General features: G+C 43.7%; 19 protein-coding genes, 4 long non-coding RNA genes and 1 other non-coding gene across 40 annotated transcripts in view; 10 read left to right on the plus strand and 14 right to left on the minus strand.

Annotated features, from left to right (window-relative positions):
- The window catches only part of dlx1a (distal-less homeobox 1a), a 7387-nt gene extending 2437 nt beyond the window's left edge, over positions 1–4950 (plus strand). Inside the window, exons 1-4 of the mRNA XM_052082803.1 lie at positions 1–81; positions 954–1533; positions 1659–1858; positions 2776–4950. The exon at positions 1–81 is cut by the window's left edge and continues 2437 nt beyond it. Coding sequence (XP_051938763.1) covers positions 1224–1533; positions 1659–1858; positions 2776–3033 — 768 coding nt within the window. The 5' untranslated portion in view covers positions 1–81; positions 954–1223 and the 3' untranslated portion in view covers positions 3034–4950. The remainder of the gene's footprint in view (positions 82–953; positions 1534–1658; positions 1859–2775) is intronic.
- A 3331-nt stretch (positions 4951–8281) lies between these two features.
- Positions 8282–11101, minus strand: dlx2a (distal-less homeobox 2a). Its single transcript, XM_052082802.1, has 3 exons — positions 10475–11101; positions 9511–9695; positions 8282–9434 (listed from the first exon to the last, which is right to left on the minus strand). The coding sequence occupies exons 1-3, from the start codon at positions 10797–10799 to the stop codon at positions 9081–9083; spliced, it is 864 nt and encodes a 287-aa protein (XP_051938762.1). The 5' UTR covers positions 10800–11101; the 3' UTR covers positions 8282–9080.
- Positions 11102–17418: 6317 nt separating this feature from the next.
- On the plus strand, positions 17419–34957 carry itga6a (integrin, alpha 6a). 4 transcript variants are annotated; one of them, XM_052082797.1, is made up of 25 exons: positions 17420–17686; positions 23989–24113; positions 24405–24484; positions 24764–25025; positions 25122–25253; positions 25386–25599; positions 25791–25984; positions 26068–26162; positions 26353–26480; positions 26727–26816; positions 26896–26957; positions 27032–27201; positions 27828–27971; positions 28046–28161; positions 28905–29067; positions 29937–30023; positions 30114–30193; positions 30291–30365; positions 30464–30566; positions 30685–30855; positions 30938–31027; positions 31472–31579; positions 31923–32021; positions 32106–32231; positions 34105–34957. In XM_052082797.1, the coding sequence occupies exons 1-25, from the start codon at positions 17517–17519 to the stop codon at positions 34267–34269; spliced, it is 3249 nt and encodes a 1082-aa protein (XP_051938757.1). In that variant the 5' UTR covers positions 17420–17516; the 3' UTR covers positions 34270–34957. The 4 variants fall into 4 exon arrangements, with proteins under 4 accessions (XP_051938756.1, XP_051938758.1, XP_051938757.1 ...); XM_052082799.1 differs by lacking the exon at positions 34105–34957 and adding an exon at positions 33159–33322; XM_052082796.1 differs by lacking the exon at positions 34105–34957 and having other exon boundaries at positions 17419–17686; positions 32106–33322.
- On the minus strand, positions 34126–37685 carry nup62l (nucleoporin 62 like). Its single transcript, XM_052082800.1, has 2 exons — positions 35957–37685; positions 34126–35607 (listed from the first exon to the last, which is right to left on the minus strand). Exons 1-2 carry the CDS (start codon positions 37409–37411, stop codon positions 35449–35451), a joined length of 1614 nt encoding a protein of 537 aa, XP_051938760.1. The 5' UTR covers positions 37412–37685; the 3' UTR covers positions 34126–35448.
- Positions 37686–38332: 647 nt separating this feature from the next.
- Positions 38333–42974, plus strand: pdk1 (pyruvate dehydrogenase kinase, isozyme 1). The gene is made up of 11 exons (XM_052082801.1): positions 38333–38696; positions 39160–39301; positions 39570–39641; positions 39719–39903; positions 40133–40228; positions 40318–40395; positions 40483–40559; positions 40658–40756; positions 40915–41025; positions 41660–41773; positions 41851–42974. The coding sequence occupies exons 1-11, from the start codon at positions 38588–38590 to the stop codon at positions 41989–41991; spliced, it is 1224 nt and encodes a 407-aa protein (XP_051938761.1). The 5' UTR covers positions 38333–38587; the 3' UTR covers positions 41992–42974.
- Positions 42975–43916: 942 nt separating this feature from the next.
- On the minus strand, positions 43917–61301 carry ppp1r9ala (protein phosphatase 1 regulatory subunit 9A-like A). 4 transcript variants are annotated; one of them, XM_052082792.1, is made up of 20 exons: positions 61027–61301; positions 58130–60048; positions 53965–54097; positions 53100–53220; positions 52366–52470; positions 52072–52219; positions 51366–51524; positions 51180–51233; positions 50815–51044; positions 49427–49523; positions 49205–49319; positions 48976–49127; positions 48431–48752; positions 48280–48337; positions 48106–48177; positions 47519–47714; positions 46869–46913; positions 45309–45425; positions 44428–44616; positions 43917–44095 (listed from the first exon to the last, which is right to left on the minus strand). In XM_052082792.1, exons 2-20 carry the CDS (start codon positions 59906–59908, stop codon positions 43937–43939), a joined length of 4251 nt encoding a protein of 1416 aa, XP_051938752.1. In that variant the 5' UTR covers positions 59909–60048; positions 61027–61301; the 3' UTR covers positions 43917–43936. The 4 variants fall into 4 exon arrangements, with proteins under 4 accessions (XP_051938752.1, XP_051938754.1, XP_051938753.1 ...); XM_052082794.1 differs by lacking the exon at positions 45309–45425 and having other exon boundaries at positions 61027–61300; XM_052082793.1 differs by lacking the exon at positions 46869–46913 and having other exon boundaries at positions 61027–61299.
- On the plus strand, positions 49199–53101 carry LOC127611982 (uncharacterized). The gene is made up of 3 exons (XR_007965526.1): positions 49199–49339; positions 51898–52519; positions 52883–53101. It is a non-coding gene; the product is annotated as an uncharacterized LOC127611982 (long non-coding RNA).
- Positions 61302–63592: 2291 nt separating the features above from the next.
- Positions 63593–63674, plus strand: trnas-cga (transfer RNA serine (anticodon CGA)). The gene has a single exon. It is a non-coding gene; the product is annotated as a tRNA-Ser (tRNA).
- A 1545-nt stretch (positions 63675–65219) lies between these two features.
- rapgef4a (Rap guanine nucleotide exchange factor 4a) lies at positions 65220–82854 on the plus strand. Of its 4 annotated transcripts, none has more exons than XM_052082430.1 (27): positions 65220–65365; positions 72360–72431; positions 74949–75013; positions 75324–75430; positions 76267–76388; positions 76467–76650; positions 76719–76803; positions 77065–77125; positions 77194–77270; positions 77379–77525; positions 77771–77886; positions 78244–78329; positions 78739–78817; positions 78913–79063; positions 79180–79268; positions 79401–79431; positions 79505–79583; positions 79746–79892; positions 80004–80101; positions 80186–80311; positions 80632–80810; positions 80884–80974; positions 81070–81120; positions 81580–81667; positions 81743–81807; positions 81886–81940; positions 82318–82854. In XM_052082430.1, exons 1-27 carry the CDS (start codon positions 65317–65319, stop codon positions 82443–82445), a joined length of 2628 nt encoding a protein of 875 aa, XP_051938390.1. In that variant the 5' UTR covers positions 65220–65316; the 3' UTR covers positions 82446–82854. The 4 variants fall into 4 exon arrangements, with proteins under 4 accessions (XP_051938390.1, XP_051938393.1, XP_051938391.1 ...); XM_052082433.1 differs by having other exon boundaries at positions 72365–72431; XM_052082431.1 differs by lacking the exon at positions 65220–65365 and adding an exon at positions 67971–68133 and having other exon boundaries at positions 72365–72431.
- A 369-nt stretch (positions 82855–83223) lies between these two features.
- Positions 83224–104914, plus strand: map3k20a (mitogen-activated protein kinase kinase kinase 20a). Of its 2 annotated transcripts, XM_052082435.1 has the most exons (20): positions 83224–83392; positions 85747–85936; positions 86380–86467; positions 88494–88595; positions 89541–89606; positions 89824–89852; positions 90142–90279; positions 90694–90780; positions 91671–91745; positions 91818–91924; positions 93056–93191; positions 96251–96295; positions 96370–96400; positions 96505–96644; positions 96733–96795; positions 97132–97221; positions 101933–102049; positions 102138–102212; positions 103804–103954; positions 104031–104914. In XM_052082435.1, the coding sequence occupies exons 2-20, from the start codon at positions 85778–85780 to the stop codon at positions 104723–104725; spliced, it is 2394 nt and encodes a 797-aa protein (XP_051938395.1). In that variant the 5' UTR covers positions 83224–83392; positions 85747–85777; the 3' UTR covers positions 104726–104914. The 2 variants fall into 2 exon arrangements, with proteins under 2 accessions (XP_051938395.1, XP_051938396.1); XM_052082436.1 differs by lacking the exon at positions 89541–89606.
- Positions 104915–105939: 1025 nt separating this feature from the next.
- cdca7a (cell division cycle associated 7a) lies at positions 105940–111563 on the plus strand. Its single transcript, XM_052082446.1, has 10 exons — positions 105940–106068; positions 107013–107153; positions 107252–107374; positions 107457–107660; positions 107738–107812; positions 108507–108695; positions 108769–108897; positions 109950–110099; positions 110203–110339; positions 110420–111563. Exons 1-10 carry the CDS (start codon positions 106048–106050, stop codon positions 110451–110453), a joined length of 1203 nt encoding a protein of 400 aa, XP_051938406.1. The 5' UTR covers positions 105940–106047; the 3' UTR covers positions 110454–111563.
- LOC127611728 (uncharacterized) lies at positions 107405–108585 on the minus strand. The gene is made up of 3 exons (XR_007965435.1): positions 108436–108585; positions 107722–107824; positions 107405–107632 (listed from the first exon to the last, which is right to left on the minus strand). It is a non-coding gene; the product is annotated as an uncharacterized LOC127611728 (long non-coding RNA).
- A 1490-nt stretch (positions 111564–113053) lies between the features above and the next one.
- On the minus strand, positions 113054–142775 carry LOC127611731 (uncharacterized). The gene is made up of 4 exons (XR_007965437.1): positions 138988–142775; positions 138780–138902; positions 130512–130607; positions 113054–114298 (listed from the first exon to the last, which is right to left on the minus strand). It is a non-coding gene; the product is annotated as an uncharacterized LOC127611731 (long non-coding RNA).
- A 494-nt stretch (positions 142776–143269) lies between these two features.
- On the minus strand, positions 143270–150614 carry sp3a (sp3a transcription factor). 2 transcript variants are annotated; one of them, XM_052082437.1, is made up of 7 exons: positions 150421–150614; positions 150006–150103; positions 149538–149633; positions 146960–148202; positions 145719–145905; positions 145442–145638; positions 143270–144835 (listed from the first exon to the last, which is right to left on the minus strand). In XM_052082437.1, the coding sequence occupies exons 1-7, from the start codon at positions 150425–150427 to the stop codon at positions 144543–144545; spliced, it is 2121 nt and encodes a 706-aa protein (XP_051938397.1). In that variant the 5' UTR covers positions 150428–150614; the 3' UTR covers positions 143270–144542. The 2 variants fall into 2 exon arrangements, with proteins under 2 accessions (XP_051938397.1, XP_051938398.1); XM_052082438.1 differs by lacking the exon at positions 149538–149633.
- Positions 150615–155890: 5276 nt separating this feature from the next.
- LOC127611727 (obg-like ATPase 1) lies at positions 155891–189980 on the minus strand. Of its 3 annotated transcripts, XR_007965434.1 has the most exons (7): positions 184126–184160; positions 183042–183218; positions 179008–179088; positions 176126–176184; positions 162903–163002; positions 158784–158879; positions 155891–156334 (listed from the first exon to the last, which is right to left on the minus strand). XR_007965434.1 is itself a non-coding variant. In XM_052082457.1 (6 exons), exons 1-5 carry the CDS (start codon positions 189913–189915, stop codon positions 158797–158799), a joined length of 336 nt encoding a protein of 111 aa, XP_051938417.1. In that variant the 5' UTR covers positions 189916–189980; the 3' UTR covers positions 155891–156334; positions 158784–158796. The 3 variants fall into 3 exon arrangements, 2 of the variants coding, with proteins under 2 accessions (XP_051938417.1, XP_051938416.1); XM_052082457.1 differs by lacking the exons at positions 183042–183218; positions 184126–184160 and adding an exon at positions 189903–189980; XM_052082456.1 differs by lacking the exon at positions 176126–176184.
- A 4655-nt stretch (positions 189981–194635) lies between these two features.
- On the minus strand, positions 194636–199593 carry LOC127611729 (uncharacterized). Its single transcript, XR_007965436.1, has 3 exons — positions 199377–199593; positions 196952–197045; positions 194636–194762 (listed from the first exon to the last, which is right to left on the minus strand). It is a non-coding gene; the product is annotated as an uncharacterized LOC127611729 (long non-coding RNA).
- Positions 199594–199671: 78 nt separating this feature from the next.
- sp9 (sp9 transcription factor) lies at positions 199672–201716 on the plus strand. The gene is made up of 2 exons (XM_052082445.1): positions 199672–199814; positions 199965–201716. The coding sequence occupies exons 1-2, from the start codon at positions 199794–199796 to the stop codon at positions 201270–201272; spliced, it is 1329 nt and encodes a 442-aa protein (XP_051938405.1). The 5' UTR covers positions 199672–199793; the 3' UTR covers positions 201273–201716.
- Positions 201717–202923: 1207 nt separating this feature from the next.
- Positions 202924–207381, minus strand: cir1 (corepressor interacting with RBPJ, CIR1). Its single transcript, XM_052082450.1, has 10 exons — positions 207212–207381; positions 206876–206970; positions 206519–206592; positions 206113–206126; positions 205992–206044; positions 205852–205900; positions 205531–205651; positions 204904–205010; positions 203702–203787; positions 202924–203483 (listed from the first exon to the last, which is right to left on the minus strand). The coding sequence occupies exons 1-10, from the start codon at positions 207281–207283 to the stop codon at positions 202979–202981; spliced, it is 1176 nt and encodes a 391-aa protein (XP_051938410.1). The 5' UTR covers positions 207284–207381; the 3' UTR covers positions 202924–202978.
- Positions 207382–208198: 817 nt separating this feature from the next.
- Positions 208199–210613, plus strand: scrn3 (secernin 3). The gene is made up of 7 exons (XM_052082444.1): positions 208199–208492; positions 208589–208770; positions 208914–209113; positions 209212–209424; positions 209565–209727; positions 209886–210069; positions 210145–210613. Exons 1-7 carry the CDS (start codon positions 208337–208339, stop codon positions 210373–210375), a joined length of 1329 nt encoding a protein of 442 aa, XP_051938404.1. The 5' UTR covers positions 208199–208336; the 3' UTR covers positions 210376–210613.
- Positions 210614–210801: 188 nt separating this feature from the next.
- On the minus strand, positions 210802–219744 carry gpr155a (G protein-coupled receptor 155a). The gene is made up of 17 exons (XM_052082434.1): positions 219188–219744; positions 217938–218428; positions 217471–217870; positions 217227–217377; positions 215859–216014; positions 215358–215441; positions 215135–215255; positions 214971–215055; positions 214489–214579; positions 214222–214420; positions 213358–213438; positions 213139–213269; positions 212923–213018; positions 212785–212849; positions 212599–212718; positions 211410–211625; positions 210802–211370 (listed from the first exon to the last, which is right to left on the minus strand). Exons 2-16 carry the CDS (start codon positions 218359–218361, stop codon positions 211430–211432), a joined length of 2400 nt encoding a protein of 799 aa, XP_051938394.1. The 5' UTR covers positions 218362–218428; positions 219188–219744; the 3' UTR covers positions 210802–211370; positions 211410–211429.
- A 132-nt stretch (positions 219745–219876) lies between these two features.
- Positions 219877–226288, minus strand: LOC127611716 (acetylcholine receptor subunit alpha). 2 transcript variants are annotated; one of them, XM_052082443.1, is made up of 9 exons: positions 225905–226288; positions 224309–224427; positions 224179–224223; positions 223950–224059; positions 223366–223561; positions 222214–222451; positions 221335–221558; positions 220587–220823; positions 219877–220497 (listed from the first exon to the last, which is right to left on the minus strand). In XM_052082443.1, the coding sequence occupies exons 1-9, from the start codon at positions 225945–225947 to the stop codon at positions 220369–220371; spliced, it is 1341 nt and encodes a 446-aa protein (XP_051938403.1). In that variant the 5' UTR covers positions 225948–226288; the 3' UTR covers positions 219877–220368. The 2 variants fall into 2 exon arrangements, with proteins under 2 accessions (XP_051938403.1, XP_051938402.1); XM_052082442.1 differs by having other exon boundaries at positions 224309–224451; positions 225905–226287.
- A 2881-nt stretch (positions 226289–229169) lies between these two features.
- chn1 (chimerin 1) lies at positions 229170–239013 on the minus strand. The gene is made up of 7 exons (XM_052082451.1): positions 238496–239013; positions 237117–237201; positions 232829–233002; positions 232313–232390; positions 230949–231086; positions 230629–230734; positions 229170–229946 (listed from the first exon to the last, which is right to left on the minus strand). The coding sequence occupies exons 1-7, from the start codon at positions 238745–238747 to the stop codon at positions 229775–229777; spliced, it is 1005 nt and encodes a 334-aa protein (XP_051938411.1). The 5' UTR covers positions 238748–239013; the 3' UTR covers positions 229170–229774.
- Positions 239014–251519: 12506 nt separating this feature from the next.
- atf2 (activating transcription factor 2) lies at positions 251520–265666 on the minus strand. 2 transcript variants are annotated; one of them, XM_052082439.1, is made up of 12 exons: positions 265160–265666; positions 264523–264595; positions 263942–264038; positions 263734–263852; positions 263527–263652; positions 262938–263116; positions 262204–262318; positions 260674–260766; positions 258396–258623; positions 258110–258316; positions 255170–255275; positions 251520–253238 (listed from the first exon to the last, which is right to left on the minus strand). In XM_052082439.1, the coding sequence occupies exons 2-12, from the start codon at positions 264568–264570 to the stop codon at positions 253042–253044; spliced, it is 1515 nt and encodes a 504-aa protein (XP_051938399.1). In that variant the 5' UTR covers positions 264571–264595; positions 265160–265666; the 3' UTR covers positions 251520–253041. The 2 variants fall into 2 exon arrangements, with proteins under 2 accessions (XP_051938399.1, XP_051938400.1); XM_052082440.1 differs by having other exon boundaries at positions 265096–265666.
- Positions 265667–266202: 536 nt separating this feature from the next.
- atp5mc3a (ATP synthase membrane subunit c locus 3a) lies at positions 266203–268471 on the minus strand. Of its 2 annotated transcripts, none has more exons than XM_052082453.1 (5): positions 268393–268471; positions 268098–268195; positions 267498–267572; positions 266448–266638; positions 266203–266355 (listed from the first exon to the last, which is right to left on the minus strand). In XM_052082453.1, exons 2-5 carry the CDS (start codon positions 268134–268136, stop codon positions 266241–266243), a joined length of 420 nt encoding a protein of 139 aa, XP_051938413.1. In that variant the 5' UTR covers positions 268137–268195; positions 268393–268471; the 3' UTR covers positions 266203–266240. The 2 variants fall into 2 exon arrangements, with proteins under 2 accessions (XP_051938413.1, XP_051938414.1); XM_052082454.1 differs by having other exon boundaries at positions 268304–268397.
- Positions 268472–280277: the final 11806 nt, after the last annotated feature.

Consider the following 280277-nt stretch of genomic DNA (forward strand, 5'->3'; position numbering starts at 1 on the left):
ACTTTTTTTCCCGTCTCTTCGCATGCAAACAAACGCAGACAGCATGTGTGGTTTCACCTCCAGCTTCTTCTGAGATCCTCAGTAAGTTGTTGCTTCACTTTTAGTAGGCTAACCACTGTTGATTTATTTTTTTTAAATTTTTTTTTAGTTACATGCGTAATCCTGCGTTTGCGTTTTAGCCAGTCGTCAAATGTAATCGAATCCTATTTTCAGGAATAATCGCTCATGTTATGGAAGGCTGGCCCTTCCCCCACCAAAAAAATAAATAATAAATAAATAAATGCAGACGATAGCGTAACAAAGTAGCCGGATTAAAAACACACAATTGCATGTCAGGTTGTATAAAAATAATACAAGTGGATCCTCATGTGTAAATGCATAAATATATTAAGCTCGGACTGTTTCACCTTTACGCTTGTGCAAGTGTAAGTGAGACCCCGAGCATGTGCAAGTGCTAAATGCACGACTAATTACCGGCCTACTTATGAAAATTGAACTCTGTGTTATGCTAATACGACACATTGGGATCGTTAATTACAATGACATTCATCAAAGCGGTCAGTAGCTTTAACAAGCTTGGACGTTGATTATTTTCTTTTTATTATGATTGGTACATTTTTTTTAAATGTTTATTACGAAAGCACATCGGGTATTTCTATGATATTCATATTTGAGAAGTCGTTTTGATAAAACGAGCGTCCTTTAACAAGACAGAAAACCATCAAATTATGTTCATGTATCATTTTTATTGTCGTTTTATTTGCGCCTCACAATGGCGTAATATTGGGTTATCGTGACCAAAAGTGGGTTGAGCTTTAATAACACGTCATCGGATGATCTGATTTAAATCACATTTATACCCAAATAATAATAATCCTAATGTGAACGTGCTAATTGTCCTGATAATGGCGATTGGAAGCCCTCAGCTTGTGTGCTCCGTCTTCCTTGCTCAGGTTGCTCGGAGGCAGCCCGCCAATGGGCTCGCCTCTCGGATCCAGCGGACCAATCAGCGGCCCCCTCGGATGAATATTCATGAGTGCCAGATTCAAATCTTTGGGGGAGTTTATCTCGGTCCGCAGCATCATACCTAGGACTTTTCACGGGAACAAACTGCATTTTCTTATGAATGGAAGTGGAAAAAAGTGGTTCGACTTAAATTGGGAGCACTCCCGGTCTGGACTCAAACAACAAAACCAGGAGGAGGACGGGAGCCGCCGGAAGAGATGACAATGACCGCGATCCCAGAAAGTCTGAACAGTCCCGCCTCAGGAAAAAGCGTTTTCATGGAGTTCGGGCCCGCCAGTCAGCAAATGTCTCCGTCCTCCATGTCCCACGGACACTACCCCGTGCACTGTTTACATTCCGCAGGCCACGGACAGCACGACAGCTACACCCCGGCCCCGAACTTCCCCCGAACCCTGGCCTACCCTTACATCAATTCGGTGGGAAGCCACTCCAACAGCCCGTACCTCAGCTCGGTCCAAACGTACCAGAACAGCTCGGCTCTGCCTCAGACACGATTAGAGGACGCAGGTAAGCGCGTCGAAAAAAAAAATCTCTCTGGCTTCGTCTATTGCGTAACACGGTTTGCAATTAATGCTAATTATATAGTCCACTTTCCCACCCACGTGCATTCGGGTTTTTTTTTTTCGTTCCAGCACCAGAAACGGCAAAGAACGCGGTGGTGGAGGGAGGAGAGGTGCGCTTCAACGGCAAAGGGAAAAAGATCCGCAAACCCAGGACCATCTACTCCAGTTTACAACTTCAAGCTCTAAATCGGAGATTCCAGCAAACGCAATATTTGGCCTTACCGGAGAGAGCCGAGCTCGCAGCCTCTCTGGGGCTCACCCAGACACAGGCAAGTCCACTCTATAGTGTGATGATATATATTTTCTTTCTTTTTGTGTATTCTTATGTTGTTATTGCACAACATTTGTATTTTACTCTCCTCGCTTTTTTTGACATGCTTTTCCTTCCATATTTCTCGAACGGTTTTCACCATTCTTCTTCACTTCAACCTATTCCCCAAAATCACGCTATTCAGGCTTGTATTCTTTTCTTATTTCAACAATTCAGTTTTCCCATATTTCCACCTTTTCACCCCCCGCCCCCCAAAAAAATCGCCGTTCATTCACAATGACACGGTCACCATGCGGACGCTCATCTTTCTCATTGCTCATTTAGTTCAGCTTGGAATGACATTCAATATTGCACAATACCCACATACGAAAAAAATTCCACATTTGCCACAAATTTATTGCTCATTTTTCACCAGTATAATTCCATCTTATTGTTCATTCCACATCTCCCAATAACATAATTTTCCACCAACATGTTGCACATTCTCACCAATATAATTCCATATTATTGCATATCATTCCGTATAATGTATAATTCATTATCATTTCATATCCAACAGCGGCGTCATTCCATATGTTTTACTAACATAGTACATTTGTCACCAAAATATTCACTTCATTCCATATTATTGCACATTATTTATTTTTTAATTCACCGTGCCTGCATTGACATTTCCACAAATGACAATTGTTATCGTTTATTATCTCAGATGAACCTTCCATCCACTCTGTATATTTTTAGTCAATTTTAAACCAAAGCAATCCTCTGAAAACATTTGTTTTAATCTACCCCCCCTCATCCCCCATCTCACTTTGTTTACTTTTTGCACGAGCGTGTACGTGACGTTCTCCGTATACGTAAAAGTGGCAACACGCCCATTTTTTCTCACGCTCCTTCTCTCTTTTCCTCGCGAAGGTGAAAATCTGGTTCCAGAATAAGAGATCCAAATTTAAGAAACTGATGAAGCAAGGCGGTGGCACGATTGACACGAACGCGCTGGCCACAGGCCGCGGACTCTCCAGCGGTTCTCCCACGGGGGCGCCCGCCTGGAGCACTCCGACCGGGGTGAAGACGTCAGTGGGCGCCGCCACGGGTTCCTACATCCCGGCCTACACGTCGTGGTACGCCGGCACGCACCAGGAGTCTATGCAACAGTCCTCCCAGCTCATGTGAACTCATTTCGGGCACATTTTACGCACGTCACCGCGCTTGGACCCGGAGACAGAGAGCGTGGGCGTTTGCCCCCCCCCCCCCCCCAAAAAATCCACCTCCACAGCGAGCGCTTCATTCCGGAACCAGAAGAAGATGACGCTGAGAAATTTGAAAGAGGGGCTGACGTCCCCGCATGAGTTGAAATCTTTCACAAGCGCTTCTTCTCCCCTACCCTACCACCCCCCCCCTCCATTTTCTGGCTGCTCTTTGTAATTTAAACAAAAACTATTTGAAGGATGTCATTGTTTACTCGTTGCTGATGACGACATCACTTTTCATTCACGACAAGGCCAATCATGAGTCTTTCTTGAACCAAATGATATCGATAATGTTTGATCCACCCGTTCCCATTCCAAAACATATTGTACAAACTCAAATAGTCGCGTATGTGTTTATTATTTAAATTAAATTATTGGGATTATTTGACGTCTATATTGAGGCCAGTCGTTACGTTCATTTGTGTGTTTAAATTTCAGACAACCATGCGTTGTTGACGCTGCACTAACGCGAGCAAAAGCTTTTTTTTTTCTACGCTCACAAATTATGTGAAGAAAGAAATATTCACCTGACAAGCATTTTATTTGTCACGGCATTTTGTAGATACGTTAAAAAAATGTTTTGTGCTCTACTGGCTGTGAAAGGTTTTTAGGCTTGCTGTATTCGTCTACATGTGTTTTAGTCCCCATAGGAAAAAAAATCTAGTTTTGTATCGATCTCTTTAATTTATTGCCTCTATGTACATATGTGCACATTTTCACAAAGCAGTAAAAAGATTTAACTTATGTGAAAAACTTTGAGTGCATGTGTGTGTTGCACTGATTCATGGGAAGCGACACAAAGCCTCGTGCACATGACAACACTTTCTGCACACACACACCAAAAAATAGCCCGAAAAAATGATTTATGATGATTTTTGGCTCGCAGCTATTTTGTGTCGCTGTTGTTGCTGCTGCAGATGTTGTTGTCAAGAAACGGACGGGGGAGGATGAGGGGATTATTTTGGGGATTTTCCACGCGAATTCTGGATTAATATCGCAATCGGTTTTCTTTTCAGTTTTTTCTTCAAGTAAATCGAGCAACAACAACAACAACAACAGCGACAAAAAAATTAAGGGCAATGATGCGAGCTTTATGGAATAAGAGACGACGAGGAGCAAAGGCCACAAGGAAGGACCCCCCCCCCCTCCCAAACTGAGATTTGTGGGGTCCATGAATGAAATGATCATTTTTGTCATCTTTATTTGTCGTCCAATATTTGTCGAGCCGCACGCGAAGCAGGCTAGCAGTTAGTAACAAGCAGAATCATTCATAATCATGATATATATTCACAAGTCATTTCCATCTATTGCCATATATATTGAAACACAAAAAGACGCCCCGCCCTCCACGGCCCATCTTAATTTAAGATTGGATGATAAATGATTTACAACCCAAAATATATCAACTTCCATGTGAGAATAACACCACCAACACCTTATGTCATAGATAAAATTAATCTGAATGTCTTACTTACACGAATCCATGACAACCACGACAAAAAAATTAAAATGATTCTTACCTAATCATTATTTTTGTTATTCCGGATAGATTTATCGACAGCGAGCGATCCATTAAAATTAGTCATTTCATCGTTTGTACTTCAACACTACATACGATAATTCTGCATTATTATTGTATCTTTTTTTTACATCAAATTATCTGTCCTAGTACAGTTTAGGACGTTCATCAAATTGACACAAAAATGATCAACATTCCAATTGTGTGTGCTGGATGCATGTCGCCTCCATTTACATTAACTCGAATAAATGAAACACACTGAGAAAAAAAATGGCAATAAGGCATAATTCGATAACATGTATTGAAATAAAACCGCATGGCCAATGTGATGACGCCTATTAGTACCAGTCTTCATTTCCTCTTCTTATAACATCACGCCTTGCTCTTCCTTCCTTCTCCTATATATATATATATATGTATATATATAGGATATATATATATATATATATATATATATATTGAAATTTGCGTCGACGTCCGCGTGTTTTTCTCTCTCCGTGAAGCGAGCCCGCGCGTATTGTTGTGCTGTGCGAAACGTCAATTTGGTTGTACTTCTGCAACCGAGAAAGGCGCAGCTGCTCATCCAAGAGGGTCAGCGTTATTTCGCTTGCATTCTCTCTCCTTGATTACACGAGGCGAGCCCATCAAACCCGGCATAATTACAGTCATTTCGCCCTTATTTATTCTAATGCAGTTTCCCATCTCTGGGGTAATTATGAACAATTTTTGTTTCTCTCCCTCCTTCTCTCTCTCTCTCTCTCTTTCTCACTTGCCTTTTTTCCCTTCTGTCTCTCGCAGGATCTTTTTTTTTTTGGTGCTGACAAAGGAGACAGAGCTGTGAAAGAAATGCGCTGGTGCAAAATAGAGGAAGGGGGGTAGGGGTATGGCGAAATAGGTGAGCTGCTATATATGCAGGGTCTTGGCTTGGCTGCCTTGAACGTTGCAGTGTGTGAGCTTGCGCAAATTGCTTGCAGGTGGAGGCTGCAGCAGCAAATTGTCAATGCAACGAGAAGCTTCAAAATGGTACAAGGCGCACAGGAGAGACATGCAGAAACAGCTTGAAAATGCATCACCATTTCAGAATGCATGACATGAAAATGTATGAAATGACCCACCTTTCAGCTTTGAGTGATATACAAGCATCAAACGGCTCCAAAAAAAGCGCTTAAATCCTAACATCACCCCCCCCCCGAAAAAAATTTACCCTCGAAAAATCGGCCCTCGCTGCATGTTCTGCTCCAGAGCTCCGAATATGACTAGAAAAGCCGCTGCTTTATTCCCCCTCTTTATAGCAGATGGGGAGAAAAATGCAGATTATTAGCATAAATGTTTACTCCTCATTACGCTGATGACATTGTGCACTCGAGGTCTTGGTAATCTTTGGGGCTGGGGTGGGTGGGAAATTATGAGTAATTTTTCCGCCGCAAATTTAAAGCAGCAGTTATCAGGCAATTCAGTCTAATTCGGATGTAATTATGCTTGAGTCAAGTTACTCGTTGGTCTGAAAACTATGCGTTGATATTGCCATTTATTGTGTACATGTAAGTTGGACAATGTTGATGCTCGAGACTGTCTTGGGTAAAAATGACACCCCGTATTAGGAGGTCTGAAATGGTGCCGAATTATGGGAGTAATTGCAGGTTTTCACAAAGAGTGGAATTACAGTAGAGCGCAGAGGACAAATGAGGAAAGGGAGTGTGGCATTTACAAGTTGCACAATCAAAAAGAGATGACACACTCGATGCGTGGCCACGAAATTCGGTAGGAGCTGCATTAAAAATAATGATTCTCGTGAACAACTCAGAAGTTTCCAGTCACTATATCAGAGTTTGTCATTTTTGAAAGGAGACTGAAATGTAGTTACGAACCAATATTTACACTTATGTTTCACATTTTCATCATGTGTGTAGTTCGAGACTGTCAAGCTTCACATGTCTACTCTATCTATCTAGCTAGCTAGTGTAAGCTTATGTTACATTATTAATTATTTTCATTTTATATTTGAGCATTATAATCTTTTGTGTTACAGTTACCTAGGTTATATTCCGTTTAATATTTTTAAACAAGTTTATGTTGATATTATCTGATTGGTTAAGGAAACCAGGAAATGTTTTGTGTTTCTGGGAAGGAGGAGTCTCGTTCGTCCGTTTGGAGGTGCAGACGTTTTTTTTCTTTCTCCTTTTTAAATAAACTGCATTAAAGGATTCCATCTCTCCATCTGTCATTCTCAAAGAAGAGCCATCCACTGAAAAACAACGAACCCCTCAACTTACACTAGTTAGCCAACTAGCTAATCTATCGATCTTCTATCGGAGCTAGTTAGCTAGCTAGATAGCTAGCTATACTGTAAAGTGACGTCCATCAAATCCTCATCAAATGCTAACATTAGCCACAAAATGCCACCCTGTCAGTAAGGTATAGCTCACATCTTTTGCTGTTTGCATTTTCATTATATTATTGGCGTTAATTTATTTATAAAATACGGGCGTTTGACCGATATATATATTTACTCTCACCAATTGTCTACCACCAATGAATATGAAATTGAACGGAAAAAATCGTGTAAAAAAATTCGCGGGTCGGGGGCATGAAATTGAGATATCTCAAAGGCACTTTATGGTGACATTGGCTAACATTGTTTCATGAATACCTCTTTTACTGACAATATGCATCATTGCTGTTCCATTTACCGGTAATTTAGGCCAGTGTGCATTAATGTGCTAATATTTCTGTACTTTCCCCTCCTCATACTCACAACTGTTTTGAATGTTTTCACCCTCTGTGTAGCCTGAGTATATCCTCTTTTTTTATTGAACAGTTGTGTTATGCATTTGGACCAGAAAAGTATTAACCAAAGTAATCCAATTGAAATGCAGTTCTATGTCAACTATACCCACCACAGCAAAAAGACATATTACATAACTAGAAATTGATATAAATGACTGCAGGGTATCCCACAGGCAGCCTACTCAAAACAATTTATCATAGCGTTCCCATGAAATGACATGCGTCCAAATGTTAACCCCCCCCCCCCAAAAAAAAAGTCAAAAAAAGAGTGGGGATGATATTTACTATATTTGCCTAAACAGAGGCCTGTATCCAAGATGTAAATAATTTGTCCTGGTACCATACTGCAAAAAAATAATAATAATAATCAACAGTTTTTCTTGTGGTTCAAAATGAAGGATGCCATTTTGTATATACCACCATTCATCATTCAAATCGAATATAGCAGGTGTGTTTGAGCAAGTGTATAAACAAAAGTCCAACATGCAGGTGAAGCGTTTCACATTTGTAACCTACTGCCACTATACATTTAGTTTTTTTTCTTTATGTCGGTGTCAATTCTCAGTCAAAACAATCCACGAGGTTGCTCGCAATTTATTATTTTACCAAACAAATACATTGTTAGTTATTTTTGTCATTAACATGCTGCCAATGGTCTATCGACGACATGCATCAATCAATTTAGGGTTTAAAATTTTTCTTATACGAGACGTGTGTGTGTGCGTGCGTGTATGTGCATCCGAATTGCGTGTGCGTGTGCGCACGCAAAACCTACTGTTATGAATATTACTATTATGAGGATGTGATCCATGACATTGTTAATATCCCTGCAGTATTGTACATGTGGATAGAGAGGAGGTAAGCCTTCACAGTAAACGTGTTTTATTTAAATAACCATATGGAGCACTGTAATATAAAAACAAATAACAAAAATAAATAACACAAAACACCATTGAGTGTGATACAAGTCAATCAGACGCAATCAGTAGCTTGCGGTGGTAAAAAGATTTTTGCACCAATCGCCTTTAAAAAAATAAATGTCATGAGCTAAAATTTATTTTCAGTATACAGTACAGCTGTGGAGGGGATGGAGGGCTGGGGGATAAGTGACCACTGCAAGATTTTCAGTTTTTCAATTTTTCCTGCACATGTGTGAGTGAAATGAGCAATTTGATTTTATTTTATACAATGCAGCTTCCAACTTCCTAACATTCAGAGCCTTTATTTGTAGAAAATGTTAACTGGTCCAAAAAATGTTTGGGTGTTTTTTGGGTGTTTTACTTCCCCCACACCACCCCCACAGCTGTATATTACACAAGATAATGATGAGGTCAAGTAGAAAAAGGCACAATACAGTTGACATGTGCTACATCACTGACGGGCAAGGTTTGAATTTGGACAAATGAAAAACAAATAGCTGGCAAAAAAATAATCCAGCATAATAGTGGTTCATTCATTCATTCCTGGACATAAACTGAATAAATAAATAGAAAAATAATTGTCAAATTATGGGTCTGTGTGTACGAACAGCAGGCACACGTCCACAGTTTTGCGATGCTTCCGCGCGTAAAAGTAGGACCCGGTTCAAAAAAACGAATGTAGCCTACACGTATGTTTTTCCATCACCACGGTCCCCTTTGAAAAAAAAAATACCTTTTCTTTGTTCAGAAAATCGTCCCGGCAGTGAGGGCCGGGTTGTGGTGGAGCATAGGTGGCTGCAAGTGGCTCATCGAGTTCGTGTTGGAGTACCACGAGTAGTTGGCCAAAAAAGAAGTGGACGACGAAGAGGAGGAGGAAGATGAGGGCGCGCTGCTGCCGTTGCTGCTGTTGGGGGGGCTGCTGCAGTTCGGAGGTAACGTGGAACTACTCATGCCTTGAGTCTGTGGAAAGTCCCACCCGTTCGGCGGGGACGTGCACGGGGGTGACTCGCTGGTGGGGACGTGGTGCTCGGGGGCGATTTCACCGTTTTTCCACAGCTTCTTGAATTTGGAGCGCCGGTTCTGGAACCAGATTTTCACCTATGGAGGAGATGACACGTTATTGCCGCTCTATTCCGTGGTGTTTTTTTTGTTGTTCTTTTTGGCAGTCACCCACCTGTGTCTGCGTGAGGCCCAGGGAGGCAGCCAACTCGGCGCGCTCGGGCAGCGCCAAGTACTGCGTTTTTTGGAAGCGCCTCTGGAGCGCGGCCAGTTGGAAGCTGGAATAAATGGTTCGAGGTTTTCTGACCTTCTTTGGTTTTCCATTCACCATCCTGATTTCTGGCTCGCTCTCTTCTTTTTCTGCGGGAGGACATTGGAATGTATACTTTGAGAACGGTTCAGGCAGTGCGTAATTTAGATTTTTGATGGGGGGGATGTATCACTTTTGTTTTTGGTTTGTTTGTTTGTTTCCTTGATATCGTATAGTGCGCGCGCAAGAATTTGACACTGAACGTGGATGTGTGTTTATTTTTGGTTAATTCGGTTCGAGTTAGAGTCGTTTACTGAATATGAATGTGCTCAAAAGCGTGCACCGCATTACGTTGTCCCCGTTATTTCTATTTATATGGGCGTGCGGATAAGATCAAATGTGACGTATTAGTTCCACAGTGGTGAAGTTGGCAACGTTACAGTCACATGTGGATGCGATACATTTATAAAGGAGCGTGCAAGGAGGATACAAAAAATGCGACCATTGAATGCGTGCGAATTCGATTTAAAAAAAAAACCGGTGAATATGACATTAATAATCCAATGCTGTTATAATACGTGTTATTCATGTTTATACATTCAAACTAAAGTGTGGACTGTATCAGTTATGGATTTGAATATTTGCCGTTTCCGATTGTATATTGTGTTATAGGCGATATCACAGTTTAAAAAAAAATATTGATTTAGGCGCGTACACATTCTAATTTAATACTCATTAATAATCACATTTGTGCATGCAAGTTGTAGTATACCGTACGATAACATTCATTAGCGAGGACTGTATCGCAACACCGTCATATAAATTCTTACTGAGCATGAATGGATTTAAATTCTACCGATAGATTGAGCACAGAATTGCCATCGCATACCGGTCTCGGCGGGAGTAGGTGAGGAGTTGGGTCCAAAACTGCCATACGTGCCGTAAGACGAGTTGAAGGCCGCCATATCGTAAGACTTGGGGTTGTACGGTCCAGCGGCGGGCCCGCTTCCTTGGTACTGGAAGGAACCGAGCTGCGCAAAGGGCGATCCGCCACACGAGTGTCCGTGCTGGGGGCTGTTGTAATAGCTGCTGTCCGTGGCCGTGGACACCGGCAAGGTGGGGGACTCCTGCGACTTGTGCAAGCTGTGGTAGTTAGTGGAGGTCATCTGGTTGGAGTGCATATCAGTGCTGAGGTTCTCAAAAACGCCGGTCATCTCGAAATCTGCGCAAAGCTGAAAACGTGTCCGGAATGTGGTTGGGCTCTTTGTCGTGTGGAGGAAAAAGCATCCCAGTGTGGGAAAGAGAGTGTCCCTTCCGCGGTGGCCTGTGATTATCTGCCACGGTCTCTGGAAGCAGCGCGCTTATGAGAAGGAGGGTGCAAGTCGGGCTAACCAATGACGAAAGAGGAACAACACTGACTGCTTCTCATGCTTCCGCCCTCCTTTTTTTTGTTTCTCAACAGTCAGAATTGTGGCAAACACTTAGCGCCACCCTGCTTCTATTTCCATGGTTTGAAAAGTATTTACACCAAAGTGCTGGTGTATTATTTATATAATATATTAATATATTAATTTTAAAAAAATCAAATTGCACCCCCCCCCCCCTCAATATTGCAATTGCGATTCTCTTTCTGTCACTTCCGAATCCCCTCATCTCCCTGTGGACCCTCTGCCATTCAAAGGCAGCTCCTGTGTACAACCTTTTTTTGTCTTCCTTACTTTTAGCTTCGGTTCCTAACTAGAAGTGGATATTCCCCCGTAGTTTCAGCAAAGCTCATTAGGCCCAAGATAACAGCTAAAACGGTAACAGCGCAAATCCACAGGGGAAGTGCCCATCAATATCATAAATGTAATGACATAAATGTCATTTTATTTGGTAGGTTTTTGGTTAATTTTATTTTGGTGTAAACCCCCACCATCAAAAAACCTAAACACAAACACCATAAATATCTAATATGGAATGTAATATGAAGTTAAATTCTATGTACTGTGTCTGTACTTCACCGCGGTTAAAGGCAGTAGAACCAATGCAGTGGTTCTCTCGTGTGGTAGAAGAAGGTATTACACGTATTTGTGATCTTATTTTCCCGGTTCCAACATGAAAAAGGAAGACCGAGGGAAAAAAAGACACTATCTTGTCATGACGACTTTAAATCTCGTCGTAATGACGGGTAATGATTCGTCATAACGACTTGAATTCTCGCCATGATGGCTTGAAACTCGTCACGACGATTTTTAAATCATCTCGTCATGACGGTTTTAAATCTCGTCTTGTGGTACGCCGTCGTAAAAAAATAAAGCCGAGTTCAATCGTCTCATGACAATGAGATAAAAAATATAATTTAGTAACATTTCAACAGCTGAAGTGAAACTTTAAATAAATAAGCTAATCAAAAATTAATAATACCATTATCGGTATTCGAATATATAATAATAATAATAATAATAATAATAATAATAATAATAATAATAATAATAATAATAATAATTATTATTATCCTTAAAAGATACCTCCCGGTCCCCCAGTCGTTTACGGTCCGACTCCACATTCTTGTTCAGAACAAAACCAGTGACTATATATTTCTTACCACAAGATGGCAGTAAAGTTTTCACGAACACATCTTGGGAATCCCAACCTCAATTGAGCCAAGGCACATCGTGACAAATAGCCACACCAACTCTAAACAAAAATATTACCAAAAAGTGTATGCGCAGTTCAAACTAAACATTCTGCCATGTAATGTAAATGAATTTAATTGATCTACTTGTCAGGACACATCGCTGAAGCTCTTTAAAAAAAAAAAAAAGAGGAAGTTCACACTGTTGGTTCAGAGCTCTGTGTGTGTCTTCCGCATTGTTTCCTTGAAAAGCTCCAGCCCATTTGGACCCACATGTCACTGCTCATTAGTGGAGCATGTCTCTTCATTCATTGCTTCATTCATTCACTGGGACTGGATTAAGCAGGAACTACCCAGTTCAACATTATACATTGCCAGGTTTCTTTCAAATGTCGCTTTCTAAGAAACATGCTTCATAAAGTACACCTGCACAATGTGATGGATTCTTTATTTGATTTTGCCTTGACATGGTGAATGCATTTTTTTCATGATTTATTTTGAAATCCGACAAATCAGAAGTCGGCCTCCAGGGCTGCGTTGTATTACACCCTGAAGTTTCCACTCTTTTAGAATCGGCTTTGAATCCGAAGGTCTAACGATGTTAAAACAGTAGCGGAAGAGTTCTTGCTCCGTGCAACTAAATAGATCAAACGGTGGTTTGTCTGGTTGAGCTCCTGCTGTGAGACTTGAAGCATTCATCTCCATGGCAATACACCCTTTTACCACACCATGTCAGCTTTGTCATTTCAAATACTTTAAGGATCTACGCCAAAGGTAGAACTCAGCGGCTTGGTGGTTCTTCCATTGTTCTTCCATAAGACAGTCAGCAAAAAAAAAAAAAAATGCTACTGTGCATCCGTTTTGTTCTTGCAAACATGGAAATGATCCGCCGAGTGTCCCTTGACCTCTTTGTTTGAGAGCTTGCGTATGTTCAGCAGCGCTCCGGACGCCGGTTTTTGTCAGGGAGTGTCCACCAGGGTATTCGCTGTTGAGCATGTGTTTCCTAACAATCAGTCTCGGTGCATTATGGGCTGTGAGGAACTTATTTTTAACAACAAAAGGCTGCGACTTGGCAAACAATTGAAAGGAAGTTGAAGCGCGCTGACGAAGCAGCGGCTGGAAAGCAAAAGCTTGGAGGCTTGATTTCATCAGGAGCTTCTGCTTATGATGATGGATGATTTTTATCCGGGTTGTGTTGATTATTTTGACCCAGCAGATTGGATCCGGGCGGGCTGAAGAACTGAAGCCGGTCGAATCCTCAAGCCAATGTGCTGGATATAAACAACCCAACAGTGGTTCTGTCCCTCTTGGACCCAGCGCTGGCTTTGCTATTTCACCCGGTTTGGGTTTACTTTGATCCCAGCAATAATTCAGAGTCTATATTTGATAACCAATGATCGCCCCTCCTTCTGCTTACTATGAGATTGCAATCTGGGAATCGCCTTTTGCCCCAACACGGTGAAGCTACACTTTGAAGTGACCATAAAGGAATCCCCCAGAATTCCCTGTGTCATCTGCCCAGCCTGAGAAAGAATTTTGTGAGGTCTGCGAGGTCCCGTTCCCTCCATTGTTGAGGCGGTGGGATGGCACGACCCCCCTACCCTGCCCCCCCTCCATAAAATGGCAGGCAGGTCTTTGTGTGCGGGGAGCGGAGCAGATTTAGTGCGGATGGTCTCCCGACAAAGGAGAGCGATGCTGTCACAACAGCAGCGGGATCAGCTGCTCGCACGGCGTCATTTAACGCTACACTTCACACGCCGGCTCAGAAATGCGCAGCCGACATCTCGGCATGATGATGAGCCCAACACTCACGTGCTGGGATGTGACTATTTGCTGGATAGAGAGGGAGCTGTGTCGATTCCCGTTTCACTTTAGTGCCATTTGACAACAAAAGTAAAACAGACTCCCGGGTTTGGAATTGGCTTTCCGTAGTAGTTTATCCACCTCTCTCTCTCTCTCTCTCTCTCTCTCTCTCTCTCTCTCTCTCTCTCTCTCTCTCTCTCTCTCTCTCTCTCTCTCTCTCTCTCCATTGCTCTCTATCGCTATCACTTGATGTCTCTTTTTTATTCCGCTCTTTCTTTATCTCCCCTTTCGCGATCACTCCATCCATCCCTCTCCCTCGATCCACGACTCTTTTTCTCTTTGTGTCTGTTTAAATATCTCTTTCTTCTATCCATCCTCCATCCTCTATCCATTTATCCCTCTATGATCCGCCTTGATCACTCTTCATCTCTCTCTCTCTCTATTTATCCATCACTCTCTATATCTGCATCTGTGTACCCTTTCCTATCTCTCTATCCACTTATCATCCATTCATCCCTCGATCCACCCTCTGACATAGTGCACTTTTATTCGTCTCTTACTCTCAATCTTTCTCTCTGTATCTCTCTATTTCTCGATCATCCTTCCATCCATCCATCACCCTCTTGTCTTCATATAACTTTCTATCTAGCTCTTTTTTCTTTCTCATTGTCTCTCTTTCTTTCTCTCTCTTTGTCTGTCTCTCGCTCTGTCTCTCTCCCCCCCCTCTCTCTCTTTATTGCTATCGCTCTCTATTACGCAGTCTCTATCTCTCTTTATCTCTCCATCGCTGTTCATCTAGACCCCTATCTGTCTTCATCTAGCTCTTACTCTGTCTGTCTCTCTTGATCATTCTCTCTCTTCATCACTCTCCGTCTTCCTCCAGTTCCTTCTCGTCCCTTTTGTCTAGCTAGTCATTGTGTCTAGCCATTCCTTAAATGTCCTTGCTCGCTCCGCTTCACTCCCTTCCTCCACTTCATCCATCTCTCTCTGCATTGTTTGATGTCCGTCTGGTCCTTTGGATGCCCCTTGGTTCATTCTCGCCTCCTATTCCATCCATCCATCCATCGATTCATCCATCCATCCATCCATCCCCCTACATTCCTCTATGGCAGACATCTTCGATATTAAATATTTCCATCCACTCAACTCCTTGTAACCCATGTGGCGGCCTCCTTGTCAGTTTGAGAACTGTATTCATTTGCAACGCTATCCAATACAGGTAGCTGGGCCCAAATGTCATTGCGGTGCAAGTTCCTTCTCCAGTGATGAGGAATTTGGTTTTGTTATCTATTTTCCGTGTTAATGCAAAGTCACCTGTTATGAGAAATATGTCACGGGAATTCCGTGCGTGTATGCCATACTTGAAAAGGTGTTTCACGGCCACTGTGACTGTTTGAGGCCACATGGCGACTTGAGAAAGATTTACTTGACTCCAACAAACCAAGCTGCTAATTTGAGAAGAAAGCTCTCGCCACCTGCAGGCGGTCACCTGATTGACCATCGATTCCCCCCCCCCCCCCCCCCCCATGACACAATAGACCCCTCCCGACCCAGCTCCTGTTACGCCGAATGCCTTAGGACAGAATGCGCATGAAAGTGTTCTTTTGTGTGGTGGCTTGAACTCAGGTGAAACCACTTCTACTTCTCTTTGGTCACAGACACACCAAGGCATTGCCAAAACACAAAACACAAGCAGCAGCATGAAGTTCCTCAACAATCTGGATGAGAAGAAACAGCTCTCGTTATGATTCGGTGCAGTTCGATAACAATGTAAAGTACAAATACGAACTTGTAGAAATGTTTCGTTACATGGTGGCCAGGAAGTAAAACTAAACGCTTACCATGCTTTTTTTTCGATGACAGATTCAATCTGTTTTTTGAGGCAGCCTGATGCTCATGATTCTTGTGTAAGTTCCTGTCAAGATATTGCACTGTCTCCACATTCATCCCATATCCTCTTTCCGGAAATAGAACAAACAGCATGACTGAACAAAATATTTGACCAGCTTTTCATATCCTCTTGCTACTCAGATCAAAGCCTGAAACACGAAACAGTTATTTGGTGGGGCTCAAGAGACCGCACCTGTTCAAGCTGCAGCGCGTCACTTCAAACAAACCCAAAAAGTCAAATTTTCACCCAAGCCGCTACGAGAGGAGATGACGCAATGCCGAATAAGCTGATCAGCTCCTCTTTCATAATAAACTTTGTGATCATGGTAACAATTGCTTGTGGGGATCTTAATGAACAAATTCAAGTAAAGAATAAAGCTATATGCTAATAGACACTATAGCAAATTACCGTGATTTAGTGGTCTGAAAATTGATGGATATTCCTGGAAAACTACACATAAAGTGACTTCACTCAAGTGAAAAGCCGTCAAATGGACATGTGGACATACACATTAAATAGGTGTTGGGCTTGCTATCTTTGAAAATGATGAATGTTTAAAGGCAGATATTTATCATGTGAGTCACTGGTGCACAAAGTAGTCATACAATCATATCATGGCATCGTTAAAGAGCCCTGTGATGTGTCGAAGTGTGATGCACCGATGAGGAAATGCACCACAACAAGAGATGCCATTCAAACATTTCACACAAGAGCCAGCAGACTCATTTGCCAATTAGGGATGTGGTTCGTTCGGCTCTTACTGACACACACACACGCACACACACTGGCTGACAATAGCCACTTTGTGTAACGACATGGCCTGGATTGCTTAAAGTTCACGTAGCCATCAAATTTCAGCAGACAGAGTCAGAAAAAAACGAGCACAATGATTCAAAGTTTCCTGCAGGCCACATACGAGTTCAGATCAATTTTACTGAATGATAATGAAATAATGACGGATCCTCCCCTGCGTCCATTTTGTTGTTGTCCCATAAACATCACCAAAATTGGTGTTTCGTGAAACTGTGAAAAACACTTAATGACTTATTAATCAAGATGGCAGGTGTGAGAGGTGAGGTTGCACGTTCATAATTGATGCATTTTCCCTCTGTCTGCTGATCATTGCATCAATAATGCAACAGTTCAAATCAATTCCGGAAACCTGCGTTTACAGTACATGACTTCAATCACAATCCTTTCAACAGACTGCGAATGATTCTGCCTTCGGTTTGGCATCAAATGAGTTAGTTTATTTGTACAGATGTGTTGACCAACTGTATGTGCCTGTCTGTTTGCAGTCTCCCCTTAAAATCTAAATTCTATGTATTTTCAGATTCTTTAGAATTTTGTTCCCCCCACCCCCCAAAAAAAAAACTATCTTGAAGTATTTTTTCGTTTTAACCACTCTTGTTGGTTTTATGCAGCAGGCGTCTGTTGTACATACTCAGGTCACTCCTTTGTTGTCGTACCATAGTTTGACCAAAGAGGGCGCTATGGATCACCTTCCCGGACCCCGAGGGCAATCAACCCGCGGCGGCTTCCAGTATCTCCGTGTCGGCTGGCCAGAGAGCACAGAAGGGATTGAGTTCCTGAAACTTTGCACCTAAAACACGCACCGGTATGCTGCTGCGAGGGGGCGTTTGCGTGGTACTTTTCTCTCTTTTGAACGCACCTTTTGCGCCGGCCTTCAACCTGGACACCAACCATGTGATCAGGAAAGGCGGAGAGCCCGGCAGTCTGTTCGGATTCTCTCTCGCTATGCACCGGCAACTCAACCCGGACAAACGAATGTGAGTCTGTAATCTCCTTCACTCTCACTTTGCCCATTTAAAACACTGGTATAGCATGATGCATATTGTCCCTTTTCAAATCACTAATTCTTCATTCTAATTTATTGTTGTCGCATAAAAAGTACTTGTGTTATTGTGATGTATGCATGTGAACTGAGACGCATGCAGTAGGAAGACAAGTGAACAAATAAGAGTGACAAGTGTCATGCAAATGTGATGTAAGGTCAAGCCGGGTGGCCTCTGGAGGATGAGCTCGCGACTTTTCTCCACACACATATTTGAAATGTGCCGATTTAGGGCTTGTTTGTCATTGTTTAATTGAAATGGTAGAGAATGAGTAGGTTAATGTTGTAAAATGCTCCCCGTGTTACAGTTATTTCAGAATGAGTCTCTCTAAGGTAGTGGCAAGCCGTGCATTTGGTTGGTTTGTATTTCGAAGTGTCGATGTCACGCTTGTTTGCCGTTTACTCCAAGTCTGAGGCAGCAGAAATAAGGCTGTTTAAATTCTGCTTTACCTTATTTGAGGGACTATTATCATCTCCTCACCTTCCTCTAGCAGAACCTTGAGGGTTGGAGATGGGGGGCAAGAGAGTGTCGGCTTGCCGAAGCTTGCATCGAGCGTGAGCCTGCACGCATGCTGACCCTGCAGCAACGCAAGCGAAGGCGGCTAGGACGACAAGCCCTGATAACGACACGCACTGAGATTTCACAAAGATTACAACCTGTGGAATTTTATCTCCGCTGCTGTTTTGACTGTGGTGGGCAACAGCAGCTCATGCAGGATGCAAGCATTGAGAGATGCTCTTTTTTTCAGGGGGGGGGGGGGGCAGTTTTTTTTAGCATGCGTTGTGTTGGCGGCCTGAATTTTAGATGGCGAGGAATTCTATTTAGTCAGAACACCATTAATATGATTTTCAATCAGTGAAAAAAATGTCATTGAAATAATGACTCTCAGATATCAATGTACAATATTTCCTTAACATATGACATTAATTAGTTCCGTGACCAGGCGGCCCGGTAGTCCAGTGGTTAGCACGTCGGCTTCACAGTGCAGAGGTACCGGGTTCGATTCCAGCTCCGGCCTCCCTGTGTGGAGTTTGCATGTTCTCCCCGGGCCTGCGTGGGTTTTCTCCGGGTGCTCCGGTTTCCTCCCACATTCCCAAAACATGCGTGGCAGGCTGATTGAACACTCTAAATTGTCCCTAGGTGTGAGTGTGAGTGCGAATGGTTGTTCGTTTCTGTGTGCCCTGCGATTGGCTGGCAACCGATTCAGGGTGGCCCCCGCCTACTGCCCGAAGACGGCTGGGATAGGCTCCAGCACCCCCCGCGACCCTAGTGAGGATCAAGCGGCTCGGAAGATGAATGAATGAATGAATAGTTCCGTGACCAACCCATTAAAATGAATGGCAATACCATTAATCTGGCCGGTAACTAGTCAATGGTGTAACCCACAAATTGCCCAAAGTCAGCTGTGCTTAGATTTGCTGACTTGTCCAACAAGAACAAGATAAATACACCATGAAGACTTCACTTTAGCTGACTAAAAACGACTGTTGAACTTTTTACTGTTGCTTCAGCGTGGCGCTTCACAGCTGGAAGTGGTCAGCTGTTCATTAGCTGGGTATGCGCTCGATGAGCTTTCACTTGACTTGTTGGGCTAATTAGCGTCACATGAGCTCATGAAGAAGAGCGGATGTGCATTCTCTTGCTTGTTTCTTCGGAGCAAGAGACTTGTGTTTAGCTTTGTGACAGAGCGGTTGAAAAATGAACGGCAAACGCGCAGCGAAGCGCAAATAATCGGGCTCTTAACGATTTACGTAACATATGCATTGTTTGAATGCTGAGAGTCAAACACTGCGTGTGATTTCACAATGACTAATAATGACTGTTTACGCCTTTTAGCCTCGTGGGCCATACCTGCATTCTGGTGCCATCTTTTTAGGATTCTCACACACTTGTAGTTATGGCCCGTGACAAACATGAGTTTGACGACCCTGAACACAAAAAGTAGAACTGAGGAGTTCAGTTGGCGTAAGATGAGAAAACCGGCTCAATTGGCATGACCATCTGCACATGTGTAACCTGATTACACACAAATGACTCATCATCAGTCAAGAGATTCCATTCTGTCTAACTGGTAAAGTTGGGCTGTTTCGGTTTAACTTTGTGCCCTTTCGAAAGGGGGCATAAACTCACACGGTGCGACTCAAAAGTTATGATCGCTACCGAACATAAGACGACTCGGTTGTTTATGTGAATGAGTAAGAGCAGCTTCACTTCCGTGCACATGCACAGCTGTGACACCATTGTGGCACGCGGGCTCACAAAAATGGAGCACAATCGTTGTTTGCAGCCACCGAGTGTTCCGCTCTCACACTGCAGTGACAGACAGATGGGTAACATGAAAGCCGTGGGTGTGGGTGTGCGGTGCACTTGTTGTCACGATATGAACAGCTTTGCTCCATATTTTAGTTCAGCACAAAACCTTTGCCCAAGACTCCCATCAACTCCCCGTGTTTTGCAATTCACACTGATGTTTCGAACAAAGTTAAGCAATAAAGGGAAAAAAAAACAGTGAACTTAGCAAAGAATGATAACATTAGATGATTAGCAAGGTAAGACTGTAACAATGCACACAAAAATGGTTGAGAAGGAAATATGTTTTCAATTGACCAGCTGAGCATGAAGGCATTCTTTCTTTTGAGTCGTATACATGTACCGGTATGTATGTTATGCAAAAAAAAAAAAATCCCCAAACTATTAATGTAGGCGAATAGCAGTAGCTTAAATCCGTCTGGTGCACTTCCATCCGATTCAAAAACTCAGAAAAATGAGTACCAAAATATTGTTTTAAAGAAATAAATAAATACATCTTGGAATGATGCTGTTCCGTAATAATTCATTCATTCGCGGGGGGTGCTGGAGCCTATCCCAGCCGTCTTCGGGCAGTAGGCGGGGGACACCCTGAATCGGTTGCCAGCCAATCGCAGGGCACACAGAGACGAACAACCATTCGCACTCACACTCACACCTAGGGACAATTTAGAGTGTTCAATCAGCCTGCCACGCATGTTTTTGGAATGTGGGAGGAAACCGGAGCACCCGGAGAAAACCCACGCAGGCCCGGGGAGAACATGCAAACTCCACACAGGGAGGCCGGAGCTGGAATCGAACCCGGTACCTCTGCACTGTGAAGCCGACGTGCTACCCACTGGCCTACCGGGCCGCCTGTTCCGTAATAATAATCAACATATTCTTAAATGACTGTAATCGCCCCCCTCTCAAAAAAATTGCTTTATTATTTTATTTGATTATATATGTATATATTTTTTTATGTTAGTCATTGTAATCTGTCATTGGGGAAACTTTTTTCTTTGCAAAGGCAGATTTTAGCGTACTTAAAAATCAGGCTAACATCGTCTCAACATTTGCTGTTGCGGCCAAAAATTTAAATAAATAAATGTAGCCGAGCAAACCGCTGCTTCACTCGTCAACCAGAAGGCCGTGTTGCATGTAAATGTCAATATTAACCCTCAGTTACTTGCTAAATTCTACATCTTTCCCCGGGGCTTCTGCTTTACAATTGTAACACTGTTGCGGTTTTCCCCCCGCATCTTGTATCGCTATTGAGTAAGCCAGTGTGGGGCCCCGTGATTTGTACCACCGGGGCCGTGTCATCTTTTTAGTGTTACCGGTATATAAATGTAAGTTATTATCCAATAGAATTCTCCTTGGAGTATTCCACAGCACATGGGAGGGCGAGGAGGGGGGGCTCAGCAGCTGCAGTTCAGGTGCTTGAAATGTCAACATTTGGCCTAACTTTGTCAAAAGCTCCTGTTAGTATTTGCACGTCGCCGGTCTTTTGTTTGAGCGCCGGCTTTGCAGTTTGCTCTCGGGTCTCTCCATCAGACCTCCCGAGGAATTGCGTCCTTGTTGAAGCAAACCCAGGGTCTAGAAGATCAAATCTAAGCACAGCTGACTTTGGGCAATGGGTGGGTTACACCATTGACTAGTTACCGGCCAGATTAATGGTATTGCCATTCATTTTAATGGGTTGGTCACGGAACTATTCATTCATTCATCTTCCTAACCGCTTGATCCTCACTAGGGTCGCGGGGGGTGCTGGAGCCCATCCCAGCTGTCTCCGGGCAGTAGGCGGGGGACACCCTGAATCGGTTGCCAGCCAATCGCAGGGCACACAGAGACGAACAACCATTCGCACTCACACTCACACCTAGGGACAATTTAGAGTGTTCAATCAGCCTGCCATGCATATTTTTGGAATGTGGGAGGAAACCGGAGCACCCGGAGAAAACCGACGCAGGCCCGGGGAGAACATGCAAACTCCACACAGGGAGGCCGGAGCTGGAATCGAACCCGGTACCTCTGCACTGTGAAGCCGACGTGCTAACCACTGGACTACCGGGCCGCCGTCTAGAAGATCAATAGAATCTAAAAATCCTGAAAGCTCGACAGGATTTCCTTTCTAGTCCCCTGAAGGAAATTCTTGCCGTTATTGGCAGTGCCCACATTCTAGAGCAGCTTTCGCTTATGATTGTGCCTCTGGACTTGTTGTTTACCCTCACGGTGTTGTAGTGATATCAAAGAGCTTACTTTGTCAAAATCCTCCCACATGTTGTTCATCTGTGTTGGTTCTATAAGCACATGAGATTGTCCTTGAACTTGTGCGGAGGAGTTGCCGCATTGGTGTTTCCAAGTCATAAAAGATTACGTTTGTTGTCAAGACTACTCGCATTCAAACGAAAATATTCACAGACAAAATAAATAACCGGCTTATCGAAAATGTGGGTTTGTTTTCCTTCACTGACACACATTGAGGAGAGACTTTGTAACATCGGTGAAGGTTGTTGCTGATTTCAAAGCAGTCTCCATTCAGTTTGTTCTGGTCTGCTGTTTCGGGAGTTTTGTAAAGAGCGCTAAATACTGGTTGGGCCAACTGACTCGTAGACCGATTTGTGTTATGTATTAAAACTGATGAGAAAAAAAAAAATCCCGAACCGCTTCGATTGAGTCTCAAAGTACATGTACACCTAGAAACACGCAGAAACTGGAACGTAAACCCACAGGAAGGTGTTGTGGTCTGCTCTTGCACCTTTCATATGTTCTCTCTGAGTACTTGATTCCATTTTGCCGAGTGGCGGCGCAACTCTTGTTCACACACCGTATTTTCCACACCAAAAGAACTCTGCGTTGTCAGCATGTCTCGAGCAAGGAGCCATTTTGGCGTGGAAATATTACCGTAACGACTGTACACGAGGCGCATCGGATTTTAAGGCGCGCTGGGAGCTTTTAAGAAAATGGAAGGCTTTTAGGTGCGCCTTTTAAGAAGAAGAAGAAAACCTTTATTAGTCTCACAATGGAGAAATTCCAGATTCACAGCAGCAAAGTTATGAAAGGAAGAAGTAGAACAACAAAAAAATGGGAGCTGCTGGAAAGGCAGCCACTCTCGCGGCGCCATTTTGAAGTCAAAAAATAACAAAAATAACAACACAACACAGTCCCGGGGCGCTTGTGTCTTGCGCCTGTAATGGGCAGCATTTTTCACAGCCCCGCTTTGTTCAGCGGAGAGATCGGTGCTGTTGAACGGTCTGCGGCTGGATGGATGGAGGTCTTGAGGAGCCGACGATGAGAAGAAAGGAGCGTTGGCGCGGAGTGCTGATGCGGATTTGGAGCTGGGAGTCGCGGCTTGGAGTTTGAAGCGGATTATGTGGGACAGGAGAAGTGAACTAATCTCTTTTCGTCAAAAATGCTACAGCTTTGTGTTTGCTTAGTGCAGAAATGTCAAAAGTCTAACACGCCCCTGTCGAAATGCTATTTATTTTTTTGGGGTGAGATGCAAAGAAATGAGACTAATCTTACATTTTATGACATCAAATCTGTCATTTGAAGAGGGGTTGTGTAGATTTGTTATATCCCCGCTATGTCATTATGTGTGTCTCGCTGTTCAAGAGAAATGTAGTAAAAGAGCTTATAGATGTTGTCTACTGATTGTGTCATCGTATTGGCAGCCGGCAACCCCCCCCCCCCCCCCCCCCCCCCCCGGGTCGCTCTGCAAATAGCCCGCATTCTCCACGAGAAGCACTGTCCGGAAAACAAAACATTTGGCACAGCTGTCACCGGACGAGCTTCAAATCTGACGATTGACCGAAAAAAGGGTCCTTTGAACCCTTTCGCTTCCCCGAGCTTGTGGTGCTCACAATCAAATGAAACGCAACGGTTAACTGTGTTGTTTCTGTGTGAGGACTGAAATTAGAACACATTTTTATTTTTATTTTTCTCAGGTTGTTGATTGGTGCCCCCCGAGCCAGAGCTTTGGGGAAACAAAATGCCAACGTCACTGGAGGACTTTATAAATGTGACATGAACTTGTCTCCTGATTGTGAGCGTGTTTTATTTGACAGCGAAGGTAAGAATTTGTAGCGTATCTCCACACAACTGTACTGTACGTTCAAAGCAAAAAAAAAAACAGTCTGTATCCTTGGACTTGTCTGGGAATTAGAATTTGGTTCAAAGTGGGAACGGTATGAAAGTAGGTGAGACACTGTGCCCGACCAGTGGCTCATTTTTCCACATCCCACCCGATCGTGTTTGTAGGAAACCCAGCGATGCCTTTTTTTTTAATTGTGTTAATTAAAGTTCCTCTTGTGTATCCGTTTTCCATGCCGTGGCTTGTCACTTTTTGTCTCAACTTTGAAAGAGGATATCCAAGTTGAGAACAAGGAGAACCAGTGGATGGGGGTCACGGTACAGAGTCAAGGACCTGGGGGAAAGATTGTGGTAAGTATCGTATTGAGGATTATGAATCCGCCCCTTTTGCCGAGTAGACTCCTCATTGGACAGCTGCTTCTGCTCTGTATTGCATTTTTTTTTCTGCCAAAAATCAGTATCGGACTCAAAAACTCCACATCAGTCAGGCTCTAGTGATGTGTCACATTAGGTTGTCTAGACTGCCCTAAATCAATCTGTCAAAAGTCTTCACCCCCCCCCCCCCCCCGAAAAAAAACAAACTGTGAAATGAATGGCAGTGACTACAACTGAGAAAATCTTGTGCTTCAGACGTGCGCTCACCGCTACCAAAGGCGCATGTTTGTGAACACGCCCCAGGAGGCCCGTGACATCACCGGCCGCTGCTACGTCCTGAGCCAAGACCTGACCATCGACGAGTCGTCGGACGAGGACGGCGGCAACTGGAACTTCTGCGATGGCAGGGCCAGAGGACACGAGATGTTCGGGTCGTGTCAGCAGGGTCTCGCCGCCACTTTCACCAAGGACTACCATTACCTGGTGTTCGGAGCGCCTGGAGCGTACAACTGGAAAGGTCTGAAAAGGACGCCTTTGAAATGCTAACGGGGACTCCGTTGGGTGTGTGTGTGTGTGTGTGTGTGTGAGACTGATTGACTTTTCTCCCCATCAGGCATCGTACGGGTGGAGCAAAAAAACAACACCCTGTTGGAGATGGGCGTGTATGACGACGGGCCTTATGAAGTGGGCGATGAGCTGGTCTTGAACCCGGAGCTCGTACCTGTACCTGCCAATAGCTACCTCGGTGAGACACGAAAGCTTGCCGCTTGAGGAGAGTTATGTTCCCTGGATCGTAACCGCTCAAAATAAACAGGAACAAGGAGTAATCTAGACTTTCAACGAACTGTCAACGATTCTTGTGAATTCTGACATTTAGGATTCTCTCTGGACTCTGGACACAGCATCACCAGGAGGCGTGGCTTAACGGTGGTGGCTGGCGCGCCCAGAGCCAATCACAGCGGAGCCGTGCTGCTGCTGAGGAAAGAGAAACAAGGCTCGAACCGACTTGCGGTGGACCACACCCTGCTCGGCCCGGGGCTGGCGTCCTCTTTTGGATACGATGTGGCCGTAGCAGACCTAAATGGGGACGGGTGGGTTGCACTTTCTCATTCGTCTGCCAAGACGAAAAGACCATTTCAGAATGTTACACGTCGGGTTACTCCTGGGTGTCAGAGAAAGTGATTGACAACAGCTGACCTGAACTGTTAACGACACAAACTTGTGAGCGTTCGTATAATGTCGTCATGTACGAAAACGCTGATCTCGTGTCTATTTGACCCAGATGGCAGGACATAGTCGTGGGAGCGCCCCAGTTCTACATGAAGGACAAAGACGTCGGAGGGGCCGCTTACGTTTACATCAACCAGGCGGGACGATGGCCAGGCGGCGCTCCCGTCCGTCTCAATGGGACGAGAGACTCCATGTTTGGTCTGGCGGTGGAGAACATTGGAGACGTCAATCAAGACTCTTATCAAGGTGATGGAGGGGGCGCTGATGTGCTTTATTATTCCCCGGAATATTGTTGCATGAACTGTTCCCCCCCCCCCCCCCCCGCCCAGATATCGCCATCGGAGCACCTTATGATGACGGCGGTGCCGGAATGGTCTACATTTATCATGGCTCTGCACGGGGAATAAGCACACGCCCGGCTCAGGTTGATTGGATTTATAGATCGTATGGAATACTTCAGTGATAGATTTATTTGTCAGCTTACTTTTCCAGAATAAATCAGATATAACGTCTCATTGTCGTAAACGTGAATTTCATGTTTTTGTTTCATTGTGCAACTGCTGCAGGTTTTGACGGTTGAATTACTTCCGTTTTTTTTAAATTTTTGATTTCAGATTATTTCCGGCAAAGATTACAACATCCGACTGTTTGGCTATTCTCTGGCAGGGAACATGGACCTGGACGGCAATTCTTATCCGGACCTTGCCGTGGGCTCTCTGTCAGACTCGGCACTCATTTACAGGTTTTGTATTTCCACACGTGACACCATATTTGTGCAAATATGATTTGGGAGCATTTATTGACTTCGCATTAGGTCAGGGATTGATTGATTTGACACATTTTTTTTCCTCACGCATACATAACTTTCTTGTTATGCATGACTTAATAATTAATATTATTCTATGCCATTAATGAGGTCATAGTTTGTGATCATTTACACGTGTGCATAAAAGCGGATTTGAAAAAAAATCATTTCATTGTTTTTCAGGGCAAGACCAGTCATTAGTATCCACCAAAAGGTCAAAATCTCCCCACGGGAAATTGACCTGACCATAAAGAACTGTGGAAACAACATCTGGTAAATATTCATTCAATATCGTTTCATAACGGAAACTCCGTTCAGTGTAACGAAGCAAACGTCTCCTTTCTGTCTTTAGCTTCACTGTGGATTCTTGCTTCAGCTACAAGGCAAACCCCGCATCTTACAATCCAAGAATAAGTACGTCAATCATCTTTTTTCATCACGGAAGACTTCTTCTGTCTCGCATCTGATTCGGTCCTCTTCCGCCGCAGCTCTCGGATATTCTGTGGAGGCGGACGGAATGCGCCGGAAACAAGGGTTGGTCTCCAGAGTCGTGTTTTTGAACAAATCCGACTCGGAAACAGAACACCAGTTTAACGGCACCGTGGACCTCCGAGGACAAAAGCAGGAAACGTGCATTAAGATAAAAGCCAAGTTGAAGGTGAAAAGAAAACGCCGAGGATCATAAAGCATCAACACCATACATCTAACGTGCACACAATCGTGAACCCGTGTTTTGTTTTTTGTTATTAGCTAGCATACTAGCCAAATTAATATGCTAACGCTCAAACGGCCGTAACGTCACGTATTGGCAAACAAATGAGTTTTTAAGCGAATAACCCAAAAATATCTGTGAAATGTTGGGCCACGGATAAACCAAAATCAAAAATATTAGGACACGCCCGCTTAACTGGTTCATTAATCAGTTGCGGAGGTAGGCTCTTGAATCACAAATAAGTCATTAGCCAAAACGTTTTCTGCTTCCGACATCGTGGGAACATTTTCGGAAGGGCCCTTTCTCCTCTTCGCGCATGACTATGTCCCAGTGCACTAGACTGTGACCTTTGACCTCACAAATGCGCCTCTGGATGAACGGACAAACATTCCCATAGACACACTCAAATCTCTTCAATATTTCCAAAGAGTGGTTGCTATCATCTGTGCAATTTCACAATTTGCCTTCCCTGTTTTTTCACATGCCACGTTTCTTCTTTTGTCAAAGAAACATAACTTGACACCTTTGTTTTTTGTTGTTGTTGTTTTTTTTTTTTAATTTTTTTTATACAGGACAATATTAAGGATAAGATGCGAAGCATTCCCATCGAGGTGTCTGCACATATAGTTGGTACCAAGCGACAAAAGGCAAAGAGCGGCCTCCCGCCGCTGATGCCAATTTTGGACTCTTCTCAGTCTAACAAAGAAACCGTTGAGGTAAAAGCGACGAGTCATTTTGTCAGTAAGTCAACGTGCTAACAGCTCGCTCTTTATCGCATTTGTTTTTGGAGGTGAATTTTGTAAAGGAAGGATGCGGAAGTGATCATGTTTGTCGCAGTAACCTGATGATGGACTACAAATTGCTGTACAAGCAAAGCAATCAAGACATTTACTCGCCTTTGCCCACGTGAGTAACGGAAAGAACCTCTTGAAAATAAAATCCTCAGAGGGGGAAGTCATGCGTTACAACAGTGTACGTCTTCAAAAAACTAAATTAACCATGAATTGCGAAGAAAGGAATACACAAAATATTGTACATTTCAACATTTTCTTTTAATTGGTCTAAATTTGGCAAGCTAGCGGTGACGATGAGCAGATAAATGACCCCTGCATTAGTGGTGTGCGGGCGCCCTCTAGTGGTCTTGGAAATAATAACTGCCCAAGTACACCCGTTTTCAATGCATTTGCAGTTAATAAGCGGTCCAGAAAATGGATGGATGGATGGATTAAGATTATTGTGAGACCGCTGGAAGCACTCACACGTTATTTTACACCTGTTTTATTGTCCTAACCTATTTGATGTGCTTCTACGCGCACAATTCTCCACCCATTGTCACCACTGCAACTTCAAAGCATATTCCAAAACTTCACACCATTCGTGATATTATTTTTCTCATTTGAATAATCGAGTTTTGCCACACTCCTCTTTTTATTTAAATCTCACTGCTAAAAAAAACAAACAAGAAACCTCACCATTCATTTCCCATGACACATTCAACATAACAGATTCACACGGTTCTCATTCCATTCAGATCATTCAATTCACCTGAGGCAAAAGCGACAGAAAACGAAATTTGGAGAAATTAGAGTTCCTATACACGTTTTCAGTAGCTACTGTTTATGCAAAGTGCTTCCTTTCTGGGTCCATAGAAGGGACAACGTGTCTGTGTTTCATCTGACGTACGAGAGGAAGGACTTGGCTTTGCGGCTGACCGTCAGCAACATGAACGGTGATGACGCCTATGAAGCCAAGCTGATGGGCTCGTTCCCCGACACGCTGTCGTATTCGGGTGTCCGCTCACATCGCACCACGGTAAAGTAGATAACCAAGGGCTATGTTATTGTAAAAGATCTGACAGTACCTAAAACAAGAGTTGTATCGCGCTCGGTGACTTGAAAGAAAGAAAATGTTTAACGCGAGGAGAAATCAAGCGAAAGGTTGCTTCTTGTCAAAAGACTCGGATCACTAAAATGCGGACATCTGTACTTAGGCCCACTTCGACCACTGAAAATATCAGAACAAATGCCGTACTAGTTTGGATTTTATGGACGTTGTTTTTTTCTCCTCATAGATGCATGCACGCCGTGGAGAAAAAGTTGAATCTTGCCTAACATCAGATAAAGCTCAATAAGCTTCTGTAGTTAGCGCCAAATATTACCAAAAAGCCTGCCGCAGAAATAAAATAAATTGTGCTGTCAAACGATTAAAATATTTAATTGCGATCAAATGCATAATTTCGTAGTTAACTCAGAATTAGCCATAATTAATCACAATTTTTTTTATCTATTCTAAATTTCTTTTGATTTCTTTTTCTCCTATTTTTCCCATTTTAATGATCTCATCAACATGGAATCGTGGATCAGTTTTCTTTGTGCAAAATGCAAATATTTACTAAAACAACAATTTCGATTTTCAATTTTACATTAACATGTTTCACTCAGAGCAGTTATTCAAACTTGGAGCACATCTTATTATTTTAGAGCAACGGAACATCCGCTGTGACGTGGTGCCGCATTAATTGTGCGATTAAAAAAAAAATGTATCGAGTTAAAATTATTTTAAATTAATGGTGATAATCACGCGTTAAACTGACTGCACTAAAAATAATACAAAGAAAATAAATGTGGCAAAAGATAATGACCACTTTAGTCTCCTGAAATATTTTTTACCTTTCCCCCTAGATGGACAAGCAAATCATATGCGTCGCGAATCAAAACGGCTCTGAGGCCGACTGCGAGGTCGGCAACCCATTTAAGCGGGGATCCCAGGTACAAAGTTATGCATTAAAATCCTTCCGCAGCACTTTTGAAGCTTTTGTCGTCTTGGCGTTTGAAATAAGAAAGGCTCTTCTGATAAAGGTGACATTTTACATCATCCTGAGCACCGCGGCGATGACACTGGAGACCGCAGAGATTGATATCGACCTGCAGCTCCAAACGTAACGACTACAAGCTCACCCTCAGCTCTTCCCCTCATTGTATTTTTAATTGATGTTTCCCCCCCCCCCCCCCACACACACTTTTCTTTCTATTCAGAACCAGCGTACAAAATTTGGCCCAAGTGAGAGTCAAAGCCAAAGTGATGATTGAATTGCCCTTGTCGGTGACTGGGTATGTTTGTGTCCGTCCGCAAGAGCGTACATGTGAACAAGAATGTGCTACTAATGCATGTTAGTAGGTCGTGATTTACTTTGGCTCGTCTCCTTCAGGGAGGCCCATCCTCATCGGGTTTCGTTTGGCGGAGTTGTGAGGGGAGAGAGCGCCATGAAGACCGAAGAGGAGATTGGCAGTTTGGTCAATTACACATTCAGAGTATGTTGATGTGACTCGCGTTCTCCCGGGGACACCATTTGCTAGACAACGCCTGCTAAATGTTAACAAATTGACTGTTTATGCCAAAAATGTTGTTGTCCCCGCCCCCTTCTCTCAGATCAACAACTTGTGGGACGCTTCCATCAAATCGTCGCTGCACATCCAGTGGCCCAAATCCAACAACAATGGCAAATGGCTTTTGTACCTGGTGAAAGTGAACGCTAACGAAGGCCCGCGCGATGTCATTTGCACACCAGAGTTTGAGATCAATCCTTTAAAACACATCCAGGTACAATTGAATCCAGAGACCACTCGGACCCTAAAATACGATTGCTTCCTTGCCGTTTTCATAAGAATCGATGTGCTTTCAGGAGAGTTCTGCGTTCAGGACAAAGCGGGAAATTTCACCGAAAAAAACAAGAGGAAAGAATTGCTCGCTGTCAGACAAAAATAGGAGTTTGGTGAGCTTTTTTTCCTTTTTTTTTGCTGTCTCAAATTGATGCACACAGCACAAGCAATCTATGAAGTTTGCTTTAAAGGAGAACTCGAGTAAAAAAAATAAAAAAATCTTTGCAATAATATGTCCTGTGTGCTAGTTCAAACATGTTTTCTGATTAATATTATTTGTGGACTAAGAATTAAGGAAATGAATCCATCATTATCAATCTCAAGGAACTGATATTCTGTCCTGTCCTGCCCTTTGCAATACGAGCCCGAGGGCACCTTGACATCATTTACAAAGTAGCGGCCAGCAAAGGACTTGGTGGAATCTTATTCCACAAATGCAATATTAATTGCAAAACTGTGTATAGACTCTTGGGGGAAGATAGAACAGAAGTATTGCAAAAAAATGTTTGACTTGACTTTCCTTTTCAGGAGGTCTTAACACACGCTTTCCTTTTCAGGCATGTGGGAAAGATTTGCAGTGTGTGCTGCTTAAGTGCCCCCTGCAGGGACTCGACGGGTCGACAGTGAAACTCAGAGCTCGTCTGTGGAACTCAACCTTTCTGGAGGTACCATAGAACTATTTTTCGCATCATTATAAATTCTTCCTATAGTCGGTGAAATGCAGATCTACATCAAGGGGAGCTCAAGGCAAAGATTTTTTTCGAAGTCGATAGCAGTGAGCCCGGAGGAACATTTTGATCTAGATTTATAGCACCACATTATGGGTTAAATGTTGCCCATTCAGCATCCATTGTCAACCCTTCTCAAGTTTCCTTATTTAGTTTCCAGTCTTTTTCCAGGTTGGATTTGGGATTTCTTGGCCTACTTTCCCTTCGAGCCTTTCTATTTGTACTTTGTTACTTCACACCACTGATGAAATCATACTCACCCAGTTTGGTCTTAACACAGGATTACACTTCGCTTTCGTCCCTGGACATCATTGTGAGGGCTTCGCTGGTGCTCCACACTCAGTCCACAAACATGATCCTGCAAACTCCTGACACTGACGTAAGGCACAAGATGTCAGGTGGGATAGCTTGTGACATCTGCAATCATGATTTTTTTTTCATCAGTAGTGTGTGTTGTTGGCAGGTGAAGCTTACAGTGTTCCCTGAGAGTGCGGTAGCCCAGTATGGTGGCGTCCCCTGGTGGATCATCATCGTAGCTGTTCTGGCAGGGATCTTGATTTTGGCATTGTTGGTCTGTCTGCTGTGGAAGGTGAGTGGAAAGCATTCAGTCAAAGAAGGAAAAAAGGAAAAAGGAGCTGAGACGGGGATGCACTGCCCAATGAAAAGCATGTACAGTAAGATTTCTGTAGGCATAAAAAGCAGGATTACAGTGGATGGCATTCAACCACACCGGTCAACAGTAAACTTTAATCAGAGATGGCTTTAGGTGTCCCTGAACGTATTGTTAACGCTGATTTTTAAAATTTGTTTTCAAGTTGGCCTATAAAAGTTTGCACAACATTTGACCATAAAAAAAATTCCACCTGTTGCTGAACTGAACCCATTCATCCATCCATTTTCTCCCTCTTATCCAGGGTCGAGTCGTGGGATGAACCTAACCCTTAATTCATAAATATTACTACATTACATATTATTTTGAAAACCTGGGAAAAAAAGTGAAAATGTGGAATTGGCACGATAAATTAATTCAGAAAAGTTTACTTGCATATCTGATGTAATTTTATTATTATTATTTTTTTTTTTATAAAAATGTGTTCACCAGTGTAGTTTCAACAAAAACTAAAGTGTTGCTTTTGACTTCCTGTTGTTCTTTCAAATGTGCAGATTCATCTAGTGGTCAATATTGGAATTACATCCTAAATTGACAACAGTTCTACCAAAATTCATCCCAAAAAATAAAAAAAGTGGAAGCGTGAACCGTGAAACAGTGACGGATTGGGCTTTGCTGTGTTGTCAATTTTTTTTAAGTTGTTCTTTTGATCTAAAACACAAAGAACACTTTGTATTTGGTTCCCAGATAACAACAAACAAACAAAATCAACAAAATGCTGAGACTCATGCTTTGCATTGGACAGTCTCTTTTTTTTCATACCGGGTGAATATTTATTTTACTCGAGGTACTTTTGTGATTGTTTATTGATCACCCTTGCTCCCCCCACCCCCGCCTTTCCTTCAGTGTGGTTTCTTCAAGAGAGCGTCCAAAGACCAGTATGATGCGGCCTATCACAAGGCTGAGATCCATGTTCAGCCTTCTGACAAAGACAAGCTCTCTGCTGAGGCCTGATTTTAAGCTCTGAACAGGTTCAAAACCAAGCAAAAAATACCCCCCCATAAATAAATTGAGCATGTGCAGCAACTAATGAACTGACTTCAGCAGCTTTATTGGAAGCGCAGAAGTAGAGCCGGCCCAAGGCGTAAAACCACTAAACACCTTCTGAACCAACTGACCACTGGGGGGACCCCAAAGAGCAATTAACAGTCAACAAATCCTAAAGTTGTATTTTGGATTCTTTTTTTGCATGGCTATTGAAGAAGTTTACTGCCCAAAAAAAATCCGCTAGCTTAATGCTAACACATAATTGGCGATGCAAATTAGGCTTACAATTAGCGTCGGTGTTGCGACGTTATAACCCTTAAAGTGACAGATATTTGAACAGAAGCAGTGGAGCAACCCGCAAAAATAAGACTACTCCCATTCTTTATCTTCTGCGAATAATGACTAATATTACTAAGACCAAGACCGTCTCCATGTACACTTTTCTGCATGTAGGTGACATTTTATTGATTTTTGAGATGATTTACATTTAGATTTGATTTGGAATTTTGTTTTCATGTATCCAAATAATTTGACTTGTTCTTGAACTTTGTAGCTTGGGACCGGCTCTGCACATATTTAACCCGACACAGATTGCACTCAACCAAAACAAATTGCTCTTGTGCGACACTTCCGTCACAAGATCATCGTTGTTGTGTAATTGTGTGCTCTGCAGGTGCTTTGGCTGACATCGGCTTGGCTTTTGAAAACGCGCACAACGCATGCTTAACTGTCTTTTTGCATAGCTAGCTCAACAATTACATGTTTTTATGTGTGTGTTTTTTAATTCCTCTGTTTGTCTATCCAGTGTGGCTTTTTCAAACGCTCCAAGCAGGAGAACGCCATTCCTCAGTATCATGCCGTGCGGATCCGGAAGGATTCTTCTCACTACGAAGACGGCAAAGTCAAGTTGGATGCTTTTGAGAAGAAGCCGTGGATGACAATGTGGGTTGACAATGAAAGTTACTCCTGAGTCAGGGACAACAAATTGGTCCGGATGTGGACTAGAATGCACAATCAAATGACGATCCAATACAAGAGTCGAGTTCTACGTTAACAAAGACAATAAATAATACTCAATTATCTTTGTCAAGGCAGAAATTTTAATACGGCTCGTTGTAATGGATGTCCAAGCCTTTGCGATGTCAAATATCTTTCTTCATGCGCTCACCAGGAATCGTTAGTCTTTCTACACCGCACAAATGAGTTTTCGACATGGATTTGTAACTTTTGTAGATATGTTTTATGCACATTGTATATTTATTTTTTGATAAATCATGTTTGATGGAGCCAAAGATATTTAGTCCTTTGTGTGAAATAGTCTAACGTACATTTGAAAATGAACTACTGATCCGATGTAGTGGTACTGTCTTAAAATGTTGCAGAATTTAAAAGAAAATGCACAGGTGGGACACTTGACTTTTTGTATGTATTGTATTAAAGTACTTTTGTAAAAAAATATTTTTAAACATCAAGCATCACCGGCGACTCACCTCTGAATACATGTTTGCGTGTTTAAAATTTATAAGGTAGCATAGTCACTGAAAAAGTCATTCTTCATGTGAAACTCAAAGGACGTAGCAAAATGTCCCGAATTAGATTATCTCGTCATGTAAATGTTAAATTGTCAAGTGGAATAAAAAATATTTTTCAAAATAGGACTTTGCGCTATTTTATTTTTTGCATTGACGATGCTTTACCTACATATGCTCAACACATTTACACATGCTAAAATTATGCCGGTAAATTCACAAGTCAGCCCGAATACAGTTCACAGCCTGACGATGTAGTGATTCACTCACCTGATGACTGTCCAACGCCAGTGTTAATGCTTGCAGTTCTCCATCTACCCGGTAATTTGATTTGTGAATGTGTTTGTAACATAACATCCTGTAAGTGACTGAACTATTTTTTTAATCAATTTATTTTATTCATCCAAAAATATCTTATTAAAACATTGATTTGATATTTGGAACATTGACACAAGGAGAGATATGGTCTTAGAAAAAAACAAACTGTTGAAAATCAAGCGTCCTGGATGATACCTGACAAAAAAAAGGAAACGTCAATAATGATGAACACTACTGCCTACAAAGGCAAAAATATTTTGACAATAAATGCTGAAAAGTGTTTTTTTTTTTTTTTTGTGGGGTCAGTCAAACGCTAAACGAAAGGTCTTCTCCTGCTCTTTGCGTTGGTTGTCACACAGTTTGGACACCTCCTCCACTCGTCTCTGCAGGAGAACCGAATTCTGGTCGATCCACTGCAGGGAATCCATGTGGGCATTGAGGATTTTGCAGATTTGTTGAAGCTGACGAAGGAAAAATGAGATGTTAAGTGTAGGCTCACAAAATGTGATTTCTTTTGTTCCGACAAAGTGAATCAGTGAGACGCTGTGATTTGTCATTCTCGTAGAGGATAAAGAATACATGCCCATGGGCATTGTTATATTATTATTTTTTTAAATTATTATTATTAAAAACCCAGCGGCAAGCGATGCATTTCAGATGCTGGCCTCCACTTTGGGGAGGGGGAAAAAATCCAATTTACTTTGAATAACATTTGCATAATTTCCATTTCAACTGCCCAATGAAAATTTTGCCTAGAAATGTTGCAACCCGAGTTAGGAGGACTGAGGTGTTTACTTGAGGCCATCTTACCGGGTCGCTGGTGTCGGCCGGGCCGCTGGACGTATTGAGGTGCTCGATGATCTCCTTCAGGTCCTGCGACATCCTCTTGAGCTGCGCGTCCACGTTCTCCGCCAGCTTGTACGTCCTCTCGCGCTCCTCGTCGGCATTCTGCATGTAGATGGTGCCGCTCTGCTCCTTCACCGACTCCTCCAGCGGGCACAGCAAGTCCTCCAGCTCCTTCTGTTGGGACAGGATGAAATCCAGCTCCTGGTTGAGCCTCCTCTGGTCCAGCTTCACCTTCTCCATCTCCTTGTGAAGGGACGTGATCTTCTCGCCGTTTTCCACCAGCATGCGGTCCCACGCGTTGACCTGAGTGGCTTGCTGGAGGAAATATCTCTCTTGGTCTTCCAGTTCCAGGCTCCACTTGTTTATGAGGCCCTCCAGCTGGGCGTAGGTCATCACGGCAGGAGCGGCGGTGGTTGGCAGGGTGGTGGCTACAGTAGCTGCGGTCGTGGTGATGACCGGTTTGAGCCCCAGAGAGAAAGCCGATGTGGTGGTCGCGGCCGGGGCGATGGAGGGCGCGGCGGCGCTAGAGGTCACTGCTCCTAGAGGTTTAAGCGTAAAGGACAGGCCTCCGCTGGCTGCGGTGGTCGTTGCAGCGGGAGCCGCAGCTGGCGTCGCAGTGGCACCGAAAGTAAAACCAGAACCCATCGCAGTGGCAGTTGATGTCGTTGGGGTCGAGAACAGAGACGGAGCCACCTGGGTCACTGCAGGGGGAGCTGGAGTTGATGAGGGTTTAATTCCCAGGCTGAAACCTCCAGCCTGTGGAGCTGAAGCTACCGTTGTGGAGGTGGTCTGGGCTCCCAGTGTGAGGCTTGGAGCGGCACTTGAACCAAAAGAGAAGCCGCCCCCCGGCACGTTTGTTGTGGCTGCCGCTGGGGCGACTTGTTGTACCTTGCTTCCACCGAAGCTGAAACCTCCAAATGCGAGGCCTCCGGGTGCACTTGTAGTCGGTGCTGCTGCTGCTAATGCTGCTGCCGGCTGGGTTTGAGCTGGGGCTTGGGTTGCCGTCCCGAAAGAGAATCCTCCCCCCGCAGGTGCAGTCAAACCCGAGCCCAGGCTGAAACCAGACGACGAAGTCGCGGGTGTCGCTATGGAGCCCAAAGTGAGACCTGCAGTCGGGGCGGGTTGAGAAGTGGAACCCAGGCTGAATGTAGTGGGGTTGGGAGTCCCGAACGTGAGGCTCCCGGTGGCAGTGGTGGTCTTAACTGGGGTGCCGAAGCTAAAACCGCCGCTCGGGTTACTACTCGCGGCGGTCTGCGCGGACGATCCGAAAGAGAAGCCGCCGCCGCCGCTGCTTCCGGCGGCTGCGGGAGTGGACGTTGTCAGGCCGAAGCTCGCGGTGGGTACCGCTGGAGCTGTGGTCTTTGCGGCGCCGAAAGAAAAGCCCGCGGAAGGCTGACCGAAGTTGAAGCCGCCACTCATGGTCACTCACCGGACGATGGCGGATGACAAAATGGTTCACGCACCTCGCTGGATTTTTGGCGGGTCGCCGGTGCAACTTGCTGCAAGTTGAGTCCGATGGTGTCGAATGCGCCTCCTACACGGCGGAACTTGTCTCAAATAGATCACGGGTTAGTTGTCATTACAATAACGAGCGGCGAACACAAACTAGTTGCACATCACTGTCAAAAAACGTGGCTTCAAAATTCGTTTCATCGTCACACAGGAGAGGCATGCTATTGCTAGCGGAAGTGACGATATTATGACCGGTTCCGGGGTTCTTTTTGCTTCTTGGTCAGGTTGTTTGTCGTTTTCGACCTTTTTTAGTAACCACTGTTTTTGTGCAGATATTTTTATGTATGTAACTCGATTGAGCTGTATGTACCTCGATTAACGTCGTTTGATTATATATTCGATATGCCTGATATTCATGTAATACTACGCGGTTTCTCTTCATTAGAAGAATCTTCTAATGATTAGAAGACAATGGTTTGGTACGGCTACGTGGACCTTAAGAAAGACTAAATCAGAACCACAGTGCAAAGTCTTCGGCATATCGTCACAGTACAAAAGTTAGGTGCATCCAGATTGGACATTCGACCCTTTTTCATTTTTAAAAACAAAACTGCTGCTTTTCAGGCAAATCTATGTTTTGGTAAATGTATTTGCAAAAATGTCTTCAATGTTGTATTTTTTTTGTGTTTTGTTTTTTTGCGGTATGTTTATCCGCGTTTTTTTGGGGGGGGGGTATAATTATCATTCTTCATATAATCATTATTACTATTTGAGGGTATCACAACCATACTCATAACAATGAGACATAAACAAATGCAAATAAAGAGGAACATTTTGAAAAGCAACGTGAAAGTGAAGTGTAGTGTACCATCTTGACGGCACTTGGTGTCTTTGGGACGTTGCCGCGGGTGCAGACTTTAAGCTTGCATGTCTGCCTCAATTAATTATTACATTGGAAAACACCTCGTGGCATTAACAGGGACTATGGGGCGTTCACACATTTCACCAAACTCCGCGACAGCCATTTTAAAATTTTACATGCCATAGTATTTTTGGTTGATAGCATCTCGATAGCAATGAAGCTAATGCTGGTAGATTAGCAGTTTTTTGCTAGGCCCGGACGGACGTCAGCGGAGGACAACCATGAGACTTTTAAGGTTTCTGCGGAGCAGCGTTTCCATAGGGAGAGACGTAGACTACTATTCCAAATTCTCGCCCTCTCCTTTGTCCATGAAGCAATTTCTGGATTTTGGTAAGACGTGAAAAAGTCACCTAAATAGGCAACCAACCTTTACAGTGCATGTTAATTGGAGGTCCTCGGTTTACGACGCAATTACAGTTCCAAGTGTGGCGACTAATGTGTACGTCAATCGAAACGAGTTGTTTTCTCTTAATGCAGAAGTCACGTCGTAGTTATGTTTGTATGAAAAAGACGTACATACTTCACGGATATGAGCCAATCATGCAAAAATCCGCAAGTACGGCGGCAACTGAGCATGCCTTCTTGGGCCACTTTCTTTTAACCTCAAAATATCAACGCAAATTTGGGACATACACATACGTACAGTATCAGTCAGTATTGGTTAGTTTCTTCGCCCGGCCTTAAACATTTAACGTATTGAATTATCAACCTAGAAAACAGATGTTTCTGAAGTGCCTAATAAAGTGGCCTGCGGGATTATAATAATATGTGTCATCCCCCCCTTTCAACCCAGGTTCAGAAAATGCTTGTGAGAAAACGTCTTTCGCCTTCCTCAGGCAGGAGTTGCCTGTGAGGCTGGCAAACATCATGAAGGAGATCAACTTGTTGCCAGATAACTTATTAAGAACGCCATCCGTGCGCCTGGTACAGAGCTGGTATGCACATTTACGTTCAATTTGTGAAATCGATTACATTTTCTTGATTTTTTTTTTTACATTTTGGATTTATGTCTCTGTGGTAATGGACACGTTAATGTTTCATTTTTTTAAAGTGCGCTGATCCATCAATTATTTAAATAAAGTGCCTGTAGAGATGCACGACATGGACTTCCGGTTGGATTTCAAATGGCCCAAAATAAATTCCGGACTATGATGACACCGTTTGCTTCTTAGATAGTTTTCTAATTACATTTCCTACGTACAGGTATATTCAAAGTCTCCAGGAGATCCTCGAGTTCAAAGACAAAAATGCAGACGATGAGAAAGTGACATATGAGTATGTTTTCATTTCACGGACTTTCAATTCTCCCCACAACACTCCGTGTCCGTTGTAACACGCGCGTCCGCCGTCAGTTTCACAGATGCGGTGATCAAGATCGTAAATCGTCACAATGACGTCATTCCGACAATGGCGCAGGGGCTGGTGGAGTACAAGGAGACGCACGGTACCGACCCGGTGGTGAGTCAGAACGTACAGTACTTCCTGGACCGGTTCTACATGAGCAGGATCTCCATCCGTATGCTGCTCAACCAGCACAGTGAGCATTGATTATTAATCAATTTGAATGTAAAAAAAAAAATACGCTGGAATATTGCTGCTGAGAAATTTCACCAAGTCGACATTTTAATCACAGATGCCTTGACGTGTTCATAAATGTGTTTTGATGCTGATTAAAAATGTTATTTGTCCTCGCACATCAGGGATTTTTTTTTTAGAGTTTTGATTTTTTTTTTTTTAAGTTTGACCCATGATATGTGCGTTCCCAGCGCTCCTCTTTGGTGGCAAGGTGAAAGTTAATCCAGCTCACCCCAAACAAATCGGCAGCATTGACCCACACTGTCGAGTGAGTGAGGTTGTCAAAGGTGAGCACAATTCAATAAGGGGAGGGGGGGGGTAAAAAACTGTTGGCGCTGCTTTCACTTAAGTACTGATGCTTATATTCCCTTTTTAGATGCCTATGAAAATGCAAGAAACCTTTGTGACAGATATTACATGAACTCTCCGGAGCTTATACTGGAGGAATACAATGGTAACTATAAAAACCAAAAAAAAAATAAAAAAAATTAGTGGTTCATTTCAGTCTTTGATATTGATGATCTGTGGTTGTATCTGACAGTCAAAGATAAGGAGAAACCCATCACCATGGTCTACGTCCCATCACACTTGTACCACATGGTCTTTGAATTATTCAAGGTAGGTTCTGCTTCATGAACGGCGCTCGTTGCCAAAAGTTTAGCCGACCACGTCCCTCCCGTTTCCACATCTCCGTCACGTGTTCTTTCCGAGTGTAGAATGCCATGCGAGCCACCATGGAGCTGTACGGAGACAGCACGGATCATCCTCCAATTCGTGTTCAGGTCGGTTTGGGAACTGAAGATCTGACAGTTAAGGTGAGTGGGCAATGGACGTCATCGGGCTCTGCGTCTCAGGAGTCACTTTTTGAGGACATACGGTTAGGAGGGGAAAAAAAAAAAGAATCAAATGCATCCCCCTAACGATAATTGGCGGGGCTCCGAAATCGTAAAGCGGCATCGTTGTTTCAAACCAGGTGAGCGATCGCGGAGGCGGCGTTCCCTTGCGTAAGATCGACAGGCTCTTCACTTACACGTACTCCACTGCTCCGCGACCGAGCCTCGACGGGTCCCGGGCTCCTCCTCTGGTGGGTCATCTCGATGTCCAAACAAGGGTCGGAAAGTGACTGTATGGTTTTGGATTGGAAGGGCTTGATGGGACTAGAATCTCACTCACCACTTCTCACTTAACTAGGTTGAATGATGTGGCATTAAAAAAGGTTCGGCGCTAGGTCATGAACCGATTGGTACGTACATGAATCAGAGGACCCAAATTGAATTGGTAAAATAAATGCACACGTTTTGGTTGGCATTCATGTGAACATAGATGTTTGCAGAGACGCAGTTGCATTTTAATGTTCATTTGACAGGCTGGACTTTGAAGCACCTTCTGTCACTAATGCATTCAGTCAAACAGCCACAAGAGGGCGCCAGTGACTGGTATCAGGAACCTTGAAATAAGTATAGTGATCCCTCGCTTATCGCGGATAATGGGAACAAACCCAGCGAAAGTTTTTTTTTTGTAATGAATATTTTTTTTTAATCCACGAGAAACTGAATCTGCAATACGTGAATCGCGAAGTAGTGAGGGATCACTGTATTCGCCCAAAACCGATTAGGCTCAGCCCATGTTTTGACAAAAGGGACATTTTTTCAATGGGACGCACTCTCTTCAGCAGTATTATCCGCAGTAACTCAACTCAAGTACTTGTTTCCATGCAGGCCGGTTATGGATACGGCTTACCCATCTCTCGACTTTACGCCCGCTACTTCCAAGGAGACCTGAAACTGTATTCTCTGGAGGGCTACGGGACTGACGCGATCATCTACATCCGGGTAAAGTTCTCCATTCGTCTTGGCGTCTCCCGAACGAGGAGCGAGTCGGAAGCGTGACCCGGCTCCTTCTTCCTCAGGCGCTGTCCACCGAGTCCATCGAGAGGCTCCCGGTGTACAACAAGTCGGCGTGGAAACACTACAAGACGATGCACGAGGCCGACGACTGGTGCGTCCCGAGCCGAGAGCCGAAGGATATGACGACGTTTCGGCGGTTCTAGAAGGGAGACCAATGCCATCCCAAGTGTCGTTGTCAGGTGTGCATCTTTCCAAGTCTCTCTGTAGGCTATTTCGATATGTGGGGTGTGATCCATTTCACGGAGGGCATATTTGAAAGTGGGTCGGTTTGGTTGTGGTGGTTACGCTCACGTTTAAAAAAAAAAAAAGCAATTTTCCGATTCAATTCGGTGTTTGTGAAACTCCCTCACATTAAGTCGATGTTGAAATGGCTTGGAAGCCTTTTGAGTATTTATTTGATATCGAGTCAGTGCCCAAACAGTTCAGTATCACTGATATCAAAATAAAGTAGTACACGGACCTCAAGCTGGATCTCAAGGATATCGAACAAACACTCAAACCGGTTTTCCGTAAGTTTGTGTGTCAAATGTGCAATGTCAGATTTTAGGAGTTACTGTCATGGAATACGAGAACATGTTTTTAGGATGTTTCTGTTTAATTTTTTTTTAATCTCATATGGGGACTATTTTAGTGTTTTTAAAATGCTGTGGTTACATATTTCGGGCAAAAAACAAATCTCTTCAGCGTGTTACGATGGTTACGTGTTTGCAGAGATTCCCGTGATGGTTACTCATCACTGTATGTTTTTGCGTTGCCCATGTGTCACTTTTCCATGGAATATGTTTTGTTTTCATCATTGGGTTACAAAATGCTGATAAAAAGCATGTTTTTAAATCACCGTTATGGTCTTAGAAGAAGTCATTTGCATCTGCCGGTTTCGTATTGTACATTTGTTTCCCACCGATTAATCAGAGCAATGTGTTTCAATCGACAATTTTACATCTGTTCTCGTTCTGAGGTTGCCAACAAAACTTTAGAACCTAAAAAAAAGGGGGGCGGGGAATGGGGGAAGAACAGTTCTCAAGTTTTGGTTAAAAATAAACTTTAGTTTGAGCTGCTATAAACAAATGGGATCCATGAATTTCCTTTTCAACGTCACTGGTAATAAACTGCAGATTCTCATTCAGAGCAATGAAAGCTTATTTGACACAAAGCCGGAGAGGCACTCAAATTATTGACTTTATTTTGTTTTTTTAACAACTGTACACAGAGCGTCATTTGGCAGTACATTCTGAATGACAAAGGACACTTTCCACGATGAGCTGCTTCGGTAGTTTACAGATCCTTGGTAGGTTACGTTTGTTAATCGCGGTCGGCCGAGGCAAATCAGGAAACGATACTCTTTGAAATGTGTTTTATTGATTGTGTTTGTACCAAGAAGAGTTTCTCCAATTCCGAAAAATGAAAAGTTGGGTGAGGAACAGTCATCATTCCGACAGTCCTTATCCTAGGTACGTGTTTACCGTCCAGCGGACCTTGATCGCACTTTTTTTCAATATTTTTTTTTTTCCATGAACCATTATAAGTCCAACTCAACATTTACACACCGAGGGACCCCGGCCTAACTATTCTACTTAGTAGAAAACATGAGATACTATAAAAACGAACTAGTATATTTCAGTGAAAAAGTAAATGCAGATATTGGCGCATGTATCAAACGGATTTTATACATTTAAAACCTTGTCATTCGTGGAAGCCTCAAAGACCAAATAGTGCTTTTTGACTTCACTGTACAATACAAAGTGTTGTACATAAAACAGTAACGTTATACTCGCAAAAAAATAGCACGACACATTGGACTTCCATAAAAAAAATGTGCATGATATCATACTTTATAATTATCACTTGTAGCTTTATAGTGGTTAAAAAAAAAGTTTGGAGGCTTTTTTGCCACACGCACAAAATTGAGGTTTTATGATTAAATTAAAAAAAAAGATTTTGAGTTAGTGTTATAATGCTGCAGGAAGATCAGGCGCTGAAGTATGAAAAAAAAAAAATAAGTGGCACCTTTGTCCGCTCAGCGTGGGCACATGGCGGTGTGAGACGACATCATCTTTTTTTTGGGGGGGGGAGCTAACTGGACCGGTTTCAGCAGACAGAGTCGGTATTGATGGGTAGCCGTCCACTTCGGCGGTTCTCCTTCTCTCGTTTCTCTCGCTGCTTTTCCAACTTCTCCTGGGCCTTGCGCATTTCCTTCAGCTTTTTTTTGATGGTGGAACGGTCGCTCTGACTGGACACCCCGAGCGCCTGAAGGAATCGGAATCGGATTAATTTGCGATTTGGTGTCATGGCAAAAATTACACGAGCAGATAAATATAACGATTGGTAGATCATTCATCTCAGGGGTGGGTAAACGCTTGTGTTTGAGGACCATGTTTGATTTTTTAAAGAGACGGATGGGCCAGGTTTCTATTTTTTTTTTTTTAATAATATCACAAATAATGCAAAATATGAGTCAAGCAACGCAGGGAACCCAGACGGCCGCAAGATGGCAGTGTCGAGCAAGGCAATGGTCGACGAACCCCTAGCACGGTTGGCATGCTCCCCTCACGACAATATTCGGATTTAGGAATTTGCACCTTTAACTTGTCGCTGTCCAGCTGCAGAAGTTGCTGCCCGTCGACTCCCTTGGCGGTAAATTCAGCCGTGTACTGGTCCATGTTCATGCCCATTAACCAGTGACACACCTGTTGACCGGTCCAGTCAGCGACGGGACGGTTTTGCCACTGGTATTCCTTTCCTGCGGCAAGTGGCTCATCATCCAGAGTCTACGAAGAGACAAAAGGTAATTTGGTCAGATTTAAATCAAATCCCTTCGAAGTTGAGTCCTCAACAGGAAGTCCTGGAATCCTTCCTTGTGTGTGATGTGTGATTCCAGGAGGGTGGGATGAGTGCCTATGTCATGCATGAGATGCAAAAAAAAAGGAATGCCAGTTGAAACCAAGATAGAATTTGGTTTTGAGACGATAGAAGACGAGTGCCACAAAACCACCACACATGCTCCGAAGACTACATGCTCCATGCTAGCTAGATGACCTACTCGTGTGCTAACAACAGTGAGATCGCACTGACATTCTAAGGCGCAGTTACGGTTTTTTTTTTTGGAGGGGGGGGGGGGGGTCCACCAGAACAAAGAAATGCTTAAACACCAGCAAACAGTCAGCCAAGCAGTCACATTGTCCCGTGGTCCAGCAATGTCAGAAAGAACAGAATGTGAAGCGCTAGTTCATGGCACACAACAAAAGCTAGGTTGACACTTGCATTAGCCAAACAAAATGGCTTGAAGACAGCCACACACACACAAACACAGTTCTCTTCTATTTCCTCTCTATTCAGGGTTTAATGCCAGCTGTGTGGGGGGGAGGGGCCCGAAAGAGCATGCTTTGCGAGTGTCCCCTTTCAGCCCCCATCAAGGCGTCCCACACAGCTTTTGTGACCGCGCAACAAGGAGAGCACTCACCTCGCTGGAAGAGAAGATTAAAGTGTGTGAGCGCCCAGACAGGTTGGGTTCAGTGACTAACCCAGAGATGTCTGAAGCGGCACCGGCGGGGTTACAATCATCTATGACTGACAAACTCTGGTGGGACAAGCGGAGAACAAGGAACGCATTTACAACACGAAACACATCAACAGTTTGTACGCCGGCTCAAAGCTACGGGCGGGAAGGACAGTGCGACGACTTCATCATCATCATGGCGACACGAGATTGAAGCGTGGAGGCAAGACGGGTCACGCAGTTCTAGGGCTGAACCGCTTGCCTTTATTTGAACATAAGTCTCACTTATAAGAGCAAAAGCTTTATGTATAATCAATCGGATATCTTTTATTCAGGGATGGCAATGGCGAGTGATGAAAAAAGCGGAATGGGGCGTGGCCTGGACGGGGCGACCACTCAGAACGAGACATCATACACGTCCAATCGCAGGGCTGTTTACAATCGGAAGATGGAAAGACTGATGGGGAGAGCTCGTGAAAAGTCAACGATAAGGTACCTGACCCCCCCAAAAAAAATTTCTCAACGGATTTAGACGATTCACAAAAATGATCAATTTAAGAAATAAAACGGCGTATTTCCGTGTATCCGCGTAAAATTGCCATCCCTGTTTCTTATACAATACAATACAATACAATACATGCTGATTTATATAGCGCTTTCACAACAGCGGCAGCTGTAACAAAGCGCTTTACAAAACAGTTAACAAAGTAAAATAATAAACACAACATAAAACACGGACAGTCGTACAGATGACTGTATCGCAATTCGCAGATGTATTATTTTTCTTCCAAAAACCGTTCAGCCCTAACTCAGCACTCAAATCATTTTTCAGCTACATGAATCGAGTTAAGGTTAAGTTCTAGAAATCGCTCTGCCACCAAAACTACGTCAACTTCTAAACTATGTCCAAGAGACAAAATACAAGTGGGGTCAATATCACTCAAGTGCCTTTGGCGTCCTTCTCGGAACCGCCGGCATCATTACGTCATTTTGGTGGTCCACGCTGTCATTGTGGGGTAAAAAAAAAAAAAATTGCCTGAGGAATACATTTTTATACTTGTGCTTCATCATTTTCCTCCACTCTGCCGTAGAGCAAAATCAGCTGATTAAAAAAAACCTTTCGGTTATTCTAAATGCTAACATTAGGAATGAGGAAATCCAAAGAAAAACATCAACCGCTTTTTTTTTTTAAAGCTATGAATGTAGAAGTCTCAAAGGCACTCGATGGTGATATTGACTCAGGTATGCGGTAATGTTAGCTCGAGTTTCTTTTGTCACCCAAAAAACAAACAAACAAAAAACTGTGAGCTGCCTCCACTGCAAACAAGGCCCAGAATCTTTTTTTGGGGGGGGGGGGGGGGCAGTAGCAAATCTTGAAATTCAACAATTGCCGTCACACTACCACATACCCATGACTAGGAAAGTAGTAATACAGTCGGCGAGGTCAAGGAAAGTCAGCACTAGATTCGTTAGTAGCGCTCTAATGAGTCGACAAAAAAATAAAAGGGGGGGGGCATACTGTACCAAATCTAATGAGTGACTGAATAAAGACGGCCAGGAGAGATTTGTCTGTTTGAAGGAAAACATGGTTGCTTCAGTCAGACGTGTGCATGGATGAAACTTGTTACAGAGCTCGCCTTGGTTTCATGAAAAAATGTGACGGAAGCACTTGTCAAAATGTACTCTGTGTGTGTGTGTGTGTGTGTGTGTGTGTGCGTGTGTGTGTGTGTATCTCTATGAGCAAGTGAGCGTGATGTGCGAGAGACAACGAGAAAGACGGCCGGTAATTTGACTCAAGTCGTTTGAAGCGTTCCCCTTTTGCAACTGAGTGAAAAGTTTTTTTTTTTTTGTTTCCTGCTAAGCTCTCCGCGATGGCCAACATGTGGATCCACTTTTGGCGGCTTTTTGCATAATGCAGCGTTATTTGGATACCAGGTCGGTAAGAGCAGATGTTTTAGAAGCGTGTACTCGTATTGCCCTTCGCGATGACGGCGCTTGTGTTTGAAACCGGAAAAAAGGATCAAGATTTTGGGGCTTGGCTGCTGTTTTGTTAAGTGGAAATTCATGACATGAGAAAATAGTCCACCGCATTAACTCTGCGATGGGTACAAATACTGTACTTTGGGAGTGGTGGGGGTCGGGGGGGGGGGGGGGGGGGGATCAAAGCTCAATACCTTGTTCTTGCGATCTTGGCTTGGCTCGGTGCCGTCAGCGTAGTAGGGCAAGCTGCTGCTGGAGGAAGACGGCTCCCTGTCTCGGTCTTTCTCTTTGTCTCCGAACCAAGAGAAGGGCATACAGGTTGGGATGGAGGTCATGGAATCTGCGGGCGACACGTTGCCGCCAGATTCTTCCAGTAACTCTGCCGACCCCCTGCACATAAGCGGGGGGAAGAGTGGGGGCGGATGAATCCATCATCAATATCACATGTTGGAAACCGGCGCTGATTTGAAACACCATCGGCAGTTTCCTGACGCGTTGCTCTCCTAATGCACGTCGACTGAATCTGTAGCGAAAGCGCCCAACGTTGACGAATATACAAAATGGAATTGCCCCCTCTGTAGGAAAATGTCAGTCAGGTTGTTCCTTTTCCTCCAGAGCTCAATATTTACATTCTGCAACCGGTAACAAAGAGTGAGCTTGTTCCTTTTGTCGCAAAATGAGCCTCCGGTGTCCCGATTTACATTCAGTGATGTCATTTGGACGGGCGGAAGCGGAATAAAATGTGGATTAAACACGCGATGATGTCAGAGAGAAAGAATACCTGCTGTCCAGAGACATCCTCATTGCCCCCTTGTCGTGTTTTCTTCCTTTGCCGCCCGACTTCCGCAGGCCCCTGAAACGGACGGACGCCATTGGCCGATTAGATTTTGGATTAGGAAGTGCAGAGTGTTGACGATGATGACAAAAAATGTTGAGGAATTGTAGGAAAACATACCCAAAGTCAGGAAATCGTCTTTTGGGTTTTGTAGCCGATGCGGGTTCATTTAATTCATCTGCCCCCCCCCCAAAGAAAATACAATACAATAAAATCAATTCCCATGTCAACCGGTAACATGGCGACACAAACCTCTTGCTGCCCTTCATACCTTTGAGCACTTTTTCCTTGACTTTTGCCTCTTTCTTTTTGACATTTTGCATACTTCCAGAAGGGGTTCCTGCTGCCGCGATGTCATTTTGAGGGGACAAAGACAGACCTCCGCTGCTTTCAATACTGCCCCCCTGCGACGGCGATAAAGATGAAGACGGGCTGTTGGAGAGCTCGGCCTTGGCCTTCGTCGGTTCCTCTTTGGTCTCATCCGCGCGTTCGTTCTCGGGATAGAAGACGGGCACCGGCAGCGACAAGCTCTCCTGGATGGAGCTTCTTCGGGCAGGTTCCTGCTCCTCCCAGTCATCTTCCTCCTCCGTTTCCTGTCGGGACAATGTCGGGTTATGTGCGAGCACAATGCGAGGAAGAGCAGATAGAAATCTTTGGATCGACGGGACAGATTCTTCTAAAAGAGGCAGGAGGTGAATTCTCGCCAAACTTATCGATTGAACCCGTTTGAAGGATTTCATTTGCTCCCTCATAATAACGTGGAGATCTCATTGTGTGCTCGGGTCGCAATCGGACGTGATCGTACTCGTGGCCCACCTGCGAGCGGCTCGGGGAAACGGCGAGACTCTCCTTCAGTTTGCTTCGAGAGGGACGCTGACGTTTGGCCTTCTGTGCCAGCAGGCCTTTTGCTTTGTGCGCGCTGGTGTCCAACAGCTCCGTCTCGGGGACCAGCTCGTGCCAGTCTTCCTCTGTGGAAGAATGACATTTTATTCTTTGAATTCTGAAATGTCCTCGTATTACAGTAACCCCCCCCTCCCCTGTATACCTGCGAGTGAGTCCACTGATTTGTTATCCGGGACCGGGGTTTGGAAGCTCAGGCGATCTTCGGCTGAGTTCTGGAGATCTACCCCCGAAGCTTCCCCAGACTCCAGGACAACTATCTGGAGACAAACACCACCAAGTATGAATCTCAATTTAGTTATTTGGTTTCATGTATTGCGTAAACATGTTTTCAAGCTTGTGTGTGTGTGTTTTGGTCATTTCTTACCCTATTCTGCAAGCTCTCCAGCTGTTCTTTGTACAATTTTTCTTTTTCATCGATACTCTTCTTCAGCTCTTCCTCTTTCTTCACAAAGTCGATTTCTCTGAAGAAGACCGCAGTTAAAATGCATACATACATACAATGGGTAAACAAGGAAAAAAAACGATTTCTATTGCCCATAAGGTTCCTTTAGAAACAAGGCACTTCACGCAAAAATAAATAAATAGAAAGCTGGCCCTGTGTACCAGGGCCAGCTAGAAGGGTTTACGTCGACACTGGACGTGCGCGTTCGGTGATTGGATTAGCGCCCGCTAGAGGGAGCTGTTGCTGTATTTTGACCCAAAATGGCCCAAGGAGAAGACGTGGATCTGGTTGCGGGACTACTTTCCAAACAATTTTCAAGACGGACCTTCCACTGGATTTACGAATTTAAATTGTTTTACCAAGCCAGCGAGGAAATATCAGAGTGCGGCTGGGCACTTACAAGCTACGGTGCGTTTAAAAACGTTTGGGGACACTCGCGTAGATCTGCAGCTCAGTGAACAGGCACTACATTGGTAAGTAAATGAATTGTATTTTACATTTCTTCTTATTTCGTTAGTATTAATGGTAACGAAATAAAATGACAAAGATGTATCAAATAAATCAGCTCACCTGCAATTCGTTCAATCTCAGCTGCTCAACATTTTCAGTTATTTGCTGTTGTATAGCCTATTCTCAAAATGCAAATGATCTGATAATTTTATTATCAAAGAATAGTTTGTTTTGTTATTGTGTGGTTGGTGTCTTATATGAAACTGCCACATTCCGCAATTTATTGGACAGACTTGTTTATGATCACGTAATTTGGGTGGCATTTTATTTAGTATTTTTTAAAATCTTTTTATTTTTGACAGTATCTGTAAATTTAATTTCCTGCTCTTAATTGTGAATGCAGACTTGATGGTTTTAAATGCTCCTGAAATTAAGTGCTGCCTGACGAGCTTATATTGTGTTAAAGTACAGTATGTGACATCACTGAAGGCCTGAGGTTGAAATGCACGTCCCGCCACTGGAAAGAGGGCTTGCATAATACACTGCTGCATCTTTGGTTTGGGGAAAAAAATGTGCTCAACTGTTTTAAGTATGAGGATAACTCACTTTATACCTTTAATGATTTGTGAATCATAAATCATTGAGGTATAAGTCCAGTTTCCTCCAGATGGCAAAATCGAGGTGAGTGTTTGGGGAGGGTCATTCATTTTTTTGACGCAGCCAGAAACGAATTGGCCATACAAAACCACTTATGGTAAATCAATGAAAAATTAGAAATTCCGTCGCTGTTGGGTTTGTCTTTTTCAAATCTAAAAAAAAAAGAACAAGCCAACCTATGGGACAGTTCAACACAAACTCACTTCTGCTGGTAGTCTTTGAGAAGCTTCTTGGCTTTGTTGTACTTCTTGTCCAACGTCTCATACTGGGCTTGGGTTTCTGCGAGCTGCTCGTTGATTGTCTTGCACAGAGCCTGAGTTTCTAGCCAATAACTCTCCAACTTGAGGATTTTCTCAGTACTGTCCTCAAACTTTTGCTCCAGCGCAGACTCTCTGGCTTCCCACAGCGATTTGTCCTCTTCGGATTCCCTAAGCTGTGCAAACGACATACTATTGTGTTAATTAAAAACGACGCATTCTTTCATGACCGATATTACATTTTTTTTTTTTTGTCCATCAAGCTATGTACAGCGCTACAACCAGTGCTTGTTGATTTGACTTGCGTTTACCTTTTCCTTCAGTTGATTAATTTCGGCTGCTGCGATGCTGTGTTTAAGCTGCAGCTATGGGAGCAGAGAATGACATTGGACATGATGATTAGGATATGCAATCATTGAATGTAAAAAAAAACAAAAAAAGAAAATGTTGATCTCCATTTGGGATAACATTCCGGTAGAAATGTGGGTAAGGTGTACCTCTTTAAATTTGAAGGCCATCTGAGAACTGTCCATATTAGTCGGCATAAACAAAGCCTCGGAGTCGGGCAGCTCAAATACTTCGACTTTCCGCCCCGGAGAAAAATTGGAGCCAAGAATCCTTTCATTCACTGCGTCGTCGTCCTCAAAGCGCTCCTCCTGAAATACGAGATCACGCATGGCATCACACACGGCAAACAAGAACACACCCTTACGGGCCTCCGGGGAGAACATGCTCTGCATGTGTCAACAACACTCCCAGCGGCACAGTTCACCACAGTCTAGAAGTAAATTCTGGAACGATATCCAAACATCAGCAGGCCGACACACACGACGAGGCTTACCCGGAGCTCCCGTTGCACGTTTGCAGCAAGTCCACATCGACGAAACACTTTTGTCACAAGTTGAGCATGAAATGTGCTTTTTATTTTATTTTTTTAACTCAACATTATGCTTCATTCATTCTTCAACCAGTACAAATGACCGGAGTTGCACTTATAAAGGTCGATGCCTGTGCTTGCCTGATCCCCAGAAAGCAAACATTCCACAAGTCGGGCAGACGGTCGGCAGCTGAGCGAACACCTTGAAAACTGGGCTCGCGCTTACGCAGCTGCTCCTTTCCTCATTCGCCACAAAGCGACTGGATTTTTTGCAGGAGGAATACGCATGACGTGGGCTTTCGACGGATTCCGACGAGTTGACTCACCTCCTCTGTGGAATGTTCATAAGGATCATCCAGGTGATGATGATGCTGCTGCTCTTGGTGATGGTGGTTTCGTTCCTGCTCCAGTGTCTCACTGATGAGGCGGGCCACCTCGCTCTGGGTCCCCGGCTTTTCCCGACCAATCAGAAACCTGTTTGCCATGAGGTGGGAATATCGTGAAGATGCCTTTCACGTGAGCCGATCGCACGTCATTGTTTTGTTCCACACGGAATCGGCAGATTTGGAACATGGGCCGGACGAAGGCCTCGGGGGCTCGGGGGGGAGGGGGCGGCTAACCTCACGGTGCCTTTGGTGTTCTTGAGAACAGTTGCTGCAAAGAGTTGGGTGACACCCACCAGACTGACGCCATCCACCTCCACGATCTGGTCATTCACCTGAATGCTAAAACACAAAAGGCGGGGAATGAAAAATGCGGCGGCCCGGTAGTCCAGTGGTTAGCACGTCGGCTTCACAGTGCAGAGGTACCGGGTTCGATTCCAGCTTCGGCCTCCCTGTGTGGAGTTTGCATGTTCTCCCCGGGCCTGCGTGGGTTTTCTCCGGGTGCTCCGGTTTCCTCCCACATTCCAAAAACATGCGTGGCAGGCTGATTGAACACTCTAAATTGTCCCTAGGTGTGAGTGTGAGAGTGAATGGTTGTTCGTCTCTGTGTGCCCTGCGATTGGCTGGCAACCGATTCAGGGTGTCCCCCACCTACTGCCCGGAGACAGCTGGGATAGGCTCCAGCACCCCCCCGCGACCCTAGTGAGGATCAAGCAGCTCGGAAGATGAAAATATGCTCGCGCAGCAAAAAGAGGAACCGGCGCTCCAACAATTATGAGCCCGCACAGTACGAAAAGGCCCAGGAAACGCAGGAAGTGAGATTGTTTTTGTTTGCTTCCTTGAGAGGCTATAAATAGAAGTGGTTATTTGTGTTTTATGGGTCTCGAGGCCCCTACTAAAAGTACTAAGGGGTGAGCTGTGAGGTCATTCAAGCATGATGCTGGAGACGCAACGTGAACATTTTGACCCACCGTCCATCTTTCTCAGCTGCTCCCTGCTCTGTTATGGTTTTTACGAAAATGCCGAGCTTCTCCAGTCCCTGGTCAGCTCCCACTCCCATTCCGATGATGCTGATGCCGAGGCCGTTGTCCCCTAGACGCACACAAATTACAAAAGTAAAAACAAAAAATAAGTTTTAATTTAAGATGATTTTTTTAAATGCACAAGGCTTTGACACGATGAGAAGCATTCGCACTCTGTGATGCCGATTCCCGTATTTTCCGCACTAAAAGGTGCACCTAAAAGCCTTCCATTTTCTTAAAAGCTCACAGCGCACCTTAAAATCCAATGCGCCTTTTGTACGGTCATTACGGTAAAATATTTCGACCCCAAAATGGCTCCTTGCTTGAGACATGCTGACAACGCAGAGTTCAAACTTAAGGCGATCGATTGAACACGGGAATGGAGCTGCGGCAAGAGAGTTCAACGTTAACGAGTCAATGTCATACCTTGCTGTTGGTTAAGCGAACCGCGTCGCTGCTTTATTCAATAAGTTTTACTGACATCTGATTGTTCTGTTGGTGTTTCCATGAGCGCAGCTCCATCTAGTGGATGCATTGTGGATCGCGTCTTATAATGCGGTGCGCCCAATGTATGGAAAAAAAAGACAAAATAGGCCATTCGTTGAATGCGCGCCTCATAATCTGGTGCGCCTTTTAGCGTGGAAAATATGGTATGTTTGGAATATGGAATTTGATGGATCTGGCAACATTTTAGCTGAAAAATGGAAAGTTTCCACGCCGAGCTTCGCTGAGCAGCTTCAAGTAAAAACGACTCCTGAAATGGCCTCGTTGTTGATGACTCAAAGCCAATTTGCTTCGGTGTCATTGCGATCACCTTTCTCAATTTCCACCGGGAAGACATCCATCTTCTCCACTCGCTTCTCCAGCTCATATTCAGCAGACGCCGAAACGGGGTCCACGTCATCGTTGCGCCGATCGTATTCCTCATTGGAGAAGGTACTGAAGACCTGCGAGAGGGGCAAGATATACGCCGCTTACAGATGACACCAAACGGCCGCGTCGAGGCACAACGCGCACGTGATGATGCGTGCGTGCGCAAATCTTATCATGGCTATGAAAAGTCGCCGTCTCCAGATCAGAGGACTCCTCGCATTCCAAAGAGAAGCATGATATTAATCTGATCATAGTTTCTAATAAGCGCTGTGCTTTTCAGCCAGGCCCCCGTAACGCTCCAAAAGGGCCTCTTGGTTTTTTTTTCTTTTTTTCTTCTTGTGGTTAGAATTAAAAGTCTACTCTACACACTCCGCAGTATGGCAGAGGACTTGCAAAGGGGAGAAAGTAGGACACAGCTGGGGCGAGCTAAGGAGCGGATATCATAGGGAACCAATTCTCCCAAGACAAGTGTTAGCGCTGTCTTATCCCAAAAAGAAAAAGTGAGTCGTCAAGAGAAGGGGGGAAAAAAAATATTCCACATTCTCCATCCAAGTGGGCAAGTGCCGCACACTAGGCTTCGATATTATAGCAATCAGATGTGTGGATTTAGAAATTCGATAGCAATTCTGTGTTGTTCCTTTTTTTGCGGGGGGGGGGGGGGGGTATAAAAGTAAAAGTTAACGGAACATTTGACGTTATCTGAGCTTTATATCATGTTAAAGTCATTCCTTCAGGGAGGATTCTACTTGACGGGCACAAAAAAAATAAAAATAAATAAGAAACCCAGGAAAAAGATTGATTGATCAATTGAATTGGCAAAAATTCTAAATATTGAAGATTAAATATTGGGGAAAAAAAGAATGCGTTGGCTTAATTGTATTTATGTATGGAATTGAAATCTTGTGTCAGTGAACTTCGGATTGTCTGGCGGTCACGTCGCGGCCTTGGATTCAAGTTATTAAAAAAAAAAGCATTGAATTCAAGATGCTGAAGAAACCTGAGGTGAAAGGTCATATTGGTAACGAACAGCGGTCAGCTTATCGCTCAGCCCTTCACACCGATGTCCTCGTGGCTCATCATTAATCCCTTCGCTAAGCACTGAGGTCTGCGATCGGTTTCGATTGATATTAAAATCGACTGTGAGTGATGAGATGAGATCAAAACCCGAACCACACACACACATACAAAAAAAAGAATTAACATAATTTTGGATTGCTCGCATTATACAGTGGCCACCTAACTCATGAGTGTGGTTAACTTAATTAAAAAAAGTATGACAACAAAAAGGTGTGATTAATTGACAATTTAAAAAAAAAATAAGTAGCATGACAACTTGACATAATCACGTAACCAAAAAAAAAAAAAACTGACCTGGTATCCTCATTATCTTGCCAAGAATTGAACAATCAGCCTCGACTAGTTTTCACCTTATAGCATGAAGCAGTGGTGGATTCTACTACATTTCTTTGCCACCCAAATAAAGTTCAAATAGGGGTCATGAGACCGTCACGCTAACCTCGGCATTTCTTCCAAAACTCCACCCAACCATTTGTCGTCACCTCAGATGCGGATTCACACACAAAACCGTACCCTAAAATTATAACCGCCGCCCATCTTTGCCTCACCTCCCCTCCCTACAGCAGAATGCCAGTGCGGGAAAATGAGCGAGCGGCCGCGAGGAAAGCAAAGGAGAGAAAAATAGGTGGGCTGACCACGGTGGCGGAGAAGCCGCTCATCGAAGCAGAACACGACTTATGAAAGTCCCGTCGGCTGTTAAGAGCTCACGCTAACGCAAGACGTGGCAGCCCGGTGCGGAACACACCATAAAAAAAGTACACTACATAACCAATTATTTATGCTCGAGGTAAAGCGTAAAAAGGTGGAAAACAACAACAAAAAAGACCAGCGCGCCATCACAAAGTCACGTTTTCAAAAGAATTGGCAACTTGAGCAGGTTCGACGGGTTTTGCTTATAAACTCCCGCACAATCCGCTTTTGTTCACGTGCAAGACGCTCGTATTTGTCTCCGATCGCAACATCAAACAGGTCCGCTCAAATATAAACGCGATGAATCCCTAAAACCTTACCTAAGGGACTTTGATGATGAATAACCGTTTCCTCATTCCCGACAATACCTCGTGTACACGCGCAACAGAGCATATAAAAATCCCAGCGGACCAATACGAATACCCGCGTTTTTTCAGTCTTCATCCCTGTGTTGCTGACTGCGTTAATCAATCAATAACTTTGGGAGGCTTTGTCAAAGTCAGGCCGCAAAAAAACTGCAGTCGCGTACAAACCGCTACGCTAAACAAATACGTTCCGCTCTGAGAAGCTCTCTGGCAATACGGGCGAACTTTGAACCCCGGATTTAACGTGGGAGAAATTCAGCACATTATTTCCCGATCGAACAGAATGTTTTTTTTGTTTTTTTTTTACTCTCTGACTATGCGGCTCCATGTTGTGGGTATCATTTTCGGATATCTTAACTCATTCAGTACCAGCCAATTCTGCACCAATTCTGAAAAGACGTTTAAAAACGTCTTTGGGAGTGAATGAGTTAAAAAATGCACCGCACATAAATGACTACTAATCCCATCCGTTCACAAAACAGTTCTTTCTTTGACTGGTACGAGGACTTGGGTTACGCTATTACCTAATCCTGCTTTGGGACACGACCAGAACGTAACTCCTTCCTGCCAGTGAGCTCGGCTTGCTCAGCTTCACGGGCTTGCACGAGCACGAATTTGCTCACTTTTTCCTCTCCCAACTTGTGAACCTGGCCTGAGGGAACGAGCGAGTAAACAATGTTATATTCAATGCAACTTGTCAGCCTCGCATGGGTAAGACCTCAAAATGTATCCATCTCCGCAAGTAGTCGCAAATCAAACCCCCCCTGACGACAAAAGACGTGCAGTAACCATCATTTTCCTTTCACGACGACTTTTTTTTTTGTTTTTGGGGCCGTCGTCATGATCGTGCCAAGCTGCGGGTTTCCAGCCGCGTCAGAGGTTGCCAGTCGCATCCCTTAGCACAAAGTTCTCCGGTGAAGTTCAAAATCTAGCTAACTGTTGTCGACTTAAAAAAAAAAAAAAAAAAAAAAGCGATCAACTATGTTGTTGCTTGCAAAACTTTTGTTTGTGTGCCCTCCAGTGGGTCAGCCTCTCATCCTCTCTCCCAGGACCCCCTGCCAGGACGACTGAGAAAGTGGAGAATCCGCACCCGGAGATAACGGCACATTTTCGGGCCTGGATAAACAAAATGTTCACAGCCGCGTTGGATCGCACTACAATTATTTCTTTTTCCCTTGTTTGATGAAAAATGTTGATTAGGAAACATAAAGGAGGGGTTGGGGGGGTGGGGGGGGGGTGTCCGGGCTGTGACAATAACAAAACAGATTACACCCAATGGTGTAATCAGTCTTCCTTTTGAAACAGAAAGTCGCACACATAAATTGTTCTATTCCTCCGACGAGCGCGACTACGCAAGTATGAAAAAGCAGTTATGGTACAATTAACTCATTCGCTCCCAAAGACGTTTTTAAACGTCTTTTCAGACTTGGTCTAGAATTGGCTGGTACTGAATGAGCTAAAAACTCGCCAACGCTTTTCCCTCGATGGTCCACTCGTCACAATTTCAGATAAGCGTCTGAAAGATAAATTTCATTCTAATTTGTAAGTCAACGAAAAAAATAGTTTTCAATAAATTTTAGCCGCATGTTGAGTGACTTGGTGCTTCTGATGTTTCCTTAACGTGTGTTCGCTAAAGCGATAGAACGCGCAACAGCAGTTGGATTGATCCTTGATGACGGACGCGCGGCGGTATCGCAATACCTTATCTTGCGATGCTAGGCTATATTAAACGGCCCAACAAAAATACGTTAGCATTTCCACCACGCCAACTTTGATTTAGCTTCAAGCTACTTAACCAAACAAACCATTTTTATTTTAGTTTTTTTTCCTTCAAATTAATCATTGCAGTCCAAGAGAGGAAAAAAAAAATCCCACTCAGACAATTATCAGAATCAAATATAAAGGCTGTGTTGAGCAATGTTTTGGGCACACGATGATTACGTCGCCTGTTGGGAACATCAAATGCGTTCTTACCAGAATGGGATCGGTGGAAAACTTGATTTTCCTCTTCGGTGGCGATTCGTCTTCATCAGACAGTCCTGGGACCTCATAACAGTCATCGTACTCCCTGTACATTTCCTCCTCCTCCTCATTTTCATCTTCTTCCTCTTCCTCTTCTTCTTCCAGGAGGACCTGGTCTACATCCTTGTCATCCACAAAGGCCGCATTCTCGATCCCATAAACGGGGGCTCCGTTCACAACCGTCTTTTGACCCCGCTGCTCCTCGAGCTCGCCGTCCTCACGCTCATCATCTTTATCCACGTGCCGCGCTTTGATTCCGCGTCGTCCGTCGCTATCTGAGACCGAGTCCGCCGCTTTCGTTTTGGCCGAGCCCCTTGCCGCGGTGCGATCGGGAGAGTTCGTATTCCGTTTGTCCGCTTGACATTTATTCATTTGAGCATCCGATAGGCGTTTGTCTCTTTGCGTAAGAAAAACGTCGTCGTCAACGTCTTCCTCCTCGTTTTCCTCACTCCCCGAAGATTCATTCTGAACCACGACGAGCTCGGCTCGAACCACGCCCGCTCCTCCGGAATCGATTGACGAGGTCTTGCCGGTTGTCTTTTGCCCGGTTGGGCCTTTCGTTGAACCGTCTTTACTTTGGGCCTTCTCGGTGGACGCGGGGGCCGAATTACTAGCCTTGCTTTTATCCCCAACGACAGACGTCCGACACGGTCCATCCGTGGACGACGAGCGCCGCTCGGCGCCGCGGCTAACCGGGCCGGTCGGCTCCGGCGACGGGCGTTTGGGAACGCCGTCGGTGGCGGGAGAATTTGATTTGTGAGCTGCGTGAGTCACCGGGAATGCAGATTTAAGTCCACTACTTGACCCCGAGGATGCGTTCACGGCACACGTCGGATTCGGCGTGTTCTTGCTGGCGCCGTCGGCTCCAGGTGAAGCGTTAGCGGCTTCTTTAACAGAAGTGGCTTTGTGTAAGCTGCCTTTTGTCGGAGGACTGTGGGGTGAGTGTTCACTCGTACCGTCTGAGTTCACAGTCATTGTCCCCACTTTGGCAGCCGCTCCGTCGTTACGCTCCGAGTCGGGCCCGGCCATAAAATTCTCCAACCGTTTTGACACGGGCCCCGCGTTTAGCGACACTTTCTTTTTTTCATGATCGGCTTCCGCTCGGCATTTCACCCCCGATGTGGAAGAGTGCTCGGGTTTGAAAGTCTCCGAAGATCCCGACGCCCTCCGTGCGGTTTTCGCCTCATCAGACGCACTTCCGAAAGACAGACGGTTGACGACTCTGTTTGGCGAGTGCTTGTCAACAGCGGGCTGCTCGGCGATGCCCCTCTCAAATATTTTCCTAGTCACGGAAAACTTCTCCGCCAAAGCCACTTTGTCGATCTCCACATCCTCCCCTTTGGGAGTTTTATCTAAATGGAGAGATTCCGGGCTTGTCAGGCTGTTGAAGTTAACTCGATGTGAGCCGACTGGAACTTGTTGCTTTGGAGGAGTCACCTGGGGAACGTCGGACTTCAAAGCCGCTTTCACCTCTTGCTGTTGCTCCTCTTGCTGCTGGCCGTCCATCTGCAGGAATATGTTCTTGATCTTGTTAACCCTGGTACCAAAGGGCCTCCCCCGGGAGTCCTCGCGGCCGTCGCTGGAACCATTTGCATATGCTTTGGCGGCACCTTCTGATTTTGAGCCATCAAAGGAGCATTTGATAGCATGGAAGTCGGACTTGTATGCATTTCTGTGGGGGGAGGCGCTCCTCAGGGTCCTCTCACTTCCTTTACTTTCTGCTTGGATCATGTTGGCGTGTTTTTTTTTGTGTCTCTTTCCTGACTTTCAATTCAAAAGATACCTGGCGGTGAATTAAGTCTTCACCTCAACGCAGCCATGTCATGGGTCCGCCGGAGCTTTTTTCGATTAAACGCACATGGCGAGGGCATCTGAGGAGGGGGAAATAAAGTTAGGTTTTAACAGTTGAACATTTATGGAGAAAATACCAATTGTGAATTGACCTTTTTGTACATAAAATATCAGGGAGTGTATAACATCTTGCGGAATGTGACTTTTTTTTGTCTTGTTAAGACGACTTTTTTCTGTTTTATGAAACTACCTTAGTCTTTGTTTTTAAATGGAATGACAAATCTTTTTTTACTATTACTATTTTATTACTAAGATAAGATAAGATATCCTTTATTCGTCCCACACTGGTGAAATTTACAGCCTCCAGCAGCAAGAATGTATGTAGAAAGAAGAAAGAAGAAAGAGAAAAAAACAACACTTTTACTATTCTTTTTTTACTATTATTGACTATTTTCTGTTGTGTATCTTCCGTTGAGCATGTTATTTTTTTTTCTTTTAGATGTTGTGTATGTTCTTGGTTAGTTTTATGAGACACTTCAGTACAAAAGACGATCGATAAATACCGTGAGTTTTAAAAAAAAACAGAGCGGAAATGATGACTCGAACTCCCCGAGAAGGCGCACAATTCTCCAATATATATACGAGACGTGTTTTTCTACTGACAAATCGAGTAAAATATTCCCGAAAGTGTCTTTTAATCACGTCGGTCACGTTCGGCGATCCTTAACGATCGGTGCATTTTTGGGCTATCTTACGAAGCCTTTTGTCACTTTGGTTAGCTTTGCGCGAATCGATTGTTATCTGCTGCAGAAGCTAAAGTCCTAACTTTGCAAGCAACAACTTTATCCATTAGTCGTCAAACTCGTTTTGATGGTAGTAAGAACGTAGACGTGTAAGTTTCTGGGCCACTCGTTTAATGTATCCGACGCTCATTGAACAAGTCACGAAGAGTGTGCGTGAATGCGTGTATAGTTTCCACCGCGAACATTCACCAAAAAAAGAATAAAATAAATAGAGGCAAAACCGCGGAAAGACAAAAAAACCGAAACAACTCTCACCTCCGTTTCGCTTCATGGCGTGAGGCGCCGAATGCTCGCCCACGACGTCGCCGTTTAACCGTGTCAAAGTTGTCCCTTCTTCTCCCAGCTCAGCGCCATCATTCCCCGAAACGTCGCCCTGCCTCCTCCTCGCTCTCCCAGCAGACCTGCCGGCGGGCTCCCGTGCGTGCGCGCGCGCGCGCGCGAGGGTGACGGTGGCGGCGGCGTAGGGAGTGCCTCGGGAGCGCGCGCGCATTCCAGGACAGAACCCGCTAAAGGACTACTCGACTGTACTCTGCCTACTTAGGTCCACCTTCCAACTCGATTTTCTCTCCTGAAACACGACGACATGCCACACAAAGCGTGGGCAGTTGTTGTTGGGGTTTTTTTAAACTGTACGTACAAGAAAACTCCCCCCACCCCCATCAGAGGAGTGGGAAAATACTGTACCCAAGTCCAGATAGTTGTGTAAAAAGTTAAACTACTGTGGTGCAAGTCAACTTACTGATCCATTTTGATAACTTTGCTCACAAAATCCCCCCCCCCCTTTATTAACTTCATGAACTACTGAGACTCTTCGAAAGTAAAAGGACTGATAAGGGGGTGGGGGGTTCAATCACTCATCCTTTGTTTGTTTTTTGTTGACTGGGTTTCTGTTCAAAAGATGAAGATGCGGCTAAAGTTCAGACTTTTATTTCAGGCTTTTTACATCAAGATGTGCTCAACAAATCGGGACGGAGTACCTTTTGTTTGAAGCCATCCACTTTTCAAATAAGCAAAAAAATATTGGAACGGACATCAAATTAATCTGAGGACAGCAACATTTTATAACCTTTGTACTTGCAATAGTGAAATCAAGCCGGCCATCTGTTGAGTTTATCAGACTGTCTCATTCTTCATTTGAAATGTTTTTTTTTCCAGGCCTCTACTGCAGCCTCTTCCAGTTCTTGTTTGTTTCTGGGAGTTTCTCCCTTTAGTCTCCTCTTCAGAAGGTGAAAGACCTGCCCAATATGGTTAAAATATGGTGATTGACGTGGCCAGTCTCATACCTTCTGCTTTTTTTGCCTGTTAAAGTCCCTTGTTGTGTTTGCAGTGTGCTTTGAGTCATTGTCTTGTTACACGTTGAAGCGGATTAACATTGGAAAAGGAGAAGAGAGCCAATTCTCTTTTTCGTTCATGGATGCTACAGCTTCTTGTTGCTTTCCAGCTATACCTTGTAGCAGACGTGCGCGCTTTACAATGTGACATCTTTGATCCACTGGTGAAAAGGACACTTTGATTCGCTCCTCATTCATCTATAACTGCTTCAAACAACAAAATGAATGGAGGAAAAGTGGTTAAAATGGCACGGCTGTGTTCTGTTGTATTATTTTTTTCCTTTTATGGTAAGTGTTCTTTTGATGGCGGCGCGGGCACCCGCAGCGACTCTCTCTTGTTGTCTGTTGTCTGTTTACGAGGGAGGAAATTTGTGCACATTTGACTTGATGATAAAGCTTCTACTGATTACACTGAATGCTCTTTTCTGTAAATTGTCAGAGGAAATGTTTTTGTAGACATCAAAATTCATTCCGCTGCAACCCCGTGAGTTACATAAAAAAATGAGCCCATTCCAGAAGCAGCCATCCAAGTCCAAACCATGACATTATCTCCACCATTTTCTATCGATACTCAGCGGTCCTTTGGTGGCTGAGAATCTACTTTGTAAAAATAGCAGCCAATCAAAATGTCAATTTAAATTATTTATTGGATTAAATATTTTGTCCCATCTGAACCTTGAGTAAAAAGATAACTCGGCATTGTTGGGGGTTTATGTAACAACATTCATAATGGGCTCGTGTGCTAAAAGTGGCATAACCAGATGGTGATCTATTTAGCAGCCACTTTTATTTACAGGGCATGTCCACTGTTTCAATCCCTCAAGGTCTTATCTAATCTGCATATTTAATTGCAAAATTCATGAAATATGGATCTGTCATCCCATTTCTTCCCAAAATACATTTTCACTTCAAGTGATTATTATTGCCATTGTATTGAGTTTGCTAGTAGTAAAAGATTGTGGAAACAGTACTTGTTTTTTAACCCTATTTCAGCCCATCAAAGTTGTAAATGAGTATCTCGAATAGCCAGCCAGACGTCTCTGGAAAAAGCTCAATTTTGAGGCATTTCCGTTGGTTTTATCTGACCTCTCATTCCATTTGAGACAAACATAGCTGATAGGCTGAGATAATTATATAGCGCATTAAAACTGCTCATCTGAACATTATGTTTCAATGTGGATTGTCTTTTTGGATGAGTGTGGCCATTGTTTTCGTCCCATTTTAATGTAGATTCAACCCTTGAAGCCACCGTTGGGACTTGAGCTGTCAGGAATGAGAGGAAAGCATCTGAGCAGCGTCACTTATCGCTGTTCTAAACAACATTTCCGTTGGACTTTAGACCAACTCCTATCCAACAGGACATGTAAATAAATAAATGTTTTAAAATGAGTACGGCACCAGATTCTAAACCTCTAATTAAATCCAACACGTTGCACACGAGTTTTAATTGGATCCTTCAAAACCAAAATAATGACGTCAGTGTGTATGAAGTCACGATGGCCGAGAGGTTAAGGCGTTGGACTCGAAATCCAATGGGGTTTCCCCGCACAGGTTCGAACCCTGTTCGTGACGATATCATCTTTGGATACCACGGGTGATGAAAAAATTGACATTTTGTAGAAATAATGTGATGATCGCCTTAGCAAACTATCAAACATGTCGAAACATTTATACTGGTTTGTTTTTCTAAGCGCACCATTTGAAAATGCATCTGTACATTCAATCTATCTTTCTGATCGCGTTTAAAAAATATACATTATATTTTTACAGTGAAAGACATTATCTAGTATCTTTCCAAGCGGGACGAATCTAATACAAATGCCACGTTTACTTGACTTGACGTTTGGAAGAAAATCAATGCGTGGCATTTATATCGGATTCATTTAGATTAGATTGTGTTTACTATTACAAGCTTTCGGGATCATCTCCTAGCAACAGTGGGTCTGAAAGGCCTTATATACACAGTTAGTGGGCTTTCTCCTTGGGGTAACATGGCATGCCACAGCCAAGGCGATGGTTCCTATGGCAACCTTTCACACAATGGTGAAAGAGCAGGATTTTGAAACAAGCAGGTGATTATATCTGTTCAGATAGTGGTCAAACACTGATCAAACTTCTTGAAATTCTGCTTTTGGAAGCATACACCAATGTGCGATGTCTCCAAATTGCTCTGAGGATTACAAACTGTACAGTATATATTACTGTCTTGTGTCTCCAGACTTTCAGGGTGGTATGCAGCATGGCAGGGATGTGGGTACTCTGCGATTCACAATGTGGTCCCAGCTTTGGCTTCCACGATTGAAGGATAGATTATATTATTCACTGGGCTGAGCAAAGAAGCAAAATCCTCCACGATAAATCTGCATTCAAACCTTTTTTTTGTCCATGTTGAAGTCAAATGATCCTTTACAGAGTGAATGCTGCACTCTTTTGGCAGACAAGCGTAGTGCATTTGGTAAACTAAAGACTAAAGTAAAGTAACGAAATCGAGCACCTATAAAGTGTCAACCTACAAATACTCACATAAATATATTTTATAAAAGCGTTTGTAGTATAACCATTCTTTTTTTAACGTCATCATTAATTCAGCAAAGCCTCTTCCTGTGGCTCTTAGGCTCACTATTAGAAAACTTTGAGGATGTAGGATTCTTGTGGGACATTGGAGCGAACATCGAGCAATATTTTTAAATGATAACGAACAGTATTTATATTAACATATATAGATGTAAAACCAGTGCCGGAGCCTATCCGCGCTCATACTCACACCTAGTGACTATTTAGAGTGTTCCATTAACATGTCAAGCATGTTTTTGGAATGTGGGAGGAAACCGGAATACCCGGAGAAAAGCCACGCAGGCACGGGGGACAACATGCAAACTCCACACAGAAAGGCCGTAAAAATGGTCCAAAATGTTCGGTCCATTGTCCCATTGTGTTCAAAGTTTCTGCTGATTCTGCCCAAATAAAGCAATTTGTTGGCGAATTAATCTTATTTACTTTTGTTATTAACTTTCAGTTTGAGACTATGACCACTAGATGGCATCAGTGGGTTTTTACAGAACAAACAAATCGCCACCGTGCGTTCTCGTCAACCAAAACAAGAATTCAAGTTCTGAATTGGTTTCCTGAGTGAGACAGCCCATTTCCTTTGGGACGAAGGGCATTCGATTGGAGGCTGTACTCAGGCTTCACTTGTAGGCCTGAATTCAGATGGATGTGTGGCTTCGTCTTGCGTGGAAATAACCTGCCACCACCTAAGCAAGGTTTGTTTCGCATGAGATGTTTTGACTCATCAGTGTTGTGGCATGTTGTGGAACCGAGCTTGCTCAAAATGAGACTTGGCATATACAGTGAGGAACTGTTGTATTTTGAAGTTGCTGCCATGTTTTACAATTTTGGCAGGGCAATACGCTGTATGTTCATTTGATATTTCATGCTGATTTGTGTTTGAAACTAAAAAAAACAATTTCTTCCAGCAATGTTTCCTTTGTTCTCTTCTCGCTTTTGGGTTCCACAAAGTCTGCGTCAAATAAACCCTGACAACCATTTACAGCTTTAACTTTGATTTTTTTTCCCGCTGTTAGATTTCTCGCCACTGGAACGTTATCAACGAGAAATCTGCATAATTTACTTCATCGTTAGGCTCTTGTTGTGGGGACGTTTTTCCTTGAATAATTTTTCTGGCACACGGTTTTATTAACCGCTGCCAGTTTCACGAACAAAGTCTGGGGAAATGTCTTGTCGTGCCTGATGCTATCAAACTCGAAATGATCCCTGCCGGTTCTGATGAAGAACTCCATCCCAACCCACTCCCCAGGGTGATTGCTGGCAGTTGCATCCATTTAATTGACAGAGGCCTTGAAGTGTGGAATTTATTCTTGTGAAGAGCGATATGATCAAAGTACGATGAGACAACTCGGCAATCGTTTCCCCTTGTATACAGTAGCTTCCTATTGTCTCATTCTAATTATTACCAGCCACAAAATCAACTACACATGTAAATCAGTGAGCCCTGTATTAAAACCGGGCTCGTTTTGATTATTTAACAATATCGTGTGACTAAAACAACAACCGTATGTTGGAATATGATCCTACCTCATTTAGCCTTAATTAGCTACATATTGGGAATAGTTTTCTGATGCATTGTAGGTTTTTTTTTGTCAAGCTATTGTGTTGACTCTCATTAGATTGTCAGTAAAGTAAGATGTGTGGTTGACTGCCTTTGCCAGAGAAACCACTGCACTGCACTCAAACCAGTTTGTGTATGTGTGTATGTGTGTGTGCAGCTTTGCAGGCTATTGTAAATTCACCTTTAAAAAACAACAACTTTTATTTCCATGACTCATGCATATTGGACAAATAGTAAGGTTCTGGCATGCCATTTTAATCTTTGGATTTGTTGCATTGCTGCCTTAATGCTTCTACAGTGACTCAGGGTTGTGACACGAGCAAGACTGTCCACTGCTCGCGAGTGGTTCCGTGACTTTTTTTTTTTTTAATCGAAAAGAACAGAGCAGAGCAGTGCGTGCATCACTTTTCTTCTCACTTTTGCTTCTCTGCTAGTGGCTAATGTGGTTAAAACAGGAAAGCCTGGATTGTAAGGAAGCACATGGCTGGGTGGAGAAAATTGGAATGTTTTGCTTTAAATGTCACGAAATACTCCTCATTACTGCATAAGATGTGATTCAAGTGTGTCAACAATGCTTATAGCTGTACATGCTGCTCATGTGTTTATGCTTCGGGCGTGGCCGAGGGAGTGGGTGGGAGGATATTGTGTTATGTGTCACTGCCATTGGTCTATATAGAAGCAGCCTGCAGGAAAAGATGATGAACAGGAAATGACAGGGACACAGTGTGCCATCTAATATCTAAAGGATTGAGTGGATGGGCCAGGTTGTGGTTATAACAAGCTGGTCACATCCCAGGCCACAGTTTGTCCGAGCGCATGGCAAAAGCGGGATGATTGTATCCGTATTATTTCCTTATCTCCATGTTCGGAATTGTTACATCATCAAACGACCCAGACTCAAAACTATAAGATAAGGAAATGACCACCATTACCTTCCAATAATACAAATAGATTGCCAAAAGATGAATTGCGCCACACCCACAACAAGGCCGATCGTTTCAAAGTTGTTTGAAGATCTACCACATGCAAAAAGAAAAAACAAATATCAAGGATTTCATAGTGGGAGTTTTGGGCTATGTGCATTGTTGATGCCAAATTAACATTCACCATTACAAAGCCGCCTTGTCTTCAACGTATGCCTATTTGAAGCATTGATCAATAAAAATCAGGAACTCATCCAAAATTAGAGTTGATTGTATTATAGTCTTCCTGATTCTGATGCTGCTTTCCTGTGTTTGGAAAAAAAAATAACTTGGTAAAAAACGTAAGTAATTGACCCCCCCCCCCAAAAAAAAAGGTTTCTAATTGCACATACATGCCTCATGATGATAGCAAAACACTCCATAAAGCTCCTCACCTCACTTCAGTACACTCTCATGGCACCAAGAGGCCACAAAATGGTGGCAAAGCGCTGAATGAAGTTCTTCAACTTACTTTGACATGGTGCCTTGGCACCAAGACACCGCAAGATGCCATCAAAACACTACATGAAGCTTTTCAACTCAGTTTACCAAGTCGCCACGGGATGGCCGCAAAAAAAAACTACACAAAGCTCCTCAACTCACTTCTATGTAGCTCCTAGGCATAAAGTTGCCACAAGATGGCGGCAAAGGACTAGATGAGGTTCCTCAACTCATTTACTGGTAGTTTTTTATCACTGAAATGCTACTTTTTTTTTTCTTTGGAGAGAGAGAGAGAGAAAGTAATCACTTAGCAACCGCTGCTCAGAAATAGTCGACTGGCCGCACTGTGAGAATGACACAGCCAAGCTCACTTTGCTCTCTGAGTGAGAGAGCGACCACGTTGGATGTCACCTATAATCCATGACTGCTATGTGACTGAGATTAGGAGGGCGTGTGGGATTTTTCAATCAATAACATCCCAAAGATACGCAGGTAGCAGGTGAGCAACATTTGTTTGTCTGTCTTTCATGTTCATTCATAATTAGTTTGTCTTTCATTTTAGTGTAACCTGTGAGGTCAAAACATTTATGAACACCACCTATGATTTTGATAATTGAACTGCAGATTAATTTATTGCATTTGTGAAATAATACATGAGAAGAGGACCTGAAATAAAAAAAAAAAACAGCCCAGAATAAATTCTAATTGCAACATTGGTTGGGAGAATAAAATATGGCAATTAGATTTATTTTTCGAAATGATTCTGCCCTAGTCTGAGATGTGAGTCATGTTGTCCACCGGGGTAGAGATTTCAAAATCAGGTCATGCATTCATGCACGGAGATACTCGCAATTCAACAAAGTCTTGCAGCATGAAGGAAGCCGGAGGTCAACAGAACAATGTATTGTCTGCACCGTAACACAATTTCGCCTCTTCCCAAGTATGAATTATTATTATTATTATTTTTGCTCCATGTACAGTAGTTCGTATACAGCCCTGGTTGTTTTAAAGTACTCCTATAAATACATGGCTACTCCGTCTACTCCCGTTGTCTCTTTTTCTCGGTGTGCTGCATGATGAGCTACTTTCTCTCTATCTTTAGTGCGAACAAAACTTCTCAGATGTGCTTGCAAGCCAATTTCACACGGAGGCGGATACGATTACATCATCAACGAGCTTTTGGTCCCCAAAGTGGAATTCTAGACCGTAAAACAAACTTTATATAGCCTACTGCCCACTCCGAACGTAGCATATTTAAATATTATTACCTTGATTTCATTTTTATCTTGTCATCTTAAGGGTAGCACTCAATGTAAACATCTGCTTGACTGCCCAGTAAAAATGACCACGAGATATCCCAAAAACGCTGTAGCAGCACATATAGACAGGTAATATAACAAAGACTCCCTGTCATACATTCTTTCTAATATGAACAAAAAATGAGTTAGCATAATATATTATTATTATTGTGCGTGCCACGCAGCCCCTAAGAGGCCAAAGTGCGGTCAGCAGGAACAATGGGTATTCATTTTTACTCATTTATTTTCTGGTTGTTCTTTAAGGTCAAGGCGAGTTTTGGTATCATTGAATAATCATGATTTTAATATCAGTCTAAATAATTGTACAAATTATTTTTTTTCCCCATTATCGCCCAGCCCTGGTGCACATTCAAACGATGTCGCAACATTGATGGACACAAATCAGAAAATGGCACGCTTCAGTTGAGCGCGATGCTTTCAAGCTCGTTCTTCATGAATGTGTGCTTGATGCATTGGATGACGCAAAAATCGTTATTAAGAAGAGGAGAATGAGTGCTTTTTGCACAGCTGATAAATGGTCGTAATCCTCCTGGAGATTACCGAGCCCCCAACCACAGGATGGAAAGGTTCGAAGCCTCAGGGAGGCCGGCTTTGTTGGCTCAGTGAGGTGGAGTTCATTTGCTCAAGCGACGTTTGGTCTGAGTGCACCTCGCTAATTGTAAATCCCTTGATTGTCAACGAAGACAAAATGTCTTGTCAAAGTGACCGGGACGGTTTTATTTCCATTCGAAGTGCAAGTATTGATTAACGCTGATTCATATTGCATTTGTGGAATATGAGTAAAATTCCACCCGTTTGTGTACATATCACGGGACGGCCATTTTCCTACTTGATGTCGACTGAAAATGACATCACAGTTGCTCAGGGGCTCAGGTAACAACCAATCGTGCCTTGGCTTCAGAAAACAGGTGAGCCGCGATTTGTTTTTACCCGAGCCCCAAGCAACTGTGATGTCATTTTCGGTTGACAGCAAGTGTCTAAAATGGCCGTCCACTAAGATAGCTAAAAAACGGGTGGATTTTGCTGCTCAGCTCATATTCCACAAACTGAATATGAACCAGAATGCCACGTTTAGACTAGTCAAGGCGTATAAAACATTACTGTCAAGAAGGTGTTGGGGTTGACTTCCCCTTTAATGTTGCAAGGTTGAATAAAAAGCTTTAAAAATGTGTGTAATAGACATGAATACATTTTTAATAATAATAATGTATGTGGGGGCGGCCCGGTAGTCCAGTGGTTAGCACGTCGGCTTCACAGTGCAGAGGTACCGGGTTCGATTCCAGCTCCGGCCTCCCTGTGTGGAGTTTGCATGTTCTCCCCGGGCCTGCGTGGGTTTTCTCCGGGTGCTCCGGTTTCCTCCCACATTCCAAAAACATGCGTGGCAGGCTGAGTGAACACTCTAAATTGTCCCTAGGTGTGAGTGTGAGTGCGAATGGTTGTTTGTTTCTGTGTGCCCTGCGATTGGCTGGCAACCGATTCAGGGTGTCCCCCGCCTACTGCCCGGAGACGGCTGGGATGGGCTCCAGCACCCCCCGCGACCCTAGTGAGGATCAAACGGTACGGAAGATGAATGAATGAATGAATAATCGTGATTTTAATATCAGTCTAAATAATTGTACGAATTATCCCCCCCCCCCCCCCATTATCGCCCAGCCCTGGTGCACAATCAAACGATGTCGCATCATTGATGGACACAAATCAGAAAATGGCACACTTCAGTTGAGCGCGATGCTTTCAAGCTCGTTCTTCATGGATGTGTGCTTGATGCATTGGATGACGCAAAAATCGTTATTAAGAAGAGGAGAATGAGTGCTTTTTGCACAGCTGATAAATGGTCGTAATCCTCCTGGAGATTACCGAGCCCCCAACCACAGGATGGAAAGGTTCGAAGCCCCAGGGAGGCCGGCTTTGTTGGCTCAGTGAGGTGGAGTTCATTTGCTCAAGCGACGTTTGGTCTGAGTGCACCTTGCTAATTGTAAAACCCTTGATTGTCAACGAAGACAAAATGTCTTGTCAAAGTCACCGGGACGGCTTTATTTCCATTCAAAGTGCAAGTATTGATTAACGCTGATTCATATTGCATTTGTGGAATATGAGTAAAATTCCACCCGTTTGTGTCCATATCACGGGACGGCCATTTTCCTACTTGATGTCATGTCGATTGAAAATGACATCACAGTTGCTCAGGGGCTCAGGTAACAACCAATCGTGCCTTGGCTTCAGAAAACAGGAGAGCCGCGATTTGTTTTTACCCGAGCTCCAAGCAACTGTGATGTCATTTTCGGTTGACAGCAAGTGTCTAAAATGGCCGTCCACTGAGATGGCTTAAAAAACGGGTGGATTTTGCTGCTCAGCTCATATTCCACAAACTGAATATGAACCAGAATGCCACGTTTGGACTAGTCAAGGCGTATAAAACATTACTGTCAAGAAGGTTTTGGGGTTGACTTCCCCCCTTTAATGTTGCAAGGTTGAATGAATAGCTTTAAAAATGTGTGTAATAGACATGAATACATTTTTAATAATAATAATGTATGTGGCTTAAAGAACCATCACACTTGTGCGCGACTCGACGAGAGCCGTTCGCTAATTTTAAAAGATGAAAAATTCCTTCAATTTCAACTTCATTTTAATCACTGAACCAATCTCGTCAGTTACTTAATGGTTGCTTTCAGGTTTATTTCAAGATGAGTTAGGCGTGTTGAGTGGACATTGTTCCAGGTTTTTATTTTGGAAATGTATTTTATTGTAGTTTACCACCACGTCGGAGTTCAACTCTCGGGTCACCGAATCGTGAATATTTGAATGGCTCATGAGCTGCTTTTGGACTCACGATGCTCATTACATAATGTCAGTGATGACTGCAGGGGAACAATGATGTATAAGACTCAAGTCATGCTCTGCTGACTCGGTGGCTCTCCGCATCGCGAATGCCATTAAAGGGCCAAGCGCTCACTGAGAGATGCCTAATCTAGCGCTTGCGTAACAAGATGAAAGGAGGACTTGAAAGTGAGCTTCCATACGGGTGCGCATTAAGGATGAACATGAAGGTCATGTGTAGGGTTGCAAATGTTGAAACGCAAAATATAATATATTATAGTATAATATATTATATATTAATATATTATAATATATTAATAAATAATATATATATATAATAGATAGATATAAAACTCATGTTTTGAAATATGGTCAATTAGATTTTTTTTTACACAAATCTTCAATTTCTGTATAAGACTCAATGAAAGGTTTAGAAATTTTTATTTTTTTAAATTATTATTGTTATATTTAGCAAGACACAGGTGTGACGTTGACAATTTCAAATGGGACAATACATTTTTTTTAAAAAATCATGATTTAATCAGCTTCACGACTGTGTTTGTTTTTCTGTATTTATTTATTTTAGCACAGAAGTTTCATCAGCGCATGGCGGGAGTCCTCGCCCCCCCCTATGGTGTGATGGAGGCCGGTGCCGACGGTGAGTAACTGCATTGTGATTGTCATCTCAGCGACACTTTTTTTGTTGTTTTTAAACACTCTATCACAGCATTTGTTGAACCTCACGCTGAGGGTTTTTATTCATGTGAACTCCTTCAAATGTTGAAAATTGATTCAGAATATTTGTGAAGATCCGCAAGGGGGGAATCAACCATTCAGTGTGACAGCATTGTGATACTTTGCACACGCAGGAACATGATTGAACTCTGCTGAAGCAGACTTCCTTTTCTGCCAGACTTCCGCTTGCTCCAGTAGTTGCAACATTGTAAAGGCTGATATATATATTTTAATCAAGGCGTTCCTGGTGCAAGTTAACTTAATATTGACCGAGCTTTGCTCAAACAAAGCTCCCACAGGGGCTTTGTGGTCTTGTACAATGACAGTGATAAATAGCTGTTCCTTTTTTTTTCATGAAAAGTTGAGCCTGCTCAGTTGAGGCTATTGCATATGAGGTGACCTTTTTAGGTTCTCTGTTATTCAGCTCGGACATAATGTGTTCACGAGTTAGATTTATTTGGACAACGTTAATTATTTGGACACATGCTGACAGGCACACAGAAGGATATTATAACGCGTTTGAATTTCAAATAGCAGTAGAAAGATAGAACATGCAGGCGCATGTCGATTTTTGTTTTGGATAACATTGGCATGAGACATTTGAATTAAGAAATAGTTTTTTTGTTTTTCACACAAAAAGCAAATATTTTCAATGCATTATTTTTAATGTCCTCAATATTTGGACTTCCTGTCCAGGGCTCTGGATTAAGTTTTTGCACTGGTTGAACTAGCGCCACCAACTTTTTTTCCTTTGTCTGCACCAGCACAAAAGTTATAGGTGCTTGATTTGAATCACAATTCCAAAAGAACTCTCCCATTACTCTCACATTGAGGTGCTTGAAGTGATTTTGCGTCAGAGAGCCTCGGTGATGACTTTTGAACATATCAGGCCTTCGTTTAATATTCAATAAGCTGTCAAGTGCCATTAGCATCTTTTCATTTCATCCGCAGCGATTTCAACTCTCTATTTGATGGGCGTAGATCACTCACTTACACTTATCACAATAACGCACGTTTTCGAAGAGTATATTTTCCCTCAAACTATCATGACAAACCATAACATTGACTTTGGGGGTTTTTTTTTGCTCCTGATGCTATTATAAAGCAAGGGTATCCCTTTTCAAGAGTAAATAACTTGTAATTCTCAAGAATAGTGAACATTGGCATTGAAGTGTAGAATCCAAAAACTACCTGGCATGAATTAAAAAGTACAGCAGACTCGGGCTCTGTTCACAAAAAAACTGCAAAATATGTGACATGTGAAACAAAGATATAGAGTCTCATTCATATATTCCTCTGCCAACCTCGTGTTTTTATTTTTATTATTTTTTTAGGTGTACCCATTAGGAAAAAGCTTGCCTGGGTATCCAAACCCGTCTTGAGCCCTGAAGTTATTACACTGTTATTAAACTGTTATGTCATTTTGAATAGAGCGTCCCTGTAGGAATGCCACTTTACTATTTCTACACCAACGTACAGTGGAGTACCCCACACTATGCACCGTGCATGAATACATTAGGAAATCATACAAGAATCATGCAGTTGGTGGCTGCCGCTCGCTCCTGCACTTACACTTCAGTACAATTTTCTTCTCGGTGTGTAAATTAAACATGTTAAGACGCCGCGCTTTCTACAACTTTTATGGACTCGGCTTTGGTCATCCGGCTTCGGTCACATAGTCAGTAAAACTTGAGCCTTTGTTAGCTGGAGCTTGTTCCAGCTGAGTTTGGTCCCCAGCAAATTGCAGGGCACCGACAAACAACCAATCACACTTGCTTTCAAACTACAAGTAACCGAACATGGAAATGTTTTCGGAGGACCGACACTCCACAAAGGAAGGCTGGAGCAGAGATTCGAATCCTGAACTTAAGAACGAGGTCGATGTGGTAACCACTAGCCACCGCGTTTACCGGATGAAGCGAAAACAGCGTTCCACCGCTCTGCCTGGAATATTGAAAATCCACCAGTGAACCACCCCCCCCCCCCCTTCACAAAAAAATATTTGGAGTTGCCCATAGATGTCATAAGATTGTGGCAAAGCACTGCTTTTGTCCAAAAGAAACTCCTCAACTTACTTTGGCATAATTTCTTGGCTCTAAGATCCCACAAAATTGTACGAAAATAAAACTCACTGCCTTAGCACCTTAGCACAAAAACAATGACAAATAATGGAGGATAATAGGATAGTTTTTTATATTTTTTTAAATCCACAAATAGGATTAAAATCATTCAATAATAAAGTGGCTTTGGGTTATCGTTTTCGATTAATCGAACATAAAAATATTTAGTTGAGCCAATATGACCAACATTTTTTTTTTGTGTGTTTGGGCAGCAAAATGCAATCCGTCCAAAAATTAGGTGAAGCCAATCAAAAAACTGCGATGATATTTCCGTATTGAGATAACGCTGTCCACTGTATATTTATTGCTCATCCAAACAGGAACGCCGGACAAAGAGAACATAAGTAACAACTCGTGTGCTTCTCCAACCGAAAATCCCCAAAAGGTACTTTCTCCTTTCCGTCTTGCTTTGGAGCTTCTGCTTATCTGCTCTGCGTTTTCCTAAAATCACCTGACGTAATCACATCCTTCCCAGTCACAGCATGAATAGAACGTGGCGTTTGTTTAAAGTTGGTTTAAATATAAACATGACCGCTGTCCAATCTTCCATCCTGTCCCACCTTGCTGTTGTTGTCCTTTTCCTGCCCGCCTTACATAACACGACACTCCGTCTGATTGATAGTTTTGCTGTGGAAATGGCACTAGAAAACGTACTGCGCCGTTTCATGGTGCCATTTGTACATATTTGAGTTCAGGTGCCTTCTGGAAAGATCCTGCGCGCGGGGAAGGTTCTCCGTAACGCCATCCTCTCCAGAGCGCCTCATATGATCCGAGACAGAAAGTACCATCTGAAAACATACAGGTGAAATCGACACATTTTTTGAGGGTATATATGTAAAATAATAAATAACTATATATCTATATATAATTATTATTTATAATAATAATTATATATATATATTTATTATTAATTATTATTATTATTTATTATTTTTAATTCTAATATTCTAATATTTTTTTTCAAAACATGATTTCTTATTAGTCCGTACCGTGCCCACATGGCCGGCACTCCTGCCCACACAATTTTGAGGTTCAGCGTTTAGACTTTAGAGTCTCTGATCTGGCACTTTCGGCGATTTACGGAATGGGGAAAAAAAACCCAGTCCAAATGCGAAATCATGGGAGAGTGAAAATAAATACTTTGTGGATTTAAGTAAACAGCAGCTGATAAAGTCGATTTGCACCCTGAGAATAGAACCAAACTTTGACATCTTGGATTTTGCTCTCAAGTCTGTGTAACACTATAAACTGTAAAAGATAACTTGAAAACCATAAAAAAAATAATTCCAAACTACACAACGTATAATAATAATAATACATTTTATTTATAATCGCCTTTCAAGACACCCAAGGACACTTAGATAGGTGTTAAACTAATCTCGTTGTTTCTAATCATCTAATCAATGTCCAAAGATAAATTGGATTGACACCCATAGCTTTCTGTAGGTGTAAAAAGCAGGATTGAAGAGGATTTGACACTCAATTATCTTAAAACAAAGAAATACAGAGATGAAACGCTTCCTGTTTTGTTTTGTTTTCAAAACCCACAATGAAGGAGGCTTTACTGTAATGGTTTGTACTTGGAAGAAATAGGTCGTTGCAATTCTCAACAAGGTCTCTTTTGGTGTGTTTTACCAGGCAGTGTTGCGTGGGAACAGAGATGGTCGACTGGCAGATGCAGCACAGCTCCTGTGTGCACTCTCGCCTTCAAGCTGTGGCCATGTGGCAGGTGCTTCTGGAGGAAGGCGTTCTTTGCCACGGTGAGCCCGGTCTTCTCATCCTCGCTACTTGTTTAGCATCGCATCCCATCATTGTTATATTCACTGAATGTGACCCAGTGGACCGGGAGCCAAGCTTCCAGGACAAATACCTTTTCTACCGTTTCCTGGACGATGAAGAAGAGGAGACCTCTTTACCCGACGAGGAGGAGAGGAGGCGGAGCCAAGAGGAGCTGCAGGATACTTTGGTACTCCTCTCGCAGATGGGGCCCGACGCCTACATGAGGATGATTCTGAGGAAACGGTGAGCTTCCCAGACAATTCGTGTCAGTTCATCCGTTACAATAACCTTGCGCTATATTCTCTTGGCAGGCCATCGGAGAGAACAGAAAACGATTTAGAGATCATTTGGGAGGAACTCCTCCACATCAAGGCCTTAGCGCACCTTTCCACCACTGTGAGCGGATTTTTTTTTTTTTCCGTCTTCAGTATTGTCGTAATTTTCTGAGTATGAAATGTCCTTAATTTAATATGCCAACCCCCCAAATCGCCCTTGAAATGCATTTATTTCTCTGTACTTGTTTAATGATTTGCTGGTATCCTTTATTATCTGAGTGAATAATATGAATTGAACAAAAAAAAAAAATCTTGTTCTTACATTGCACAAGTCGATTAGTTATTTTAGTAATCGAATTAGTATTTCTTTCTCTCCACACAGGTCAAGAGAGAACTGATGGGCGTGCTCATATTTGAGTCCCATGCCAAAGCAGGAACAGTGCGTAAGTATTATGATAGAAGAAAGAAATAAATAATTTTCCCATTGTTCTCATTCTCATCAATCTCGCAGTGTTCAGCCAAGGCGAAGAGGGCACCTCATGGTACATCATCCTAAAGGGCTCGGTCAACGTGGTCATCTATGGAAAAGTCCGTTCTTTTTTTTTTTTCATTTTATTTATTTATTTTTTTCAAATTGGTCAATGCCGTTCTGTTGTTTCCGTTGGCTGACTGATGGCTCGATGTGACCCCCCGCAGGGTGTTGTTTGTACACTTCATGAGGGAGATGACTTTGGGAAGCTAGCTCTTGTCAACGATGCCCCCCGCGCCGCTTCCATTGTCTTGAGAGAGGACAATTGTCACTTCCTGAGAGTGGACAAGGAGGACTTCAACAGGATTTTAAGGGTTTGTTGCTTTTGGACACACGCAGCGAGCTACTCCCACACGCCCTTGTACTGATACGTCTTGGCGCCCTCTGTTGGCAAAAAATGCAAATTGCAGGAGACTGACCCTTTGACAGCAGTACTGTATTCCCCTTTACTCGTGATTATAAAACTACATTACAAACGAGGAACTTGGGTGACTCGTACTACATAATGGAGCAATAAGTAAGTGTGGAACCTCTTGGGTTTTTTTATTTTTCCGTGCAGGACGTAGAAGCCAACACGGTGCGCCTGAAAGAGCACGGTCAAGACGTCCTGGTGTTAGAGAAGAGTCTCAGTAGCTGTCGATCCGACAACCACGGAGCCTCAACTTCCCATTACAAGTGAATATATCAACCATTAAAAAAAAAAAAAAGTGAATTTAAATGAGAGCATTTCGGGGTATTCAGAGACTTAACGTTCGGGTGCATGGTAGACCCGTTGTTGGTAAGTTTGCAAATGTGCGGAAGCCAGCTAATTTTTGGCAGCAGACCGCGTAGCCACTTTAGAGCGCCTCGTTGTCTTGCCATGGAAAAACCCTGTGACCATAAGGTGGGATATATTCTGGAGGTTTTGACCGAATATTTTTTGGCGGTTGAAATATCGACTGTAGTTGAGTGTCGGCATCCAGAAGTAACATCCATCCAGTAGCATTAAAAGCTGCTGCTCCTTTATGACCCTTTTTAAATGTGTTGTTCCAGGTACAAGGTCATGTCAGGGACACCAGAGAAAATTTTGGAGCACCTGCTTGAGATGATGCGAATGGATTCTCAGTTTTCAGCATCAGGTAAATTTTCTCCAACTGTGTTTTGGTGTGTGCAAAAATGGCCAGCCATCATTCAACAGCGCTTAAGAGGCCGCAGTTGTGGCTGATTCCAAAATGGCACTTTTGTTTTTCCTGTTGGCAAAAGTGCACAGGCATGAATTTTCTCAAACCGCTTTATATTATGAAATAATAATGAAAATGTATATGAAATTGTACTACAAAAAAAAAGAGCCTAGCGTCCAAATTAAAGCACCACATAATTGAGCTGTTAGCACACTGCCCCAATGCCAAATCACTCCTCCGTCTGTCAACATTTTTTTTTTCTTCAGTATCGGCGCAGATCGTCTACTGTGTGCATGCATAAAACACATATTTGATCTGCTGTTTCTTTTTTTAATTTTTTTTTAATTCCCATATCTATCTCGGCCAGATGCTGCCTTAGATGATTTTGTGCTCATGCACTGCGTCTTCATGCCAAACATTCAACTTTGTCCAGTGTTGATGGCTCAATATCCTTTTTCCGCACCCGTGGAAGCGCGTGGACGTGACATCATCTTCCATCCGCTCAACTCTTGTGCTTGGCCGATCCTTAACTGGTGCTCAGCTACCATGCCCAGGCCTCACCGGGCTCCGAACAGGAGAAGCTGGACTATGCGCTCAACAACAAGCGTCGTGTAATCCGCCTGGTCACGCATTGGGCCGCCTTGCATGGTGATCATTTGCAAGAGGAAGACACCTCAGTGGTCTTCCTGGAGGTTCGTTGCTAATCCGATCTTCGTAGGAGAGAATACAGTGGATTTGCATAAGTCTACACACCCCTGTTTTTGGTGATGATTTTGTGCAATGACGTTTGTCTTTTTTTTTTTTGCAGGACTTTCTTGCGGCTGTATCTAATGACGCTGAATCACTTCCACCACTCAGTGAGCAACTACCTGAACTGGAAAAAATTGTCAAGCACAAGTACGTTATTTCATTTTATAACACGCCTTTCATTTTGTGGTTAGAGAAATCCCGTATCGAAGCCGTTCAATCAAAGCCAATTATGATTGCTTTGCCACAACTTGCCCCCCCCTTCCCCTCCCCCCATTTCAGCACTGATGATGCCAGAAGCTCACACAGAAAGGTACATCTCAAAAGCTTTCATTCTGCTCAAAAACTATGGATGTGCTTTCAATTAACCTGTTGGTCCTTCACAGCACATCGTCCTACTCGAGCAGTTCAATAGGGGAGATGACGAGATGCAAAAGTGTCAACCTATTAAGAGCAACGATGAAAGTGAGTCTCGACAAAGATTTTTTTCTTTCTCTCAGTCGACTATGATGTGATGAAAATTGAGTTAAACTCAATTAAACAACAATCGGTCATATCTGCCACATCTGGCATAAGCAGTGCAGCAACAATCTTGTTTCTTTTACAAATGGCTGCATTTGTCCTCAGTTCTGTTCAAAGTCTTTTGCTGTGACCACGCTTACATCACGATCCGAGCCCTTGTTTCCGCCTCGGTCGGGGAGGTCCTGCATGCCGTGGCCGACAAGATGGGCTCAGTGGAGGACCTCCTGTTGGTCCATCTCAGCTCGGCCGGAGGTGAGAGCGTTCAGCGGCTCCAAAGGCGTTCCTCTAATTGGGGGGGGGAATTGTTATCCATCTGCTGTGCGAAAAACTATTGCCGACACACGCGTTGTGTTTTGTGAGCAGATAAAGTGGTGTTCGAACACACTGATGTGTCCGTGTTCTCTACTCTTACCATCAATGGGCGTCTCTTTGCCTGCTTCAAGGATCAACTGGATTCTTTGGTGTGTTGATCAAATATTCTCAGTATTTTTGCTGTACTGGATTACAATTTTGCCGTGCCGTTTATTTTTATTCATTTCATCTAGACGCCCCTGCCGGAGCAGGAGGGTCCATCTTCAGGCTCTTTGTCGAGTTTTGAGTGGATGAGCACCAAGGATGTTGCTTACCATTTGACGCGATATGACTGGGAGCTGTTCAACTGTGTTCATGAGGTTTGTTGAGCGACCGAAAATTACGTTTGTCTCTATATGTGCCCTGTGACTGACTGGCGACCAGTTCAGGATGGAGACTCCCTTCCCCGCGACTCCCTTCGGGATAAGGGTGGATAGCTTGGGCCAGCTCCATGTATATGGGAATAATACTGCCCTCAGGTGGCCGAGAGAAGCAGTACATCCATTGAACTGAAGCAGAAAATGTTTCATTCTTTACATTCAACCTAATTATGGCATTAGTGTATGTTATTGAAAAGTATACTGAATAATGGATTGATATTTTTCTTATTTAAAAAAAAAACACAACCCCTGTCTGACAGCTTGAACTAATCTACCACATCTTCGGGAGGCAAAACGTGAAGAAAAGCACAGTGAACCTGGACCTGTTCCTAAAGAGGTTCAATGAAATTCAGTTTTGGGTGATCACGGAGGTCTGCCTCTGCCCGCAGCTCAGTAAGCGGGTGCAGCTGCTCAAAAAGTTCATCAAGATTGCATCCCAGTAAGAACAGTCACTTCACGTTATCTCACCAATTCATTTCCGTTGAACGACTACTTTTCTTTTGTGCCGAAAGCTGCAAGGAACACAGGAACTTGAATGCCTTCTTTGCTATTGTCATGGGGCTGAGCAACCCAGCGGTCAGCAGGCTGAATCAGACCTGGGAGGTTGGTACATACAGTATTTGGCATGTCTCCACCCCCCCCCCCACCCCCTATCACTCATTTTTCATTTCCTGAAAATCTCTCTTTTGTGTTTCCAGAAACTTCCCAGCAAATTCAAGAAGTTCTATCGGGAATTTGAAAACTTGATGGTAAAGAGAGGCGGTTCCAGTGTTTTCAAAGAATTACTGTTGTCTCACATGCGATGGATAGACCGATACATAGATAAAATAAAAACAGGATACAATAGCAGCATTGAGGAGGAATTTTTAGAACGGTTCATTATGTCGTGTAAAAATATGTAACGAAACGTAGCTCAAAATGTGATGTCATTTGGGAAGATTGGAACGGATTAGTGGCATTTCCATTCATTTCAATAGGGAGAGTTGATTTTAAGATGCGAGTGGTCTGCGTGGCCACAGAATGAATAAAACGTACGTCAAGGCATCACGCTGCAAAACAAACAAAATTATGGATGTTTAAAAAAAATTTTAAATCACATTTAGAAAAAAATGTTTCATTGATAACCTATGTCTCGTATGCTTATACGCGTAATATTGATTGTGGATTTGTCATGGATCGCTTTTAACGCGGGTAACTCTTTTGGACAGGACCCTTGCAGGAACCATCGAGTGTACCGACTGATGGTTGCCAAACTTGAACCTCCCATCATTCCTTTCATGCCGCTGTTGATCAAAGGTCAGCATGCGTTTGTTGTCCTAGCAGTTCAACACGTTTGGACTCAAACTCTGCTTCCTCTTTCTTTCCTTGCAGATATGACATTCACTCATGAGGGCAACAAGACATTTATTGAAAATTTGGTCAATTTTGAGAAAATGGTAAGGTTTTATTTTCAGCTTACTGTAAGTACTTTTTGTTAAAGGCAGTTGTTAATTTGTATGGCTTTTGTCACCTAGCGGATGATCGCAAATACAGTGAAGATTGTGAGGTATTGTAGGAGTCAGCCATTCAGTAAGTCACACAGCTACTAAGTAGCAACTGGGCGCAATATAATAAGATCCTATAGGAGAGTTAAATCCCAAATATTTCTTGACAAAATTGGGCAAATTTCTTGTCGTGAATAATCATAATGTATTTCACTGGCCATCTTTCTATCTACTGTATATATAACCTCAAATAAATCATATAGATGCCACAAAATGGCTACAAAGCACCACATAAAGCTCTTCTAATCACTCCAACATAGCTCCTTGCCACCAAGTTGCCTCAAGTTGGATCTTATTAGATTGTGGAGGTGTACCTAATCACCTTTGTGCCAGTGGACAAAAACTTTGACATTTCTGTTCCACGTGACTTGCTTGATTCTTTTCGCTGCGTTTGCCCACTAGGTCCCGAGTCACCGGTGGTGAACAAGAGCCACCCCGACGTCCGGCGCTATGTGCGTCGTTTCAGCGTGATCGACAACCAAAGAACGCTGACCCGGCTCTCTCATGGACTCGAACCTCGCAGATCTTGATACCCATCAGTGAAGGCTGCGTTACACGGCAGCTTCGCTCTCGCTCTAACTCCCAAACAGACAATCACTGGGGGGGGGGGGGGGGTAATCGGAGATAATGAGGTGCTGTTTACACATATTGAAGTTTGCACTGCTGTATATTTGCACCACAGCACGCATTCTCAGCAAGCAAAAGTGTTGCTCATAGAGAATTCAGGAAAGCAGGTAATCATTTCTCTGGGACCCGATGTTATATATATGTTATATATATGTTATTATATTTCTGGTCTAACCAGCAGTATGTATTGCGTTAAATATCTCAATATTCCTGATATCATTTTATCTTTTTGTATCAAATATTTAAACATATTTGTGAGCTTGTTCTGTGCTGTAAATTATACATAAATATTTATTTTGTCATGGTCATGCAGAGGAATTTGTTTGACTCGTTATTCCTGAAGCACTCTACTCGTTTGCCAACTCTTAGATCACTGCTCAGTGGACAAACCACTCGATGAACTGAGTCAATTGAATGTTTTTACGATTGGTTCATAATTATGGCCTAGCATTGTTTTTTGTTTGTTTATTTTGTTTTTGTTTTTGTTTTTCAACAAAAATTTGGGCAGTTCTGTGCTCCAGTTTCGATTTGCGTAAACACGCCGTGACGTTGCCGCCAAAGCAAGGTCAACTTGGACTGTTGTAGAACAGCAACAACCTATCATTCCTGTTTGTGGCCAGCAGAGAGCGCTGTTGTCATTAGAACTGAGGGTCCAAAGAGGCCGGTCCTCCTCGTCCTTCAAATCAAGTCAAGACGTTGTGTAACCAGTAAAACCACCGTGGGTAGAGCACGTGAAAAAAAAAGAGGCGCGTATCGCCCGATTTCCGGGAACATTTTAGGTTCTTCACTTCCAGTTTTGTGTTCCTCCAACGACGAGCCGCTTGACGACCTCCCAAAAAGTTTGTGTGCGGTACGTATGATGAGTGTACAGTACATTTGTGTACGCTTTTGCTTTGTTTTGTGCGTGGCTCGGCATCCTCACGGACGATAGTTTGAGAACGTTCAACTCTCAAATCAAAGCCCGCTCTTTACGTTTTGCTATGAAGTGGCAAATTTGTCATGTTTTCGTTTTGTTGTGACCATGTACACTACTACTGCTACTATTGCTAGTCTCCAACTACTCCAGGTACTACCAATACGCTCTTATCCATATAATTTCTATGATGCAAAATGTAAAGTGTAGATGATGGATGCTTTCAAAGCCTCATATTAGTGTATTCTATCTATCAATCTATTCAGTCCCAATTACTTCCTTCAAAAATACTTGGCTCCCCTAGTTATCACCATCATAAAAACAAAAACAAAACAGTATTGCACTGGGATGAATTGATCATCAAAATCGAGACGATTTTATGACCGCAAAGTGTATTTAGTATGACTGTGTGCCACTGTAAAATTGTGCACTTTGAACCTCAATGCTGTGCTTAAAATATTGGGGAACAAACGTAAATAAAATGGCACCTGAATAAATAAACAAAGATTAAATGCAATTGTCTCTAGCTGACAGATCTTGTGAGGTGATTGCCGCGATTCCTTTCTAAATACATTTTGTGTGTTTGAAGATAATTGATGAAAACCTGTGGAAAAAGACTGACAACAAAGTAGTCCTGAATTGTGGAGATATAGGGCCCTATTTTTGTGCTAAGCGCAAGTCTAGCGTAAAGTCAAACTGTGCGCATGGTGGCGTTTTTTTTCTTACGGTATTTTTGCTGATGGACATAAATAGATAGGGACACTTGCGCCGTTGTGGGAGTGAACACAATCGATTTGCTTCCTACCCAATGAAAGCGGCTAAACTTATTCCTTTCAAATTCAGCCCAGGAGAGTTGCGTACATAGTGATTGAGAGTTTGGAAGCAGAAATAGACTCGCAGAAGATCTAAGCGCGCCAAGCAAATTTATGAGGAACTGCAAGCTGATGTCAAGTTGATCACAAATGACCATTGTGAAATGGGTACTTGTAGGCTACCTTCCACCCAGATCATGTCCGTGTGTGTGAATCCCCAGCACGGCACAGCGCGGTCTGACAAATTCCCAAACATGGTAAGTAAACTAGTCAGCGAGTCAGCAGAACTCTATAAAAGTCCCCAATTACCAAATGCAGTTCTCCCGCATAGATCCTCAATTTCCCGAATGAATGAGCTGAATGTGGTAGGCTAATTAAAAACGCCTCTCACGATGACACAGTCCAGTTTTTCACCATTGCGCGGCTACAACCACACAATTGACGCAGATCTTGCGTTCGACGGCCGAAGATTCTTGCAGGTGCCTAATAAAGTGGCCCGTGATTGGACGTGAGGACACGCCATCCGTCCTTATGCACGATGTGACTTTAACAATGCTGCCACGCCTCCGGCCGTGTTTGCCGTTGAGGGAGAAGCGTCGAGAACGAGTGTTTCAGTGTCACCGTTCCCCTGTGACCCCCGCTCGAGTGGACACACAATACAGCGGGCCGGCCCGTGGAGCAGCTTCCCGCGAGGGCTTAGTGTAGCATGAATACGCGTTAATGGTCGCAGAGCATTGGCTCCCTATGTGACAATTGAGCTAAATCCATCCATGCACAGCAATTCCAATGAGGGACGAGGTAACACTTTTTTCTAAAGCCCCAGATAGCTCAGCTGGGGAGTTTGAACCCCCCCCCCCATCCCCGCCCCAAAATGCTAAAACTATCAATACGATTTTATAGTAGCCCAGACACACAATTAGGGGTGGAAAGCGCTCTCCAAGTGCCCGCTTTACAGCAAACAACATCAAGTCGGCCGTCTATGTTCACTCCCACAACGGCGCAAATGCCCCTTTCTAAGGCTTGCGGTGTTATCGTTGCGCTCCTGCAGGTCAGAGAGAAAATAAGCCAGGAATTGTGTTGGTCCAATAAAACTTTTTAACTGCCCACAATGCGGTGCAAAACATTTATTCAATTCGACAAGGCAAGGTAAGGGATATCCCCGACTGATTATGAATGTAAATGAAATTCCTCCCATCACTTCCACGTAGTTCCTTGGCTCCAAGATGGCACAAAATGGCATCAAAGCCAGAGCCCTATTTTAGCACAAAATGGCAAAACTGTGTTGCTTTTTTTTTCAGTAAGTAGACAGGTCCACCCCCCTAAAAAAAACTAAACGGGTGTGGATTGTAAGTGTATTTCTTTTCTCTATGTACTGCAGCAATTATTGCATTTACATGACAAAACAATGATAAATGGAAGCGCAGACACAGCTTTCCGCATGAACCGTAATTCCACTTTTTCATCCCTGTGATTTTCCAGAAGCGGTGTCAGCGCCAAGTGTCAGAATGAGATGTCGTCTCATAGCGGCTCCTTTGTGCAAATCAAGTTCGATGACATCCACTTCTTCGAGAACTGTGGCGGCGGCAGCTTCGGAAGCGTGTACCGGGCCAGATGGATCTGCCAGGACAAAGAGGTGGCCGTGAAAAAGCTGCTCAAGATTGAGAACGAGGTGGGAGTCATAATTGCCCTGAGGGGGCTTTTCATGTACACTTTCTACCTTTTTTTTTTTTTAATTGTCACGATTGTAATCATTTTAATTGCCAGCCCGTTTAGTGGGATGTGGTGACTTGCGCACACGTCATTCATGGTCATTATACTCCCCCCACCACGAGAACGGCTTTGCAAAAGAAACCTCCGGCAAAACACGGTGCCCCTGATTCAAACACCGGCACATTGTTTTAGGCACAGTGGTACGTCTACTTACGAAATTAATTGGTTCCGGAAGAAATGCCTTAACTAGAACATTTTCTAAGTAGTGACGCTTTTTCCACGTAAAAGCCCTAATCCGTTCCTAGACCCCCAAAATTCAAACAAAAAAAGGTTTTGTAAGCATAAAAATGCAGATTTTCTTCTCCCTGCTTCATGAAAACGACACGTGTGTCCACCGCCCAGGCTGAAATCCTCAGCGTCCTCAGCCATCGGAACATCATCCAGTTTTATGGCGCGATCGTGGAGGCTCCCAACTATGGAATCGTCACTGGTAAGTGACGCAAAAATATTTTTGCCCTGCACGCGCTTACCAGTTCCAAATACAAGACCAAATACAAGTCAAATTACTTTGACTACCGGTACTTGATAAGTGAAATTATTTTGTCATTTTATGTCAAGTATTCTTTTGATGGCGGCACGGGCGCCCGCGGCGGCTCCTCTTGTTGTCTGTTGTCTATATACGAGGGAGGAAATTTCATCTGTGCTGTATGTTAGCACGTTTGACAATAAAGACGTACTTGATGTACTTGAAATACTTAGTCAAGTCAAGTCAACAGTATTTCTCGAGCACTTTCAAACAGCCATCGCTGTATACAAAGTGCTGTACATGGAGCGATTTAACATGCACAATAAACAGTAAGACAAATCGGTAATAAAGGCGGTAGAAAGCACCAAGCAGTAAAATCAAGAACAAATCTAATTATTTGTCACAATTAATATTATTACGGGCGGCCCGGTAGTCCAGTGGTTAGCACGTTGGCTTCACAGTGCAGAGGTACCGGGTTCGATTCCAGCTCCGGCCTCCCTGTGTGTAGTTTGCATGTTCTCCCCGGGCCTGCGTGGGTTTTCTCCGGGTGCTCCGGTTTCCTCCCACATTCCAAAAACATGCGTGGCAGGCTGATTGAACACTCTAAATTGTCCCTCAGTGTGAGTGTGAGCATGGATGGTTGTTCGTCTATGTGTGCCCTGCGATTGGCTGGCAACCGATTCAGGGTGTCCCACGCCTACTGCCCGGAGACGGCTGGGATGGGCTCCAGCACCCCCCGCGACCCTAGTGAGGATCAAGCGGTACGGAAGATGAATGAATATTATTATTATTATATATAATATTATTATATTATACTGTATTATTAACTTAGTTTCAATAAAATATGATCAATAGAAAAAATAAATAAAAATGTCTCATTAGTTAGCCTGAATAACGCAGGAATATAAACGGCGAGCAGCAAGTAGAGAAAACATTTCTGCTGCGGCATCCATCTTGGCAACAGAAATGAAATTTGTTGTTGGAAAATCGCTCGTGGGTGTATGTTTATTCAAGGGCGAATCATATTACCGGCGGAAAGTGTTTATGATTACCCTTTGTAATTTCCTGTGTTGACTTTGTGCTCCCCAGCAGCCAATATGTACACGCGCTTCAATTTACATGCATGGAACTGATCTTCCTGAGACTCTAAAAATCGGTCAAAAAGTTGTGAAAAGCTAGCGATAGGCAGGAGGAGTTCATCCGGGCGTCCCTGTCATATTATCTTGGGAATGCGGACGCAACATATTCAAGTGCAAAGTGCGTCTGCAGGCAGGTATTGACTTGCTGCCGTCCGTTGTTGGTGTTTTTTGGCTTTGTATACGTTTGAAGCAAACGTGCCGCGGGTATAATAAGATGCCCGCGCGATAAACGGCGGTGATTAGTAAGTTAAGCTCGCCGTAAGTTGTCTTGGCAGCGGCGGAATGCACATTTTGCGGAAGTAGGCGTACCCGCCACCGAGTTTGGCTATTGTAAAACCTGACGGTACACATTCTTGAAAAGAAGCGCAGCTTTGAGCCTGTCAAACGTAAATAATTCCAAATAATAAGCAGAAAAAAAGATTTTTTTGGGGGGGTGGGGGGATTTTGTTTTGTTAGCATTTTTGTTAGCATTTTCATTAGGATGACTGATAAAATAATGATTTTTCCCCTCCTCCTCAACAATTAGTTTTACTTTAAAAATGCAAGCTTGATTGCTCAACATATCTTTCGCGTCCGAGTGCAAGTTTGACAGCCCCCCCCCCCCAAAAAAAAGCTAAATCTCCCATCAAAGCAAGAATGCAAATTATTTTGACTATAATACAAGATGCTAACATCAATCAGATCGGTACTTGTTTCCTGTCAGTGGTCTGTCAGACATACTTTGTTTAAAAAATAAAAATAAAAAAAACTAGACATTTTGGATGCAGGCGCAATGCTCTTCAAATGTTCCTCTGTGCTCTTGGGCCTGCCCCAGAAGTGTTTATTTTTGTGCTTTCCTGTTTCCTGGATAGAATACGCAAGCGGCGGGTCACTGTATGACTACCTTTCTTGTGACGAGAGTGAAGAAATGGACATGAGGCACATTATGACGTGGGCGACGGAGATCGCCAGAGGTGAGATAACCAAAGTTATCTACAAGTCAGCAGGCGTGACTGAAGTTCCTTTTCGTTTCAAGGCCCCCGACGAGTTGTCGTTCTCGAACATTTTACGCCAAGCCCCACCTTAAAAGACATCCCATAATGACCAGCATGATCACATTTTCACAAAAGAAAAAATGAGTAAAAAGTGTATTTTAAATATTATCCTAAGCCACTGGAACATTACGAGTTTAAATATTAATTTTAAAAAAGCCCGGTAGTCCAGTGGTTAGCACGTGGGCTTCACAGTGCAGAGGTACCGGGTTCGATTCCAGCTCCGGCCTCCCTGTGTGGAGTTTGCATGTTCTCCCCGGGCCCGCGTGGGTTTTCTCCGGGTGCTCCGGTTTCCTCCCACATTCCAAAGACATGCGTGGCAGGCTGATTGAACACTCTAAATTGTCCCGAGGTGTGAGTGTGAGCGTGGATGGTTGTTCGTCTGTGTGTGCCCTGCGATTGGCTGGCAACCGATTCAGGGTGTCCCCCGCCTACTGCCCGAAGACAGCTGGGATAGGCTCCAGCACCCCCCGCGACCCTAGTGAGGATCAAGCGGCTCGGAAGATGAATGAATGAATGAAATAAACAAATAAATAAAGAACAATTCTGCCGTACTGAAAAAAAAAAAAGTTTAACCGCGCTCTCTGCCTTGCGACAAACACCTTTCTTTGTGTTATTTTACATTTAACCTTTTTGGGGACAGCTTATCATGTTCTAAGTTTACTAGATGCGTGAAAGGATTAAATTGTATTTTATTGACTTATTTAATTTTGTTGTTGTCATACCGCAACTTGATGCCAGTCACTGTCGAGAGAGTTGGCCTTTTTAGCATCAGGCTAAGTCAGAACAACAACAACAACAAAAAGAAGAATTTCACAATAATAATGCGGGCTAAAAATTCACTGTTGCGTTTTATTTTGACATCAGGAATCCACTATTTACACTCGGAGGCCCCTGTAAAGGTGATCCACAGAGACCTGAAGTCAAGGAATGGTAACTATACGAGTTTTCGCTTCTCAAGTATACGCGGCAGCCAAAACATTAGGTACACCTTGCGCAATTCCATTTGACACACTCCAAAAATTGGATGAATGCCCGGTTTCGTCCGACAGATCATTTCCGCAGGTGTATATCCCACGTTGTTATGTGTGCAGTTTTAATGACCGCTTTGTCATTTTTAATCGCAGAGAAATTATGATTTGTCTTTCAGTTGTTATAACGGCAGATAAAGTCCTCAAGGTAGGTGTAATTCTGCACTATGGAGCTAATGTGTAGATTAAATGTAACGCAAATGATAGTTAATGGATAACTTGAGCTGATATTGTGTTGTTGAACACATTTTATGGTACATAGACATTATGATAAACAAAAAAAAAAATTATCATTATCAAAAAAAAAAAGTCATGCACCGCACATTCAATTACTAGCCAAGCAATTGTGTTGATATTTGTTGCTAATTTGCTTACACAGTCAATCGAAAGCTATTCAGGTTGTAAAATTTTCGTTTTCGCTTTTTTTTTTTTTACAGATTTGTGATTTTGGGGCCTCCAAGTTCCTGAACCACACGACGCGCATGTCTTTAGTGGGCACCTTCCCATGGATGGCGCCTGAGGTCATCCAAAGCCTGCCGGTATCTGAGACCTGTGATACTTTCTCCTACGCGGTGGTGAGTGGCAACAACCAGAGTTGGCGTAAACTGGAAAGAAATAGTGCGAGTGGGGGCGCGCATGCGTGTGTATGTGTCAATTTTTAAGATGCCAAAAAGTTTGAAGAAAGAATTCCCTCGGGAAAAGTTGCGGTTTGGAGCCACACCTCATCCGGGGGTGTGACGACCGCGGTTGGGGAAGTCACATGATTATGAGTCAACTTGTGCTTTTGAGAGCGTATGAAGCCGTTGGTTGCCCAAGACTCCATGTTCACACACAGAAAGAGCATGTTCATTCCAAACCAATTTTAAATCTCAACTGAACACGGTGACATGACATTGTGACTGCATTGAATGCATGACGATGACCGCAACCATTATTGGAACGCATGTTGAAGCGTTTTGACGTGTCCGAACGTGTGACTATTTCCGCAGGTGCTTTGGGAAATGCTGACACGCGAGGTACCGTTCAAAGGGCTGGAAGGCTTACAAGTTGCTTGGCTTGTTGTGGAAAAGGAGGAGGTAATTTATCACCCAATTGCTTAATTAATACCGTATATATCTTATCTTATCTTATTGCGCAAAAGAAGGAGCTGCACAATATCCACTCAAGTGAAGCCAAAAGCGGGTGCGTTCTTTGCGTTCCTTCTCATTATGTCACGACTACGTTCTACGTTTTTATAAATTACAGTCGTATCTTTTTTTGTTTAATCTGGGAGGCTGGATCGGAATAATGACATTTCCATTCATTTCAATGGGGAAAGAGTATTTGGTCTACAAACATGATTCATTCATTCATTCATTCATCTTCCGAACCGCTTGATCCTCACTAGGGTCGCGGGGGGTGCTGGAGCCGATCCCAGCCGTCTCCGGGCAGTAGGCGGGGGACACCCTGAATCGGTTGCCAGCCAATCGCAGGGCACACAGAGACGAACAACCAGTCACGCTCACACTCACACCTAGGGACAATTTAGAGTGTTCAATCAGCCTGCCATGCATATTTTTGGAATGTGGGAGGAAACCGGAGCACCCGGAGAAAACCCACGCAGGCCCAGGGAGAACATGCAAACTCCACACAGGGAGGCCGGAGCTGGAATCGAACCCGGTACCTCTGCACTGTGAAGCCGACGTGCTAACCACTGGACTACCGGGCCACCCTACAAACATGATCCCCGATGGAATGAAATGAAATTCTCAAGGCGCCACGGTAAGCACAATATTGGCAGCGCAGGTCTGTAAGTTCGCCTACTGCCCCAAGACAGCTGGGATAGGCTCCAGCACCCCCCCCCCCCCCCCCCCCGTGTGAGGATAAAGCGGATCGGAAAATGGATGGGTATTCGACAATGCGGCATTTTAGTTGAAACACTCCGACGTCACACTCGCCAGTGAATAGGAGGTCATTTGCGTTTCAGAGGTTGACTATCCCCAGCGGCTGTCCTGCCAGCTTTGCGAAACTGATGAGGGACTGCTGGATGACGGATCCAAAAGTGAGCGCCGCCAACACTCGAGCCGCCCATCGAGAGCCACGATGACTTAAAAAAGTTGTTGCCTCGATTCAGGAGAGGCCAACGTTCAAGCAGATCCTGTCTACTTTAGAGACCATGGCGAACGACAGCCAACTTCCCCAACAGTGCAACTCTTTCCTCCACAACAAGTCTGAATGGAGGTAAACGTCACGCCGTCATTCCGCGAAGGCCAACGCGACGTTATCGGCGGCTCAATGTGCACTCAGCCTAAAGGAAATTGCAAAGAATGGCGGGGAAATGTGGCTGACGGGGGTCGGGAAATACAAAAAAAAGAAGTGGAGATGGTTCATATAGATCTTTAATGACTTGACTGACGGCGATAGAAAGAGCATAAAAACCTCCAACCAATCCTCCATCTGGATATATTTCCTCTCTTTACCCATAAGGCCCTAAAAATAATCACCATCTTTTTCAAGTAGAAGTGTTTAATTGGGCTGTGTGAGCAGCTGGAGGTTCAGTTGATGTTCGGCACAGCCTGAGTCTCAGCTGCTACTTTATTCTGCCTCAGCCCCTCGGCGGCGGCGGCGGCGGCGGCGGCGGCGGCGGCGGCGGCGGCGCCGCGTGGCTTCTTCTTCATAAAGTCGCGCTGGCGCCGCCGCTGTGGCGTCCGCGCAAGGTGAGGCGGGCTCCAAATAGCCCACCGGTCACGTTGCGCCGAGTACAATCTCGCTAGACTCCAGGTGGTCCGAGAGATGTTTGTGCTTGTTTGAAGTTTCCGGAATATACACTCGTCGGGGCGGTGGGGGGGGGGGGGGGGGGGGGGGTAGTATGTTCAAGATTTTCCTTGACCTTGTCACCTCTGCGCCACCACATTGAAGAAAGCCGAAAATGCAAAGCTAGAGGATGAACTGAACTGACTTTTATGATGATTTGCAAAAGTACGTGATCGCAATTATTCGAAATGATTGAAATCACGATGATGGAACACAATTATTTATGGATTTCAAATTTATTCCTCTACTAAAACTCAACTTGAAATAACAACCAGAGAATAAAAGCATACAATAAAATAATACATTAAAATAATGGCAAATTTTAAAAAAAACTTTCAATTGAGTTTTATTAATTTTTCAGAAAAGGAAGAATATATGCCAAAAAAGAGGGGAAGAAAATAAATCAAACCTTAATTACAACCACAACTCCATCCATCCACTTTTTTTTCCCTTCCGTAATCCTGTTAAGTACCAAACCAACCACCCAAAATGTCAGATATGACACAAATCACATATCCGAGTCTTGTTGAGACTTTTTTTTTTTGGGTGGTGTTGCAGGGGCGAAATCGAAGCCACGCTCGACAGGCTGAAGAAGCTGGAGAGAGACCTGAGTAGCAAAGAGCAGGAGTTGAAGGAGAGGGAGCGCCGGCTGAAGATGTGGGAGCGCAAACTCATCCAACAGTCCAACAGTCCGGTAAGTTGCTCCTTGGCGCTTTTTTTCACCCTTGCCACAATCTTGCGGTGAAGTGGCCTCGGCAGCGCCTCCTCTCTGCCAGTGAATGAATTACAGAAGCCCCCACCACCACAATGTGGGAAGTGTATGAGGCATTGGTGGAAGAAAGTACATGAGCAACGTTGCCACAGTGACCTTAAAAAAGTAACTTAGGTACTTGACTGATGGCATGTTTTGGAAAGTCATTTATTCATTTTTCTATTTTGTGATTTTCAAAGTCGGCTTCACAGTGCAGAGGTACCGGGTTCGATTCCAGCTCCGGCCTCCCTGTGTGGAGTTTGCATGTTCTCCCCGGGCCTGCGTGGGTTTTCTCCGGGTGCTCCGGTTTCCTCGCACATTCCAAAAACATGCGTGGCAGGCTGATTGAACACTCTAAATTGTCCCTTGGTGTGAGTTTGGATGGTTGTTTGTCAATTTGTGCCCCGTGATTGGCTGGCAACCGATTCAGGGTGTCCCCCGCCTACTTACCGAAGACGGCTGGGATCGGCTCCAGCACCCCCCGCGACCCTAGTGAGGATCAAGCGGCTCGGAAGATGAATGAATGAATATATATATATATATATATATATATATATATATATATATATATATATATATATAATTTATATTTAAATTATAAATAAACATATTTTCTGGATTTCGCTTAATATAAATGAGCTACTTTTTTTTATAAGAAATAAATAGAGTACCGGGTATTCTAGACTACTCCTAACATAAATAATTAAAAAAAAAATTAAATCGACATTAAATTTGAAGAAGTGTTATTGAAGCTAGATAACACTCTGTTGACAGCACAGCGTTTGCGACAAATGATCATAGTTTGGCGTTTAGCTGATACAAACTCAAAACAGTGACTGCATTTCCTGCTTGGAAATGCAAATCTCTCTCTGTCTATATTCTATCGTAGGAATTCGTTATGAGTCGACAACACGTCGTAAACGTGACACGACGCATACGTGACATCAGTCCCTCAGACAGGAATGTGACCAACAACCATTCGCTCTCACACTCACACCTAGGGACAATTTAGAGTGTTCAATCAGCCTGCCATGCATATTTTTGGAATGTGGGAGGAAACCGGAGCACCCGGAGAAAACCCACGCAGGCCCGGGGAGAACATGCAAACTCCACACAGGGAGCCCGGAGCTGGAATCGAACCCGGTACCTCTGCACTGTGAAGCCGACGTGCTAACCACTGGACTACCGGGCCGCCTCCATTTAAAAAGTTTTTTAAAAAATGATTTCTGGTAATAGTTCAGAAGTAGCAGTTTGTTTGTTTGTTTTTTTTTGGGGGGGGGGGGGTCTTCCGGGCGGTTTACGGCCTGCATGTCCTTCCCGTCCGGCCCTGTTCTCACCTGACCAACCAAGAAGCTAAATCAATGTGCCACATCTGTCGGTCAACTCAAATTCCAACGAATGCAGGATTGGTGTTGTGGAAAAACTTGTTTCTCGATCAATTACTCCTAAACCATTAGCTATAATTACTCATCGTGAAAGCGCTATTTTGGTGTGCTTCTTGTGCGTTTTATGCATTTAGTCTGTCATTCGGGAAAAAGAGCCATTTGACAGAGAAATGAATTCTCCATTGAGTCCTCGGCCGCCTATGGACATTATGGAACTCATTTGCGCTACGCTCAATGTGCCATGCTGTGAAGAAAGACGCCACGAGTGCCGGTTCCTCGGGGAAAAGCCAATCTTTTATGATCAGCTGACATTTTGCTGACATTAAGATTGGCCAATTTGTTCTGAATGCGGCGGAGTGCACTTGTTGGGCCAGTCTCTCACTTACTGAGATGTCCTTGTGTGAAGTACTTAATAGGACAAAAATAATTTGCTATTTTAATAATTACAATGTCTTTGCAGATTTGACCCCGGAAATGCTGCTCATGCCTTGCGTAATTCTATTCGACGTTGTTCCATTCCGGGGCATTGTTCACGTTGAATTTGCAGCACTGTTGTGTTTTGGGATGAGCTTCATATTGTTGTTCTCATTTGTCTTAGGATTTAATAAAAGTATTTTTAAAAAAAAGAAGAAAAAACCGCAACCAACGGGGAAAAAAAATTAGATATTCACATTTCTGTCTTGTTTTGCCATCACTTGACACGGCCTCAAACATGAACACAGAAATGGCAGTTTCAGAAGATGAACGCCAGGCCACGAGTAGCGCGATGCCGCAATTTTGTATTTAGCAGTCAGAAATTCCTCCCAAATTTTGCTCCGATTTTTGAAATGTCTTCCTCACGTCACATTTTGAATAGAATCCCAAATGTTTTTTTTCTTCTTTATGTCTTTGTTCCTTTACATTTGCGGTGATGCGAATGAGCGACCGTTTTAAGGCGATTATCCATCCATTTAGAGCTTGGACGGAAACCATTTACAGAAAATCTTGCTGGACTAAAAACCTTCATGGGTCTGATTGCGTCGCGTACCTTTTGGCCCACATGGAGGGAGGACTGCATGTTTAAAAAAAAAAGAAAATTGTGCAGATTGCACATAACAACAAGTCACAAGTTTGAAGAAAGGACTCTTATTTGCTAAAGTGGCGTTTGAAATAAGACGGAATGCTTCCTTCCAAAAGCGCAGCGTGGAGGAGGCGGGAAGCGCAGTAGCAGCAACAGCCTCCGCCGCCGTATCCCGAGGCCCGCATTCAGCTTTTAATCTGAAGGAGACGCTGAAAAGAGACGACTCCCCTCACTTAAGTCGTCTTTGCTTCCAATTTTCCACGCCGCGCTTTCTGTCATCACGCACCATTCTACCCATCACAATGACGCCGTCTTTATTTTGCCTCTCCGGCTTCTGCGCCATTACGTTTATTGAGCAATAAATGATTTTGTCATTCAAATGGGAGGGCGTCGGGCGCGGGCGGACGGACATTCGAGTCTGATGAAAGACCGTCGGCGGGGGCCCTGACGGAAAGAAAAAAAAAAATGTCTTCCATTTTGGGGACATTTCCGCCTCACGTTTGCCAAATTCCAATTCTCCTGACGTGCGTTTGTCCTTTTGCGTCCCATCCGTGCAGCTGCTGCCTACGCTGGACATCTACACGTGGACGGAGGAGCACGTGGTCAGTGTGGCGACGACGCACCGCGCTTCTTTGATTGTTCTTTACCGCTAACATGTGTCCGTCATGCCGCGCAGTATTTCTGGATGCAGCAAATATTCGGTGAAGGTTTGTAACGACACCCCCCCCCCCCCCCCCCCACGACCCCACACACATGATTTTGAAAGGTTGATCGTCCGTATGAGCTGACCTTGTCGTTGTCTCCACCTTAGAGGGCGGCGCATACGGCATGCACCTTTATGCTGACCTATTTCGAGACAATCACATCACGGGAAAAAGGCTCTTACTGCTGTCGGAGAACGACATGCGCGACATGGGCATCAAGTCCAAAGGTCACGTCATGCACCTGAAGGCAAGGCCGGGGCTAAAACGTCGGGATGGATCACATGATGCTTTTGGACGCTTGTTGTGATATTTCTGTCGCGTTTCCGCTTTGGCAGAGTGAAATTGAAAAGCTCACCAATGATTACCTCGGCCTGGTGCACTTTCCACCTCTGCTCAAGGTAAGAGTGCGATAAGTCTTCCCTTGAACCTGTTTGCTCGTGTCCGAGTTGTTTTTATGAGGGCTGTTGTAAACTCGCTCTGTTGGAAAAGTTCCCAAAAATACTGTGCAGGCTATGTCGTTCTTAAAAAAAAAAAAAAAAGATGCATGACACTATAAACAAAAGTGAATGGCTGTAATAAAATGCCGTCAGGCAGGAAAGAGAACAAAGAAAATATTCTACTGCGAACAGAGCGTAACATTTGCTTGAGCTCCCATTCTCACGTGGTACAGGTGTTCCTAATGTTGTGACCCTTGAATGTAACTTTTGTTGAACTTTTTTTTTTGTTCTTTCTAGGAAGAGCTTGAAAACGAGGTGCAGAGCAGTCAAAGCGTTAACCTCGAACTCGTCTTTGGGTACCACTGGAAGCCAGGGACAGGAAAATCGGTAAGTTTCTTATTTGACTGTGCTTTATTTTGAAATTCATGATACACATTTGAAAATAGTCGCTGAAAACACGTGAAAGACTGAGAATTATTTAAAAGAGTCAATTGCGGAGGTGTAACATTCAACTTTTTTTCTTCTTTTTTACTATTTCGGTTAGCTAGTTAGCATCGCTTAGCTAGTTAGCATCGCTTGCTAACTCGCTTGCTAACAAGCGATGCTAACTAGCTAACCGAAATATTAAGAAAGAAGAAAAAAAGTTGAATGTTACACCTCCGCAATTGAGTCTTTTAAATAATTGTTAGCAAGCGATGCTAACTAGCTAAGCGATGCTAACTAGCTAACGAGCTAAAAAGCCTAAAAAAGTATCTTCTCTTCAGTGTGTCCGCTAGCATGGCTGCTTTTGAGCACGGACAGAAGGAAATGATTTTTTTTTTGTCCATTTCATTCCATATTTGGCAGAGTAAAATACCGATAACCGATTAATCAGCCGATGAGTTCCAAAAATATAAAATGAAGAAAGGAACTACTTTTTTTTATCCCTTAAAATTTACAAGAGTAAGTACAGCATATTAATTAGAGGCATTACAACATTTGACTGTTTCACAATTCTGCAGTTTTACTGTAGAGAGTTTAACATCTCTGTTTTTAATTGATTTCTTATCGGCCGTTGTATTTTGAAAGTGTCAATATGTGTCAAAATGTCGAGTATCAGCCCTGATAATCGGTCCGGCCGATAATCGGTCCATCGCAAGCGTGTACCCGGGCTTAAGGGCCGGCATGGCTGCTTTAGAACGCCTCATTGTTGCGCGGCGAAAGGCCGGTCACAACCCACTGGGATGTCTTCCAGCCACCAGAAGCTTTAGGCAGATATATTTCACAGCTCCAACGTCTCGTCCGTTCTGTTTAGGCATAAGAAAGCTGCTACACAAATGAGCGCGCACGCTCGTGACGTATTCGATTGAAAGTGTATTGATTATCTGGTCATGATGTTTTGTTTACCAGCGTAAGGGAATTTTCTCACATGTTGCCCCTCTGTGTGTCCAAATAAAGAAAGCAATCAAGCTTGAGCGTGATTCGATTTCAAAAAGGCAGAATTGGATGTAGGTGCCGGTGTACCCAATAAAGTGGTCAGTCCGTTTAAGCGGACAGCAAAAAATGTGTTCAATCAATGACGACGCTTTGGTGGCAGTCGGAGCATTGATATGCCGAGGCTTTCCCTAATGATAGCTGTTACACTGACCATTAGAGGCATCATTTTACAGGTAGAAAAGCAGACAAATAAACATGTCATTCTCCTGCATGTACCGCATCCCGCGCCACTCACTCGCCGCCCTTTGTGAGCGCCCAGAAAAAAAAAAAGAAAAGGCCGGCTCTTCACTTGCCGTTCGAATTTAATCAAAAGTAGCCCATTTAGCCAGAAGTCGTTTTCTTTTTCAAAGGAAAACGTTATTTAATCTTTCAGCTGTTCATTGTCCCATCATAAATAGTCCTCTTTCAGTGTGTTCGCCGGGGCTGAAACGAGCCCGCTAATTGCCTCCCATTTCTTCTGACATGTGGTGGTTTAGCGGGTCGAAAACACAGCGGGGAGAAGGAAACAGGAGGCTGAGAAAATGAGAGCTAATTATTTTCCCCTGCCTGGTGTCAGGTTCCGTGTCAGCCTTGTTTTTACAAACTGGAAGGGTTTTTTTTTTTTTCCTTTTTTGCTGTGTGCGTGCGTGTGTGTGTGTGCACAAAATAAAACAAACCCACACTGCATTTTTCCCCTCCTCTTCGCGCCCGTCTTTGCTGGCGGTGTCATGGAAGCAGCTGCACTTCTCAAAGACAAAATGAGGGCCTCGCGATTGAGCGGCCACCATCTGACAGCCACTGAGGGTTCCCTGCTAATGAGGATATCACCGTGCAGCCAAGTGAAAGGTGCTGAATTATGTATGAGTTGTCATTATATGCACTCGGTCCAAGGCATCATTACGCCACATTGTTTCTGCCGGAGTGATTAGACTCGCGGCCACGCGGGAGCCCCAGTGCGACCGTCCCGGGGCCAACGCCGAGGCCACCGGTGTGTTTCCGAGCGCGGCCAGATTCCCTTTTCAGATGACCCCCCCCCCCCACCCCCCCTCCCCTCCGCCTCACAGCCCCCAGTGGGAGAGGGCGAAGGCTCCTCAGACGAGTGTGTCAGCGCCGCTCCTCTGATGTCCTTCCCTGTGATCAGCGCACAATGGATTGGCCCGCACCCTGAACCCCGTGTGGTTAAGCGGTGACCTGTGGCTTCGTGGCGGGCGTTTGGGGATTGGTTGGAATCATTACTGCTTCGTCAGCGTGTAGCGCGCAAGGGGAAAAAGGGGCTATGGCATTGTTCCCATTTGGATGGACCCCCCCCCCTCTACGGGGATGTTATGTGAGGAAGAAAACAACCACAACACCGGTTTGGTGGACGATACTTTCAGATACAACTGGACACTTTTGGTGATCCTTTTGGGTCAAACTATTTTTTTCCCCACCCGATGTACGGACATTCACCCCCCCCCCCCCTACATTATTTGATAAAAACTAGTCATTTTGAGATTGAATATTTTACACGCGTCCCTGAAAATGCTGTCCACTCTGCAACTCTACTTCCAACTGAAATCCACAGGTGGCTTCAATGACATTACATTTTAGCTGGGGGGGGGGGGGGGATGATTACATTTCAAGTCCAATTTACAATAAAAATGCTTCTAGGACTTCCGGTATGACAACAAGAGGGTAAGCTGCAAACGCATGGAGCGACCGGCCGTACGAGCAAAAAAAAAAAACGGAGAAAAAAAACGACAAAAGAACGGAGGCAGCGATCCGAACATAGGATAAGATGGATATGAACAAAGCTCTGCCTGGAAAGGGAAAGGAGAAGAAGAAGAAGAAGAGCGAGAAACAGACTGAAAACACGCACAAGGAAGGTGAAGTGGGATCGGGGCTAGCGGCTATTGCTAACATAGCATTAGCTCGCGACATCGACAATCAACCTGCCTGGGCGTCGGCATTGCAGGCTAATCTAGGAATAAGAGCCAAAATGGACACGGGAAAACACCATTTGGATGGCAAATTGGACAGAATCGCCAAAACAAATGGAGGAGATGAAACAAGGACTTGAAAACTTGCGGGAGGAAACTAAGAGAAAGCTCAAATCCGTGAACGCTGACATCCGGGTGCAAAGGAATTATATTGAGATGCTGGAAGAAAGAGCAGGTGAAGTGGAGGACTGGAGTACAGAGGTACAGGAAATTCTCACTGACTCACTCGAACAGCAAAGGAAGCTCCAACAGAAAGTGGCCGACTTGGAAGGAAGGTCGAGGAGGAACAACGTTTGAATTTGGGGACTGAAAGAGGGTGTCGAGGGAGATTCCGCAATCGACTATGTGGATAAGCTTATCCATAAAGAGCTGGGAATATCCGAAGATATTCAACTACAGGATACAAAGTGCGCACAGAGCGCTAGCTCCAAAAGCATTATTGAACAAACCACCACGAGCGATGATAGTAAACATGCTGAGATTCAACATCAAAGAAAACGTACTCGGGACGGCCTGGCGAACGCCGCTCCGAGTGGAGGGAAACGGAGTGACCTTTGACCATGACTACGCGACAGAAGTGGCGGCTAAAACGTCGAGAATATGCTGGAGTTAAAAAAAAAATCGAAAGGAGAAGGGAATTAGGTTCCAATCCCCGATGGACACACTGAGGGTCCACTGGACTGAAGGAGTGAAAATATACAACGGCGCTCAGGAGGCGGCGGAGGCGATGCGGATGAGAGGGTGGCAGGTGCCGAGGGTGGCAGGGTGCCGAGCCTTGGACAAGAGAACCCGACGACACAACAGAAATGGTGAAAATAAACATACTGCCGAGATTGCTCTACCTCTATCAGTCGCGACCTATACCCATACCACAGAAACAATTTATAGAATGGGATAAACTGACCTCAAGATTTATCTGGGGGGGGGGGCGGGGGGGGGGGGGGGGGGTAAGCGACCGAGGATCAGGTTGACGACACTACAGTTGCCCAAGGAAAAGGGAGGATTGGCTGTACCGAATTTTAAGGATTACTACCATGCAGCATGTAGCATGTTGGTGTAACGGAGAGTATAGAGCAAAATGGAAAGAAATTGAAGTGATGGCCGAGGGATACCTTACTCAAACACTGAATGTATGTTTTGTCATTTTCATCATACGACATGTGAAGTCAAGCTACGTGAAGTCATCTCCGGTCTGTGTCGTAGGACAGCGTTCAGAACCATTTATTTGTTTAACACTGTCAGCGTGCTAACTGTGAAGGTCCTCCGTGTGCTCATTAAATGCTATCGTTAGCCAAAAATGTTCACCCTGTCAGCGAGCCCTCCGATAGTATTTTGCCGTTTGTCTTCGCGTTGTCTGCTCGCATAACAACGGGCATAAAGTTCGATGGAAGAAATCTCAAAAGCACCTCATGTTGCTTGCTGTGCCTCTCCGAGTGCCACAAGTACCGCTGGGGAGTGTTCCCGTTTGACTGACGACCATTCGTTTCTGAGGCACTTCCGCCGAACGCCCTCTAGGTTGTGCTGTTGCTTCACCCACCGGAGTTCTCCACATAGAAAAAGTGGCCTGCTCAATTATTTTATTCCAGGGTGGCAATCAGGCGTCGGTTTGCTGAGTGCACTTAGACTGCCTGCCGTGCCTTACAATGAACTATTTCCCTGTTAAGGACTGCAAGTGGAAAATGTTCCTGGAACTCGACGGAGACGACGCGGCCTTAACTTACATCAAGGATGTCGTCTTCAGCCTCAATCGGCAGGATGTGGAACCCATGCGGATGACAAAGGTTTCATGTGCTCCGTTCGTTCTCCCTCCACCCCTTTTTTGTTTTTGTATTGTATCACACTAACGCACACATTCCGTTCGAAACGCAGCCGCCGTTTGTGATGGACAAATGGATTGTCGGCATCCAGCCGAACCAGAAAATGGACTACGCAGTCAGCTATAAGGTGAACGATGACACCCGCCAATCACTTGTTGATTCCATGAAGCAGTAACACACGATTCAGTTCGGTTCGAGTACATGACTTACTGTGTTATCGTTGCCAAAGGTACTGGTCCCTTTTTGGCAAATGACAGGAAATTGGTGACTTTATATGCCAGTAGGAGTGGAATGTGGGTAATGTGTAGTAAGGCGTTTTTTGACGAAAAAGATGACCATGTACAGTAAGGCGTTTTTTGGACGAAAAAAAACGACCATGTATAGGAAGGCGTTTTTTGATGAAAAATTTATGAAAAAAAGACCGGGTATAGTAAGGCGTTTTTTGACAAGAAAAACGACCATGTATAGTAAGGCGTTTTTTGATGAATAAAACGACCATGTATAGGAAGGCGTTTTTTGATGAAAAAAAGGACCATGTATAGTAAGGCGTTTTTTGACGAGAAAAACGACTACGTATAGTAAGGCATTTTTGGATGAAAAAACGACGATGTATAAAAAGGCGTTTTTGACGAAAAAAACGACCATGTATAGTAAGGCATTTTTAGACGAAAAAAAACGACCATGTGTAGTAAGGCATCTTTGGAAGAAAAAAACTACCATCAGAATCAGAATCAGAATCATCTTTATTGGCCAAGTATGTAGAACACACAAGGAATTTGTCTCCGGTATGACACGCTGCACTAGTATCATCGTAAACAACAAAATCATTGAACCATTTTAGAGTAACCAGTAGTTTTGTAGTACCATTTTGTGGTGCAAGAAGAGTGACTATGTATAGGAAGGCGTTTTTTGATGAAAAAAAGACCATGTATAGTAAGGCGTTTTTTGACGAGAAAAACGACCATGTATAGTAGGGCGTTTTTTGATGGAAAAAAGGACCATGTATAGTAAGGCGTTTTTTGCTGAGAAAAACGACCATGTATAGTAAGGAGTTTTTTGATGAAAAAAAGACCATGTATAGTAAGGCGTTTTTTGACGAGAAAAACGACCATATATAGTAAGCCGTTTTTCGATCAAAAAAACGACCATATATAGTAAGCCGTTTTTCGATCAAAAAAACGACCATGTATAGTAGGGCGTTTTTTGATGAAAAAAAGACCATGTATATAGTAAGGCGTTTTTTGATGAGAAAAACGACCATGTATAGTAAGGCGTTTTTTGACGAGAAAAACGACCATGTATAGGAAGGCGTTTTTTGAAGAGAAAAACGACCATGTATAGTAAGGCGTTTTTTGACGAAAAAGATGACCATGTATAGGAAGCCGTTTTTTGGTGAAAAAAAGGACCATGTATAGTAAGGCGTTTTTTGACGAGAAAAACGACCATGTATAGGAAGGCGTTTTTGACGAAAAAAAGACAATCTATAGTAAGGCGTTTTTTGACGAGAAAAACGACCATGTATAAAAAGGCGTTTTTGACGAAAAAAAACGCCTTCCTATACATGGTCTTTTGTTTTTCATTCAAAAACGCCTTACTATACATGGTCGTTTTTTTTTCGTCCAAAAACGCCTTCATACCCTTCCTCGCGGACACTTTTTTAACTCATCATGGGCTTATTTTAAAGCAAATGATTTGTCCTTGCTAACATGTCAATACAGAGTAATGTCAGGTTACCAAAGTCAACTAAACACAGCTGCCCCATGACGTGGTGTCCGACTGGTGGACAGGATGTCATCAAAACGGTGGAGCTTGTCATCGAACCGACAACCGTTCACTTTAACTTGAGCCCCAGAAGCGGGATAAACTCCGGTAAGATGTGAAAAAAAAAGAAAGTGACCCTCTATTTGGTTCCCTGCTACAACACAATTGGTGTCATGTGTGTTAGACATCGACCAAGCTTGGATGCGCAGTGTGAGGCTCCGGCAAATCGTCCGGCAGAAGACACAGCAGCCCAACGCCGCCCTCCCCACTTTCACCAGCTCGGGAGCCTGCACGCTTCCTCAGTTCCTGTCGGCGCACGAAAGCCAAGCGTCGTCTTACGCTGCGGTGGCGCGGCGCTCGCCCGTCCGTGCCCCTGTCATCCCCTGGAACGACTCTCGCAGCTCCTCGCCCACCGCCGGCCTCTCGGCTAAACTGTCCCCGCTCTACTTGGGGTCAAAGGGCAGCAGTCCGTGCAGCACCACGTCAGAGGGCACGTTGGAAAGAGAGCGACCCCTCAGCGCGGGCGTTGTCCTCGAGTACAGACGACAGGGCTTTTTTGGCAGCGCCGCGGGTCAAGGGAGGGGCAATACGAGAGGGGGCCAAAGCGGCAATAAAAGCAACAAAAACCCACGACAGCCAATGAGGCCGCGGTCCAACAGTTACGGCTACGCAGCGCAGATCCGCCCACGTGTAATACCCGGTATTATGTCAGTGACGGAAAACCCCAACGAGGAAAGTGAGGATGCCAAAGCCAGCAACGATGGCGGCTGGATCAAAGTGGAGCGCCACAAAAGGTTACTGCGACAGGACAATAAAGCGGTGAGGGGTCGCCCGAGGCGAGGAGGGCGGGGAGGACGTGGCGCTGGGGGGAGGACTTAATATGGCGTGCGCCGTACATGTCAGCAACTGAATTGAGTTTACCATGTAAATATTTTAATACATGCTCTTCAAGGGAGTTGTACAAGATGTGTAGGAATGAATTATGAGGTTTGTATTTATAAAAATAAAATATAAAAGCTCATTTAAATCATGCTCAAAATATATTTATTAAAGTTACAACATGCCTAAGAGTTGTTGCTTCTTTGTTTTTACTCACATTTCTGATAACACTGTTCCTAATTAAGTGGCTTGTATTTTTTATTTAATTTTATTTTTTTTCCAGTAAGCATATAACAGCATAAAGCGCTATACAAGTGAAAGTCCAAGACCAAACATGAAAAGCACACATCCATTTTTTTCCCCGGAGATATGCAAAATGTATTTTGCGTAACAATGAATTCGGTTTGTGGATATAGGTCACGTGTTTTGTTGGGGAGCTGGAAGATGGTCATGGAAGTAGGTTTGGTCAAAGTCTCCTACATATATGTATAATCTTTAAAAAAATAGTATTTTATTTTTAATGTAAGTAGACTATCATAAACTGCTACATATTTATGTTACAAAACAGAAATATAGGCATTTCCACGAAACTTCAGATGAGTTGGCCATTTGCAGATCCAATTTCATGTTACTCTCCCCAAGACGCCCGATATTAGAGCGAAAGATTAACCACATTTATTTTTTCACTCACACAATGCATTCATGTTAATTTCAATCAAATGATTCAACAGTTCAGTATGAATTTCTCAAACCATTCCAGATTATAAAACATTGGTAGAAAATAAAATGAGAAACATGTATTCTCTCAATTCCTCTGTGGATTGCAGAAACACTCAGAAGTTCAAAGTCAATTCTTTGGGGCGAAGTCATCCACCCAGTAAACATTAAACGGCACATTTTGGAGTTTGTTCTCGGGCAGTCAAAGTTGGAGGGAAATCCATCTTTTTACCCGCCTTGTATGCAAATTCAAAAGTGAAAAAATTCGCGCCACGACGGAACACATGAAAGATACATACACTTGTTCGTTACAAATGAAATCTGTTTTCAGTTGTGCCGTTCAAATACAAATATATAAAAACATGTTATCGATAATGATGTTAACACGAGGAACTTTGCCTGTCCCGCAGAAGAAAATGTTCACGATTCCCTTTAAACGTGTGAACAATTTTATTTAGCTTCCAGGACATTCCAGTGGCGCGGGAAACGAACGTGGCCCGCGCGCTCTCAGGGGCGGTTGTGCTTTGTTCCCTGCAGAGCGCAAAAGCCGAGCAACAGTGCGGTATCCTGCTGTCTCCACGCCGAAAACTGCTTCGAAGACTAAAATGCCTTGCACACGCTCCAAGGTAACACACCAAATAGTTGCTTTTTGTATTTCTTGCTGCCAAACGACGTTTTGAATTTAGTTTTACGCCAGGCGAATTTACTAACCGGAAACAATTGGATCGAAAAGTTGCCCTCGTTCATTCGCAACTGCTACAAAAATCTGAAACGGGTGCTCCCATTGGCACAAGTCAATATTGATGTACTGTATTTGACTGGTAGGTGAATAGAATTTGAGCACCTTTGCACAGGGGGAACAGCAACTACATTTGAGTACTGCCTCGTGTGTCAATGAGTTGACTCTTGGATTGTCGAGCAAATTATAGTTTTAAAAAAACGCCTTGTCACGTTGTTTTGTCCAAAAGTCATTGCTCAAATGTTAGCAAATTTTTGATGAAACGTCAATCTTTTCATAATTTCACGTCTTACTTATTTCAGCCACTCCCTGAACATGAATACTACGTTTCAAAATGTACACTACTGTTCAGATGTTCGAGGCTCACTTAGCAATGTTCTTTCTTTTTTGAATAGAAGAGCACTTTTTAACCACATCCTAGACTTTGTGATGAATCTAATCTCAACTTCATTGTAAGACAGTTTTGCTTGTCGTCCCCAAATTAGGACATTTTGCAGTGAGCTCAAAATTACTCGTCATTGACTGATTAGGGATCAAGTCCTTATTTTCTTTGTTTCATGATTGGAATTGTGAAATGTCACCTGTGGTAGTTTAACTTCATCCATCCATTTTCAAATCCGCTTATCCTCAGTAGGGTCGAGGGGCATGCTGGAGCCTATCCCAGCTGTCTTTGGGCAGTAGGCGGGGTCGAACAACCATTCGCGTTTACAATCACACCTAAGGACAATTTAGATCATTTAACGTGCCATGCATGTTTTTGCCATGTGGAAGTACGTGTAGCAAACCCACGCAGGGAAAAAGTGTCATGATGTCTCTCTTACTTTACTACAGCATGCAGCAGCCCAGCCTCCATCCACCAGGATGAGTTTGAGGAGCTTCCGCAGTGTCCCCCTGGTTACCATGGAGACATCCTCCTCTTCCTCGGACGACAGCTGCGATAGTTTTGGCTCCGACGGAGGCTTCGCAAACACGGTAATAACACGTGTGTTGTTAACGGGTGGCAATTAAACCTCTGAGCTGTGGCGCAAGCAACGTCGGTTTGTCTTATTTATTTATTATTATTTTTTTAGAGGGGCAGCTCCCGACTGTCAAAGCGGTTGGTTGACAAGTCAAAGGCTCAGAAGGCCACTGCGGAGGAAAATGCGTGCACTGGGTTTGAGGAGGAACTCATCAACACTCGGATCAAAGCGATGGTGAGTTATAACAATGCACGGGCGAGAATGTTTCATCATTTTAGGAGAAATGTAATAAAATTAAAAAAAACAATCTTTCCAGAAAGTAGATCCCAATTCTGAGCCTGCGGGACGTGGCCGTCGGTCCAACCTCTTGAAGGTGGCCTTTGCCTTCCCAACCCGGAAGGCGGGCGCTAAAAGGCCCGCATCCGAACCCCTCCCTCGACCTCAAGTGCTGGACTCCGATGAGGACGAGGAGAACTTCATGACCAAGAGAGCCTTGAATATTAAAGAGAACAAAGAAATGGTAATGAAGACTTGCTTTGTCCAAAGTGAAGTGATAGGACTGGTTTCCGTTTTTCACTCACCCATGTTTTGTTTCAGCTCGCTAAACTGATGGCAGAGCTCAACAAAGTACCAGGACTCTTCCCCAAAACGATGACCTCTGCATCCACCAAGGTAAAACAGCACCTAAACCATCCAATCAAACATCAAGATATGCCACATGTAACAGCTGAAAATGTGTGATACAGAGAGAGACCATAAAAACTTGTTTTGATAGTTTTACCGCTTCCGCGTGCCTTAAACATATTTACACATTTTAAAACACATTTAAATTTATCCCACTACTGTTTAGTATTCCTTAGCGCCTCTTCTGAGTCTCTCTCAGGTTTGGTCCAACTAAGGTTGGCTAGCTAGCTTAACGCTAGCCAAACACCAAACAAAAGTTAGCATCGCTGTTATGGTAGCTTCAAACAAATGCTACTTAAACGCATTGAGCAGCAACATACTGTATACAAACGACTTACAACAAAAGCGACTTAAGCATTGTATTCTTGAAACACCAGAATGTTTACCCAGACATGTACTGTACAATCACTCTATGTTGTACGAACGTCTGCTAGCTTAATGCTAGCTGCCATCAGCGCACATAAATTAGCATCAACATCGCGGGAGTTTTAAACCTTCAAGCAAATGCTACTTAAAACACACACGGAGCAGAAAACACATCCAAACAGGATCATTTTAATCTTTTTATAATTTTTAATTTTAATAATGTCTTTATAATAATTTCAATTTACCGGAGATTACAGTCGTAATGGTAACAAGCACAGACGACTTTCTGATTCGGTGCTTTCTCATCACATATCAGACCCAACGTACACCTCGGCGCAACATGCCCGAAACTTTGAGGAGGAGCTCAGAGCGTCTGTCTCGGCCGCACACTCGCTCTCGCACGCTAGTGGACGGACCGCCCAGCCCGACACCGGAAGAGGAAGAGACGGAAGACAAGTTCAGCCTGGTGCGGCGAAGCCGCTACTACGAAGTAGTGGATGAGCCGGTAAGCGGCGTTGACGTCGTTGCCGTTCTGTTGCTTAACACTGCGATTAAAGCCAATCTCGTTTGGTGTCCAGGTTCGTCAACGCTCGTGCAACGGCCCCAAGGCCTTCCCTCACGTGGTGCGACCCGTAGATGAGGTCACCGAGTACGAGCTTGAGCGCATTTGCGACAACGTGAGGGAGAAGGTGTACAACAGCGTCAATGTGAGTCCGGCAAGAACGCACCATCCACACACCCGGAGATGTGATTCCCTCCCGTTCAAAAATGATCCAATTTCTAGTGATGTAGAGTTCATTTAACGCTGCTCCACTAAATAGCGGTGGTTACAATTAACCTCTGTAAACCCGCGAGCAGTTGACGGCAACAAATTGTTTTTAAATTGCGACAAAGGCCTACTTTTATATAAATGAAGCCTTTGAACTCACTTTAATGCACAGTAGTTCTTTGGTACCACGGTGTCGGTAAAGCGGAATGAAGCGCTGCAACTCACCTCAACATAGTGCCTTCGCACAGAGATGGCGGATAATGAAGCGCGTCAACTCACTTGAAATTTCAGTAATTCCTTGGTCCCGAGCTGGTGGAAAGTCGCTACTCAACTCCATCCGTCCATGTTCTAATCTGCTTATCCCCACAAGGGGTCGCAGGCGTGCTTGAGCCTATCCCAGCGATCTTCGGGTAGTAGGTAGGGTACTCCCCGAACTGGTTGCCTGCCAATTGCAAAGCACACAGAGACGAACAACCTATCGTGCGCGCAATCACACCTTATTTTAACATTTTCGAGCGTTTCGTTAACCTGCAGTGCATGCTTACGGAATGTGGGAGGAAACAGAGGTACCCGGAGAAAACCCACGCAGGCACGGCAGGGGTACAATGTAAACTCTAACACAGGAAGGCCAATCGAACCCTGTGCCTCTGCACTGTGAGGCCGGCATGCCGCCCGTTACTCAACTCACTTCAACTAAATTGAGCTCAAGATGGCGTCAAAGCTCTCCTTGAATCTAAAAAAAAAGCCCCTCAGCTTACGCAAACATCATTTGTTTGGTCCAGGACAGCGGAAAAGCATTACTTTTGTCTAAATGAAACTCCTCAAATCACTTCAATATGAGCCCAAGAGAGCACTACTTTTCAGGGAAGTGTTGGGACCAAAATTCGGCCCGTGAATTTCAAGCATTTTCCATATTTTCTACTATTCATGCCCTCAATGTCCTTGCGCGTGGGAAAGGGGAGTCATTTTTCTCTCCGCATCTCTTAACAGGGCACCACTTGCCACCAGTGCCGCCAGAAAACAACCGACACCAAAACCAACTGCCGCAATCCGGAATGTGTCGGCGTCCGGGGTCAGTTCTGCGGCCCGTGCCTTCGGAACCGCTACGGGGAAGAAGTGCGGGACGCCCTGCTGGACGCGGTGAGTTGCGAAAAGATTCACACGTGTATGCGTGTATTGGCCGTCTCACCCCCCTTTGCAAGCGTTGTTCGAACCCTCACGCGTGCCTCGTCGTCCCCGACAGGACTGGCGCTGCCCGCCGTGCCGGGGCATCTGTAACTGCAGCTTCTGCCGCGCCCGTGACGGCCACTGCGCCACGGGAGTGCTGGTCTACCTGGCCAAATATCACGGCTTTGACAATGTTCACGCTTACCTGAAAAGGTGACGGGCGAGAACTCTCTCTCTCTTAAATAGTCGTAGTTTGTTGACCTTGTGGTTTTAATTGTCGTTTTTCTCCGCAGCTTGAGGAAGGAGCTGGAACAGAATAGCGAGTAATGAGCAGCGAATGGAGACGCCGAACTGGAAACTTTGACACTTTTGTGCCGTCAGATTAGGTTTTTCCTTCTTGGGATTTGCATTTGAAATGAAAACTTGAGTTGATCAGCTGGGATAATTCGCAAGTTTTTATTTTTGTTTTTTTTAATGGCTTGATGGCCATTTCTGGAATTAACATTTTTGTCATTTTTACAGTTCAAAATACCAATGCGCAAGTATTTGCTGTATTTCAAAGAAAGATACTTCATTGTTGGCCATTTATTTCAATCTTTTATCACCACAGTCCGTTTTGACGGATGTTTCATGACCGGTGATGTCATTATCTTGATTTTATTTGCAGTTCTCATCTCGCACTCCAACCCCCCCTCCCAAAAAATGGCCCTCAGTGAATCCTATCGGCTTGTACGCACCTTTGACCTTTTTCATTTAAGAGCTGGCAATTATTCTGTCCGTCACGATATTTCCCTAGCTTAGACGGTTAAAGAGGCTAATTTTTGGTAAATACATTCCTGGACCAATAACATCAAATCATTGTAAAGCTTTAAGAAATGTGAATATTTTCATGAGCGGATATAAATACTGTTAATATTTTCTTACATAGCTAGAACTGCTGTTTTTTATGTGAATGTAGATTTCACACAGTGGTCTCTAACTTGAACTTTTTTTTTTTTTTAATTTCTTGTAAATGTTAAATGTAAATGTTCATGTTAAAAAGTGTTCCAGGTGTGTCCTGTTGGAAGGGCACAGGCCGGGGGTGGGGGGTGGGGGGTCAGGGGTCCACCGCCCGCCCAGAGCTCGATGTGATGTACTGTACCGCTCACATCTCCTTCATTAGATAACCGCCGCTAATGGCGTGGAAACAATTAGCGCTCTCTAATGGGAGTCTTGTACCTGTAAATCATTTCATCCTGCGCTCTGGCTCATTTTCTGCTCACCCTTGTGATTCTGGACACATGATGACTGCTACGGGGATTATTTCATTCGGGGCAGGTGGAGTCATTTCTGGTTTGAACCCACTGCTTGGAAACATGTTACTTGATCTGTAATTTTATTTTTTTTATAATATATATTAAAGTCATAATCCTTGCAGTGATAAAGTGTCACCTCAGACTTAAGAATCAATTGCTGTTTTGGGAAGCGGCGTTACAGAAGGAGAGACATGAGGATGAATATCATTACTACTGAAGCAAGAAACGGAGTTCAACCTTTATCTTGCTATAAATCCCCCCCCCCCAAAAGTCTCAATATAACAGTTCACAATACCGTGTGACAAATGGATAAGAACTTTCAATAAAATACATAAGACTCACCAACGATGCTTCTTTATGGACAAAATCCACCCTCTTTCGCTCCTCACAGCAAGGGCGGTGCAGGAATCGAACTCTGGACCGCTTCATCGTGAGGCCGATTTTTGGGGAGAAGTAAAAATAACACTCAAATTTGGTTGCATAAATGTACACACCCACCTCAATCTTGGGTGTAGCTACTGTATGTTGAGAATTCGTCACATTCAAATTCATGTTAGGTGGGAGTCAGCGCACACTTGCCCTCATTTAAACTAACCCCACAAAATAAAGTTCAGCTGTTCAGCTCTTTTTTTTAATTTGCTTTTATTTCCAGCACGTTTTGTGATCACGCTGACTGCTCTTTAGAACTGTTCATAAATAACAAAGACCCGAGTCCCAGCAGTCAGAGAATATTTAAACATTTCGATGCAGACTGGGTGTTATTTTAATCCTAGCATATGCGCTAGGCCAATAAAAATGCAGCGAGTCCAACTTTGGACACCCACGCCTGATTTACAACATTAAACATTCAGGTATTATGAAAGCGTCTGACTCTCTTGGGACATGTAAATTTGGGCTTCAATATCTCAATACAAAATGTGTATAATTGACGATGACAGACAACAAAATTGCATTTAAAAAAAAATACAATCACAACTCCTGTCAAAATGGAACGTTTCCAAATCTACGATTGGGATTATAACGATGCACTTGAGAATCCGGCGCCTATTTTAAATACCAATGATCTTCCACTTTGGGGTGATGAATATTTGGCCAAGTAATTGTTTACAACACTTCAGCATTGAGCTGATCTGCTAATCACGCTATGAAATACAATATTTATTCATTAGAGCAGATTTAATGAGGCCTCGCGGTGCTAATTATGAAAACCAGCGTAGCAGTAAATGAGCAGCGTGTGGCGGCGGGCTGCGGGGTACCGCTAACCGAGGGACGGGGGTGTCAGGGGGGTTGTGAGGGAGGGGCAGGGATGGGGGATGCTGAAAGTGGCCTCTGTGACACGGCACCCGTGCAGCCGTGCATCACGTGACCTGTCGCGCACACACACATACACATTAAACTTCATATTATTAGACACGGCGGCCCGGTAGTCCAGTGGTTAGCACGTCGGCTTCACAGTGCAGAGGTACCGGGTTCGATTCCAGCTCCGGCCTCCCTGTGTGGAGTTTGCATGTTCTCCCCGGGCCTGCGTGGGTTTTCTCCGGGTGCTCCGGTTTCCTCCCACATTCCAGAAACATGCGTGGCAGGCTGATTGAACACTCTAAATTGTCCCGAGGTGTGAGTGTGAGTGTGAGAGCGAATGGTTGTTCGTTTCTGTGTGCCCTGCGATTGGCTGGCAACCGATTCAGGGTGTCCCCCGCCTACTGCCCAAAGACAGCTGGGATAGGCTCCAGCACCCCCCGCGACCCTAGTGAGGATCAAGCGGCTCAGAAGATGAATGAATGAATGAATGAATTATTAGACACAAGCAGTCATGTCTGCCAGTGTGGCCGCACGTCTTGCTGATTATATTTAAGTTAAATTATTATTGACCCAAAACTTTACAGGACCTGTAGAAATGAACGCGTTTTTCAAATATTTAAACTTTTGTGTCACTTCGGGTAAAGTTATCAACTCCCAGAGTGAAAAGAATGACAGTATAAATGCAGTCCCGGTGATGTACTGCCGGCCGTAAAGCTTCAAACGCGCATTGAGCACTTGCAGCTTCTATTTGTATGCACATGTGGAGATAAGCGGCGGTTTGACGGCGTCATAAAGATTTTGATTGACTGATATTTTCATTACGGCTGCGGGGAAACGTGGAGACTGCTGATTTGTCTCAGAGACCTGCGGGTCCGTGCCGATTTCAGCCTAGACGAAAAGCGGAATAAATGGAAGTCGTGGGGGCACAATCACACACAAGCTATGGGGTCACTATCAACTGATTAATTCCAACTTAAGCTGTCGGGCCTCTGTGTTCAACGCCTTTCTCTGTGACTGCGTTTTAAGGAAGGTTTTACTTTTTGGTTGCCTTTCCTCCCCCCCAAAAAATGTTGGGATCCTGTAATTGCTGGATGAATTTTAAAACAAGCCTTCAAATGTCCAACTGTTCACTAGTTTTTTCACAACTTGCTGTTCTTGAAAAGGACGGCTCCTTATTAGCTAACATCTTAAATTCAGGTGTTTGATTCAAATTAATTACTATGGTTGTCCACTTCCATGCCTTTCTGTGACTCCTCCAGTCTCTGTTGTAAACTGCTTCTGACAGTGTGACAAAGCAAGTAATTTGCTCCAAACATTTTTTTAAACTATGCACGCACACACACACACACACACACACAACATGACAATGTTGGTCAGCCTACAAACCAAACCCCCAGTTGGGTGCGAGTTTCCTGAGAAGAGGTCCACGCATCCGGCACGAGAGTGGCAGGAGGCTTCCAAAGGCGTTCCTCCTCACGGTGATGGAAGCGGCACTCGGGTTCTGCTGTCGCGGTGACATTATCAAAAGCAAAGAGCTGTCTGCAGTTGGTCCATCTCGCTGGAAATTGCCAAGTCGCCCTAACAAAAGAAAAGCACAAGTGTACTTAGTGCCGTTTTTTTAAGAGGAAAGTGTGATAAGGTGAGACGTGCAGTTTTGCATGCGAGATGCAGACGCTTGTGTTTTTCATGTGGCTGGCTTCTCCATACGTACACATGGATACATTTACCGTTAGTTTTTACTGGTAATTGATGAGCCGCCCTCTCCAAGACAAATACTTGGAGACTAGAAAGGACACTGTGCACTTATATTTCAACATCCTCACATCAAAGAATAATGAAAGTTTTATACTGCGTAATGAATAATTAAAAAATGTATTGAGACAAGTAAACAAACAAACAAAAATCAAACCACAATAATTCACATAAATGTAGATTTGAATAAGCAATTGACCAAAAGTGACGTCCTTGCATGGCCAACGCAATATGGGAATTTCCACTGCTGTCATTGAAATTCAATCAGCCAATGTATAGTTTAAATAATGCCGTTCAAAGCTAAAGTTGACTAAATGCGCAATGCGTTTCCGACAGATTCAGCTATGAACTCCACTTGGCATTCAAGTAAATTCCCCATTTCCCAGATTTTGTTTTGTTGGAACTGTCATTCTCGTTGCTACCTAACGGGGGAGCTCTAATACAGCAACTCAATTGCGCAAACTTTTGCTCGGCTTCGTCAATCCAGTTGTCATAGTTTAGAAATTCAGGGCAAGACAATCCATAAACACATCGGGAGTTTCACCGCTGTAAAAGGCTGAGCATCGTTGTGAAAGTTGAGATTTCCAGCAAGGAAAATTTTAGCCGCGGGAGGTAGAAGGTTGGGGGTCTAATTATGACCAGGGGGAACACTGGGCCGTTATCTGTAAATCTATTCCAACCTCGAGTGAGAACTGGTACATTAGATCGATTTTATTGAGATCATACATTATAAATGGGGCATGGAGGAGCTTACGGCCTTGATATGCTGCTGCTCACGTGCTTCATTAATTTTTACTTCATTAAGTCCTTCAGACCGTTTGTCACACTAGTTGCCGTCGTGCTTGTGAATCCGGAATGGATACAAGACACAGAGAGGACTTTTTTACAACAGTGGATACATATTGTCCAAACAAATTCGTAAAACAGACAGAACAGCACATAATTTCCATGCACAAGGTCACAAAATGACACATGATTGCATACAAAACACATACAGTGATGCTAATAACTTTTTAACAAATTTTGCCGTAGACAAATCTGTTGAGCCTACTGCTAACAAACAATGCAAAACGTTGTAGCCTGGCTACTGGGCTAGCATCAGTGTCACAGGTGTTATATCCTTTATGGAATGAATATGGAAAAAAAAGCACAGTTAACCATACTTTATAGAAACACGAATTAATAAAATCAGAGGAATTATAATGTGTGCTCAAATATAACTTGTTGAAACGTTTAAAACGACCACATTTTCAATGCTAGTTTTGTTAGCTTGTCTAGCAGGATTCTCATGCATTAGCATTAAGCTAGCAGACCCAAAGGGAAAGTTATGTGGTTTAGTGAAATACATGATGTGTAATTCTCTTTGTTTTATGTCTCTTTTAGTATAAACTTCAACTGGGTGTGGCAATAAACAAGCATTTGGCCTTTTTTTTGGGGGGGGGGGGGGAAGAAGAAGAAGAATCTTTCTCTATCTGCAGCTTGTTGTAAAGTTGGAACCATCTTGAGCTGGTACCGCAAATTTTAAGCGACTCAAGACAAAATGAAATAAATAAAACAAATAAATTGTCCAAGTGACAGCTCATATCATGAAAACCAGCGTTTTTTTGATATAAGCGGCATAGAAAGAGGAGGCGTTGGAACTTTGGAATCGAGTACAACATGTTGTCAATCTTAAAACTCTCACTGAGCATGAGAACATCACGTATGAGTGAGCAGCCGCGAAGTGAGAAGGCACGAACTCCCTAATATTTCAAACCTGTTTCAACAGCTGTCCCGAGGAAAAATGGGTACAAATTTGTCTGCTTGAAAGGCCCATGCGGTCATGACATCTGCCATTTAACATTATCTCTCATGACAAAATGTATTTTGAAGCCAGCTACCTCTTAAAAACAACACAGAAAGAGAGAGAGCGATAATTAGCGCCAGACACCACGTTATAATCTTGGGCATTATTTGCACCACTTAAAAGAAGCACACATTGTTTGCACCATGGCCGGGGCAGCATGAACTACACTTGAGCACGTTTGATTTTTATTTTTTTGTTGATTTTTTATTATTTCATCCCCTTACCCTCAATCACTATTTAACTCCATCTGGAAAACATTGTACATGTGCGCCCTATTCCCAGTACTCAAATCTTTGCGAATAAAGTCCCCCCTCCCCCCAAATAAAAAGCACTCAGCAAAACCAAACACTGCAATTTTGTTGTCAACTGCTATCATGCCATCTTATTTTCACTCCAATGACGAGAACCGTTTCAGGGTTTCTTAATGTCTTACATTATACGTTGGTTGTTAATTCGTTTTGCTGAGGTCATTTGTAGTGGAAGTCAGATCTGGAATGACACTATTTAGTGACAGACATTTGTTTTAAGAATACTACTACTTTGATGTAATGTCAGGTGAGAATGTAGAGGGGGGGAAAAAGTGTAAAATAACAGAATTTGAATCACCCTTTGAATTCGCATTGCTCAATTTCAAAAGGTACGATTCAGATTCCGTTTTTTTTTCAACGCAGTTGTTGAAAGTTAGCAACTGAAAATTCAAATAAAAATGATTCAAATTCACTCTCTGGTTGCATATATTTCATCCTCTTGTTTGTCGTCTCAATGAAATAAGATGCTGAGGTGGTTCCGCATTTGTAACAGCCCCCTGAGTTAAATCCTAATGACAACGTGGCCGAGACAAAAACAACAAAAAAACAAACAAACAATACAATACAATACATGCTGATTTCACAAAAAGCAAAAACACAGTTTTGCCACTGCTGATCCAGATCTCTGCAATAAAGAGACATGCCCCCAAAACAATCTTTTCTCCTTGGACTAAATGAGTTCAAATAGAGTGAAATTAAACTATAAATTCATTTTTTTGTGGAGATCCCCTCAGGCACTCGGAGGGGCTCCCCGGTTTCACTTTTGGGGCATCGAGTGAACAAAAATAATCCCAAAGCTATTTTCATTTAAATAACACTTTGTAGTTTGTGGAAAATCTCTGCCTAAATATAATTGGCAAAATGTAAAAATGTGACCCTGGGGCTGCTCGCTCGGGCCACGCTGCTCTGGCTACGTCGCAGAGGACACGTCTGGCACACAGATTGAATTTGTTCTCTCTCATGTCAACCGCAAGAAAACAATTAACTGCACATTTGAGTGCTTACCACTTGACACACTTTCTCACCTCGCTGGGACCGAGTGTCCGCGGAGAGGACGTCATTACAGCGTTTCACAAAGACGGCATTGTTACTATTTTTTTTTTCTGATTTGGGAACGTTTCAATTAGTTGGCGGATGGAAATAATAAACGACTCTTCTCGTGGTTTTTTTTCCTTGGACACGGCGTCGTGGTGGAAAACGCGAAAAGCCGTGCAAAGTTTCTCGCCCGAGATGATCAAACGGGGCCCGTCGCTAATAGCGGCGGGTGACATGGCCAGTGAATACAGATCAGCTTTAATTGTGGCGCCTCTCGCCGCCACTGTCTGTCAACTCGGGCCTTTCAATCGGCGGCAATTTGCTCCGTTCTGTCCCTTCAATGGTCTTTCCAATTAAACGCTTTACAATTCATGATCTTCACTCAAGGTTAAATGAAAGCAGTTATTCCTGTCAGGGAGGTGATTAAAGGCTGCCCACACCAGGCAGAAGAAGAAGGGGGGATTTTTTTTTTAAACTTGGGATCTTTATTCATTATATGCAGCCCGCCCGGCACGGCGGCTCTTAATCACCTTGTTCACTTTAAATCTTACTTCAGGCCTCTAACAGGAAGCATGCTAAGTTAGAATGTTATTCAAATTGGATTGTTGAAGCTAACACTGGATTGGAACTGAAAATATTTTTTTCCCAGTTTTTTTCTTTGATTAAAAGCAGTGGTCACCAACATGGTGCCCGCGGGCACCAGGTAGCCCGTGAAGACCACTTGAGTAGCCCGCCAGTGCCTGGACATTGTGATTTGCTAGTAGAAATTATGATTTAAAAATGCAAACATTGCCAGTACTGTGAGACATTTCGAAACACGATCAAAGTCTGACAATTTAAATCATCAAGTATTAAAAATAACACATTCTCATATTATTGAAGGTATTTTGGACAAATATGTTATTTCAGACGTGTATCAATTTGGTAGCCCTTCACACAATCGGTACACATGAAGTTGCTCTCACCCTCAAAAATGTTGGTGACACCTGATTAAAAGGTAGTTCCGAGAGGAAGCCGATGTGGCAAATCCAGATCTCAAAAGTTAAAAAAAAAAAAAAAAAAAACCTCAGCTATAGTTTGGCATTAGCCACAGGCGCTTCAACGCAAATGGCAGCTAAACGGGCACGGGCTCTTTTCCAATTTTACCAATCAAAACTAGATTTTTCATTCAGCTTCATATTCGTTGAAATAAGTCAAACTTGTTCCTCAACAGCCGCTTCGCGCAAACACATTTTACATTTTTGCCTGCTTTTGGGAGCCTTTTGAACTTCTTGAATTTTTAACTTTCTGACAAAATTGAAACGCCGCTTTGCTATTTCTAGTGAAATTTGTCTTGCTGTAAAAAAACAATGTTGTCATCACGTTTTTATAATGATTAACTTAAACCACTTTCGTCCTGATTTCTTCTTTTAAAAAAAAAAAATTCACGCAATTGCGTTTTTTGGGCAACTCTCGAGTTTGACTTTGTCACCGCGAGATGAATGTCGTAGCATGTTTTTAACGAGCGAATAATGCGCTTGCAAAAGTGTCTTTCAGGCGTCACCGTGAGGAATGCGACAACAAAAGGTGAAGAGCAGGTTGACTAATGGCTCTTGTCCGAGCGTTGTCACCTCAAGTAGCACTCTACGGCAGACGGCCACCGTCCGCAGTTCACACTTCACACGAGGTCCATAATTCACGAGCAGTCACGCTGCTTGTTTAAGCTCAAATTCTGCCGTTGTTATATATCCTTTTATTTGATAATAAAGCGTTAAGAAGGTGTTCCAACTCAAATTGTTCTTTTACGATACGTGTTGCGCGGGTCCCGCTCTCGGACTGGTTCGTGACATCCCATTCAGACGCCTTCATTGCAGGTGGACATATGGAATTCATGACACCGATAAAAGCGAAACCGCAAAACTTATATAATGATTTTTTTTTTGATCGAATAACGGGGGGGGGGGGGGGGGGGAAGAATCACTATGAATCGGTCACCAGATTGTCAATGTAGCTGCCGTTAAAAAAAAAAAATTAAAAAAAGAATACAAATTGTATTCCCAACACTGTTGCTACCGACTGGCGCAGAAGATACACATTTGACGCTCAGCGGTCCTAATGAACAAATTAAATCTCTGGGTTGCATTCAAATGTCGTCTCAAAGCACCAATCCTGCACGGCACTCCCAGCGTCGAGACCGTTTCAACTCTAGAAGGGGGCCCAAACAACAGCAGTCGGTCGGCTTTAAACAAGTCTGAGCAAAGGAGGAAAAAAATATCAATAAAGCCCCCGGCGCTTGGCTTTAATGTATTCAATTAACTGAGGGTCCCTCCGGAGAACATTTGGATAAAGAGACAGCACATCGCCCGGAGATGAATACGCTCAATGTAGTCATTCTGACGCGCGTGATTGGAAACCTTCCTCAACAGGTTTTGACTTAATTAAACTTTGCTTCATCTGACTTTTGCCGGCGTCGGAAGGAAAAATCGGGAGAGGCACATTGAAAGTATCGGCGCGTATTTGGCGTGTTGTTTACCTTTGAATTCACGGTCCTTGGGAGACCTTCCATCGCGCCTGCGGAAAGTCACCTCGCCCTAAAAAGAACATAGAATTATCTCAGATTCAATCACAGACAATTATGCTTTGAAATGAAAGAAATCCAGCAGTCGAGTCGGAGTGGGAGGGCTAATTATGTGCTAGTCATTACTGTTCCCATAATAGCAACGGCTGACGTGAATGTACTGTATGGACATACTGCACATGTTGGGGGGGGGGGGGGGGGTGTACATTGAAAATGAGAGAGTGGCCATTTTTGAACTCAAACGCACCACCTCCCGCACCGAAAGCTGAGAATCCTTCATCATGTCCTCAGGTGAAAGAAGCGTCTTGGTGTCGACTCCATCTAATTATCTTTGTCAAATATGTCTTGGGAGAAGCCACACGGCATTGCTTTTTAACTCTGTGCTGCCGCTAAGCACCCCCCTATCCCCCCCGCCCCAAATCCTCTCCCAGGATTGACCATCTATTAAAATCAGTCTCTCATCACATCATCCACAGACATGCTTCATGCACATTTTTTTCTCTATAATTCAAGAAAATCAACTTAATCTCACTCATTAGGCGTCATTATGTGTTAGCTGTTGATTATTAGCCATCCCTTGATGGCCGGACCATTGACATCACATTGACTCAATTCTAGTCAATGTTGGAGGTAAAAAAAATGTCAATATGGATGAAAACGTGTGGATCATTACTCTTACTGTAATTCTCATCCCACCAATGTGAGAAACAAAGTCGGTAAAACGTTACAGGTTAAACGGAGATGTGGTTAAAAAATATTCATTCATTCATTCATCTTCCGTACCGCTTGATCCTCACTAGGGTCGCGGGAGGTGCTGGAGCCTATCTCAGCCGTCTCCGGGCAATAGGCGGGGGACACCCTGAATTGGTTGCCAGCCAATCGCAGGGCACACAGAAACGAACAACCATCAACGCTCACACTCACACCTAGGGACAATTTAGAGTGTTCAATCAGCCTGCCATGCATATTTTTGGAATGTGGGAGGAAACCGGAGCACCCGGAGAAAACCCACGCGGGCCCGGGGAGAACATGCAAACTCCACACAGGGAGGCCGGAGCTGGAATCGAACCCGGTACCTCTGCACTGTGAAGCCGACGTGCTAACCACTGGACTACCGGGCCGCCTGGTTAAAAAATAAAGAAAGTATATATACATACAGTATATGTATAGAGAGGAAGAAAGAGCGCGAGTGTGTTGTGGTCAGCAGGGCCTGAACGATTAATCGGCCGATATTACCTAATTTAAAATCGGTAAAAACTGTCTGATTTGTTTGTTGCCTGTAATTCATATCTTTATTGTGATAAAAGTGTTAAGGGCCCCAAAAAATTAATTCACTATTTTTTTTTTAGTTAATCATTAATCGTCTGATTAATCGGTTATCGGCATTGGCCCCGCACTCCTAACAAAAAATAAATAAATGATTAGGACCTGGTAAACAAACGCGATGTGACAATGGCGATTGAACGAGGGTTTCTCCACCGTGTTTGTACACCACCAAAACGCCGTACAACGATGACTGTGCGGCAAATGAGCGTAAGAGGAGGCGCCCCGACGCTCCCTTTTGTGTTTCAGCGCGGCCCGTGGAGAGAACGACTTTCCGCAGCTGACTGTCTGATGGAGTCGGGCACCCAACCGCAGAGATGACTGCCAGTCGGCCCCGCGTCGGAGTTATTTGGTTTGTGGACATACTCGGTTGAACCGGGGCGCTCGGCCCCGCCTCCTTTCCAGATGCTAATCGGTTCGGGGCTGACTGATAACACGGCTTCCCCCGCCTCTCATAGAACCAAGCCTCGACTTTATCAATGGATCCCAAACTGCTTGCTAATTGGACTCATTTCCTCCTGCATGCATTATTTATCCCAACAGTAAATGATGAGGGGGCGATTGGAGCATATCGGGGCAAAATATTAGAAACAGTCGCACAATTTAAGAGCATGTCGGGTATCGTTTCGCGGCAAGATGTTTATTGCGGCGGCTGCCAGGTTTGTACTGTAAGACTTGGACTGCAATTTATCTTTCCCATTGATCATGGTTTTATTTATTTACCAGGGCGTCAAGTGTATTTTTCTTTTCTACATTTTCCTCAACCTACAGGTTCAATTCGATTGAATTTGTTGCGCTTTTCTCGTTCTCGGCAAACGAACGCAAATGACATCAGGAATGTATCTTTTAAGGGAACCGTGTGCGTTTCTCTTCTTTCACTGAACTGCAGTAATGAGCGAAGGTGTTTCAATTTGGGGCTGATTTTGAGCTGGGTGAAACTCGCGGCATCAAACAAACCATTTTGGATTGAAGGACTTGGACCCAGCTTGAAAATAAACCCAAATGGATCCAACATTTTACAACTCAGCACTCGGGGAGATGAAACAAAGTGACATTTTTGTGTGCCCCACCAGTGATGACAAAAACAATTTGTATCATGTAAACTAAATGTATAAATGAAGCACCTGCACTGCAAAAAAATTATAGGTTCATGGATATATTCCATACGAATCACTTTGCCCCCTCATCCCTCCCTAATTACGACTACTTTAATAATTCATTCATTCATCTTCCTAACCGCTTGATCCTCACTAGGGTCGCGGGGGGTGCTGGAGCTGATCCCAGCCGTCTTCGGGCAGTAGGCGGGGGACACCCTGAATCGGTTGCCAGCCAATCGCAGGGCACACATAGACGAACAACCATTCACACTCACACTCACACTCACACCTAGGGACAATTTAGAGTGTTCAATCAGCCTGCCATGCATATTTCTGGAATGTGGGAGGAAACCGGAGCACCCGGAGAAAACCCACGCAGGCCCGGGGAGAACATAACTCCAACACAGGGGAGGCCGGAGCTGGAATCGAACCCGGTACCTCTTCACTGTGAAGCCGACGTGATAACCACTGGACTACCGGGCCGCCTTACTTTAATAATTTTGCACAAAAAAAAAATCAAATAAAACACTGTCCTTAATTGCATTCCTATCTGGAAGGCAGAAATATGCAGAGTGGAAAAAAAAACAACAACAACAATGCGACGTGATGAAATTGCTAATTAGCGTGATATTCTTTTTTGTTTTCTTTCTTCATTCCCAATCAGAATGTTGTACTTTGCAAAGAAAAATCGAAGGCAAAAGGGACGGGAGAGTGTGGACGAAAGACCCGAGACAAAGTTTGGCGTAATTGCGCGACTACTTGTTACTTTGTTGAGGCATTATGTCGGACGTTCACCCGAGGCGGCGGCCGCGTGTCACGCGCGCATCTCGGAGCACAATACACACTGATGAGGTCAACGAAAACAGCCTAATGATTACGGCGAGGCGAGCCGCCTCACGTCAGTCTCACCGAGGCTCGGTGGACAACGAGGTTCCGTTTCATTTGCGCTTTGAAAGTTTATGCAGACTTCTAAGCAGTCATTAAAAGGGGGAAGTGGAGGTGGAGAGGGGGGGATCGCTCTTTGTACAATGACACCCTTTTACTTCCCATTTTCGTACGAACAATAGCAAATTATGTCGGTGTAAGAACAGGAAAATCTTTTTCGAATGAATAATACATTGAGTGATTGCAAATAATTGCCGTTAGGGGTTTCTTTGCCTTGGGTCGAGCACGGTGACTCCTTTAGAACTAATATGAGGACGTGAACCCTTGCCCTCACTGATGAGGCCTATTCACAGCCACGTGCCCCCACACCCAACCCCCCTCCGCCAATGCTTCTGATGCCGCAGGATGATGAGTAGACCGAGTTTCACCACATTGTTGCATTTACATCACCAGAGCAGGCGAGCAGCATCGCTTCGCCGCTCAAGAGGCAACACTATTAAATGTACTTTTTGGGGGAGTGGGGTGGGGGCATGAAAATGGACTCGTACAATGTAAGCGTCGAACTCACAAAATACGATGAAGTAAAAAAAGAATCGTCCAGTGGTTAGCACGTCGGCTTCACAGTGCAGAGGTACCGGGTTCAATTCCAGCTCCGGCCTCCCTGTATGGAGTTTGCATGTTCTCCCCGGGCCTGCGTGGGTTTTCTCCGGGTGCTCTGGTTTCCTCCCACATTCCAAAAACATGCGCGGCAGGCTGATTGAACACTCTAAATTGTCCCTAGGTGTGAGTGTGAGTGCGAATGGTTGTTCGTTTCTATGTGCCCTGCGATTGGCTGGCAACCGATTCAGGGTGTCCCCCGCCTACTGCCCGAAGACAGCTGGGATAGGCTCCAGCACCCCCCGCGACCCTAGTGAGGATCAAGCGGCTCGGAAGATGAATGAATGAATAAAAAAAGAATCCGTTAAAATGTTGGAATTGTTTTCCTCACCCACGCACTGCGTAGCTGTGGATTTTGAACTGGTGACTTTTACCCAATGTTGGGTTACTTATTTTGACCAAGCAGAATTTAGTCGAAGATTGGATTTTGGGGGGTGAGGAGGGGGGCGTGGGGGGGGGGCTGAAGAGCTGTAGCGAGTCGACATTTGGGAATTTTGTCATTTTAAACGTTACATTCTTACAACTTGGCTAAGTGGGAAACAGCGATTGGGGTTCAAATCCCGGTACGAGTGGAAGCCCCTCCCACAGAATAATGGATGGATGGGGCCAGGACGGGCAACCAGTGTATAAACTGTGCCTATAATGCGAGTGATTTGCTGTGGTGGCCCCCGACAGGGCAGCGATGATGCTTCTTATTATAAAATGTCATTTAAAAAAATAGATCTATTTTTAACCGCAGCTATAGTGATAATTTGCTAACCCAAGAAATGGGTTGTCTTTAACTCATCAATAGCGGCAGTTTTTACCCTTGAACCCAACGTGTTGGGTCAAATCCTCATCCGAAGGTGGTGGGTATAAATAACCCAACATTGGGTCTGTCATCTCTCTCGGAACAAGAGCTGGGCGAGCGATAATTTAGAACGCAATAACACCCGTGTACTGTACACATTTGTATTCTTTGGCGTTTGACTCAGCATGACTTAGATTTGTTCTTGATTTTACCGCTTGGTGCTTTCTACCGCCTTTATTACCGATTTGTCTTACTGTTTATTGTGCATGTTAAATCGCTCCATGTACGGTACTTTGTATGCAGCGATGGCTGTTTGAAAGTGCTCGAGAAATACTCTTGACTTGACTTGACATAACAGCCAAGTAACCGTCTTAACTCCATAAAAATCCAGACGAGCTTGACGTGTTGTATAACCGTAGAATGCTAATTCTGCTTCGCTCCTCTGCATCTTTCAGGCCAAAAAAAAAAAATAGTCTTTGCGGAATATTAGCAGAATTGAAAGACAATGAGAATATACAAATATTTGTGCACATTGTCTTCCGTTTGTAAAGAGATACCAAGGGAAATCATCACAGAAAGAAAAACAAAAACAAAAACAAAAGCTAAAAAAAAAAACCCACAACAGAAAATGTCCATGACGCTAGAATAATTACACGAGGGTATCCAGGACTCTCTTATGGAAGATATCAGTGTCCACCATGTCCGGGCTTTGACTATATCTCAAGTAAACAAGGCAACCAAGGAAACTCCCATTCTGGTCAGTGAAAAAAGCCCCTCGACAGGACACGTTTGCATCAAGCGACCACTTGGACAAAAGCCACGTTGACATGTCAACAATCCTTTCGAGCCGGGTGTCTCGGGAAGAGAGAATGAATTGCTCTCTCGCTGGTCACAATATTAGGTACACCCCATGATGTTGAGATTGAAAACAAGAGGAACATTCCGTCACCAAAGGCTGAGCGGGCGAGGCGAGTGAACCGAATAAAGTCCATTTCTTTAAAAACACCCGAGTGCATATACGGGCATGTTATATCCAGGAGACGCAATCTGTCTAATTGTGTTTCTCGCACAGTAATTCCGAACACTTTGCAATCATCGGGAAGTATCAAGTCGGGGTCAAACCTGTGAAAGGAATGGTTTCATCTGGAAAATTGACACAAATCTATTAGAAAGTGACTTGTGTGATGATGACGGCGGTAATGAGCGGCGGGGGAGCAGCGAGGTGGAAAAGTTCTGCGGCTGGCGCGTTCACTCAGCAGAGTCACCAAAAGGAGTCGGCACTTAGCCTAATAAGACGAGTAGCCCGGCAACACGCAATTAAACGTCTGCGTGTAAAATGAGCTCTCGGGTCACGTTTAATGGGCAGAGAGCTCATCAAGATCGGGCTGAGCAGGAGAGGAACACCGCAAAGGAATTTGCGTGAGAAAAAAAAAATGTCACGCTATATTATACCATACCGTGCATGAAAGGTTAACTTTAACATGTGTTTTATTGTCTTACTACCCCCCCACCCCCCACCCCTCCAAAAGAAGAAGTAGCCTCAACAAAGGGGTGTTAAACACTGTCAGGAAAAATAGGGTACTGTTGGGGTTCATTTTTGATCTCCAAGGCAACGTTTTGTGATGGGGTCACAACATGGGGGGGGGGGGGGGGGGTGAATGGTCTATACTAGCAAATGGACCTTTTTGGTTACATGTAAGGGTGCAAAACAAGTGCAAGGACTAAGGAAATGCCTTTCGAAACAGCCCACTGTCGCATGGAATGCAGTTTAAAGAAATAAACAGTACTCGTAGTAACGTAAACGAGGGATCGGTCGCCGAATGCACTTTCAACGAACTGTCGTCGGTTCTTGTGAAGGAGGACGATGCAGCGTTAATTTGAGAAGAAAAGCTACTCATAAAAAAGAAATGATACAGTAGAGGCAACATTAGATTGGCTTCAAAATATTGACAAGTGTTGGTTGACTGGGTTGATTCAGCCAGCAAGAGCAGCCTACCCGGGTCGTGGCGACAAAGTTCAAGTTATTAATAGTTTAGAGTAAAAGATTTTTAGATGTGATAGTCGGGACTAAATAATTTCAGAATTCTGTTAGTCCTAGTCCAGTATAAACAATAGTAATAGTAATTCAAGACCAGGGATTAGCAATTTATGTAATGCACTTTTCAACGAACTGTAAACGGTTCATGTGAAGTGGGTACTACACACATGCAGATTTTTTTTTTAAATAAAAAAGTGATGTTGAAAAACATGAGGGACTAACTCCTGAGTAAGAAAAAAAAATGTGTGTTTTTACTGCGTGTACCTCAAGATTACCAACATGGTACACACACCACACACACATCTCCACCTACGACCTCCAGTCTCCTCGCCAAACAACAAGTGCGGCAAAGTACGCATCCGAGAGACAGCAGCCGAGCTATGTATTGATGTCGCCGCTATTATAATACGACGTTTGCAGCAGCGGGCCAAATAGCTCTCGCCGTGAGATTGTAAGCAAATGAGACGTGACATGAACCCTTGTGTCAATCCTTGGCTTTTCCTGGGAGAGAGATGAAAATATGAATCATTTGTTGCTAACATACATTGATTTTTGTGGGCAGGAAATCAATTGGAAGGTCTGTAACGACTCATATTGCGGCCATTTGTGTATCTAACCTGTCGAGACAATAATAAGCATAAAAGGACAGCGGCCCGGAGCGATGAATATTAAAGCCAAGTAAGACGCAACACTCGAACCGTCTGGCACGGCGACATGAGGTGAAGTGGAATAAATGCTCCCGGTAAATGTTATTCCAAACAATATGCCTCCAAGAGCGCAGAGTGACCGTTCAGCCGAGCTTCAAATGCCATTTCATGCATTCATACTCCGCAAACCGAACACGGCGACGACAAAGTGCTGCCATTTATGATTATCAGTCAACTAAGCAGCGGCGCTAGCCTGCGCCCGCCGTCCCCCCTTTTGCTCCTACCGAGACTGCGCTTCTTTTCGCTACGCCTCCTTCGGGGGTCCTCGCTGGCTCCAGCTAACGGGGCCGGCAGGATAATGGGATCAAGGCGGACGCAGGCCGAGAGGAGCTAAAATCGCGGCTGCGGGGGGACGACACTCTTTGATTTTTAACCATTACGGAGTTTTCATAGAGCTGCAGTCAATTTATTTTATTTATTCTAATGAAGAGCATTAGGAGGGCCATGGTGTGCTGCACTGCACATTGATCGCCTCGTTAATCACACTTTGCAGACACTCGCAAATCAAGTTCGAACAGCAAGCACTGAATCAAGAGCAATGAAGCGGAAGCGCCTTCACAATTTATGATCTTTCAAATTGCATCTTTTCAACCATTAAATTGCAAGATACCATGAATTTTTATCCCCCTTCTTCAGTCCCGGTATTGATTCTGTCGTGTGAAAAATTGAGGAGTTGTAAATTCCGGCAGTTAGACCGATCTTAAGCTCCAGCGAGGTGGCCTGAATGGCGGAAGCAAGGTTGTTAATTTACTGATGAGAACAAATATCAGCAGAAGTCAACTTTTAAAAGTCAAGCCTCGCAGGAGGACTCGGGTAAGTTTCGACCATGAACTTTACTGCACTCTAAAAACAGCACTTACGGCTGGACAATTTATCACATTCAAATTGACATCATGATTTACAAAGGATGCGAATTCTGGGGAGAAAAAAAAAAAAAGCTTTCTCTTGGTCGGTTGGTTGGCTTAATTTATCTTTATATATACTGTATGTATATATATACATTTCATGCCTTTATCGACATGGTGTCTAGATAGAGTCAGACATAGCTAAGTCAACCAACAGCTCAATAAATTCATGGTTCTTTTGCCTCCACTTCAGTTCACGCATAACCTTCAAGACGAAAACATTTCTGCATCATAAATCTGAACTTCGATACAGTAAAACAGTTTAATTTATTGCTTGATGTTTAAAAAAAATACATGGGAAGAGGATCTTGGAAGAAAAAAAACAAGAGAAATGCATCTAGAATCACAATCGCAATGATGAGAGTGGGGGGACATTTTTTTAAATTAGATTATTTCTCAAAATTATTCAGTGTACGATCTTTCGGATTGGCATTTTTGGGGCGATTACAGATTAAGAATGGGAATAAAAATTCTTTCCGTGAGTAATAATAACGATTTTCAACAGTCAAACAACTTTGGTTAAAAATATAGGGGGAAAAAAAGAAAAATCAAGGCAGTTAAAACAAATCAAAGGGCCCAAAGTAAAAACCCGGCATCAACACTTAGCTCAGAACAATTTCAATCAGGTTGGAGAGTCACATACTTGTTTTTACCTGCAAAAATGTACACTTCTCACCAGCCCCATACTGTTCCCACTAAATGGCATAATTGTTCTTGGATTGCATTTGTACTCTAACCGAACTGCAAGAAACCCTCGTCCAACAATACCGGCAAATTAGTTCTTTATGATTGGGCTACCTTGCACTCCACACAGCACTTTATACACTTTGGAAGGGGGATGGAAGGGGGAGGGGTGCCTCTTTTTGCCGTGAGTAGACATGAAAAAACTTCTACATAAAAAAAAAAAACTTTTCCACAAAAGTTCACCTGCTGTTTTGTGAAACGCGGAATGCTGCTTTTACAAAAAAAAAAAAAGTGTGTCCATTTAATCTTTTTTTTAGTGCCACTTTTTAATCGGAGTAGCAGTCTGAGATCTCAGTCTAAACGTTTATGTTTACATTGAAGGGGGGGGGGGGCTGCAAATGACACGCTTTTACATGTCGACTCCAATTTTGAAAAGAAGTGATGCAACACAACTGGCGACACGGACCCTCCCCAGGGGAGAAGAATCAGTCGAGGAAAGAGCAAGAAAGAAAAACAAACCATAATAAAGGGCATTAGCGCTCACAAACATTGGATTGATCAAACAATTACAATCAATCTGGCGTGTTAAACCCAATCTGGTAGCAGGCGCAGGTTGGCAGCCTGCCGTCGTGCAGCTGGAATCTTTCCAGATGCCGTTTTGCTGGTGTGCTCATCGGAAACGTGTGGCTTTTTATTCTCGCTCTTCTTTTTCGTTCCTACATTTGACTGATTTCTAAGGAGGTTTTAAATCAGTTGAACTTGGATTACAAAATGTTGTAAAAGCTAATTTGCTTCAGAGACTGTCAAAGTCAACTGGATTGATTAATTTGTTTTCTTAAAATTATTATTTTAATCTCTCACTTCTTTTTTTTAATCTACATCCTAAAAAATTATGATAAATAAAACAGGGCATCACTGCTAATGAGCAGCTGGAATTCCAAGGATTTGATTAGTTTTGAAGTAAACAAGGTCACAAAAACAATCAATCGGTTATCAAAATAGTGATCAGTTAGTTAGATAAACGATGAGCTTTCGATTAATTGTTGCATCCCCAAATTATTTAAATATTTCACCTTTACTTATTCAGGTATGGAAAAAGAGAAGATATTTTCATTTACAAACAAAAAACGGACCTGTATTTTGAATTTATAGTGTCAATGAAAAGTTCAATTTGTGCTGGGAAGAAGGGAAGAAAGATAAAACTCACCTTTGGGATATGTCACAGTGGGAATGAGCATAACCATAGGGCAGGAATGCATGGCTGATCGGGGGAAAAAAACTGCAGTGGCCCCATGTTGGATCCCTGAGGAACGCAAATGATATTCCAATAACTACTGAAATAAATTAAATAAGGAACATTGTTTGTACAAAAGACAAATAAACACAGGAAGAAAACATCAGTTACAAAGTCATCCTTGGCTGAAAAGTCAGCTCAAGCATAATTGCATGAGTGTCACTTCGAAATGTTTTGCCGAAGAGACCTTACAACAGATGAGGGCGACGCAATTACCATGTCAACACAAGTAATAGATAAAGAAGCACCACATTTGGATACTACTCTGCAAGAGGGCATCCCCTGCGGAAACATCCTGTTCCTCTTAATGTTGCTTTAAAAAAAAAAAAATAAAATACAAGTTAACCAGCGCCATGAACAAAAAAACCCAAAATTTCACGCAGTGACTCATCAGCCCAACGTTGGCAGTAAATGTGCGATGACAGTTTCATTGCACGGTGACATTCTCTGGGGCATTTTCACCACCATAGCCAGGTCATGTGGGTCCCACTGCGAGTGGGCCAGCGTCTTACAGTTGGACTCGCCTTCACTGTAAACACCCACCGAGTCCCCCCGTTGCAATCTTTACTTACTGCCCACCACGTCCGGAATATAGCTGCAGGTCCAAACGAGTTAATTATATGTGAATATGAAAAAGGCATTGTGACGGATTGTTACATCGGGAGAAGCGTAGACATGATCTCAGAGTAAGAAGAACAATCGCTTGAAAATCAAAACATGCTGTCAGAGGCTCACCTCAGCAGCAGCAAATTACCTGACATTGGAATATATTACAGCAGTAATTGCTCTGACAAAATTACCTTGTCTAAGATGAGCTCAGCCAGACATGCGAAATGTGCATGTCAATCGGCTCAATTTCCTGAGCGCCGGGAAGGCTACAATCACCACTTTTATGCAGTTGGGGGGAATAAAAAAATAAAAATCAACAGGGAGCTAACTAACACAAACATGCAGAAATTAATCGATTTATAGTGCATACTTTTATTAGATGTTAATGATTTCAAAGTAGGGCGCAGATGGAATTTTGGAATTGGGGAGGAGGGGGTTGCGAAGTTAAATATGAAAACGCATGAAAAAGCTATTGTAGGAATTCTTATTCGGAATCACGGCTGTGCAATAATTCTTGTCAAATCTAACATCCAATGTTGAACATTAGTGGTACATGATGAAACTATTTTGTCTGGAATGACATCTTTTATTTTGGTGATTAGCTCCCTATTCACTACAAAACAATTAATTGCCACATCTCGCACATAAGCGTCGGATCTAATAGTCGACTTGCTTTTTTTTTTTTAAATGCTGTGATTTTTCTTCCTATTTTTTAAAATTAGTTATGAACACTAAAACCTGTTCCTTGGGACCTCTCCCTGGCTGCAAACCCCACATTGTCACGTTGCGTGGTGGACTCCAAAAAACAGGCAGGAGGGAGGAGCAGGGTGTATTTGAAGAATTTTGAAGAAAACAAAGAAAACTAAATCCAAAACACACAAAGTCCAAAGTATCAAACAAAAACCATGACTAAAGCTAAAACATAACAATGAACTAAACCCTGAGTGTTCGGGCTGGGAGTCCTTTTAAAGGCCTGATTACCAATGACCAACACGTGTGCAGCTGCCAGGGGAACCCCTCAGTGCCACCTGTTGATCCCTAAACCGAATCATGACACACATGGTAAAAAAAAGTCAGGAAAAAAAAAGATGAAGCTTATTTACAGGTACATTAAAGTACTGCAATATTTTAATTCCATGTTGAGTACACGCCACAAGATATATTAGCAAAGTCGAAAAAAAGTTACAATTGGCTGGCGACTAGTTCGGGGTGTACCGTGCCTATCGCCCGGAAACAGCTGGAAAAGGTTTCTAATATGCCTGTGGCCCTAGTGAGGAGAAGCGGTTTGCAAAATAGGTGGATGGATCAAAATAAAATAAAAAAGTTACACATATCTATGGAAATTGTTCCTCCTATATTTCTGATGAGCAAACCTTTGTGTGTGTGTGTGTGTATAAGCTAACACCGCCACCTTGTGTATCCCTGATTTTTTGCAGAGCTGTATGTCATTTGGAAAGGGTGGTCCCCAAAAGTGATGAACTAAAAAGTGGTCCCCACAAAACGCATAAACCGGTCGGTGTGTGTGTGTGTGTGTGTGTGAGGAAATTCGTGCCCATCATGATCGTGTGTTCTACTTTCCGGCTACCTTCATCTTTCCAAATCTCACCATCAAGCCATTCTCCGGTTAGTTAAACCCACCACGCTACTGTAAATCGCTGAGGAGGACAAAAGGGGCTGAACAACTGCCAAGACAGAGGGACCCGTCTTAATAAACAAAAGCATATTATCATGCGCGGACTTCAACTTTGATTACCAGTTGTGCTTCTTTGCGGCGGGCGCGCGCATTAGCAAAGGGAGCGTTACAATTCCCCTCGTGCCTACGATCCGATGAGGATCACCTTCATCCGTCTGAAAGGTGATTGCCGAGCAAAATTGTTTCTCCTAACGCATTCCGCCCGAGGCGAGAGCACATTTTTTCCAGCGTGTTAACAAACATGTAATTTCCATAAACACGTCTGGTAATTGACAGCTTGATTTGGGTTGTGCCAGCCAGCTGACAGGCTACTCTTGGCCTCGCTTTAATGCAAACCGAGTCAGTCGGCTTAAGGCCTCGCCGGGCTCTAATGAGCCTCTCAGGGCTTTGTCTGGATTAAGCCTCCGACAAGAGCCGTCTCACACAAATCCCATCCAGCATTCTTCATCTTGTTAGATGACATCATTTAATCTCATCAGTGATGTGAATAAACGAGCAAAGTCGGTCGCAATGAGTTTGTTGACAAATCACGGCGACAAACAGCAGCGTGTCAGCACAAAGGATGTGATATTACACTGTGGAATGTCCAAGAAAGACACATGGGAAGAAAAAAAAATTACATTTAAGCAGCGAAAAGTGGCTACTTATACCTACGCTCACTGGGCATAGATAGATTAAAAAAATATGATAATACAAAAGTAATTCAATTGTAGTGCAGTTTTCGGCCTAAGTGGTCATCCAAAACATATTTTCTTGCTTCATCACACTTCCTACCCGCGAGCGTTGACAAAACAAATCGCCAAAGCGATTGCCTTTGAAAGTGACGACCGCGAATCAAAAAACGCTTTACGCGAAAGCGCGTCCATGGCTTCGAAAACGTCAATCGTGCCACGACACGACGAAGCTCGGCAACCGAGATTTCGCAGCCTGAACGCCGGCGCCGCGTTCTGCTCCATTCTTGTTCGTCAAAAGGCGGCCGCCTGCGCCGAGACGTCGGCGAGCACAAGAGGGGAAAAATAGACTCGGGTAAATCTATATTGAGCTGAGCATGAAGGCTGTTAATACATATTAATGGCGACAGGAGTATTTGCAAGTGAATACACAGGCAAGGGGGATTAAACATAAGTCACCATAGAAGGGGAGGTATCATCACTCCCATTCTGGCGTGGGACTGGCCTCTATCAGATTCATCCACACGCACATTGCCAGCCAACACTGAGCCCTTATCTCCTCGCTGGGCCTCTCCGGAGAGTTTACAATTTCTCGCTTCGCTGGAGCCTGAGCTCAGCTTGTTACGGGGGCACAAAGGCTGCGAGGTGGCCTGCTCCAAGCACAAAGCTCAGACCTCACCTCTGGACACACACATAAACCCCCCCCCCACCCCAGATAACGCCTGACATGTCGGGCAGCGGCGCAAGGGCGACCCTTCACATAAGTGAAAACAGCACGCAAACGGTGCGCCAAGTTAGAACGGGGCAAATACACGATCGCTGCGGCAAACTTGTGATGTGGCTCCGGCGAAGGGTGGCCGCCTGTTAATGGGCCGACGTGAAGCCAGCTGACGTCGGGGGACGCTTGGACGGCGCACGTGACGATGAGGAGAGAGCGAATGTGCTCTCTGCGTCGATACTCGTCATGTGAACTGCTGGCAGAGTTGAATTGGATCACATGATCATAATCATTACAAAATGTGGGCATTTATATGAAAATATTGATGTCCAAGAAATAGATGAACATTATTTTTTTTTGGACAACCGTGAGCACATTGACAAATAATCGTTTAAATCCTTTAAAATGGTTATATTGTTTTCAACAGTGTCCGATGCGTACTTTGAGTTTACGTTTATCATTGTAGTCATGTGCCTGCGTTTTCACTCAATCCTGTTAGCGTGATACATTAGCGTCACTCTGAAAAAAATTTATGCGGCGCACAGGAAGTTGCATAATTCACAATGGGAAGCACCAAAAGTAAGTTGATTCATTTCTTTTTCTGTATATTTGAGAGTAAAAATTATTTTTGCTTTGTTATTTGCGCATTTTTACGGGGGTGGACGGAGGTACAATCGCTTTAATGTGCTTAATGTCAACATGCTAACCCTTCTTGCTAATAGCATGTTGACATTGGCCATATTGCGCATATTGGTTAATTCTTTGCACACCAAAAAATAAATAGAATAAACTAATTCCATTACAGTTACTCAGATAAGTTTTAGTGCAATAAAAGAATGGCATAAAATAAAATCCAAATCCAATTCTGATAATGTCCTATAAAGAGCTTTCACCTTAAGACAATGTTAAAATCCATCCATCCATCATCTACCGCTTATCCGGGGCTGGGTCGCGGGGGCAACAGCTTTAGCAGGGAAGCCCAGACTTCCCTCTCCCTGTTAAAATCTGTTCTTTCGAAAACCAAATCCATGAGTTCATGTAGTTGCAGGAATTGTGTTTGGATTTGGATGTCAACGCATCATGTACAGGATGACGGACATCCACGCGATGTATAGTACGGTGAGACTACAGATGTATGCAACACAAGTTAAAATAAAATTTAAATAAATAAATAAATCTCTGCGCTTTGAAGCCAGATTGCAGCTTGTCTTACACGAACGAGGCCTCCCGGTCGTTACGATGTCAGCAGACGTGTTGCTGAGACAGCTCCGCCATTGTTTCAGCGCGACACAATGAAATTCTATTTTCGGTTTTACTTGGTGCGGGTAATTATCTGCATTGTTGCTTGGGAAGAATGAAAAAATAAAGTGCATGAATATGTGCCGGTCAATTGGATTCTGTCATTTCAAGCAGAATCGGGGTAACACAAGCGAGCGCCTTGCAGGCTCGTAAGAAGGACGACGGCGCTTGCGTGGAACAATTTGCCCTCTAAAACAGCACATCAACACAAGAGAGTCTGTCACCGCGGGGACGGACTGACAAGTCGTGCGCATCTGTCTGTTATTAGCGTGTCTCGGGCGACAAGCTCAATTATCTGACACTGCCCGTAATTTCCATTTCCTTTTTCTGGCACAATGTAAACTTTTTCTCTCCTTCCTTTTTTTTCAAAAGGCGTTCGTCTCGGATGCTGATATAAGAAGAAATGTGTGGGAGGAGGAAGCGGGAAACATCTGCTTGTCAGAGGGAGGAGGCTGCCAGGCTCGCTATGATGAGGCCTTGATGGTTGCCTCCACTCGAGTGCTTGTGCTCGGATGAGTCCGTCAAGAGGCAGACGATGGCAGAAACGCTTCTAAGTCCGATAATGAGCGCAGCAACGATTATATAAAGGGGGATTAAATTACTGTTATGACGTCTTTATGTCTTGTAGGCACTTGGTGTCAACCAAGTCCTCTTGGGAAGGAGGTGGGTGAAAACCAGCAACATGCAGAAGTCTTTTGGGAGTCACGGAGGAGTCATGTTGGCAGTCAACAGTCAAATTGGACGGATTAGGTAGTAGGATTATGTTCGAGAGTAATTTTGGATGAGGGTGGCCAGAGACATCAATTTATTTCAACTGTTTGAGTCACAATGGTTGCAATTTGGGTTGAATAATTAATCACATTCAAATTGACGTCGCAGTGTCGGGAAATACCATTTTTAAAGTGCGCAGGCTCCTACTTGATAAGAAAAAAAAAACCTGCTTCATTTTGGTCCGTCTATAGGGAATTTTTTTGCAAAAAATGCCATTTTGAGGGTCTGATTTAATGTCCGTTTATTTACACATGCTTGTTGCATGAGACATGAAAAATGGATGTGAAAAAGATTTTTTTGAGTATTTGTTGTAATCCGATCTATAATTTAATCATTTAAGTTTGCGCCACACTTTTTTTGTAGACTTTTGTGAAGCTGTCAGTGAACTCTTCAAAAACTGCAAGTTTGCATCTCAATTTATGGTTTATTTGCCTTTGTTGTAGCGTAAGCCTAACCTATAAAGACCAAAAGAGTTATTTAAAATAAATCGGATTTACATCTTGTAATGGAGATTCATTTATTGCTTGCATTGTTTTTTTTTTTTACATACACTCTAAAAATATTTAAGACAAAAATAACCTAAATTGGGTTGACCCAATACTTTTTAAAAAATAAAACAAAGGGTTGGATCAAATAATTAACGCACAATAACCCGATTTGTTAGATTTTTGTACCCCCCCACCCCCCACCCCCGCAAAAAAAACCAAAAACAAAACAAAACATGTTGGGGGTTGTGTAGTGGGTTATTCGTTTGACCCAATTTAAATAAATAACCCAAACATTTTGGTTGCTCCCTTTTTTTTGACCCAAGTTCACTGTCATTTGGTTTTGTTTTTTTAATCCAACAGTTTTTAAAGTGAGTGAAGAGAACTTGGAAAAAAAATATCATCAATTCAATCGCAATATTTCAGAGGAAGGGAAAAAAAAAATCCCAAACTGATTATTTTTCAAATCGCTCAGCTCTTTTCTAGTCCTTTCAGTCACAAAGACACCGCCCGCTTGTTCAACCTCCTCTTTGAACTGAGAAGGAGAGAACAATTAACAAACGGCTGACCAAAACAAGACCGACTCCATGCATCACATCCGCTGCTTCGAGTTCTGACCGACTTGCGGACGCACAACATGAGGTGAAAATGTCCGCCAGTAGCGAGCCAAAGGCTGTGAGTGAGTTTAAATGTCTGCCTTTCCGACGGGGCGAGCGTTAGAGGAAGTGGTAATGATGACGGCTCTAACTCAGTCCAGGTGCACTAAAGCATGGCAGGCTGTTCAATTGCCCAGAACCCATTACGGCTCCCCCGAGAGCAACCTTGTAACGTGCGAGCTAGCTTCTGTAGAGCACTGACCTACTGTCAACAGAGAACTCTCTCCCATTTTTACATGAAGACGCATTGCAAAGGTTAATTCTGCTTGGCGAGATTGATTACCTTGTCCGAGTGGGATGAAAATAGCTCAATGTGCACAAACGTGTGCACGAACAACAACGTGGGCTGGTAAGGTCCTGGCATTTGGGACTTGTCTTTCTCTGCAATTGTTAAATGTCGTACTGCAAAAACAAATTGAGGGACGTGTAACATCCGCAGAACAGTTTCTCATTGTGAGCTACGTCGGCAAAATGTATGCACAATTCTTGGAGAATTGAGGATGATATGAAAATATGAACATTTTTAGAAGCGTGTCAAACTCCGGTACATTTTTGGAATACATTAGGATGTGGCGTAGCCTGCAGGCTAATTAATTGTACCATGGAAAGTTTGGCCTTGGCAGAGGTCTGCGCTCTCCTGATGTTTGAGTTACACTTGAATGGTCAGACCCATTTTCAGTACAAAGCTGAACGATGACTAATGCAGTAGGCGCCGGGGGGGGGGGGGGGGTGAACTTGTTGCCAGCCAATCACGGGGCACAAATTGACAAACAACCATCCAAACTCACACTCACACCAAGGGACAATTTAGAGTGTTCAATCAGCCTGCCATGCATGTTTTTGGGAATGTGGGAGGAAACCGGAGCACCCGGAAAAAAACCACGGAGGCCCGGGGAGAACATGCAAACTCCACCCAGGAAGGCCGGAGTCGGGATCGAACCCACGACCTCTGCGCTGTGAGGACGACGCGCTAACCACTGGACCACTGGGCCGCCCTTCATAGAAAATATGAGGGGAAAAAAATTGTTTTCCTTTTTGCATGTACATTTTACAGTACTGTCTGTAAGCAGCAGCACGAACAAAATCGGGGCTTCCCAATCCGGAGCTCCCTCTACAGTTGAAAGTACAACTTTCTCTAAACCCCCCCCAAAAAAAGGCCAACTAGTTGACCTTGTGTGCCGTTCGCATCACTGTTCCCGAGTCATCTCAGAGATGTTTGATGACCTACCAGATGCGTTCCATCTGACCATGGTATAAATGGGAACAAAATTGAGCTCACCTTCAAGGCGGACTCGAGTCCTCTTGAAAGCTGAAAAGCTCGGCAAGGGCCCAGTGCCGGCAGTCCTTGTTTTGCTCCGTGAGACACGTGTAATCAGAGCCAAAGTCCAGCGCAGATTACAGTCTTCAATCAGTCAGGGAGGAAAATGATATGTACATTATTGTCTCTGCAGCACATCAGCGCCACTGTCACCCTGCGTGCATATTACCTGCGTCAAAGCTGCCACGGAGCCGTCAAGCGCCGGTGCGGATTCTCGCCGGCTCGCACACTCCGTGGGGGGACTGTGTTGTGACCTCGCAAGGATGTTGTTGACACCATTTCATGTACATTTCCAGACACAAAAAGGTCTCCTGTCATATCTGAAATTGTCTTCCAATAGGCTGAATAACACTAACGGCCTGCTCTTGTCACGGGCAAGACAAGGCTGAGAGCGCAACTGCTCAGTTCTGCTTCAATTGGAGGGAGTTGAAGCGCAGCTGTCGGCTTTGACCTTGAGGTGAGCAATGAAGGAGAGTTAGTCTGCATAGCGAAGGTAACTACACGATAGCGTCCGTCCATAATCTCAGACAATCGTCTCGTCAGTAAAAAAATTGACGGACACAATGGACATCATCATGCGGGATATTGTTGTCGATTCAATTTTCACAGCTGGATGCGGCTGACAGTAAATGCAAAACAGCGGGGCAGAAATTCCACAATGAAGATTAATCCGATTTGAATTCCATCCCTAAAAAAAAAGGAGAAGCGCAGGCCGTAATCCCCCGGCGGGGAACGAGTGCTTGTGAAGCTGAATGGCACCTCGCAACGTAACAGGATGATGCAAAATCATTTGTAAGGACAGCAATTCAAACATGCATGTGCGACGGTAACTGTACGGTGGAAAATACATGAAAAATGTCATTTGCAAGCATGCTGGATATCGAGTTTGCATAATAACACCCCCCCCCCCAACCCCCCCACATACGCTCTGTGTCCCACACCAGGTATCACCTTGAGAAATTGAGATCCACACATGTTCACATCACAAGCACTTTTGCTCACGCTACAATTGTGTTTGTCTCCTTTGGACCTGCCAGTGCTCAGGGGGGAGGTCACCAAATTGTCTGTGAGAGAGAAAAAAAAAGAGAGAGGGAGAAAGGTGGTGACCTGCCGCTAAATTGTCCAGATTGAGTGGACGGAGAATATCAGGTTATTGAGTTGATCCATGCTGGGTTTCCTCGCCGGGGGAAAATGATCAGTGCCATTGTCTGCCACGTGTAGTTGATCAAGGGCAAGCGTGTGACGGGGAATGCGGCACCAAAAAAAAGGACACACTTCAATCCTGGCCATTAAAAAAAACAAAACACTATTAAAGTAAATATTAAGCAGTATGCCACATTTATGCAGTCTATATGCAAAGATTCGGGAGTCCTCTAAATCTAAAGAGGTGCTTTACACTCCAAACAGAGGTAGTACACGACTGCAGCTGTGTGACACCAACAATCCATTGCGCCGTACTTGTTCCTTGAGAAAGGAAAATAATAGTCATTTGGCAAAATTGCAGTTCTATCTTGCCACGAATGGGCGAAAAGCACAAAAACTGGACCAAAAATGGAGACGAGGCCGCCTTCATCCTTCCAAGTGTTTTGTATGTGAGGGACAGTAGAAAGCAATATGTCATTTGAGCCAACAGTGCACAAGCAAGGTTAGAAAGCGTAATATCTAATTCTGTATTGTTGCTGCGGTTGCTCGCGTTCGTAGTCTGTACAGTTCCAAATTGGCAAAAGATATCTTAACAGAATCACCCCATGGATACGAAAGGGAAAAAAAGCTTTTCTTTCCATTTTCCATCATTACTGTTCCTCTGAGGTAAAAATAAACAGGTCTTGTAAATTTGAACGATTGAAAAAAAAATTGCCGAGTAGTGTAGATCAAATGCTCAACTGCCAGCTGTAAATTAAATTACAGTCATCCGACTGACGTATGTCTGGCATCTGTCCGATGCCTACGCATCCCTACATACTGTCAAAGTTAGTTAGTTCCGCCAGTTCCCATTTGGAACATTGGGCGACGAGTTTCCTCCATTTGGTCCGGTCACTGGCGACCCTTCTTACTCATACTTGTTCATACTGTCAAAATATCCGATTAAAGTTTCCCATCGCGTCGTTACAGGGCTTTCCAGCTAGCTGCCAAGCTAACATGCTAGCGCCAAGAACTAAGAACTGCTAACGAGGGCGGCGGGAAGACTCGCCCAAGTGCTTGATCCAGTGCCGTTTTAGCCACGCCCCCCAAAATCAGGACGTATTGTTATGGGTGTTTGCAGGCCATTTTGTGGGGTGCTCAAGCACCCTTAAATGGAATCCCAGTCCCTCCTGAAATGTTTGACTTATTTTTTAATGTAATGTGCTTTAAAACAAGCTGGAGAAGTGTATTGACATACAGTACTGTTGAAATCTAATATTTTAACAAGGACAGCAGTTATCTTCAAACACGTACGCTACACGTTTTTGGAAACAAATCCCTGGATTCACTTTGCAGGGTCTATCAGAGCATTTAAACATTAAGAGGAGAGGGGGGGGGGGCGATCAAGTCTTGCAGCATACAAATGATGTCGAGCAGCTCTCGATCCACTGTTGTGCATTCTGGCATGCACAACAAACCTAATAATACCAAAACGAATAGTATCAAAAGTCATAAGCATTGATCAAAGGAGCTCACATGTCAAATGTGCGTCCAGTTCAAGCGGATAAGGCACGGCGCTTCATGCAGATTGTCCCAGAGGTGTGTGTGCAATGTGGATTTCTTACCTTCAGGGGAGCAAAGATTATTACAATATTCAGATTACAGAGCAAAGGAAATTAATTGGACTAATTAACATACAAGTAAATGATGATACCGTTAACACATTTCATTAACTCAAACTGTCATTCTATGTTCTTCCTGCACTTGGTATTGCATTACAATGACTTGGATTCATTAAAGTATGCAAATGAAAGGAAGGGGGTTGGGGGGGGGGGGTGAATGAGGCCTCTTTAACAGGCGACACCATTTGACTTGCTTTTTATTTTCTGAAAAAATAAAATTTAAAAAACGCATACTGATTTACTCCATAAAGCTTTTCAGCGACTATTTTAATTAGGTTCTTACACATTAAAATCTAGTGGTCATTCATAAATGTTTAAATCACTTCGGATACAATATTTAACAGAAAGAAACAGCAATAAGATGTCATTGGTCAGAGTGTTCCGTTGCCATCCAAGCTAAAGGCAATTTATTAATCAGATGTCCAACATTGAGCCAAATTTGTTCCCTTCATTGAGTCCATCGCTGAACAATGGGTGGCCAGTGCGTGCATCTTTTTGCAGGTTAGTGATGCGGACTAGTGACTAGAAATTGCAAATAGCACAAACAATGAGCTGCTTGCGTACTTAACTGGTGTAAAAAAATACTACTACTTTTTTCCATCTCTCTCTCTGGCAAAACTATTAAATTAAGTCTACACCTTTGTGACTTTTTTTTCCTTTTGGTGGGGTGCCATGATAACGGTTAGTAAACGGATTACAGTTAACGGGGCAAAACGTTGAATTCGCTTTCCCCAAACAGATCCAGTCCACCATGTCTTTTTTTTTTTGGCCTACCAAAAAACAAGTGCTACTTAATTTTCCTTGATAAATGTGTTATTGTCATTTTGACAGAAAATCTGCACCCTCCCACCCAATTTCTTTTTTTTTCTCCTCAACAACTACCTTCTTTAAATAAATACAATAATTTTATATTCTTTGCTTGTTACTATTTTACATCACTTATTTCAAATGTCATTTCTGTAACAGGATGAAGGGGTGATTATACATTTGATATTCAGTCATAATGGCTCTAAGAGGAAAACCTTCACTCCTAAAAATTTGCTTTGCACCTCATGTAATTAAAAACGAAGCTCACACCAGGTCGGAAAATCATGCTCACATCTAAATGATTTGGTGTGGCCCAGAACTGCATCGCACAAACTCGTATTTGTTGACGGACAAAATAATAGAGGAAAAATAAAATAAAATCACGACATGGTGGCGCTCTATACCACTAGCCACAAATACAATAATGTAAACAACATGAATCAAGGAATAAACAATACTCACGTGACATTTCAAATACTGTACTGATGACCGAGGCAATCCACAAGTGTACTTCACATCCACTCACTCCTGCAGGTTGTGTTTAGTTATGAGACTTTCCCCAACAGATTATTGCTTCAAATGTTCTGGAGCTTACCCGCGTTCGGCCTCGGTCGATTTCTGAGTCCGTCTTTGGAAAGCCACATTGGGAAGGTCAAGGGGTCAAGCCAGCCTCAGCGTTTCCTCCCTTGGCTGCAGTGACATCTGCTGGACCACACAGAGGCAGGGGAGGCTGCAGAGTTTGAGAATGAAAACCTCGGCAAACAAAAAGGTATGTACAGCACAAGTGAACTACAGTACTTTTTTGTACCAAATTTGGACGCACGAATAATACATGGGGAATTCAAGTGTAACAGAAATGTTTATAATGACATTATAGACAGGTTTTTGTACAGTTCTAAACAAGTAAAAACTGCAATTCTTAGTACACAAGGAACTGTCAGTTGAAGTTGACAATTTAAAAAAAAAGTAATTATTCATTTCACGTATTCTTTTAGATTTTGGGGGCAGAAATAACATTTAACATGGGAATGCAACACATTTCTTATATATCAAAAAAATCTATACAAATAGAGATTTGTTGACATGGATGAAAACAATGATTCATGGTAAGAGGACAGTGCTGTTCAAAATTCAATGTACCACCTTTAGAATGACATTTCTACTTAAATGAGGCCGATTGTGAATTGCACATCAGAGATAATTTGTTAAAAGAAACAAGGGTCATTACCAAATGGGATGGGGGGGGGGGGGGGGGGTGACAAGGCGAATTGCTCAATGGGAGCAGGTAAAATAGTGGTGACGTCGTTCTTCTGAGGTTTTGGTCCATCTGAAAAGATTTGTCCCAAAAACGAGACAATATAGGGGCTATTTTCTACACTTGATTCATGTGGTCAAAACTCACCCTGAGTTTTTAGGCAAATTTGGCAATCATCACCAAAGATGGTTTAAAAAAAAAATCTTCAAAGTCTTTACAAAAACACATTTCTTCCCAATAAAGCCTTTTTTTAAAAGTGTTGCCTTTAGCTGTAAACAGGATATTATGTTGCCAACATAAATATCTGTTCAAAAGTATTTAGGGATCCATCGACATGTTGGTCTTTTTGAAGTGTTTCCAAAAAAACCCCCAAACAAATAACTTGATTGTTTCCACCTAAAAATTGCAGTGCGAATTGCTTAAATGGAAGCATGCCGACTGTGGGGAAATGCATCTTCGAGAAAGCAAGGAAAACAAAAGCAAAACATAAATACCTTTCCATTAAAGACAGGAAACCAATAAATTCAGGAAACGTTTTGACTTGGAGGTGAAGCTTATTTTTCGGGGAACAAGGACATAAAGTGAAAAAACATGAACAAAATTGATTGAGGACACCCTAAACCTACAACTACACTATATCGTACAAAATAAGGCATTTCCTTGTGTAATTACTGCAACGTCTCTTTCTATTCTTACCTCCACGTCATAGCAGAGTGGACGAGAATTTCTCTTTGAATGGTAAAATATATATATAAATATATCATCATTTTACAGTTCTTTTCTTCAACGCTGGAATAAAAATGCAGGAAAGGGATATAGGAGAATGGTGTCACGCCAGTTTGTGAGTGGCGCGCCAAATCACTCCATGACTTCACTGGCCGCTAAGGTGGTGACGAGCTGCAGGGGGATCTCGGCGTTGGCCAAGATGTCCTGGGCGTTGTTGGAGCCCTGCTGGATGTTGGTGAGGATGAGGGTGGTGCCGCCCGGCGTGGTGATGAGGCTGTCCGACGACCCCGCCGACTCCACTGATGTCACCATGGCGCTGCCAGAGTTCACCCCTTTTTTGTTCTGGTGGGTTTTGATGTGCTTGGCAAGGTGGTCGCTCCTCATGAAGCGCTTGGAACATTCGGGGCACACAAACTTCTTCTCGCCTGCCAAACAATTAAAAAAAAAAAAAAGCTTCACGTACCAGGAGGGACGGTTGCTATAAAAATTCTCATCAATGAAAAATTATTTTCAGTTGTTCTAGTAGGCTTTCCCTGACATACGTTTTTTGTAAATAAATAATAATAATAATAAATTTATTTGGAAAGCGCATTCCATCGTACTCAAAGACACTTTACAAGAATTTAAAACGCGGGATTAAAATGTACACTTTAAAGCCGAGCATACATGATTTAAAACAAACACACTATATGTACAGTGAAATATACAGTAGTAGCATAAGACCTTTGGGCATTTTTGGTTCAGCTGCAGGGAATTCAGAACAGTTCCAAATGGCAAACAAGCACTGACTCTTACGTTCACACCTAAGGACAATTGAAAGCCTTCAATTAATTTAACATGCATGTTTTTGGAATATGGGAGGAAGACAGAGCGAAAACGCACGTTATCACCAAAAGAACATGCAGCTGACACACAGCAAGACCGACCTCCGATGTGGAATACCATTTTCCCCTAATACAGCGCTCCCTTTACGAGTCCAACCAAAATGTTGCTGACACGTATGAAAGCATGACAGTGATTTAGTGGCGCACCTGTGTGTGTTCTCCTATGTCTCTGCAGCTCGTCGCTGCGCGTGAACCTCTTCCCGCAGTACATCCAGGTGCAGACGAAAGGTCGCTCCCCGGAATGCCACCGCAGGTGCGCTCGCAGGTGCGACGTCTTTCCGTACACTTTGCCGCAGCCCGTGATGTGGCAGATGTGCTGCTTCTTCTTCCCCACGCCGGATCCCCTGAGAAAAGCGGCCCGGCACAATCGGCATCCCGCTCGCAAAACAGCCGCAGGTTTTTTTTGGGGAACTCAAGTACTCACCTCCCACCAGACTCTTTACAGTTGGGGCAAGTGCAGGCCACTCTACGTAGTCTCTTGCCCCCCAGGCCTATATAATCCTCGTCCTCCACCAGCCTGACCTGAAGGTGGGACAGATCGCTGGTGTTTAGGGTCGAATCGGAGCTCAGCTGCCACTCTGCGGAGTCCGGCTCCTCCTTTATCCGGATGTCTGTGGAGTGCAGAAAAGCCTCAGTTGGAGTCATATTGCTGTGTGTGACATGGCTGCATTGCAACTGAAGGTAAAATCTACGACACCGTGGCAAGAATTGTTTCTTGTCAACTATTTTGCGGTAGGTAAATTGAGAAATCAACAAAAGAACTGCAAGTATGATGCGGTCCAGTGATATCTACTGTCACAGTAATATAATTAAATGGTAAATACATTTTTACTTTTTTTAAATAAGCAAAATAAATCAGAGATGCAAGTATAAACTTTAACAATTATAATTGCTATAAATCGCATGGTAAAATCCGTATTTGCAAAAGCCTTTTTTATAAGTAAAAAAAAAAAATCTCAAAAACTCGGATGTATTAGGAAAAAAGTAGACATTTCTTAAATCAGCATCAAAATAATGAAAACAGAAGCAAAACTTAAAAATAAAAAATAACTGTGGTCACCTTTATTTACAATGATATAATTCTATTTATGTGTTAACATTTAAGACTTTTGAAAGATTGATTTAAGACATTATTCTGCGAATTAAGGCCTTGATTTTAGATGATTGGATTCGATCCTTTTCAAAGGCTTTTTAAGGATTTGCAGGACACCCGAGATACTTTGGAGTTAGCCTGTTTTGTGAAAATCAAGAGCCGTAACCCTGTCAGACACAAAGCAAAGTTTGCATGCAGATTCATTTGTATCACTCATTGGACTAACTTTTGAATTTGGGAAGATGACATAACTAATCTTTTTTTTTTTTTAAAGCATTGAAGCCATTTTCTTGTTCAAAGTCTCGGCCTGAGCGCAAACTTTGAGGGGCACATCTGGCGACATGCCCATAACATTCTTATCAATGACAGCATAATACATTTGCTGTTGTTGCCATTGAACGGGATTACGGGGATGGGTTGTGTTGACGTAAAACCGCGAGATTAGGTGATTAGCAACATAAGGTACGAGATATCAACCTGAACGATGCGGTTTTGGTAACCCAAGCAAGATGACGGATCTTTTACAGATCTTTTCACTTGCATATTACATTGGCTGCAATAATCAAGTGTACCTCTTGGCATGTCAGCATTTCCTTGCTGTTGTTGTGCCACCGAGTTGACCGTCACCGTTTGTAGGTTGGGCATCTGCCCAGTGTTGACGCCGACCGGACTGGAACCCAGTGAGAGGGTCTGGACCGGAGCCAGAGTAATCTGCTGAGGGACAGTGGTGGGAAGCTGAAGGTTTTGCAGGTTCTGCACACCTTGCACCTGGAAGGTCTGCCACTGTATCTGGCCTGTTGGGGTCACAGTCTGGGCTTGGATGATGAAGGTCCCGGGGTTTATCAGCTGTAGGTTTTGAACACCCTGTCCGGCCGTAGCCACCGACTGGACCACCTGCCCGTTGGCGGTCTGCAGCGGCACCTGCTGCAGCTGGACAATGGGTGGAGCAGATGTCGCCTGGATGTCCGGCTCTTGAGTCTGTTGGATGAAGCCCTGCTGCAGGCCAGCGTTGGAGTCGGACTGCTGCGAAGCCACGGATGGCAACTGGCCGTCTTGTGTCTGGAGGCTGGCTTCGCGAGTCGGATCGTGGAGCTGCGAGGAAGACGTCGGCACAAAAAGCTCCGCATTGGCATCATTCACTGGTAGCGTTTGAGAGAGGTCATCGTCGGTCTTCTCCTGACTCTCGGCGCCGCTCCCCGGTTGATCCGCCATGATTAACTGGCCATCAGCGGTGACGCCTGTCGCGATTGTCTGGGCTCCGGATAGGCCTAACACGTCCAAGTCTATGCTGTTAATCGGAACAAACGTGATGTTCCCTGGCAAACCCACAGGTACATTAGTTACAACCTGACCCTGGTGGTTGAATGCAGAGTTGCCAAGAGAAATCCCCTGGATCTGCTGCATATTTGCAGTCTGTGATATGAGGCTCTGGTTGTTCGTAAGGATGCTGGCAGCGGATGTGACACACAGACCCTGACTGCCATCGGGCAAGATCTGAATCTGTCCCGCCGCATCCTGACTCAGAGTTGCTCCTTCCATGCCCGTGGTGGCGAAGCTCAGTTGTCCGTCTGCAGTCTGAATCTGAGGAATGACTTGGTACTGAATGTTAGGCACTGAATTGGCAGAGGGGGCGTCGCTTCCCGATGACACAAAAATCGGCTGACTCTGCAAACTCTGGAGAGGAAGAACGTACTGTCCATTTGATGCTAATATTCCTTGGCCTTGGATCTGGATCATCTCACGGTCATCCTTGGCAGCCGTGGTGGGGGCCAATACCTCCCATTTATCAGACACTGTAAGCTGTGTAGATGATGCCTAAGAAGGAAAATGGAGGATATTATACAGACGCAAATCCCTGCAAAATAGAGGCGCCTAAATCATTTGTGCATTGCGAGCGAATTATGGCCTTCGATGTAAGATTCTTCAAGACAGCAGATTATTGTTGTCTGCCATTTCAGCCAGTTGCTCTTGGTTGTTTCGTGTGCAACCTCCTGCCTTCAAATGTATGATTGGAAAGACATTCCAGCCAGGTGTTTGTCTTGAAATTTGGGCGCAAATACAAACGCAACACCTTCACATGCCGGGGCCAGGAAATGCGGTTAAAATCATGATTTATTACGAACGGCTCGAGCAAATCAAATGTAGTCGGCAAACAGGGCAGTGTTAAGAGTCTGTCAAATTCGATCATGAAGTCCGCTTCAACGAGTCGTCATGAAAATAGCTTTTTCTACCTTACATCAAAAGTAAGGTATTCTAGAAAGAATTATGAATTATGTCTTTACACAAGTATGACTTAATAGTCAGAAAAGTCCTTTAAATGTGGTCGATGGATCAATAAGCTGGCGTATGATAAGTGGATACCAACACCCAAGGCTAACACTAACATGAAGTAAATACTGAATGCCTTCAAAGAGTTGCCTGGTTAGTATACGGTGCCTGTATTAATCGCCAGGTGCGTTGTCCACTTCAACAAAAACGCCTCGCCGGACATAGAGCGTCAGTGAGTATAGTTAGAAGCTTAGTAGCAGTCTCAACAGAAAATAATGCATTGCATTATTGACAGAAACAAAAAAACGGCTCCTATACAATTGATGTATAGCAATAATAGTCCATATTTTTGCCTTATTTGATTTATAACAGTGTTCCCTCACTTTTTTGTGGGCAATACGGTCCAACCCACCCCCTCACAGTAAGTGTATTTCCGCCAAGAAGAGGTTGACATTTATTTTTTAAAAAAAAATGTTCACAGCGAAAATGTACAATAAATTCCGAGCTGCTGAGTATAGGTGATGAGCTGGCTAATTCACATGGCCTCGGTTTTTGAAAAACAGATAATAATTAAGTTAATAATATTTTTATTAAAATGAGATTTGCCTTTTAAAAACAGGTAATAATTGAGTTAATAATATTTTTATTAAAATAAGATTTGCCTTTGAAAAACTGGTAATAATTAAGTTAATAATATTTTTATTAAAATGAGATTTGCCCATTGTTTCACACCGTGAGAATTACTTGAGTAATTATTTTGAAACAATCAAGTTGTCATTTCTGTGTTCGCAAAGCTTTCCAATCACGATTAAGAAAATTATGGATTTTATGGATGATCTGATGCTTCTCATTCTAACAGCTCTACCAGAGGTGCCGACTTACCACACCAGCGGCAGCACCTCTGTCCACCTCTGATGCCGGTGAGCCAACCTTAGTGCAGGTGGTCGCAAGCAGGTCGAGGGACGACGACTCAATGTCCTACCCATCATGTGCAAGTTTAAGGGGGCAGGGGGCGGGGGGCGGGGGGCGGGGGGGGGAAGAAATTGAATGGCCGTTAGTGCGGGGCCAAATAGACAAAAGTGACGCGTCACACAAGTTTTCTTTGGGAGCTAGGTTGCTTCTGTTGAGCCCCTCAGACACCAATCACGTCATGTTTACATCTGGTGGAGATTTTCAGGCGGTCTCTTCGCCCTTGGCGGAGAAAGAAGGCGGGATTTTTGCAGCGCCTGAGAGGAAGCGAGGTCTGAGGGGTTCAAAACCCCCTCCAACTTTGCAACCGAGATTGCATGCGAGAGCCGCAAGCTACAAACATGTCTTGCCAAAAAAAAAAGGACACAAAGAAATTCTTACCTGATTACCCGTGGCGGCTTCATGTTGCAAAAAGTTGCTCTGGCTGCTGTTGACGTCCAAAGCAGCCATTTCTTCGGCTTTCATGGGCTGCTCTGGCGCTGCGAAGGACAACATATGAGTTTGAACACAGCTAATCGGAGCTAAACAAAGCTCGCCCCTCAAACGAAGGGCGTAGCAGTGAACAACACTGAGCGTGCATGCGCTTTCAAAAAGTCGTTGGAATGGTGCAGCGGGAGTTTGTGTCTAAAAGGCGCTAGCCCGGGTAGCGAAAAGCATAGCATTAGCGGCTAAATTAGTCACTGATTAGCCGTATCCAAGCTAGCCTGCTAGCAAGCTAATGTAGCCCGAGGATGCCTTTCTGCCTGTTAGCTTGTTAGCATTATGTGGGTGAGGAATAGGATGAGAAATTACATACCAGTCATGGCGTGACTTGCCGTTCAATGAAGAATTCTGACAGCTACAACCAACCCGACATGACCGGCAGTTAATAATTGTCGGCAACCACGTAGAAATCGGTGATAACTGTCAAGATTAGTTTCTATTTTGATTGACTGGCGGTAAGCAACACAAAGGGTGGGGCCTGCGCTGTTGACTGGAGCGTTGGCGTCCGACGCAGGAAGTTCCGCCCTGCTCTACGCATACCGCATTTGATTGGTGGACACTTTTAAGTATCGTATTGTGATTTGCCTGCGATCATACCAATCATTTTCTGACAGAAAATGTTCCTGTTCTGCATTTTGTCATTGACACCAAGATTATGATCGTTCCTGTATGACTTGTGAGTTGAGTGCACGCTATTTTGAAAAAAAAAAAAATAATACGAGATTCAGATGTGATATTTAAATTCACGTAGATAATGGAAAAAGAAGCATCTGATGCTTGTCAACTGTTTCCAATCAGCAGGACAAGCACATTGTTTACATGCCAACTCGAATAAGTAAAGAAGTACTGCATTGTTTCCCAACCTTTATTGAACAAAGGTACATGATTTACAATATAGTAAAAATCTCAGCACAAAACAGACGAAAAGTGGATTGGCACGGTTTTATAATGTACCTTCTGGGAGAGCATTTAATTGTTACGCTTATCTCAATATGTGACCAGCAAGATAGCTGAATAAAGTTATTTTTATCCAGCCATCTATTATCCAAACTGCTGATTCGTATTAAATAATTTTCTGAACATTTAAAGTAATTTGAATACTTCTCGCCGAGCACCTGATGATCTTATACTGATTGAGAATCATGGCTGTAAAACAGTCAAATTAATTTACCCAACCTTGGTTGCCCAAATAGCCCAATCTGTGCATAATCTACAGCTATCCTACCCAGCAATTGGGTTAGGAACTAGAAGACAGCATTTTTTTAATGTGTGAGTAAATGATAAACGTGTAGTATAGGATTTGTGCAACTGTTTTGACCATTCCCTTGTGAATAAGACATTTCCCATTTAAATGTAGGATTCATGCGTAGACAAATATAATCATAAAAAGATAAACTTGATGAATGAGCTTCACCCTCATAGCCCTTGTGCACATAAAATTGCGAGAATGAGCATGTGCATGTTTTTGTGCCTGCCTGTCTGTGATGCTATCAGGACCCCGCTTCCGAGTTTTTTTTTTTTTTTTGTGGTGTCTCAGTTCCTCCGAGTGCACTGCCGCAGTGAGGCTATTTCTCTCAACCTTCAATTCAAACTTGGCCCATTACAGCCAGAGTACAAAAGCACTTTCTGTGCACCCAGTAGCTCACAGCAGTGAATGGTGGATATTTCCAATCACTTCACTGTCAATCCAAGTGTCAGGTAAACACAGACCATTGGCAACACCTTTAGAAAAAAAAAGCCTTTCAGCTATAACTGTCTTACTTCAGGAGATTTTGGAAAGGAAAACAATTTGCAAGTACTTCAATGTTAAAGAGACCAGTCCGATATCCTAAAAGGTGGCCGAACGCAAAATCATGGTGCCAAACATCAGACTGACAAATTTTGAGTTTCACGTTAAAAATAAATGAATAAATATTGAAGACATTTTTGTTGTTGTTGAGACATACAAGGGGGAGATAGTGCCCGAGCTTCACATCATCATATTAACAATTGCTGTCACCATCGCCAGTCACAGGTCGTGAGTGACCCCACAGAGAGAAAGTGTCCTGCTGGAGGCACCATGAGGGACACTGTAAATGGAACTTGAATGCAACAGACAAAATTGGTGCAGCGCAGAGACATGTGGAAAGAATATCCAATGGGCTAGAGGAGCCATTTGAAAACATAAAGCCCCAGAAACAGGAATGACATATAAAAGCATACAATAAAATGATCAACTGTAATATCTTATGTGGAATAAAAACAAATACATGTGCATCATACAATAATACATTAAAGTATATTCAGAATTTTTTTTTGGCACTTAACGTACACCTAGGGCTTTCATTTTTGCACTTATTAGCCCATGAGAAGTTTTGACATTTCCTGTTCTCATTTAAATTGTATTGGAAAGAATATCATGTAAATGTAATCTTGGTTCTAATTACCTTAAAGTATATTACTAATGTAGCGATGATAAAGCATGTGCTTGTTTGTTTGATCCTAAACGAGATGGACTTAGACCATTGACGTTATGGGCCTTGGAGAGGCATTCGTTGGTGACATAAAAAGAGAGGAATTTTTTATTTTTTCTAAACATGTGCCAAATCTCCACAGTTATATGAACGCAAGTTGTGTAGTCTTGGCGCAATGTTACTAAATATTTTGAAAAATATATGTAATTGTGATTGGACAGACTTGAGCGTCGTCTCCAAGCCGCCTCGCGGCGTATCGATATCCAGATTCCGTGTATCCAACTGAGTACTGTCGACGTCTGGCCCTCCAAAATGTTCAAATGTTTGTTCGAGAACAATGGCAATGATGACAGCATGGTGTCCATTTTCCTGCCATCCGCAATAAATTGCCCAACTATTGAATTACACCAACATTAATATTTATTCGTCATAATGACTCTTTGTTTAAAGATCTTTGGTGGGTTATTTACCAGAACGCTCTGTGGTGGTTTTCTTCCCCTTTTATGTGTGTTTTAAAAGGGAGCGTCCCACTTTGTGGTCTTTTTGGTTTGATGGCACTGCGGTTTGTCGGGCCAGAGTGGCACCGCTTGATTGATGGTGCTGACGGTTCGTATCTACTGAGGGAGAACTTGTCACATTTCTGCTTTGATCTGTTTGAACCATTTGCCCCTTTAGGCGGCATGCATATTCAATGTTCCTGAATGTAAATTAGATCATTGTGTTGGTACTCCGAATATATGATCAGGCCCGATGAAGAGGGTCTAACTAATGCTGCGCGACTGTTTTAAGTCTGACCGTTATAAAATGTCATCACGATAAAACACTTTACGATTGGAAGTTTGCTCACTCGGTGCACAGATTTCAAACCGCTGGAAATGGTTGACTGTAGCCACACTTCACAAACGCTATTGCTAACGCACCCATCGGTTGTGAAACCTTGCATTCGCCATTGTTTTGTCTTGGGATCCGTCCAACAATTTTTCAGACGTCACTTGCTAAGCGGAGGTGGATATTCCGCCATAGTTTCAGCAAAACTCTTAAAGCCCAGCGCAACAGGGTCAGCCCGAGGCCTCTCGCCAGATTTCACGTCACAAATGATAGCCAATGTAAAAATACATAATTTTGGTCTTCTTTTATTCCTCCAATTTCAAACATAAACTGAATGTCAAAACATTTGCGGAGGATAATCCAGAATAAGAAATTAGTTTTGGTCTCAACATCCGCATCATCGACTAAATACCATCATTATGTCTCCTGAACGAATTATGTAATTTTACGAAAATAAAATCAAAAAACAAAACAACCCGCCCACCCCCAAAAAAACCCCCAAACCAGACCTCATATGAACAACTGTGGCATCCTCAAGACAACAGCGCATGAATGCAATTTAATGTGGTACCGACGCCATCATCAATCACCATCATCATCATCATCGACATCAGTCTTGTCTCAAGTCTCCATTGTGGTCTCCGGGGGAGGCTTGCATGGTTTCAATCAAAAAGGAGTGACGTAAAAACAACATGTTGATGCATGGAACCCCCCGTGTATGTTTTTTGGCGACAGTTTTCCTATGAAGGCTTCCTGAGGTCTGCTGCATGAATTGCTTGAAGAAAAAAAAAATGACACGAATAGTCGAAGCTGCCAAACAAAGACAGTCTAACGCTATTTACGACACGTAAGCCGACTTTCGCCACATCTCGCCACAATAAACAACAACCTATATTTTAGCACTGATCTCAAACCTCGATGACTATAATCTTGCTTATTTCCATGACAAACACAATCCTCGGTAGTGCTCAAAGATGTACTGCAATGTCGAAAACATCCTCGCCTGAAATCTGGATATGCAATACTATTTCGAAGAAGAAAAAAAAATTACCATTCTATTCAATCTTTTTCCCCTGCCATCAAAAGGGCATTTTGTTCTCCCCCAGCTTTAATGGTTCCAAGAGATGCGGAAAAGCACTGCTGATCTAGTGCTCTTTTGTGCGGACTCCCACTGAGAATGCAATCTTACTTTGGCTGTGGCCGTCCGATTCCATCAACATAAACGCCCCAAAAACACTCACAAAGTATTGGGAAGTGTGGGGGGGGGGGGGTGGATATTACTTCAACACAAATCATTCTCTGGTGGTACTTTTCAGGCTGGTCTGAATATTATACAAAAATATATAAGACAGGGAATTTTGTCGAGAGTTTGCTTGTTTTTTTTTTTTAACTTTTGGCATTTGAACTGCAAATGTACTTTTAGGATAGTATGGAAGTAAATATGAAAGATATTCCATGATGTAAAAAATCATGGTCATTATTTGATTTTTTTTGGTAATGGCCATGGAAAATTAATTCTCAATCTCACCGATTGTTGTACAGGATGCAGTTCAAGACAAAAACAGTTGCAATCTAGACGAGGTATGGGCAAGTGAATGCGTTTTCAATGAACTGTCAACACGGTTCTGGTGAAGAAAAACCTTTTTTCTTCTCTTCAGGCTCTCTACGATTCCCAGCATTTTTCTGTCATAAGATTGTTTAATCGTTATCATTCAAGTATGTTTGTTATAACTGTAGCGGTAAATTAATGTCGCACGTCGTTCACATGAAACTGTGACTGTGTCGTGGGGCCAAACAGTAACATCTCGGTTATTTCCGTTGAATCCTGCCGTCTTCCTCATTTCGAAAGCGTCTCCATTAACTCGTTCTTTTCTGATGGGCATGAATATGTGGAAGTGCTTTTAAGTGATGTCTGCCATCTAGTGGTGAAGAGTTTTATTACAACTTAAAATGGATGTAGCGTCGTAGGGAATGCTTTTTTTTTTTTTAAACACATTGTCCAAATTGTAAGGGTTCACTTTCGTACCCTGTTTCAGCAGTTCAATTTATATGTAGGTGTATGACTGCTTGAAAAAAAATGTTTTTTAAAGGCGTGCTTTTTTTTTGTACGTTTATTTAAATAAGGTGTGGGGACAAGGGTGTTGTTGTAAATTATGCTCTTCTCTCCATCAAGAGGACTCTTACCATAATTCATCAATCATAGCTCAGCGAATAAATCGTGAATTATAAAGGTCACCTCCATCACTTAACGACTGACAGTTCAAAATGACCACTTTCTTGGCCCGAAACACACCGCATCCTGGTTTCGCCGCCGCTCCCGCCCCTTGCCCAAAAAAAAAAACCCAGCATCCCTTAACAAATTTAATTACAATAGTCGCCTCTGTGCTGCAGTCAATGTCAGCTGTGTCTTTTTAATTCTCTAATCAGCGGTGGGCAGAGGCGCTATCACGGCGGCCATGCCGCTTTCCCCACTCGATACAGACATCCCAAAACACACACAGGTTGGTTTTGTCAAATGTTTTATTGAGTGTAGACATCTGGCCTACTGTAAAACATGCATTATCTGCACAAGTGGGGAGAGGAGCAGGTGGCATTGTCCCCGCTGTCAGCTGTTGACAGTGCTAGGCAGGCGTGATGGAGATTAATGAAGTATCTGGAGAGTAATATGCTCCTTACAATTTGGAGTAGGGGGCTGATCCTGATCTTAAATAGCAAAGCTGTCAAAGAGTTTAGTGAACCTGCGCCTCGGCACGGGGAGGGATTTGATCCTACAGGACGTCAAACGGAAAGCTATAGTGCTCGGCAGCGTAATTGTCAGACCTGCGCTGGGAGCGGTGGGTCACGCCGACTGTCTTGAGTCGCTTTTTCTTGGCTGCGTTTGGCAAAGTGAATTTGAGAAAGGATGACGTCTCCATCTTCAATAGTTATCCGCAGTACCTCCGCTGCCTGTAATAAGATGACAAAAAAAAAGAAAACTGTTGGAAGTTGGAACATTGTACCACGGTTGGAAAAGAAAAATGGCAAGCAGAGACTGATATGTACAGCTATTCATTCATCGTCGCATTAAATACTCCCATTGTAGCAATAATTGAAAGTAAAAGTGGAAGGCGAGCTTCTGGCCTCTTTTATTTCCACTAATAACTCACTTTTTATGTCTTTCTCTTGAGTCTCCTCAAACACACACGCACACACACACAGACACACACGCACGCACACCCTCCACGTTTTGTTGGAGGGGCGCCTAAATTCCCACTGAGAGACTAATCCTCTCCTTTGCTCATTCAACTCTTGCGCGCGCCAAGCGCAAAATGTTAATAATCCTTTGATTGCGGCGCCATCAAACTTGTGAAGGAAACAGGAACAGGCTCCAACATTTCTTTTGTGTACAGTAAGTATTTGTTCCCCTTCCCGGCAAACTCTAAATAATTGACTTGAAGTGCTAATATGGACAGGTTTATGCATTCGGCTCCTGAACAGCGTGCAATTAATTAGAAGAATCAATGTCCCTTTAAAGGCTCAGGGGACCATTTAATCCAAGCTCAATACGGCCAGAAACACTAGTTGGAGAGGGAGACGGGGGGGGGGGGGGGGGGGGGGGGGGGGGGAATCAATGGCTATTTGTGATTTCTGAGTATGTATTAAAGCAGACACGTCTAACCGGTTCATTTGCACTTGAAAGCAGCCATCTGGAGCAGCAAGCTTGGCTTAAGCAGATATGATTACTAATAATGTGATACCCCCGTACACTGGCCCCATTGAGGCAGCCTATTCCCACAACTGGCATTAAATAGACCTTAATGCCACAGTAAGAAATGTTCTTATGAGGCCCAGAGAGGGATCAGCGAGAGTTAGAGAGAGAGAGCACGCCGTGAGGACCCGACACTCACATCGCCACCTTGGACAACAATGGCGGAACTCCCACTGGGACTGACACGTTTTACTCTTTGTTTGCGGCTTAGGAAGGGTGCGGACAATACACTGCCGCTGCATTAAATATCAAATCGTTTTTTTAAAAGTCTTGACTGAGAAGGAGATTTAAATGATTTCACGGTATTTCCTCTTGTATGTCGGCATAATTAAATTAGCTGCGTGTGTATGGGAGACGGCGTCCATCTATTTTTTTAATCCGGTTAGCCTCATGAGGGTTGCGGGTGCGCTGGAGCCTAACCCAGCTGTCTTCGGGCAGTAGGCGGGGACACCACGAATTGGTTGCCAGCCAACCGCGGGGCGCATATTGCCGAACAACCATCCGAACTCACACTCACAATTTAGTGTTCCATTAACCTGTCATGCATGTTTTTGAAGTTTGGGAGGAAACCGGAGCACCCGGAGAAAACCCACGCAGGCACAGGGAGAACAGTTGGTTGGTGAAGGTTGAATTATATGCTTGCTAAATTTCTGGCCAAACATGAAGACATAAATTTGGGTGTAAAAGAGGTGAATTAAATTTGAAATGTCTCGTTTCTGTTTTCAACGGTAAAAATTGAAAAGAGTCTGCACTAAAACCCTTTAAGGGCCTAGATCAGGAGTCCGCAACCTTTATGAAACGGAGCGCCGCTTCCTTTGTAGCGATTCATGCGAAGGACTTGGGATACACGCTGACGAAATAACACATTTGCTCAAATTCGCTTTCGTGAAATGTTAGTCTTAAGAGTTAATAATACAGAGCCGGGTCAGTTTGTAACATTTCAATTCTATCAATCCGTTCAAGTGCTTTAACTTTTTGTATGACCACTACGACAACGTTCTTTGGAAATTCCAAAGTCCTGTCACTAGTGAGCCATTTATAGAACAGACTCACAGGCTGTGGCAAAAAAAAAAAGTTTGAAAGCAGTTAGGGCGCTGGGCAAAAAAAAAAAATCACATTCTCTTTTTCTATTAGGCTTGAACTTTATTCTACACAGTAATTTTATATATATATGTGTGTGTATATATTTATCGATAGATATGTGTTTAATTTTACACTATTATTAAGCAACTGAAACAACACCAATAATATGGTTTCACGGTTTTCGCACACAATTGTCAAGATTCCGTTAAACAAGCGACTTATTCCATGAAAGTGCTCTTATTTGCGGAATTTCACGCCTGATTTATCTTGCCGCTTCCGATTCATGTCGCATTAGCGCCGCTGTGACTTTGGGATTCGCAGCCAAACGGCACGGCGTTGGCGATCCGATGAAAAGGCCCGCGCTGAGCTTCCGTCGGCCGGCGAAGGCACATGGAAGTGATAAAGAGATGCACAGCTGGAACACAATGGCAGTGTTTGCTAGAGGGGAGCCGCGCCGCAGTGTGCGCGCTAATATCCTCCCCCGGGTAAAAAGCGACGAGCAGTCTGCAGTCTGTCACAACTCGACTGATCCCACAAGAATTCCTCTCATCTCTGGCTGCTCACCTGGACAGCGCTCTCACTGCCTTCCTCTTGAAAATCCCGGAATTTCTCCCAAGTCCATGCGGGTCTTCCCGCAGTCTGTGGAGCCTTCGTTCCTTCCTGTCGAGGAGCAAAATGAGCCCAAAAGACAGATGCATTGTTTTAGTGAAGATGGATTACATCGTGTGGACCAGATAGTGTTTGATGAGGCGATAGTGTTGTGAGCGCCGCACGCACGTTTGTTTTCAGGGCTCCGATGCTCGGATAGCCTTCTACTCGGCTGAGCATTGCCGGGGCACCGATAAGAAGTCAGCTTTGCTATCAGCACCTTCTGGGTCCCATTCCTTGCCGCTATTGATTTCTGCCCCAGTAATCTTGTCTCGTCGTGGCTCGAAGCTCGGCTCACGGGTCAGAGGGGCAAGAAGAGTCAGCGTTGCAGCGAGAGACCGAGACAGTTTAGACCTGCAGGCCTCGATAGTGTTTGGTAATTCACATCAAATTCAATAACGTCTCACTGTGTCAGATGCAACAAAGCAGACAGGATTAAGTTCTAGAGTGTCTCAACAAGTAGAGCAGCAATGCAGCTTTGGACTCGAAGAGAATTTTGGTTCACATTTACTGAGCATGACAATGGGTAATGCTCAGTGCGAGTTTTGCGTCCTGGGGGGCAGGCAAGCTCCTCGCCAGAACCAGTTGATGGCACGGAACTGAAGTCAGAACTGACACCGTATGCCTCACTGTGCGGTCGCAGAACCCCGTAACAAAAGTTTAGGTGACAACAATTAATTTTCCTACTTTTTTTTTTTTTAACCAGAGAGGCCAGTACATTTTTTTTTTGCATTAGGTTTTCTTAATATCACCAATATTTTAATATTTTAAAATAGTCATTTTTAATTCTCTTTGTTTTATGTTTAGTTTGACAGTAAACAACAACAGGGTATATATATATATATATATATATATATATATATATATATATATACACACACCCTGTTGTAGTTTACTGTCAAACTAAACATAAAACAAAGTGAATTAACAAACAAAGAGTCTTAACGTGCTCTGCCAACTTTACCTGTTCATTGCACCTGATTAGCATGCCACTGTTTCAAACCGGGCCTAAAACGATCGTGACCCATGAAAAGTTTGATCAATTGTCTCGAATTGAAAAAAAAAAAAATTTTCATTCCAGTTGAGTTGGACAACGAAATCACATGTCAACCATTTGCTGTCGCTCTTGTTTAGTATTTTGTCGGAAATTGGAAGACAAAAAAAAAAAAAAAAAATCAGCAAGAGTGAGAATCGTAAAGCCCAGCCAAGTGGTCGGTGCCCCACGAATAATTCCCATATAAAAACACAGCGCTGGTAGTTTTCTAAAATCGTTTGCGCCCAAGTCCTCACGGATGACTGATGTTCAATTTATATGCATGGAAATCAAGCTGCCCGGCGATGACAAACGAGCCAAACAAGTGACGTGGTTGCCGGGTATTACTGTGACTCGTCAAGCCCTCCTGCTCTGCCCCCCCCCCCCATGTTTGCGTCTGTGCTCAGGAACTGTTGAACGCTTTTAATTAAGCATCTAATCAGGCTGGGGTCAACATATTTCATGCCACAAGAATGATGCACCTTTAATGGTGCTAATCCATTTCCATCTCTTTGCAATCTCACTGACGGAGCGCTTGCGAGCTTAACTACTATTAATCAGCATCAAGGTTTGTCTATGTAAGGGGGGAAATGGATTAAGGGGGTCATTTTTAAAAAAAAATATATCTGGTATATTACAAGAGATGCAGATTGTCCTCGTTAAAAGCAACGCTGATAGACAATGGCCGCCTCCATCCTGCCTAATAAAGCGTGTTATAAAGGACTTGGGAACATCATGTTACCGAGTGTAGTTTTTACAGTGTAAGATATATCGGCTTCATATTGTTACTCACTGATGCCTACCTGACTAAATGCCCCGAGAAGCGACTTTGGCTGGTGGTAATCCGTTACGTTGCCAGCAACAACCTTTGAAGTGCTTCGTGGATTTTATTTTTTTTTTAATTTTCTTCTTAAGAAGAAATAACGGTGCCATCAGTCACGCTGCGGTAAGAGCTAACAGACTGATGTCATCACGGAGAGGTTTCAGACGTCTAATGAACGGGACAAACACTCCAGTGCAAAATGAAATCACTCTCAAGGAGCATGGAGTAGATGCGAACATTGAATTTACGGTGCAGTACACTCCCGACCCAAACTGAAGTCAGAACTCCTTGACATAACTCACTGCGCCGCATTTTGTCACACACGAGTGGGAGAGACTTTTGTTTGAACTACACTTCATTCAACTTAAAATTCTTGACACTCTCTTTAGTCTGTATTTGTCACGTTATGGCCGTTTTTCTACATTTTTCTGACCGAACGGGTATAATGTATGCTAACAACCGGTCATATTGGCCTGCATATTTTTGATTTAAGGTACATCATGACCTTGTCGGTCTTCTTGTCAAACAACATCCATTTCAATGTCACAAACTCCTTTTCAAAAGAATTAACAAGTATCCAGTCTACGCCGTACATGCGTGATACCGACATGACCTGATCTTTAAAAATTAAGGGCCCGGTTTTGGTTGAGACAGAAAAACAGTTGGCATGTGATGTCCCTGGGATGCGATTCTGTGGTAAATTGCCAGCGCCCTGTTTGACATAAGCATCGGGGGATGTTCGAACCCGTTCATTTCACTTAATCTTCATTTTGTCGACTCCTCTTTAAACCTTCTAAAATATCTTCATGCTTACAATATTTTTGGGTGAGGATAAAACATGATGAATTAAAAAAAAAAACTAAACTGAATCATAATGCGTGTCTTAAAATATTTTAAATATACATATAAATACATACATAAATATAAATACATATATAAACATAGATTTTTTTTTTTTTCCCCCATTGCACCTAAAAAGCACCAAAATGCATTGTTAATTTTTCTTTTTTACTCCTAAACCAACATCTGTATTGATGCGAGCGCTGTTATCCCATAACACAAAGCTCTCAGCCGACCGCCGGGCTGTGTACACTGAGACACATAGGGAGGAGGAGCCCCCAGCCAGGCCCCCAAACAGAGGAATGAAAAGCGACATCAATTTTGCCACAGACATCCTCCGTCACACAGATTAGGCAGGCACAATGCGCGGGCTCCTTATCTCGAGCGGCAGGAGGAGGGCAGGCAGATCTGCGCGGGATGGAAACATTCTCATGGACGTAATGGGCAAAATCAATTGTTGCCCTCCTCAATCAATGCGGCCCCCACTTTCACTGTTCAGCAGCTCACCAGTAATTGAAGTTATCCTGGGCCTATAATGACCGCCTAAAGCACCACCATGACAAAGTTGAGAGCGTGTGATATCAGTGAGGCTGCCAGCAGGGTGGAACGCGCCGCATCGGTTTGCGCGCTCCCTTACAATCTGTGCCGGAAGGGGGGGGGGGGGGGGGGGCAAAGGGGGCACTTAGGCATACAGCCCATGCAACGGACCTCATCAGGTCCAGCGGTGAAGAAGTACTCGAGGCGCGGGGGCGGCGTAGCCTGCCTTGATGAGCTCGCCCCTCGGTGCTGGGGGAGACGCACTTTCCCTACAATCAGCTGTCGGTTGTATTTCTTTATAGCCTCTGATGGCAACACACGGCGGCGGCAAGGCCCCGATTCATTCGAACGTAAACCCATTAAATGAATATGATGGGTCACCTTGTTTCACGGAAGACATTCAACTCTCCAGTGGTTTCTTTGATTAATTAGCAGCCTGTAGACTCATTTAGCGTTTTGAAGCATTCAAGCCCATGCCGAGAGATGAGGGAAGGAAAAAAAGAAGAAGAAGAAGAAAAAAAAAGGCTTTGCTGTCATAATTTTTCTCTCTATGGAGGTTTTCACGCGAGAACAATAAACCGAAAATGCCCAAGTTATAATTATACCTACAGATGACAGATGACAGTTAAAAACTTAATTTAGAGGAAAACCCTTGACTGAGTTGTTCAGTAAGAAGAGGGATCCTTTGCTTTACAACAGTAATTACTCTGCCATTTATTATTCTATCAGCACATGCAATTAAAACGAGTGCATGGAGGACGCGGTTGATAGTCAAATGTGCTGACACGGAATACTAATGAACCTGATGTGTCTTGTGCTCCGTGCAGATCTTTGGGCGCCTCTTCTTGATTCGTCTTGCTCTCCAGGTCGCCGCTGTAAGGGATGACCGACGCCCTTCCAGTCTGGTAAAACAAAACAAACAAACACGGAAAGAACTTCTTAGGCGCCTTGATGAGCCTCAGGCTGTTTGCATTGGCTGCTGTTGATGATACTCTTGACGCGGCGAGAGGTTTCAACTTCTCGCTTGAATTGAAGGAGTGCAATGACATCAAAGACATGCCGTATAGTAAGATGAAAGCTGATTCTTGATCGGGAGAGCATCCGTGTCGATCGGGTTTACATTACACTCGCATTATTTATATTTGATAAAACAATTATAGTTATTAATTTGTTATTCATGGACTGTTTTCACAATTTGTTATTGTATGATTGATTTTTACTCCTTGTACGGCAATTTGTGGTTTGTTTTAAAGTGCTACACGAATAAAGTTGAGTTGAGTTACTGGTTAATTATTATTATTATTATTATTATTATTCAAGTAAACGCAACACGCAGCCATTAACGTCGACGTGAAAATGTCCAAATGCGGGGCCCAATTAGCCATTTTCTCCTGTCATGTGACTCATTCGTGTCAAGGCCTCACATGTGAACGGGGAGCAAGTGTGTTCAATATAATGTTACAGTAATCCCTCGTTTAATGGGGACCAAAACCTCCCGCGATAAACGAAAATCCGCAAAGTAGCGACCAATTAACATATACAGGTAAAAAAAAATTGTTTAAGTCCGTAAAAAGTCCGCAAACGGTCCACGAGAAGCAGCAAAACGACACATAGAGCAACATGTACAGTACTATACTCCATGTATATATATATTTTTTTCAGTTTTGTCTTTTTTTTCGAATATGTTTGAAAAAATCCACGATGCACTGAAGCCGCCAAGTAGCGAGGGATCACTGTATTGCGATCACACACTCTCATCCTGCTATGGTCCAGTCGGGACAGTTTCACTATGGGGTTGACTCACTTTTGTTGCCAGCGGTTAAGAAATGAATGGCTGTGTGTTGGGTTGCTTTCGGGGGACGAAGAAACGAAACGTATCCAAGCTGTACGTTGACTACATTACATTGGAGCAAAGTGGCAGTTCTTCAGTGTCGTCATGGGATGACCAATATTTCTCCTTGTTTGTTGCAGTGTAGCGCGCCATCTTAACATGTTTGTCCTAAAGTGTCCCAACGGTGCCTCGTTAAATTGAGTTGGGGTGACTTGACCATGTGGCTCACCTCATGAAATCCTCCACTTTGTCCCTGCACTCATTCACATCCATTCACTCGTCACCTGTCCCTAAACGCCTTTTGTGTTTCTCTTCTTTGTCTTTCAGTGCAGCAGTGCACCTGACATCGCCCGGCAAAGATGGCGTTAATGGTAATTCTCAGTCCGAACAATAAAAGGGTAGTGGTGGGGGTCAGGGCAATTATGAGATTATCCCTACTAGCGCTGGAGGCCGAGATTGGACGTGTCTGAAAGAACAGCGGCTCACGAATCCATTTTCACACGGCAGCCTGACACAAGTCTAAGGTAGGATTGATTGGAAAAGTGTCCCCGTCATTACGTGTAATCCAAGTTTCCTGTTTAAAGGGCCGAAGAATCAAAGAAGGGAGGGAGACCGAGCACCTCGGCGGCAAGACCGGACCGATAACATACTGACGGCGGCTCCAACAAAGCAATCTCAATTACGTGACAAAAGTTTGCTTTTCTCCGTGTGCTTGGGGACTATGAAAGCCGCAGATCCACTTTCTGTTGACAGTCAATGTTTGACTGCGATCCAGGTGCCACCACTGCGCCGCAATTAAAAGCAGGTCAAAAATAAAACGCAAGATGGCCGCCGGGCCAAGAAGTTAAAAAATATATATATATATAAAATCAGAAATAATAGCAGATGCAGTTTGTCACTTTTGGCTGTATTTGGTCTGCATGCTATTTGCATTCCTCTGGTTCGCCGTTCGCTTGAATAATGTTTCACAAATCACTCTCTCGGCACTAGTCAAGGGCTGTGATCCTTTGAACAGCCCATTGTACCTGAAACTGTAATTGGTGACGACCTGACAGAGCCGAGCCAAGTTAGCCACGTAACGAAGGGGGGCTCTCGGTAGCGGGCCGAGGCAGGATTTTAATAATGTGAAGCCCAGACGGATAAAGTGAGCCCGCAAATGAGCGCGGGGGTTCTTCCGGGTCCTTGCATTGAGTGACACGAGCGCAGGCAAACACCTCGCAGGAACACGAAACACCCCCTTGCCTCAAGTGCGCAGACAAAGCGCTGTCAATTAGATGCCGCTGTGTTCCGTCAACACCATTCCCGAAACTGCTTTCGTCGACTCCGCTGAGGTCTGACTTAGACTACTCGGCCATTTGTATTGATGTCCTTTCCAATTATTGTGCGAACGTACCTGCGGAGCGCATAAATTGGGGACGTGCTTCGTAAAACATACATTCTATTGCTGTAATTGCTCGATTCACAGCCTGTGAGGCACGAGTGGTATGGAAGTCGGACAAAAGTAACGAGATGTGACAATGTCGAAAATTGTATTTTGACACAGATGATATTTGTTTAGTTTTTTTGGGCGGGGGGGGCTCGATGCTCTCTAGATTCAACTATTTTTGCTGAGCAATACATGTCATGAAAAATGAAAGATTCAATTTCCAACTTCGGCTCTTTAAGATATAACAAAATGACACATAATTGCACATTTTGGACATGTATGTCATAGTGTGGCCACCTTTGGACAATTAAAACCAATGAAAATGACATTTTTCAAATTCCTTGTTGATTCATACAATTTGTTTTCATTTTAGCCGCCACACACACTTTTTATGTCTTCAGCCACATTTATTAAAACAATCAGTAGCTATTTCATTTCATATTCTTTGAACAAAGATTTTATTAGCAAGATGTATTTTTTAAAAGGTGGCACGGTCCTGATAATGTATTTTTAAAAACATGTAAATTTGTGATTCAATTTGAAGAGTTAAAAAAAAATATCAATCAATTCATATTTGACTAAATGACGTGAATCAATGTTTGCAGTAAAAGATAAATTTAAAATACATTTTAAAAAGGCAACAAACAAGCTGAAAAGAAGCCAAACCAAAGTAGGCCTGAAGGTTTTAGAGACATTTAGTAAACAACGCATTTACTCTGGTAGTCGTTTAAAGTGCTTGTTCGTATTTTGGCGACACGAGAGCCAAAATATGAGAAACGCCGCTCAGGATGATGCGCTGAAATTAGACACCGCATGAAATTACGACTGCCACCATTGTTTTGATGATTACACAAGTATGATTTCTCCTCCAAATTGGGCATGGTTTTCGTTGCGAATGGCGAATTCTTGATGCAGTGAAAAGCTTCTCACAGGTGTTGAGTCAACGAAAAAAAAAAAAAGATGTGCAATGTGGTGTCAGGCCTGTCATTATATCTCAGCTTTGAGTATCATCTCGGGGTTAATAGAAGGATTCAGCACTTTCTGGCCTTGCTATCCCCCCCCCCCCCACCCCACCCAATATGAACAAATGAAGCCTGAAATTTTTATTCTTTTTCTAATGGAATTCCAATGGCCTTTGCCGCAAATCATGTGGAAATTCTTGCATATGAATTTGGGGAGGTGGGGGGGGGGGGATTAAATGTTAACCACGTTTTAATGTGATTAAGGGTGGCAGGGACATTATTTCTGCTAATCATTCACCAGCATGTGGGCTCAAACAATGCTTGGCAGACAAGCTGTTTGTGCTCCTTCCAACAAAGTTTCCTTCATTTTAAAATCCCGCACAAATTCAGAGGAGTAGATATGAATTTAGTACTATACGATCATGATGTGAAAGCAGCACGACGGGCAAATCGCTATCGCGGTACTTTTAAATCACATCAAGTCGGGAAAGGGCAATAAAAATAAACGTGGCACAAAGACTGGGTGTGAATAGAGATGTCCCGCAGGGAGACACCCCCCGGGGCCACTCGATTTGTCTTTAACCCGGAGGGGGTAGCATAATTCCTGTGTTTCCACATGCCTCGGGCTTCCCAGTGGCTTTGTCAAAGCTTTGATCTCCTTAAATGGTTCGGGAGGAGAAAACAATAGGAGGCTCGGGAAGACAAGGGCAGCTAGCTGAGACAATGACCCGGGCCTGACGAGACGCTCGTTCGGGCCGGCTTTAATAAGCCTGCTAAAGGCTTTTTTTTTTTTCTGGATGCAACTGAATAATGAAGGACTCAAAACATCCTCCTCAGCATTACGAGATCAGGGGTGTCCATCTGTTTTTTTTCTCTCCCTGTATGCCCCAGAATACTGATAAATCGAAGAATTTCTTTATGATTAAAACCAATCCATGAAGGAATTATACGATTGTTTCCGAATGTATTTATTTTGAAAAAAAAAATCGCATGACATGACAAATAGTTTTGGATTTTGGGGTGGACAGAACAGATCCGCACCTGCACTGTCCCGCAGCTAAATTCTATACATCCATCTATTTTCTAATCCGGTTATCCTCACGAGGGTCGCGGGCATGCTGGAGCCTATCCCAGCTGTCTTCGGGCAGTGGGTGGGGTACACCCCAAAAGAAATGATATTCAGAAGCAAAACAAAAACAACCTGTTTCAAGGTGATTTTTTTTTAAGCAGTTACTTGAAAATCATTAATGTAACACGCTCACAAAATCAGACCCCGGCTTCAAACAGAAAGCGGAGCAAACCATTTTTGCCTGTGAATCTTTTATGGACCAAAACTCTACTGGACTAAATGCGCAAACAACGCTTGGCACCTGAGCCGAAAACCTGCTACAATCGATGCTTGTGGAGCCGAGCATCTTTATAGGGGTACAATGTTGCGGCAACAACCCCCCTCCCCCCCTCCCTTGCCTATTTTGCCTTCTCTGCTAAGGGCGACCAAAAGATGAGGTGTGAGCTCATGGCGGGCTCTTGAGGCCAGGAAGTCACAGAGGAAGGGGGCCCTGTGGGAAGCGTTTCATCCTCCCAGCGGTGAGCTCCTGAGCAACGAGAGCGCAGCCACCCGGGCGCTCCCCGCGGCCAACGCTTGATGGAAATGCATCGTGCGCCGTTTTCTCGCCAAGGAGATCTGACACGCTCTGGCATATTAGCACCAATATTGTCAATCGCTTTCAGTCTACAAAGCGATGGAGAATACAAATCTCAGTGCACACGCACAATGGGAGCATATTTAATTAAGCGCGTCGTCCCACATGGCACCAAAAGGAAAATCCTTTCAAAGATTCATTTTCTCCAAGTAACTCTTTGGATCTTTGATATCCAAAGTCATGAGAATTTTGAGGGGATATCTTGTCACTTTTAATATTGGTAAAGAAGGCAGTCACAAGCCAAAGGGCGTTAATACAACACTCAATGTCCCTCCATCGTGAGCTCCAGGTTGTCGGTTCCGCTATTTTGCCATTTTCTTTTGGGACACAGTAAGTCCTCTTTGGGCTAACGCTCCTGTTTAGGCTGCAATTCTGCTTCAGACCACAAGATGGCGACACTATTATTTAGTTTGAGATGGTGAAAATTTGAAAGGATAAGAAGAAAAGCAGAAGCACTATAGTTTAGCATTACCCGTTTTTTTTCTTTTTTTCCATCCATCCATTTTCCGAACTGCTTGATCCTCACTAGGGTCGCGGGGGGTGCTGGAGCCTATCCCAGCCGTCTTCGGGCAGTAGGCGGGGGACACCCTGAATCAGTTGCCAGCCAATTGCAGGGCACACAGAGACGAACAACCATCCACGCCCACACTCACACCTAGGGACAATTGAGAACGTCCAATCAGCCTGCCATGCATGTTTTTGGAATGTGGGAGGAAACCGTAGCACCCGGAGAAAACCCACGCAGGCCCGGGGAGAACATGCAAACTCCACACAGGGAGGCCAGAGCTGGAATCGAACCCGGTACCTCTGCACTGTGAAGCCGACGTGCTAACCACTGGACTACCAGGCCGCCTCTTCTTTTTTTAAATGACTGAATGTTATCCGTGTAATCCTGGTATTTACACCAAGGTATTGGCGGCTGTCCGCTGGTAATAAGCCCAGAATAAAACCCATGATCTCTGTACTGTGAGGTGGAAATGCTAAGTCAAGCACCGCGCCGCCCATAGTATGTGTTCACATGTGTTTATATTTTTTTAATCGAACCATAAAAACGTGGTGCGATTGTCAAAGAAGTGGATTGCCACAAAGAGCGGCATACACAGTGTAGATATTTTGAGAGCCTCCTTCGTAACGACATTATGGGAGTTGGGTAAAATAAATTAAAATGAATCTGAAATTCAAACCGTATCCCTGAGGGCTGCTCTACCTCACCCAAAATCCTTCTTCTTATCCATTCTGTCTTTCACAGCAGTTGACTGGGTGAGAGAAAATAAAGGGCCTGGGGTAGAGCGGGAGGGGGGGGGGGGGTGGATCGTCAGCCTGTGACAATTGTGACAAGAGCAGGCAAAGTGTGTCGCGCCGAGAAACACCACACAGATTTCCCCATCTCGTCTCGTCCCCCCCTGCCCCCCCCCCACACACTCCCAAGATGACAGCTTAATGTCTACCACATGCAATATTTATTCCCATCGTGTGTCAGACTGTCTAGCTGTCCCAGGGAGTACAAAGGATGCCACTTATTAGAATAAAAGCTGAGGGAAAGTAATCAAGGACATGCGTAACATCAGCCAATCATGCTCTCTTCCGAGCATGCATCTTTATTTATCTATTTATTTATTTATTTTATGGCCAAATCTGCTCGCAAAAGCCAAACAATAAACCCTGGTAATGAGCGCTGGTGTTCTCAAAATGTATTTCTCTTATTTCTCAAGTGTTTAGTGTTTTCACAAAGATGATCAAATGAATACGGTTAACCCACGTTTCGCAAATTCTCATTTTGACAAAAAGCGTATTTCTTCTTTCGAACAAAGCATTGGAGGTTGGCAGTTATGTCACTGGCTGTGTTTCTTCACAGTTCTCGCAATGTTTCTGTTATCAACTGCTGTTCGCCCTTTAGCCGACCGGTTTGATGACACGTGCTCAATACGCCGTGAGTTTCTTTCTTATTCAGGACACTCCAAATTTTTGACTCGGCTATTCTCGATGCTTGTGCGGTAGCTCAGATCGATTTTATCGATTCTCCCAGCTTCAAAATGGTTTGCTTTTCTCCCACAGAGAGCTGCCTGCTCCTCCTGTTTCCTGAACAGCAAATGTAGTTTTCACGGGTGAAATCCCGGGCCAAAAAATAAACTAATGAGGAAAAAAAAAATCTAAGGTTCAAGCAGTTAATCTACACGGCAAACCCTGAACAACTAGAAACACCCACCAGGCACATGTTCCAATACTTTTTCTCACTGGAAAAAATGGGCGGGTTTAAAAAAAAGTGTGTCTCGAGTTGTTTAACACATCTAGGTGTAAATAGCATGAAATAAAAGCTGCCCCCCTTTTTATCTCACAGGTGAATGAGGAGACAAAACCCAAAATTCAACAAAAACAAAGGAATTAACCTTGCCATTCCAATACTTTTGCAAGCAGCTGCACATCTCTTCCAGTCGACCTTAATGTCCACAACGCTGTGCTACACAGAAGACACGCAACTCTAAATTCAGAATTGCTAACTGGAAAAAACATTTCTAAGGGCATCAATGACTAACCAAATACAGTGGGGATTCACTGCAGCTGAACAAGACCAACACTGACTCATACGGTGCATCTTGAGACATTTTTTCATGTTAAAATGCAGCCAACTTATTTTCCCGCATAGAGAATTTCTGGACACTCCGAGTCCGATTTTGGTCTCACAAAGCAGCGAGACGTGACCACTTTTAGTGGCAAGCAAACAGACCCCATTGCAAGCTTTGTTGGTCTGCCATCTCATTAGCTGCGGAGTTGACACCAAGCGCTTGACCAGCACAACACCAAAAGGAGACAACATGAGACATTTCAACGGGGTCCTTTCATTAAAGTGAAAGAGGGACAGATAACAAGTGGCCTGACTGGACCGCGGGGACTTTATGATGACCATCTGGTTCTGTTTTTGGTACATCGCCTCTTGTGTTGTGATTGAAACAACTTGCTGGAGGGACCGACTCGAGACTGCAGAGTGTAGATCTTCACTTTGGGAAAGTGTTTTGTCGGTGGTGTCATGCAGCACAAAGAGAGCGTATATGACATACAGTGTCCTCAATGGTCCTCTGTGAGACTTGGGGCGACAGGGGCTCTCAGACATAAAGCAAAGAAACAAATACTGGTACTGTACCCTGAATTTCAAGTCAATGTTTCTGAAAGATTTGACGATCTGAAGATCTTTGAATAATTAGCTCCAAAAAGGAGAAACAAAGAGCTTGAATCTTAGATGTAGCGCTTTAAAGTCTCTATCCTGTCTGGAGATGACATGAGCCGTCACGTGGGCAGCCCTGCTTGGCTGGGGCCTCATTCACTTTAATTGTCAAAGCTCCCCCTACAGGCCCAATGGAGTACAACCACTTTTGCGCTTAAATCCTACTTAAGCGTTCATTTTCTATCCACACGTATTAGATTCGAGCCGAGAATATCTTGATCAGGTCTAGATCAGATTATGAACAACAGGCCAAAGGTCAAATATGACAAGAGCTTTGTAGCGCCTTCAAAAAAAAAAAAAATTTGGGGGGGGGGGGTCACTTTGGGAAAGCCCAGCAGGTATTTCTTTCCTGCTGTCAAAATTTTGCCCCAAAATGTAATAATGTGCAAATACAAAGACTTACCCCAGTCAGCACAATAGCACCAAGAACACAGCAAGGAATACATGAACGTCACTTCATGCAAAAGGCAAAATATTTGAACCAAACAGGACCCTTAATCGATGCGCGCTGTGCTCCTTCACTTCAAACTTGGCAACTTGGTGATGGTGCTTGCGTGTATAACCTTGTACTCTGCGTGCATGCAAATTCCCACACTCTGGGACAAATAAAGACTCTTTAAATGTGCGTTTTCTCAGATGTGCTGACAGATTTGGATTGCCAGTGGCCACAGGATGTTGTGGTCACTGAGAACTGTGATCTTGTGGCGTGCTTACTCACATTTGCACCCTTTGTCTTGCTGCTTTCGATTGTACGTGCTCAATACGCACACTAGAAAAGTACTTTTGCAGATAAATGTCTTATAAGGTCTTATTTTCCTTCTTTTTTTTCCCCTTCATCAAAACATATTACGCCTTTAGCAGAGGCAGAGCTGACAAAATATTATCCAAGCAGAGTGAACACACCGACTGAGCATATCCAAGGTAATGACGAAATATTTTTATTCATTTCAGAAGCCCGTAAATAAAATGTACATCTAGGTTTCCCCAAGGTGACGACCTATGACACAGCCGTGGGTCAGCTCAAGTGTCCCACTAAAGGTCAGGGGATTGATTTAAAAAAATATATAGAGATAATAATTGTGATAGTGGGTGTAAATATTATTTTTGTGGTTTGTTCCTGATATTTAAAGTTTAAATGCCCGTTGAAAGGTGACTTACTCAAAGGAGCTCAGTCTTTTTGAGGGTCATGTTATATTTTTGGAAATAATTCTATATAAAAAAGGGCAGTTTCATTCGTTTAAAATATATATATATAGGGCGGCCCGGTAGCCCAGTGGTTAGCACGTCGGCTTCACACTGCAGAGGTACCGGGTTCGATTCCAGCTCCGGCCTCCCTGTGTGGAGTTTGCATGTTCTCCCCGGGCTTGCGTGGGTTTTCTCCGGGTGCTCCGGTTTCCTCCCACATTCCAAAAACATGCGTAGCAGGCTGATTGAACACTCTAAATTGTCCCTAGGTGTGAGTGTGAGTGCGAATGGTTGTTCGTTTCTGTGTGCCCTGCGATTGGCTGGCAACCGATTCAGGGTGTCCCCCGCCTACTGCCCGAAGACAGCTGGGATAGGCTCCAGCACCCCCCGCGACCCTAGTGAGGATCAAGCGGCTCGGAAGATGAATGAATGAATATATATATATATATTTATATTTTTTATTTTTATTTTTATCTGCGCTCAGAAGAGGACAAGGCCTGAATGAAATTCACATTAAGGAGACAGACTTGACTTTTCATTTCATAGTCAGTTGCGTTCACGTTCTGTTTCTGGAGAACTATCAACACATACAGCACGAATGGGGGACACTCGTGGTGCAACAAAAACGTTGGGCGGTACTCATGACAAAAAAGGGTTGGGAACCACTGGCCTAGTTTGTGGCGCACAACTGAATTGTGCCATACTGAGAAGTGCTTCAAAACTGCCAAGTAGTTCAAGTGCAACCACGGTCTGGAGTTCGAAACAAATGTGCGCAGCCACCATCATCAACACTGTTCAATGAATACCTCGTCAATCAAAGCGTTACATTCCTATCACCTATGACCAGACTGCCTTTTTGATGCATTTAATCTTAATATATGTACGGCGCAGGTGCACCTAATATTGTTGACCCTTGTGTGTTTATGACCAGCTGAGGTGGTGTTGCGCACTTTGTAATTCTAAAGCACTATGGGAACAGATGGAGGGGGAGCAGCAAAACAACTGTGATGAAGGGTAACAAGATGAAAGTAGCAAATGCAACACATGTTGAGGCCATTAATGTTCATGGGCATGTTTTATGTGCAATAATAGGAGCCCGTCGTAGGTCTATAAAGGCATATCGTGGACCGCGCAAAGCCATACGTACGGTTCACAAACAGAGTCCACCCCCCCCAAACCCCCTACATGTATTGACACTGTACACTGCAGGAGAAGAAAGACTGCAGAAACATTTTACAGACAGGTCAGGCTCTCAGGATTTGTTAAAGGTCAACTCGTCTGCTTACAAGGCGCCAATTTACTTTAATGCACAGGCTTTGAAAGAAGAAGGAAAAAAAAGGGGGGGGGCAGTGCAAGGAGGATTACTATCGCGGCACGACTTCCTCCTCTGTCCGTCATTGCCGGTACAAAATAGGAAGGGCAGAGTACAAAGATGTAGATTAGAATGAAAAAGAAAAATACAAACGCGATCATTGTCTCAGGCCTGTCACAGATATTTAAGGACAATGGAAAAAATGAAATCCTGTTATCGGCTTTTTTGCGTCATTCACCGACTGCGGTCGTGCTGTTCAGCAACGGAGACTGCACGCCAGTGCACATATGAAATTTTAAATATTGTTCTGTATTATTGTAAAACACAATATACTGCATAAATACTGAATGTATTCTATTTGAATGGCTTGGAGGTGCCACAGCATTTTTTTGTGTGCGTTTTCAAAATCTCAAGTGTATTTTTTTTCTACTGCCCATTTTGTTAACTAGCAAATCACATTTGGAACCACGGCACAGTGGCCGATGGTCTTCCACTCATGAAGAGCAGTTGCCGAATCCCGCACACTCTATCAAAATTCAGTGTTTCAATAAGCACAGCAGGGGTGAGCAAACAATCAACAAATTGTCGTAATGCGTCACATATCCCGGAACACAATCCCGCGTTAAAACGGCTTCGCTGTTCTGATAAAGACGTCGATGCCTTATAAAAGAAACAATATCTTCACCGATGAGTGAAAACATGCCAACGCTGGCACGGCCTCAGCCACCACATCATCTGTGACGCTTTAACGAGTCCCTCTCACAAACAAACCCCGCTATAGGAAATGGGTGTCGACAAAAGAGAAGAAAGCCTCTCGACAGACTCTTGTAGATGACATTCCCGATCACGCAATGCCTCTCAGTCATAAACACATGACAAATGGTGCCTGAACCTTTTTATACGAGCAGGGATGTGCAGGGGCAGCGTAGGGCCGGAGGGGAGGGGGCGAGGGGGGGTTGGCGAGCAGCGGGCGGGCCCCTGTTGCACAGAGGAGAGGGCTGTGTGCTAAAGTCTCCTCTGGAACATCACTGGGCCGGCGCGCCTTTGATCTCCACACCGCAATTACGCCCGGACCCAAATGAGCATGGAGTCGCCTCCGAGACAGACTTCAAACATGCACATGGATGCATTCTCATACACATGCGCCGTATAGGATTGGAGCCATGTGCCCCCTCTCTACGCTTAAATGATGTACTGTCTCCAGCAGAGAACCTGGGGATAAAAGCCGGCCTTGCTCCTCGTCTGATCCTTCCATTAATGATGCTTTTCTAAAGCTAATACTGCGCATTCTTCTCTAAACAAGGGCAGCATGCTATGTGGCTTCTGAACTCCAAGCAGGATGATCTCGTTTGAAAACGGGCCATTTTCGGAGCTTCTGGAGCTCTTATCTCTGATGTGTGTGAACTGATGAGAAATACCCCCCGCGCCCCCTCCTTGTTTCCCCCCGGCGCCCCCCACCCCTGCCGCAAAGATACACAGATACTTTTTGACATTGGCAAATGCACTTAGACAAACAGCACTTGGACAAAATTGTTGCAGGAAGCGACAAGCACTTTGAAACTAGATGGTTGAAGGTTTGAACCTCATTCTGATTCACACCGCAAGTCCAATGTTCATATATGATGAATCTCTTGATGGGGGGGGGTCACTCAAAACATAGCCGAGTTGTTCAAACGGAAGATTATGATGCTGAACGTGCTTAAGTCAGAACCGGTAAAGCATTATGACTTTTCAAAGAATCCGCTGGGTCGAGGACTTGTTGATTTCAGGGCTGCAACCAAGGATTACTTTCATTACTGATTAATCCATGTTGTCAATTAATTGATGAATCAGAGAAAAAATTATGATTCCCACCCCCTTATTGCAAACTGAAAATGCGGAAAATGCACAAACAAGTTATGTATGACTCAGTGTTTGGTCCGTAAGATGTCGGAAAATCGGCAAAAGTGCTGATCGTTGCTTCCCAAAGTATGAACAGATGTTTGAAAATGTCTTCTTTTGGGGGGAGATAATCAGACTGCTTTGAGGGAGGACTTCAGAATTGAGAATATTTTCTAGCTGAAATTACAAAGATTTGAGCAATTTTTCACTTTATAAGTTAAAAAATAAGGAATGAAACAAGTGACCCGATTATTAACATAATTATCGATTAAGTTGATAATCGTTTATTTGCGGATGAATTAGTACACCTCCAGTTGATGCCAAATTCCATCGCGGCCCTCTGGAAAGACTTTCACTGCGCAGACGCCTGCTTAAGAAGTTCGCTGTTTTCATCAATGGTGGTGCAAGCTTCTCAATGTTGCGTTCAAATGCACCCGGGTGCCAAAAAACGTCTTGCAACGACTTCACTGTCAATTGACCAGAACGTGGGCAAAGGGACACTTACAAAAACTGCAAAGGTTGAACTGTCAAACGCTGATGGCCTCACGTCTGTCCAAATGACACCTGAAACGAAATAGAAAGGACATTTCGGATTACAATACAGAAGGGATGCATTATCCCAGCCGCAGCATACGTGCAGCAGATCAATCCAGTTGTATATCGAGTTCACCATTTCCCCTCACCTGCCTTTCCAGCAGCTCCTATATTTTGTTCTTCTACTTCTTCCTTTCATAACTTTGCTGCTGTGAATTGGGAATTTCTCCATTGTGAGACTAATAAAGGTTTTCTTATCTTATCTTCTACTTTTTCCTAAGCTCTACAATGCATCGGCAAACTCTCAAACACATTGAAATGATGCTTTAAGGTCAAAGGAATACACGAATGATCAAATTAAACAAAACACTTTCAAATTCAGACATTTCATGAAAAGGTGCAATGAATAAAATTGGTGAAACTGTCCCAAATGGCGGTCCTTAAGCGCCACAGATAAAATTGGCTTTTTTTGTTCCTTTCAAACATTAAAGCTGAGATTGCAATTTGGCTAGCTGTTTGCTTTGAATAGTCGGTAACCATATCATCATCTCAACTGCGCTTTGTGTGTGTGTGTGTGTGTGAAGGGGTGGGGGAGAAATCACACACAAGGGAGCTTGGCGACAGGAGGCAGTCTGGCGTCTCGGCTGCAGACCGGCTGCCATTAGGGCTGAGAGCAAGCGTTTATTGTACAATTAGGACCAGGCAGATCTACCTGTAATCATCTCCATACAGGTGTGAGCTCCTCTCTGGACAGGGGAAGTGACTCATCACTTGTCAAACATCGACACTTTGATGTCAACATTGTTCATCGCGGCGCCCTGAAGACCCTGCAGCAGTATACTGTTTGCCTGTTTAAAACACGCTGATTTATTGCATCGCTCAGTTTTTTTTGGGGGGGGGGGGGATTCGCACACGCACGCACACATCTCTTCCAACTCAGGCTCACTATTGCACAAGCCATGAATCATTTGATTTATGACTTTTCTCCCTCCTCCCTCTGTCTGACAGTCGCACAGGATTTCGTGTCAGAAACATTTGAACAATCGCAGGTGAATGACTGAACCATGTGATACAAGAAACAGACAATGCAATTGGAAAAGTGAAACTTCAGTGAGCTCGTGTGAGGTTACTACATTGTTGCGAACTTAAAAGCTCATCCGTGCTATATTCATACGCCTAACATATATGCTTACACATTCCTATATTTTTAAGCCATAAAAAGATATCCGTTTAAAGTCTCCAGTGTATCCCACAGAGTCATTGTAGGGCTTTGCCAACCGTGACAAGATATGCTAGGTGCTACCTAGCTTGCGGGCTAACAACTCACTCTCTTTTGTGTCATGTATGGGCCCACAGAACAGCGACACTTTGGGGAAAGTCAATCTTTCATTGAACATTTTCATGATCGTACTAATTGTGTGACCTCTGGAGTATTTGACAAACTCCAAACGAGAAGGGGGAGGTGCAAAAGAATCAATGCTGACTTAGCACGAGTCCGGTGCCTCGCTAAGCTTCATGGCTAAAGAAAACAAACAACAAAAAAAGGGCATGTTCTGAGCAGCATGATGCCCAATTAATTGATAAACAATATGGTAGTGATGCATTTGAAAAAGCAAACTTTTCTGTTATTCATCATACTTGGACAAAGTCTTTGTGCTCTGTGGGGATTTCCGGGCTACAAAGTGCCACTTTTGTAAAGCATGCCACTAATGCTACTATTGTGAGAAACATGTGGCAACAAAGCCAAATATGTGCAGTGAAACCATCATCGATATAATAGGCCCAAGAAGAGTTTTTTTCCCCCCTCTTGTGATTTACTGAGCATCACCAGATGGTATTAATGACTTTTTGCTTTGAACATACTTATTTCCTGTTTGAACATACTTATTTGTTGTTTTGATATTTCGGGCCTTCACTCTGTTTGATATTATATGGAATTGAGAAAATGTCGGAAAATGGGGAACATATGCTCAATGAAGTGCTTAATGAAGTTTTGCAGGCTCTCTAGGATTTGCAGGGCGGGATGTTGTGTTTGGGAATATTAAGTAACACTGACAGTATATTGGCAAAAGTTTTGGAATTAAGACTGACAGGAATGACATCATCCGTGTTTACATGGTGGTGGCAGCGACACATTTGAGGAAATGTCCCTAAAGAAAGTGATCAATGCATCATAAAAGTTCAGAAAAAGCAATACAAATAAATAAAAAAAAGACGGGTGAAGAGACGCTTGCTTAAATTATGGCTGTATGTCATGTTTATGTGCCTTATGACTGTACAGATAAAACTGGATGGCTGCCTCCAGCTCATCCGCTTCACATTTGCTCAAACCTTGGGTGGCGTGCGACCAGCAGAATGATAGCACCATGTGTCATGCGCTTCCATGAAATTATGTCATTTTAGTCTTGCGCCGACTTGTCGGGAATGGTTAGTCTAAAGGCCATGAACGACTCTCAACCGTACCGTAAAGCACCTACTATTGAAAAACTGATGGAACCTTCAAAATCTCTGAAAATGAACCCTCTAATAAAACATGGGAAAAAAATCATAACCCAATAGATGTGACTTCAAGTTGTATCGTATCATAATGATTTTTAAAAAATGCTAAATGATTAGGTTCTCGGATTTTGATTTCTTTAGGTATGTACTGTATATTTGTTGGAGTAAAATGACTATTTTTGTGTTATTCTTTGAAATCATGACAATACTATATATTCTGTATATGTATATGTACATATATGAAAACTCCGATCTTTTTTTTTTTTTTTTAAATTAGATTTGTACTTGAGATGAGAAAAGCCTAAAATTGCAATTGGACTTCGGGAGTATAACCAGGTTTCATGAAAAGCTTACCTGTATCGTTCCTCCATCGTGTGATACTGGCAGACGCGTTTCTTTCAATCCACGACCCGTCTCGTGTCTTCACATTACGTCCTGTTTGGATTAAAAGAAAAGAGAGCGAGAGAAAAGCCATTAAAGGAGATGAAAAAGAATATAAACGCAGCAGGCTGTGTGCTAATTGTTTCCCCAACGCGAGGCATCCAAATGCCAAACAATCACGAATGGCGGTTCTCACATTGAAGGAGGAATGGGGAGTCTTTGACAGGGATAACATAGACGAGATGCCTTCTCCTTCTCATCCCTTCAAATTCCCTCTGGGGGGGCGGGGGTTGCCTTATAGTCACAGTTTTGAACAGGAATATTGCTCCAGGACTACGGGAAGCGGAAATAGAAACAGTCTAGGGAACCAAAATTACTGTACGATGGATTGAATGACGCAGCACTTGAGAGCACAGTCGAGACTGCTTCTTGACAGGATGTGGTGGCGGGAAAGGGGGGGGCAGAGAAAGAGAGGGCACCAGACAGAAAAGTTGTAATAAAGAAATGGAGCCTATTATCCTTGATTCAGCCCCGCAGAAATTAGCGGAACACATTCTTATTGTTCCTGTCAACTTGACCTGCCTCTCCATATGAAAACCCGCCCAGCCCCCGAAACACTCCCCTTGCCTCCTTTTCCCTCCCCGCACTTCACAAACACGCTGCCTTTTGAAAGAACCGAGGAAAAAAAAAAAAAACCTTGCCAAGAGCCTCAATTACACAATGGCAGCAAAAAGCTCCACACGCTGACCCCCAGCCAGTTGCATTCACTCTGGCCACATCTCTCTCTGCAGGAATTCTAAAGGCCTTTTAGTCAGGCAGCCAGAGTGAAGCCAGTGGGAGAGGCGCACGGGAAGAGATGCGCGAACACACTCCGCCAGCCCGCCCGGCCCAAGTCTTCACAGAGAGATTAATCATGTGTGAAATGGAAACAGCAAATGCCGACTGACACGGCCTGAACCTGCTCCAGCTTTGCCTCATCATCTTGCGGACGCCGCGCGGTGCTCCCCTAACAGGCGGGTGTTAATAAAAGGGATGCGAGTCCGCAGGGGTCAGTCGCGTACGGCCGCCACCGCCGAGCGCGGCTGGTGGGCTGCCTTGTCATTATTGTTGTTTGTGAGACCATTCATATGGACAAAAGCAATGGAAAACGGGTCCGGCAAACATCACTGCGGTATTGTTTGAGAATTTTGATAACAATTGTATCAATATATAGCAGTTCGGCTGTATGCCCAGTTTTTTTTTTTAACGCACACACACAGACAGAGAGAGGCATACATTCATACACATATTCTCTCTTTCATTTATATATATGTGTGTGTGTCATGTACAAACACATACAAACAATATACATTACATATTCATTCATCTTCCGAACCGATCGATCCACTAGGGTCGCGGGGGGTGCTGGAGCCTATCCCAACTGTCTCCGGGCAGTAGGCGTGGGACACACCCTGAATCAGTTGCCAGCCAATCACAGGGCACACAGAGACGAACAACCATCCACGCTCACACTCACACCGAGGGACAATTTAGAGCGTTAAATCAGCCTGCCACGCACTTCTTTGGAATGTGGGAGGAAACCGGAGCACCCGGGGAAAACCCACGCAGGCCCGGGGCGAACATGCAAACTCCACACAGGGAGGCCGGAGCTGGAATCGAACCCGGTACCTCTGCACTGTGAAGCCGACGTGCTAACCACTGGACTACTGGGCCGCTACATTACATATATACATATATATATACATACATGTACTGTATACATGCATATATACATGCATACACACACACACACACACACACACACACACACACATATATGTATAGATACATGTTTACGCACATAAACTCATATACATGTACACACACACACACACACACACACACATGTATAGATACATGTTTACGTACATAAACTCATATACATGTACAAACACACACTACACAAATATGTCAAGCTTTTAAATTGTTTAGAAATGAGAAGAGCCTAGATTTATTTTTTTTAACTCAAACAAAATTTGAATCGATTTAACTCAAATGTAGGCAGATTCTTCATTTCTCATGGTGCATTTTTAAGATGATACATAAACATGCAAATATGTGAGTGGTGGCAGCTGAGCGAGGCCCACACAGCCGGGGCCGGGGGAGACAATCACGGCGCGTCCCTCCCGTCTTAAAAGCTTGGCACAGCCTTTGATAAGCGCCATTCTAAAGAGGTCTTCCATAGATTTGACTTGACTCGCGCAACCTTTGACGAGTAATGTAGATCATTTTTATTCATTGCCAAAAATTGTCAGCAATTATGTGCGCAAAGCGGCCACCTGCCTTGGCTGAATGGCTCCTGTTAGTGGGGCTGCATGGCTTGTGGTACAGCGAGGGGGAGGAAGGGGCGGCCACGGTGGGGGTGGGCTGTGCAGCAGGTGAAATAGCCCCTCTCGTTAGTGTAATGAGGGGTCCGAGCCTCAGAGTGGCGGGGGCGCGTCGCCCTGAGTGAAATGCCACATCCCCCTCCTTAAGTGCATCATGGGACATTTAAACTCAAATCGCAGCTCAAGTTGCCCGTTTTCGTATGGCCGCATTTTCACCCATCTGTATCCGATATTGGACATTTCATCCGCCCCGCTTTTAAATTTTGGCCGGCATTTTTTCGAAATACAACGGGACCTTGAACTACCAAGAATCCGTTCCAACCCCCAGAAAAAAGAAAACAGAAAAAAAAATAATTTGGTGGGGGGTTTTTTTCTTTAAAAAAAAAACCTGGCTGCGTGTGCGCACACATCATAGAGAGAACATCAGAAGAGCAAGCAATAAGGGATTTGAAACAAGTCAGACGCGACAGCCAGCGTGTTGACAGGGGCTTTGAGCAGACGTGGCTACTTTTGAGCGCTACGTTGTCACGCTGTGGAAAAAAAACCTTGCAATGACCTGATGGTATATTTTCAAGCCAATGTAGGCTTTAAGCGAATATATTTTTGGTTTTAAAAAATGTAGCTGCGGTTCGGTATTAGAAAGATGGTAGATCAGGGGTGTCAAACTCATTTTTGTCGCGGGCCACATTCTAATTACCGTTTCCCTTGGAGGGCCGTGATGATTGAAACTACATAAAGAAGTCAAGAATAACGTTTTATTCAACTATTGTTTAAGTAACTTTAATGAGGGGTTTGGTAACAAGAAAATGCTTACAATATATCACCGATTTATTACAGATGAAAATTTGAAATTTTGGTACACATTTTAGCAAGTATGGAAGGTGTCATCTTTGCTTTCGCGGGCCACTTAAAATGATGTGGCGGTCCACATCTGGCCCCCGGGCCTTGAGTTTGACACCTGTGTGCTAGATGGAAGTAGCATCTATTTTGTTCAGTTTATAGTTGTGGCATTTGACTGAATGGGGCACTGTTTTGGCACATTCAATGAACACGGCCACAGCGTCGAGAGCGGAGAGAACGACTTGATTTTTCATTTCACATATTTGAAATCTACGTTTTATCTACTTGGAAGGATTGCTGCCAAATATTCGAAGATAAATGATGATCTCTTCACAGGGACTTTGTTTCTTCTGTGTTCTCAACAATGTCAATGTGCCGTCGAAAGACGCTTCACCTGCTGTCCTCGCTTTAGCGGCTGCATGTTCAGTGATGCGAGCGTTACTTTGGATGAAAAAAAAAAAAAAGCTGTGTGGAAACACTTTCATGAGGGCACAGCGCTGACCCCCGGGTCGGCCACTGAATAAGTAACTCTCTATTAATGATTTCTCCAGCGGCACACTCCTGACCCCCTGATCGCTTTCAATCTCCGGAAGGGAGAAAATGGTGAAAGGAGGAGGAGGAGGGGTGAGACCTAATGCGTGGAGATTAAGAAAAACACATATTTTTTCTTCTCCTTTTTGCCATGCGTGTGGGAGGGTGATTATTTGTGGCGCGCTGCTGGGAGGTAGAGGGGAGCTGGTTGAGGGGGTGCCAAGAAAAAAAAAATAAAAATAAAATCAAATCCTGCTGAGACTGACTCACGAATTCTGGTTTGAGTTTCTCGTCGCCTTCTCTCATGGCCGGCTTCTTCGGCTTGTCAATAAGAGGGAAGATCGTGTCGTCATCCGTCAGCCTCGGCTCCTGGTGGATGATCCGACATGTCCCTCACGGGGTTCGCGCTCATCTCAACATAGATGATATCCTCATCGTCAAATGCACCTGCAGTGCAAGGACACACAACAGCGTACCGGAATTGATTTTTTTTTTCCACCCCTCCTTCCCGGTAACAGCAGGAAATCGATCAAAATGGAATCAATGAGTCTCGTTATTCCCCCGCAAAAGTGTTTGTGTGACAAATATATTGACGAGGTGTGGGAATTATGGACTTCCAAAGAGAAAACAATAAAACAATTGATGGAAATAAATGTGGAGAGCATGGGAGTGTAGTGGTTAGTACGTCTGCCTCACAGTTCTGAAGTCTGGGGTTCGAATCTTGGCATTCTGAGGTAGGCTTTCCTCCGACATGCCAAAAAACGTGCTGGCTATTGAAGATTCACAGCATACGCAAAATGCTTCATTGATGTGAGAGTTGCCGGTTGTTTTTCAATAGGTGCCCTGCTATCAAAAGTGGGAAAAGTATTCCTACTCTTGTACGTAAACGTTTCGGTAGAGCGGGGCTGAACCAAATGAATGCAATTCTAATTGACATCGCAGTCTAGTGGAATGCAATTTTCAAAAACCAAAGGCTGCAATTTGGAGCCCCGAAATGCTTCATTTGACTCGGTCGATAGGCTTTATTTTTATATTTTAGATTTATTTATGGTGTCTAAATAAGTTCATAGCGTTAAAAGTGACGTCTGCATTTCACGGTTTGGTGTAAAACGAAAAGTTTGAAGTGATACGGCCGCAGATTTGTTTGCGTGATTGTTTTCATCTGACTGACTTTTACACCACACTTGTTTGGGAGAATTTTGTAAGGACTAAATGTGTTTATTGTCATACCATTTCATTCATTGCGTTTGTTAACAATACCTTGAAAAAAAAGAATAGCGTATTAAATCGCAACATGGGGGCAGAGTACATTTTATTTTTCTAAATTGTGAAAAAGTGAAAATAAATGTCTCACCTCTCTCTATTTCGCCCCGTTTTGGTGTATTGTCATCTGCAGAGCATGAAAAACAAGAATATTTTGACAGAGTAAAAGATCTGCTTTCAAATGTAGGGACGAAAACTAACAATTGTTGGGAAAATACATTCTCAAGTAAAGGCCTGAAAAATCCAGTTGACTGAACTATTTGAAATGTTTTGTCATTCACCGCCTTATTTCATGCATTCGGCCAAATTCCACAACGCAAGACCAAAGTCGAGATTCAAACTGCGGATGGCAGAGGCTTCCCATGCTGCCCTTTGATATACATTTTCATAAATCAATCAAGAGCAATCACCACTGTCATAAAGGCAACGGCGTCTCATTCAACAAGGAAAAGCCCGAGCCAGGTGAAGCATTCAACGAAGCGTGTCTGGAATGCTCGGCGCGTGCTTGGTGGCGTCTGTTAACGCTCCGTATAAAAATACTGTTGACAGACAGGTGAAGTCCCGACACCACAGTAAAGCTGCGTCACTTCTGCTGATCAGCTCATTAAAAACCCGTCATACCATCGGCGAACAACCCGGAACATTGATGCACGCTCAGAATATTGCTAACGCACAAATATGTCGCAAAGAATGTCCGTCAAAGACTGAGGGAGGTGTAACGCGTACCAAATAAAATGATCATCAGCACTTTACGTTTGATTCCTTGCGCAGGCTCATTTTATGACTGGTTACTTCCTGAATGGTGACTTTTTGCACAGTACAGTACTGCAGCTACGCGTGGAAAATAAAGTAAAATGCTTTGTTAACGTTCGGCGAAAAGAAATGTCTTCTAAATCTAGCAGGCCACAGAGTGTTGGTAAAAACCCATTTTTATGATTATACACCTTTATTATATACTATGAGGCTTGAAAATCGTTTAAAAAAATCGATATACTGTATGTATCTATGTATAACATACATTTATATAGATACATATTTGGATTTTTTTTTTGCATCAGTTGAATATGTGAAAACAACACCACACTCAGCTGTCAATCAAACATTTCTATGACAACCTGGAGCAATGGATGCGACTACATCGAGCATCTTTCTATGCCTTGCCATAATTCGATTTTGACGCCACGAACATAGATTCGCTTAAAGCAGGCATGTCCAAAGTCCGGCCCGCGGGCCAAATCCGGCCCGCGGTCGAATTTCATCCGGCCCTCGGCCCCTGTCATAAAATCAGTGCCGTCTGGCCCGCAGGTTGGGCGCAATGAAACACGTGTTGCATTGACTGAGGTCTCGTAGACTGGTGAGTGATGTTTCATAGAGTACTGCTTCCCTCTAGTGGCTAAATGAGTAATAGCATTCACTAAATGAGTAATAGCATTTAGACACTAGAGGACATCACTCACGAGTTAACAAGACATCACTCCGTGTTTATATTGACTGATATGTCATATTTCAAATGATCCTTGCAGTTGTGGATATGTGTATTGCTTGTTCATTTCCCTGTTGTTCGAGTCAAAGGTTTTGTGACTATTGAAAAGTCATGACGATACATCTTATGTTTCAAATCAATTTGCACTCAGGAGACTTCTGTTTAAGAAAAAGTCAAGTGAATAAGCAGTTGCATGTGATATACCGGTTTCAAATCAACCAAAAGAAATTCTTAAGATTGTTGAAATTAAAATAAAAATGGAAATGTGAAACAGACTGGCTTACTAAAATTTGTTGAACAATATTGTTGCTTAATGTAAAGAATGTCAGCCAAGGTCGGCCCCCCGACATTTTACCACATAAAATCTGGCCCCCTTGGCAAAAAGTTTGGACACCCCTGGCTTAAAGCTTGCTTTGGCTGGAATATGTCCCACCAAGGCATCACAGGGCTTTTCCACACTGCAACAACAAGGCACTCTTAAGTGGCCAGAACAGCCCAAAGCGCTAGTGCACATGTTGGCTGTCCAGTTTGACTTTAAAATATATATTTTTTTTAAATCGACCCTCCTTCCCTTTCCACATTTCTCTGGGTGACGTGCACACACTCGTGACCAACAATGAGGCGCTCTAAAGCAGCCACACCGACAGACTATCGAAATGAAGCCGTATATTCATGGCATAGCTAGCTCGCTACTGTAACTGCACATCACAAATACACTGAGATAACGGCGGATGTGATCGAAGATGGTCATGTTTTTTTTCATAGTGGGGGAGGGTTAACTCATGCCATGGGTCCAAGTACGTCACTAGACATTGTTTAAGTTATGCAACCCCCTCCTACATTTGGAAACATATCTCTATAGTTTCGACTTCTCAGTTTGTCAAAAAGGCTCATAACGTCGACCGCTGTTGAGATTTTCCTCGATAAAGAAAGGTTGCGGTCTGATGAGTCGGAAAGAACAGGAAGTGCAGGGACATGGAGGACCAGGAACCAGGAACCATTAAGGAGGATGACACATCAGTTTCCAAGAAGGGTGATCGCCTTCCTGGAGAGAATCCTTTGATGTTGTCGGCTACAAGAATGACTCGTGGCGAATGCTCGTGTTTTACGGCAGACTAAAAACCACAAGCTAACAGAACATTTGTCAGACTAATTGTACAGCTCATTAGCTAATTTCACATTTTTTGTTGGTCATTTCACGAGATTAGCAAAGATACAGCAACAGCTTGTTCAGTGATTTTTTTTTTTTTTGGTTCTTCTTGTTCCCTTCTAGAGCGCCAAACAGGACACAAATGGCAGTAAAATAATTTTTACTTCCGTCCTTATGTACATTTAGGGGTCTGCACTTTCTAACTTTCTTTCACTTAAAAAAAATCACGCAGTAATTTTACTTTAACGAGTCTTTTAAATCCACACAAATCGGTACTTGTCCTCAAGTCGAGAGTGTGAATACTTTACCACCTCTGCAGAGTTAGCCACAAGCGCGTTAGCATGCCAACGTGAGCAATTACCGTCGACGCCGAATGAAGGGAGTTCTTGCATGCCATCGATGGAACAAAAAAAATAATAATCGAACGCACGCAAGGTTGTTCTGCTCAATTAATTTTATTTTCGCACTTTGAAATGAAACAAGGCTGTTGTAAAGCAGCACCGCCGATCCGCGTATGACTTAATGGTCGTGCCCGTCGACGGAAGCTGTCATCTTGCGCGTTGGTCCTCATGCTGAAATGAACTTACTCAATTATTTTGTCTAATCAGCCTGTTTGGGTTTCGTCTCCTCTTGCCGAGGTACTCCACAGTATGAACAGTTCACTTAGGCTCCGCAGAAAGGGGCTAATCAGTGGGATTATTGTTTTGCTGCTCCAATTTACCAGCTCCCTGTTTAGCAGTGATTGCTTGAAAATGTGCCATTGTGTTTGTATGAACTTGGGGAAATGTACTGCAACGTAATCACTTTATTTGCTGCAAGGATACACATAAGTGAGAAGCAATCGCAACGTACAGTCGGGTTACCTTGCCGCGCAAAGTCTTCCAAGCAATGTTGCCACGCCGGCTTTCAAAAGTATTCCGATGAGTAAGAAATCCTTCTTGATCGATTTCGATCATTGCAAATGGCAGCGTTGCAAAGTCCTGCAAATATGAAAAGCTGCAGGTAGCTTTTTTTTGGAACCTACAATGTGATGTTATCTTACATCTGTAACATGAAAATCAGATCATTCAATAAGAGAAAAGCTTTCGAAGTGCTGCAGCAGCTGATCATTCAGGACTGAGTCATCAGCTGACATTCTCCTTTGGTCACCGCATCTTCCACCGTAATTCCTTTCAGTTAATTCTGCCTAATTTAACATTCACTTCAACTTTACAGCCGCCCAATTCGCGGCTGAGCGCCAGGAAACAAATGCATGAGAAGAAAGAGAGACAGAGAGAGAGAGAAAAAAAAGGAAGTCTGAGGGGCCACTTGTTAGAATTAGTCCTCGACTCTTGTGGGGCCGCTGCCATCTAAAGATACGACAAAGACCCAAAAAGGGCCGTCGCCATGCAAGGATAAAACCGAGACCCCCCTCTTCCCCAAAAAACAAAAGAAAACAAAGAGCCACCAGCTTTAGACGACATTGTCACAACCTACCGCCTTATTTTAATATCATACTAACAGGGTCAATATTATTATCATGAAGTCCTGCCGCTGGTGTCTTCATTATGAAAATTTAGCAGAAATGTGAAATTCTGAGATTGATAATTTTCTTTACAATAATAAGTTTGATGTGCCCCAACGAGTCTAAACACGGCGTTCTGATAAATGTTACATGTCCGATTGAAAATGACATCAGAGTGGCGAAGGGCTCACGTATCAACCAACCACGGCTCATCTATTTTCTGGCTTTGGTCATGTGACGTTCACATTTTCAGTCGACAGAAGGTGGCAAAAAGACCACCCCAAGCGATGCAGAATAACAAGCGGATTTTGCGGCTTAATTCATATTCCACAAACCCGATATTAATTAGAATACCGTGTTTAGACGAGCGGGGGCGTACAGAACCAATCACTGCGAAGAACATTTTCAACTAGATTTCTCTTTTAAGCCGATATGCATTTCTATGAGCATAACATCTACTTCATACAATAAATGTGAAGTTCAATGGAGAACCTCAGAGGCATCTAATGGTGATATAGACTTAACGCCGTTAACTTTTGCTCCTTTACACGTACAACAAACTGATTCGAGCATCGCCTGATTTGGGGCCTGACAAAGACTTCCAATTTTTGGATTTTATGGCACTCCAAGCTGGGCACGCCATAATGTGACTCTTAAATGGTTTTAGGAAAGACCTCAGTTTTTCAGTGAGCGCCGCCCTCAAGTTTTAGCTATCATCGCTTTTAAATGACGTCGACAGACAAGACTGCAATCTGTGTCTAGTCAGAGATCAATACTGATACTGATTGAGCGAGCGCCCTGTGATGTCATTACCTGGGAGGATACGTGGTCAACATAATTCTGTTAAATTACAGTATTCATTCGCCTTCAACTTCCTGCGCGTGTCTTCACATGCAAGGCGGCAAGAGCACATCTGAAGAACTCGCATTCCTCTCACAGCCTTTTAAAAAAATGTTCACGCAAAGTCAAGTCAGCGCCGCAATTCTGTTGGCATTCAGAGCAGTAAAAGCTATTTTATGGGTGCGTTGAGGGTGTCTTACCGGTATTCAAACATTACAGACGAACATGAAGGCTATTCAGAAATTAGTTTTTACAGGAAACATTAAACACTATGAGATCTTCACAGGTCGTGCCCTGTACGCAAAAGGGCCTTCTTTTGCGTACTGATGTAGCAATTACCGTCAATACATTGGGAGCTTAAAGGAAATTTGACAAAATGAGAGGTTCAAAGCATTTTGGCCCAATTGTTATTTTTCATAGTATTTTATCTATTCTTTTTGTTGTGTTTTTTTCATGGATTCAACTGATTTAAGATTTTTTTTAATCGTGATCAATGTTAACCACAAACTAATTGCACATTTTGAAGCTGATGTGTACGATAAATAGGTGTTTTGTACGTTTATACTCTTAACATACGCCGGGACACATATCCTCATCTTAATGCAATGCATATCACCAGTGAGATGCTGACACAAAGATACTGACATTTTATCTTTAAGTTACAATCCCTCAACAGCAGCGCTACTGTAATGTGTTTTTTTTTTCAAATAGTACTCTTACTATCGCTGACAGAACTGAATGATAACTTCTTCCAAAACATTTCTTGACTTGGCATTCCTATTTGTTATTTGTGTGTTGTTCCCCTCTTTTCCCTTGCAATTACGACACATATCACTGTGCTTCCTTTCAGAATTTTCCTCCTTTGGCCATTCACGACAGAGATGTGCTTACCTGCCAACTCCATCGTAGTTTAACTTGGTTAAATCGTACTTTCTTTTCACCTTCGTATTTTTTGCCATGAATTTCTTCTTCTGGCCACTTAAGTAACGTACTACAGGTGCGTTATCTCCATTTGTGCACCACACTGTCCTCTACAGGCCAAAGCGCGCACAGCAGGAAGAGTGCAGTAAACAAGGCCCAATCGACGGACGCCGTACCAAGCCAACGAAGGGTTGAGCCTGAATCGTGTTAAAACAAGTCGCGTCGTAAAAGGGAATTTGTGTTAATGTGTTGACAACGTGTTAATTTTGAGACCGGAAAATCGTGGTCTGTTTTTGTGTAATTTTTGTTGAACGTGTTTTCCCTCATTTTTTTCGTCTATTATTTTCTTGAGTATTTTTGTTTTGTTTTGTTTTTGTGTGATTTTTTCTCAACATATACATTACATTACAAATATTTTGACATTTTCCTTTTATAGACACTAATCCACATGAATAAATAAATTCATATATAAAGTACCTTCCATGTTGTATTCTAAGAGAATGAGAAATACGCTTTTCAAAAATTATGGTAACGTGTAGAATCCCAAATCGATTGACGTGCAGAAGATCAGGTCAGATTTGTTGACGTAGACCAAATAAAAGCTAAACAAATGGATTCATCCTCTCATCTTTAGCTTGACCATTGACATTCCATTTGTTTTGCTCAAACGCAGAGCACCAGAGTGCCTGGACTGGGAGCAAGCTTCACATACGCACAAGTGTTGTCCCGCATCAGAGAACAAACCTTTTCAGGTCCTTCAGTGCCATAGTGCCGCTGATTGCACAGGCACCAGCAATTTCCTAACCAACGGCCACCTGAACAATGATGTGTTCGCCTTTCAGACCCTCTGGCCTTTCAAAGCAGAATCATTTCACAGTTTGGAACGAGATCTCCATAGCAACTCCTCTTTGAGGGGTTTAGAATCACCATCCAATAATTCTATGATCATCGGGCCTTGCCATTCCCAGTGGTTCTTTTCACAGTGGACAGAAGGAGGGGGCGGGGGGACAAGGAAGGGGGGTGGGCTAAGGAGTAGGAGGAAGCAGGAAGAGTCTCTAGTCTATTTCAGGCAATTTATCTTGCAGGCCCATTAGAATTCAAAATATTGCGACCTTCAATCACCGAAGATTTTATTTAGAGCCGTGGCGATCTCCACTCAGGCTGGAAAGGCATTCTGCTCTAATCATCCGCCACGAGTGGAAGCTGACAAAAAGAAAAAAAAAACTCTTCATTCTCGCTCGAGCAAAAACGCTCATTTAAATGCTGTGACAGCACGTCAAACACAAAGTGCACAAAAGGAGGATGATCCCGCCACCGCTAAATGATCAGCACACGTATTTGCCAGTACTGTATTGCTTAAAACAACGACTGATATGAACTCAAAACAAAACGTTCACGCCATAGGGCAGTTTATTTTATGACAGATTTTTAATAGCAAAAAATGATTTAAAAAAAACATGTTTGCCTTCAGTAATGAGTGGTATTATTTTTTAAACATCACTGGCTGCCATTGGGAGTAGACTCCCAATAGCACCATGGAGACTTACAAAAAAAAATCAATCTCACATTGAGTAAATCCTAAAGTTTCGTTCACAATACTTTATCATTGTCTTTAAGGACCTTTTATGTCTCAAAAGTATGAACAGGTCGCTACTCTGTCTCGGTGAATACTCAAAGAGTGACTACTCGCACTGGTGTAGGTCTGGAAAAACTTTGTTAGCGAACATCCCTATTCAAAAGTACACAGAGTGATTGCGCAACAGAGTTTCCCGTAGTGAGGGATGGACAACAAATGCGCGATGCCGGGTGATAGCCAAACAATGGCGAATAGCGTAATATTCCAGTCAACTTCAATTAAAGAGAGTGGCAGTCAATGATTTACCATAAATATTGTTAAACCAGTCAGTCACACTGCTACCTCAGGCAGCGCTGGCACTGTATGACCCGCAGACATACTCATCCAACTGTCAATCGCTCTACCATCCATCCATTTTCTACGCCGCAGGGGAAGTCCCAGGTACGCTGCCTCGGGGCGAGAGGCAGACTGGCACGGTAGCCTACCAATCGTCATAATGGCATGTCAAGTTGCCAGTTCTGTTCCACAACAGCGGGGTGTGTCAGCGGTGGTGTCCCATTTCCACTGCGCATCATTGGTGAAACATTCCGTTCAGCAAGTTGTCACAAGATTTTTGGATCCATTTGAAAAATATGCCAAGCACCGTCTTAAATTGCAATGTTGACAAGCACACCTGTAAAGTTCTGTTGTGACATTCCATACTGCAGTGCGCTAGCTAGCTAGCTAGCTAGCTAACTAGCTAGCGCACTGCTAGCTAGCTAGCGATCTATCTATGTATCATTTTTGTGTCGCAATTATGTGATAGTTTGTTATAGGTAGGGTTAGGTTAGGATATTCTTTTCAAAAGCTCTACTTAATTGATATTTTTGTGTAAATGACAATCGTGACCAAGAGTCAAAAGGCCTGCGTGTGACTGTGTGGAAAAACAAGATAAACCACCTTTGAATGATTCAACTCTTCAAATGCATGCAGTTTGAAGAAGACAAAAGTTAATCCTTCTTGTTTCTGTTGCGAGGGTTTAAGCCGCTCCCCACCAGTTTGAAGAGCATCGTTTTCGTGCCATTGACATAAGTGGCATTTATGGGCTTTTTTTTGTACAGAGACGATTATGTCGTGAAACAAAATGGCAACATGGCATTGTGACACCTGGCAGGTGACTGATCCAGTCTTTTGTACAAAACAATGCAGAATGTTGGGTGACATTGACTCAAGTAGCTAGTCCTTCCCTTTTTATTTTTGTTTTTGTTTTGAAACCCAAATTGGGGTATTTTTTTTGGACCCAGCAGTTTAAATTGTTACCATTATAAACCTTGTGTTAAATGTATAGTCGTAAGGAACACTTACACATTGCTAACAGTCAATATAAGCAAACCAATGTTAGCATCCGCCCATCCTTTTCATTTTCATTTTTAATTTCATTTCTGGGGACAATTTCTACCAGACTGGGTTACTTTTACTCAAGTTTGGATTTGGGCAGTCCGAACAACTGAAGCTGGGACATATTCAGAAAATTCTTGCCCGTTCCCTCCTCAATTATGTCCCCCCCAGTTCGTGAGCATTATTGCTGTAATATCCTTTTTTTTTTTTTAATAATTAAATTTCAAAATGGGGAAAAAAAGAAAAGACCTTGCTGTTAAGTTGAAGAAGAACCACGAGTTCTTGGTTACATTTCAAGTGTGAGCATGTGTGGCCTTGGCAGAGGTACATATCCTTACACGGAACTTCCTCGGTTAAAAACGGTTTTGCAATGGACACTGCCAAAAGCAAGGCAAGAGAAAAAAAAAGAGATTTTCACCCTTCCAAAATGTCTCTCGATAACTTTTAACGCTTCCAAAAGCACACATGAATGTCGATGGTGCGTACACAGCGCGAGATCAAACAGGCATGCGATGCTAGCGTAATTCAAACCATGCCACAGAGCTTCTGAAACTTAACACAGACAAGAACCCTCTGTACTTCTGTCACTCGCTTTGAGGAAGCCCTTTCAGAGGGAATGTGCTGCGACTTAATAAATTGTGACTTTTATGTTGATCTCTGCACCTAACGTACCGAATGGCCTGCGAACAAGAAGTTGTGCACGACCGAGTCACGCGCTTTGAAAAGCCTGCGAGTTTTTCAACAAGCCTTTGAGCTGGTGTCGTAACGCTCGCCGAGCGCTGTTACACCATGTGGAGTCGCTCACGAGGAATGCGGCAAAGTGAATCCAAGCTCAGCCTTTTGACTCACGTGTTATGCGGGAGCTGTCATCACGGACGTCGAGGACAAGAAGGCGTTTCCCGGCCTCGGCGTGCGTGAGCGCCTTTTAGCGGGTCGGCAGAGTGGACGGTGGGAAGAAACGGGAGCATTTTGTAATGTGCTGCACAATTATGTATTCATAATGAATCCCCCTATACCAGAGGTGTCCAATTTGTTTTGGGCGTGTCCCAAATACCGCTTGAAAGAACACTTGCCACGACTCTCCAAGTGGCACGACCAGTGTTAAAATGCTCCAGCGTCGTAGGCCCATGTGTCCATCAAAGACAAGACAAGACAAGAGGTTTGTTTGTTTTTTTTTCACTAAAATTCATTCATCCATTCATTCATCTTCCTAACCGCTTGATCCTCACTAGGGTCGCAGGGGGTGCCGGAGCCTCACCCAGCCGTCTTTGGGCAGTAGGCGGGGGACACCCTGAATCGGTTGCCAGCCAATCACAGGGCACACAGAGACGAATAACCATCCACGCTCACACTCACACCTAGGGACAATTTAGAGCGTTCAATCAGCCTGCCACGCATGTTTTTGGAATGTGGGAGGAAACCGGAGCACCCGGAGAAAACCCATGTAGGCCCGGGGAGAACATGCAAACTCCACACAGGGGAGGCCGGAGCTGGAATCGAACCCGGTACCTCTGCACTGTGAAGCTGACGTGCTAACCACTGGTCTACCGGGCCGCCTTTCACTAAAATATGTATTTGATATTATTTGGAAGCCTCTGGAACATTCCGCCCGGTTTGAAAATTCACGGCTGGTTTAAAATCGAGAAAAAATATCAGCAATAGCAGCTCGCTCTTGCCAAAGAGAGCGAGACCACCATGAGTAGATGTCAAATGTGAGAGAGGGGTGAATGGCGAGACATCCTTACCTGCTTTGGTTTGTGGAGCTGACAGAGGAAATCACAGTGCCGGTCCGGAATGGGCACTCTGCTTTCATTTTTGGTCAATGGTGCAGAAGGAGAAATTTTCAGCAGTAGTCTGACTCTTTGTCAGCACTGACGCTGAGAAAAAAAAAAAGAAAAAAAGGACGTTGTCCTGAAAATGTAAACAGTGGTGAAAGGGTGCTGTTGGGTTGACAGTCAAATCCACCCAGAAACACATCAGTGCCTCATGCAAGTCGATGCATACCGTATAGCCATTAATACAATTAATGTATCAGAATCAAACAACTCCGGCATGCTATATAATCACACCTAAGAGCCAGTAGGAAGCTGAAGTATTCTTCAAAATCTACAGACAATAACAACTGTCAGGCCTTTATAATGGCACATCATCATTTCCTGTAATCTGGGACAATCCCTTCTCTCAGTGTATGGCGGTTCTATGAACGTGAAATTGCTCAATCTTGCGAAAAGTGCATATGGTCACTCTTTAGATAAAACCATGATTGGTGCTTATGTCGGGGGGGTCAACTTGGGGCGAGGAAAACAGGGAACAATCCACATCGATCAACCCTTGACCACTTGTGGTTGCGTTAAGCTAGCATGCTAGGCTATCCTGTATTAGCTCATTAGAAAGATGCATTAGCAATCAGAGATGATGAGTTGTGATGTATTGGGAAGTTCTGTTTGTGAGATTTCGCTTTGTCCTTTTGATGTAATCAAACTACCGGTAGTTATTTGGGAAACCGCGGGGGGGAGGGGGCATCAAACTAAGGTTGGAATTCATATTTATTGGATTGCTGCAGGCGGCCCGGTAGTCCAGTGGTTAGCACGTCGGCTTCACAGTGCAGAGGTACCGGGTTCGATTCCAGCTCCGGCCTCCCTGTGTGGAGTTTGCATGTTCTCCCCGGACCTGCGTGGGTTTTCTCCGGGTGCTCCGGTTTCCTCCCACATTCCAAAAACATGCGTGGCAGGCTGATTGGACGCTCTAAATTGTCCCTAGGTGTGAGTGTGAGTGCGAATGGTTGTTCGTTTCTGTGTGCCCTGCGATTGGCTGGCATCCGATTCAGGGTGTCCCCCGCCTACTGCCCGAAGACAGCTGGGATAGGCTCCAGCATCCCCCGCGACCCTAGTGAGGATCAAGCGGCTCGGAAGATGAATGAATGAATGGATTACTGCATTGAGTTATTGTTTTAACAATTGGATGAAACTCAAGCCTTTTGAAATCCTCCTCTCTGCACAGAATGTTACACAACTTGACACAGCGGCGATGAAAGGACTTGAAGGATGCGGAGTGGTAGAAATGACATGAAATGAAAAAACATTTGTGATCCCGCTAAATATTTGGAAATGAGTTTCAAGAATTTTGGAGCACTATAACCTGACGGCTGACCAACCGTGAGACAAATCGTAAGGCCTGCAGGCCTTGACATGGAAGTGGAATCTGACCTGTGATTATCATGTGTCACTTATGTTTCACGAGGTCTTGTCTAAGCACGTTTCATGTGCAATCATTTTGTGTGTGTGTGTGTGTGTGTGTGTGTGTAAAACGACTCACCTTTGCTATGAAGCAACGTCATGTCTACCAAAACGTGCTTGTTTCCTTTTCTTGACCGATCATTTTATTCATGAGCAACCAAACAGTGAAACACCCTCTAATGTGAAAACTGAATTGTGATCTAAAACAAGAGCCGTAAAGAATTTTTTTGTGATTGCGATCATAATGAGTAATACTCATCTTAAATCATCTTTCCCCATTGAAATGAATTGAAATGACATTAATCGGTTCCGTTACAGACGACAGCAACTAAAAAAAAAGCATTTAAGGGGTTTCATTTTGTTTTTTTAAGAAGAAAAAAGGTCTCTGTTGCATCCTACTTTATGTGAACATACATGAATTGAAAAGAAATACCTAAAATCGGTTGGAAATGGTTTCAACGTGGCAAATTGATGACAATTTCACCTCCTTTAAAATAATACACGTACAATACGTCCCCATGTGTGAGACCAGGAAGTGGAAACTCTGAGAGTAAGACGCCCGGGAATCAATTTGGCCCACAGAAAATAATGTACATTCAATTCATACACTGCCGAGTCAAACTGTCACCAGGCTTAAAATGTACTCTTTGAATTTCTCAGCCTTTCTCCTAACACATGTGATGACGGTGTGATTTAACTTCCAGGCAATTGATATCCAGTCTCATTGCTCGTATGATGCATCTGCATGTTACTACACATGCTCATGCACGACGTTACCGAAGGCTGCCGTATGGCTGTACAATTTGTCATCAACATAAATCATCTTCCACTTACCGAACGTTGGGCAATTTCTATGTTCAGTGATGTGCCGGACCTTCCAATCAGAGGTGGACATTTGGCATCATATCGTCTCCTTTCTTTCCCCTGGGGAGACATTGGAGATGTCATCATAAGCCACTCGTATGATATTTATATTCTGCTCTTTCCTGATACCACACACACCTGCCTCGCAGCCGTTTCTGGCACTTTTTCAAAATTTCAAGACGCTCATTGTGAGAGAAGCCTGCAGAGGCAGGAGAGTGGACCGCATTGGAAATGGCTCACTTCATGTTTTCAAAATGAGAAGACGAAATCAAAGTTGATATCGGAAGCCACAAATTGAACAACTGTACTGTATTGTAGACTGTTTGAGAGTTTTTTTCCCCCTTAAACTGGCCACAATATTAAGTACACCTGCTACCGTGTAATCCAAATTGTAATTCATCTTTCCAAATGGAAAAATGCCCAGTTTTGGCTGAGGCCTTTCTAATGTTTTGCTTCTTTCTCAGCGAAACAGTCAGAAAAATATGCAGCTCCCAGTTCAAAGCAGTGTAGTTCTATACTTCTGCCACTCCTAAAAACAAAAGTATGAACAACAAGGTGTTATCGAAGAAAATGTTTTTTTTTCCCTGTGCAGGGACACCTAATATCGTGGCAGGTTCACGCAATGACACCCATATAAATATTCCACTTTGTAGAATTTCAAACTTGCCCGTTATTCTTACTTGTTACAACCACATCAGAGCAGACATCATTAATATTAAGACTCGGTTTAATTACTCAGAATGTAAAAGACCTCTTGACAAATTGCTCATATAATTACGGCAAATAATTCGCCTCAAATGTAACGACCGCATACTCTAATAGGGGCGCACGTCACATTTGTACCGTTTGTGAGAGACGGGATTTAAATCGCATGTCCTCACATCAACTCGCCCTCTGCAGGGACACAATTGCACATTTAAAAAAAAACGCCGGCCAACAATCCTGCAGCCTGTCTAGAACAGGCAGAAAGTGAGGCAGTCAAAAATGCGGGTGTGAATGAGGCGAGCGCATGCTGGGGTGGGGAGGGGGGGGGGGGTGATTTTTTTTTTCGGGGACGCGGGGAAGGGGGGGGGGGGGGTGAAGGCACGCACCCCCCACTTAGACTCACCGCAAAGGATGCAGAGCGTTTCGTTCACCCAAATAAATCATGTCTTTGTTTAAGGTACATTGATCAATCTAATGGCGTGTAATGGGCTGCTAATTGGCACACGGCTCACAAATGGAGAGCACGCAGAGAACTCCAGCACTGCGGTAAAACACAACCTGAGGGGCCTCTTTTGTCCTGAAGCGACATGTATTTTTTTTCTTCCTTGCATTTGCAAAATCACTTAGTAAGCCTAACAAAGAAAAATAAAGAAATACTATTTTATATATATATATGCACGTCTTAGTTTTGTGATTGGATTTGTTTTATAAAAGCCCCAAAGCCCTTGTGGGGCGCACATTAAGACGTGCGCTCAAGTCTGCATCACGTCCTAGAAATCTGCTAAATATTTACTAATAAATTGCATTGCCCTATTTTAAATATCTGAGAAAAAAATCTGTACATCCTATTTTTCCGGGGAAGCATTTTACACGATGTAATTTCTTTTAATAAATGGACATTTAATAAGGTGAGCATCATGCTTTTAAATTACCAGTGCCATGACTGCAAAAAAAAAACATTTCCTTGGTAGAATTAATTTTTTTCTACTCAACTGTACAATGTGCATGAGTATTTTAAATGTTATTTTGTCCGTTTTTTTTTAAGAGGGATTATTTGAACGATTACGTTTTGGTGACTGTTACCGATAATGCTCCATAATGAGGCTCGTTTTGAATACTCTACTGTAATGCAAATGCTTTGGTTTGGCTTTCTCCTGGTAAAAATTGCTTTAGCATTCAGGGTGATTCACGGGGCCGGGGGTTAGATTTTGACATATGTAATTAATTGTGATTCATGAAGTCTCCTTTTAAGTGTATCCAATATAGTGTGAATATCTTCCGCGGCGTCACGTGTATGTTCGAACTTTTGGGGAATAAATAATGCACGTGGGAACACGTGGCAATGTTACGCGCTCACGAAAGCATGAAGATGAGGTGGCTGATTTCATAAAGGACACGTAACTGCCCGTCAGCAAATCAATCATCGCCAACACTCATCGCACTCGCATATTTATGATATTAGCAATTTATCGGCTTCTTGACTCGAACTTCCTTTTTTTGTGCTCCTTTCCGTTCAAACAATTCACACCTTGGAATGAAAAATAAAATACGAGTCTCTTGTTTGGTGTTTTTACATAACTTAATTTTGTGATGAAGTCATCCGCCGTCAACATTTCCCTGATGACGTGTAACGCAGATGCTCAACAGAAAAGAACGAGCAGCGAGTGTAAATGAAGAAACGCTTACCTTCCGAATGACTTGTCCCAAACGAAGTAAAAAAATGACGTTGGACATTGGAGCAGGAATTCAAAAGAACAAATGGAGGGCATTAAAAAAAGCCGAATCCAGTGTGGTGAGCCCGAACTGAGGCTGAGAAGCAGCTGGTTTGTGGGCGTGGCCTACGGCGCTCCAACGCGCGCTCACTCCTGCGATTGGCCGACAGCTTCCGCGTTGTCAGAAGTCGCTTCCCGATTGGCTGCGGGAGCTCGGCGAGCCCCACTTCAAAACAAGACACTCTCTCCAACTAAAAGTAGTGCCGGGAGACTGGAACCACAACAGAACCCGTGTTGAGCCGAGCCACAACACGGAGGCTCTGGATCACTCCAGTTCCGAGCAGGTTTCACGTCGCCGCCCGTTTTGCCACTTCCAGGACATAACTTGGATATGGCTACCTCCATTCTTGGGGTGAGTTGTTTTCAAAGTGGCACTTGAGGCAACTTTTGCGAGTCCATCTAAAAAGAGGTGATCCGACATACGGTCCAAGTAGAAAGGGCGAATATTACGGTACACGTCCACGCGGGGTGTGTGAGTGGAACTTTGTTGTGTTTCCTCCAGGAAGAGCCTCGTTTTGGAACGACACCTTTAGCAATGCTGGCTGCGACCTGCAACAAAATCGGAAACACGAGCCCCCTCACCTCTTTGCCCGACTCCAGCGCCTTCTCCAAGGGTGGATTTCACCCGTGGAAGAGATCCACGTCGAGCTGCAACTTGGGCTCGGCTCTGCCCGGCTTCGCGGTGGCGACCAGCCGCGCCCCTACGGGACTACCGCCGACGAGCGGCGCGGGCAGCAGCGCCTTCTGCCTGGCCTCCACCTCGCCCACATCGGCCGCCTTCTCCAGCGAGTACGGCGGCTTGTTCACCAACGGCGGCGGAGTGTCGAGCCAGGAGTCCGGCCAGTCGGCCTTCATCTCCAAGGTGCACACCTCCGCGGAGAGCCTGTACCCGCGGGTGGGCATGGCGCACCCGTACGAGTCGTGGTACAAGTCCGGCTTCCACTCCAGCATCTCCGGCGAGGTTGCCAACGGCGCGTCGTCCTGGTGGGACGTGCACACCAACCCGGGCTCGTGGCTCGACGTCCAGAACCCCTCGGGCCCCCTTCAGGGCTCCCTGCACTCGGGCACGCCGCAGGCCATCCACTCGCAGCTGAGCGGCTACAACGCGGATTTCTCGTCGCTCACGCACTCGGCCTTCAGCTCGACGGGAATCGGCCCCGGCGCGTCGCACCTGCTGACCACCGGCCAGCACCTGTTGGCCCAGGACGGCTTCAAAACGGTGCTGCCCGCCTACACGGACACCTCCGCCGCAGCGGCGGCCAACGCCATGATCTCCGGGGGTGGCTCGGGGATAAGCGGCTCGTCGCGCTCGTCGCGGAGATACTCCGGGCGGGCGACGTGCGACTGCCCGAACTGCCAGGAGGCCGAGCGTCTCGGGCCGGCCGGGGCCAGCCTCCGGCGCAAGGGACTGCACAGCTGCCACATCCCGGGCTGCGGCAAAGTCTACGGTAAGACGTCGCACCTCAAGGCGCATCTGAGGTGGCACACGGGTGAGAGACCGTTCGTGTGCAACTGGCTCTTCTGCGGCAAGCGCTTCACGCGCTCCGACGAGCTGCAGAGACACCTGCGGACCCACACCGGCGAGAAGCGCTTCGCCTGCCCGGTGTGCAATAAGCGCTTCATGCGCAGCGACCACCTGAGCAAGCATATCAAGACGCACACTGCCGGGGGAGGAGGCAAGAAGGGCAGCGACAGCGACACCGACACCAGCAACCTGGAGACCCCGAGGTCCGAGTCCCCGGACCTTATTTTGGAAGGGGTCAACCCCAGGATCACGGTTAAGGACCAGTCCCCCCACGACGAGCCCTGATGAGAAAAAAAGGAACTCCCCCCTGTCTCCCAGCGTCCGAACTGCTTCACACGGGTCTTATTTAATAAGGGAATATTTAAAACTGAAATAAGATCTCTCACCTCCTCGCGCTTTGGCAGTATTTTAATTGGGAGGAGAAACCTGTTGAACTTGGGACAATGTGAGTTGCATCTTGTATATGACCAACGACCACGTGCTCATTCCATGTTCTTGTCGTTCTTAAAATTGTTTTCGTTCATGTTGCTTCTATCCTGAACGTCAGGGAGTTTACTTTTCGATGCACTTTGTGGATATATGTACGTGCACAGCTTTCTTCAGATTTTCCGTTTTATTTTAATTTTTGTTGCTCGAAAAAAAAATCTATATATAAATGTTTACCTGTAAAAAAAATCCACACGTATTAGACTTTCATTTTAAAAAAGAATTAAAACACGTTGAAAAGGCTTTTTTACTGTGTGATGGAAAATTTGGGGTATTTATTTCGGCTTATTTTAATTGTCAAATTCACAAAGACGATTTTTTTTCAGCCGCCGTAGAATAAATCATTGCTTAATGTGGCGTAAAAAGGGCGTTCCATGGCCAAATGCAAATGCGATTAATTATGACTTGGAACACATGCACAGCCCCATGTGTCTTGTATTTCAGATTAGGGATGCGGCCTTGATCACAGCTGTAATTAATCACAAAAAGGATCTTTTGTTCATTTCTTCTTGTCACGGACTTTGATGACGAAACAGTGAAGGAAATTGTCCAAATTCAAATATTTGATTTTGGACAATTTGAAAAAGATCGAGATTTAAAAAAAACTGTTGGGGGGGCAAGAAAGCAGATGCAATTGTGTTTAAAAATGCATCTTGCTGGAGTCCCTCAAATGTTACATTAAAAAGGTTCAAGGACGCTCTCGGGATTTTTTTTAAAGGGTCAGTGGGGGGGGGGGGCTGAATCAAAACCCGTAATGCAAAGACGTTGTCCGATTTTTTTCATTAAGTCAGTGGACAAATGGCAGAAAATCCGATCTGAGGAAAATATTTGGAGCTATTTAAATCCAACGAGAATCAAACGAATTAGCATCACATGCTTCACTTCAATGATGGCTAATTAAATTGGTTGTAAAAACTGCAAAAAATGTGGTGCGCCACTGTACCGGTTCCGATCAGAGCTCGATTAAATCAAATACCCCATTTGAATTGACTGAAAATTGATCATTTTAATGGTTTAAAAGACGGCTTTGCGCTTGTGTTTCCTCCCTCACCATATCAACATTTACTTTCAATTCTATATACAGTAATTGTCAACTCGGGTTGGGTGTTAGTATTGTGGATAACAATGTGACGAAGATCGTGGACATTAAGTGTACACAAAAAATAAATCAGTTATATTAAGTTCAAATACGGAATATTTAATTATGAGAATATTGCACTACGTCGTTTCACAATGAACGCTATGCATTTAACACAATTACACGTAAAAAAAATATGTTGCATTTTTTTATTACAGGCCTCAAAAGCTGCCTGTATACGTAACAGGATTATTAAACAGTTTTAAAAAGACCTCACATATCCACGATTTTGTGCGAGTCCATTATATTGAACATGTCGAGGTGACGATATTTTGTCTACTGCCTCCCTCTAACGGTGGGAAAAGAAACTGCACGGCTCTTGAGCCTTTTCAAAGAGAAATATGGATCGAGAGTTGTGAAGGCGCCCTCAGTGTTTTCTACTGCTCTTGACGCGACTTCTGCTTCTCTCTCTGCTTCGACTTCTCTCACTCGGCGCCCTTTCCTTCCTCCTCCTCTCAGCGTCTGGTCTGTGATGGCGCTCGCCGCTTCGGCTCCGCTCTCGTTTGCGTTCTCGACCTCCCTCCGGCAGATCCCTTTTCTTCCTCCTCTCCTCGGGGCTTCTCGCTCTCTGTGTCCGCATGTGTCGACGTTCTCCGTCGTGCGGGCTGGCCGGAGCCTTTTGGCGGCTCTGATGCGGCCTGTCGGGGCTGCGCGCGCGGGCGGACGCCTTCTTCTTCTTCTTATTCTTCTTTTGGCTCTTGAAGTTGCCGTCGGAGTCGCTGGAGCTGTCGGACGAGTCGTCGCTGTCGCTGCTGCTGCTGCTCGAGCTGTCGCTGCTCTCTTGCTTTTTCTTGTGCTTCCGTTTGCTCTTTTTCTTCTCCTTTTTGCTCGTCTTTTTCTTGGAGTTCTGCTTCTCCAGACGGTCGAGTTTCCTGTCGGTGAGTCGCACGTGTTTGGACCAGAATTTGCCGTTTTGATTGAGGCGGTGAGAAATAACACAATTGTAATTGTGGTTGTACTTTTTCACTGCATCATCGGAATTTAGTTTTTTTTTTTTTAATCTGGCGATGCTTTATGAATCAAGTAAAATTGCAATCTTAACTTGGAGCAAAAAAAAGGGAGAATACACATGTTGTGTCAAGTGTTTTACCTGAGCAGCTTCTGTTTCTGCTTGGTTGTTAAAGATTTCAAAAATTCCACCTCTGGATCTTCTTCTTGGTCACTCGCAACATATTCCTTTTAAGAAAAGAACATTTGGCCATCAAGATAGAAACACACAAGCAGCTCCGGGAAAATAAAATAAAAATGAACAGACCACCACCAAATTATCGGTTTCATTAATCAATACAAGATATCTTCCGCTTTATATAAGAGCTGAACGGCTTTGAAAAATGAGCGATTTGCGATCTAATAATTTTTTTTCTCCAAGATTCCCTTTCCCTGTATTTTTTAAAGCAAAGAATAGCAATAAATGAACAATCTATTACAATAAACTCCAGTAGATTTATGAAACAAATGGCTCACAATCAAAGAAAAATAAACTCTTTGATATTCACGCAGGGTTCATCGACTTCAATGATCAACTTTCTTAAACACTTTGGCTTTGCGACAACTTGCCAAAACTCTGCCAAGCGAGTGAGGCGTATTCATTAAAATCAGTAAGTCATAAATCAGACAACAACAATAATGCAAACGAATCTGTGGCTTTTTGTCACTTCCACTTGAACGATTATTTAAAGGGGGGGTGGGGGGGTCTTGCACTCACTCAACTTCTCTCCGTACCATATAAATAAAGCGATCAAATATACATTCATAAAAATAAAGCTCTTCGAGTCCATGCATGCATTTGACGAAAACTAACATATTGGTTTCATTCTAAAAACTACCAAGAACAGAATTTCCAAATACTTTTTTTTTGGTCATTTACAGACTCAAACACTAAATTGACTCAACAGCTTGTTATGACGTTAAATTATCTTTTTTGTTCTCCGATTCCACCACGCTTAGAATTAAAATAAATAAATAATATCGTTGGACCTCCAGCAATGGACATGGCCCAAGTGGAGTATGAGCACCAGAAGTGGTCACTGGGCTCCCTCTAGTGGTTAGAAAACGAATCCTAAGGCAAATTCAAATAAAATGGACAAGATTCATGCAGCATATTGAACCTTTTTTTTTTCCTCGACATGCCATAAGGTACATTATTGCCTTTTCAAGGACAATACGTTTTCAAAGACAGCTCAGTTGTATTTAACTAAAGTACAATACATCACATTTGAATGTTGAAGAACTGTTTTTCAACTGTACAATTATTAGTGTGTGTGTGTGTGTGTGTGTGTGAGAGACAATTACCTGCACTGTATCACAAATGGTGGCGCTGCGATCAAGGACGCATTTCTTGAGGGCAAAGCCACTGTTACGCATCTCGGCCATGAGCTCCGAAGGGTGCATGGAGGGACCTGTTTAGCGGAAATCACAGCATCATCGATGGCGGAAACCGGGCCCTGCCGTCCTCGCGGCCGCGGCGGGAATTTCGGGAGGCGGCTTTGTTAACGGGATCGCGTATCAAATAGAAGTCACTTCACTTCTGGCTGAGCAAAGCAGACAATTTCAAACTCGGGCAAAAGCAGCGGTTGGGTTGGGTGGCACAATACACAATAATGACAATTTTTTTCTTTCTTCTTCTTCCGTGGGACGGCGGCCATTAGCGTGGCGTAAAATGGAGCCGTTGACCGGATTATAACATTATTACTTGCTGATTGCACAACTCCAAATTTGCTCAAGCGCAAAATGTTTTGCTTGAGCTTCTGCATCTCTTTGTGTTTGACCGCAGCGCCACGCACTGACCGCAAATGTTATTGTCCGACACTCTTATTGAGTAACTTTACGGGGGGAAAAAAAGGAAAAAGAGGAAAAGAAGGGAGGTAAAATTCTACATGAACATGTAATCTGAGTAAAACGGGCGCCGTCCAAGCGTACCTGCCGTCTCCTCCGACGCCATGGCGCTGGCGTTGATGCCCGACAGTCCAAACAGAGGGCATTCTCGGTCCGTGTTCACGTGGCCCCACTTGTGGCATTTGATGCAGCGCACGTTGCGCACCTGGAAAGTCAACAACACAGGTCGCCCTGGCATTCGATTCATTCGACTTCCAGAACAGCATATGGCACACAAATAAAACTGGACAATTTGAGACCGCGTCACATTTCTTCAGAGGCAGATTGAAAGGCTCAATGTTGTTCAATAAGAAAGCTGAAACATCAAATGTGTCAAACTTTTTGTTGGTAAGCATGACAAATCACCTGGATTCCAAAAGGCTGATCTCTGATGTTCATGTCATCTTTAGCATACCTGCAGAAATAATGATAATTCCCGTTCAATCACCATGAGGTATCTCGTAAACATTTGCAGGGGGGGGGGGGGGGTGTAAAACATGTTTTACTTTTCTCTGGGGGCTCCCTTCTGCCATTCAAATTTGTACTCTTCTTCTCCCTCCTTTAAGAAACAAAAGAGATACAAATGGGCAAAATAGGCATGTAAATGATCAAATGAAATAACTTTACCTCTGCTTTCTCCTCTGCAGCGGGGACGGGAATTGGGGAGAAGAGCAAAACAAGTATTAGGACTGAACAAAAGTAAAAATGACCATACATAAAAACATAAAATAAAAAGATGAGTTTTGTTTTTGCGCTCATTTCAAAGATGTGGCACGAATCATATGTCCACCAAAGGATGATTTCTCTTGTGTACTATTTACAAATTTGTCACTGCGTTCGCGAGCGTTTCTCCTTTGCCGAAACAATCCGTCCACTTCACAGATGTGGCATAAACAATAAAACTGCAAATTGAGTGGCTTTTTATGACAATCAGCAACTTGATATGCCACACCTCCGAGGTGAACGCAATATCTTGGCAAAGATGTTTATGTTTTCTTGAGTACACAAATAGAGTCGTGACGACAGTATATACCTTTGGACGCTCCCGGTGGAGCCTCATACATGAAATTGAGGCCATTTTTAACCCGATCATCCCCCATCAACACCCTAAAGGAGAGAAAGACAAAATGAACACTCAAATAGTCACAAAAGAGTTCTTTTTTAAATGAATATTCAAACCGTTATCATATTTATTACCAACTACTGTATGCTTGGAAAAGTGTCCAATTTTACTTATTGGTCAGATAATTAACATATAAGATCTCTGTGGTCTTTCTCCAGGTTCTGCAAGAATGTCTGCGTTGTGTTAAACTAAACATGCCCGGATGTCACACCGAGTATAAGCACTTATTTTGTGAGGACGTTAACGTGACTATATTCGGTGGGCTACCTGTTGTTGTAGGTGTCTTGCTCCTTCAGATAGGCCTGCATCAGGTCTTCCTGCTTTCTCTTTTCGAAAGTGAGTTTCTGCTCTGCTATCCATACCTGCATAAGAAAAAGGAGGATCACACTTTTGGACATTGTAAGCATAAGTGAAGTGAATAAATGGAGATTCAAGAAAGGTGAAAATCCTCATATAATAATAACTTGACTTTCAATCAATCAATTTCAATTGTTTAACTGCCCAACAAGCTTGAAATGCAAGCGTCGGCGAAGGAAGCTAGGTTTGTTTACTAGCAAACGAATTACGGCAATGCTTCATTCCGAAACACTAACTTTGACTTACCTTTTTGATATTAGACTTCGACGCAGGGTGAAAATCCTTTTTACACATGAAGTTGGCAAATGACTTCCCCATGGCTGGTCATGAAAACTGTCCGCGCGTTACGATGAAATTTCAGCTAACGCTTGATAGCTTGACTCCATTCGGAAGTAAATTAAAGGAAAGCGGAAGTCGTGGTGCGTTCATAGTCTGTGGGAGAATGTGTTGTCTCGTGTGTTTGTTGCGTAAGCATTAATTTTATTTCATTGCTCAATAGTAAATTGAATTTGATGCATATTTTGCGCATGCATTTCTTTACATTCGAAGTGTCATTCAATAGCCCGCATTATGTGTGTGCGTTTGTGGCGTCAGTGAGCGACATTTTCATATGAACATATGTCATTACAGCATTTGCCTGTAACAATAGCAACTCGTGTTTTATTTGATGAGAAAACGCAGTGAGAAATGTTGCAATTTCCAAACCAGTAGCTGCACAATTGACTCGTCATGTAGCGGTTATTTGCGACATTTGTAGGCAGTGAAATTGAATGACCCACATATAAACGGCATTTCTCATGGCGTCTTTAGAACAATGAAAAGTACCGCACGCACCAAAGGATATATTTAGTGGCAAGAACATACATTTAAGTACATCCCAAGTTATTGGTACATGTCCTTGCGTCCCCCGATGCACCAAATAAATCTAATATTATCACTAATTGTTAACATTAGTATTATTAGTAGACTTTGAGTTTCAAAACATCCGAGGTACAAGGAACGCACCACCATCGGCTATGTTAAACTGAAAAAAATGTTGTAAATTTCAGAACGCTTTACGATGCCTGAGTAAAATAATATATCACAATCGTTAGCAGTATATGTTATAAATAGAGGCGTAATGCATTTTAAGATGAAAACATAACGAAGCAGTCATAACAAGTGTATCAACCTGTGTAAGTAGCCAATCAGAGTATCGCCACGTGACTCTCGTACGGAACAAATGCGCCGAGACTGACACACCGTCAAATCGTTCTTGTTTGTCTTGTATTTGCTCTGAAACGGTGTTTTCTCATTTTTGTATTCAATGTTGTCAGGTCATATGTGACGTCCTTTTCCGAGCAATTGAGTTTCGTTCGCTTATGACCCAGCATGCATCCTTGTTCTTGTGACACCTTTGTGGCTCTGCCGCCTTCCACCGAAGGACAACGCATCATTTTTGGAAAGAATTCCGACAGGCCTTGTGATGAAGTCCAAGAAGTGCTTTATTTCCCTGCCACAGACTATGAGCCGGGGGCAAAGGTCGAGGTGGGTTCACATTCTCCAGTCTCAGCATTCCTACTTTGTGACCTCTTTGTTACAACCGTGGTTTTTTCCCCCTGTCTCTCTTTCCCTGGCGAGTAGTGTACTTACATCCAGATAGAGCAAGTTGCCCACACATATGCAATTGTATTGAGCAGACCGGCCTGGCTGTGGGGCGCAGAAATGGGCGCAAATGAACACCAAGTTTGTCTTGGGAATGAGGCTGTGTGGGGAAGAGAGAATCCCAATGACAAGGAGGCACTCCTTGGCATGGATCTCGTCAGGCAAGACTATTGCATCGTAATAGAACATGATCATGCCAGAATGCATTGCATCGTATTGCATTGTAAATTTCCCCAGTGTGGGACAAATAAAGGATATGTTAATCAGTCATACCTGTCAGAAAAACACAACACTTGTTTTCCAGGCTTGCATTGGAGAGAGCCGACACTGCTGAGAAATGTGTGGACATCTTAGCCGAGCTTCTGGAGAAATATGGCCAAGGAGGAGCTTGCTTAGAAGAACAATGTGACTTCACTTACAACAACAGCTTCCTGATGTCGGACCGGAAGGAGGCCTGGGTGATGGAGACCTCTGGCAAGCACTGGGCTGCTGAGAGGATAGAAGGTAATGAGAAACAACTTAAGTGTACTATTAGATAGGCTATTTGAAATACAGTATGCAATTTTTTGTTCTTATTATGTGCCCCCCCCCCCCCCCCCTAGGTGGATATCGCAACATTTCAAACGAGTACAGCATCACGACCAAGATTGACAAAGAACATCCGGACCTGCGCAAATATGCACAACGTAAAAACTGGTGGAACGGAAAGTCTCAATTCAACTTTGCCGCCGTCTACTCCTACAAGAACACGTCCAGAATCGAAGCGTCCGGCAGTCGATACTGTGAAGGGAAGAAACTGTTGCAAAAGAGTAATGGTGAGTTCCTGTCCGGCAAGTTGTGCAAAAAGTACAAGACCATTCAAAAGTTCATATGGAAAGGTTCTAATGCATTTTAGGTTAGTCCTGAAATATCAACCGAAAGCCAAGTGTCCATTTGTTCAAATCCGTTATGAAAGGGTACATCACCGCCCAGACGATGATGGACATTCTGAGGGACAAAGACAGTGGCATCAACATGGAGGGCATGTTCATGACAACCGGCAGCATGGTGTCGGTGGTACCCGTTGATCCAGCTCTGCCGGGGGTTCACTATTTTACCGCCACTCCGGACCCCGAAAGGTGCGGCATCCATTTTCTCCAACCCATTTCCTCACTCGCGTGAGCTGGAGCCTATCTCAGCTGTTTTTCTCCCACATTTTAAACTGAAAACGTAAAGACCGCAAAAGATGGTCAAGCCTATTAAACTCGGTAACACAGCCTTCTCTGTTATACGACAGATCAGTCTTCAAACCCTTCGTCTTTGTTGAAAACATGAGGGTGGAGCTAAAGGAGACCGCTTCCCCCACATATGGCCCAGAGGACCCAGTAAAGAAGAATCCTCGCTTCCAGAGCAAGCCGGACAGAAAGCACAACTTATTCGCCAAGCACGAGGTGGCGGCCGCCATCATTGAAACACACAAGGTGATGAAACAAACCCACGTGAGGTCACATCTCAACCCGCGGAACACTTTAGCGATGCCGTTTTCTGCCCGATAGGAGCGAGGAGGGCGGATCACGCGCGGCCTGAGGAGGTTGGAATGTGAGAGAATAAAACAGATGGAGGAGATTCTTTATCGTGGCGTCGAGCAGCCCGATGCTTTGTTGGATCTGTTCCCCAGCGCCGTGAGGGATGAGATGAAGCTTTACAGCGGCGGCGTCAACGTCCAGGAATCGAACGTTCGGGACACAGCGGCACTAGGAAACACGTCAACTGTCACCACAACGTGAAAGTCAAAATACATCGGAAAGTACGTCATTAATGACTTTGCACACGAACCGCGGCGTACAATATGTGCAAACCTTTATTCAAAACAATCCATAAATAAGCAAGCACCGTACAAAATGTGGCGTTAAGTCCATACAAATATTTATAATTATCCACTTAACATTTTCAAAATGAAACAATATTGAAACTTGCGATTCTATTTGACCTGAGCAAAAATAAAGTTCATTTCCCTGCCTTGCATTTGATATGATCATCAGAAATATTCAGAACGGTAATTGCCCTTTTTTTTTTTTTGGTCATTGAAAAAATTGAAACAAAACATGGCCACGGTCCTGCCTTATGTGAATATTCAGCGTGGCAACAGCATTTGACAAGAACAAACAAACAAAAATCAAAGTTCATCGTTTACCTTTTTTTTGCTGGCGAGGCAAACAAAAATAACCTCACTTCTTTGTGCGCATTCACTAGCGTACTTGAGGCCGACTTTCAAATAAGTGGACGCCGATTGAACAAAGTCACGTACGCCCGCGAGCGATCATTCAAGACTAAAGAAGACGAGATTTGTCTTGACGGGCCTCATTACCAACCAATTAGTCATCCAAGTATGATAATGTCATCACGAGACCGTCTCTGGCATACGTGACAATGTTAGCAGGGTGTGATTACAAAACGACGACGACGACTGCTCTGAAAGGTGAGACTCTATAATTAGACACCATCCACGTTGGCTCTGCCAGGCTGAAACCAGACAATTGCACTGGCTGCATATGCTACACCAAAAGTAACGAGTCAAACCAATAGCTAGTCTAGTTTCATTGCACCGAATGAAGAAGTGGTCTTTTTCCCACCTACGTCATCTCATTCGCATTTTCAAAACCAACGGGAGTCAGATGTGGCTCCTCGCGGACAATAATCGACAAACGTTGCGGCTTCTCCCTGAATAATAGCTTATTGGTTGCGCTGAAGCGGTTTCATGCATGCTACGAAGCGAGCACGCGTTAAGTGAGCCGTCTTCACGTCGCGTCGAAGTCAAAAGTGCTCGCCGCGTGTCGTGCCTTAGGTCACAAAGGAGTAAAATATGGGCGCGTCTTGGAAGGCGCATTCCTGCTCGACGTTCTGAAGAATGCCGCCTTGCAGCAAGCGCGCGCCATAAAGTACAGCCGCACGCTGGTCTGGAGCCAAGCCCGCCTGCTGGAGCCACTCCACAAGTTCGCAGCCCAGGAAACAATCCACCAGTGTCCTCATCCCACACCTGAAAAAAAAAATGACACGACACACTCACTTCAAAGGGATTGTGAAGTGAAGTGAAGGGGGGGGAGTGGGCAAGATGGATCGGTTCACTTGAGAGCAATGTAAACTTTTTTTGATAAGGGGGACCAAGAAAAAGAAAAAAAGAACAAACGAAAATAGAATAAAAGTCGAATGTCAAGATAACATTTGCTTGTGGAGCCCAGAGTGAAACGCAAACATGGTGAAGCAGCATTTAGCTGTTATGCTGCATGCAAATTGATTAAGCTGCCAACAGAAATGAAGTCAGACGGAAATGTTTAGAAAAGAAAAAAAAGGTCTTGCGTGATCAAGGTCTTTCAAAGCACTTTTTAAATATTTTTATTCTAAAATCATGGTCCTGCACTGTATGCTCTCTTAGTAATTATGCTAAGCAACTTTTATTCGTTTACTGCTTCCTTTTCTGTCACCACTTTGAAATATATATATATATTTTTTAGATTGTTATTTGCGGGATTTTACAGTCATTATCTGAGGCGCATTGAGATATCCATCCATTTTCCGTACCGCTCGATCCTCATTAGGGTCGCGGGGGGTGCTGGAGCCTATCCCAGCTGTCTTCGGGCAGTAGGCGGGGGACACCCTTGATCAGTTGCCAGCCAATCGCAGGGCACACAGAGACGAACAACCATCCGCGCTCACAATCACACCTAGGGACAATTTAGAGCGTCCAATCAGCTTGCCATGCATGTTTTTGGAATGTGGGAGAAAACCGGAGCACCCGGAGAAAACCCACGCAAGCCCGGGGAGAACATGCAAACTCCACACAGGGAGGCCGGAGCTGGAATCGAACCCGGTACCTCTGCACTGTGAAGCCGACGTGCTAACCACTGGACTACCGGGCCGCCCCGCATTGAGATATCTGTTGTATGAAATGCACTCTGTAAATAAAGCCGCCTCGCCTTCCTCGAAAAACGCCAAGCAGGAGATTCTCTCACCTTCTTTTTCGAACAATGTCGTGGAAACACTGCTCTTGATGGCGCTGGACAAAGTCAGCACAGGTCACCTCGATCTCCTCAGTGTCTTCTTGCTTTTTTCCAGAGCACATTCTGCGCAACCTTGACAGGCACAACATCAAGGCGTAAACACAAACTCGAGTGCTTCCGCAACACTTTGTTCCTCACCTCTTCCAAAACGGCAGTAGAATCGAATGTTTGTCCAGGCCAAAGAGAGCAAGGGAGAGAAAGCCCTGCAATCATATCAAATCATGCCGTGTGTGACGCTACATGCTTTCATCAGAGTTTTGATTTTAGAACACCAACCTGGCCGTAGTTGGTCACGGCACAAAAGAACTGCAGCTCCACATAAAGTCTGCCCGGGTCTTGGTACAAGAGCAACCACACGCAGCTGGACAAATTCTATCACAAGGGGAAGGATACAGTGAAGAAAAAAAAATCATTATGTTTATTATGTTATGCATTCAACACGACTTGTAAGAACATCAAATGCAAAGTGGTGATTTTTTTTTTTAAACTCACGGCTAGCGAGCCAACAGCGAGAAGCAAACACAAAAGCACATGGCGGGCCACTTGTCCATCTTGATCCCGAAAGTGCTCTTCCACTCTGAACACAAGGCACACCCTTGAATCGTTGCTATTCTCACTTTGATCTGAAGGGGGCAGAATAAAGACGTGGAATAAACGTTGCTCCTCACTGTCGGGGGGGAGCAGAAATATTTGCATGTGATTGCTTAATACCTGCGAGCGTGTGATTCATACTTGCGCAGACGAGCATGTCGGGCATGGGCTGCGGTGGGGGACATTCGGACATGAGGCACGCTGATAACAAGAAGGAAGTTGACAGCAATTCATTATCAGTAACCAGGTGAAAGGCTTGCGAGTAGACATTAGAGGAAAAGGCACACAAGATGGAAAATAATCCAGTGGTGCATTCACATAAGAGTTGAATTTGTTCTGTGACCAAGCTCATAATTAAAACAAATAATAATGCATACACCGAGTCATGTAATCGGGAAATAAAAATACCGTTAATACGTTTTTGTCACACCACATCAATTGAATGCAGCTCATTTGTTATGCCGACCTTAGCCGCATGGGGGCAGTGTAGGACAGGCAAACTTATAAAACACTGATCACCGCGGGCGGAATTGTACAATTCTTCCATGTCGCGAGGCGTCTCCTGCCTAAAACTCAAGCGGACTTTATGAGCGCGCGTCGAGACATGTCAACTCCTCTTTCGGCGCAGTGCTCACGGTTGTTCTACAAAGAGGATAAGGAATATATGACGGCATTCATGTTGCCGCACCACATTTAGGAAATTTGTTGATTAAAGTGTCTCAGCGTGTATGCTAACTGACGCTACCACTTAAGTTAGCGGACTATGTGGTTGTTTTAAAGACAAATGTTGCCAATCCCTGTTTGTTGAATCAATTATTCACTATTTCATAAGGCGAGTCATAAGTTGAGTCACTTGTACCTCAAGGCATCACCGTATAATAATAATCACAATCTAAAGAGCTAAATAAGCACAGTTGTATTAAATTTACATCCAGTGGTGAATAGCTAAAGCCATAAGTAGTATGCGGAACTTTCACACAGCACCTGTGCTGGGATCTGCTGAATTGTCTTCTGGTTCAAACAAAGAGTTGTTATCTTGTTCCGTTTCCGTCACAAGGTCTTCCACGGACGCATTTCCCTCCTGACTTTGTTCTTTTTGGGCCCAGCTTCCTCGACTGAGTATGACCAGTGAACTCCCTGAGAGCAGCACACTGAGGGTCAGCACGATTGTGCTGCAGATGATCTGTCAAAGTGCACACATGCATAATAAGAAAATAAGCAATACAGTACAAATAGATTTTCACCACGTACCTGCGGCTTGCTGTAAAAGAGCGACGAATCTAAGGTGTCCGGCAGTTTTTCCCCACAGATCAGCAGCACAGCAGTTGTGACCGCAGGGATCCTGTTCATCAAGAGAAAAAACACCGACGCTATTACAGTGCAAAATTTAAGGACACTGACTACATTTTAAAAAAATGTATTTGCTTCTGGGCTCACCTAAATAACACTGTATGGATTACTTTAGTGTGTGACAAAGTTTGGTTGCGTCACAGGCCACAAAATGATGCAAACTTGCTTACCTCATTTAGACCCCCACCCCCCCAATAAAATGCTCAAAACATTCGACACACAGCTCTTAAGTATCATACAGTGCAGTTCTAAACCACCAGAAGTGATTCGGACTTTAATTCAATCAATTTTCAGCGCCGAGAGGTACCATTGTGACTGACATTGATTGCAGGAGGATTGACTTTTTTTTTAAGGTGGTTATTGACCACACATGCGTGACTCACCCCCAGCCCGCAATAACAATCATGCCAGACGAAACCGTCAGATGGTCAAACCTCCTCAGCAGCACAAGCGAGAGTGCAATGAAGCCTAAAACGAGAAACGCAAACGTTCAGATGAATTAGCACCTAATTTACGATGTCGCCGCCACGTGTATGCCACAACGTACCCGGCCACATGTAAGTGCAGTACAGTGACGTGCACAGCAGCGTAAAAGACAGGATCTGGACGATAAAGTTGTCTCCCCTCACCACAAATTTCCACAGGATCATTCCGGAACAAGTGAGGAACTACAAACGACAAATCATAGCAGTTCATGAACGATACCCTAATAGGCAAACATCCAGAGATGGATTCGAACCTTGAACTGCTTTTGCGTAAGCGACACTCACCTGTGCCAAAAAAAGGTTGGTGGTGAACACGTGAGGGAGCCTCTTGAACTTCTTACTAAAAAACATGACTGCGATGGTCCACAGCTGTGGGGGGCACGGGGGAGGGGTGTTATACATCTTTACAAATTGCAGTGAGTTTATGTCAAGTTTAGTTGTTACATCAATGCGAAATACTGCTTCCTAGATTTGCATTGTCGTATCAGTTTCTTTTTGCGGCGTTCACAAATTGCCTTCAAAACCTCTTTCATCAACTCTTGTGCAACTCAACTGAACCCGCAACCTTGCCATGCCAAGACGCTCACTCGAAATGAAGCTCAATAGATACAACTGGGCTAAAGGCGACACCAAATGAGGAAATGCATTTTTGTTTGACAGAAAACTGCAAATGAATCGCCAGACAATGAATGCATTGTCACATCTTAACACAAAGTCTCATTGGGGGGGAGGGGCAGTTGTGAAAAAGGAATAATGCTGACATCACTGCGCCTTGTCGCGACTCACCAGTGCCACGAAACAGACGAGGCTTATATCAAAGCTGACATCTTGTAACGTGCTCATCAGAAGCCGAGGATCCATCCGGCGTAGGGTGAGCAGCCAGGCGGAGGTAAACATGATTGGAGCCGAGAGCAAAGTGCAGATGACCATTCCGGAGATAATCTGGAGGGAAGCGGCGCACGATTAACCGTGGCAACACATAACAGTCAAACATGACAAACTTGACTGCTTTTAGAAACAAACGTGTGGACTGAACACCAGTGCCTTTGCGAACTTCTTTTTCGTCTGTCTGGGCACGTTCTTCTTCGGGTTGCGCCCGAAGCACCAAAACGGGGAACCAAAGTTTTCAAATTCGGGTTGAATTCGAATGTTAGTCCCGATTCCAAATGATTCTCGAGAAGACTCGATGCCCAACCCGAACATGGACTGAGAAACTGAACGGCTGATTTCAATCAGACAGGGATCTGTCAATCATTTCGCCAAGACTTGGAGGACTGTAGAAACGAGGGCTGAACAATTATTCAAATTCAAATTGACATCCCAATGTGGCAGAACACAATTTTCTAATGGCAAAGACTGCAATATTGAATTTTTAAAAACATTATATATATAGTGGCCCGGTAGACCAGTGGTCAGCACGTCGGCTTCACAGTGCAGAGGTACCGGGTTCGATTCCAGCTCCGGCCTCCCTGTGTGGAGTTTGCATGTTCTCCCCGGGCCTGCGTGGGTTTTCTCCGGGTGCTCCGGTTTCCTCCCACATTCCAAAAACATGCGTGGCAGGCTGATTGAACACTCTAAATTGTCCCTAGGTGTGAGTGTGAGTGCGAATGGTTGTTCGTTTCTGTGTGCCCTGAGATTGGTTGGCAACCGATTCAGGGTGTCCCCCGCCTACTGCCCGGAGACAGCTGGAATAGGCTCCAGCACCCCCCGCGACCCTAGTGAGGATCAAGCGGCTCGGAAGATGAATGAATGAATTATATATATATATATATATATATATATATATATATATATATATATATATATATATACACACACACAGACAGGTATATAATGACTTTTTTTAGCATACATTTACATTTTGCATTTTTACTTCATATTTTATACAAAGTGATAAAGCTATAGATTTGTTGGCATTATTGTTGCAATCTGATTTTTTTTTTAATCCGAATTAGATTATCTTTCAAAATCAGTCAGCCTGACAAAGCACTCAAAAAAAAATATAAAAAAAATTACTGAATTTTGGGCAGTTTTACCATCGTACACAATCATAACACGGCATATGGAACAAGAACAGGCGCGAGATGGAGCTTTTTTGTCAAAACCTTAAAAATGTGTCAACATTTCACCTCTTGCCAAAGTTACAAGACTCACCACTTCCAGCTGCGCGTTGTAATATGTAGCGTAGATAGCGACGCTGGGCGCCGTGGGAAAAACTCCGTAAAGAAAGGCGTAGTTGGAGAGGCTCGAGTGGTTGCTGTCGAGAAGATCCACCATGTCTTTACAAATCAGAGGCATGAGCAACCTGGGGATTGCAGCGGTGCTCCGTTAGCGAGGTCAAAGAAAAGTCGGACACAAAAATAGAAAAGCGTCATCTCACTGTTTTGTTTTTTCTTACAATTTCGCAGTCAAGAGTAATATCAGCGTCACGACCGTGGACCTGGTTAATTTCTTCAGCTGGCCCACCATGGACAGACCCAAGTAGAACAAAGCCGTTCCGCCAAAGGAGTTGGCCAAACCATCCACAAAGTCTTCCATGAAGGAAGGAATCTTCTGGCGCAGGATAAAATGGGCCACAATGCCAATGCCGACCATGAAAACAATCGGGTTCCGCAAGACGTGAAGCACCACTTGCCCCACGATAAAAAATTTCCCCCGCTGGTGCTCTCTCTGATCCTTCCATTTCTGGACCTCACAAAAGGCAAAACCGATGGGATTGAGCAGAATTAGCGACACGGGTGCCACCAAGTAGATGTACTGGAGGTATTCCGGATACGTGCTCTCGTATAGAGCTTTAACTGCGGACACACATGGAGGCAAACATTAGAAACCGAGCCGTTGTTGACTCAAAAGCATCATACATACCAATTGGATAACCCAGAGCAAAGTCATTGCTTTGGGTGGCAAATATCGAGTAGAGCCCGGCTTTGCTGTAGCGGCTCTCGGGATTGGAAACGAGCAGTGTCAGGAAACAAACGATGGCAAACACGGATGCTTTGGCGACAAGGACGCTCCAGATGAAGGGCCAGATGACGTTCCCAAAGTCCAGTAGCACCATGTTCTTAAAGAGGAGCGCTGGCAGAGCAAACTTGCTCACAAAATTGCCTAAACCTTTGGCCTGGCTGGATGTGATGATGCGGGCCCTGCCGGCTACGTAGCCGCACAGGATGATGCCAAAGCACTTCAGCAGAGCCGGAAGGAGCTTGTCGATGGATACTCTGGATGGTGGAGCAGAGAGATCCATCGGGTCTCCATGTGGAAAGATACTGGCGGTGGTGTTCAGGTCCATAATGCTGATGTTATCTCCCACCAATGTGAGCAGTCACGTATGGGTTAAGGTTGTATTGACGTCATTGCTGTCCGATAACACATGGAGAACAACAAACATGATTGGAAGATTTGTCAAGACAAAAAATAAAATAAAAATACTCCAAGACGAAATTTTATCGGAATTCTTGATTGGAAAAAAAAATATTACGGTATTTACTTACACACACACACACACACACACGTTTACCATAGAAACATCACATTCATAACAAGTTGAAGAAATTAGTTTCAAAACTCTTTAAAGTTATGTCCCGCAAACCCTTTACATTTGTAATTTGTGGTCGTGGACAATGTTTGTACGTTCTGTCGAAGCCCTGACAAAACGTTGGACCATTGTTTGCAGTTTTGGTCACAATAAATATTTTACGTTTTCATCTCTGTTAAACGTCATATTGTTTTTCCTAAAAATGTTGCTATTAAAATAAATACAGATGTGTCAAGTTGGTGTTAAGTACCAAACACTTCCCACTTCTTGCGAGAATTTAACTCGCTATTTAAATCGCCTGAGTTGAAAACAGAAATAAGAAATGCCCAGATAACATCTGATGTTATCCAAGCGTCATTTATTTGTTGTGTCATAACATTCATTAATTCAATGAAAATACTAATTAATTTGTATTGCTCAATGTACCATAAAAATCCTTTTTACTTTATTAGTTTCGTTACAGCCTCTCTATGTTATGTGACGAACTATGCAAATTGTTTATATAAATGAAGCCCTTTGAAAAATAATCTTGCATTCATCACGCTGTTTTAAAAGGTCAGCAAGGAAAAATGAAACTCACCGTTGCTTCACTGACCGTTACGCTGTGCTCTCATGTGGCAGCAAGAGTCCCGGTGCGAGTAGTCATGTTTGTTCGCCCGCTAGCTAACGCTAGCTGGAGGAGCAAAGGACACCGATCAGCTCGTCAACAATACGCCGAATGATGAGAAACGCCGATCAATCGCGCCACCCTAACACAAGCAAGCACACGAGATGAGGCTTTTTTTTGGACGGCAGCTTTCATACTTGACACCACCCCCTAGATGACTTTCGTTATGCCAGAGACGCCGACATCGAGTCGACCAATCACAAGCGAAACCAGGAAGGAAAAGGCGGGGCTTAGCTTTGCCTACCACCGTAAAGGCGTTAACACTCATCGACCACTACATTAGGTACACTTACAAACGCCACTCAAATACAAGACAGAGCTATTTGAGGACATATTTTGCTGATTTGAGTACCACCTTTCTGTTTGTATTTAATATTTGAAAAGTTCCGCAGGGGTTGTTGTTCATAGGTTCCTTCTAACCATAATTCACAAAGTACAATGGCATTTGACACACTTCAACATAACTCATAATATGCACAGCACATCGTAAAACATGCAAAAACGTTACAATATAATCCCCATTGGATTTTTAAGGAGGTATGTTAACTTGTATTTTAATCACATCATACAAGCACCAAAAAGGGGCAAACTACTCAATCATATTATATGATAAAGATGTCCACAATGATATTGTAAAACGTAAATAAAGTCATTTTGAAGCACCAAATGCGCAAAAGTGTCACAAAAAATGTCACGAGGTTCGCTTCACATTGAGCAACAATGAGACTTTCGGCATCTTCGAGCCGTTATTGTCAAAAGTGTAATACGTGAACTCCCTCTAGTGGTATTCAGGAGAATCACTGCCCGCGTCCACTTAAATTGTATCCATCATTTAATCTTGACGCAATAACTTATTTTTCAGCACTTATTTAGATATGATTATAATTTTTATTGAATGCACAATATCGTACAAAATCATCGAATCAATATTTAAGTGCGTTTTCTTTTTAGTTGTAAAACCTGTCTCCTTTTTGATGAACACTTACCAATCTATTGTATTTTAATCTTGGTCATGATGGTGGTATTTAGAAAACCAAGTATATATATTTTTGGAGGTACAGCACCTGTTTGTAAAAAGTTTGAATCCCCCTGATTTAGAGCATGCTGAGCTCAATGAGCCGTCCGGCAAACACGCCTAACGTGCCGATGAGACACACAGCCATGAAAACGCAGAGCAGGATGTGATCCAACACCATGGCCACAAACTTCCACTCCTCAGCAGCCTGGACAAAGTCAACAATAGGACACTTGTCATCCACACAATACACTCCGCAGCGATGAATGATGTCAATAAAACCATTTTTTGCGTTACATTGTTGGATTCTTCGTCCGATTTCATCGTCTCCGCGATGTACTTGATTCCTTCGATGGCACTGCGGACGTCTGGGTTTTTGGTGAGGGGCGACTGGTAGGGCACGGCAGAGGCCTGGTTGCCTGAGATGTCGGAGATGTCAAAGTCTGCCCCATAGATGTTCTTCACTGGTTTTTCCTTTCCGGGGCGCTTCATCGTTGAGAAGAACATAATGTTCGGGATGGTTTCGATGAAAAGCTGCTCCCCCCCCAAGAAAACAAGAATCATGATTTTTACGAGCTCTGCTTTAATCATCAACAATTATTGAACAATTACTTTACTAACCACATTATTTAAAAACGTAACTAGTATTTTTTGGGTGGCTCGAACAATAAGAACAACTTAAAAATAGAAATGACCGACATTAATGACAACAATGTTATTTAAGACAACATGCAATTAAGTTGTTTGGTCCAAAACAATCAGATCTTTACGCTGGGGTACAAAACAAAGCATCATTAGTTATATAGACTCGTATTTCTTTGTTGTGGAATGCACAGAAGCCAATTTTCACAACAGCAAAACGTAAAATATTTTGTTGAATTGCCCAACTTCAAATTCAATCAAAGTTGCTATTTATCCAGCTATCTGTCTTATCCTATCCGTCCACTAGATGGCAGTATCGCAAAAGGACAAGATGCACCAATCTGCACCGTACAGTCGCTCGAAACACACAAAGTGTGCGTCATCATCTCGTCATCCGGCTGACCTTTCGCACCCATTCTGGCATGGTGTGTGTGCTTGGGGAGCGGTGGTGAGTGTTGATGATGATGACGGTGATGATGATGGAGGCGATGACGAAGACCATGGTGAACAGCATGTACTTCCCAATGAGCGGCACCGCGCTGGACGTGGACGGGATCAGCTCCACGATGACCAGCAGGAAGACGGTCAGGGAGAGCAGGACGGAAATGCTCAGGGTCATCTTCTCACCTTGATGACACAACACAGCAACTCAAGTTTATAATAAGCCATTGGAAATATTTTAATATGAGGCTATGTTCATGACCGCAATGTTTTTAAGCCTACTTTAAATTGAACATGCTAAAAATATGGCTGCTCCTCAGATCAATTCTGACCCCGAGAAATAAACTCGATTAAAACATATTTGTGACTGGTAAAATGCGAAGTATGCGGTTTCGCCACGGCGGTTGTGGATTTTTGCAGCGGCGACGTTCCAAACGGGGCGCAAGTGATGTATTATACATTAAAGCGAAGGCTTGCTTTCAGACATGGCAGCACAGAGGGACGCCGGATAATGAAGCAGACATACACAGTGGGAGCAGGGCCAGATGGGCGCAGGAGCAGCAGAGGCTGTTTGTGGAGTAGTCAGAGAAACCTCAGGTTGGCACACGCAGTCGCACTCGGGAGTTGAGGATGCTGATTTTACCAACGAGGCATCAAAGCGTGTCTTGGAAATGTTGCAGACATTTTTATGACTCTTACTTTAAAACCTTGCGGTGTCAAATTTAGAGCAATTGGGTCAGACAATGAATCAAATCCAAATTGCTTGTGTTGGATTCCTATTCAAGATCTAAAGAGCTTTTTTGGAAAAAGTATAAACGATAGAACACACAAAGTGCCTTACCGGAGTCTGTCGGCAGATAGAAGACAAGTCCGGTCAGGAAAGAGAAGAGCATGCACGGGATGATGACGTTGACGATGAAGTAGAGGGGGAGCCGTAGCATGAGGAAGTGGTAGGTGATGTCCAGGTAGGGGGTTTCGGGGCAGCAGGAGTAGTACACCCAGTGTTTCCAGCTGCGGAAGTCTTTCATCACCCACTCGCCGCTCTCCATGAAGTTACTCAAGTCGGGGCGATCGCTATCCTGCGGAGACAAAGCAACATCACCCCGAAGATGGCGAGGCATCTTCAAAGACTGATTAAAGGGGTTTATTGATGACAGCCAATGAATTTTAAAATGTGTGTTTTAAAAGGATTGAATGTGGTGAAATCCACGTCTACCTTTGGTTTTGGAAAGCTAACAGAAGCTAATAAACGACTCAAAACGTCATGTACGAGCTAACAGCTAGCATCAGTGTTGTAATTATAAACCTTTAAATAAAATTTGGATTTGGACGCAGGCATTTATTTTCATATTACTGCAGAGTTGCAACATGTCTGTCTTCACATCGATTGTATTTGTTTGTCTGCATTATACCGCCCCCAGGTGGCGATGGCACGCACAGCAGAAGGAGTAACCATTTTCTTTGAATTGAATTCTTGAGATTCTGTTTAATTGTCATGACTGAGTTTTTTTTTTAAATTGCGTCCAATATAATAGAGTGCTATTTTTCTTCTTAAAACATACATTATTGGCTGGAACAGATAAATGGTATTTAGCTTGCTTTGGAAAACTGATTTGTCTTCAAAAATGGTGATTTTGTTATTTTGACTTCAAAATGGCGCCGCGTGAGTGGCTGCCTTTCCAGCAGCTCCTATATTTTGTTGTTCTACTTCGTCCTTTCATAACTTTGCTGCTGTGAATTGGGAATTTCTCCATTATGAGACTAATAAAGGTTTTCTTAGCTTATATATTTGTATTATTTTTAACCACAATTAGACTGATATTTTACAATTTTTTGGTAGTGTTAACTCACCGGCATAGGTGTCTCCCCACCCCCATTTTTTTTTTAATTACCCCTATGCTGGGTTAGTTATTTCACCCAATTTGGGTTACTTCACCCCACATTTTTAAGAGAGTTTGGAAACAAAGTCATCATTTGGAATGTGTGTCATTACAGGATTGACGACGACCAAGTTCCCGTCGTAGGTCCAGGTGCCCAGTTTCATGCTGCAATTCTGCAGGTCGAAGGGGAAGTGCAGCACAATGATCTCGCAGTAGCTCTTGAAGATGGCAGGAGGGTTCCACGTGATCAGTCCCGTGTGCTCGAGCAGCACTTTGGTCTCATGCACGATGGCAAAGTCACCGTCGGCGCTGCGGGCACAACAAAAACCCCAGCCGGTGTCAACATCGCCCACCCCCAAGATAACGCGAGGCGACACCATCGCCCGAGGCCGAGCTCAGCTCCCTGTTTTGGCAGCCCGGCAGGTTGTTGGGAGTCGTAAAAACAGTGCTACGTGTCAGACGTAACATATGGAAAATGTGTTTGTGTGTGTGTGTGTGTGTGTACGCTCTACTACAGAAGCTATATTTAGCCCGGTGAAACCTTAGCCGAGCTTCCACAAGCATATTGGAAAGAGTGAAAACGCGACTGACAGCTGTTTTGCTTGTTTCCAGGAGATCACTCAGCTCACTGCATAGATCAGGAATAGCGGACATGAACAAAATCAAAGCCCCCCCCCCCCCCCCCCCCAAGACATACTTGTTGTAGAGCACCAGATCGGGCCGCCAAATGTCAGTGGAGGGAATTCTGATCTTTCTGATGCCGCCATAATCCTCTGGATTCCACTGCAAGTTGACATCTTTCCATTGCTTCAAATGAAAAGCAGACAATGGAAAGTTCAGCAATGATGGATTTAAAATTCATGGCAATGCTTCGGGATGTATTTTTGCCATCTCGAACGTGGACGAAGAAATGAAGTTCTTAAAACCTGTTTGAGTCGCACGTTGCTGTTAACGATCTGGTTGACTTCATCCTGCGGATGCAAATAAGCGTGTTCAGACGGCAGATAAAATATCAAATCTTTGCACAGACTTTGTGTGTGTGTCTTGAAATCTTACCACGCTGATAAGCTGGATGAGCTGCAGGCCCACGGTGACCACCACCGGGTCCTTGAAGTGACTGACAGGGCGGACCACCTTGTTGTAACCGGTAAAGAGGGTTTTGACAAGGCGGGTTTCTTCATCGGACGCCCAGGTGGCAGCTCCCAGACGAAAGAAAGCACACGGGAGACTCTCATAGGCTTGTTTACAAAGGGATTACCAGCAGTCATATTTAACCGCATGATGGCTCCCGTGTGGGGTGGTGGAGTGTAATTGTGTTGGGAGAGCGATTAGGTTCTCCCGACGAACGTGACACAAATAGTCGTGACAAGCGTCGGAAAGACGCTCGTTGTGAACGTGCGCAGCCTTTGTGTGCGCCAGGGTAAAACAAATATGTGTTGAAGCACACGCTATGATGAAAATGTCAACATGAAGCACGTTTTCTGAAACGAACGTCCACTGAACGAAGTGACTATTTTGAGGTTGAAATGATTGGAACCGCCGGAAGGTCTAGAAGAGTGAAAATCGGCTTCATAACAAGAGCAAAATTAAGCAGAATAATATGTAGACATAAAGCACGGGGTGTCAAACCCATTTTTGTCGCTGGCCGCATTTTAGCTACCGTTTCCCTTGGAGGGACGTTATGACTGAAATCGTATAAAGAAGTCAAGAATAATGGTTTACTCAACTGTTGTTCAATTTCCTATCACGAGGGGTTTGATAACAAGAACATTCTTACAATGTCTCTCTTATTTATTACATATGAGCCTTTTCAATTTTGGTACATATTTAACACGCATCATGGAAGTTGCCATGTTTGATTTGCTTTTGCGGGCCACATGAAATGATGTGGCGGGCCACATCTGGCCCCCGGGCCTCGAGTTTGACACCAGTGACATAAGGGATAGGGCTGGACAATTAAAAAAAAATCAGCCCCCCCACCCCTGTGATTGCGATTTTATATGCATTGTTCTTTTCAATGTCCTCTTCCCTTGAATTGTTTTTTTATACATACCGGTACATGTTTTGGTCTTTTGTGAAAATAAAGGCAAATAGCCTCGACTTTATTTAAGTGAGCGGTTATCCATTTGAATTTGAGTTGTTCACTTCCTCAGCACTTTGGCTTGCAGTCTTCAGAAGTTTCAGGCGTTCATAAATCATGTCGAATGACCACAGCAATGGAAAGAAATCTTTGACTTTATCATTTCAACTTTTCATTTTTCATAAAAGAATGAATACGTCAACGTGGACCTCATTTCAATTTCAGTAGGGCCTATTTCTATTTCTGAGTTCACCTTGGGGCCAAGGTCATTTGACAAAGACATATTTGAATGGTTGGATGGTTCACAATTGAAAAAAAAAGCCTATGATGGAATCGCCTGCAAAAAACAGTTATCGTGGCACTACCGAGACTTGCTGGCAGATGGGGAAAAAGACGGAAAAGCCAACCGAGGAAGCCATGCACGTGCCCTTGTCACTCACACATCAACAACACTCATTTGTTTTGATTTGGGGTCAGGTTGCAGTCTCCTGGCAGCCTCTTAAAATATGTATGAACAATTTGAAACCAACAACAAAAAGGCGCATTCCATTCAATGGTCCGCCAGTTCTTACCTGTCAGGATGGTTAGATGAAAAACGAGTGAGGCCACGCTCATTTTTGTCAATCAATCCGGTCTTCCAAAAGTCCTCTCCGACTTCAACACGTTGCCTCTCGATCGCTAGAGAATTGCCAAAGTTGGACGTGCCTGCAACAATCTTTCACGACTGGCAAACGACTCGGGGCGCACGGCTCTTGGCAGCGAGCCGTGTTGTTATTGTGTCCCACATCTGATGGTTGAGTTGAATGGGTGACAACGCTCGTTACTCGAGAGGGACACGATCTTGTGTCGCACTTTACGAGATCAACATGCCACAGTAATCCGTCACGAAAATACACCGCGGTGAACTTGACTGACGGCGCACAACTTGTAGGAGACATTAAATGACCCGCGATAAAAAACCTGCGAGACTAACACCAGGGAAAGAGAAACGTTGAGAAACATATATTGTGCAACCGATGGACATTGATTTGAATTTGAAATTTATTAATGGATGGGCCATGCATTTGATACAAAAAATGACAAAAATCTAATCTATTTTAACCCATCGTTGCTGCTAGAGGCTGAGAGGATGAATTTGAAATCAGATTGCTAACACGAATAACAATACATTGATTCTGAAGGCCCTGGGCAGATTAGAGTGGCATAGCAACAACAGATAGAGGCTGAAATCCAACTGGACAAAAAAAGTAAGGATGCCTAGCTGGCTAGCTGTCTTTATTTAAAAAAAACACACACAAATTGTGACACGAAGAACGTCCGATCTGTCCGCAAGTCTCTGGTCGCAATAGTAACGTTTAAAGGTGTCTTCAAAATAAAACAGGCCGCAAATAAAAAGTGCATGAAAAATACGACTCAACCATCGCCGAATATTTCGCAGAGTGGGCTTGGTGCGTGAGAATCTCCTGTTGAGATAAATCCGTATCTTACGTAGGACTCCTGATACTGTCTTTTTAAAAAGAAGCCTTCTTTTTCTTGGAAGTAGTAGGCGCCTCTTCTGTCTCTTGGCTGGGCCTTTTCCCCTTCCCAGAGAACGTTCCAAGGACGTTTGTTTTTTTTTTTTTTACTCATTTTGCTAGCTCCCGGGTTTCATTTTTAGCGGTAACCTATCACGTGACTGAGAAGCACCGCCTTCACCTGCGTCACGATTAGACATACTGCAGAGAATCCGGTAATTCTTCAAAATAAAATATTTTTCAGATTCCGGAACAAATAAAACGGAAGTAATGCAAGTTATTTAGTCTTTCAATGCGGACCGGAACCAAATAACCCGCGGACCGGTACCGTAGTAAGTGAATGGGCATTTCTTCTATATGCTAAGCAGCATATTCAATTTAAAAAAAATATTTTCTCACGTTGGAGTCACGTCTCCTGGGCTTGCTCGCCAAGTCGGTGGCCCCCGTGACGGGTCAGTTAACTCAATATCCTCACACCCAGCCGCGTTCAATCAACTGCTCGCTCAAGCACAGGCCTCATTCATCTCACTTAGGGTCAAATCACCGTTTTGGCAACATCTGAATTAAGAGAGATTTACCCGAATGCTCCCCAGCTCTCTCCAAATTGTCACCATTCAAAGCCGTCATGTGACAGTGATAAATCAACACTGAATTGAAGCACTTATTGAGTAAAACATGTGAATCCTTGCTCAATTCCAATTCATGTTTTGCAAGCATTGTTGGCCTGCTAGCTTAATGCTAAAACATAATTGATGGGTTAACGAACCGAGCACCGTTGTTGCAATGAACACAAAAACATATTTGAACACACGCACACACAGCTTACAACAATACAGTACACATAAGCATATATACTTTATCTTCTGTAAAAGACAGCTAACATTATCACAGTATGTTTTACTTGGTATCATCTGCGACATGTCGTATTAGCGCAGCTAAAAAAAAACGTTTTCTTAACCTTAAGTAAACATGAGTATTTTCTGTGTGAACCACTACGACGAGTCTTTGAATTTAAATGAAAATAATGTGTCACGTCCGTATAGGGCGTACGGATGAGTGAGCGATAAGAGGAGGATGTGGCTACGCGATGCAAATGTGAGCGACATAGAAACAGAATAAACCGCATTTGTAAATCTATTCAACACAGCAAACACGGCAAACAAAGGTCACTTATCTCATGGATCACAGCTCTTGAAATGAACTCTCATTAATGGCAACGGGGGCCCATCCAGTGGAGACAAAGCAGCGGCCAACCGCAAGCTTATCGTAGCATCCAACGCGGTGATGAGATGCTTGATTGCGACGTGTGGATGACGCTGGGATACATTTGGGGGGGGGATGCTTAACGCTTGGATGAAAATCCAATTTTTCCACCGCACAATCACCAGGAGACAAGTGAGGGTTTGGTTCACGTTAAGCAAAGGTGACGCCGGGGCCCGACAGCTGACTGATTGGATGTCAAATGCTGATTGGGTCTCTGTGGCTTTGTGGGATGAGGGGGTGGGGAGTAATCAAAACAAAACAAAACATGTGACGGTCATGAAGGCAAGACAACAATGAAAGGAGCAACAAATAGGACAAAGAATTACAAAAATAAGTGCATTGGTACGCAAAGTGGTTCTTGAATTATATCAGGCCACACACACGCTCATTATGTGGCGTACACTTGGCTGTGTAAATTTGCATGCGTGCGTTCGATGACGCTGGCTGATTTGAGTTTCACACCGAATTACTGTGAGTGATGGAGGAGCTTTGGCACATTCACATGGTGCGATGCTTTTAGGGACAACCTGTCATTGCTGATAATTATGCATAATAAAGGACAAACAGCGCCTTTCCCAAGGTTAGCCTGCAGCAGCCAGCCGCAACGCACACACGAACCACAAACGCAATATGAGTGATTAAAATGTGAAGAAATTAGCTCTTTTCGGTGTAAAGAAGTGCTTAATCACGAACGTATGAGAAACCGATGACATGATAGAAAGAAAATGAATAAATGCTTTATCGATGTTCAATGAAAATCCTGTCGCAAGTGCAACTGAGCAATGAACCGCCATCTAGTGCTGATTGGTGATATTACAACTTAAAACTCGACAGTGGACCCCCGCTATTCAAGGGGCATAGGGACCGCATTGGGAAAAACAAAAATCTGTAAGTGACTCTTATTCAAATGCATCAGAAATATAATTAAACCAAAATTAAAAAAATATATTTATAATAAAACTGATATAAAATCAGCCAGAATAGGTTCCAGCACCGCCGCGACCCAACTTTTTTTTCCACCGAATCGTTTAACTCAAGTGAATTGACTCCACTCACGAGGTCGCGTTTTACCAGTTTAATAAACTAAACTGATCATGCACAAGTTGTGTACAAATGAAAGACGGTACAAAATTAATTGACAAATTGACGCCGTTTGCAGTACAACAAAAGTCGGGCAAATGCACCAGTGTGTACACATAGACAGGAAAAGTCTGAAAGGCTCATTCAACAAAGAGGTCATAAAAAAATAAGACGTTGTAAAAAGTACCAACACCCCACCCCCACCCCAAAAAAAATCAGTAGCTTGTTTTTAGTCGAATCTATACAATGTTTGAAGAGATGACTTTATGATAGGCAGGCGGGAACATGGACTAAATCTATCACAGGCACAGACAAAAAAAAAAAAAGTCACAGCGAAACAATCTTTCCACATGCTGAGATATGACTACAAAAGCACCGATGCATGCTGGTAGGTCAGCTTGACGCATAAATCCCCCGACAGAAATGGGGAGGCATAGAGTACAGAGTGGAAGCTTCATCATCTGCATGGTAGGAAGAGTCCATCCAAAGGGCAATTTTCAAAAAAAAGAAAAAAAAATCATTCATCCAAACCTTTTTTTTTCTTCTTCTCCTCAACAAAAAGCAGGTTTGAGGACCTGCGTGCATTCAGAAGAGGGCGTCAACATTTTTAATGAGCACCTCCACCACCTGCCTCTGGTAACGGATGTCATTGAGGGCGGTCATGGCGTCAAGATCCGGGCTGCGCATGAGGGTGGGCCCGAAAACGATGGCCAGGTTCTCGGCGTTCATTCGGTTCGATTTCTCGTTTTGGGCCACCCTGAAACATCAAAGTGGGCTTTCGTAATCACCAGGTTCTTTATATATTAGGCGGAATAACATTTCTCATTCACAAGTCATTTGGTTCAAGATATCTAATGAATAAAATAACTATTTGGTTATTTAACATTTACAACAATAAAGCTATCAATTACAGGCAGAAGGTTGACTTTTTTTCGTATTTGATCGGGATGCGTGAGTACCGATACCGAGTGTCGTCATTGGGCCGATACTGGCCTTATTTCAAGGTATTGGGTTCATACAAAAGAGGCCGATACTGGCAACCGATACTGAAGATACTTCAAAATCTGATATGGAGAAAGTCTTGCTTGCCAGTACTTTGTGTCCATTGAAATTTTATTTATTATGAAGAGTAAAGGTCACGGCATTCGGTATCGGCGAGTCCTCAAGAGGGAATGCGGATATTTGTATTGGTTAGAAAAAAGTGATATCATCGATACCATTTAAGTTTACAACAGAAAAAAAAATTATTGTCAACTTTTTGCCAATAATTTTTGGGGAGGGGCCTTAAAGTCATGATCTTTATGTCTTAATGTATACATTGAGACAATATCATCCTTGGTACAATAAAGGTTGAGAACGACCGGTCGGATAGCAAACAATCAATCAATCAATATGTATCGAGTCCATTTGTAATCGCATTTTTTTTCTGCTTTGCTCACCTTTTCAAATGCGCCATGAGATACTTGAGCGTTTCGTTGTGTGACGCCGGCAGCAGAGCCAGCGCCTCTCGGAAAGCTTCAAGCTTCTTGTCCCGGTCGGACAGCTCTGACGGAAGAACGACATCGTGGTTAAAGTCGGCTAAAAACTCGCGGGACAGCAGTCAAGGAAAATCGATGAAGCGCCTTCCTGCCCCGGTGATGAAATCCATTAGCTTGTCAACGGGGGAGAGCGCTAATGCATATTGCCGTCAACGCAGAATATTGAGCGGATGGATTTCCGTCCACGCGTTTTAGAAGTGCCGCGGCGGCGCGAGACTCACTTGCGGCCTCGATGAACCTGGGGTAGGCCTTGTACGAGATGACGGGGACGGGCAAATCCCGCAGGTAGAGTTTCAGAGCGCCCGTGATGATGTTGATGTCTTCGTACGCTTTCACCGAGATGTCCGTCTTCTCGCCAGCTGCGGGGGGTGTGGGGGGGTGAGGCAAATGAGAAGCGGGTTGTCAGTCGGCACTTCTACACAGCGACAGCGGGATAACGCGCCGGCGTCGACGCCGATGGTTGTGTTTTGGAAAGTGTCGAGTGAGCTTTGATGTTCGCTCGCTCTCCCTGGGTTTGCGGGCGCTTTTGGCGAGCGGGCCGTGGCCTAGTTGTGCTGGCAGGCTGAACATGGCAGCGCTGTGAGCTGGAATGACACTCTGTCACGGGTGATCTCCCACATGCCCATCTGGGAAAATCCACTGCTCCGGTTAAAATTCACACGGCACTTGCCCGACACATCTCAAGAGCGTGTTGGAGCAACACCCATTTTTTTCATGATGATTATTTATTTTTATTTTTTCACCCGTTCTGTACACAAGAATGATGTTTTTTAAATTGCCCTTGTTGCTGGTGAAACAAACACAATGTGCCAACACTACTTTGTGACTATTTGGAATGTGATATTAACTCATTCACTCCCAAAGACGGTTTTAAACGTCTTTTCAGACTTGGTCCAGAATTGGCTGGTACCGAATGAGTTAAACGGCACTTCAATATGCAGGGTGCAAGGTTGTTATAGTGTATGAAAACAAACAAAATACACCCCAAAAAATAAAAAAATTAAATTTCCTCGAACAAACGGAACTAAAAAATGAAAGTGCTTTTCAAAACGGACGGCGAAGCGAAATGACACGGTGCGGTTATAAAACGAGCTCAAAGCAATTAGAACGACCAGAGTACTGAGAAAGTAGCTCGAGGCGTTGATTACGCTGGACGGGAGAAGGAAAGTTGAACAGCCATTTGGGAATTGTTGTTTATGATTCAACATTTATTTTGATTTTGTTTTCATCTTGCATTCGACAAATACTTCCAACCAAAAAAACTAAAACTAAAACTAATACTAAAATGTTTTTTTTTTAGTTTTTTTTTTTGATGAATGAATGAATAATACTAACATGAATTAAAAAATAAAACGAAGCAAATATGAGTTATTAGAATATTCCAAAGAGAATTAAAAGTATAGTTTAGAGCTGTCCGCCCCCACACCCTCGTACGGGCCTTTCGTGTCAACACTGCATGCCTTTCTAATTCATCTCAAGTGACGGTCCGTCATCGTTTGACGATGTGCGCGGCCATGCCAATCAAAATCGGTCGGTGGCGTGAGTGGACAAAAAAAAAAAAAAAAAAAAGACGGCAAGTGCAAACCTTTGTCGAACGCCGTCTTGACTTCTTCTACGGAGTCGCTGAATCCCGAGACCCTGTATAGACCTTCGGATTTCAGTCCTGAAGGACAAGGAAGACACTTTAGGGAATTTGAGATGATCTATCTATCTTCTACTTATCTATATATCAATCGAAAAAATACACACACACACACACACACGTAAAATAATGTGCATGTCAGACTCAAATAATGGGCAGATGCGAATTGTTTTCTGCATGGCTAAGCAACCTAATAAAGATATAAATCAAAGCGAGCTCCAGATGTCAGTCAGGGGCAGACAATGAGGAACACAACGAGCTCCTCCTACATCATTTGAGTGAAATACAATCAACCCGGGCGCTCGGATGCGCCTCGGCTAATTTCTCGTGAGATACTGAGTTGACTCTCATCAGCAGCGGGTGAATTGAAAAAGGGGGGCCGGCAAAGAAGGTGTATCGTTTCAAAACGCAACATAACCCGAGTGACGACCCGATTCGGGTTTTTCCCGGCGCACTCACCTCTTGACTCAATCTCTCGTATGCACATGTCCACCACCATGGGTCGCGCCGTGTTGTGTGCGTTCACCAAGGTGGTGAGGTCGCAGCTGTACACTTTGCGGACGTGTCTCAGGCTGGGCTTGCAGTTGTCGGGCACCAGAGGTGAACATTGTTTGTGGACGTTCACGCCGCAGTCTGCAACAAGAACGCGGGGGGGGGGGGGGGGGGGAGGTTAGAATCCCCTCAAACGTTGTCCTTTGTCGGGCTAAAGAATAGATCTTGGTTGATGGGAATGCTTTCAGTTCATCAACCTAATTGAGCTTTTGTATTGATTCAAATTCCACCGTGAAATAATTGTGGGCTTGATTGTGTTTAAGGGGGGCGGGGGGTAGAAAAGCACAACAAAGGTCTTAGTCTTCTCAATCAATATGTAGTCATGGAATGTCATGAAGCCCCTCCTCCTCGTCATGCAATTTCAGGCCCCGCCCCCTCAACCATTATTATACACGAAAACAGTCTGCCGTCCCTCGATGGCCGGATGGATCTTAGCGACTTGGCAACTTTGCAATGTTGACCTGCGCACGACGGATAAAAAGTTCATCACGGGCTCAAAACGGGTGCGGCGATGGGATTAAAAATGTTGCGACTGGTCGTTTAATCTATAAACCCAGTCGGGTTCCGAGATCGGCATTTGGGTTACATTCGTGGAGTCCAGGGTTCAAAGCAAACATGGTGCATCGCCATTTAGCTGTTGCGCCGCACGGAAATGGAATAAACTGCCCACAAGCGAATGTCAACGCTTTTAAACCCAGGTGAATTTTTTTTCCAGCCTTGCCTTGAAAATTGAAAAGAAAACTAAAAAAAACACCAGAACAGTGTGTGTGTGGGGGGGGGGGGGTGCATGATGAGCAAGGAGCAAAGCGAAGAAAGGGTGGAGACTTGCCAATGGGTGTTTTATAGATAGACCCGTCCGGACCAATGAATTTTTGCAGGTGTGAGTAAAGAGAGAACCACTTCAGCGACCGTTTCGGGGCAAGGTCCACCGTGTTGGGTGAACAAGGGACCAGTGGAGAACAGGCAACATGAGAGGCCCCCTCACCCCCACCTCTGCCTTTGTAAAAGAGGCAGACGCACGCAGCGAATCAGAAGAACGCTAAAAAGGACAAGAAGTGGAGGCGGGCCGCCGCTGTTGAGCTCTACCCCCCCCCCCCCCCACCCCCTTCTCAAATCCAAGCTCATGCAGCAACAATGGCAGTGGAAGCGGCAATTCAGCCGCTGCGGGCTACTCCAGACCTACTTTCGCGGACTAAAATGGAGCAGCTCCTCCAGCTCTTAGATCTTTTGAGTCCTCTTTAATTTCAGTGAGGTTTTCATCTGCATGTTTTTTTTTTTAATCCACCCACACCCCAAATTTTCAAATTTTCCTTCCTTTTACCTTAAAAACTTACTCCTTCTCCACGTCGAACCTGGAGACGTTATTTAGATGAAACGGGCTCCCGGGAGAAAAGGATGCAGCGTTTATATGCATGGATGCAGAAATGTAATTACCTTAAGAGATGATTCTCTTAAGGGTATCTGACAGGGAGGATAATAGAGGAGGTCTGGGTCCATGTGCGCGCATGGAAAGCCTCCGAGGGTCCCAGGTGGGGTGAGGGAGGGTGCGGCGGACGATACAAGGAACACCAGCAGAGATGGGGATGCAATTTTACTGCACAGTCAGCGGTTTGGTCCGGTTGCCATGGCGAGGAGACCGCGGCTGCGTCTGGAATGGCGATGCTTAATGGTGACTTCTTCCACCAATTGACTTGCCCTTGCTCTTTTTTTTTTGTTGTGGTGTGCGAGTTTGATAAATAATTCAGATTTAATAAAAATGAAAGGGATGAGCCGCGCGACCAACAAAAAGGGTTTGAAGTGGCTGCGTTTTAAGATGTGTGGAAACGGAGCTGCTTCCCCTCGCTCTGAGCTCGGCACCTCATTAAAGAGACATGCCAGCTTTGTTTTCCTTCACGGGCATGATGAGATGATGCTGGGGGGGTTGGAGGGGGTTGATGAGCAAATGTGGCACAACAAGCACCAAGCAAAGGCTGGCTCCCTGGAGCTCGGCCAAAACAGTTGAGCTCATACAAAAGCTGGAAAGGGGGCGGCGGAACACGTTTTTTTGGGGGGGGGGTTGTTTTTTTTTTTTGGTATGCAAATCTGAGCACCATGAGAGACTTTGGTGCCCCAGATTCTGACGCTGGTGCTGGAGTGTGAAGGAATGGCAGCGTGGAGTCTCCAATGCCTAGACTGCAAACATACGCGTCTTTAATTTGGACGCTGTCGGCTTTCAAAACGGAAGCGTTAACAATTCACGTCGACGCTCCCGCTGACACCGAGTGTATGTGTGACACACTTTGTCTCATCAATAAAACATCAAACAGGCAATCGGAGAAGGATGTGAATTTTCACAGAAGCCTCGTAAGGAATACAAAGTGGCGACACAACCTTTTCGGGCTGGGGAATTAAAAAAAAATGGTTGATGAATTTTAATTGAATTGTTGATAAATAATCAGACTGTGTATGCAAACTCTCTCAAAACAAATTGGTCAAAAAGGGACCAACCACTGCCTGGGTCAATTTGACGCAATTTCCCTAAAAAATTTGGGTCGGATTTGTTGGGTTAATTGTGACCAAAATTATTATGGTTAACTAAAACAACCAAAACTAAAATTGATAAAAAAATATTATGGCTGACAAAATGAAACGATAACAGTTAAAAAAAAAAAAAACTAAGATGAACTGAAACTATGCTATTCCACTTATATAATATATAAGTATATATATTATATAAGTGGAATAGCATAGTTTCAGTATAAGTATATATAATATATATATAAGTATATATATTATATATATCAATTCATATCACAGTTTTCAGACAGTTGTTTGCTGATTCTAGGTTACTTGACTTTATGACAATATTTAGGAACTTTTTTTTAGCTTGCATTCGACAAAAACTCAGAGTATTAAAAAAAAACTTTTAAAACCCCATAAAACTAATACTAAAACTAAAAAAAATAATTACAATGAAACCTTTTCTAAAATTATAAACAAATAAAAACAAGCTAACTTTGCTCTAAAAGGTACTTTAAGCTAGTTTCGGTTGTTTTAACTAAAAAAAAACGAAACTAAAATTGATAAAAAATATTATGGCTAACAAAATGAAAAGATAACGGTTAAAAAAAAACTAAGATGAACTGAAACTATGCTATTCCACTTATATAGCAAACTAAAATTATGTAGATGCATAGCAAAAATGTATTTTGTTTTGGTAGACAGATTTTCAGACAGTTGTTTGGTGATTCGAGGTTACTTGACTTTATGACAATATTTAGGAACTTTTTTTTAGCTTGCATTCGACAAAAACTCCAAGTATTTTTTAAAAAAAACTTTAAAACCCCATAAAACTAATACTAAAACTAAAAAAAAATAATTACAATGAAACCTTTTCTAAAATTATAAACAAATAAAAACAAGCTAACTTTGCTCTAAAAGGTACTTTAAGCTAGTTTCGGTTGTTTTAACTAAAACAACCGAAACTAAAATTGATAAAAAATATTATGGCTAACAAAATGAAATGATAACGGTTAAAAAAAAACTAAGATGAACTGAAACTATGCTATTCCACTTATATAGCAAACTAAAATTATGTAGATGCATCGCAAAAATGTATTTTGTTTTAGTAGAAGGATTTTCAGACAGTTGTTTGGTGATTCGAGGTTACTTGACTTTATGACAATATTTAGGAACTTTTTTTTAGCTTGCATTCGACAAAATCTCCAAGTATTAAAAAAAAAACTTTTAAAACCCCATAAAACTAATACTAAAACTAAAAAAATGATTACAATGAAACCTTTTCTAAAATTATAAACAAATAAAAACAAGCTAACTTTGCTCCAAAAGGTACTTTAAGCTAACTGAATTTGAAAAAACAAAACTAAATAAAATGATTGGAATATGCAAATAGATCAACAAAAGGGTTGAGATAATTCTGGCTGGAATGTTTATTTTTTGTTTTTTTTCCCCCGTGTTTCCGAATAATTCTGATGCTCACAAACATTGAGCAATTGAAGTGACATCACCGTCACCGAGGCCTCGTCGCGCTCGATGATCCAACCCCCCCTAATCCAATGTTTTCACTGTTGGGATTGTAGATTAAAAGGAAAATAATCCCGCTCCAGATGTACTAAAAACCAAGTAACCCACATACAGCAATGCTCACTTTGTAATCAGCGAAGGAGACACGCGAGCCATCGGAAGCGATTGGTACCTGCACACTTGACCCCCTGCGCCATCAGCCCCCACATGAAGCTTGCGCAGTGCTCGCACCAGTGAGGCCCGCGGAAGGTATGCACCTGCGGCACAAGAGGACAATGACAGATCATCGGCATTACAAAACAGCAAACCACTTTAAAAAAAATAAAATCTGCTCTCCAGTGTTCTGCATCATTCTTTGTCAGAAGGAGACCCGGACTCATTTTGTGGACGACACCGAAACACTTTTTTTTTGGTTTTATGATTGCTTTAATCTCATCGTTAGATTGCATTATTTTTAATAACCTGGAAAAATCTGTCTCCCCCCCAGCCCCCCGAGTTTCTAAATATGGTTACTTGTTCAGTAAAAAGCAACAAAGAAGGAAAGGAGGATCCAACTGTGAAAGAGGTTCTAACAGAACCTTCTGCTGACGGCAGGAATGAGTGTCAAGTCTTGCCATGGTGCCACAGTGGGTGGGGGTGGGGGGCAGCCCACTAGCATGATGGAAAATTTGCTATGGAAGCAGCCAACTCCACCAGCTAGCCAATCAGGAAGGCCCCCGGGAGCCCGGAAGCGGCAGTTTGAGGCTTCGAGCAGACAAATCATCAAAATAATCGCGTCGTCAACAACGAGCTGAACGTTTTACTTTGCAATCCGCAGATTGAGGCTGCCGAGTTGGAAAACAAAAATCCGTACGGCCTCTTGACTGAATTGAAATTTCTGAAACTTGGTGTTTTTTTTGGGGGGGGGGGGGGGGGGGAAGAATAACATCAATAACCACCAAAAAAATAAAAATAAATCTGAAAAAAAAAATTGGTCGCCCCCTGAGATCAGAAGGCTCCATCTGGGGGTCTCGGATGTTGTGGTTTTCATGGCAATGGTTTTGAAATACAGGAACTGTGCTTCATTATATGTTAAGAAGGAACATTTCGTCGAACAAAGGAGGTGGCAAGAGGGCGGCAGCACTTCAAAGGCTTTCTAGTAACATTTCCCCTTCCTGCTCTCAATTCCGAGCAGACCAAAACACGAGCGCCGGAACTACAGCGTGCAGACGTACAGTACACTCGAGCGCAGTTTTTTTTTTTTTTTTGCTCACTCCATCAGCCTAATTTCTCCATCTGGCACTCAAATGAACAGCGGCGCTTCACAGGGCAGCCCCGGCAGATTTCCTTTTCATCGGACAGACCAAAACGTTTGTGTTTTTAATCGCATCTTCTACTCGGCGACTGCCCCCCCCCCCTGCGCCCACCCCCTCCTCCCCTGTTCCCATCGCATTACCCTCTATGGAAGCGTGAGAAGCTGGCCTCCAGCCACACTTGATGAAAAGAACCCAACACGTTTCGAAAGGTCACGGAAGCCGTCCCCGAAGTTTTGTTTGGGAATCTCCGTCTCACCTTGAAGTTGTGGACTTTCTCCGATATGGGCGCCAAGTCGCTTTCCTTCAGCGAGGCTCTCCGGACCAAAGAGGTGAGCTGCGAATAGGCGAAGATTTTAAGCGGCTGCCAGAAAGTGGCCGTGGGTTTCTCGGGTCCCGTCCTCATCCCCAGAGCGGCCGCCAAAATCTCCTCCTGGTTGGCCTCTCGTTTGGCCCTTTGCACCAGCGACTTGTCCTCCTGGCGAGCCTCGTACGGCTCTTTCGACGGCATCCCCGGCTCGGCCGTCTCCCGGCTCAGGCGAAGGAGAGACGGTCGCCGGATCCGAGCATGAAGACCAGCGAGTCCTTGCCGAAACGTCAGGAGTCCCGGTGGTACGCGGCGCTCGCAAGGAGGACTCGGTGGGACCAGACAAAGGCTGGAGACCGAACTGCCTCGTGCGCTTCCTTCGGAAGACGTATGCAGATGAGCTGCGCGCTGGCGTTAATCCTCTCCTCCCTGCGCCGAGACGATATTCTCTCTGGAACGGAGGCAGCGTGCGATGTTTGGATGCTGTCGGGGGCAGACAGAGCGAAGGGGGGAGGGGGGGGGACTGTGGGGGCGGGTCCTGGAGTCGTCAACGACGGATTCAATGGATCACCACCAGCCAATGGCGGCGCGCGTTGATCGGCCACGGTGGTTGCCACCCCAAACACTCCCCCCCCCCCCCCCCCACCTCCACCAGGCTCGCGCCATCAGATAGCCCGGCGGAGAAGCTGGAGCGGTAATGAGCAGCGAATGAGTCACGCATCAGCACCGAGAGCGCTTACGACAGGAGTGGGGCCCCCTAAAGGAAGAGAGAATTGATTTGGGAAATTGCCTTGTCACAGATTGGATGGGGTGGGGGGGGGGGTGTCAAATACAATCGACGATTGCATTTTATGATCTCCCATATCAATATCAAGTAAGTTAGGAAATGACGATTTGATTTATTGAGGGCAACAAATTGTAAGACAGCGTGTGATAAATCCGATACTGTTTCGCGGAATACAGGATTGAATAAATGAATACTTGCGGTTGCTTTAAAAAGAAAAAAAACGCCTTCGAAGAAGGAACTGAAATCCTGCTTTTGCAATGTTGGGTGATGAGCTGATTTCGTATCGCTTTTGGATTAATTTTACCCGCCCCCGCCCCCCACCTTATTGGCATTCTTCAATTGTTTTCAATTGGAGGCTTTTTAACTCATTCGGTACCAGTCAATTCTGAACCAAGTCCGAAAAGACGTTTAAGAACGTCTTTGGAAGTGAATGATTGAAGCACAAACTGCGCATTTAAGGTCGCGGGGATTTTAATTGGATCTCATTCTGGACTGTGATGAACAGTCCACTCACGATTTACTCATGGGGCGGGCCAATTGCTGGACTTACCATACCCCCCCCACCCCCATTTACATGTGTGTCTGTCTTCCTAGTCAAGTCAAGTCAAGTCAACAGTATTTATAAGCACTTTCAAACAGCCATCGCTGCATACAAAGTGCTGTACATGGAGCAATTTAACATACACAATAAACAGTAAGACGAATCGGTAATAAAGGCGGTAGAAAGCACCAAGCAGTAAAATCAAGAACAAATCTAAGTCATGCTGAGTCGAACGCCAAAGAATACAAGTGAGTTTTGAGGAGGACTTTAAAGATGGGCAGCGAGGAGGCTTGCCGAATGCTAGGAATGCTCTTCCAAGAAGAGCAGAAGCCGTTTGACCGATGATAAGGAGGGGGTAGACGATATTTTTGTCGGTATTCATATTTTATAGGCGTAATGGCTACTTTTTCCCCTCCGTACTTTTGTTAAGACTTTTATACCGTATATGGGACAAGCATCCATAAATGATGAGCTCACTTCAAAATCGGACACAACTACACTTGTTTACTGTTGAAAAATGTATCACCGTGCACGCGGTGTTTTGTTCTGGTCCAAATGTTTTCTCCAGCTTCTTTAGTCTTCACAGACCGACGCAACCGCTGCAGATGCAAATGAGCGATTATTCTTTTCCCGTCACGGTGGGTGGAAATGTCTTAACGGTCGCTGAATCAGACCATCAAATTAAAAAAAATTATAAAAGGCAAACGGAGCGCTTCCGTCGCAGGCCTCCTGCTCAGCGCGTGGCCTCACTCAGTCGGCTATTTCGCTTTTCGCCCTCCCCGTCCACTTTAGGGGGCTTTCCTAGTGCGAGTATGTCGACCGCTGTTAAGTGCAGAAAGTGCGTCCCACTCCCAGGATGTGGTTCTCGGCTCTAATTGACGCTGATTGATTTACTGGACTCTCATAATTGCCCAGAAATGAGACTCCAGGGGGGGGGGGGGCAACTTATGATGGACAGTATCTATCACATCTAGAAAATGATCATCCATATCCGGCCTTGGAGGAGTCATTTACTGCCCCCCCCACTCCCCGCCCACCCCAGTCTCCATCGCAGGGGTTTATGTTCCAGACCACCGACGCAATGAGTCAAATCTGCGATATAGAAGTTTAAATATTCCAGCGGTGTGTTTTATAGCATTTATGGCGCTTCATTTTTGAAGGGTCTTTAAACGGACTTTTACAATCGCACACAGAAGAACGAAATACGCGGATGTTGTTTTTGTGGGCTAGCTTAAACCAAGGATGTCACGCTCCTGTCCTGTCTGCTTAGTCTTTCTTTTTTTTTTTTCCAGTCTCCAACTGGCGAGCGGGCGCTCCCTCATGAGCCGCACCTGACCCGAAATATTCCTCAGCTGCCTTTAAAAACCAGGCCACGCCCACAATTGGTTGTCGGATTATTAAACCTTGCTCACGACACAGTTAGTAAAATAAATAGTCAGCAATCCATTTTTCTCTCACCTAATCTTTTGCCATTATTCTATTTTATTTGCCAGCAATATGTCCATATTTATGTATTATAATATAATAGATATATTATATATATTAAATATATAATATAATATATAAATATTTATTTTTGGGAGGGAGGGGTTTCAGAAACGGATACAGACTGCAAAATCTTTCCCTGGTCTGCTAAGCTTCCCACTGACTTTCAGCTATTACGCTTTTTTTCCTGCTGTGTATTAAAAAAAAAAGGTTACATAAGAAAATGTTTTTCTTCTGAGTGCTGAACCATTAAAAGGGCAGCCGCCGTCTCCGCCCGGATGCGACGTCGACGGCCATAACCGACATAAGAGCACATATACGTAATCGCGTTTTTCATGCACGGCTGCAAAAAATCCCTCATCTGTAAATGCCACCTCACAGCAACAAACTGGCACGTCCTTTTAGCGACGCTCAACGGGACTCTCATCCTCAAGCAAAGCTGCGGGGATCGCAAAGTGACGTCACGTTTTTTTTACGTAAGCTGAAAACGTGAGTGAGCGAGAAGCATCAACAACGCTTTTTCCCCCTTTTTTTCTGGGCTCGCAAGAAAAGCTGCAACAAATTAAAGTCAATTTCATCACAAAAAAGATAAATGACCTGCATGTGGCTGCAACAGCCTGCGCTGTCACAGTGATGAATGGCGTGCCGCTATCGTGATTTGCGATTCATAAGCAAGGTCGGAACGCGGCGAGGCGCGCCGCACGCCGCGCATGATTGAAATATCGGATATTGATGCGAGCGCGAGTTTAACTGGGGATTATTTCAAACTGTGTGACACGATGCTATTACCTGATCAAACACGCCGCGTCGTCTGAATTCGTGACCCGCGTGTTTATTTAGGACGACGACAACACCGGGGCTGTCGGCCGAAAGGATGGATGAAAAGTAATTTTCTAAATGCGCTGTCATTCGATGGATATCCTAATCCGACATGGCCGCCCTGCGGTCCGCTTACGTCTTGTCGACGCAAAAATTCAACAAAGACGCCACGACGGAAACAAAGCCCGCGATCACTATACCCCCCCCCCCCCCAATGGTTGAGTCCAGCTCGATCCGGAAGAGCATTTTGGGCCTTCTCATAGATCTCGACGTGGCAATCACCGAGGAATTAAAAAAACCGGAGTAATCTATGGCTGGCAAACGATAATTAGAATGTTTTATCTCAATGTAGCGAGACAAAGACCGGCGAGAACAAAAGCGCTCAGACGGTGACGGATGGCTCTTTGTGTCTTGGCTAGTTTGGCAACGAGTCAGGATCCCAATCGCATTCTGATTTCACCGTTGCCCGAATCATTTAGTCGTTAGGCGTGAAGCGTTTAATCAGATGTGGGGCAAACTACGGCCCGCGGGCTAAATCCGGACCGCTGGTCTTTTTAATCCGGCCCGCCGAAGGTTGGTACACAATTATGGTTCGATGTTCACGACTGCATTCATTTCATTTGGACTTGTAATGACGGGCATTTCAACACCAGGTGGCGCAGTTACGTGAAGTTGCAGAGCATGGGGGGGGGGGGACGATACGGAAGCCCGCAGTCGCGCCAAGTCAAGCAAATCCCGTTCGATATGATGGAATAACGTACTCTTAAAATCTGAAAAACGTGCCCCAAAAATGCAAAATACTGCTTTTTAAATAAAGAAATCCAATTAATATTATGTCAAATTTAGTTCACCCTTTTGATGCGGCCCTCCGTAATAATTTCTGGTTCTCATGTGGCCCTATGCAAAAAATAATTGCCCACCCCTGCATGCCAAATTTCAAGACTTGGATCAATGAAAGCAACATTTGGAACATATTTTTCTTTTCTTTTAACCATTTCTGGGGACAGCGGTTACTACAGTGGACAGTTTAGCATGTTTATCAATCTGATCGGCCTCCTCTCTGGGCGCATCCAAGTGCGCCCAGAGAGCCGCAAATGCATCGCGGATGACTAATGCATGAAGAATGTAGAAGAGCACTATTAGTTTCCGGCGCTTTGAGTATCATATCGGAGCGTGACGATCACCCACGAATGCATTTACTTACATCGAACCTATGACTGAACCTCTTGCCCGGAGCTCCCTCGGTTTGCGCTTGTTATATACATATATTGTTATATATATTATTAAGTTATTATATAACTTGGCTGTTTAGCATCGAGGAAAACACGGTGGCCTTACATAATATCCCGAAGAGAAGGCGTTACACAAGCATCGTAATCTGTCAGGATTTTCAAAGAGCCATGCCTTGCTTTCAACCGCTGAGGTTGAACTTTTCTGTGATCGGATCTGTTTTTTTTTTTTGAGCTCCTTTCGTTATGTGACTTCATCGCAGCGGGACGATTGCACAGAGCCATTTGGCCGAGATAGTCCAACATCCCCCTAAGCATTTTTGTAATGTCCTCTGCAAAGACAAGCGTCATTATTGTTGACACAAACTCCTCGCTTGCCGCTGGCTCATTGTCCACTTTCGCACGCCTCAACTTCCACTCGTGGCTTGTCCAAAATAAATATACAACTCAAACTTATCAGGGTTCGGGGAAATAGTCCGTTCTGTAACATCTCTCGGAGATAACGATGAGAGTAAGTGAGCCCCCGCCGGCAAATCAGTCAGCATCCGCCACCTTTGACAAAAGAAAAGCAGAACGGCGGGCTGCACGGCATTCACTCAAACCGCAACGAGAACGTTATTTGCTGTGGGGTCTTAATGGGCCGACTCGAGAGCGGCGCTGCACAATAAACAAGGAAAAAAAAGGCAGCATCTGTCAGGGCAGGTTTATGACTCGGTTTGATCGAATACAGATACCGTCTCCCTAATCCCATAATATTGCTTTCTTGTCCAGGGAACGTCGGAGTTACCATCTTACATGTGAGCCGCTCCAGGAAGATAATACAATTTTTTTTTTTTTTTTCTCGGAGACATGTAATAAAAAGGGTGAACAGAGCACAAATGTTTACAGAGATCAATACTTACTATCTACGGTCGAATCCTGGTCGAACGTACCTCGAGGGATAGAACGAATCTGGATGTGATGATGGTTGTAACCATTTTTAATAAAATGGCCGCCAACTAAGACAGTATGAACATTTTATAGATGTAAAAAAAACAACAACAACAAAAAAACACGTGAACATGTGGTACAGTATAAACGCGTCAATTACAAATACGTGTATACGGTATGAAGATCTTTTGGCGTCAAACCCTTGCCATGATTTTGTTGCCCAAAGGGACGATTATCGGAATTGTTGACTTAGTCAAGTCGTGGTCTCGGCTGAGAGCGAGATGATTTCAGCCATCACAGACAGTGAGATTTGCTTTCGTTTACCAGACGTGTTTTTAGAGCATGTGCTCCGGACAAACGTAATGTACGAATCGGTCAAGTTGCTAAGCGACGGAGGAGATTCCCGCACTGTAATTTTGTTCGTAAGCTAGGTCGCGGTGGAAGTTAACTTCTCACGGCGCGTCGTGACGAAGAAATTTTCCCTATTTTGTCGGAAAAATCCCGTCGCGACAATGATATTTACGTTAAAAAGGCGTTTGTTGTAAGCAAAATCGGCAAATGGAAAACGTGAGATCGGGACTTCGAAATGTGAACGTTATAGTGGGTGAAAACATCGTAAACGGGGTACGTTGAAAAGAGGTTTCGCTTTAGCAACATCTTCCAGAGAAGAGAGCAAAAGACGAGGCCGCGAGGGTCATCGGGACCGCACTGCCTTGGCGAAAAAATATTCTTCCTCGAAGATCTTCGTGAGTCTTGACCTTTGACCTCTTTGACAAAACCCGGATCATTCAAACAGGTTTGTTTCACGTTCAAAACTCCTTCCGGCAATTTCCATTTTGCCAAGGTGATATTTGTAAGGATTTGAAAGAGGGCCTATGGCCACTTTTAATTTAATTGAATCCAAATGATGGGAGTCTCTGAAGTGCCTCCCCACCAGTCAAGAGTGAAATTAAGACAAGGAAATAAATCCCGTGCTTATCTGCCTATTTCTGAAGATGCGTTTGTGAGCGAGCTGTTGTCAATTTACACCATCAAATTGGATTTTTTTTTCCCAGTCATGACGCGATCTGCTTGGCTGGGTATAAGATCCAGAGCCACGTCAAGCAAAAGACAAGAGTGCGGGGGGGGGGGGGGGGGCAGTGACTGTCGCAAACATTCAACGGACGGCATTCTAACGCACAAACATCCCACATCCATCGCAGGTTGCCATCCATCCATCATTTAGGGCCGGGTCGCGGGGGCAACAGCTTTAGCAGCGAAGCCCAGACTTCCTTCTCCCTAGCTACTTCTTCCAGCTCTCTCCGGGGGATCCCGAGACGTTCCCAGGCCAGCTGGGTGACATAGTCTCTCCAGCGTGTCCTGGGTCTTCCTTGGGGTCTCCTCCCGGTGGGACATGCCCGGAACACCTCACCAGGGAGGCGCTCAGGAGGCATCCGAATCAGATGCCCGAGCCACCTCATCTGGCTCCTCTCAATGTGGAGGAGAAGCGGCTCGACTCGGAGCCCCTCCCGGATGACCGAGCTTCTCACCTCATCTCTAAGGGAGAGCCCGGACACCCTGCGGGTTGGCAGGTTGCCATCATGTCAAATCCAAAAGGTAAGCAGAGCTGCAATGATTCTTCCCATTGGCTTTCTTTATGTTTTCCGACCCCCACCCCTTTTTTTCTATCCCTCTAGCCATTGATGTAATCTTAAGAAAAGAAGCAACAAGTATTTCTTAACGTTTGTGACATTCATGTCCCCAAAACAGCTGGCCATGATGGCTAAGCAAACACCGGGGTGCTTGTTACGTTACGCTCCATCTCCCAGCTCGAAGCGTCCGTTTCAGGTTTACCACCAGCTGGTGGCACAAGGCGTGAGTCTATTCCCCGCGTTCTCGTCATCAGTCAGACTTTATGGACCCGGGCTAGTGGTAACGCCGCCTCTTAAAAAGCAGTGACCTGGCAGCCCCCCCCCCCCCCCCCCCGCCCCCCGACTGTTTTGTCTCTGGGTCAAGCTCATAATCTACGCCCCACAGTAGCTTCACTGGGACATTTTATAGGGGGAAAAAAAATCCCAGTTTAGCGGTGCCTCTAATCCCATGAAATTAACTGGGCTTGCATGAGAAAACGAGCACAGGGCCGTGCCGGAGCTCAAGCGGGACAGAACTAATTGTGGCAAACTGGGTGGATCTTCCAACATGTTGTTAAGCACCAACATGAACATTTATTGGAAGCCAGCCAGTTGATTTATGTTGAGGAGAGTCCAGTCAAGGGCGTCTGAGGCGGGTATGAAACTGGTCATTTATTCGGACGTAAGAACTCATGGGCCACAACGGGAGGTCCTACGTTGATGTCTTTACTTTTCGATGTCTTTTGTTCACGTCTTTAAATGCTCCGTCTACGCTTGTGTACGAAACGTGCTACATCCCCACGGAGCTTTTTTATAAGGCTGGAAGTCAGCAGTGGTTCGATTTAAAATAACTTCAAATGAGAGAGGGAAATAAAGAAAATTCCAAAATCTAATTTATTTTTTTTTTCAGCCAAGACTGATCAGGTAGAAATCTTGGGATCGGCCCCGATTTTCTGATCACATGATGGTATTGCGGTAACTCCACTGAAACAAAAATTAATATACACAGACCGAGAAAGAAAAAATAAATAAAGCAGTGGACTGGCTATTGACATGCAGGATATTTGTTTGGATTTTTATTTTCCTCTTTTTTGCTTATTCATGGCAATTACGTCATTCATAAAACTTTATTTTGAAAATATTCAACAAAGAATAGAAACAAAGAGCATTATTTTTGTTATGGAAAGTCGGTAAGGATTCGCCTTCAGAAAAGTACAGTATTTTTTTGTGATTTAATTAATTTACAATATCCCAGTTTCATTTAAAAAAATTATTAAACTGCTAAAATTAACTGCTTTAAAAAAAAAAAAAAAGATGCACCTATGTATACAAAATTGTACCAATTCAATTTAAAAAAATCAGCTCTGCTTGAACTGAGCAATATAATACCGTTCGACATAACTGCAGTCAAGATATTTATATATATGTATATATTTATATACACTTTCTAAATTATTCCTCCGCTGTGACACATTGCCACCGCCCAAAGTCGGCTGAGGTAGTCCAAGTCCAAACGTGTCAAAGTAGCCGCCTGAAAATGTTTCATCTTTGAACGTCTGGGTTACGAGATCGAGAGGCTCAATAAAAGCCAGCGGACGTTATGACGAACGGGTGTAACGAAGGCGCTAATGAGGGTGATCAAGACGGCGAGAGAGAGCCAATCAATCAACACAACTGCGCTTGCAAAGACGTAATCAGTGGTCAACGCATGGGACGGGGAGGAAGGCGGGGCTCGGGTGGAGGTGAGGGGGCAGGTGTGCCACTGGTTGACATTGTAATGCGGTCAATGTCAGCGAGCGCGCGGGGGGAATGTTTTACAGCCTCTAAAAGAGCATCGTAACATTTTATATGCTGAATATGAAATCGAGGAAGAACCTACGGGATGGGGGGCTGTTTTAATTAAAAAGCTGAACGGGAATGTGGTCATCATGGCAAGTCGTAGCTCACGGGAACAAAACCACCCTGGGGTCCTCCGTGCTCCTATTTAACAATCGGCGCGAGTGAGCGAACGTGTCAAAGTTCAGTCGATGCACTTTTCTGCCACCGGAGTTTCCCATTCGTTGGTTTTCCATCGTGCTTAACAAGGGCCGCATTCCACCGATGGGGAAAATGGTAGCTTTGCATGGCAAAAACATGCAAACTCCCCATGCAACATGCAAACACGTTTGAAATTTGACCCCATGACCTCCAGACTGCAAAGCAGAATTGGTAGCCCCCCCCCCCCCCCCCCCGCCCCACACATATCGATCAAATTGGGCCTGAAATAAACTGCACGTTGACGGGCATAATGTATCCGTTTCCGAGTTCAAGGGAGTTATGATAAAACTTTCTGAACGTGAACACGGGCTTCGCTTTATGAAAATAACATGTCAGACGCAGCCCGGTATGAGCAGCCAATAGTACAAATTGCATGCAAAGGAAGACAATTGTGCCGATGCAGCACAAGAGCGACTAGACTAAACCGGCCTGGCATGAATACTAATGCGAGCTCCCGATGAAGGCGACCTCCCGGAGCCTCTTTCAAAGGCCAATGCTCGGGGGGAGGGATCGGCGCAATGGAGCTCGCGCATGTGCCCGCTGGGGCTTTGCCTACCCAACACGACTGCTGTGCCTCTCCAAAGAGGGGAAAAAAAAGCCATTTACTGTATTATGCTTTATAAAAACAGACAGGAAAAACAAAATTGAGTGGAATGTAACAATTTGTACATCATGATCATTCAATGGGCATGGTGCTGCTCATTCTGTGAGTGCGCCCCTTGGCCACAAGGGGGCAGAACGGAAATACATACAGAGTAAATACACAAAGAAGACGGTCACATCAGATCAGTAAGCTGCAGGAATCTTTTTTTTTTTTTTTTTTTAAATGCCAAAGAACAGCGAAAGCTTTTATAAACCCAACAGGGTCCAGAAAAATAGTGTCCAGTGCACTCGCAATGTAACTTTGTATGGTACCTTTCAGTCGATTAGTACCAATATTTCCAGTAAACTGTGGTAGGGTGATATTAAGAGATAAAAGAGTGGTTGCATGTTTCGGGATTGCGCTTCAGTCCTGTAAAAGACAGACAGACTTTGAGGTAGACTCGAGCAGGCTAAAATGTGCGTCAACATGGCGGCCACATTGGCAGGGGCATTTAATTTTTTTGGTCTTTTTTTTTTCAACTCAGGTGTGAAGGGCTAACGTGGTTTTTGTACTGTATCGGGCATTTTTAGACTAAACAAAGTACAAAATAATTATTTTTTTAATTGTATTGTGTGTTTTTAGGTCATGGAGAGTACTTCAAACGTAATGTTCGCCCCCTTCCCGAGATAAATCGAGATTCTACAGCGCTTCTAAATCCCCCACTTGACTGGAAATTTGCCATTTTTTTTGCAATTGTCATCCCGTCCAGGGCGAAATGAGTCAAAAGTAGCTGGCCAGTCACTCCTCGTTGTGATTCATCATCTCTCATCTGAGCTTCACGATTGAATAAATGAACGGCCACATTATGTGCGAACGAAATCTTCTCCTTGACATTTGCATCATAATAGACGCCATCTTGAGTGGCTGCTGCGGGCAGCTTGTTCCTGTTTGGTTTGGGACACCAAGCAGTCTATTTACATAATCTGAATTAAATGTAAATCAAGCTGTTTCATCTCCGCCCCCCCCGGATTTGAGGGGTTAAAGCCGATTCAGAGAAAAAAAAATGGCACTCGGCAGCTCTTCATTGTTAGCCTGCGGGCATCTTTTATTCTCCAGCTTGCGCATTTTTTTTTTAATTTACCCCTCATGCCCCCTGAAGAAAAACAAGCAGGGTGTCGCTTCGTTTGTATTTATGACACATTTGCCTGTCAATGAGGCTGTTTGGCCTTAATCCTCGCTTAATTAAAAGTGCTGCTCCACGCGGGCACAGCGCTAAGGGTCAAACGCTCGCCACATTATGGAATCAATCTGCCTGTCAGTACATCGTCTGGCTGTTTTTACCTATGCATTCTGTTTGTTATCTCTCATACAAAGTGTGTTGACTACACGTGCCAATTTAAATCAAGATGAAACTGCCGCCCCCTTCCCGGCTCCCAAAGCAAACATGTTATTTTTGAATGCCGTGACCCACATAGTAATGTTGGTGCGATCAGCAGCTAATCAAGCATGGCCTACTTATGCACCATCCAGAAGCGCCTTGTTGCTATTGAGAATTCAGTAAACGAGTAAATTCATATCCTAACTCATTATTATGTTGATTTGAGGTCTAATCTGTACACGCCCGTCCATTTTTGGATCTGCTTATCCTCCCGCGCGTCGTGGGCGTGCTGGAGCCTATCCCAGCCGTCTTCGGGCCGTAGGTGGGGGACACCCTGAACTAGTTGCCAGCCAATCGCAGGGCACACGTAGACGCACAGCCATTTGCGCTCACAATCACAGGAACAATTTAAAGTGTTCCATTTACCTGCCATGCATGTTTTTGGGAAGTGGGAGGAAACCAGAGTACCCGGAGAAAACCCACACAGCCACAGGGAGAACATGCAAACTCAACACAGAAAGGCCGGAGCTGGAATCGAACCGGCACCTCTGCACTGTGGGGTGGATGTGTTAACCACTCCGGCCGCCTCTGTTAAAATAGGCCAACAATTACCTTTCAAGTATATTTGAGGGAAACAGGGGAACTTATTAATTTGCATGTCATTCAACAGCAAGTGTAAGATAAGATAAGATAAGATAAGATAAGATAAGATAGGATAAGATATCCTTTATTCGTCGTATCAACACTTAATTCCAGTCGAGCTATTTGTGTGGTGGAAGGTCATTCTCCTAACCATCCTGTCGACACTTCAGGCACACTACTCCCATACGTTTGAAGGCAGCGCCACCTGGGGGAAATTTGGTGCTAGAGCATTTCTCTCACCCGCTAAAAAAACAAAACTATCTGGATATATATATAGTATATGTTGTTTTTTAAGAGAGGCAAGTCACCATTGCAAGAAAATTAAAAACATCTATCCACCATTCTCCGCACCACGCGGGAAGGACGAAACCGTGATTTGAACGCACGACATCTAGACATTAAGATGAAGAAACAATCAAAATGATTTTTAGTATGGAAATTCCGTCGAAATTGACCTCCTTTCCTTCGTATTTGATGAAAAAATACTGTAAATAAATGAACGTCAGTTTTTAAAAAAATGAATTACAACAATGAAATGAACTTTTTCTCTTCTAATTTCCCGAGATGCACATGGATGGACCAAAAATCTGGGGGAATGTTTGGTTTAGGAGTAAAACATTTGACACAGGCAGGGACACCACTTTTGAAAGGGTCTAACAGGAAATACAGTTCTTGACTTTAACTGGCTCTCATTTCTATAATAAAATGCATTTCAAATTTTGTTTGAATGCTTGACTTTATGGTGCCACTGGGTGGCAGTAGACACCACAAAAAATGACATGAAATACTTCAAATCATTTTTTTTACTGTGGGAAAAAATCCAAAGCAAGATGTTATTGTGATAGCTGTTCATATCTAGTGCAAAAAAAACAAAAACAAAAAAAAACCCTAGCCATATTTCTATTTCCGCACAATTAAAAAGAAACAGACGAATGTAAATAGCTATATTAAAAGTTTTATTTCAACAAGTTATCAATTGAAATTGATAAAGAGAACGTTCACGAGTCACAAATACACACTGAACACGAGATCACACCCTGGTTTAGTAGTACAACTAAAACAACGCCGCTTGATGACTTGACAGTTGACTGAAACATTGTTGAATTCTCGCAGAGAATCATAATGTCATGCAGAGAGCACAAAACCGAAGATGAAAAAAAAAACATCTTGGATGACTACACAGTAGTAAGCCAGTAGAGAATACATTTTAACATCAGGGTGAGGCCTATTTTATTTCTGCTCGTTTTCTTCCGCAAAGCAAACTTTGGAACCTGTCAGCTATTAAAGAATTATGAAGCACAACACCTACAACATACAAATGTATCCGTGATAATTTTCCCTACGTGATTTCATTGAAACGGAACATCATCTTGTCACATGTGCGGCATGAAGCTATTTACACTCAAGTTCAAGAGGAAAAGGAAGCCGCCCCCACTTTGTGTCAACCGACCTACCAAAACAAGAACGGGCGTTGAATCAGGAGGCCATCGCCATGAAGACGCAGGCAGACAATCACAGGCAACAATCAAAGTGTGAGTGTGTGAGACAAAAGCTGCCACTGCTTGAAAAAAGGTAAACCCGTCGTTTCTCCAAAATGTGCAAAATAGAGAAAGCATATCAAAAACAACAACAAAAAGATAGATCGATCGCGCTGCTTTATATAATGAAATAAATACAATAAATAAAATGTGCAAACACACTTGTATTGCAACCACTTCACAAGGGATGGGCAGTGGACTCAATTGTTTTTGAGACAGTAAATTAATCAGTAAGGACATGACTGAATGTTCTGAACTCCCTTTTCCATGCCAGAGTCTTACCAAACAAATCGGTGCAATTGTGTCATCTCATCTATAAGCAGTGAAGAATCCTCCGATATTTGTTGGAGGATTCCTCTTCCCTAAAATTGGTCCATCAAATGTATTCTTGGTTTTATTACTCATGATTCTGCTTAATTCCCGTTTCACAAATTCAAGAATAATCAGAATCCGATGTTTTTTCCAACATGTAAACATTACAGTGGACAACAAATTTTTACTTCATGTTTTAGCCAGAGGCAAGTAACAGTTTCAAGATGATTCTCAGAAAAGTAAATTAAATGTACTTTTGTGAGAATGTTTAGGCCAGCAGAGAAGGCCTTGCAGGCCCTGACGGAACGCCACTGTATAAATCCATCTCTGACTAAAATTCTCTCTTGACCAGTATTACAGTAAAGAACTTGATTTTCCTTTGAGATTAATAAATTAAGTTATAATCGTATTCCAATACAGTACTCGTAAAGTGCCATTTCCTGTTGTCTCCGTCACATCACTGTTGCCTACAGAGAACAAAATGGACCCAACGTAAGGAGAGAATAAATAACTATGACAATGGTCCAAAGTGAGGCAGGAGGACAAGCCCTTCCCCGTACGTGTTTGTGTGGGACACCGAGACACATCGAACAGGGGTGGGGGACATTCAGCTCCCCGAAGGCAGAGAGTTGGCGGCGCCGCTCAGTGGCTGGTTGTCGTCTGTGCTCTGGTTGGACGGGGCGGGCGCCGAGGACGAGGAGGAACTGACCCCGTTGGAGGTGCTGATGGAGCTGTGCTGGATGGCCTCGCTCTGAGGGCTGCCGGGGAGCGACATCTCCTCGCAGCTCCCGTCTTTGTCTGCGACTGCAGTGAGGGGGGACAAACGTCTTGGAGGACTGCGAAAGGCGCCAAGCAGGACGCCAAAGTGCGATTGGCCAGCTCTCAAAAAGCGTTTCCGTTCGTCGCGTTCCGTTTCATGAAAGCTCCCAATGTCAATTTAAATGTCCATCATGAGGGCACCCCCTCCCCGCCCCCCCACCTAGATCCCATTTGTTTTTAGGTTACCCTGCCAACGACTGCAGCGACAGATGATTACAGCACCTGATTTTAATGATGCTCACACTCGAGACTACGCAAGACTTGGAGTCAAAATACCACCAGCTGTTAAGGCACTCGCCTTGAATTAATTGGATGCTGATGGGGAGGAGGGAGAACGAAGGATCGGCTCTCCGGTTTGTGCCGAAAGAAAGCGGGCTTGAGACAGAACTCGTGCATGCGGAGGGGAATAAACATGACCGTGCGTGTGTTTGATGCTCTTATGTGCGGTGCAGTGGAGAAATTAAATCTATGATATGAAATATCAACACCACATCACACATAACCCAAGAAAGAAGAAGAAGAAATTGAAAAAGCCACTTTGACTGTTTTCATATTTCGGCTAACAATATTCCCCAATTTGTGAATCTGTGGTTCCCAGGATCATCTTGAAGAGAAAACCCAGCGTTGGGGCCTTTTGCTTTCGTTCATCCCACGGGAAGTGAAATGCTTTATTTTGGCCCTCATTGTTGGGATAATGCGGTAGCTGTTTATTTACCCGACTTACAGAGCATAATAGAAGCTAATGTCGCTCATGAAAGGAAGCAGCTTGTTTTTGCGGCCATCTTGAGAGTGGGCGGATTGCAAATTAAGGTGCAAATGTCCTGACTTTGACCCATTCATTTCGCGGTTTCATCATCTCGAGGGTCAACCTTCTCAATATGTCGTGTTTGACCCAAGTTCAGGTGAGCATAATCTGCTCCCCCGCCGACCCCCCAAAAAAACATGAGGTGATGTCACGGGCCTCAAATAAGCTTCTACCTGCTCTCGCGGCGAGCAGATGGCCGGCGAGTGTGCCAAACTCAAGTTGGCTAACTGGAAGGACAGTCTTGAGTAATTTCTTCCCACTTGCCACTGCGCCCAGGCACAACCGTGAAGGAGGAAGGATTATTCGGGTCTTGTGGGCGAGGCAGCCGCGGATCAGCCAGAATGAAATGAGGCACTTTACCAAATCAGTCATGTCAGAGTCTGACTGGACTCCAACTGAGATTTCGAGCCCGTTTGCTTCGCTATGCTCTATAATGAAAAGTGATTGGGTTTCATATCTAATAAGAGTTCTTATGGACAAATGAATCAAATATCACTCGCCTCAAACCTTTATTGGACATTTGTAATTTAAGGAGGTGCTGGAAAGCGTGTCATAACGGAATTAATTTCATATGCTGTTGATGAGGAATTCTGCTAATTAAAAAAGGCAAAATCTGTCACATCAATCTATTCACTCATAAATGAAGGAGTATTAGGGAAGGCAAAAAAAATATTAATAAAGTTGTAATATAAGAAGTCGTAATGTTTAAGACTAAAATGTATCATTGGGCAGAAAAGTGAAGATAATAAAGACATTTTTCTTTTCGTCACAGCCTAATGATGCACTAAAAGATCTCAACATTTGGTAAAAAAAAGAAAAATTGGGCCAGCTGACCAATTTAAGAAGCTTAACAATTGGTTGCTTATAGTTACACCACCTGTGGTCCCTTAGATGGATTCAACGACTGTAGCGAGGATTTGTTTCAAAGTACACCTGTCTCATCATATGTAAACCTTTGCCAAGTTGAGGGAAGACGGGGGAGTACGCGCATGTTGTCAATATCTGTTCTCGTTGCTGGTTGCGATTCGATGGAGCTCTTTTTTTTTTTTTTTTTTTGGGAGGAGCTGGCGGCAAGAGGCCCGGGAACGAAGAATAATAGCGCATTACTCACTGTGATAGCCGGACTTCTTCTGCATGGCCGTCACAGGACAATCTTTATGAGCCAAGAGGAGCTGCTTCAGCTGAGCCACTTCGCTTCTCAGCAGGGTGACTTCACTCTTATTCGGGAGACGGGAGACACACGGCAACGCTGTCAAATGGCGCCGGTAGTTGGACGACTGGCACAATATGCACATGTCAAAATGAGGTGGGGGGTGGGGGGGGCATTCTACAGTGGTACCTTGATATATGAGTTGTCCAACTTACAAAGCTTTCAAGTTACAAGCCGTGGCTTGGTTGATTTTTTTTTCTAACCATATTGTCTATTCTGCCCTCCCTGAGTGAGTGAGCAATTTGATCAGTTTTTCCAAAATACCCCCCCCCCCACCCCCCAGTGTGCTCACTTCAAGCTTTTTACGGCCACACCCAAAAAAAATGTCAACATTCTCCCGCCTGTTATTTTTAGGAAACCAATCTTTCATTAAATAAAATAAATGACTTTTTTGGGGGGGGGGGGGTTCTCCCCGTTAGATTCAGTGAATACTAAATACATTCATTCATTCATCCATCTTCCGAGCCGCTTGATCCTCACTAGGGTCGCGGGGGGTGCTGGAGCCTATCCCAGGTGTCTTCAGGCAGCAGGCGGGGGACACCCTGAATTGGTTGCCAGCCAATCACAGGGCACACAGAGACGAACAACCATCCACCCCCACACTCACACCTAGGGACAATTTAGAGTGTTCAATCAGCCTGCCACGCATGTTTTTGGAATGTGGGAGGAAACCGGAGCACCCGGAGAAAACCCACGCAGGCCCGGGGAGAACATGCAAACTCCACACAGGGAGGCCGGAGCTGGAATCGAACCCGGTACCTCTGCACTGTGAAGCCGACGTGCTAACCACTGGACTAAATACAAAGTCATGTAAAATGTTTTTATACTAACCGAACGATTACCGGTAATCATACATCAGACTTTTATTCTGCCACGTCTCAACGGCAGCCTCAACGAATAAATAGATCCAGATGGCTTGAGCCATACATAAAATTATGCCGTGTGCTCCGAGGACGGCTGGAAGGGATCGCATGGCATTTCCGTTCATTTCGACAAGGAAAGCTCATTTGAGATCGCAGTGATTTGCTCACAGAAAGAATGAAACTTCAGCAGTCAAGGGATCGTACTGCCATTGTGCTCCCAAACAACTCTCTGCACATTTGACACTTCAATCGTTGAAATTTACAACAAGCTAATGGCAATCTATCTTTAATAACCCAAATCTGCAAATCCTCGGTCCGGTCGAAGCTCACTCGTGCTCTATGAGGCGAGCACTGTAATTGTTGGAGCACCTTCGTAGATGCTGCCGAGATTTACATTTGCGCGTTGGGGCTCCCGGTGGAGATGTTGTAAAAATAAAGGAAAAAAAAAACCACACGTGAGGCTGAAGGTGACTTTAACTGGATTTAGAGCAAACCGGGCACGTGGAACAACCGGTGGCAGATTTTAACTTCTTTTCCCCCACTTAAGAAGCGGCAAGTGACTCAATCGATTAGTCTAAAAGGCGGCACTATACTGTATTTGAATCCATCTGTTTAACTAAGCTGGGGTTGGCACGATCAAAGTATTGTAACAGATTTCCACACAGCCGCAGTTACCGTTTGTATTACATTTGCGCCGCTTTGCGAGCCTGATTCAAACGATACACTTTCGTGTTTCGTGACACACGTCTCACCACATTCAGGCAATGAGATACAATACAAGGGCGGCATTGAAAACTGCCAAAGTGTTGCTTCATCAATTGTGTTCACGATTGGTTGTAATTTTGGAAGGCAGCCAAAATATTCGAAAACAGCTCTCGGTGCGACGCGGTGAATTTCGACATCTGTGCAAACATCAATGACAGAACAATATTAGGTATTTATATAATTTTGACCAAAAAAATCAATTGAGACTGAGGATCATTATATTCCTAAAAGATGATTCTATTGATCAACCCATCCATAAATCAGATATAAAATAAAGTATGCTCCTTTTTGGTTACTTACGAAGGGAAAAGAGTCCCCGGCACAATAACCTTTATTTACGTATCGCACTCCATCGCAACGCAGAGCCGTAAAACTTGCTTCGGACTCGAGGGGCGAAACGAGTTTGGGCAAATGGGTTTTGCGCGATGCTGGGAGTCCTGAGAGCTGCTGGCACTGACCCTCGTTAAAAAGCGACTTAACGATGATGTTCCAGTAATTGTGCCTCATTAGAGAGAGTTTTGGTGATCAGCTGGGCCGTGTCTGTTTCAAAGTGCGCTGCTCATTAATGTCTTTGTACAAAATGTTCTTTGGTACTCTTTCCATGTGTCATTTCCTTCTTTGTACTCGAGGCATACTACTATCTATCCCGTGCATCTTAAACGTGCCTCCTATTATCCCCTTGATTTGAAATCGTAATTTCCTTTGTTCACTTGCTATTGACCTAAATGTCAACTAATTCCCCCTTCTTCAGCATCTACTCCCCCTCACCCCTGCAAAGATGGCACCGCGTAAATATGATTTAATTGTCTGGCACACTGATGTGCCGAACCCCCCCCAACGACAAACATATCAACAGAGACGATACATGACCTGCTTCGAACTTGTCAGCATTGCATTCTTAATTGCCTGTAGCGAAATGAAGGTTCAAGCAGACACCTTTCCCTCCGAGAGTTTTGAGGCCATTCGGTAAACTACCGAGACAGAAGCGAGGACACGCTTGTGCGCGGCTGACATCTGGAGGATACATCTTTATTGACAGCCACGTATCGATGTAAAGCCCCTCCCCCCCCCCTCCCCAACGCATACGTGCGCCGCCGCTGTCGTGCGGCATCACTTATTAATGGACTTTAACGACTTCATCACGACAGCAGGCAAAGTCTGCGCACGTTGACAGGAGAGCGCAACACACGCGCGACGATCGGCGGCGGAGTACCTGAAGTTGTCCGTTTACGGAGTTGAGGTCGTCGGCCTTCTTCTCCAAGGACTGCACCCACACTTTCCTTTTCTGTCTGCAGCGCGAGGCCGCGGCCCTGTTGCGCTCCAGGAACTTGCGCCGCTTCTCATCTGGGTCGTCGCTCGTGGTTCTGCGCCGCCGGCCGCCGGTGCTCGGAGGGTTGGACGCGGGGGGCGCCGGGGAAGCCTGCGACAAATTCATCAATCACACGGAGGGAAGTAAATAGTGCGAAATGTATATTAGACCTGCGCGTGTGAGTACTTACGGGTGTCTCCGTGGTGGAGGTGGCTGGTTGCTGAAGGGAATGTGTGGAGAGTTCTTCACCGGTGGGTGGCGGGTTGGTGGGGGCCAGACCGAGGGATGTGGATGGAGTCGGAATGGGGACGGAGGCCGGAGAAGCAGGAGTAGCAGTGTGCGTTATGGTGCTGCTCTGGACTTCGCCGCTGTCGCCGTTGATGAGTGGAGGAAGCTGCTGGCTCGGTGAGCCTATTGGCTTCCGAAAAAGAAGACGCATCACAGGTTTTCATGAATGTCATCGTTATTGTGTAATGTTGATGCCCTCTGGTAAAAAGTCTTCACAGGAGCGCGAAAGCTCATCGCTAAAATTTCCCATCTTCACATCCCAAGGCCTGGCCTTCATTCAGAAAAAAAAAAAAAACATTTATAGAGAAGTTTCTGAGTAACTCAACACATGAGCCGGCACCCATGTCACTCACCAGACCAGGCCCCACCTTTTAAAGCCGTACATGTACAAACACACAAAGAGAACCTGCACGTCACACGCATACTATTGTGGCGAACGATGAAAATTGAATTTTAATCCGGTGACTCGATTCATCGATGGGATGCTCAACTCTAAAACGATTTGACTGCCGCGTTCCGAAGCGCGTCCATTCTTAAATGTACTTTCTGAAGCTCTCCAAGCGTACAAAAGACTGATCAGCACGCGCGGGCAATTGCTAGCAATGCTAACTCAACGCAGTAGCGCCCACGAGCAGCACAGGCGTCAAAGCAGCAGCAAGCAACAAGGTGAAAGAGAATGAGCCCTTCGAAACGCTAACAAAGTGAGAGGCGATCCGTTTCCATGAGAAAACAGAGGAGAGCATTATTCTAACAAGTACCTTTGCCAGCCCCAATCTATCTACCAAATGAGTTTATGGTGTAATACCCTTCCAGAAGCTCTTCTGGCAGAAACAAGATATTATTCTCTTGGAATGGCCCCGAGAAAGAGGGGGGGGGGGGGGGGGCAGTCACATTCATATTTCATCTCTGCCACGGAAAGCTCATCAGTGTAATAACCCCCCCTCTCATGGGTGTTATTCAACCATCTGCTACTATATTACTTATCTTTATTTTGCAAGTAATTAACAGTATAATCTTCTAAATTCAGCAAGTTAATTATCATTATTGTGGTCTTTGCAGCATCATCAGTCCTTGTAAAGCGCAGTCGCTGCGCCGCCCTCCCTCAAGCATCCCCCCCCCTCCCACCCCGTTTCCCTCTCAGGTTGAGTAGGGGTCTGTTTCCTTGACGCGGGCTCATTAGGTGTTTGCTGATGAGCCGAGTGCAGTGGGAGGCGCCAGGAAAGGGAGGAGGTGGGGATGCGGGTCAGGCAGGATTCTGCTGAACAAAAAGGTTCCATGCAGGGTGAGGGCGACTTCATGCGTCTCACTGAGCGTGTGCCAGGATGCCCCCCCTAGCTGGCTTTCGCTAGTAGCCCCCTGCACTCCCCAGTGAAGTGCCGTACCCCATCCCCGCGTTTGTCATCTCCGCACCCCGTGATTCCGAACAACACCCCTTCACCGTCCTCCTCCTCCTTCTCAGCCGGGATCAATTTCGCCGTGCCAACAAAAACGCCTCCTGTCCACAGTTTATCTGTTAATTTCAAGCAGCGAGGCATGCTGAGAATGCCCGATAGGTTCTGCCAAATGTGCTTCATCACAGTGTCACATATTAAAAAATGTATATATCCATCCAAATTGAGCAACATCTTTCACATTCTTTAGATACTATTACCTAGGCGGTACCGAGGGGTTGTTCAAAAATAATAATAGAATCACTGATTTATAGCGCATGTCGTACGCAACAAAACGTGCTTCACATAGTGTAAATAAAACAACATTGAACAAACATTTAAACGTTTAAAAGCAGAGTGAAAGAGCTTTAAAAGCAGAGAAATCTAAATTTGCTTACCAAAATTATTGAGTTCGATAAGAGCCCCCCCCTCGCACCCCAAAAAATGAATAAGGCATAAATTTAAATAAATAGATCTCAACAAAAAGCCTTTTAGTCTTTCGACAACTTCTTATGTGTTTTCCACTTCCAAAACTACTTTCCATCAAAATTTGGTCATGTCATGGAGAGCGCAAGACCAAAGAATTTAACAAGTTCTTTCGCAATCTAAACAAACGGCATTGAAAATATTCCCTCCTTTAGGAAGACGATGAAGTATCTTCATCCCGCCAAACGGATACTAGCATGTATGCAATGTTATATTCAAGTGAGTCACAAATATTTGATGCAACACAAAAACAATGATAAATACCAGCTTTGCCTCTGACTGGGCGGGCGGCGGTTGTGGCGAGGGGGGTCCGGGGATGCCGGGGACGTTAGGCACTACGGTGACAGGTCTGACAAGCTGACAGCAGACACACACAGAGAGACGCAGCAGCACAAAATTAGTCTTTCCCCCCAGTAGAAGGCGGACTCATGCCCCCCCCCCCCACACACACACACACACAGGCAACAGAGTTCCCTCATATCTCAGCCTCATTATGTCGGATAGCCCGTTATTTTGTGGAGGCGGCGCCACATGGAGATGCCGCGTGCGTATGTGTGTGTGTGTGTGTGTGTGTGTGTGTGTGTGTGTGTGTGTGTGTGTGTGTGCGCGCGCTGGCTAATGAACCTCTGCCTGACTGCGTGAGAGCATATGGGCAGGGAGGCTGAAGAGGCGATGAGAGAGCCAAGTTAGGAGGTCCAGAAGCAGGACTTCTCTCAGAGCCGCTGATGAGATGTTGCTGGGTCGGCGGTAGCGCTGAATGATTTTTGGTTTGATATTGCGATTTAAGTTGCGATTATGGTTTTTTTTTTTTTGTTTGTTTCCAAGGTCATCTTCCCATCTTTTTTTCTTTACAAACAAGGAATATATTCATCTGTATTACGATGAACAATTTGGGATTTATGATACACAAATGGTTTGGTATTTGGTCTGCAATAGAGTGTTTTATTAGGTCTGGTGTGGATCGATGACATTTCAGTGAATGTCGATGGGGAAAACGGAGTAAATGTACAAATAAATTGAGCTCGGTGGCAGAGCAAACTAAACTCACATGTCCAGGTAACATTTTATCGACAACCACCTCGCCCACCTCCCAACCTTAGCCCGAGCCGCACTTATAACGGGGCTTGCAAAAACGCATTAACGCAAATCCAAGTGCTCTGCCAGAAATCAAGAACGTTGATTCGACATGAACAAGGACAAATGACAGAGTGTGTTGGACGGGTTCCTGTTGCGCTTCAGCCAATTCCCGCGTATTTGTCACGGCCATACAAAGTCCATTACTTTCCTCGCGCGCTCCCCGGATCCAAATTGACTGCCAAATCTGCCGTGCCAATGTCGTAAATAGTCCCCGCTGTCCAAGAGAACGGGAGACGGGCAAGGACAAAATGTGGCATTAATCAATCACTAAGTGTTGTCTGAACAGCAGTGCGTTCGTTGGCGCGCCGAGTCGCAACATGACCCTCATCTCCCTCATTGGCCGATCATAATTAAGAAGCGGGTCTAATGTTTTTGAAAGTATGTCGGGAGGTCAGGTGAGAGCAGCTCGCTATGCGCATTCACGGTTAACATTTTTCCTGGGAACAACAGGGAATTACTGTTGCGGTCAGTGTAATTCGTACAGAAAATAGTACAGGAGAATAAATCCTTTTGATAAACAAAAGTAATTGTCGAGTGTGATCAGATTTGGGCAGGGAAAGGAAGAAATGCATTTGCATGCAAAAACTATGCAGATCATTTCCAGTTCTTTGAACACGAGAGTCAATACTTGAGAATTCTGACCAGCGGAGCACTCACTGGGATCGCAGTGGGAATATGTACACTGGAACTGGTAATGGCCGCCGGAATGGCAACTGGCATGGTCTGGCCGTTAGGCAGTTGTAAGAGCACTGGAAAGGTGCCAGACACTGGCCTGCAGCAGGACACAAAAGACACAGTGGTCAGGCCCCGCCTCCTCCCCAAAAAAGACAGATCACAATTTAAAGAAAACACAAATTAGTGACAGTGGTGGCAAAAATTCAAGCACCAACTGATGAGAATGAAGAAACACCCAATAAGCTCAAGCAATACGACTGCGTTTTGCTGGGATGTTACCGGTAAATGATATGAATGTCGATTGTGTTTAGCAAGTAAGCCTTTACACCTATTCGTTACTATCTGATGAACAAATCACACTGACACACGGCACGCCACCAACAGGCTGTTTTTCACGACAGACTACGCACAACCTTGCACGTGAAGAGCAATTCTATTCTTGAACGGAAATACAGCCACTTCCCTGAGCGTTTAAAATTCAAGTCAATGATAACAACACACTGGGGGGGTTGGCAAGAAAAAATAATTATGACAGCCAAAATGAAGATTCTGTAAACTGCACTGAAATTAAAGACAGAACAAGCACATGCCCCACTAAGACAAAAGTAGCATACACCAAAAAAAATAAAAATAAATAAAGTTACAATGAAATAAGATTTGAGTAAAAATCAACTATGATTTTGTTCTTTCTAAAATGGACATTCTGAGTTACTTACACTATCGGCCTACTAGTGGATGGGACCTGGGTAATAACAGAGCTAGATGTTGGCGATGGGAGCGCTTGCTGTAAAACAACATTAGCCTCTGAGGTTGCTAGGAGTACATTGGGAACTTGGAGGGATGCAGGATGGACTATAGTGGATGTTGGCAGCGAGGCGGGCTGCAAACATAAGTCCTGGAAACACCACACAACATCTCAGCTGCAACAAGAGCGGACAACACGCGTCCATGTTTTTCGACTCGATGTTTACAAGGAAAGAGATGAAGAAGAGAGGAAAATGTGATTAGTTTTCTGAATATTCGCATAACAAGTCTCTATCGCTATCAGAAACATCTTTCACCTCAGGTAGTGATGACAATACAGTGGAAGGTCCAAAGTTGAACACCCTGGTTTGCTTTGAAATTTGTCCAAATTTCAAAAAGTGATTGACCTTAAAACGAAAGCCCTGATTCCTCCCCACCCGCAAAATCGGATTTCCAATTTCCAGCCTAATGACTGATTATATGGACATTAGTAGGAGTGGATCAAAAGAGGCAGATCAGAAAAGATATGCACTCCGTGACTTAAGATAAGAAGTATTTCACCTTGTCGTCATCGGTTGTAGATTCCGGGTGAGGCAGAGGGCTGCCTCGATGGTCCTCGAGGGCGGGGGTTTCTTCAATTTTGTTGCGTACGACAGGGGTGGCGAGCGGTGACAAATCCAGCGGTAACTACAGAAAAGTCATGTCAATGAGCGTGTTAGGAATGAACAGAAAGGACACAAATTTTAGATGAGCTGCTGGGTTTTCAACCTTTTTAAGATCATCTTCAGCCCCCTTTTTGAAGTCGTGATCGAAGGGGCTTGTGAGTTCATTGAAGAGCCCCACCTCCTCACAGTTCTTCAAAAAGCGGGTTGGTGTGGGTGTTTGGTCTGCAATGGAAGGAAAGGTTTCAGGACATATAATGGGTGTTAAAAAAAAAATTGAGTACGTTTCGGTACTTTGTTAGGTTTTACTGTACCAGCAATTATGACACTGTCGGTCCTGGCTGGACCAAATTTGAGGGTCATCTCATGTTTGTGCTTGTGGACAGCCAAATGGTCTTCATTTGTAAATCTCTGGTAGAACAAACAACAGGAAAACGATATGAGGCAGTCAGACAAATATGCTTTATGACTTGAAGTTAGTTCATTTGGATCATGCAAGTACGGAGGGGAACAGCTTGACTTATTCACTTCATTATTTTAAGTTTGTGTTTTAAGAGAACATTTTTCCAAGTGAGGGATATTATAGTGAACCCTTGATTATCATAGGATATTTCTTCCAGACCCACAGGCAATTGGTGAAAATCTGTGGATTGCTTTTTCTTTGGCATTTTTTGACACTTCAAAATCTTCATCAAGGGGTATTAAGAAAAGACAGAACAGCCAATGGACTGGTTGGCTAAATATAACTTCTATCATCGTTGTTAAATACATGACTATCAACCAAAATTGACCACTTTCTAAAGAGGGCTCTGTGACACCTCGTCTGTCATTGTGAAATTTACTGCACAATTATTTCGTTCTACAAAGAGAGGTGTATCATTAAAAGTGGAGTTACCTGTCCGCACCCAGGAGCAGTACATTGGAAAGGTTTATCATCACTCATATTAAGCGTTTCCAGTTATGTCAGCCTGTAACGGGATCAGAAAAACAAGTGTTTAAACGGTTATGTGGTGTGTTTATCAACGAGACTGAATGTTTCGTGTGTAGACAGAATTTTTATTGCAATTTAAATTGTAATAGACAAACGGGAAGGAGGCTGGCTAACAAAAAAAAGAACAAAGATGTGGACAAAGCAAGTCAAAGATGGGCGGTTACTACAGATGTTGACACCTATGGCTCATCATAACACCACCACACCACATCCTCCTCCGTCTTGTTATTCTTGCACAGAGCGACTGTCACCTCTCGCTCCGGTCTTCGTTTGAGACTTAAACACTCAATTGGTCATCGTACGAAATGGTACAACCACAGCATCACACAACGGCGTAAATTCAGTTGTTTTCATGAAAATAGCCTTAGCCCCGCGTGAACATACAACCGTCGCCATATTTGGATTAAAATATTGCCTTAACAAAGGGAGTGCATTTGTTCAATTAAATAGCAAAGATTACACATAAATTTGCATCACCCAGGCGCGACGTGATGCTAGATAGCGTTCTAAACATTCCTCCATAGATGTGGACTCTACTTACCCTCACAACCAGCCACTACCCTGATAGATTTTTCCAAAATCCCACGTCTGGTGCCAACTATCGCGAGAGGTGATCGGGAAGTTTCCGCATTCGTCACAAGAATGACATCATTCACAGCAAGAAAACATCTATCGAAACGAAGCGTTTCAAGATTCCCATGCGAGCATAAATTTATTTTAAAAAAACTAAAATAGGCTGCGAGTCGACAGTACGCATTAAAATGTATCTTTATAATTACACAAACCGGAATGGGCTATAAGACGTAATTAAAAACATTGTATTGTATTTGGGCTCTTGGTTTCGAAGTACTGTACTTCGTACAGTATTGTCCTTCCCTTCGTTTTGAGCATGCCAGTAAACCTTAATTTTTTTTAAACATTTCATTCAGAGCCGGTTTTCTTTTCATATTTCGCAGACAGCTTTTCTAAAGACTTTGGCAATTCAGAGGAACGTCTATATTTCAGACACATCATAACCAGGTTTGCCAGAGCTCCTCCTTGTACAGTATAAAGAAATACAATCAACTGCATTTTTTTAAGCATCTGTTAATTTGTCATCATGTTTAAGGGTAGTGTTTGCATCCTTGTAAATCCTTCACACCAACTCAAATAAAACTAGAGCCATCATTCAATAAAGGTCAAGCATTATATCCTGAGGTCATTTATATGTTCTAAATTTATTCAATGCCATTTACAAAAGCCACTCACCTGCTGCCCAAAAGCAGAACTATTAAATTGCAACTCAACCACTGACTTACGGAGGTGTACCCAAAAAACAAAAGCTTCCATGAGATCTCTCAGGAAGCAAGGCAAGTCTTTGGCAGCCAATGGCATAATAGATGACATTCAGACCAGCTGCTTTTGGTTGTTTCCAAACTATCCCCAAACATAACTTTGTTAAATAGCCAAATACATGCATTTTAATCTTGTAATGTCTTACATTTGTAAAATACACGTTTTCGCTCATCTTGACAGTGCCTGAACGACTTTGAAAATGTACATTTCCTTGACACCAACACGGAACAAATTTAGGAAGCCACAAAGTGTAGTCACATCTGTAATGAAAGTTGGACAGCAGAGTTTTACATTGCAAACAGGATCAGGAAAGCGACCATCAAACAGAACAGTCCCATGGCTTCAGACAGGGCAAATCCCAGGATGGCATAGGAGAACAGCTGCTGCTTCAGGGATGGGTTTCTTCAAAGGTGGCGAAAGAAAAAAAAAAAAAGAATGATTTATACTGCATACAGTGTTGATCTATAGCAGGCATGCATAAAACTGAGGCGCACCTAGCATAGCCAATGATCAGACTGCCAAACACGGTCCCGATTCCAGCACCAGATCCGGCAACACCGACTGTGGCGGCTCCGGCGCCGATAAACTTGGCGGCGGTGTCGATGTCCCGGCTCACTGCGCTTGTCTGGAAGCCCCTCAGTGTGACATTAGCGAGGGGGCTCTGTGGCATCACAGCAACAGTGCTCTGCAATGAAAACGGGTGTTCACACTGCCCCCTGCCATATTCGCAGATCAGCATACATGAATTCATAAATTTGTGGATTTGTTTTAGGGAATCCTTCTCAGGTTATTTGTGGAAGGCCACACTTATATACTTACCTATTTGCCTTTAAAAGTAAAAAAAATCATGGGAGTGATAACAGTCAAATCAGCAATTTTTTTTCTCTTCACACTTGGGCGTGGTCAACTTTAATGTCAATTTCAAACTTTTGTTGTGTTACAAATAATTCATCTTCATTTATCTATGCCAACGACAGGTAGTTTAATTCAAATCTCTTCCACTCGATCCCAAAGGGGATTCCACTATCCAATGAACCGCTGTCTTTTGTGAATTCAACCCTCCATTATTAAACAAAAATATTGCTTAACAAGTCAGAAAACATTGTTTGCTATATGTCGAAGTGTTAAGTCGTGACAGGCACGGATCATGTCTAAGGCTAAAATATTTTAATGAATACCTTCTTAAAATATTGTCCTTTGACATATTTTGACAAAAAATGTTTTCCTTAAACCTCCTCAGGTTGCTGGCCACCTCTGCAAAAAACAGCTACATCCTTAGATAAACAGATCCTTCCATTTCTAAAATGAATGAGTCTACTCAGTATTTTCAAGTTACTTTAAAAAAAAGGGGGGGGGGGTAATGAGGCATTATTTTTCGGAAGGTGGTGACAGTTCACATATCTTCAGTCACACAGAGGCTACAAACAACTTGAATGAGTTCTTGCTCTTTGCGTATTAAAACCGAGGAATTTTAAATAATTTCACCAAAACAGCAGCAGAGAGGCTGGCTGTCTTGATCAAGAGCCACAAGGAAACATGCTTACCTCTGTTTTGGCCTCAGGCCTGGACAGCACAGAGGCAGACAGGGGTCTATAAAGAGCCCGGGAACCAGCACGGACCTGCAACAGCACAACATTATCTCTCTGTATGACCAGCAGTATTGTACCAAGTCTTAGATGTGGCATATTTGTAACAAGTGACATCAATTATGTGTCACTAGCCCATGAGCAGAAGCTAACAGTTTGAAACAAGACTATCCCTCAGCAATGTTGATTAAAGCGAGCTAGAACAAGTGTAAAAACTTGTTTGCTAGAAGATTGTGTTCTATAGTGGCATAGGCTAAATGACCTTTGCCAGTAGCTCCCCCATTGCACATGACTGCAGCAGGCTCACAGTAAAAGCAATTTTGAAAAGTTTGTACTCAATGCAAGATTGCATTGTAGAAAAGAAAACACTATGAAATACTTGTATGACTACGACTGTTAAAGTCCGTGTTAGCATTAGCCACCTAAGCAAAGCTGCAGATACCCTTGCCATTCAAGCTAGTCAAGTTCATTCATAGGCCCGCCGCGGTTTGACGGCGATATTCTAAGCGCAGGGCTTCAATTGATATCGTTCAAACACAAACACAGGGAAAAACTCACCAGAGCCGGCGAGGAAACGAACTTTGCACAGGCGTACATTTTCTACTTCAAGTAGTTTTTAACCGGTTCGGTCGAATCTGGTTGAAGCCCGGGTCTCTCTGAGGGAAGAGCGGACAGAACTAAGGTCAAATGGGTGTTAAAATGCCACACAGAGAAAATAAAGCAACCGGTATTTAGATCAGTACATATGCTACAGCCTTTCGCACTTTGCATGCAGCAATCCTACGTTTGATGAAAGGATGATAAGGGATATCGGATTATGTTTCTCGCACGGACGACCATTTATTTCACTTACCGACTGCAGAGGTCGAACCACAGTGACAGAGTGCGCATGCGTAGCGGGATATATCCAGGGACCCGGATGATTACAGGACGGTCATTTTGAATACAACTTTATTTACACGTACAAATAGACACTTTGGTCACCAATTCCGTTAACGGTAATATTGTACACGAATGCAAACAAATAAAACAAATTGCGATTCATTCAACTATAATACATTTGTGTAATAAATGATCACAGTGACAATTTGTTTTAATGAGACCTCGGTCAATTAATTATTATTGGGGGTCAATTTGCTTTGGTGGGACCTATCCAGTTGTTTTTGTTGTTAAGCTAATGAAAATAATGTAGTCTTAAAGTGCTTTAATATGAAAGTTGTACACAGAAAAAAAACTGTTGTGGCATCAATTTAGCACACCGTCCGGAGGGAGAGGTTTCTCACGGCAGTGTGGATGCAGCTCAGCTGACCAGTACTTCCAGGCTGATGGAACTGCAGGCTCCGTCGTCACCAGGTGGAATTGTAATCATGACGAATGACTTGGCAGCAGCTGCTCTGTAGTGGAAAGGTAATGAGCACAGGGGGTCACTAGTTGCCGCATGCTCACTTTTAAGGGAAGTACAATAGCTCCGCAGGTATGATTGCTTCACTTTCCCTAAAATCATGACACTATATTACACCTCACGCACAGACAGAAAAATGATTGATGCATAATAATCATCAAGGGCTAACAATCAGTTCATTTTCCAATAAAGTCACAGATTTGTGATTTAATATTTATTTGACCTTTCTAAGAGTTTAAATAAATCAGCATGCATTGTATTGTATTGTAATATTTTAAAAATGTTGTACTCAAAAGCTACTTCGTTTCTCTGCGCACATAAAAGAACTCCAGCATTTTTGTGCTCATTCATTCCCATGCACACGAACATGAACTGAAAGTATGACCTGCAAAAATAAGGCAATTCAAGCAAATGCCCAGTAGAGGCCGCAATAGAGTCTAATGAGCACTGTTTTTTTTAATGGTGCTGGACTCCAATGGCAATTGGGCAAATGCCATCAGCAGAAAACGTTGCTTGACAGCTAGACATGTGATCCTCCTGGTATTCAACTCAATAATCACCCCAAATAAATACTAACTCGACGACACCCACCCGCCATCCTACAGACAGACCGACAGATGGTCAGATATATACTACTAATAACACTGGTCAAGAGCGACTTTTAATCAGATGGCTTTTTGTGTGTTTGAATGCTGATTTCAAACGTTTTTAGCGGGCTCTTTAGGTTTTTGAGACTTTTTTTTGTTTTTAATATTGACCTGTCAAAGTTTGCAAAACAATGTGTGATTTTACAATGTGTTGTAAATGATAGCTGTGACCTTTCAGAAAAGAATTCCACCTGTTGCTGAACCTAAAAATTCATCAATATTACAAACCGTTACTATATTCCATTTTATTTTATGGTTATATAATAATTCTTGTGAAAACCGTAAGCGCTCGAGAAAAAGATGAGAGCAGATTTTAAAATACTTGTTGACCATATGTATGCAAGTGTTTAAATAGAACAAATGAAATGCAATATGAAAAAAATAATTTCCCTCACATGAATAATAAACTACTGAATATCATACAGTACATCTAAGAAACAAAACGCTTCAAATCCAAAGTATTCTACATCACATGTTTCAATCGATCGATCTCTCGCTCTCTGCATCCACACATCCATCCAATTTTCTTGGCCGTGTCCAAAAGCAGATTTTTTTTTTAAAAAGTGTGCTGCTAATTTCCTACGTCTGTGAAGTGAACTCTCCGCTGTAGGGCTTGCGCCAGTAGGTTCCCACTAGCGGCAGCCCCTTACAGGTCAGAGCTCACCATATGATAAAACATGAACTTTACAATGAATTAATTGCAAGGCGGCGAATATCAAAGCGGCCGTTAACTACGCCGGGTCAATGTCACACTGTCTAATTAACCGGGCCCTGGCTGTGTGGTCCTACACGGCTGTAGAAGGAAGGTGGAGAGAGGCGGCCATCTCACACTTACACCCCCCCCCCCCCCCCCCACTCGACACCTTCCACTTCCTCCCATTCAGAAGCAAGCACACACCCGCTGTCTTGACTTCTTGCATAGAACACTCAGAGACATTCCATTTGCATGCCGGCCCCATCAAGCTGGATGCACTCAGACTGGTAATAAAAGGCATTGACCCCCTTAACCTTTATGAATTACAATTTGTGCCTGCAGCGCGTCCTGTCAAGAGGCCTCAAAAAAGCAGGCACCTCGCTCGGGCGGGGCGTGCGCGTGTTGTTTTGCAGTTGTTAAGGAGAGGGGGAAAAGGTTTTTACAGCTCCTCGTCGGAGCTCCTGACAAGCCGGGGAGGGTTTGGGGTTGGGGGACGGAGGGGGGGGGGTCTGACAGCGGAAGCGGCGTTGGGGAGGGACTGCAGCCTCGCTGATGGCTCAATGCTAATCTCCATTCCTGGATGCTGCATGGAAATACACGCACGGGCTCTTTTCTTTTGTGTATCACTGGCTGTAAGGCTACACTTGATCTGTGTTCCACTTCGCCACTCTGCCTCACACATACCAAAGCAGCCTCTTTCTACTTTTCCCAAGTTCAACTGCACGCAGCGAGCAGACTTCAAACCAGATAGACTGTCATCAAAGCATATGGCCGCCTTTTACCCAGCAGCTCGTCTGCATGATAGAAAATAGCAAGCGACATTTGTCCCCCCCCCCGCAAAGAAAAGAAAATAACAGTAGTTTACTTGAAAGATACGCACATGTTGCTCAATGACACGTTGTTCCAAAGGTCTACCACATGATTATTGGTTTTGCCGGGGCTCTATGATTTGTGGCGTCTGTTGCTCCAGTCAATTCTTTGATTTGGTGGGATTGCCGGTTGGGTGTTAACGTTTTCCTTAAAAATGATTTTTGCTGTTTGGTTAGTGTTGAAAGGTTTATGAATATTTAAACATAGCACTGATCACCATGCAACTTCTTCCAGACCTTCAGACCGCATTGGAATTAAAAGTCAGAGACCTGTTTTATATGGCTGCTATTTTACTTTATTTTTAATATTAGTAACTTTGCATTGCTGCTTTGCTTTGTGCTGTTTTCTTTGTGGACACGTCTTTAAAAATAGTGTAACGCTATCTATCTATCGATCTATGGTTCTGCTGCTACAGAACAATTATTTGCTAAGAAAAAAAAAATGCTCCAACTGAAACAACACCAGTAAGCATCACAATAACATTTTAGTACATAAATAAAAGCAAATCATGTGAAAAGTTTTTTTTCTCTCCTAATACTCAGTTATAATTCAAGCAAGATATTGTGTTTTGGTTTGTCCCCATTTGCAAATTATGGGGAGAGGACTTATTGTCTGCTATTTGCGAAAACTCACCTATTTGCTGCTTGACTACTCAGAACGGCATTTATTGTATTTTGTTGCAGACAGACCCGACATTTTTTTTTCATTCTTCAATCTATAGCTCAAATACATCCATTTGTGTGCATTTAAATCAATCACAATATGAACGGATGGCAATTAAAAGGATTTCTAATGACAGGATAGCCGCTTCTAAAAACACGCTATGTACCGAAGCCCCCTCCACCCCAAACGTGAGCAGAGCTCCTCCTCCCTTCCTCTGCTCAACATCAGGAAACGCAGACAGTGACTGTGTGAACACAAGCGTGGCTGACAGGGGCAGCTGTGCGATGATTGGTTTACGGAGCGGCGCTTTCTCCGGTGTCTTCAAGGTCACCGAGATTTACAATCAAAACGCCTTATGACACTTCAGTAAAAGCTGATGACAGAATAAGAAAACAACACGGCCCTTCCGAGGAATCTTCTTGACCTCGTAGTGGGCGCCATTACAGGGATGTGCCGTTGTCTGTTTTTATGGCGTGCCGAGCAAAGATATACACGTCGGTTTTAGCAGAAGGTTGTTAAGGCGACATATGGGGAACGTATTTGATTGACAGATATATGACGCGCGCTGGATAGCAGATTAGGAGATTGCTGTGTTTCCATCTGCAGTCAAAAATGTACTTAAGAGTGTTCTTACAAAAAGAGCAATTAAATATTAAGAACAATGTGCGATACTGGGTGTGCTGCCCCATTGTTGATGGGTATTTCCTGTTCTATTGCGCTGCTGTTCAGTGTGATGCACAGCGGGCACTTGCTATGCGCATGACTCTTATTTCCATTTTGATGATGTACATATTAACAGTCCAAGCAATGTAAGGATCTCGAATACAATGTAAACTCGGGTTGATTCCCAATTCTATTTCTTTCTATTTTCTATTCGGGTTAATTCTATTCGGGTTAATTCAATTCTAATTGTGATTCCCAACCTAAGACCACAACCAAGCAAAATGAATCGCCCCCACCCCCCCCCCCCCCGCCCTAAATTGCAGCTAATAGAAAATTGCGATCTACAAAATCTCAATGTCGATTTGACTTCGATTGACTATTCAGCCCCAATCTAAATGCCAAGCTGTGTTTAAAAACAAATACAGCATCAACGAACGCAGAAACTGATTTTTTTTTTTTTAAATGGGAGGCATATGGTTGCAGTTTATTGCGCTCGATGAAATCATTTTAAGCGAGGATTAACTTTTTTCAATTTCTTATACTGGATGCGTTTACCTTGAGTATTGACTCCAAACGTGTCTGGAGCACATCGCAGATTTGGGGTGTCGAATATGAGGGCCGTCCCAACGATACTTAGTGGGAGAGCCCCTTCCTGCTTTTAATGGCCTGACCTACATCCCAGTTCAGAGAGCTAATAAAGGTAGTCTGGTGGAGGTCCTGGAGCTGCACAATGTCACACACAGATGCCCGACTCAGCAAGACCTGGAATGCTCAATTAGTTGCTTTTATTGGCCCCCATTAATATACATTAGCTTTCTTTCAAATGGTGCTCACAGAGGAACGAATGGCTTGCTGCTAGCGACTTATCAGCCGGGTAACACTTAAAACCTTTTTGGGCACTTAAAGATACTCAGGAAATTGTACAAGGAGAGGAAAGAACGACCAAAAAAAATTAAAAAAAGACTGGCAACTACAAAGGTGAACACAAACATGAAGGCAGCAGTCATCAAGTATTGAGCGTAAACACATTTGTCATTCTTTTTCAAAATGTTTTATTATCTTGTTATTTATAATTATGATAGGGCAGATCTCTCCAATAAAAGACGATTCGATACATATTGATATATTTTACAGCGTGGTTTGTTTGGTTTAATTAAATAAAATGGTAATGTACACACATACGGATAAACATGGAGCCCGTCACGACTGCTCATTAAGCTGCTGCAGTAATATTAGTTGTTCTTTGCAGAGGATAAAGGACATATGCCTATGATTATTGTTTTTTATCTGCTCTCCAAAATAGGACAATACGGTAGCACATAGCAACAACATTATCACTCAGCTCCAACAAATATTTCTCCTATGATGTAATTACATGCTAATTACAGCTGTAGCAAATATGTGGCTAGGCTCAATCACATACATGAGAGTAAAAAATAATATTAGCAGCACCAGTCCGTATGCCGCTGTACCGTTCTCCAACATGGCAAACTATGACGACATTTATACAGCAACAGTCCCGATCAAAAGAGGGAATTCTTATACAGTACTGTTCTTATCTTACGGCTGCAACAAGACAACAGAAGCCCGCACACAATCTGGTATCACTCCTCTCGCACAATAAAGCGACCTGGCACCCCGACAAGCTGAATCAATCGCGGCACTTTATTATCCTGTCACCGGTGTGCTTCCTGCAAGTGTGTTTACCCCGTCCATGGCCCGGCCCGGCGTGGCTGTTCAGTGTACATTAAGACGGACATAATTGAGATTGTGTGCGTCCCAAAGTGCAGGGCTCAACCTGTTGTCGTTAATCTGTCATATTGTGGCGACTCGCGGCAGCGGTCACCCATAGGAGGCTCCGCCTTGAAGGCGCGCATGGCGCTTTGTTGTTCAAGGCAGAGGGGTCTCACCTATTTTAAGTTTACGGCTTTGCCACCAACGGAGAAGCCAAAGAAAATGTCATCAATCACCTGAGCCCAGACTTCAATTTTTCCGCTTTGCTTCTAATCCGTGTTAGATGCTTTATGATTCTCTTGAAAACCCCATCGGTGGTTTTCATGAAAAATATGTTGGGTGAGCGTCATTTCTTCATTCATCCTTGTCATCTGCTAAATTCTACAAGCAATCAATGTGGAATAATTGCTCACAGCAACAGAGTCACGTTCCCTTTTGTAAATGAGTTAGTGGTGCCGAAATGTACCTTCCTCACCTCACAGCAAATTACATCTCTGGGAAAGAATTTACCAAATAAGCAGGTCGAAATGAAAGCTTCGGCTCTCTTTGAAAGGATGCTTTATGGAATCACACAACTCATTAGAAATAAAAGCTCATTCTTGCCTCGGTGGCCTGCTATTAATTACCAGGTAAATGGGACCTGTCGGTTCTTAAAGTGGTGGTGAGGGATCAGCAAAGAAAAAAGCAAGTAGCCATCAAAATACATTTCCATCACTATAATTCTAATAGTCACCTTTTCCAAGATTAGAATTGCATCTTTTTTTTATTAAGTGGCTCAATTTGCCGCCGTTTCGCATTCCTCTCCTATTATGACAGTGTCATTCATGCGCGCTTGTTAAATCCTCCCGCGCGACATGATTTACTCGACACGGAAGCCGGAGAGTGCTGCCATGAAACTGCATTTAATTGTCGGCTATAGAAAACATCTAAAAAGGTAATCTGGTGTCTTTACACCCACAAAAAAAAAACAGCGGCAATAACCACAGTTGGGGTTTTTCCATCTCATCATGCCAACCTTTTATCCAGTCGTGATTTAATTCACACTGAAAGAAAAAAAAAAAAAGAGAATGTAAGACTCTGGCTCTGTGTCTTCAGAATCAGGCTACTTTTATAGCACGCTGTTATATCAGCACCGAGACTCGTACGTTATGAAATGTCAGGATCCTATGCATTCTAATTGAGTGTGGAACAGTTAATGGCTGTGGAAATTCAGCCGCTTGACATCTTATTCCCCCGTGTGCTGTTACACAGCCGAGCCCATGAGCCTCAATTAAACGACAAAATGGGCCCATTCTTGAAAATAACAATAAAAACAACTGCCTGTATGCCGCTGAGTCAACAATGGCTGCATGCTGCAAAATGGGGAGGAAAAAAATGGGTGAGAAACAAAATGGTATCGGTGGTGATAAAGTAGCTGAATGTGATCAACTCTACATTTGGTTCAATCAAACAATGTGCTGCTTTCAAATATGAAATGTATGTCAACGTGCCTTGAGATACAAGCTGGGAATTTTTCAGGATACTAGCCATCATTTGGCAGATTTTTTTTTTGCTTCGAGCGCAACGTCGTGGCAGTGATTCATTTCACACCAAGCAGCAGTTTGGCAGAACAAATGAACAATTCTTGATTTAAAAAAAAGCGACTTCAAGCTGTTTAGTGCCACTCCCAGTTGAAGTTTACGATCAAGCGAAACATAAAACAAAGAAAATTACATGTGTGGAATTTAAAAGAAGCACATTTGCCTTGGGAAATTCCACTTGGCATAAAAACTAACAATGCAGAGCAGCATGGAGGAGCTCACGGATCCCATCAGTGTTGCAGTGTAGACATTTTGAACACAAGTGGTATAGCAGCACATGTAGACAGATACTAGAACAATATTTCCAGGCATGTATTCTTTATCCTCTGCAAATAACTAATTACTGCAGTTTACTGAGAGCTGTGACCTTCTCTACCTGTATGTCTGTATTATACTGCAGCACAATTTCTAGTAACTTGAAGCAAAAAAGTGACGTCATTACTCTCAGGTTTTGTAAAGCATAGTATGATCAAATGCTATTTCTCTGATTAGAAAACATTACAAACGTTATTGCTATTTTTACAGGGGTGTTGCGAGAGGGTGCTGGAACAGATATGTTCATTCACTTCAATGGAGTACAAAATGTTCTGAGTTACAAACATGATCACAGAATGATATGAAATAGCGTCTCCAGGCACCACCGTATCCTCAAACTGTGACACACATAGCGCACTATTTTTCTTCCCTCAGATTGAGGCCTACTTTTTCTGCCAAAGTAGAACATCTCCCTGAATAATAAACATGAGCTACCCCCATACCTTACTGCGTACTTTTGTCTTAACTTTTAAAAACCTGGGATCAATAAAGACCATACAATCTATAAATATACAGTAATCTGCATCAGCTCTGTTAAATTCTGTCACGGGTTTTGAAACTAAAAATTGAACCAAGGATAACTCGAGTGTTTTTTTTTTTTGCACAACCTTGCTTTGCGTTTTTATAATTCTTTGACTTAACCCCTTTTACTACATGACTAATGCCATGCACAAAAAAAAAACCCAACTATTGCTTTTCAATACAGTACTTCAATTTACAGGACCCCATAAATGGAATTCCAAGTACAATGCAGTTGGAAACGAACACTGACAAAGCTTTTGGCTCCAGCGTCATCATGGTGGCCAGAAGAAGAAAAAGAATATTCATTTTACCGCTGGCTCACAATCCCATTAAAAGGCAGGAGCTCCATTTCCACGTATGCAGTATAAACGTAATGTACGAGAGTGGGAAGGAGACAGATGGTGGAGTGAGGCTCTCACGTGGCAACACCGTGTGGCCAATGAAGAAGCCCACCAAGCCCCTGCTAGGGCCAGATTAGCTCTATGAATACAGGTTCATGTGCAGGCATGATGTTCCCATTCACACGTGCTCCGAGTTCACGTTGGATTGTACCGCGTCTCATTCGTCATTTGCTGTCGCGGCAAAAAAAAAAAAAAAAAAAAAACCCTCAAAAAAACAATATGGCATGAATCCGCACAGCAGCGAATTACCGTCCTATTTATTTATCCCGGCTTTTCTGCCACTCACAGCAATAATCACTATAACTGATTCAAATTCGGAGAAAATGAAGGATGCTTTCCGTCCAATTTTCAATTTGGACGTGGCAACTATGGCCATGATGAATGTCTGAATAGTCCATCTTCTTCCTCTCATTTCTGCTAACCTTTCCTGACAGCTTAGATATTGCCTACCTGGTAATTTGCTCGGCAATAATTGGCATTGTGAGATTTCGCCCGGTTTTTTTTTAACAAGCATTCTTAACACCCTCTGTAGGTAAAAAAATGCAATTACAAACACAAGTGGCCTAGCGTGACTGGTCATCAGCAGCTGCCGCCTCAGTTCCCCAGTCCAAATTGGCGCCATCAATGAAAGACCAAAACGACACGTGTATAGATTTGGCTAACATTTGCAGCAACTAAAACTTTAATTAAAATATATGAAGCCATTTTATTGATTAACAGCGTTGGTGATTAAAGTGAACGTCTGATCCCCCCTTTTTTTTTTTGGTCCCCTCTCCGAGATCATTTATTGTCGCATGGGCGTGTTTATTGATAAGCGCTTCGGATGAATACAGATGCAGCTCTCGCTGATGGAGAGATCATATTGTGCCAAACATCGGGCTGAAGCAAGAACAGCTGTTGCGGCTCTTTGCGCTTGAGAGCCCGTCTTGCGACATCATCGCAGCGCCCGAACATCTCTATGAATTTTATGACACATTACCAAAGCTCCCTCATCTCTGTCCAGTACTAAAACCTTAATCAATGGGCTAATTGCAAAGGCTATATTCTCCCTCTTTAGCTCTCCGTCCTTGGGTGATTGCATTTTGTGTTCAACAGCAGGCATATCCTTTAATTAAAAGGATTATTAACCTTTAAGACAACCACGTGAGAGTACATGTGACCAAGGTAGCATATTCCCTTTTCAAGAAAAGATACAAATGAGGTAAAAAGTCAATATTTTCACTGGAAAAGCACACTAGAAAATGCAATTTACTTGTGAATGGCTATTCAGCGATGCTGTTGGCAAGCTCAAATGCCAGGGAAAGAACATAATTAACGATTAACAATACGGCAAAGCATACTACAGCAATCCTCACGTCATGCTAAAGCCTAAATAGCTAAAAAAAAAATGCAAGTGACACAGCTGGGGAATACTTATACACACAATCGTTTCACAATTTTAAAAGATTTCATATGACATTTCATGATCTAAAGTGTCTTTTCAAGTCCGGTGTAGTACCCTGACTGACCAGTAAGCAGTAGAAAGATGTTATCAAGACTGCCGCAAAAAACAAAGAAGAAAGAATAGTGGTGGTCACAAGAGTCGCTGCGTCGTGGTATTAGTCGTAAAAGTAGTCACGGGAGTCGATGCAGTAGTTCTGGTGATCATGATAACGTCAGCAGTAATGGAGGGAGAAGCAGCTAGGCTAACATAGCTAATCTGGTAAAGGAGTTAAGATAGAGCAAGAAGGTAAGCTAACTCCACCTAGCATGTATGTTTCTTTTTTGTTTTTTGCCACGTATCATTAAATGTTACAATTTTGTGGCAATAAAAAAAATAACACACAGGGTGTTCCTGAAGGCTCTTTACAATTTAATATGTTTACCACAGAACCAAATTAATCGACAAATCTGTGGAAATTATTACAAAATCAGGAGTAGATGTAGTATAAAAGTTGTTTCCGTTGGCGGCACAGAAAAAAAGTTTCACTATTTACTCTGCTACATTCTGTCTTGTACTCATACTGCACCCAGTTGGATATTTTTTTGCGCTCTGGTGTTACCTATGTAAGTTCTGCGTTTTCCTAGTACTCCTCATTTAGTCACTGGGTTGTTGGACTTTATTGGTTGCTATTGTCCTTGCTTATTTAGGAGTACCTTATGTTTTATTTGTCTTTTGGGTCTTAAACCGGACAGTGATTTTAAATTGGACCGGCAAATTCTATTTCGACGCTACTGCAGCTTGAGGAGCCCACCAGTTGCAAATCACTACACGATTCAGTCTTTTCAATGACATTGTCTCAATGACATACCAAATACCATCAAAAGCAAAGCGGAGTGCCGAAAAGCTTTTCTTTTTTTAGTCAGATCATCCATAACATCCATATGTTGTTGAAATTACAGCCTACAGAATGCTGACTCGTGACACTCACAAGCATACCAACAATCACTAAGCGCTGGTTAGCAAACAGACAAGCACAAGGTGAAGCGGCCAAAGTATCAATGCTACGGAAACTAATTAGAATACAGAGAATGAAACATTTGCCATGACTTGGCTTCAAGGACTTTCACCTTCAGATCAGATGAATTCAGAGGTCAAAGTCATCCTCAGTGGGACGTGACAGAAAATCATTGGGAATCTGGGACTAATAACAAGGAGTTTTGGGGCACTGAAGAGATAGATGGACGATGATGACGCCTCATTGATCTACACGAATACGTGCGAGAGAGAAAGAGAGAGAGAGAGAGAGAGAGAGAGAGAGAGTATATGCACTGATTCGTATTTGAATTTATGAATATCATTTAAGCTATCAGTGTCACAGTACTGCAGCACTTTGCAGGGGTGGTAAAAGTACTCAGCAGGACTGATACTTGTGTGTTAAAAAAAAGACCTAAATCTACTGCTGTACTTGATGAAATAAAAGTACAGACTCTGAAATATACTGAAGTACGAAAATGTGATAACTGGGCACAACAACACCACATTTTTCTACACAAAAGGTTTGACATTGTGTTCTAAATTACATTTGTATTATGCTATCAAAACGAGTTCCCATAGCTTTGATGACGTTGTGAACTAAAGGCTAAATTAAAAAACAAGAACAGAAAATTACAGTGTATAGTATTTTTTTTTAAGTTGAAATGGAAAATTTCTGAATATGAGAAATTTCTTTTGAGGCACGAGAAAATGTATTAGCATTGTCGTCGACAACATCAAACTATTCTTTAAAAAAAAAACGCCCATGGGAATTCTCCCGGATATTCGTTT

Source organism: Hippocampus zosterae, chromosome 12 (genome assembly GCF_025434085.1).
Source record: "Hippocampus zosterae strain Florida chromosome 12, ASM2543408v3, whole genome shotgun sequence".
In the NCBI taxonomy this organism is placed as follows: Eukaryota; Metazoa; Chordata; class Actinopteri; order Syngnathiformes; family Syngnathidae; genus Hippocampus; species Hippocampus zosterae.

What these genes read in the sequence shown, in the direction of transcription:
- chn1 (XM_052082451.1), bottom strand. Translation starts at nt 238,747, where the DNA reads ATGCCGTCGAAAGAGCCGTACGAGGCTCGCCAGGAGGACAAGTCGCTG. An exon ending in AGAAAGTCCACAACTTCAAG is followed by an intron (nt 237,202 to 238,495) that starts GTGAGACGGAGA and finishes CTTGTGCCGCAG; the next exon opens with GTGCATACCTTCCGCGGGCC. An exon ending in CAAGACGGCGTTCGACAAAG is followed by an intron (nt 231,087 to 232,312) that starts GTTTGCACTTGC and finishes CACCCCCCGCAG; the next exon opens with CTGGCGAGAAGACGGACATC.
- pdk1 (XM_052082801.1), top strand. Translation starts at nt 38,588, where the DNA reads ATGAGACTTTTAAGGTTTCTGCGGAGCAGCGTTTCCATAGGGAGAGAC. An exon ending in TATACTGGAGGAATACAATG is followed by an intron (nt 40,396 to 40,482) that starts GTAACTATAAAA and finishes TGTATCTGACAG; the next exon opens with TCAAAGATAAGGAGAAACCC. An exon ending in ACGCGATCATCTACATCCGG is followed by an intron (nt 41,774 to 41,850) that starts GTAAAGTTCTCC and finishes CTTCTTCCTCAG; the next exon opens with GCGCTGTCCACCGAGTCCAT.
- cir1 (XM_052082450.1), bottom strand. Translation starts at nt 207,283, where the DNA reads ATGGGGAAGTCATTTGCCAACTTCATGTGTAAAAAGGATTTTCACCCT. An exon ending in CGAAGTCTAATATCAAAAAG is followed by an intron (nt 206,971 to 207,211) that starts GTAAGTCAAAGT and finishes TTTCTTATGCAG; the next exon opens with GTATGGATAGCAGAGCAGAA. An exon ending in CCATTTGTGATACAGTGCAG is followed by an intron (nt 203,788 to 204,903) that starts GTAATTGTCTCT and finishes TTTTCTTAAAAG; the next exon opens with GAATATGTTGCGAGTGACCA.
- dlx2a (XM_052082802.1), bottom strand. Translation starts at nt 10,799, where the DNA reads ATGACCGGCGTTTTTGAGAACCTCAGCACTGATATGCACTCCAACCAG. An exon ending in ACCTACTCCCGCCGAGACCG is followed by an intron (nt 9,696 to 10,474) that starts GTATGCGATGGC and finishes GTCCTCCCGCAG; the next exon opens with AAAAAGAAGAGAGCGAGCCA. An exon ending in TGGGCCTCACGCAGACACAG is followed by an intron (nt 9,435 to 9,510) that starts GTGGGTGACTGC and finishes TCTCCTCCATAG; the next exon opens with GTGAAAATCTGGTTCCAGAA.
- rapgef4a (XM_052082430.1), top strand. Translation starts at nt 65,317, where the DNA reads ATGTGTGGCTTCGTCTTGCGTGGAAATAACCTGCCACCACCTAAGCAA. An exon ending in CAACCGAAAATCCCCAAAAG is followed by an intron (nt 75,014 to 75,323) that starts GTACTTTCTCCT and finishes ATTTGAGTTCAG; the next exon opens with GTGCCTTCTGGAAAGATCCT. An exon ending in TGTTCAACTGTGTTCATGAG is followed by an intron (nt 80,312 to 80,631) that starts GTTTGTTGAGCG and finishes CCTGTCTGACAG; the next exon opens with CTTGAACTAATCTACCACAT.
- LOC127611727 (XM_052082456.1), bottom strand. An exon ending in CGGAGCACAAGACACATCAG is followed by an intron (nt 158,880 to 162,902) that starts GTTCATTAGTAT and finishes GCTCCTCGACAG; the next exon opens with GAAGGAACGAAGGCTCCACA. An exon ending in GCAGTGAGAGCGCTGTCCAG is followed by an intron (nt 156,335 to 158,783) that starts GTGAGCAGCCAG and finishes ATCTTATTACAG; the next exon opens with GCAGCGGAGGTACTGCGGAT.
- sp9 (XM_052082445.1), top strand. Translation starts at nt 199,794, where the DNA reads ATGGCTACCTCCATTCTTGGG. An exon ending in TGGCTACCTCCATTCTTGGG is followed by an intron (nt 199,815 to 199,964) that starts GTGAGTTGTTTT and finishes TGTTTCCTCCAG; the next exon opens with GAAGAGCCTCGTTTTGGAAC.
- nup62l (XM_052082800.1), bottom strand. Translation starts at nt 37,411, where the DNA reads ATGAGTGGCGGCTTCAACTTCGGTCAGCCTTCCGCGGGCTTTTCTTTC. An exon ending in CGGCCGACACCAGCGACCCG is followed by an intron (nt 35,608 to 35,956) that starts GTAAGATGGCCT and finishes TTCCTTCGTCAG; the next exon opens with CTTCAACAAATCTGCAAAAT.
- gpr155a (XM_052082434.1), bottom strand. Translation starts at nt 218,361, where the DNA reads ATGGACCTGAACACCACCGCCAGTATCTTTCCACATGGAGACCCGATG. An exon ending in CTGCACTTACATGTGGCCGG is followed by an intron (nt 215,056 to 215,134) that starts GTACGTTGTGGC and finishes TTCTCGTTTTAG; the next exon opens with GCTTCATTGCACTCTCGCTT. An exon ending in TCTTTTACAGCAAGCCGCAG is followed by an intron (nt 214,421 to 214,488) that starts GTACGTGGTGAA and finishes GCACTTTGACAG; the next exon opens with ATCATCTGCAGCACAATCGT.
- atf2 (XM_052082439.1), bottom strand. Translation starts at nt 264,570, where the DNA reads ATGAGTGATGATAAACCTTTCCAATGTACTGCTCCTGGGTGCGGACAG. An exon ending in CTGAAGATGATCTTAAAAAG is followed by an intron (nt 263,653 to 263,733) that starts GTTGAAAACCCA and finishes ACTTTTCTGTAG; the next exon opens with TTACCGCTGGATTTGTCACC. An exon ending in ATATTCCCACTGCGATCCCA is followed by an intron (nt 260,767 to 262,203) that starts GTGAGTGCTCCG and finishes GTCTGCTGTCAG; the next exon opens with CTTGTCAGACCTGTCACCGT.
- atp5mc3a (XM_052082453.1), bottom strand. Translation starts at nt 268,136, where the DNA reads ATGTACGCCTGTGCAAAGTTCGTTTCCTCGCCGGCTCTG. An exon ending in GGCCTGAGGCCAAAACAGAG is followed by an intron (nt 266,639 to 267,497) that starts GTAAGCATGTTT and finishes TTTTCATTGCAG; the next exon opens with AGCACTGTTGCTGTGATGCC. An exon ending in CTGATCATTGGCTATGCTAG is followed by an intron (nt 266,356 to 266,447) that starts GTGCGCCTCAGT and finishes CCACCTTTGAAG; the next exon opens with AAACCCATCCCTGAAGCAGC.
- LOC127611716 (XM_052082442.1), bottom strand. Translation starts at nt 225,947, where the DNA reads ATGAGCGTGGCCTCACTCGTTTTTCATCTAACCATCCTGACAG. An exon ending in ACTTGGTCGTCGTCAATCCT is followed by an intron (nt 222,452 to 223,365) that starts GTAATGACACAC and finishes TTGTCTCCGCAG; the next exon opens with GATAGCGATCGCCCCGACTT. An exon ending in TGCCAGAATGGGTGCGAAAG is followed by an intron (nt 220,824 to 221,334) that starts GTCAGCCGGATG and finishes GGGGGGGAGCAG; the next exon opens with CTTTTCATCGAAACCATCCC.
- map3k20a (XM_052082435.1), top strand. Translation starts at nt 85,778, where the DNA reads ATGTCGTCTCATAGCGGCTCCTTTGTGCAAATCAAGTTCGATGACATC. An exon ending in TGCTCAAGATTGAGAACGAG is followed by an intron (nt 85,937 to 86,379) that starts GTGGGAGTCATA and finishes TCCACCGCCCAG; the next exon opens with GCTGAAATCCTCAGCGTCCT. An exon ending in AGACCTGAAGTCAAGGAATG is followed by an intron (nt 89,607 to 89,823) that starts GTAACTATACGA and finishes TTTGTCTTTCAG; the next exon opens with TTGTTATAACGGCAGATAAA.
- itga6a (XM_052082796.1), top strand. Translation starts at nt 17,517, where the DNA reads ATGCTGCTGCGAGGGGGCGTTTGCGTGGTACTTTTCTCTCTTTTGAAC. An exon ending in GACCTGGGGGAAAGATTGTG is followed by an intron (nt 24,485 to 24,763) that starts GTAAGTATCGTA and finishes CTTGTGCTTCAG; the next exon opens with ACGTGCGCTCACCGCTACCA. An exon ending in CAGACAAAAATAGGAGTTTG is followed by an intron (nt 31,028 to 31,471) that starts GTGAGCTTTTTT and finishes TTTCCTTTTCAG; the next exon opens with GCATGTGGGAAAGATTTGCA.
- cdca7a (XM_052082446.1), top strand. Translation starts at nt 106,048, where the DNA reads ATGCCTTGCACACGCTCCAAG. An exon ending in AGGTGTACAACAGCGTCAAT is followed by an intron (nt 108,898 to 109,949) that starts GTGAGTCCGGCA and finishes ATCTCTTAACAG; the next exon opens with GGCACCACTTGCCACCAGTG. An exon ending in GGGACGCCCTGCTGGACGCG is followed by an intron (nt 110,100 to 110,202) that starts GTGAGTTGCGAA and finishes CGTCCCCGACAG; the next exon opens with GACTGGCGCTGCCCGCCGTG.
- ppp1r9ala (XM_052082792.1), bottom strand. Translation starts at nt 59,908, where the DNA reads ATGATCCAAGCAGAAAGTAAAGGAAGTGAGAGGACCCTGAGGAGCGCC. An exon ending in CCCGGTGGAAATTGAGAAAG is followed by an intron (nt 53,221 to 53,964) that starts GTGATCGCAATG and finishes GTGTGCGTCTAG; the next exon opens with GGGACAACGGCCTCGGCATC. An exon ending in GCCAAGATCGCAAGAACAAG is followed by an intron (nt 46,914 to 47,518) that starts GTATTGAGCTTT and finishes TCCTTCAAACAG; the next exon opens with ACAAATCTCTCCTGGCCGTC.
- scrn3 (XM_052082444.1), top strand. Translation starts at nt 208,337, where the DNA reads ATGCATCCTTGTTCTTGTGACACCTTTGTGGCTCTGCCGCCTTCCACC. An exon ending in GGCTGCTGAGAGGATAGAAG is followed by an intron (nt 209,114 to 209,211) that starts GTAATGAGAAAC and finishes CCCCCCCCCTAG; the next exon opens with GTGGATATCGCAACATTTCA. An exon ending in CCATCATTGAAACACACAAG is followed by an intron (nt 210,070 to 210,144) that starts GTGATGAAACAA and finishes TCTGCCCGATAG; the next exon opens with GAGCGAGGAGGGCGGATCAC.
- sp3a (XM_052082437.1), bottom strand. An exon ending in AAGCCGCCACGGGTAATCAG is followed by an intron (nt 149,634 to 150,005) that starts GTAAGAATTTCT and finishes CATGATGGGTAG; the next exon opens with GACATTGAGTCGTCGTCCCT. An exon ending in TGTAAAGAGTCTGGTGGGAG is followed by an intron (nt 145,639 to 145,718) that starts GTGAGTACTTGA and finishes CGCTTTTCTCAG; the next exon opens with GGGATCCGGCGTGGGGAAGA.